General features: G+C 48.1%; 5 protein-coding genes across 11 annotated transcripts; 1 reads left to right on the forward strand and 4 right to left on the reverse strand.

The window, feature by feature from the left end:
• Nucleotides 1-777: 777 nt before the first annotated feature.
• Ramp1 (receptor activity modifying protein 1) lies at nt 778-49,279 on the reverse strand. The gene is made up of 3 exons (XM_038340257.1): nt 49,163-49,279; nt 31,452-31,590; nt 778-1,362 (listed from the first exon to the last, which is right to left on the reverse strand). Exons 1-3 carry the CDS (start codon nt 49,212-49,214, stop codon nt 1,107-1,109), a joined length of 447 nt encoding a protein of 148 aa, XP_038196185.1. The 5' UTR covers nt 49,215-49,279; the 3' UTR covers nt 778-1,106.
• A 9,922-nt stretch (nt 49,280-59,201) lies between these two features.
• Nucleotides 59,202-74,094, reverse strand: Rbm44 (RNA binding motif protein 44). Its single transcript, XM_038340160.1, has 14 exons — nt 74,022-74,094; nt 70,823-72,297; nt 70,512-70,570; nt 69,385-69,555; nt 68,547-68,730; nt 68,442-68,464; nt 68,243-68,327; nt 65,483-65,597; nt 64,759-64,887; nt 63,497-63,576; nt 63,329-63,399; nt 61,135-61,420; nt 59,440-59,585; nt 59,202-59,325 (listed from the first exon to the last, which is right to left on the reverse strand). The coding sequence occupies exons 1-14, from the start codon at nt 74,092-74,094 to the stop codon at nt 59,202-59,204; spliced, it is 3,021 nt and encodes a 1,006-aa protein (XP_038196088.1).
• A 12,511-nt stretch (nt 74,095-86,605) lies between these two features.
• On the reverse strand, nt 86,606-216,193 carry Lrrfip1 (LRR binding FLII interacting protein 1). 7 transcript variants are annotated; one of them, XM_038338314.1, is made up of 25 exons: nt 165,054-165,384; nt 149,560-149,646; nt 145,047-145,064; nt 141,378-141,425; nt 139,950-139,994; nt 139,352-139,402; nt 136,455-136,493; nt 133,559-133,618; nt 131,432-131,497; nt 129,803-129,880; nt 127,004-127,069; nt 125,064-125,141; nt 115,649-115,684; nt 114,823-114,948; nt 112,566-112,637; nt 110,476-110,646; nt 108,522-108,614; nt 107,116-107,208; nt 105,367-105,459; nt 103,745-103,886; nt 95,125-95,174; nt 92,612-92,726; nt 91,959-92,038; nt 89,438-89,542; nt 86,606-87,455 (listed from the first exon to the last, which is right to left on the reverse strand). In XM_038338314.1, exons 1-25 carry the CDS (start codon nt 165,117-165,119, stop codon nt 87,345-87,347), a joined length of 1,989 nt encoding a protein of 662 aa, XP_038194242.1. In that variant the 5' UTR covers nt 165,120-165,384; the 3' UTR covers nt 86,606-87,344. The 7 variants fall into 7 exon arrangements, with proteins under 7 accessions (XP_038194242.1, XP_038194243.1, XP_038194244.1 ...); XM_038338315.1 differs by lacking the exons at nt 129,803-129,880; nt 131,432-131,497; nt 165,054-165,384 and adding exons at nt 128,166-128,210; nt 216,098-216,193; XM_038338316.1 differs by lacking the exons at nt 105,367-105,459; nt 107,116-107,208; nt 125,064-125,141; ... (7 more) ...; nt 141,378-141,425; nt 145,047-145,064.
• LOC119820208 (solute carrier family 25 member 39-like) lies at nt 118,403-119,878 on the reverse strand. Its single transcript, XM_038338318.1, has one exon. It carries the CDS (start codon nt 119,750-119,752, stop codon nt 118,697-118,699), a length of 1,056 nt encoding a protein of 351 aa, XP_038194246.1. The 5' UTR covers nt 119,753-119,878; the 3' UTR covers nt 118,403-118,696.
• A 19,363-nt stretch (nt 216,194-235,556) lies between the features above and the next one.
• Nucleotides 235,557-235,919, forward strand: LOC119821292 (60S ribosomal protein L27-like). Its single transcript, XM_038340241.1, has one exon. The coding sequence runs from the start codon at nt 235,557-235,559 to the stop codon at nt 235,917-235,919; it is 363 nt and encodes a 120-aa protein (XP_038196169.1).
• Nucleotides 235,920-238,860: the final 2,941 nt, after the last annotated feature.

The following is a 238,860-nucleotide window of genomic DNA, read 5'->3' on the forward strand; positions in this document are numbered from 1 at the left end:
TATTGGGGTTTTCTGAGGGAAGAGAGTATTGTTAAGTTGGGAGCGTAGCCCCCAAGCCTGGGAGTTGTATTGGTCTGGACTCCAAATCCCAGCATGCCACTCCCACAGGGTATTTAAGTGAGCTCCCAGAGGAGAAACACGTGGTCTCTTTCCGCTCCCAGGTTGCGTTAGCAGCCTTCCCATTCCCCCTCGGGGCCACCCAGGAGCGAAGGAATCCCATTAAACCTGGATATTTCTTAATTTGGCTTGTTGTGATTTGGTTTGACTGGGATTTTTGTGTAGGCAGAGAGCTTGTGTTAGGAAAAATTCCTAACAAGTATGAGGAAAGGGCCCTTGGCTCTGGCTCGTGGTCGGTGGGTCTTGATAATCTTAAATGTGTGATCGTTTCCAAGGACTAAAAGCAGGGACTGTGCCAGGCAGTGGGGGCACACATCTTTAATCCCAGCTCTTGGGAGGCAGAAGCCGGTGGATCTCTACGAGTTTGAGGCCAGCCTGGTCTTCAGAGCGAGTTCCAGGATGACTAGAACTACACAGAGAAACCCTGTCTTGGAAAAAAAAAAAGAAAGAAAGAAAAATAGAAAGCAGGGACTGTGTAGTGAGGACAAAGACATCAGAGTCGCTTGGGAACCCCTGAGCACACCCAGGGGACCTTTAAGTGTCATCTGGTCAGAGGCCCCATCAGCCAAAGACAGATCTGCAGAGGTGGCTTGATTTTTTTTCTCCCACTCTTTGCCTCCATGTATAGGTGGTTTCCGCCCAAAATTTAGAACACGTCCCAAAGTTTAAGAATACTCTTTTAATCACAAACTATGCATCCGTAATCACATCTATGCAGTCTTGCTTGGAGGTCAGAAAGTCCGCAATAGTGATGAGTATACCAGAGATTTGGCACTTAGATCTCTTTCAGAGGTAAGGAGAAGCATGCCCCCCCACTCCCTTACTAGGGGCCCCCAGCTAGAACATGTTTAGCTTAATGCAGAGCCGCTTGGAAGTCCTGTGCTAACTAGGTTAGAGCAGGATGCACTGTAGGGCCTGCCTCGCTACCAGCCCCTGATGCTGTTGCTGGGCCAGGCCCATGATGCCCAACTCCCCATCGCCCGGGATACCTACACGATGCCCTCTGTATGCTTGCTCCTCCAGACCACCAGAGCAGTCATGAGCAGCGTGACTGTGATGGGGAGCATGATGAAGGGGCAGAGGACGCTGTTGGGAGGGTCTTGAAGTGCTCTTCCAGAGACAGGGCATTGGCTGAAGTAGAGATGGTGGACCATGATGAAGAATTTGTCCACTTCCGGGTTAGGCCAGAAACAGCCAAAAGTGTGTGCCACATACTTGGTGCAGTAAGTGAGCTCCCCATAGCTCCTGTGGGGGAAAAAAAAAAAGAGGCTGTCAGGGACCTGGCCAGTGGCAAAGTAGTCCTTCCCCTCCTCCCAGAGCCCTGGGTCCAGCAGGTAAGGACTCTAGATAGTTCATGGCCAGGCCCAGGTGTGTTTACCAGTAGGTCCCAAGTGCCTGCTATAACCTTAGGCCAAGAGACTGAGGAACTGACAGGCCTCCTGCTCACTCTAGCTTCTGTTGTCAGTCTATCAAATGTCCCCACTAAGCTGACTCAATGACAGTGGGCCATCGATAGGGAAGAAGGGGGCGTGGACAATGATCTGAAGGAGAACTTCCGGCCTAGGCAAAGTCCTCTGACTTCTTTCACATTTGTTTGTTTGTTTGGTGTGTGTGTGTGTGTGTGTGAGAGGGGGGGGGCAGGGAGGGAGGGAGAGAGGTAGGGAGGGAAGGACCTTGTGTATGCGGCACATGGATGTCAGAGGATGACAATGTGGCTGACGGGGTTTGAAGAGGGCCATGGGCTTTACTTCTGCCAGAGATCCTGGAGCCCCGAAGCCCACAATAAGCCAGCTCATTCTAAGCCCCTCTGGGTGTCTTAGGACTCCTTGTCACCCTGGTAAAGGGAGGCAAGGCTCCCTTGGAAGAGTCAGTGAAGGCTGGTTCTGAACAGCTCGTGGTCATGGACTCTTATTAAATGAAGCAGAAGGAATTATTCCCAAGTGATACCTGCCATTGGCGCTCTCCTGAGTCACCTTCCAGGCTAGAACGTGGAGATCAAATATTTTCTTTTCTTTTCTTTTCTTTTTTTTTTTTTTGGTTTTTCGAGACAGGGTTTCCCTGTAGTTTCTAGAGCCTGTCCTGGAACTAGCTCTTGTAGACCAGGCTGGCCTCGAACTCACAGAGATCCGCCTGCCTCTGCCTCCCGAGTGCTGGGATTAAAGGAGTGCGCCAACACCGCCTGGCTCAAATATTTTCTTTTTTGTTTTTTTTTGATTTTTCGAGACAGGGTTTCTCTCTGTGGTTTTGGAGCCTGTCCTGGAACTAGCTCTTGTAGACCAGGCTGGTCTCGAACTCACAGAGATCCGCCTGCCTCTGCCTCCCGAGTGCTAGGATTAAAGGCGTGCACCACCACCGCCCGGCTCAAATATTTTCTTGAAGTGGAGGAAAAAGGATTGGGCTCCACCTGCCTCCCCAACTCACATCCCCACCCCCACCCCCACCCCGATCTCTTCTGTTAGATGACATAAGAAGAAAGGTCTTTACGAGGGCCTGGGGTCAGTGGCTGGCTTAAGGAACTAACAGCCTTACTGGCTCTTTGTAAACATGCCCACGGCAATGGCTGCATTTGCCATCATCCCCTGGGTGCTCATGTGTGCCATATATGGGGCCTGCAGTTTCTGCAGGTGGCCTCATTTGCTCTGGGGTATTCTGAGACTCAAGACCTTGCAGAAGAGGAACTGGAGCTGTATAGGAGGATAAGGACTTGAATGTTGGCGGGTGATGGGGTGAGTGTTACAGGCTGGCCAAAGGGTCGCTGCTTCTCCACTGTCGCCATCTGGCTACAGGGCCTAGATATGGCTGAGTGCTGGACCCTCCTTGTCTGGGTCCAACTCACTTGCTGCAGGGTTTGGAAGCCACAGTGGTCCCACAAGCCACAAGGCTGGCATCGGTTCTTAATGAGATCCAGCCCTGTGGGTGTTCCCAAACTCCTCTCGGGGGAGCAAGCTCCCTCTGCTCCCGTGCATCCACAGTGCAGGGCAAGCAGGCCAGAGAATTACCAGCAACATGGGCACATGTGGCTGAGCATGCAACCTGAGGCCAGAGGCAGGAATGAGTCTCGTGGGAATCTACATGGTGCCTCCTACATACAGTTGCCTCTCAGGAGGCACACTTGCCTGGGGAGACCTGCAGCGCCAACATAGATGAGACAGGTTTCTGCAAATGTGCGCAAACTGAAATGGCATCCCCAGACTAGGAATCAGGGCCTGGATCACTGACAAAGAAGGACCTCAGCCATTCTTAACATGACAGTGGAAAAGAAACTTAGGATCCCCGGTACTCATATAAAACCAGCGGTATGTGCCTGTAAGCCAGCACTGCAGGTGTGGGGGAGGGGCAGACAGGCAGCTCCCTGGGGGCCCAGTGGGCCAGCCGGTGTGGCTGACACTGGAATCTCCAGGTTCAGTGAGAGATCTTATCTCAAAAAATGAAGTGGAGAATGAGAGGAAAGCATTTGGTATTGACCTTTCACCTCCACGTGGGCATACAGGCAAGTATACTGTACCTACATGTGTGCACATGCATATACCAAACACAGATACATACACACACACACACACACACGAGAGAGAGACCCAGAGCGGTTGCCAGTTAGGGTGTGCAAGTGTCACAGTTCTCACTGAACAACTACAAAACCTCACGCTTGCTGGGATCCGCCAGAGCTGGGCAGTTGAGCTCCAAGTCACCTGAGTTTCATGAATGAGCCCAGAACTGTGGCCAAGTGGAGGAAGAAAAGACTACCCAGAGAAAGTGGGGGCCTTGCTCCATGTAGCAAGCTGACAGGGGCACCCAAGCTGGAGCCTGTGTAGAATTGCAGGGGCCTGGCACACTGGCATGCCTGCCGCCTTGCCAGTTTCCCATGAGAAAGGCTCCACAGGATGTCGGTGATAAGGATGGGGGGGGCGGGACCAGGCACAGGGCAGCACACATTTTCCACGTCCTCCTGGGGCAGCAGCAGCCGTTGCCCTCCTGTTGAGGGCCTAGCACCCTGCAGGATGTCCAGCAGAGGTTTTCTCTACAATGGAGGTGGTCAGGAGGCTCTGTAGAGCCTTCCACCCCACTTCATCTCCTGGCCCCGGACCGCCAGGCAGAGCGCAGCGTTGGAGATGCTGTGGCTGAGGGCACAGGCTCATCCAAACCATGGCTGACGATGACAGAGGCCGCTCCTATTCCTTGGTGAGTCTGGCAGCAGGGATCTGTTCTGTGACAGCTGGGGAGCTTCACAGGGTGACACAGGCAGCCAGGTGTTGTGTAGCAATTTCCTCTAAAGCTAGAAGCTCATTGAGACACAGGAAGTTCAGGGCGGGAGAGACGATGGGTCAGTAGTGATAGCTTAGTAGTTAAGAGCATCTGTTGCTCTTACGGGGGGGACTCAGGTTCTCTTCTCAACCCCCACGTGGTGGCTCACAGCCATTTGTAACCCTAGTTCCAGCGGATCTGGTGTCCTCTTCTGACCTCCATGGGCACCGCATGCATGTGGCACACTGACATACATGAAGGCAAAACCCCCATACATGTAAAATAAATACAATCTTAAAAAAAAGTTTTCTGGAGGCAGGTGGATCTCTGTGAGTTCAAGGTCAGCTTGGTGACCAAGGCAAGTTTTGAAGCCAGCCAGGGTCAGCCAGGGCCAGCCACAAAGAAAGACCCTGTCTCAAAAAAAGGGGGGGGGGCACAGGAAGTTCCTGAAACTGATCCGTGCATTAGGTCTCTCTTTCCCCAAGCTTATATAAGCTATAATGCCTGCTGAGGAGACCCCACCAGGCTCAGATCAGCCGAACTTCCTAGAAGACACTCTCTGAGCTGTCAAGTTGCCTCCGAGTCAGGCAGAGACCTCCAAGGCTCTAGCCTTCATAAGCCATCACCTCTGCTGAGGTGGGCTCTTGGTAACGTGGCTGCTTTAGTCATCCCTGCTCCTGAAATAGCCTTTCACCTGCAGGCTTCTATGTAGCCCATATAAACTTTTACACCCACCAAGCTGGACTTCGGAGCTAGCCTTACTTACTTTAGTCTGTTGTTGGCTTCCCATCTGGGGTGAGTAGATGCTTTTATAGTTTCTCCTAAGGAATGGTGTTATTAGACAATGTTTGTATAGTCTATCTTAAGGAATAGCGTCATGGGACAATAGGGAACAACTGGAGGCTGAGGACCACCCTGGGGACTGCCCTTCAGTGCCTGAATCCTTCCCTGAACACAGCAATGACAGTCCAATCTGCAGGGGGATCTAAAGCCTATGGGGCGCTAAAGGTGCCCACCACAACAAGAAATCCTTGACCTAGCTCAATCAACTCTTGACAGAAAGACAGGAGCGCCACCTAGCAGACTGCCAGAGAGGGCTTGCCTCTTTCCAGATACAGGTTTTTTTTTTTTTTTTTTTTCCTCGACTTCCACCACACAGGAGCTCTCAGTAGTAAGCTGAAAACTGTGAGGCCTTTTGCGTTTAATAGCAAGAACGGAAGGAGAGACGACCTAGACGGATGATGAGATGATGAAGCTGTGGTATAGAGCTTTTTGGAGCTGGTTCTAATCGGGAAGTGGGTGGGACCTTGTGGCATCTCCTCAGGTCAGGGATTAGGACGGTCTCATGAGAGGGTGGCTACAAGAGCCGGAGCTAGACCACCAGGCTTCTGACTTTCTGTCTGGCAATGGCGGCACTTGCTTCTGAACCCTACCATTGTCGTTTGCCACAGGGCCCTCGCCAGAGCCTCCAAAGCTATGAGCTACCTAGCCTACCTCAGAGTTTCATCATGGTAAGGCAAAGCAAGCGGTTTACAATGGCCAGGACAATAAAGGGTCTAGCAAGAAAGGAAGGGACTCTATATAAAACCAATGGGGGACTCCCCCAGAGCTGGAAACCTAGAGAGTCTCAAGGTTCTAGGTGTGGTGCGTAGGCTCGTCAATCCAGCACTTGGGAGGCAGAGGAAGGAGAATTGTGAACCCCAGGCCAGCCTAGAATAAATACATAGTGAGACCTCAAAATGGGGTGGAGGGAGAAGCAGGAAGAGGAAGGGGAGGAGGAGGAAGAAGCCATGGTGAGGAAGACCGCAGGGGTTAGAAGGCGTCAAAGATTACACTTCCGAACACTTGCTGCTCTTTCAGAGGACTGGGATCCGATTCCCAGCACCACACGCCGGTTCACAATCATCATTTACTCGACGCCAGCCATACATATGATGTACCTTCCTACACGCAGGCAAAACAGTCATGCCTAAGATACAAATAAGTTAAACTAATTTTTAAAAGACCATCCTTTGACTGCTGCTCAGCCTCAGACTGCGTGCGTGGCTGGAGGAGGAGTTGGTGAGGTGGACGACAGGAGGGAAGAAATTACACAAACTGAAATGCAAAGAGGAAAAAGAAGAGAGGGCATTGCAGAGGGAGCCAAGAGCTGTGGGCACCTCATACTGCCATGTGTGATGTCAGCTGCAGCTTGCTAGTCAGTCCTAGAGGCAGGAGGGGAAGGCAACAGAGGAGAGAGTTGTTAAGATAATGACCGGAGGAGTGTCCCAAATGAATGAAAGGTGTTAAATTAAAAAACAAAACTCAAGGCCAGAGAGTCCCAGGCTGGACTCAAAACAAAGCAGCAACCTGTAGGCAACGTTTTCCCTTGGGACCAGGATCAGTTCTATTCCACCAGCCACTTCCCAAATAACCACTCAGAGACTTAATATTAATTATAAATGCTTGACCAATAGCTTAGGCTTATCAACAGCCAGCTCTTACAACTTAAATTAGCCCGTTTCTATTAATCTATGTGCTGCTCCAAGGCTCGTTTAACTCATCTATGAACTTCCCATGTAGCTTCTTCCTTCTCTGGTTTGAGACTCTCCAGACTCCGCCCTTCTTTTTCCCAGCATTCTCTCTGCCCCGAAAATCCTGCCTAGCCATTGGCTAGTCAGCTTTTTATTAACAATGAGAGCAACACATTTTCACAATGCACAAAAGGATTATTCCACAGCAACAACCAGCAAATACACAGAGACTATCAAACACGCATCGAAGCCTGAATGCCTGAAAAAAAAGAGTCTCAGGCATTAATACACACAGAGGACTAGAAATGCCTATAGTAATAAATGCTGACTTCCCTCCAGGGACAGGCAAGTCAGAGACCCCCCTGTGCTGAGTAAGTCACACTGCTGGTAGTCCAGAAGCCAACACCCACCACCCAACAAATACAAAAAATTTGAAGATATCCTTCAAATATCGGGATAAAAGAAGGATTTATTTTTTAAACAACAAAAGCAGCCAACAGAGTTCGCAGACCTGTGTGCACCTCAAGGAAGGTTAAAGAAAATTCTTTGGTCAAAAGATAAACCAAGGGAGAAGTTGGATTCCTACAAAAAAGTGAAAAGCCCAAAAATGGTGGCAAAAAAAAAAAATAGATTTTCTTACTTGAATCTAGAAAGTGTCTAAATGGAGCAAAGGTTATAAACCAGCCCTAAGGAGAGCCTTTGGGCATCTAAGAGGCTTTGTTGGCAAAAGTGGGGGCTTTGCCAAATTTTGGCTTGTCATGTGGCCTGTAAATTGCTAGGCCAGTGTGTGACACCCCCCCCCCCCCCGTTGCCTCACCTCTGTGTCACTACCCACCCTGCCCAGGGACTCTCCCAGCTCACATTAGAGGCCATGAGAATGAGAGATGGGGAAGGAGCGAGTGGCCTATCCCTACGACCACTGGCCCTGGGTATGTGGTCTTTCCAAGCAAGCGAAAGACTCATGGTTCAGAGAACAGGAGTTGGAAAAGCTGTAGGAAGTTAGGGGCAGCCTGGATCTCATCATGAAAGATTCACACACACAAGCAAGTATTAAATATATCCTATTTAAAGTCAAAGGCCACATTTGGATCTGACCTTGGTCAACTGGGTATTAGTGACGTAGACTGTCCTTGTTCACCCAGACATAGTTTTGGTGACAAATCACCCAGAACAAGGTCCTCTGTAGCCTGGGGATGTCTCTGGCAGGAGGTGCCTTCTCTTCCTCAGCTGACCAGAACAGTTAGGAGTCCCTGTTTCTGGAAGCCGAGTTACCACAGACTATATACCAAGGCTGCATGAGGCTGAGTGTGTGGCCCTGCTATTCTGGGACCTGGACTCTCTCCCTGATACCTTAGCCTTCTAGATTGAAGCCACCTACGTCTAAAAATATCTGTGATGTGGGGATGGCTGCCCGCTGCATCTCATTTGTTTATGCAGAAGTGACAGCTGAGGCTTTCAGTAACTATTGTGCTTGTTCTATCAGCGAGATGAGATAAAAGAATTCCCCTTGGAGGGCAGACGTGCCTCCGCTGAAAAAACACAGAGATTGCTACAGGACTCAAAATAGTCACGAAGCGTGCTCTGGCTCTAACTCCCTAATTTTCAGTTCTCATGTAACCAAATAATTATCCTTTTTTGGCTAGGACTCGCTATTCTGAGCCCCTAAGCAAACTTTGCTTGGAATGTTTCTGAGCACGACAGTGGGAGTTTTCCAGACCTCTGGGTCTCAAGCCATGACTTTGGGCCCCGTGGTTCATGACTTCTGACTCGCTGACCAGAGATGCACACAGAGAGTCTGCACGTCTGGGGACATCTTAACGTTGCAGTTGTTCCTCTTCTGACCCTTAACAGCCCTTAACAGCAAGTATCTGAGCCTGTGTCCTGCCACCTACTACCCGGGTTTGTGTGCTAGCTTTACCTCTTAGCAACCCTAAAGACTTCATCTTCTATGTTAATGCCCTAATAGCCTCACCTTAACATGAAGAACAGCCCCCTGCCCTGGTGACTGGACAGATCCAATTGCATGAGGTAGGGCCTGAGAGAATGGATCCCCCATAGCCACAGGTTTTCTCTTTGCTTCTTCCTTGTCAACTATTAGAGGTTAAGGGCTCACTGTGTCTGCTTCGTGTCCTATAAACTCTTGACAAAGCTGAGTGACACAGAGTCTCTAACTCCTCAGAAACTCCAAGGAGAAACCCTTGTGACTTGGTTCCCGGTCTTGGCACCAGCCTTTGCTGCTGTCCCCTAGGAGAGTCACAGCCTGGAGGCTCTGGCAGCTTCTGACATTGTTGGGGCAGCGTGCTACGCTTCCCACCCCCAGCTGACCCACTTGGGGCTAGCCTCAAGAGCCTGGCAAGATGCCAGCTGTCATGGGTTGAGGGGGTGGGAGTCTGCAAACATGCAGGCAGGGAGTCCCATGGCTGGCTGGTTGCATATTTCTTCTATAAGTAGAAATGATTAATAAGCATTTTAGAAGTACCCAGCCTTGCTTAAGCAAAAAGAAAGGAACCCAGGTGTGGAGGGACACCTGTAATTCCAACACTCAAGAGACCAGGAAAGGGGGGATCACAAATTTAAAGCCACCCTACACTACATAGGAATACCTTACCTTAAAAACATGACATATAGCATGGGTTCCATCTCAAGTACTGCATGAACTGATCCTTGTTGTGCCTACCTGTAATCCAGTACTTGGGAAGCACAGGCAGGAGGATCAGGAGTTCAAGGTCACCCTTGGGTACCTAGTGAGTTTGAGGCCAGCCTGGGCTACATGAGAATCTATCTCAAAACAAAGCAAAATGTACGAGATGTGGACGAAGGCAATAAGAGCAGGTGTACAATTGAGGTCAGGATCACGAAAAGCAGAAACCGGCACACTGTAAAGGCACTTGGAGGGGCCCTTAGTATGAAGACAACTTTTCAGGAGGGATTCTGGGATGCTGTGGGGTACATCTTTATGTGAAGATGCTGAACAAAGGAAGTGGATTGGTCCACATGGCAGCCTAAAGTCTGCAGTCCTGGTAGAGTGTCCTTGCAGGAGAGCCATCTTCTAGGGTTCCTCCTAAGGAAGAGGCAGTAGGTTATGGTTGTCTGCAGTTAGCATGCATTATTTTCATGGTTCCCCAGAAGTTTATTTTAGGAGGAAACTCCATCTGAGGCCACTGCATTTCTAGCCAATGCCTCATTTCTGGGACAGCAGGAGGTGGGCGGTGGCATACCACATGGGACAGCCTCCTTCCTGCTTCCCCGAAACAGAAGGTCTCAGTGGCCTCCTGGGCATTGTGGGGACTAGGGTTGCCTGGGATGGGCAGTGGAGGGTACTGTAGGTAAGGGGTGAACTGTGGAGGCCCCCTCTCCACAGAACTCCTTTTTTCTCTGTCCTTTCCCTAGACACCCTCAAACAGGAGTTCCTTCCCAGTGCCCATGCATCCCAAGCTAAGGCATCTGGGTCCTGGGCGGCCACAACCGACGACTATGACCCTCACTTTCAGCTGGGCTCTGATCCACTTTAGATCTCTCAGCTCTCCTTTCCTCACTGTTGTGACCGAGCCAGCAAAATTCTACTCTTACTTAACCTGTTCAAAACAATCACCTTACAAGCAGAGGAGAACAAAAGCAGAGGGGCCAGGCGGGTAGGAAAGCAGGCATGGGGGCTGCTGCAGGGCAGCGATGGCAGTGCAGAGCAGACACAGGCAAAGGGGCATTTACAGCACCAGGGCCTGTAAATGCCAGTGCACGCACCTGTGTGTGTGTGTGTGTGTGTGTGTGTGTGTTGGGAATTGGAGGCTGGGGTTCTGACAGACATATGTACATCTTCCCATCTTCACAGAAGAGGGGCCTTAGCATGCCTCCATAGTTTAGCTCAAACGTCGTGCGAAATGAATACAAAATCAGTGCCCTTGTGATTCTACAACAATCAACAATCTTGTCAGAAGCTCCCAGATCCATATTAGGCAACAGAGAAAAAGTCAACAAATTCCCAAAGTAAAAGTCATAGGACAATATTCCTTGGCTCCAATATTAAAAACTAAAATGTTGCTGGGCTTGGTGGTGCTAGCCTTTAGTCCCAGCACTAGGGAGGTAGAGGCAGGCGGATCTCTGTGAGTGCAAGACCAGCCTGGACTACATAGCAAGTTCCACGACAGGACAGCTAGGGCTATTACACAAAGAAACCCTGTCTCAAAACCCAAAAACCAACCAAACAAACAATAAACTCACAAGAAACACAAACAAAAACCTAAAACGCTACCAAGAAAAGGTTAATTTTAAAGAATGCAGTCTCTAGAAATGAAAGGTACCAAGTAGTTTGAGGGTCAACCAAGTTTGAGGTTCACCCAAGAGTTAAACCATTCATTACAGCCAGCTATGGAAATACAACAATATTTCATGCATGTAAAAGTTAATGAAATCAGCTCCAAAGTGAACTCTGAGAAAATGTGTAGTTGCAAATTATTATTGTGATATGAATACAAAATTAATCACAAAGCCAGGAATAGGCTGGAGAGATGGCTCAGGGGTTAAGAGCATTGCCTGCTCTTCCAAAGGTCCTGAGTTCAATTCCCAGCAACCACATGGTGGCTCACAACCATCTGTAATAAGGTTTGGTGCCCTCTTCTGGCCTACAGGAATACATGCAGGCAGAATATTGTATACATAATAAATATTTTAGCCGGGCGGTGGTGGCGCACGCCTTTAATCCCAGCACTCGGGAGGCAGAGGCAGGTGGATCTCTGTGAGTTTGAGACCAGCCTGGTCTACAAGAGCTAGTTCCAGGACAGGCTCCAAAGCCACAGAGAAACCCTGTCTCGAAAAACCAAAAAAAAAAAAAAAAAAAAAAAAAAAAAAAAAAAAAAAGCCAGGAATAGTGACACTGACCACCCCTGTCGACCCTTGTAACCCAGTACTCAGAAGGCTGAGGCAGAAGGGTCACGGGGAATTGGAGGCCAGCCTTGGCTACCTAGTGAGTTCATATATGGAGACCTTGTACTAAAGGAAATTACCAAGTGAGTATTCAAAATTTTTAAAAAGGGCCTGTGAGATGGCTCAGCGGGGGGAAGTCCCTTGCTATGGAAGCCTGGTGACCTGGGTTCAATTCCTGGAACCTGTGCAAAGAGAAAACGATGCCACAAGGCTGTCCGCTGACCCCCACACACATGCCATGGCATTTGGATTTCTCCTCCCCCAGCAATCATGCACCGCTGTGTGCATGTGTGCATTTAAAACCATTAATGGGCCAGGCAGAGGTGGTGCACACCTTTCATCCCAGCACTAGGTGGGCAGAGGCAGGCAGATCTCTGTGAGTTCGAGAACAGTGTGGGCTGCAGAACAAGTTCCAGGATAGTAAGGGCTGTTATACAGAGAAACCCTGCCTTGAAAACCAAAGAAAAAGAGAAAGAAAGAAAAAGAAAGATAGAAAGAAAGAGATAACAAAAATATGTTAATGACCATTTAAATCTAACTTACTGATGCATTAAATACAATAACATGGATAAGAAAATTTAAAAGCTGATTCTTTAAAATAGCTACAATAGCTGGGCATGGTGTCTCACGCCTTTAGTCCCAGCACTGGGGAGACAGGGACAGGTGAATCTCTGAGTTCGAGACAAGTCTGGTATACACAGTGAGTTCCCAGACAGCTGTGGCTACACAAAGAAACTGTCTAGAAAAACAAAACAAAACAGAAAGCTACAACCAAACAAGCATGCTTCTGAAGGGTTCCATCTAAGGTGGGAAAAAGAGCAGAAAACACTGACTACAAAACCAGCAAGTCAAGTAGAGAAAGTACCAGATTAACATGTAAATAATGTATGTGTGCTGGGCTTGGTGGAACACACCTATAATCCCTGCGTTCCAGGTGGAGAACAAGTGGGTCTCTCTAAGTTTGACGCCTGTCTGGTCTACATTATAAAACCTCATCTCAAAAAATAAACAAATAAAAAGCCAAGAAAGAAAGGAAGAACAAAGGGGTGCAGAAGGCCCCTGCCAAGTGCCCATACGCTCCATCTAGCTGTGCAGAAACATACAGAACATAACATCCGGCGTTACATCTGCCATCACAAAAGTCACTTCAACATGTCAAGGTGAATAAATAGCATTTGATGCCGAGAAGCTTTTGATAAAACTCATTTCTTCTTATTACTCTGAGACAGAGTCTTGTTATGTAGTCCAGGCTGGCGTCAAACTCATGGTCTTCCTACCTGGCCATGCACGCCACCCTAGCCAACACTTATTCCTGAGACTTCCTCTCTCCGTGAAGAGACCCTTTCCCTCAGCCAGCACCTGCTTCCTCGTGGGGTCGGGAACCATCCCATCGGTCAGGAAGAAGCTCATCCTTCTGAAGCACTTAGGCCCAGGTACCTTCTGAATGGTGGTTTCTGCCTTTGGTGACAGAGCGTCTACCCAAGATTCCAAAAATAGCCATAGGGACTTTCTGCGGTGGGCAGAGGCTGCTTCTCCAATTTGCCAAAAGTCCTGATGTCCTCAGTGCAGTCAGGAATGGAGTGAACAGCCAGGGCTACCTGAGCAATCTGCACAGCTCTCCACTCCAGCACAGGAGAGCACAGCCTACCCAGTCTACTGATGGTGTTCAGACAAGCCAGGGAGCTGCCCAGGGCTGCAGGAGGCAGCAGACAACAGAACCCCTTTTCCCTAGATACTGGGTAGACACATGAGGAAGTCTTGCTAATTGTTGGATTAAAGCGCTTCAACCCTTTCCTAGGCTAGGGAAATGTGTGCTGGGCTGGTGGGATCTGCGCTGGCTGTGCGTCTTTCCGAGATTCTCATCGGGAGACCGATCCACTGGGATGTGCAGTGGGAGCAGGGAGGAGACGGACACTCTACAAGTGATCCCTCCCTGTGTTGGGCTACCCAGAGGAGCGCTGACTATCAAGCGGTCCCCGTGCTTTTGCCAGCCTGAGTGTTCTACTAACCGTGTGGCTGGCCAATGAATCCTTTAAGATGACATTCTCCAGAGCCGTATAAAAGAGCAAAGCCGTTTCCCATGCAGGCCAAGGGATTTGCCAGCTTGGGCATTGTACAAGACATGGCAGCTTGGGTAAGGTTCCAAGACCCTGGGACCAGTAGCGAGCAAACAGCACTAGAGTAGCGCAGAGCCTCTACAGTCGGAAGTCGCTTGCCTCACACATGCGCACGCGGCACTGGCTGATCGCTGTTGGGCACCTCTTTTTTCGAGAAATCAAGAAATGGGACAAAACACAAACGAAGGAACTCTGGAAGGGTCCTAGTGGCAAAAGGGGGACTCCCTGCTGGGTCATGGGTGCCCCCACACAAGCCCTTGAGAGCAGTGACGAGAATGGTGTCTGTGCCCACCAGAGGGCACCATTCTGACTGTCAGGTTTGGACATAGGAGCCCAGGGGAAGTCTGGAATTTCTGTGAGCACCTGGTCTGCAGACGTGAGTCCCTAACTCACCAACCTGTGGGAAATGCAGCCTGCACTCTGCAGATTCAGAGCTGGAAATGTCTCTTTGATCCCAGGGGAGGGAAGATCTGAGGACAGGGAGAAAGTGGGAGACATCAGAGGCACACGTGTTCCTCAGTGGAGTGATTTGACCCATCCCTGCTGTCTGCCAGCTCTGCCCAGGGGTCACATTGTTTGGAGGAAGGCTGTCCCTCTTCCAAGGACCTTGGGCTTGCTCAGTTAACAGTTTGCTGTCCTCCACCTCTGAGAGTGATGTCATCTGTGACTGCTGAGCTGAGATGGAATTGCCACTCTGGCATACTCATCTGGGATGATGACCCCAGGGCTAAGTGGGACACTACTGAGCAGAGTCTGTGAGGGCCCACACTGTCCCCAGCCCAGCCAAGGGGGTACTACAATCCAGAGATCCTGCATTTTGCTCTTCCATCTCTGGAGACTGGGACATGGATTGTGTAAGGAGGGAAGTATAGTACAATGCTATCACACATTCACTCTGAGCCAAGGCCTGGGGCTCCTCTAGCCACAGGGCAGTTGTAGCTCAAACACTTACTCCTTGATGACCTGCCAGGCTTCCTCAGCAAGGTCCAGCCTGGAAAGAATCAGGTCTAGGAGGCAAGGACCAGAGGGGCTGTGCAGGCTCCAAGGCAACAGGGATGTGGAGCAGGGTGGATGCCAGGAACGGGGAGGGTTGCTGAGGCCCAGGCAGGCCAGGCCACATAGCCTCCACCACTTGGGACTGGTGGCTACCTCATGACAACTAAAGACATATGAAATGGGGCTCACTTGAGACGGGGTTCAATCTCTTATACCCTCGTGGCTGGCTTGTTCACACATCAGATTCCTGAGATGGTTAAGGCTTGCCTTTCAGAGGGCAGAGAACCATGGTACCTGCTATCACAGCGAGCTCACTCCTCACCCAGCCTTGGGTTTGAAAATGTATGTGTTCCTGCTATAAACCCGGGTACTCGCTGAGGAGACCTATAGAGAGATCATAGAGGGCCAGTGCAGAACCCTCTTCTACCCATGCGGCTGCTTCCTCTGTCCCCCAAGAAGCCTCTTCTGTTCTGGCACCTTATCCCCCTCTCCTTCTTCCCCCACCAATCCCACTTTTAAGGCTCCAGGCCAGGAAGGAGTCTGGGTGGCTCTACCCAGGCTCGGCGGAAGAGAAAGTTTCTAAATCCATCACTGGCCCCACGTGCAGCTGGCTCAGGCACAGATGCAGGCCACAGCTGCCAAGCCTGCTCCCCATGGAGAGGCCCCACCAGGAGGGTGGGCACAGTGCCACCTCTGAGAACAGGCCTGGTCAGGAACCAGCTCTTGGGGCAGTGTGATGAAGCAGTGTTAAAATTCAGCCAGCGTCCAAGGCAAAGTTGCAGACTTCTTTGCCAGCAGGGTCTGGACAGGGGGCTGGCTATTCTATGCCAGTGAGTCCAGTCCTGGGGGCTGAGGACACAGGGCACAGCGGCTGACTACTGAATTCCTGTGACTGGGCACATGTGCCTTCCCTGTGGCCCGGGTGCAATCTCCCACAGTGAGTGAAGGGAGCCCCTCGTGGGGACCCTCTGTCTAGATAAGCGAAGATGACTTTGAGTCCAGCTGAGTGGGGGTAGGGAGCAGGGTCTGTACTCAGGCTGGGTGAGGCCCAACAGCTCCCACACTCTTGGAGACATGCATGTGTCCAAGCCTGGGATTAGGCGTGACAGCCGGGATGCTATATTTGGATGCTGCCATCCAGGGCTGTTGTCCTTACGAAGCACGCAATGGTGGCTGGGAGGAGGGGGCAGGCTCCTCCAGTCTACCCTCTATCCCTGCTTCCAGGCAGCCATCCAAAGCTTGGCTCTTTTCATTCCCTTTCTTCCCAAGAAAGCCAACATCTTCCTGCAGCCAGTGGGTATCTGCAGGGCTTCCTGAATGTGCCACTGAACTGTCCTCCCTGCCGTACCCCATGCAGGGACAACCCATCCCACAGGTCACCAACTCTCTGTCCCCGGGGCCAATTCTGTACCTCCTGTCCTAACCCAACTTCTTTGAGGGATTAGAGAAATCCTGAGTGTGTGTGTGTGTGTGTGTGTGTGTGTGTGTGTGTGTGTGTGTGTTGGGGGGGTGATGGGAAGGCTCTGGAAGGACATTCTACTGCAGTGTCCACTCTCAATGTGACTTTGAGATAGCAAGTTACTATTCACAAAGCCTCAGTGTTTGCAGCTTTAAATGGGTTCAGAGGCCACTGGTTGTCAGCCGCCTGTACTGACAACCTCCAGGGAGGGGTCCTGCTTCCTGGGTACCCCTCCCCTATGTCTCTGGTTTTATGCTACTTGTGATGCAGTCTTTCACCTCTTGCTAACTCACTGAGTTCCCGAGACATGCCAGCAGGTGAGACCATTTGTCCCAGGATTCTGTATAGAGCCTGGTACTGCACCAGCTGCCACAGATGTGAGAAGCTTCATTGTCAGGTGTGTAAGATACCAGACCGGTTCAAAGGACATAAAGAAGGGACTTGCTTGGGCTCTGCTCCAAGGACATAAACCGGGCAGCTGGGCTATCCCAGTAGAACAGGATGTGCAGCAAGAGTTGTCAGGGCCTAACGTGATAACTGAGATACCGAGGTAGAAACCTACGGGTGCTCACTGTCCCCGCAGTGACTAGTTCGATAGAGGGATTGTCCTTGACTCTGGTTGAGATTTGGGGACATAAGACAGGGAGGGAGTTGTCTCAGAGAGAAACAGGAAGGGACTGGAGGTTAAAGCCCCTAGAAGAAGGGGCATTAGCTGTGGTTTCTCTGTGGCCTCTCACTTCCTGTCTTGATCTTGATCCAGACAGGAGGCTGGGTCAGCCTGGTGGAGTGGGCTGGAAGTTGGTTAGGAGTGATGGGCTCCATCCTCACCCACTGTTGGGTCAGATCCCAAGGAAGTATATGAGGAGTAGAGGATATGGCTCGGGGGGGGGGGCAAAGAAGGCCCTGTCCTGCTTAGTTTTTGGGACCAGCACCATCGGCTCTGTGCCTGCCACATCCCCAGCAAGTAGCTGCTGAGTTGAGTCAAGCATCCATCTCTAAAGCCCTCTCAGGTACCCAGACCCTCACCTTACTTATCAGAGGATACCCACGCCACACAGTGTCATGGCCACATGGCGCCTTACATCTCGGTTTCTACAAATGTCTCTCTTCAGCCTTTGAACATGCCAGGCACAACGGGGGAGCTACTGTTCCCACTGAAAGAGAGAAGCTGCCAGCTTCAGGGTGAAGTCTCCGTTACTCAAAACTATCCTGAAGGTAATCTGGGGTCACAGGAGAGCTGCCATGCGCCAAGATCCACAGAGCCTCAGAGACACCTGGCTTGGGGGGCTTACTCTCACCTTGTTCCACCGTGACAGCAATGGTGGAAATCAGGTCTCCTGAGGTTAACTGTCCTCAGGTCTGGGGAGTGGCAAAGGTCAGCTCATGGCCTGATGGTGTCAACTGACAGCCATTGCAACATCCAACCAGGAAACGCTTGCTAAAAAGCGAAAGGCCAGAAATAAAACCAGATTATCTGGAAGAACACAACCAGAGAGAGGATGCAGCAGGCAGGACAAGAGAAGTAAGAAGTGACCAAGAGGTGGAAGAAAGCGCTGGGTTTGCAGAGGCCTAGGATGACAGTGTGAGGAGCACGTCCATCCTTCAAGGACCACAGCTAGCAGCTGCCACACCTCTGATGTCCCAATAGTTGAAGGAAGCCACCATCCTAAGGTTTCACAAACACTTTAAGCTGAAAGTCGAACTTCCAGCCCACAAATCAGTCAATCAGCCAGTCAATCAGCCATAAATTTCTCCGCCTCCTTTGCTAAAGGAGACAATGGGACCTGGTGAGAGGAGCCTTAGAGAACTTGTGGGCTGGTTACTCTGCGGAGCTGTCACTCACACACAATGGCAGCAGGAAGCACCTTAGGCAATCTGAATTCTTATTTCTAGGAGCTACAACCGCCTGGATTTAAAAGATATGTATGGGAGGGAATGATGGCATTATAGAAAGACTAAGACGTGGAAATTAACAACCCATTTGCAAAGTGAACAAAAGCTGGAACAGAGCTTCTCATCTGGGTTGTCAGGACGAAATGCCAGCTCAAGGGTGTGACCGTCAAAGACAGACACAGTGAAAAAGATCAAACCAGAGGACACAGAGGGAGAGGCAGGTGTGAGAATGTATACCTGCAGTCAGTGAGAAGTGGGGGAGCAAAGAGCGAGGTGGGAAAAGATAGAGATGGAAGGAGGGAAAGAGAGGGGGCGGTGGAAATCGGAGATTGCTGCTCTTTCAAGGAGAGGGATCCAACTTGTGTAGATTGACAAGGAAGAAAATAAACACAAGCATACATATGTATGTTTCACATGTCATGGCTGGTTGGGTGAACAATAGCTTGCCAATATTAGTCTCACTCAAAAAGAGAAAACACATCACATCTTAACAATAGGAGGGGGAACACATAGAAAGAGGGAGAAAACCTCAGAAGACAAAAAGCGGAGAACCCGAGAGAACAAAGAACACAAAACTCCATGTCAAGGCCTTTGGAAGGAGGCTTATTGTCGTCCATGTGGAGATAAAATCAAGCAAGAAGCGCTCTGCAGGAGAGATCCTGCAAACAGGAACAGAGAGGACGACCAAAGAGAGAGCGGACCACAAGCAGTTGAAATGTGGGGATGCCATTGTCAAGAGGAGACTGTCATCTACAGCTAAGGGATCCTGTGACATGGACAGCTAAGAGACAGCCTCGACAGCAGCAGGTCACACTGTGGCATGCCCGGAACACAGCAGAACACACATGCAAATGCCTGATAGAAAAACAAGACAGGGAACGATTTAAAAAGATTAGAATTGAAGACGCTAATATCCACTGTCCAGGACAGAAAAAGGAGTGGCTCAGCACGGGGATCAACACTCGCTTGTAGGGATATTGCATCTGTATCTTGATAAATAAAGCTTGCCCGAAGTTCAGAATGTAAAACAGCCCCACTGACCAGCCTTACAGACAGGCAAGGGTGACACACACCTTTAAACCCAGCAGCCACATTAGTTTGCCATAGAAACCGGGTGGTAGTGGTGCACGCCTTTAATCCCGGCACTAGAGAGGATTATAAAATGGGAGGAGACAGCTCTCAGACACAGCCTCATTCTGAGATTCCTGGAGGCAGGATCGCCATTTCGGACTGAGGTAAAGGTGAGAGCCAGTGACTGGCTGTTTTGCTTTTCTGATCTTCAGGTTGAACCCCATTTTCTATCTCTGGGTTTTTATTAACCGTGCCACATCTCACACTTGTTCTGGGGATTAAGAGAAGAAAGCAGACTTCACGGTCGACTGTTTCTTGGGTTCACAGAAGATCTTCAGGTAGGAGCCCACCTGCTGTCTCCTCTTTCTACATCAGGAGATGAAATTAAGAACAGCGAGCGAGCTGGGATGTGGCTCAGAGGTAGAGCGCTTGCCCAGTGTGAGGCAGGCCCTGGGGTCAATGGAGAGGATTGGACGGCAGAGCACAAAAACCCGACCCTGAGGATGAAGATACAATTGCTGGTGGTGGCGCATGCCTTTAATCCCAGTGCTCTGGAGGCGGAGGCCAGCCTGGTCCACAGAACCGGTTCCAGGACAGCCAAGGCTGTTACACAGAGAAACCCTGTCTCGAAAAACCAAAACCAAACAAACAAACAGGCACAAAAACAAACACTTGCCCAAGGAAAGTCAGGATGACGATAACCAAAGCAAAGGACAGACAAACAAAAAGACTTCATAGAGAAAATACGACAAACCACAACCTATGAGCACCATAGGAAAAAAAAAGATCAGGGCTATACTCTCTTTACACTCTCTCCAAATACCCCAACCCAGATCAACCGATCAAAACAAAAGAAGGAAAAAAAAAAGAAAGAAAAACATTAAGGTTTTAAATGCCTTTACTAGTATTTAAAAGTAAGAAAATATAAACCGGGGCAGGGGCAGGAGAAGGGGACTAAATCTTAGGAAGAAAGAAGAAAAACCCCACCTTTTAAAATTATGTATGTGGTTGATACATGTAAGTGTACATGTGTGTACACGTGTGTTTGCACAGTGTGGAAGCCACAGGTAGATGCCCGGTGTCTTCTTCCCCTGGGTTCCACCTTAATTTTTGAGACATGGTCTTTTATTGAACCTGAAGCTGGAGGTTTCAGCTAGAGTGGTGGACGGGTGAGCCCTGGCATCCACCTGCCGGAGTGGTGGACCGGTGAGCCCTGGCATCCTCCTACCTCGGACTCCTCGGATTCCTCCAGCACTGCGGTTACAGGCACACTTAGCCATATACAGCTCTTACGTGGGTGCTGGGGATCAAATTTAAATCCTCATGTTCATGCAATAAATATTTTACCCACTGAGTCATCTCCCCAGCCACTTAATTTTTTTAAAGGGGTAAAGGGAATGATAAAAGTTAAAGTAACAAAAAGCCAAAAGCCAAAAAATTCCTCACTATTTAATCACACCAATCTCTGAAGCACAGCTTGTCTCTTAGATTATCCCTCTGGTATGAAGAAATGGTTCTCCTCATTTCTTTTTAATTAAGTTAAAAACTATTTTTATTGTATGTGAATTGGTGGTTTGCCTGCATGTATGTATGTGTACCGTGTGCATGTCTGATGTCCGTGGAGGTCAGAAGAAGGCATTGGGTCCCCTGAAAGTAGAGTTCTGATTGGTGATAAGCCGCTGTGTGGGTGCTGGGAACCAAGCTCTGGTCATCTAGACGAGCAGCCCGTGCTCTTAACTGCTGAGCCATCTTTCCAGCCCTATCCAGCCCCATCCTCATTTCCTTTTGATAGAGGAAGTGGTAACTAAACAGGAATAAAGAAGGAACTAGATAAAATAAAGACGGAGGCCTGAGACCGGAGGAGCTTAAACATTCCCAGGACTGCTGCGCGCCTTGGTAGGGTGAGTCTGGAGACGCTGGACTGAGTAAAGATGGACGAAACAGATACGCCAAAACAAGAAACAACCAAGAAGAAGCAGAGGACGGAATGGGAGATTTGATGCACCAAGTTCTTCCCCACCATTAACTGCAAGGTCCGTTGTGTCTGTTCCCTCAGGCAAATGTGCTCTTGATCCTAAAGGAGACTGAACAGAGAAAGCCAGGAGCTGCCAATGAAACACATGCTGGCATACCACTTCAAGAGGGAATGGGACTGAAGGGCGGGAAAGATGGCTCAGTGGGTAGTGTTTAACTCCCAAAAGTCTCTTAAGGGAAACGGGAGCTTCAGAATATACCCAGGGAAGGCTACTGTGTATTAGCACACACAACCTCCCACAGAAGGTTGATAACGTCCCTTCTCCTGTCCCCCTGAGAAAGGCCCACGAGCTGAGTAATGAACAACAGTAGATGTGGGGAGATTCTGAATTCTGGTCTGAGGATGGCTAGGGTGAAGGAGCATGTGGAAGGGACACTGGCTGCCACCTCCACCCACCCAGCTCTTCCCTACAGCATACAAGATGCAACATCAGTAGCATGTCTTCATCTTGCCGGCATGGGAACCTCAGAAGGCAGCCAGTGAGGAGGCTCACTGAAGCCCAGTTGTCAGCACCTGGCTGTTTGAGCCTGTACAGCCTGGATGGCTCTGGAGCGTTCTGGGTGAGGGCCAGGAAACAATGTGTCCACAGGGAAATGCTAGCAAGTTACATCACTGGAGACATCCCACCTGCTTGCCTTCTTGAGTGCTGTCCAAAGTTGCAACTTTTTACCTTTGAACACAGAGATTGGCTGCACCCTACAGCTGAGGTTTTAATCCAAGGCAGAGGGAAAGGACAACACAGAGTGCTTGGTGCTACAGCCCACACTAACAGCCACCACACCACAGAGGTATCCACTTTCCCACAAGGAAGATGCCCAGAGATTGGGACAAAGGGGAGCCCAAGAATGATGCCAAGGTCATTGGGCATAAAGGAGTAGCTGTCAGCAGCCCCTCTCTGGGAGCTGAGGAAGGAAGTGGGGCTCCCCTCCCTGTCTTCCCTGGCTCCACAGACTCTCGGGGTGATATCTGCTGGAACTCACTTGGGACAGGCATAGTGTTCAGTGAAGTGATCTCAATCAAAAGGCTACTGCAGCCCATGAGGGCTTCCTGTCCCTCTCAAAGAAAATTCCTTCAGCGTAGAGCACTGGGAAAGGGGCAGCTGCCAGCAGGGTGAAAACGGACTGGGACTGTGAGCCATAATGACTGAACTCGGCTTGGATTGTGGTCCCCGGCCTCCTCTATACCCACTGTTAGCCACAGGGTTGATCTGGCGCATGGTGCAGATGGTATCCTCTGCTTCCTCGCTGCCTCCCTTGTGAGCCTAGACCTGGATGCAGAAAGCCCCTGGCTGTGCCTTCCTTTTCCCCCCAGAAAGCCCCATCCTTAAAGTATAGTTCCATTGTCTAGGCCTGGATCTGGACAGCAGGTACAGGTGGGCAGGGTACTAGTGTTGTAAGCCATGAAACATATCGTTAGCTATTTCTACAGCTCAACTGGTTGTCGTCTTTGAGGCAGGTAAGTTTGTTTTGCTGCCTTTACTCTGCCAAAGGGAAACACAGAGCCTGGAAAGACAGTATGGTAGTAGGCAAGGAGTAGCTTTGGTCTCCACAGTGCCTGCTTTAGATCCTGTGACACATGACCTCCCAGGGTACCCATTTATTGGTCCTGCTAAGCCAGGAAGCCCTTCTAAAGCACCCCCAGTTTCCCACCATCACACATGAGGTCGTCAGCCCCATAGCTACCAGGCTCAGCACAAATGTGACCTCAGTACTCACTGGCACAAGGCAAGTTCTAGGGTGAATGCCTCTGTGGGTACATCCCCATAGTAACGGAGATTGTCCCAGGGTGGCAGGGTGGGAGGGACGCAAGCCAGTGGGTAGCCTCCTGTGCCAAGCTTCTGGCAACATGGCTGCCCTGTGGCGCACATGAAGGAAATTTAATCCTACTACCCTGTATAACACCAGTAGAGCATGAGCCTGGAGAAGCTCACTGACTGCTGCTCAGTTGCCTTTCCGGAGCTTTTGGAGGTCTAAGAAGAAGCTTCCCGCTCCGTTCCTGCTGAAATTCAAAACATAGGCAACTCCTCCAGACTGTTGGGAGCTGAGTTTCCTGCCTCAACACTTGCCCTGAACACACAAAGGAGGCTGTGTGCTCCAGCATAGCAGGTTAGGCAGCAGGCCCAAGCAGGGAACACGGGTTGTCGCACCCTTCCTAAATCAATGATCTAAAACAATGATCTGGATATGGTGTCTCCTACTCAGAGCATAGCATCCTGGGTAGCTACGCACCACAGGTCTCTGACATTTGTTAACACATAGCATGGCCAACCTTATTCCTGGAGACCCAGGCACTCCTACTCATAACTCCAAAGGTTGTAGGCCAGCTGGAGGGTCTTCGTGACTCAGATTGGGGTCAGTGAGCCAAAGCCACACTCCTGGGGACAGCCTTGGATTCTCAGCTTCACAGACTCTGACAGGCCCTTGGAGAACCGGGCCCCTGGAATCAGGACAGTGTAAGATACTATGAGCAGGAGCAGATAGGGCCTGCAATTACAAATTCTGGTGGCTTCTGTAGAGAGCAGGCACCTTGCCTGCCAGGAAGGTAGCTGTGCTCTGGGGTGCCGTTGAGTTCTGGTGAGCAGGCCATGGCAGGTGGTGGCCCTTTCTAGATTGCTATCTGTCTCTAGCATCTTTTCTCGCCTAAGGTGGCGTCTCACAGCCTGAAGCTGTTCAGGAAGGAAAAAGAAGTGGTACTTCCCCTCTTAACCAACTGTGCTGGTTGACTCTTTCGGCAGTCTGACACAAACTAGGTCATCTGGGAAGACAAAAAGCCACAACGGACGAAATGCTTCCTTCAGACTGGCCTGTAGGCGAGCCTGCGGGGGAATTTTCTTGATGAATGATTGATGTGGGGCCCAGCCCCCCGTGGGTGGTGTCAACCTGGCCAGGTGGTCCTGGGAGGGATGAGAAAGCCACAGAGAACAAGCTACTCCTCCGTGGCCCCTGCTTCAGTTCCTGCATCCAGGTTCGCGCCTTACTTGAGCTACTGCCCTGGCTTCCCTGGATGATGGACTATAAGCTATAAACTAAAATAAACCCTTTCCTCTCTCAGCTGCTTTGTGTCATGCTCTTTATTATGACAATAGAAAGAAAAACACAGCATCAACTTGGTATTTCTCATGAGGTAAGAAGTCAGCGGATTTCTTTGAAAAACTGAAGACAGAAGTACTATACAGTCCAGCAATTCTAATTTTGGTTTGTCTAGAAATGTCTAATAGCCATCTGAGCTCATGTTTCATACACCAGCTGAGGAACAGAGAGACCCGAAGCTTCCACCATTGGATGACTGAATAAAAATAAGATAATACAAACATGTGACTGGACACCATTCAGCCATTAGGAAGAACCAATTGTCTCCATTTTTGACAGAAGTGGAACTGAATCCTTAAGTGAGGTAAACCAGGCACAGAAAGACACACATGATCTCACTCACACATAGGATCTCACAAGACAAATGAGAGTGGGGGGCTCACGATCAAATGGTGGGTACACAGGGCAGGGAGGAATGGAGAAAGATTGGGGTTAAGTAACAAGGAAGGCTAGGAGCAAGGAATGTTGACCTGTGGTTGCACAGTAGGGAGCTTAGAGAGAACAGTAACCATAGTAACTGTTTAAGGAGAGGGAGGAATGAACCCAGTACCCAGTGATGGTAGCACACATTTAATCCCAGCACTCAGGAGGAGGCAGAGACAGGCGGATCTCTGTGTTCAAGACAAGTCTGGTCTATAGAGAGAGTTCTAGGACAGCCAGGGCTACACAGAGAAACCTTGTCTGGAAGAGAGAGAAAGAGAGAGAGAGAGAGAGAGAGAGAGAGAGAGAGAGAGAGAGAGAGAGAGAGAGCGCACAGTGCCCACGTGGCATATACAATCTCTATGTTGTTATATACCAGTTTTAAAAATATGTTAGGGTTGACAAGATGGCTCAGTGGGTAAAGGCGCCTGAGTTCAGTGGCTAGGACTCACATGGTAAAAGGAGGGGACCAACTTCAGCAAGTTGTCCTCTGACCTCCACATAAGGGTCATGGCATAGATGCCCACATGCGCGTCACGTGTGTGTGCAGGTGCACACACATACACACACAAATAATGATAAATTAAAATTTAAAATAGGTTATAAAACAACGAAGCACCTACTTTCTAGCTCGATCTGGCAAGTTCCAAACCCTTCTGTTGTTTTGACTCCTCTCTTGCCCGTCACCTGCAGCAACGTCTCTGGTAGTGAGTTTCCCATGACACTTTTTTCCCATGTTCTTTTTACCTTCTCCAGTTGGATTAGATTCCCAGTCAATATGCTAGATGACATTATGTTTCCATTAGAAGACCGTGGCTGTGGTTTAATGAGATAACATGGTAATGAGAGCTCTCAGCCCAGCACACAGTGAGGTCTGGCGCTGAGTTCATGTGCTTGCAGGTACTTGTGCTGGGTGCTGCTGACCCTGAGATGCCCTGTAATGCTGCCAAGGACTTGGGGTGATCCTGAACCTCCCTCCCAACAGGCATCCTGACAGATCCACCCAGAAAGTAACGGATGAAAAGCAGGGCTGTGGGGTGGGGGTGGGGGAGTGTCACGATCAAAGTGGAGGGTTGCTGTTGAACCCTGGGCTGATGTGAGTAGCTAGGTGCTCAGGTAACTTTAATGGTTACATACCTTGCCAGCTATGCATTCCCAGTACTCGGGGCAGAACTGAGAGGATTGCCACAAGTTCAAGACCAGCCAGGTCAATGTAGCATGGTTCATATCAGCCTAGATGACAGAGTAAGACTGTCTCAAAAGGAAGGAGGAGAAGGAGGAGGAGGAGGAGGAGGAGGAGGAAGAGGAGAAAGAGGAAGAGGAGGAGGAGGAGGAAGAGGAGGAGGAGGAAGAGGAGGAGGAGGAGGAGGAAGAGGAGAAGAGGAGGAGGAGGAGGAAGAATGACCCTTGAAACATGCACAATGTTCAGATTCATGGTCACCAGAGATGCCACTTCTCAGACAGTGACAGTTTAAGCAAGGCAGCACAATGTGCTGGAAAAGCCTTGGGGGCACAGGTGCCCCTGGCACAGCAAATGGGGGTGCAGTCCTCATGGCACCACCTTCCCACCCTGTGAGCCCAGTATCGGCCCAACAGTGAGGAGGTGGGAAGGCACAGGAGCCTCTGCGAGTGAGCACTGTTTGAGTGAAAAGCTGACTCCCCACAGGGGGGCAGCTGAGAAACTGCACAGTGGAATACTAGGCAGTTATGAAAACAGACAGAGAAGCTCTTCATGTCCTGCCAGGAAGGAAGTTCCAGAACATACTGCTAAGTAAACACATGGTCTAAACAGCAAGGGGAGCCGTTACATGCTGTCCCTTGTGTAAGAATGAAGATAGAAGAAAAATACGCGCATCTGCCCATTTGTGCAAAAGGAACACAGGAAGGAAACAGGAGGGGGCAATGGGACATTCACCATAGGAAGTGGGTGGGTATGGAGAATGAGGAAAGGGTGGAGGGCAGGAGGAAGCTCTCACTTCACCCAGTGTGTCCACATGGCCAAGCCTAAGACCCAGTTAGCAAAACCAACCACTAGTCTTGGTGCTGTTGAGGGAATTTGGGAAGTATGTTTAGTGTCCGATCCAGGGAGTAATCCTGGTGATGTGGTTGGCCTTAACCTGGTCCATGGGAAGAAATTCAACTCTGAGTCCACATAGCAGTAAGCCCTATTGTAGACATTCTCACTCAGCCTGCTACCTGCCGGTGGGTTCTTCGTAGGTCAATTCTTTCATGTGCACGTGTGTGTGCATGCTTGTGTGTGTGTGTTTCTGTGGGTATGTCACATATGTGTGGGTATCAAAGGAGGCCAGAAAAGGGGTCAGACCTCCTAAAGCTGGGATTACAAGCAGTTATAAGCTACCCAGTGTGGATGTTGTGAACCTGACTTGGGCCCTCTAGAAGAGCAACAAGTGCTCTTAACCACTGAGCTATCTCTTTAGACCTCCAATTCTTTTTTAAGTTGTTATTAATTTTTTTGGTGTCTGTGTGTCTGTGTATACATGAAACCAGAGGCCTGAGGAGACAGCTGTCTTCCTCTATTTCTCTGCCACTTGTTCCTTCGAGACAAGATCTCTCAGTGAGCCTGGGTCTATTACTGTTTCTTCCACCAACTAAGCCAGCAGCTAGGAAGCCCCAGCAATCCTCCTGTCTCTGTTCCCTCCAGTGCTGGGGTTACAAGTGTGTGCAGTCATGTTTTTTTTTCAACGAGGTCCTGGAGATCCAAAATCAGGTCCTTATACTTGCACAGCAAGGGCTCCTACCCACTGGGCCATCTCCCCAGCCCCATAAGCCAGCTCTTAAAGTCCCTACAAAGAGGAGCTAGCCATATTTTCTTCTAATTCTATGCAGTTATACTGGTTCCATCTAATCCTGTGTCTGCATGTGTACACACACGTATGAACATGCACAATACGGGGTTGGATATGTGTGGACTCTGATATGAACATCTGGGTTCCTAAACTTCAAAGCCTGACCAGGAGCAATGAGGGGTCCTTGAAAAAAAATGGCTGAATCCTAGTCTGGACCTTGAAAGATAAACCTGGGAAAGCAAGGAAGTGCTCAGACAAGGACCAGTGGCAAAAGCAAAAGCCAGTTTGAAAGTCCTACAATGCAAGAGCCTGTATCAACTTAGGGAGCCCTGGATTAATCCTGTCCACCTGGGTATTCCCAAATGATCTCTCCACATTATAGACAGCCAGCTCATGTCTTCAGTTCTCCCTGAAATTTAATTCCCCTCACTATGGGATAAAACAGACTCATAGGTGCCCAGAGATGAGGCAAGGGCATGCCTGGGGCCATCACTGTAGAGCACAGACCTGGAGCTTGCAGGCCTGAGATTTGCTGTTGGGCTGCTGTGACGTGGACTCTCCCAGCGGCACAATCCCTAGCTCTGACCATGGCCACTTCTCCTTGGCTTGGTGCTACTCATTCCTATTTTTCACATCCATAGCCCATGGCCCCCTCTTCTTCAGAACATCCTTGTCTGCCCATGTCTCTGTCATCTCTGCCAGGATTCCCCTCGCTGGCAGTCTGCACTATGAGCAATCACTGATCAATGTGGGGGTAGGCAGTGAGTGTTTTTCCTCAGGGTCCTCCTGTGTCTTCCCTGGATCGTAATAAAAGCAACTTTCATTTAAATACAAACTGCTCAGCTGAGGCAGGAAGCCAATTAGCCCCAAGAACAGGCTGTTTCGATTTTAACGACCTATCCCTTCTTCTCCAACTCCTGATTCATTCCTTGGTTTAGAAGAGGAGGCCAGATGTCTCCAAGCAGCCCAGAAGGGCACAGTAATAAGATAATGGATAAAGACCCTGACTTCCCTCCCCCACACCCTGCTGTGCTTGCCTTGGGGCCTCTGGACACCTGTGTCTACAGGGATGCATGTCCCAAGCCAAAGGGCTGGAGTTTATACAGCCCATTTGAGCTGGGGACAACTCCCCATCCTGGGCTGGACAGAGGGGATGGAGGACTGGTGCACAACTCAAACCTTAGTTTTGCATCATGATTGTAGACATCTGGAAACAGAGTCTTGACTGAGGCATGGTTCAGATCAGGTTGGCCTGTGGGGGAGAATTCTCTGGACTGCTAATTGATGTAAGAAGACCCAGCCCACTGTGGGTGGCATCACTCCCTAGGCAGTAGATCCCGGAACTGTATAAGAGTGGGGAAATGGAGCGGAGCACAAGCAAGCTAGCAAGTGAGCGTGCATGCATTTGTTTCTCTCTGCTCTGACTGTGGATGTGACTAGGATGTGAAGTTCCTGCTTCAGCTTGCTACAGTGATCGCTGTAACCTGGAACTGTAAGCCCAATAAGCTCCTTTGTCCCCTACATTGCTTTTCATCTGATTATTTTTGTCAAAGCTACAACATAGAACTAATTTTTCCGTTCTCGATTCCAAGATAAAGACTGTCTTCAGCAAGTGTGCGAGAACCATAGACTCTGCTGGGGAGAACCATAGACTCACAGGGAAGAAGACAGGCTCTGTCCCCACAGAGGAGGGCAATGGCACTGTCCTCAGTAAGAGGAAAGGAGCCTCTGCAGGGCAGGGAGAGCCTGAGGGGTGAGATAAGTCTGAACCCAGGTTCACAAGGGAAGGTAGGTCCCATGAACCTGTGCTCCACACCCCACGCTCTCCAGCCTCCCTCTACCAGGGAGACTCCTGAGCTCAGCTCACACGAGGGCCTTATCCCACAGGACATGTCTGGCCTCCAGCAGAAACCCTGTCGAGGCCTGTGCCTCTGGAGACATCTCCAAGCTTTCTCTTTCTGAATGACACTGGCTCCCCCTTGCTCTGAGAGATTGTCCCAAGGGAAACTTCCTGTCCCCCTCCTCTTCCCCTCCACGACTCCTCCCCCCCCCCACCCCGGACTCCCTCTCTTTTCTCCCAGGCACTGAAGAGAGTTGCCTGTTATCACAGAACACCGAGACTGCACACCTACTATGTATCGTCCCGGTGATGGAGGAAAACCCTGTTCTGTGGAATGGCCTCAGGCAGCCTCAGCATCCATTCAGACACCAGGCTGCCTGTCACAACTGGGTCACAGTCCATTCATTATGAATCTCTTCCCTGCGCTGCCAGAGAAACGTCTAGACAGATCTCTGGTTTCACCAGCTTGTAGTTGACTAGGCTGCATGGTTTAGAGGCCGTAGAGCGGGGTTCCTGTGAGCTCAGCTGCAGACAACCGCTCTGCTGTGTGGTGGTAACTTCTGCCTAGATAGCTTCCCAGGGACCTGAGGGGCTTCTGCGGACAACACAGACTTCTCCGGGGAGGAGGCTGGTGTCTCTGCCTTCATGTTGCGTCTTTCTCCTTTGCTGCCTCAAGCTCTGGGTCACATGCCACTTAAGCTCTATATGTGGTTGGTATGTGGATCGTTTGAAAAGCGTTTTGTTCCGGCTGTAGTACAGAATGAACTTGACCTAGATTTGCCAGGATGCTGATTTTCCTTTTGAGGCTAAAGACACCTACCAGCTTCTCTGACCAGAAACTAGAAAGGAAGAGGAAGAGGTGGAGGAGGAGGAGGAGGAAGAGAAAGTGGAGGAAGAGGAGGAAGAAGAGGAGGCAGCGGCTGTGGTGATGGCAGCAGCAGCAGCAGCACCTGAGTTTCTAGAAGAGTGTTGTCAATTCCCAGAAAAGACAGGAGTCTTATCATGCCTCTTATCAGTTTCTTTGTTGACGTTCCCGCCTTGACTCCCTGCACTGGAGAAGCTGACCCTTTTCCTCTGTTCTGTTGCCGTGAGTCTAAGGCTCTCTTCATCTCTAATATTTGTCTCTTGAACACTTATTGTCTGAGGGCGGAGCTTCTAGACCTGGGTTCTGTAAAACTCTAATTCCAGATGAAGCTGGTAGAACACACACCACACACACACACACACACACACACACACACACACACACACACACACACCTACACTTACCTACTTACCCACCGGAGTCCCAGGATGTTCCCAACCCTACACAATGAAGTAGAAACAAAGCCTAGAAAACGCATTGTGGACACACCAAGCTTTGATCCTTGTTCTTGCTGATGGAAAGGCCCTGCCAGGGAGAACCTCCAAGCCTGCTTTGGGGTGCCTAGGGTGTGAGAGCCGGAGAGCAAACACGGTGGTTGGAAGAAGGGCCTTTGGGATGAAAAGTTGGGTCTGACAGGGCAAAGGTTCTGAACCCAGAACAAAGCAGGCTGGACAGAGAGATAACAAGGACAGCTCTGGCATGACAACAGGATGAAGGAGCTATCAGGGAGACCCCTGGAGGCCTGGCTTCTGTCACAAGACAGCCACTCAGGGTTCTGGCATTGAGTGGGGGCTCAACTGCCCCCAGGTTCCTGCACCTGGTTGCTATGGGTATCTAATCTGAACCCTCCATCTCCTGCCCTCCTGGTACCCATGGCTACCTGGACAGCAATGGAGGACCCAGCCCTACCACCTTCAGTTGGCTCACGTCCATCCGCCAATGACTGGTACTCCCTTTGCCCTCAGTCCTGTCCCTTTAGATGCTGGCTTTCCCCCAGACCAGTGGCCTGATGCCCGACTATAAAGGAGAGGGCTTGCCTCCCAGCCTCCTCCTCTCCCGACAGGACTCACCCTATGGTCTTTTCCCAGTCACACCACAGAGTCTTCCCAATGGCGTCCATGCTCTTCTGGAAGTGGCTGAAGCATAGGTTGTGGATGAGGGTGCCATAGTCAGGCTCTTGGCAGGCAGTGACCATGAAGACATGGTGAGCTGCAAAAAGACCATCCAGGGGCCGTTACCTACTGGGTCTCCTTCCTGGTAGGCAGCCTCTCCCATGCATCCCTCCCATGGTCAGCCCATCCCAGGGACCATGAGCACCAGAAACCTGTGCCCGTGTGACCAGGAGAGAGCACCCATCCTGGATTCATTATGGTGTGATAAAATACTCCAACAAAAGCAACGCAGGAAGGAAGGACCTTAGCACTGATGTGTTGGGAGCTGCAGATCCCTGGCCCCTTGACTTTCTCTGCCTGCCTCAGACCCTTGACCTGCTGGAGTGAACTGAGCAAAACAACTTGTTTACCTGTGCCTGCAGCTGCTCTGAGCAAGAGACCCAGATGGCAGGGGAGTGGGGTCTGGTGAGACCTACAGCTGAAAGATCCCAAGAGCTGGGGCATGGCTATCAGTTAAGAAGCCCTATATAAGCTTCCCCTGAGCACAATAAACTTGGCATTCTTGTATCAAGGACGACCCGTGTCCATGTGTCCTCATGTCCTCCTCTCTCTCTCTCTCTCTCTCTCTCTCTCTCTCTCTCTCTCTCTCTCTCTCTCTGTGTGTGTGTGTGTGTGTGTGTGTGTGTGTGTGTTTAAGTCTCCAGCTTGGTTGCTGGCTCGCGTACCACAGAGTGGACGCTGTGCTTTACACAGATGGTCGCATCACATCCACAGGCAAGAGCAGACAGAAGTGAACGCAGGCATGTTCACTAGCTGGTCCTCTGCTCAGTTCCTCTGTTCTTACGAGTCCAGGACCCTTTGCTTACGGAATGGTGCTGCCCACCGTGGGATAAGTCATCCCACATCAACTAACTTAAGGCAACCACGCACAGACATGCCCACAGGACAACCCGATGTAGAAGAGACTCTCTTCACAGGTAATTTTGTCATGTCAGGTTGATAACGCAAACTACCACTGTGCCCAAGGCTCCTAATGGACTCTTTCCTTGGTCACTCTGTGGATTTGTGAAGGCTCCATCTACCGACAGTGGGACCCATGACACCCTTGGATGCACTTTCTGCTGCTGGTGATGACCTCCATTTTCTCCACGCTTACCCTAGGCATTGGCACCAGGCATTGGCCTCACGCTGTTTCATCCCCCAACATGTTTCTCCTAACACCTGCATAGCCATGGAAACCCAGGCAGCAGGCACAGCTTGCAGGGACTGAGCCCAGGCCTGCCAACCTCCAAATGCAATGATGGTTGACTTCAGTCAGGTAGTTCCCCAAACATGAGGAGAGGAACCATTGCTGCCCCGGGGCACCGCATAAGAGCGTCCTGGCACCACACTACCCCAGTCCCTGGGCACACTCCTTGTGCCTGGGTGTTTGCCAATCACATACCAAGCTGGAAAACTGCAATATGAACGCTGCCTTCCCTCTTTAGTCTGGTGAAAATACAAGATCAAAACTGACTCCCCAATCTCCAATTGCACAAACTCAAAGGCGACCTCCTTCCTCAGAGCTCAATACCGACCGTGGTGGATGTGGGCTCATGGAGAGGGTATCGTCCCTTGGCTGCTGTCCTCACATCTTCCAGGTCTATTTGGATGGAAAGCCCATTCTCAGCCTCTTTCAGGGGAAGCTAGGAGTGCAGTCATTAAAACCTTTGCTCAGCGTCTGACTGCTATCCTGCTAGCCTTCTCTCTCCCAGGCCAGGCCGGTCATCTTCTCCCAATAGGGACCAGCTCCATTCACCAGTCTGGTCATTTTCAATCCCTGGGAATCAGAAGGATCCAGGACTGCGTAGGGTCCTATGGGATCCTCGTTGGTCCTCACCAGAGAGATGTGGGATGAGGGAAAACCTCATCTCATTAGCAACCCATTTCAGGAGAACATAAAGTTGCTCCTCACTGCCCTGGGAGCCAAGGAGACCACTGCAGCAATGGGTGACCCAAGAACTGAGCCCATGGGTGGGCAGCTGGAGGTCCCAGGACTGGTAACATGGCCTGGAGAGGGTGGAGACTCAGGACCTGTAGGATCCAGAGAGCACAGAGGGGCCAGTGTTGGACTTTTCTGAACTGTTGGGTCCCCCACATTCTTGTACGCTTCCCTGCTGAAGAGCGGTATGACTGTGCCCATTTACTGACGGGAAAATCAAGGCCTCCCATCAGATGTGAATTGACATTTCATCAGTGCAGAGGCGGAGCAGACCAGAGCTGAAGGTGGCCGGCTCCCACAGACCAAGGTGTGGCCCTGATGCTGCCTGGCTTGAGATGAGATCCTAGGGGAACTTGGAGTACAGCCAAAGAGTATGGCCCATCCTTTGAGGCTATCATGAGGGGCAGATAAGGGAGAGAGGGGCAGAGGACAAAGGGACTGGAGGGTGTCGTCTACAGTGCTGCTGGCAGAGAGACATTACATTACAGGGTGGACACATGGATGCATATCTGACCCCTGCCAGCCCAGACCTGGACACGGCGGCCATGGACACAGCAGATGCATGGATCAGCTTACAGAGGGTCAGGGGTTTCAAGTTGGGAGGGGAACAGGAGGAGAAAGAGTCCTGGCCACAGGCAACAGAGCCAACAGCTCCCTCACAAAGACAGACTGACCCCAGGCAACATGAGATATTCATGGGGGTGGGAGGAGTTGCGGAGCCCAGCCACACAGCAGAAACTGGAGCATCCTCTAGAAAGCAATCCCTGCATTCGCTTGCTTGCCCCTGCCATGGTCTAGGAAAAAGGGCTGGCACAGGACTACCTGAACCTAGGATGCCCAGCATGGTTAGGGCCAATGTTGCTGAAACGTGGGCAGGGTGGCACAGAGCAGGGCAGAAGAGCATGCAGTAAATTCCCTGGGAAGTGAGCTGGGCACAGGAGTCCTCCACGTATGGCAACAAGAGCCCTTGGACCACTTCTCGAAAGTGTGGTCAAAGCAATGAAGAGGAAGCCCTATGTTCAATTAAAAATAAAAACCTAAGTAACACACAAGAGCCCTGTCAGCAGCAGCGTGTGGAGCCGTGTGAGGCCCGGTGGCGGAGATCTGCAGGCCTGGGCTTTCTCTCACTGCAGGAGGACCCACCACCAGACTAGTGCCTGCCGGCCTGAGACTCCCCATAGGCATCACCGACCAAAAGATCTAGGGCAGGTAGGGCAGGGGACCCTGGGAGGTCAGCTGCTTAGAGAGAGAGAGCCTGGAGGTTGTGCCTGGACAGTGGGCTTAGCACAGAGACGGGCACAGCTCCCATCTGGAGACTGGTGAGGAAGGAGGCTAGGTCCTGAGACACACGGGAGTCCTGAGAACAAAGGGAGATGCTAGGGACTTTTAGAAAAAGCCCTGGCATGGTCGTGGGTGGAGACCTGCCCAAGGGAAAGACCCACAGGTAGAAATGGCTCCTGGGGTGCACTCCAGAGAAGACTGAACATACATCCTTCATCAGGTGACCTCCACTAGTGAGGAGCCATGGGAGGGTCTGCCGGAAGAGCTCTGGCCCCCACCCCGAGCCTGGGGAAGCTCAGAAGGTAGCAAGACCCCACCCCCACTCTCCAGCAAGTCTCCGCACCCACGTGAGCTCATGCAGCAGCAGCTCAGTGTATGCATGTCCAGGCCACGTGGGTAACATGAGTGCAACTGGGGGCCTCTGAACCAGCTGTGCACACTCAATAGTTATGACAGCGTCAGGAGAGGCTGGGGAAGGGGTAACTTGCTACTCCTGTCCTACCAGGATCTCCTGTGGTAGTCAGGAAGTACCAGGTACACAGCAAGCTCCCGAGGCTGGATGAGAACCCGCAGCCTCATGTGAGGGTCAAGGATCTTCTCTCCATTTGTCCCCGATACTTTCTGCCTCCCATGAACTCTTACGCTCCAAGCTGTCCTCCTCCAGCTGCCCAAAGCTTGAGGAAGCCACCACAACCTCCACAGTCACAACCACATCCTGGGTGCTCACGTTGAGGGGGCAAAGGTTCTGTTCTCCGAACCCCTCTTGCCATGCTTTTACCTCCCACTCATGTCTGACTCACAGGCACGTTGTCCTCCGCGACACTCAGCAGAGTGGCACCTTAATTTCCAACAGATGTCTGAGATACCCACCCTTGAATATCAAGGAACATGGCTAGGGGTGGAAGCCAGGATGCCTGAGGTCATCCCTGGTGCAAGGGACTGGCCAGCTAACAGAGGAGCAAGAGTGACTGTGGGCTTCTTCCTGTTCTGGAAAAGTCAAATTTAGGGTAGTGAAGGGGATGCCTCAGGGAAGGTTCTGGGTGACGTGTGTTAGAACCCAAGGAGTGCTGATATCAGCATCGAGGAGATCTACTACTGAGACCTGGTGTTTCCAAGTCTCCTGTGAAGGGGCCAGGGCATCAAGAGATGCACACAGAGCCAGTTGTCCGGAGAGGCTATGATGTCTCCTGTGGAGAAACAGTCCCAAACAGGGAAGAAGGTGCTAAGAGACTGGGGACTGAAAAGACCAACATTGTCCCCTCCACACTCCCTGGAAAATGTCCCACTCCCTACCCTTTTGCCTTCAAGACCAAGATCTCCTGGTTAGTTTTAGTGCCACCGTGGTCTGGCTGCAGAGCTGAGTCTTCCTGGCCTGGCCCTTGTTCCTCCCATTTTCCTTAAGTCACCCCCCTCACCTGTTAATGGGGGACCTGCTATGCCCAGCCCCATCATCTAGACTCATCCTTTCCTTCCTTAGAGAGCACAGAGCCCATATCCAGACTGTAGCCATGGGCAGTTCTGCAGGCAGATCTGGAGAGCAGCTCCATGTTGGAGTCAGAGGAGTCATGATTATTTAGAAGTCTAATCTTTTCTTACAGGATGAGCAATAGTTAATGGTAAAAACTGCCCCAAGCTTTCAACTCACCTTCTAGAGCCAAAAGGCCCAGTCTGTGTGCTGGCAAATATAATCAATGAGGACTACTATCTTCTGAAACCCAGACTGAGGCAATAGGGCTCCGTCGGCTGCCTGTCAGGACAGGCACTCCCCTAGGCTGTGCATGACTGAAGAATTCCCTATCGCAGCTCGGCTCCTCTCTACTACTGGAAAGTGCCCCAACTGAGCATAAACAGCATCATACACAGAGAGAAGCGACCACAGGTCTAGGGCATCAGGAAGTGGTGGTGCTGGCCACCATCCTGGAGTGCACTTGCCTCCGAAGCCTTGGAGATGTGGGCTCAGGGCCTCTCAGACAGCAGCCACCTCTGGGGCTAGAATAAGCTCTGTCCCCAGAGGCTCTGGGACTACAGGATAGTCCCAGGAGATGAAGGCCACGGCCACATCACAGGGATGCCCAGCAGTTCCCAGGTACCAGGAAACAGCACTTGCTCTTCACCCTCAGTGATAGACGAGCCGCAGAGGAGCTGGGGTGATGGAAGCAAGGACGTCCTGAGAGCTCAAGGCCAAGAGAATAATAACCCTCTGCACCGTTCTCCTCCTGTACCAGGTCTTCAGGGCATCTTCCGTCTGTGTGGGTGGCTCTGACATCCCTAAGGCTCATCCTGCACAGTGCCAGGAGAACCTGGGGTTTTCATCATTTGACACCAGTGTTGGCAACCCAGCTTCTAAAAGAGGCCTGTCTGGAATCTTTTACCTGGTAGAGGATGTAAAATATACAACCTGGCAGCCTGAGGGATTGTCTAGATCAGACCACCTTCGAGGCCACAAAGCAAGTCTTAACAAACGTAACTGAGCTGGGAATGTCTAGTGTCTTACTAGGTAGCAGTGGAATAAAACTAGAATAAAGAAGAAGACAAACCACAGAAGCTACACAATTGCTCAGACTGGACAATATGTGTTTGCATACCTGCTGGGCAGACCCACCAGTATGTTCTCACCTCTAGACCCACACTTGGGAAGCAAAGGCAGCTGGATTTCTGTGAGTCCCAGGCCAACAAGGACTACATAGTGTGGCCCCTGCTTCCAAATAAAATAAAACTATAGTCCAATTTCCTTAATGAATATAGACATGAAAATGCTCAATAAAATACTGGGCATGATGGTGCATGCTTTTAATCCCAGCATTCAGGAGGCAGAGGTAGGTGGATCTCTGAGAGTTCAAGGCCAGCCTGGTCTACAAAGTAAGTTTCAGGACAGAGAAACCCTGCCTTGAAAAACTAACCAAAATAAAACTTCAAAAAACCAAAACCCTGCATATAGAATTCAAGAACACAGTAAGATTATATGTCACAATCAAGTTAACCCAGGGCTGCAAGGTTGGTTCAGTATATGCAAACCAATACATGTAACACAACATAGAAACACACTTAAGGACAGAAATCACCCGATCGTCTCAGCAGATGGAGAAGAGGCCTTCGAGAAAGTTCAGCTCTGCTTCATGAGGAAACTAGGAATAGAAAGAATAGCTCTTAACGAGATAAAGGCTGTATGCAGCGAACTGTAGGCAGGGAAGTTGAAGGCATCGCCTCTAACATCAGAATGAGGCAACTATACCCACTCCTTTTTATTCTGTGTCTGTGTGTGCATACATATGCCATGTATATGCATGCAGGCAAATGCCTGTGAACAGTGTTCATCTTACTGCTTTTGTTCAATATGAGGTCATAGCTAGAGTGATAAGAGAAAGTGATAAAGATATAGACAGAAAAGGGAGAGGCCTAAGCATCCTTATTGTCAGCTGACATGATCCTATACGTAAAAGACCATGAGGATTCCACAGAAAACTCTTAGATCTTACCTATATTTGTAGCAAAGCACCAGAAAGTGAAATCAACATAAAAATTCAGTAGCCTCCCTATATACCAATAATCAACTTGTGAATGAAGTCAGGTAAAAAAAAATGCTATTTCATGTCAAAAAAATTAGGAAGGAAGAAAAGGAGGGAGGGAGGGAAGGAGGGAGGAAGGAAGAATGAAGGAAGGAAGGAAAGAAGGAAGAAAAGAGGGAGGGAGGAAGGAAGGAAGGACAAGGCAGGACATTCCCTAGGAGGAGTAAACAATGGAAAATAAAAAAAAATATATTAGATTAAACTCCAAGCACAGTTCTTAAAACCAGAAGAGCTAACAATTTCCAGAGAACTCTGATGGTGCCTCAGGTCCCACATGGTCCTGCATGGAGGCCTCAGAATCCTTACAGTTATTGCAGGAATGTGAGCCTGTGCTACCTTCATCCTGATGAGGAGCCTAGGAGATAGGAAGCAGTCAGCCAAGGTCACCAGACCCAGGCTGGTGGACTGTGTCTTCTGGATCCTCGGAGAAGTCAGATGCTACTCAGGTCAAAAGACTGCTGGGAGAGGGAGAATCAGCCTCTCCCAGGGATGAGCCCCTTTACTGGTTATCCGATGCATACCACACACACACACAAACACACACACACACACACACACACACACACCAAAATTGGACTCTGTAGGCTGTATTTATATAATTGTGCTCACATGTATATACAGTAAACACACATACGTGTAACAAAAATAAAGAAGAAAAAAGGCTATGAATTTGATATGGGGAGGATATGGGAGGGAATGGGGAAGGAAAGAAAAGGGGGAAAGTGATAGAACTCTATTTTAATTAAAAATGTGTAAAAATTTTTTAAAAAATATTCAAAGAAGAAGAGCCACCGCCACTAGCAAGGGACTCCAGAATGTCCCATAGATAGACAGTGGAATGTTTCAGCAATGCAAGACTTAAAATTGACAAACTTCAATATGGTCCCTGACAAAGTGCAGTTCCACCCAGAGAGTCATGAATGGTGCCTTCAGGATGGCTGCTGGGAACGGAAAACCAGAAGATTACAATTGCTGGTGAGGACGAGGGAAGAATGGAAGCTGTGGGCAAGAGGCATGGGGTGGCAGGGCTGTGGTGGGAAACAACACAGCAGCTCCTAAAAGGATCAAAGACAAAATTACCATGTAATGCAACACCCCCTATTCTGAGTGAGCATCCAAGAGATCCGAAAGAGGCGGTTGCACACCGCATGGCTAGCAGGAACCAAGAAGCTGCTCAGCCTTTCCTTGGATGGAGAGATTATCAGGATGTGGTATGTCTATGCAGAGGAATTCTATTTGACCTTCCTGAGGAAGAAAAACTCGACTCCTACTATCATCTGGATGAGCCTTCGGGATGTACGCTGAAGGATCAATTCCACATGATTCTATTCCATAGATACCACTGTAGTTAAAAATCATTGTAGTAGTTTGAATGCAATTGGTTCCCATAAGCTCATAGAGAGTGGCGCTATCAGGAGGTGTGGCCTCGTTGCAGGAAGTGTGTCACTGTGGGGTGGGCTTTGAGGTCTTCTATGCTCAAGCTCTGTCCAGTGTCGGTCCCCTTCCTGTTGCCTTCGGATCAAGATGTAGAACCCTCAAGATGTAGATCAGCTCCTCTTCAGCACCATGTCTGCCTGCACGCTGCCATATTCCACCATAATGAAAATGGACTAACCCTCTGAACTGTGAGCGAACCACTCCAATTAAATGTTTCCTTTATAAGAGTTGCCATGGCTATGGTGTCCCTCACAGCCTTAGACACCCTAACTAAGACAATCAGAGAGATGGAAAGTGTAAAGTGGTGGCTGCCAGTGGCTGGGAGACAGAGAAAGGGGAGTCAGAAGTTAGTGTTTAATTAGGACAGATTTTCAGTCATTCTGGAGGTGTCTAGCTGAAGACTCCATGAATATAGTTGGTGCAGGTAACTGCACACTTGAAAGTGAACTCAGATGTCCTTTAGGGAACTTGGATATTACCTTGATTGGATCTGGAATCAACTAAGAGAAGTGCTTCTGGGTAGGTCTGTGTAGGGATTTTTTTTTTTGAAAGGGATTAACTGAAGAGAGAAAAGTCTTCCAGCTGTGACCCAGATATAAAGAGATCCCAGGGAAAAGCCATCGCTTGCTGGCCTGCCTTCCCTTCTTGCTGGTGAGCACATCTACTCTGCTGCCACTGCCGGCCTTACCTCCATCTCTCACTGACAAGAGACTCTAGTTTCTTTGGCTGTCCAATGTGGACTGAAGACCAGGGGCTCTCCAGGGACTGTCCCAGGCCTTTGGAACCAGACCGGGACTGTTGAGGCTTCCAGTCTTGCGGACCGAGTAGCGAGCAGGCACTTCTTTCCAGAATGCAGTCAGCTGTTGCTGCACCACCTAACGCCTGAGGCACATGCCAGTCTGGAAGTCTCCTTTCAGGCCACGTATTCATTCTATCTGTTCTGCTCCTCTAGAGAGCTGTGACTAAAACATGCACAATTAAAAGTAAAATGTCACAAGCAACATGTGGGCAGAGAAGGCGGTGCTTTGCGCTCCCTGCTACAGAGACTGCGGGGCTTTATGTGCACAAGCCCCCATCTGTCTCCTGCACACAAGGCTTAGTGGCAGGAAGAATGGAGAGTTCCTAAGTGTGGGGTCTACAAAGCTCACACATCTGGACAAGTGAAGTGAACAAGGACACAGGACTACGATTTTTAACCTAACAGGAGGAATGTCTTATCCGCTTGTGTGAGTGAGCATGAGGTTTTGTCTGTCTTGTGCCTGCTGTTGGCATCTTCAGAATTTTCTGTTTGTGGTTTCTATTTCCTCTTTGGCATAGAAAGCATTTGGAAAACAATTTTTAAGAGTCCCAGTGGCTGGGAGTTTTAATTAAAGTTCTGGAATCAACACGAAACTGCTGAGTTCTTCCTAGGGGCTCATGGCTGTTCACAAAAGTCAGTGTGTAGGGGTAAGAAGTCACCTCCAGGTCACTCTAAGTGGGAGGCTCTGGCAGATCTGTCTCCCTCCCAACCAGGGTGCAATAAAACCAGTAATGAATGTCTGGGATCCTCAAAGCCTGAGCCCCTGGGAGCTTTAAACACTGTTTTCCAAATGCTTTCTGTGCCAAAGAGGAAACAGAAACCACAAACAGAAAATTCTGAAGATGCCAACAGCAGGCACAAGACAGGCAAAACCTCTCTGACTTCAGTCAAGCAGGAGACTGACTGAGCATGCTCTCTCACACGAGCGGACGCATTCAACGAAACTCGATCAGGTGACTTTTCAGAGGGAAAAGTGTTAGGGTTCTAGGCAGTGTGTGTCCTGATATATAAAGATGCCCGTTCATAATATGGGACCAAGAAAGGCAAACATCCACAGATACGAAGGAGTTAGAGAAGGGACCGCCTAAACAGCACTCCTAGAAGTGTAGGGGACTTGTAGCTTTATAGATGGCAGATACGATGACAAGGAAACGTCACAGGACAGAGGACGAAGGTGCTGGGGTTTGGATGTGGAAGGTCCTGACAAAACGGCGCTGTAGTACCGAGGTGTGGCCTTGGGGTGGGGCAGGGATGGGATCCTATTTGATAGACTCTTGGGAGTTGACAGGAGCTCTGAAGGAAGGAGAGCCTCAGGGGCTAGAGCCTGTCCCTAGGCCCTTTCCTCCACAGCTCCCTCAGCCTCCTTTCTGCCACGAGCTGGGCAGCTGTGTTTAGCATATGTTCCTGCCGCCATATTCTGCCTTACCACCGTCCAGCGACCACAGGCTGAAACCTCTGAAAGCCTGAGGCAGAACAAACCTTCCTCCTTTAAGTTGGCTTTGTCAGGGACTTGGCCACAGGGGTGAAACATTAGCCATGCTGCCTAGTTTTATGTCTGACTCAAGTTAGAGTCTTTTGAGGAGTGGAAACCTCAGTGAGAAAACGCTCCCAGCAGACTCTCCTGTGGAGGATTTTTCTTGATCGACGATTGACGTGAAGGTCTCAGCTCACTGTGGGGTATGCCATCCCTGAGGTGGTGGTCCTGGCTCCCTGGGTGCTTGCTTGGAAAGCAGCCATGAGGAGCTAGCCCCAAAGCAGCATTTCTTCAAGACCTCTGGGTCAGTTCCTGCCTCCAGGTTACTGCCTGGCTTCCTTAAATGAGGGTCTGTAAGGTGTAAAATGAAGCAAACCCTTTCCTCCCCAAGTTGCTTTTGGTCACAGTGTTTCATCGCATTCATAGAAACCCAAATAAGCCAGAAATTGGCACCAGGAGTGGAATATTGCTGTGACAGACATGACCATATATTTGGGGGATGATTGGCGAAGTCTTTTGCCAGGAAAAGTCATTGGGTGTCCAGAGCTCAGTGAGCTGCTCTAAGAACCGAGAAGAGAAACGTAGGAGCAGTGCAGATGACAGAGGCCTGGCTTTGGAAGTTTCAGAGGGAAGTAAGACTCTACTGGGGCCATTTAATATTTCGAAATAAGAAACTGTGGTTCCAGAGAGCGCAGGCTAGAGGATCAGCTGTGATTAACAAGGGACCCGAATCACTGAAGTGAAACCCTCGCTTTGCTGAAACGGTAGATGTCAGCTGGAGCTGCGAAGTTAGGGGTGACCGAGAGGAGACCAACATTATGGAGGACTGAATCTGGGAGTGTGTTTTTTTCTTAGGATCAGCACACAGAAGCTGTGGGCCAGAGGGGTGGAGGCTGTGTCTCTTGCTGGCAGCTGAACTTGGTAGCGGAAGAGTCACCCAGGCAGTTTGAGTTGTAAAGGCATGGAGGAGTCATGGAGAGCAGCTGAGGCCTGGGGCTGTGTGGCAGGGCTGGGGTCCCAAGGAAGAGGCTGGGGGAGGCGACTGGTAAAGGTGCGGATTCAGTCGCATTGGGGGCTTGAGCATTTTGGTGGCGCTAGTATTATGGGATGGACCGCCAAGAATAGCAGCAGCTGTGGAGTGGAGCCAGCCCGAGCCCACGAGGTGGGGAAGATACCCATTCTTTTCCGTGTTGTTTTTGGTTGCAGGGTTTATCAAAGGGGTACACTATACAGTGTTGGTTGTTCCTCTAGGATCGAGGGCTGGTTGAAGATTATGCTTCAAGCTTGAGGGACTAGGTTGATAACTGCTAATCCTGCAAAGGGTCCAGATTCAAAATCCAAAGTGTGGTTTCTACTCATTGGGAGTAGAAACCACATCATTGGTTTCTAGTTCATCAATGAAGCTTCCGCATCATTGGGGGGAAAAAAATCTTAAGTCAAACCATGGTAAGTCAGGAACCACCTGCTGAATGGGACAGGGGAAATGACACATTCCTAAGCAAGCGACAGATGTCACTGCAAAGATACAAAACCCCAAGCAGCAAGACAGCTGTGGAAAACCCCTCCAAGGTGGTCAGCCACGGTCCCCAGGGAGAAAGGACTCTCAGGTCCTCCTGGAACCACCTCATCCTGCCAGCAGCCTGTCTTGGTACCTAGGGTTAGAGGTGATGTTGACATAGCTCCTGTGGAAGGGAACCTCAGCCCTGGAGATAAAGCTACAGAGGAAAGGGCCTCACTTAGGAATGGTGAGTAACAAAGACAAGAACGAGCAGGAGGCGACGGGCCGCTGGGGCCTCAGGAGCCCTGCTGGGTTGGGAAGGGGGAAGCATCTTGTGGCCATCTCTATTATGGCTCTCAGCAGGCCAGCAGGGCAAGCTGCTCTGTGCATGTTAATAGTTCTTCCTTCACGTGACAAAACAACATTTTGCATGTGGAAAGACCATGTATCCTCCACCCTTCTGTCCTCTTCGCCATGGGCAGTGAGATGAAAAAGCCCCCGTGCCACAGGAGACAGGCAGACTTACTGCCACAGCCTTCAGCAGAGGAAGACTGCTCTGGCTAGCACCCCACTTCTGTGTGGGGCAAAAAAAATCAACACCAAAAACCATGAAGCCTGGAAGGCGGTGAGGTCACTCCTAGCTGTAGTTGGCATAGTGGCCTGTTTGGAAAGCCTCGGGAGGAGCTCAAATACGAAACAAGAAACACAGAGAAGGGAGACACCACGCAGGGCACACACAGTGTCTACTGAGCCTTAGGGCATGGCTTAGTAGGCAAAGGTGCTCATCATCAAATCGAGGGCCTGAGCATCAACCCCTGAAAGTTGACCTCCACCTTCAGTTGTGAACCACGACACACTTGCCCTCCCCCACCGCACACACATGCAACCAGATGAATACATTAAAAAAGATGAATACGTTTTTCAAAGTGTGTTTTTTAGCTCAGCCTCACTCAGGAACGAATCGAGGGAGCCTGTTCCACTCACAGCGGCAGCCGAAAGCCCAGGACCTGCAGAGAGAAGCCAGTCCACAAGTCCTTGGCTGGAGACACAGTGGAAGGATGGGCTCTTGGGCAGAGGGTCTCAACGCCAGCATTTTTTGATGCTAAAGTTCAATGTCATTCCTATTAAGTGCCTATTCCTCCCCAAGTCACTGAGAACGTCATAAGAGAATCACCGGAGAGACTAGGTCTGAGTGAGTCAGTCAAAGGTTAACATAGGGAAACCACGACAGACGTACCCTTGGGCTTACTCACATTCATGTGCGACCCAGCTATCTGTTTGATCCCTCTGACATGTCAAGCTGTCCAGCAATACCAGGGATGGTCTCTGTCTATCCTCCCATGGCTGCGGGAGCGGAAGTAGAACCTGTGGTCACTCCTTCTCTGGCGCCTTCACCTGACTCACTGGACTTGGCTTTCCCGTCCCAGGCTTTCACAAACGCCAGGACCTGTCTCCAACCACTCTCTGCAGCTGGCCCCCTATGCCCGAGGCTTTGCCATCGCCAAGGCTACTGCCCTAAGTATCTCTCCTGGCTATGCCTTTCTGGTGAACCCTCGATTTATATAGATACCAGCTATCACCCTACTTTCTAGTGAGACCTGCCTCCAGGCTGCAGGGGTAAACTGTCACATTCAGTAAATAAAGGACAGGATGCCCCCTCTCAATTCAAATGTAAGAGAATCTTCAAAGGATGAGTATGCCCCCAATATTGCCTATCCTGAACCGCCTGTCTGAATTCCAGTTTATCCAAGGCTGCCATCCTAACACCTTTGCCTCGGGGGTCCTTTCCCCACCCTGGTCTGGCCAGCTTCAGCTCCTGTAGCCCATCAGCCCATGATGGGGTGTAGCTCAGTGCTCCTATAAGACAGGGCTCAGTCAGCATACATTTTCTTCAAGCTCCCATTGTCCTCTAAGTGCCAAGGGAACCTCAGTGGCTCAACCCCTCCTAGCTTTACTTCCGTCAATATGATTTCCAGAACCAGGCTCTTCACATGCCCACCCCGTGCTGAAGTTCCTCAGCGCTCCACCAATACCCCAGCTCCATTCACCAGGTCCCCTCCTCACAGCCCACCTCACACACTCCACTCAGTTGCCCGTGGGATCCACAGGCATTGGCTTTAGGATTCACAGACGCACAAGCCCCTCATGGGAAATGGAGTGGCGTTTACTTACAAACCACCAATCTGTCCCAATAATCCTGAAGTGGCTTAGGATGCATAATGCGATATAAAATGCTAGGGGGAATGATTGTTATACTACCTATTCTCAGTCTGCACTTGTTTAGCTGCAAGGGGTCTGTGTGTGTAGGCACTGGTGTGAACACAGGTGTGAGCACAGGTGTGGGGCGCTCGAGGACAACTTCCTGGATGGAGGCGGATCTCTGCTGCCTTTCTGCAGCACCCGACAGACTAGCACGCCTGAGAGCTTCCGGACTCCCTTGTCGCCCATCTCCTCTTAAGAGCACTGGGATGACAGACCTTTGAGCTATGTGGTCTGGATTGTGTGTGGGTTCTGGAGATTCAAACTCGGGTTCCCAGACTTGGGCAACTATGATTTTACCCACTGAGCCATCTACCTAGTTTTGCAATATTCTTGCTGTTGTTGATACATTTTGATGATTTGAGACAAGGTCTCTCTGTGTAGTCCAAGCTGGACTGTTCTGCAATCCTTCTGTCTCAGCCTTCATGTGGGCCGCCATTCCCAGCTTAAAAGCACATTGAGCACGTGGCTGGTTGAAGTAGCAGATAAGTGGGGGCAGAGGGGCAACTGTGGTCAAAATGGGGCATTTCTCCACCTTGGTACCATGGGCATTTGGGGACATATCACTGTCACAGGAATGGGGACATGTCTTGTGCTATGTAGCAGCATCCAGACAAGATCTAACCCTCTTTGTGTTGACATCTGAGCTCTGGGACACGTAGAAGACTGGACACTTGCCTCAGTTCCTGGAGTGGGTTACCACTGGGGCTCAAAAGGTCTGAGGAGTACACCTGCTTCTCTGATTCCCGGACGGGAAGCCTGTGGCCTGCAGGCCACACACTGGCAACTGGCACTCAGAACCACTCTGAAAGCAGACCCACCTTATCCAGAGCTCCAGAAGAAGACTGACTGTCCAGCCTGTGACCATTCCTGTAGCCAGTGCCCACTGGAGGTACAGCCCAGCAGGACACATGGCATCTTGGGAAGGAGGGGCTTTGGGGAGCCACTCCCTGGCTCAGCATTTTCACGGGAATTATACCACATGTGGTACCCACGTCACACACTCTTCCAGATGCCAGTTTAGGATTGATCAGAAACTGAAATTGGTTCATCCTGGGGTGTGTATGGGGAAATCGCTAGAGATTTTCCAGTGAGCTATTTGGCCCACATAAGGATTGCATCTAAAAAACATTTCCCTATGTTACATATGACTCCCTGCAGCCTAGCATGGATGGAAACTCTGTTCTGCAGCTTCGGGCTGGACTGACTGACATCTGCACACGGACCCAGTATGTGTGCAGGGAAGGGCAAACACCCGAGGATTCTTCTCTTCCTCCAAGCTCACAGGGCTAGCAGACAGACACAGTGATTCGATTAGCAAGTGGGAGCCTCTGGATCTGGACTCCGGCGGCTAGAACTACACCCAGATTAAAAACAGCAACACAATCACACTCTTGACTTCCTGGGATGCTCACTTCATTTGCAGTTTGTATATAGTTTAACAAATAGTCCAGCCTCTCAATCCTCCCTTCTAGGTTCCCAGCGTGAGAGACGAGAGAGGCATGTGTTCCCAGGTACAGAAGGTTAGGGAGCTGATCATGCAGCGGTGGCTGGCACACCCAAGTGAAGTTTGCAAAAAAACAGGAGCTGGCAAAGCAGTCACTAAAGTTGTCCAAGCTGGTCTGCCTTGGAACCACAGCTCACATCTTTTCTGGCTGCTGAAGAAGAGCTTTTTGATGATTATGCATGAGATTTTTTTTAAAAATGCACGCGGTCTTCTATAAACACAACACCACACACAGGGTACTCAGGGAGAAAAGAAAACGATACATCTCTGATATTTTGCTAACTACAAATAAAGCCAGCAGGTAGAATAAGAAAAGAACCAGCTCGTTTATAAAATTGTCCCAGATAAGATCTTAGCCCTAAAGATTAGCATACTTTAAAGAAAAACAGAAACCCTTCCACACAACCATTCAGGATCTCAAACTCTATCTCCAAGGAGATCTGGCCAGTAGCAGGGCCAGGGAAGAACAGTGTGAGCTCAGAGATTTCGCTCATCACAGCTGGGCTCCAAAGACATTAATTCACCGATAACCTCATAAAGTTGTGTTTGTTCTCCCAAGACATAACATTGCCAGACCACTCAGGGCTACGTCAGGAGCACAGGACATTGGACTGCGAGAAGAGCCCTTTTCCTGGTAAACACAGGAGGTGCTTATATGTGGTCAGACATAGTGTTCTATTTACACAAGCCTTCCAGGGTACAGACTCTCGTGCACTGGTAAACAACCTTTATTTATTTGCTTACCCTAAAATATTTTTTTTTGCTCAACTAGCTCTCTGCCTCGCTAATACAGAAATGCTCATTTCTTAGCAAACTGAAGCTAAAAGTGCCACACCGAACCAAAAGAATCTGAACACGGCTGAAGACATCAATATCATTATAAGGTTTTGCTTTTCATGTGAGTTTAGCCAGGACTTGTGAGGAGCAGGATCCACCTTCCGATTCTATTACATAGAGAAAGACTTCTGCAGACCTGGCCACTCCTTGGTGGGGTTTACAAACAGGTGAGATCTGCCCAGCAAACAAAACGTCTCTCAGCGCTGTTCCTGCCCAGGTTCCACAGTTAGGCCACACTGTCCCCGGTCTTTGGCTATAAACAGTACCTGTGGCCAGTCTTTACCAGTCCCAGAGCCCGAGCAGCAGGTGCCTCTGACCAACACCATGGGTGTGGGAAGAGACCACAAGAAACATTAAGCCACAGGCCTTCCCAGGGACGCTGAAGGACTTCTTGCTTTGCTTTCGTTAAAAAGTAGCTAGCTGTGTACCTGCAATACGTTCAATAGGTAAGGCGCCCCAGGGTCCTGCCAGTATTCTGCGAGCATTACAGACAAGGGAAGTGAGATGGGCAGTTTTTTGTTGGTCACCCCTGGGCTGCAGTTCACGATCACTCCAAAACAGAAACCCACTAAGTCTGCCACCTCTAATTTTTATTAGCCACAAGTGCCACGTTAACAAGCCAACAAGAAAATCCCCATGGAAATGGCCTCGACAAGCAACTGTCTTAGGTGACAGTCAGGCTTCCAGTAACAGCTAGTGCCCAGATCCCTGAGCTGTGGCTCTGATGGGAACTGTTGCCGGCTCAGGGAGCTTGCATCAGCTTGGAGCCCGCCGGAAAACTGAAGCGATCCCCGCACTCCCATCCCTCCCGGAAAGCAAGCTGTCCATTTCATGGACAAAAGTTGCTGGTGCCTTCGGAAGGCGGTCTGGGTGATGTGCCCAAGCGGTTCCGTCTCCGTGGCAGCGTTAGGTGCATTCTTTGCGCTGTCCTGGCGGAGCCCACGCTCTGAGTAAGGTGAAAGGTGCATTCAGGTGTTGCCCTCCCCGTCCCAGGTCACCGCCGGTGCTGCACGCAGCCCGGGCTACTCACCCAGCAGCAGCCAGAGGCCGCGCCGCGGGAGATCACGCAGGCGGGGGGCCATCGTGAGCAGAGCCCCGGCCGTCCCAGCGCCTTGCCGAGCTCTGAGCCCGCTGGAGACACGCCGGGGGGCGGGAGCTAGGGAGAGGCCGCGCCCGGCCCACTGCGGCTCCCACGCCCGCTGTCGAGGGCGGAAGCTGGCGGGCGGCACCTGAGACTGGAGTCGCAGCTGGGACTGGAGGAGAGGCTCCTGGAATTGGCTTGGAGGGTCTCCAGGTCCTTAGACCCGCAACTCTCCCTAAGGGCCGGTTTCCGCAGCTCTATCCTGTGGTCTGCTTGGGAAACAGCCAGTTGTGCTGTCTCAGAGTGGTGGGGACAAACAGCCCTGCTGTAGCTTCAGGACAAGGAATGGAACCTTGGGAAGGATGGCCAGAAGGAATAAGGCTCCTTGGAGGGACAAAGTTGCATTTGCCAGCAGTTGGTGTCAGATTAGGGTAGGGCAGCAAAGTCCATAAATACTCAACTCAGAGACAAAGGAACTGTTAGGTAAAATGTGACAGACTTCCGTTGGGGTTGGCTACTGGCCATGTCTGCATACAGACATGTATGGGAGTTTTGGGTGTGTTAATATAAGCGAGAAAGGCCATGTAACACGGGCATGTTGGGAAACCTGGGGCAGACGCCCAGAGTACAGATGCCCTGGACAGTCGTGGAGGTAGCAGCTCAGAGTATCTGAAGTCTGCACTCTGGGGCTTCCCTGGTGCCTGGACTGCAGCTCCCTCAAGTTGAGCAGGTGATCTCTGGCCCCAAGCAATGGCAGAGGCTTCACTCAGGGGCTAGTACACAATACTGCTGGGTGGCCAACATTCCTCAGAGGAAAGGGAGCAATGCTAAGAGGTTGCTGCCACCTTCTGGCCAAGTGCTCAGGGCCCTTAACAGTCATCCTGAACATAGTAAGCCAGAAGACATTTGAGATCTGCATATCTAAGACTTGGGGGTCCCAAATGTCCTAAAGTCAAGGGGGCATGGAAAAGAGAACACATTCTTTTGACTTGGTCAGCCCTTTGTTTTGAACCGTATAAAGACCCTACCAGGAGGCCAGTCTCCTTGCGTTGACAGACATGGGAGTGCGGGCAAGTCAGAGCTGGGAAACTGCTGAGCTCTGCCTTGTAGCAATCAATTTGGTGGGCGGCTCTTACTTTCATGTCTGCAGATGGGATCTAGCCGAAGAGGTTCCCCAGCAGTTGCCGTGAGTGTCTCCCAATTCACACAGAGAGGAGCAACTCTTTGACGAGTTGGCCCATTCAAGTCTACGGGATTTATTCCTGCTGCTAACAGGTAATCAGTAGCATTAAATTCCCCTCCCCCAGGAGGTCCACGTGCCGACAGCAGGTTAAATACTGGCAGGGAAGAGAGGCCAAACACTTGCCGGCGTTAATGGTGGAAGCAAGACGGTCTATAGGTCGGTATTACCTCTTCAGCGGACACAAAGTTCCTACATGTGCATTGTAAAGAAACTACACCTTACAGGTGTCACAGTGGACAGTGCAGGGAGCCCCGAGAATAGAAACAGGGCAGCAGGGGACTGCCCGCTAAGTTCCCAGACCACAGCAGGGGGAGGAGAATCAGAGTCGGGAAGCAGTCTAAGTAACAGACAGAGCGAGCTGGGAGGACACAGGGGGCGGGGAGATCCAGAGTACAGGCTTCACATTCGCATGTAAGGACACTACCTGAGCCGAGGAGAACCAAAGGGCTTATTCACACTCTGGAACGGTCCACTTCCTACCACTGCAGAGGGAGACCAGAGTACACAAAGCAGCGGAGAGGAACCAGAGCAGGACTGCCTCAGCACCAGAGAAAACCAAGACAGCTCTAGGGCAGCTCGCTGGAGCCCACAGCCAGAAGCTAGACTACACAGCACATGGCTCTGTGTGACTCCTCCAGCCACAACAGGCTTATAAAATAAAAGAACAGTGCATCAGAGGGCTGTGACCCCACCTGGAGTGGCCTGATTTATGTGACTGTCGTCCTGGAAGATTGTGAAATAGACCCACGAAGCTATAAAACCCAGAATATCAACGACCCCCAAACACAAGAATCCCGAGGAAAATGTAGTAAGGTATATAGCACGTGCAATTGCTTAAATGCCAGTAAGAGGCAACCTCAGCAGCAGCCAGAGGAAAGTGTCACAAGTGGACCAGGGGACGTCTTCAGGCACAGGTGGGAGGAGCACCAACCATTTTGAGCTTGCCACCCTCCACTGGCCAGCAGGAGGCCAGACTCTGGCTAGTGTCACTCCGAGTCACTGGCTCTACAGTGCAGCTGTTCGATCAGGACTGACAGAAGGTGTCTTGGGAACACTCAGACTCAAGCACCAGCTTGTCAAGGCCCTCAAGGGAGCCGCTGCTAAAACCCCCGATCCTCAGGGCTCGCAAGCCGCTTAGAGCTTCACTCCCTCAACCGCACCCCGGGGAAAAGCAAACGAGAACCCTCAAGTGAACTGTCCACTTGACAGAAAATAATGGGCTAAGCATCACTGGGACAACTCAGCAGCCGCAAAGCAAGCCAGCAAGAGACGAAATTACAAGCCCCGGCTGCTCATTGTCCAGCCCGTCCTGCACCAGCTCAACACTTAGCAGAGAACAGGGGCAGAGTGAGAAAAGCTGGGGGACTGGAGATGGAGGCTGGCTAGGGGCCTGGGGAGAGATTGGAAATATGGCCAGAGAGTTAACGTCCTCATGACGTAGAAATGCAAACAAAAACAATCCCCTAAAACCACGCAGCTGGACAAGAGAAGTCAGCTCTATCCAGACCTATACAGACAACTAAGTTTCACACATGTAATGGAAGGGATCCTGTACACACCACACACACACGCACACACACACACACACACACACACACACACACACACACACGTGGTGAAATGTGCCTTTTTAACCCCAGCCCTAAAGAGGCAGAGGCAGGTGGATATTTCTGAATTCAAAGCCAGCCTGTTTCACATAAGTTCCAGGCTAGCTAGGGCTCTATAGGGAGATCCTGTCTCAGACAAACAAACAAACAAACAACCCTCAAAAAACCAAGCAAATGCACAACCACATAATAAACATATTAAGGCACAATCACACTAGGGAACAAGGGACACTAATCTATGTCAGTTTAGAAACTCTGCTGATGACATTCTGAAAAGCTGAAGAAAAACAAGTGTTTCCAATGCTGCATGCTAGTTTGTTTCTCACAAGATGATGGTTTGAAACCCAACAGCCTTGTGTACAGACTAGAATTGGACAGATACATGGCAACCATGAGCCAAGTTTACAGAGAGAACAGACATGCAAGGCATTGTCAGGAATATACATGGACACAAGCACCGCCTCCAACCATAGAACAAGTACAGGGCATGTGACCCAACAGAGAACCCCTTCCCCTCTTAGCTGTGGCATAAGAGCCTCAGGCACACAACAGTGAGTGTCCCACTGGCCACACGCCTTCCTAAATGCTGTTCTCCCAGAAAAGAAAACAATTTGTTGGAGCAGGGGTTGTGCGAGATGAACCCAAAGACCTTGTGGTGGCAGAAATTAAACATTCAGAAGACAGAACCCACCCTAAGGGACGTAAGTGCTAACACTGGCCTAATGTGAGCAGGGCAAGACTCAGCTGAGGCACCTGAACTCGGAGAACAAACTGGCTTCACAGTTCTAATGTTGCTGAGCAAGCGAGAGCAGCGTCCACGCAGAAGTGATGGAGAGCCAGTCTCCACTAGACACTGCAGGAACTGTTTCCAGCAAAATGTGTCAGTGGGTACCGGAATCAGTAAGCAGACATTTTAGATTCTTGTCAAGCTTCAAAAAACTCCACTACAGCAGAAAGACCCTCTTAACTGAGTGGTTAGGATCACACGCGCTTGGGCAGAGGGAACAGGCTTCTGGGTCTAGTCACCAGTGAGTAACCAGATGAAAAGACAGTGTGTAGACTAACCAGCAAATGTCAAGGTCATGGACCCCTAGAAAACACTGAAGAACTGCTACAGGCAGGACAGGATAAAGAAAACAGCAGCCTAGACCAGCAGGGGCAAAGGGCACTCTCCTCTCTAGCAGAGGACCTGGGGTTGATTCCCAGCACCCAGACAGCCAACCACAACCACCTGTAACCTGCCAGATACAACACCCTCTTCTGGCCTCCGTGGGCACCAAATCTACAAATCACAAATCTACCTACAAATTCACCTAGAAATAAAAACATAACCAGACGTAACATGGGGTGAAGCACTTGATAGTGGAGAGATAGAGCAAGGGCAAAACAATGTCAGATGAAGTTGTCTATGTGCAGCAAGGCTGATTTCTTCATCTTAAATTATTTAACTATGGATATGCAGGTTTCCTTTAGGAGAAGCAGTGTGAAGGGCATACACTTATGTATTTTTATAGCTTTTTTTCCTAAAATTATCACAGAAAAAGCTAACAGATATCTGTCGAGCATTTACACGCTGCCTTGCGTGCCTATTTCCCAGTAGTTTGTTTTTTCCAACCATTTTATGTGTATGGGCGATTTGTCGGCTTATACATCTGTGCACCACTTGTATACCTGGTGCCTGCTAAGAGGGTGATAGCATCCCTGGAACTGATTATGGATGGTCGTGAGCCACCATGTGGGAGCTGGGAATCAAACCCAGGCAGGTCCTCTGCAGGGGTAGCCAGTGCTGAGTGATCTTTTTAGCCCCCTCACAGTGGTTCTTAGTCAGCACTTTTCCTAGGGGTGAGGAAGCCTTCAAATCGGACTCATCACGGTGGTGCTGGAAGCATCTTAGGAAAAGCCTGTGGCCCCATACTGTGATTCTTCCGCTCTACTGTGGACGACCAGCTTCCTACCTCTGGCACCTCTCCTCATGGATGCCCACAGGTAACCAAGCTGAGCAGGAGACCAGACTCCAGTGTTCACAGCTTGCATTCTGACACAGCCTATGGCTAAAGATAAGGCCTACGTATGATAAACAAAAGCCACGTGTAACAGTCAATGTCCGTAATATGAGTAAGGAAATATTCTCCAATCTGTCAGCCCCAACTGTGACATTAGGAGAAGTGAGGTCTGTGTCCTCATTAGAAGCCTGGGGAGTTTATATAACTCAAGGCAGCTCTCATGTAACCTCCTCCAAGGCTGAAAATGGAGGCAAAGATACATAGAGCAATCCTATTTTGATGATTAGTGTTAACTGTGGAGTTGACAGGATCCGAAATCACCTGGAAGTGGGCCTCGAGCAAACACACGAGGACTGGGTTAGATCCATCTCTCCAGTGGGCGGGGCCTCCCTGGGCCAACATCCTGGAGTGTGTAAAATAGAGTAAGCTAAGCACAGCATTCCCATCTGGTGATGTGACCAGCAGTTTTCGGCTCCTGCTGCGTCTACCTCCCACCACGATGGACTGTCCAACTGTGAGCTGTGGCCCCTTTGTCCTGCTGCATCCACCTCCCACCACGGACTCTCCGACTGTGAGCTGTGGTCCCTTTGTCCTGCTGCATCCACCTCCCACCACGGACTATCTGACTGTGAGCTGTGGTCCCTTTGTCCTGCTGTGTCCACCTCCCACCACGGACTATCTGACTGTGAGCTGTGGTCCCTTTGTCCTGCTGCGTCCACCTCCCACCACGATGGATTGTCTGATTGTGAGCTGTAACGGACCTTTTGTCTCAAATCTGCTTCTTGAGACTACTTCATCACAGCACCCAGGAAAGGTGCCTATTCTGGCAGTTCTGGCAATTCAAGTGTGATACACGTGTGGTCTGATGCAGGTTCCGTGGGCGAAAACCAAGGAGCTGACAGGGCTTCCTTCTGGCGCTCTGGAAGAACGTGTTGCCCAGGCCTCTCCACTGTTGGAGGTGACTGCAGTCCTCGACTCCTGGCCTTTATTGCTTCAAAGGTAGCAAGTACACGGTTAGTCCTCACCACCTGTCTCATCCCTGGCTATTTTAAGAGCCACCCGGGCAATCCGGGACTACCTCTCACAGCAGGGCAACACCAGCAGCCTTCCTTGCATTCATAATCAATTCCCTTTCCCACAAAGAACACACCCACACGTTCTAGAAATGAAGACAGGACACCTTAGAAGTCCATTCCTGCCTACATAGTGAACTTTTCTTCTATAATCCTCTTAAATGTAAAACAATTTTTGCTGGGGCTAGAATTCAAAGCCTCATTCATGCTAGGCAAGCACCCTACCATGCTGGACAGCAACGGTCAGCTGTGACAAGCAGTACCTACAGTACAAGCTGGGAATGACTTCTAATACTACGTGTTATCCACTCAATCTTCTATGGCCGGAATCAGGGAAGTTACTTGTTACCTGATATAACTAAGCCCTCTGTTATTTTGATACTTTGCTATCAAAGAAAAGCCATTTGCACAACACTGAAGTGCACTAAAATTATGCGAAATTTTGCCTTTGAAGATATTTGGAAACATTTTAATTTGGTCAGTCTTAAAAAAATTCAAGTAGCTGGGTGGTGGTGGATATTTAAAATGTTTCTTGATGTTGTTCTTGTAGTTTCATCTTTCTTCATGTTATGACCTTTTCTTTCTTCTACACAATACTTGATAGTTGCTCTTATTGCAAATAGTTTTATGTTAGAATTATCACCTTCATATTTAGAAAAGAGGGGGAAGTGTGGGATTTCTATCCACTTAGCCAATGACTTTTGGGGAAGCAAGCCTAGGGCATGGTCCTGTCTGCCTACACCACAACTTACGAAGCTGACGAGGGGTCTCGGCTCTTTAGCTCCCACACTCTTGAGTGGAGTGGAGCAGGCGGCTTTGCTCTGGTATTCTTCACCCCTGGGCAGAACGTCCGGATGGAGGCAGCTGGGTCAGCAGTGGCATCTAACCTGCTCTGAATCAGTGAGTATACCTATTTTAAACCTAATAAATTCTTGAGAACTTTACCAGACTCCCATGGATTCATGCTACACACGCCTTTAATCCCAGCACTCAGGAGGAAGATGGCAGGTGGATCTGTGAGTTTGAGTTCAGCCTGGTCTACAGAGTGAGTTCCAGAACAGTCAGGAATACACACAGAAACCTTGTCTCAAAGAAACAAACAAAAACAAGTATAATTATATAATATTAGAGACTTTAGAACATAAGTAAAAAGATTTTTCACTTGAGATTTCAAAAGATTCATAAAGAACTTTTCAAGTTCCTCTTTCTACTTTACTTTTAAACTTTAAAAAATAATTTTATTTTATGTGCATTGGTGTTTTGTCTGCATGTATGTCTGTGTGAGGGTATCATACCTTAGAGTTACAGACAGTTGTTAGCCGCCATCTGTGTGCTGGGAATTGAAGCCAAGACCTCTGAAAGAGCAGCCTTAACTGCTGAGCCATTTCTTCAGTCCTTAAGGTTCTAATTAAACCTGTGAAGAGTCTCAGTTACTGGGCACTGCTAGGAGCTGTTTGGTACCTAGAAGTTGCCAGATCTCTACATTAGTTATTAGAAAGGATTTCCTAACTCCAAACCCCTGAACATTATTTGAAATCATCATACTATTCCAAAATAGAATGCAGCTTATTTTGCCTTTATGAATTCTAAAAAGATTTATATTTGATTATTCTTCTTTAGAAAATGACTACAGATATGCTAATTTCTCTGAATATATTAAAGATAATGTCTAATCTGGATCACAAGGATATTTAGTGCCAACTCAATGTAGCATTTCAATGAAATGTATATGATTTTATATATGGGAATATAAAAAATACTACTAATTTGATGTATGGACCAAACCAATTACGTTTGAGTTTAGGTATATATACAACACAGAGGAATTTAATTCTTGGTAGATATGTGAAGCAAATCTGGAAATAAACGAGACAAAATAACCATTAAAATAAAAGAGGAAACTTTTGAGTCAGTAGTTAGCATTTAATGTATCCACACAGATAGTGGCAGGCAGCTTGCACTTGAGAACTCTCATTATAGAAAGCACTAAGACACGGTGGAGCTACAGACTGACTACCTTTATTAAACACAAGGGTATCAAATAAACAAATGCCTAACAGGTAATTTTCAATCAAGCAACAACAATGAAGTATTGAACAGATTAAACATTTGAAAAAGTACTAAATATTAAAGTTATTATCAGTACAAACGCAGCTTTAACCAGTGCATTCGTTACTATTAGAAAGCAAACAGGGTTAACCTTATATTCTATAATGCTAGGAGACAGCCACCCACATTGGCCTTTGAAGACTGTTTCAATTTATACTCGAATACAACAGAACTTAGTAGAACACAGGTCAGAACATGGTGACCTTCAAATGTCAGTACTTTGCTCCAGCACACCTGGGAAAACCCATCTGAACGCTTTATTCTGTCATCAAAGCACACTAATGCACCTCATGCAGTTTTTAATCCTGCACACACTGAAGTCAGTTTAGCTGTGCTCCATAGTCCAATCCGAGTCCTAAATGCCAAAACTACAGTGTGAGCTCCAGAAAAATCCCACTGTTACATTTTTTACATATGCAATGAATTTTGAAGCAGTATAGCAAAAACATTTTCTGGATAGTACTTTTTAAACGCACTTATTAATGATGATTTATAAATGGACATGATGTTTTTTCTGACCCAAAATATGCAGCTTGAAGTCTTGAACAGTAATTCTGAAATAAAGCTTATAAACTTAATAAAATATGCAGATTTTAATACCATAGATAAATCTGTTGTTGCCAGATTTTAAAGAAGGACTATCAACTAGAATAAAGTGTTAGGTCCAACTATAGAGGCTGTTTGATTGTATTACTACAAATTTCCCCAAGTGCTGTAGAATGTTCGCTGATGAAGAGTCCTCATACCTTCCAAGGATTTTCTATAGGATCAAGAATACAAGAGAGGGGAGGGAAGGGGGAGGAGGAGGGGAGGGAGGGGCGAGGAGGAGGGAAGGAGATGGAAATTTTTAAATATAAAAAAAATAAACCATGAGGAAAAAAAAATAAAGTAGAACTAAATACTCATATAAAAAAAATAAAAAAATAAAAAACACCTTGTCACAAAAAAAAAAGAATACAAGAGAAAAATCAACAATAAAATGTACTGATTATGCCAAATACGTTTCAGAAAACCTTACCTAACGGTCTTAGCTGTTATTATCCTATTCATTTTATAACTCAACTTGTACATTATCTGTACTTGTTTGGTTTTTCAAGACAAGGTCTCATTATGTAGTTCTGGCTGTCCTGGAATTCACTCTGTAGACCAAGCTAGCTTAGAACTCAGAGAGATCCACCTGCCTCTGCCTCCTGAGTGCTGGGAATAAAGGTGTGAGCCACCATCACCCAACATATGTATTCATTTAGTCTATTCACTGGTGAATCCTATCACTAATTGAGTTACTAAACTAGTTGCAGAACTAGGCCTCCACTAGGAAGTAAAGTTACTGAGGCTGAACGGAGCGTGGTGGAGCCAGGTGTTGGTCAGTGTCACTCACTGTTCGGGACTTGAGCTACTGACGTGTGCACACCCCACACCACGAACTTTCTAGTCCATGGTTCCTTTTGTACAACTTGAAATTATTTGAAAATATGCTGGCAGAGTTTAACCAAGACCTCATCTGCCTGGAAGCAGTGCTGTCTAGAAAGGTCTGGCTGGCTAACATGGGTAACCGGAGAGTGAGCCTTTGGAGCCTTAGTGTTTATTTCTCTACCACACGGTCTGGCCATGCTGTAAGGAACTTGTCTACAATGGCCACCAGGGAGCCTTTCTGCCACGCCATCCCCACCATGATGGACTATATCCTCAGAAACAAGAAGCTGAAGCAGACCCTCCCTCCTATAGAGTGTTTCTGCCAGATAGGAGCGAAGTAGCCAATACAATGCTTTAAATCAACAGTTAACTAACACAGTGTCCTTGATTTAAAATGTAATATTTTAATATTTTAGTAGTAATATTTTACTACTGTATTGTTGTTTCAATGTAAGATCAATAGTTTGATATAAAAAACTAAAATCTTTAATATTTAAGTATAAAAGCAGATGACTACCTTACCTCTGTATTGCTTCATTCCTAACGTGAAGCCGAGTTTCTCAGAAAAGATGAAGTCATTTTGATAATGGTATTGATGGACAAACCATTCAGAAAACCTTTATGATTTATCCTCACTTCCTGAAGAGCCTCTATAATGTGGTCTCTATACAAGAGGAAACAGACAGCAATTCTACTTCTCCAATAGCTATGTAACAGAGGTTCTGACACTACAGCTTCACACACAAGTATAAAGTTAAGTTCTAACATTGGTTAGTACCTGCTGATATCTGGATGCAGCTCACCCAGTCTCTTCATGATCTTGGTGAAGCTGCGAAGGTTCAATGTATTTGAAGGTATGAACTGAACAGGTGTCTCAGGTAATAACTGAGCAGATTCAATCTGGTTACAATTTTTCTTGACACCCTAAATAAATGTTGAAAATATGAGTAAAAGAGGTACAAGAAATTTCTACAGAGGCGAGAGAACAAAAAAGTATATCAAATATGGTAACAGGAGCTTCTCTATCTACACACTTGCACCCAGAGTCCGCAGCATGCTCTACACTTGCCCTCTGCCAACCCCAATGCCCACAGCCCCAGCAGACTGGACCAGAGTGTTGTCTTCAGACTAATGAACATGAAGCTCACAGGCTGGGGTCAAGTAGAGTTCTTGCCTATGGAACTGACCATGGAGTAAACAAATCCAGTCAAACTGGAGCCCAGCTGAAAACGCTATAGCTAGTCACGTGATGTGGGGTAACGCAACCATGCGCACAGAAAACCCACATGAAGAGAGAGATAGGAGCTGACAGCTGCAAGAGCAAAGTGCTTGTGTGCACAGAGGGAGGACCATAGTTCCCAAACATCTAGCTCAGCTCCCAGGATATCCTGTTTCCTCCTCTCCCACCGTAGACTAAAACTGTGGATCCTAAAACCCACCTTAAGTATGAAGTGTCAGGGAAATGAATGGGGGCATTTTTTTTGTGGTTGTTTTGTTTTTTCAAGACAGGGTTTGAAGCCCTGGCTGTCCTGGAACTCCTCTATAGACCAGGCTGGCCTCAAACTCAGAGACCCACCTGCTTCTGTCTTCCCAAGTGCTGGGATTAAAGGCCTGCACCCCCCCCCCCCTCAAGGGAGCATTTTAAAAGGGACTGCCGATGTCAAAGAGGCTAGGTGCTCAAGAAGGCAGCAGACAGAGGAAACACCAACAGGGAGATCACTGGTGACAATGGGTTCAAGAGTTAAAGTGAGATCTTAGAGAATGACTCAGACTAAAGGACAAAAAGGATCAAGTAAATAAAGACAATGGCCATAAGCTACCTAAGTGAAAAGTTTGCCCATAAAACACAGGACAAGTAGCAAACAGGACCCTGCTGGGCTTTACAGGAAGAGAATGGTCAGAATGGAAAGGCATCCGCAGACAACCAGAGTCAGGACACGTGTGGCAAGTGTCGGAACAAGAGCTTTGGGATGCTGGTGCTGTGCTCTAGTTTTAGTGATGGGGATTTGCTCAAGTGCACGTGTCTAGTCATGAACACCAACAAGTCATGAACATAAAAAATTATAGAATGTCCACTGGATACCAGATATTTTACTGAGTGAAGCCGCCACATTCCAGGAATGGGTGAATATGAAGGCTATGAAAAGGAAACAACTATGTTTTGTAGCTGTGAGAAGCATGAGGTAAGGTTACTGTAAAGATTAACAACACTGAGGGAGAGACTGCTAGGGTGGTGCTGTGCGGGGTAAAGAGACAAAGGCCGTGGAAGGTGCGGGGAACCCAGGAAGAGAACCTGCTCCTCTGAAGCTAGGCGGGGCCGTCCAGATCTCCTGACAAGAGCAACTGCAGCTGTGCAAATACAGGTTAGGGTGGAGCCAAGATAAGAGCCGTCTACTCCTCCGCTGTGCCGACAGGAGGGCTGCCATTACAGCAGCACTCCTAGCAGTGCAGCGCAAGGCTTAGGAAAACTAACCTGGTCCAAGGGAGGAAACTCACTGTCCTGTTCAGACTCCAGCTGCCTTGGCCTAGCTCTGGGCAGTCTACAAGCAGAAGAGGCGAAGGTGCCTTCTTTGTTGCTATTTTTCTCCAAATGACTCACACTAGTGCTAGTCCCGTTTCTGGACAAGAGTGGTGGTGTGTGCTCTCCAGGGATTTTCACAAGCCGCACGTTCACTGACTTCCCGTTGATTTCTACGCCATTCATCTCCTTCACAGCCTTCTTTGCATTACTGGTTTTTGCAAAAGCAAGAGATGCATATCTAAAACAGCGGAGCAGAGACCAAGGGCCTTTGTGAATGACCAACTCCAGCTCACTCTAGCAAAAACTAAGATGGCTTTCACAAGAATAGCTACCTCATCCTAAAAAGGCTCTTACACTTGCTGGGTAAGTAGATGGCATTTACTGTTTCTGGGTTTTGTTTTTTGAGACAGAGTCTCTCCTTATTTAGTCTTGGCTGTCCTGGAGCTTGCTAGGTAGACCAGGTTGGCCTTGAACTCAGAGATTTGCCTGCCCCTGCCTCTCAAGGGTTAAGATTAAAGGTGTTTACTACCAAATAAGTATGTGTTTATCCAGGATAACTGAATACATAAAAAATGAAAGGGGAAACAGAATAATCTGTAATAATTATAACTTATTATATTAAAATTTAATGTTTAAAATTGCAGTCTATATGATATATATATATATATACTTGTACAGATCTGAGGCCTAGGGACAAGTGATTATCTCTGTGTAGGTTTGGAAACTGTCGTCCTAGAACTCGCTCTATAGACCATGCTAGCCTCGAACTCACAGAAACCTGCCTGCCTCTGCTTCCCGAGTGCTGGGATAAAAGACGTGTGCTACCACCGCCTGGCTCAAGTTAATTTTTATGTACAAATATAAACTCCAGGTGGCTCAAAGGCTTAAATGTTAAAGGTAAAACTTGAAAATATTTAGCAGAATGTATGAAAATGCATTTATAGTCAGTACTGAGAAAATATGTTTATAAAAAGCTAAACAATCTAGTCAGAATTTTAATTACATAATTGAGAAAGCTGGGCCAGAGCCATTCCTGTTAAGCCAACATCTCTACACAGTGTTAATGGACATATGTACACCAAACCTTAAGCAAAGTTTTTTTCCAAATGATGGGACTATGTATACAATTTTAAAATATCCTTATATTTTTATATTTAACTGCATTTTCCAAATTTATACCTAAAATATATATTTTAAGGAAGAAAAAACCTCAGTAAGATTTTTAATTGACTACAACAAAAAAAATTAGCACCCACTTTTACAAATTTAGGTCTCTAACCACAAGCAAAATCCCTCTTACATCTTGACCTCTGAAATCAATAGCTATCATTTTCATGGCAGGAACAGTGAAGTATCTCCATGACATAATTCTCTGTAACTGAATGCTGTGAGTAATCCATGAATGTCGAAGTAGCGACACGTACACACTCACACACATACTCACTCACACATACACGTACACACTCACACACATACGTACACACTCACACACACTCACACATAAACGTATACACTCACACACATACGCACACGCATGCACACCCACACGCATGCCCTCCCTGAAACCACAGATGGGCAATGCAGCCACCTACCTAAAAATACAAAACAATGCAGAAGTAACTAAGGTCAGAAATAACTGAGTCAAACGTTCCCTTCCAAGGCAGCTTTCTGTCTTTACTCCTGGTGCTTTACACAGCCGACTCCTAGCATGACAACGACACTATTTATTATCCTTATCCCCATCTTGCAAAGAACCTGAGACTCAGAGAGGTCAAGTCACCCATTCAAATTCCTTCAAGTTACTGAAGGAGCTGGGGTTCAAACAGTCCTTTTCTTGAGCACATTTCGTAACTCTGCTTCTGCTATGACACGGCATACAGCCACATAAATGTAAAGATCAGTCAATCCTCCTGTCCACACAGGAAGCTGCGCGACAGTGGACACCGTCATCTCAGCAGCCGGATGACTGCCCAGCATAGCCACTCTCAGGAGGAAGACGCACTGGAGAGAAGGAGCACTAAGAACCCCAGCTGGCTGCTGCAGCTGGCTGCTCAGTCTGGGCTCCCGCGTGGAGTGGTGCCTGCGTGCTCATCTGCTGCACAGCAGGCGTACAGTAATGCACATTTGTTGAATTAGGGTAACATACCTGTAATTAGTAGAATCATAAATTGAAATTTCAGAAACTTGGTATTTCTGGAAATGAGACCTTAAGTCATCCTAAAAGAAGAAAAAATAAAATTTGTGAAAGACTGAAAAGATACTGCAAAAATCTGTAAATTTGAAAGTGAAGCCCCTCAAGAAATTCTGGACACACCTCAGATACAGAAGGGCAAAGACCACCAACATGGATCAAAAAGCCTTTACTTCTTCGAAGCAACTCACCATTCTTCATTTCTGATATAGAAAAAAATATATCACAGAAATGTCCACCGTGACAGCAATATTTTAAACAAAAATGTCAACAATGTTAAATATTTCATTTTCTTTCCAGTTAACTACAGAGCTTACTTAATGACTTTGTGTCTTGTATGTGCATGGGCATGTGCATGCCATAGTGCACCTGTGTGGAAGTCAAAGGACAACTTAGAGGAGCCGGTTCTCACTCTACCCATGTGGATCATCATCAGTCTTGACGGCAGGTAAATGTACTTACTGCCAAGCCTGACAATTTGAGTCCTGTCTTTAGGAATCACATGGTAGGAGGAGACAATGAACTCTTTTAAGTTGTCCTCTGACCTCTATATGCATGCCATGGTACATACATACCCCCCACAAGTCCACAAAGTAAATAAATTAAAAATAAGTCAGAAGATATCAGCATTAAACAAAGTATGCTGGTACACACCCATATTCCCAGCATTGAGAAAGCTGAGGCATGAGGATCACAAGTTCAAAGCTAGCCTGGAATACACACTGTAACCTTTAAAACGAAAGAAAACAAAATCCCAAATAGAAAAAGCAAGCACCACAGATTTTTTAAATATTTATGTAATAATGAAAAACCCTATGAATCCCATTTTTCATAACTAGTTAAGGGTAGCTTTGCCTCTTGAAATGGCCGTGAAAACAAAACGATGCTGGCTACAACGATTATTTTTGTCTTCTAAGAGGAGTTTTGGTTTGGCAGCTTCAGTTACTCATCTATTAAGAGGCAGCGTTGGGTCCAGGCAGTCTCTCATGGCTACTAAGACCTTGCTTTCCTCATTAGCATACTAATCTGCTCATCTATCTGGAGAGAAAACGAAGAAGCCCTCTCTTCACAGTTTAGATGCTAACACTGGAGTCAAGAGCTAGAGCAGCAAACAGCAGTGCCTAAGACTCAGAAGCACCTCCTACCCATCTCTCCTGTCACCAGGGCAGGAAACCTGCTCAGTCCTGTGGGCTGAGCATGGGTCTCAAGAAACGAGAATTTAATAAGTGTACGCTCTTTAAAAGTCACCCCCAACTGTCCAATTTTCTCCCTTTTTAAAAATAAGCAACAGATACAAAGAAGAACAAAAGTACAAAGCCGTACAGAAGTAACCACCATTTTTAGATAAGTTAGGTTATGATCTCCTGCAGTTCTGAAGAACCAACCTAATGGACTCTTTGGGTTCCACCCATCGTGTTCGATTCCATTTTCCTGAGTTCCTGAGAAGTCAACTCCAGTCAGCCTCTCCGTTGCATCAAACCAGTCTTCGCTGACTTCACGAATGCTTCTGTATTCTAAGGCATTGAGCACAGGGAACCATGAGCTTACATATCTGCCTCTCAGGAACATGGCTGTAAACAGCTCTGTCAAGGCAAGGATGGCTTTTACTGGTGACCTAGAGATGAGCATCAGGGAACAGAGAGCCAGGCAGTCTCTACTCCAGTCTGTCAGCAGGTACCAAACACAAAGCTCTTCAGCCTGAGGCTTCAGCTCCCCAGTTTCCCTTCACTCAACACTGACGCCCAGTCAATCAAAAGATTTCTTCCCTCACTTTCATCAGCTACTATTAATGAAGTTATTTTTCACTTAATAAACTCAGTAAACACGCTGCAGCTCTTCAGCTCATTAAAATTAATAATCATCTGAATTATAAACTTTGAAAGAAAAACTAGTAAAGACTGGGAACATTTTAAATATTGTTTTTTGGTTTTTGGAGGCAGAGTCTCACTATGTCTGTCTGTCCTGGAATGCACTATATACCCCAGGCTGGCCTTGAGCTCACAGAGTGCCTGCTTCTACCTCCTGAGTGCTGGATTAAAGGTGTGTGCCACCATGCCCAACATTGCTTGTTTTTTGGAAGCTACACAAACAACACATTTTCATCCTTACCTTTATCATCGAGCTTCAGCTGAGTAAAGTCTATGTTTATATCACCATTTTTAAAACCATTATTCACGGGTGATTCATCTTGTTTAGGATGACTATTGTCAGATACAACGGACATCTGAGGATTAATAAAACAGAAAGATAAGGACTAACGGAAACTGCATTCTACCTGGTGACAGGCACTCATTACATGCATTATTTTGCCCTCCAAATAATGAAGGCTATGGCAGAAAAATATTATCATCTGACTTTGCAGTAAAAATATGCCGTATAGGTTGTTGATTCACGTCAGTAAGATTTGAGGTTCTATTGCTGTGTGCAGTGATGCTACAGGTATTTATGATTTTTAAGACAGTAACACTTCGATGTATAAGCTTTCATTTATGGGAAATAAAAACCCTATATGTAGACCTGAGTTGTTCTCTACATTTAAATTTTCTTGAAAAGAAAGCCACTTGTAGGCTAGGGTAGATTGAAGGGTAGTGTTTACCTAGCATATGTGACGGCTTGTGTTTGATCATTAATAGCAGAAAATGCAAACAAAAACCCAACCCAACCCCAACAAACAAAAATGCAGAGTAATCTAAAGAAGCCACAAAGGAACATCAAAGAGTAACTACGCTAGCCTATGAAGACAACACCTACCAGCATGCAGTCTTTTACAACCAACTAATTTAACCTTACAGGCATCATGTAACTTCAGGGCCAGTGAGATGCTCATGGGGTGAAGATGCTTGTCACTAAGACTGACAACCCGAGTTTGATCTCTAGGACCCACATGATGTGATGAGAGAACTGACCCCTAGAAGCTGTCCTGACCTCTACATGTACAGTCATACACATGCCTGCACACACACACACACACACACACACACACACACACACACACACACACTACAAAATAAAAAAGTAACCTAATATTGTTTTATAGTCAAAACTAAGACTACAAAACTATATTATATTGCACTTAAATTTTCCTATTGCTTAAAAGAATTTTTTTTGGCAGTATTAAGGATGGGAGCTGGAGAGATGGCTCAGTGGTTAAGACCACTGCCTGTTTTTCCAAAGGTCCTGAGATCAATTCCCAGCAACCACATGGTGGCTCACAACCCTCTGTAATGAGATCTGGTGCCCTCTTGAGGAAGAGACCTGGTCAGTCGTTCTCATCCACTTAGACCATGAAACCCAATATGGACAAGTTCAAAAGAACTGCCATATACGGGCTGCCCATGCATGCTTCAGCATTGCCAGGGCAGAAATTTCATTCATTCATTCCATTCACTAAGGATGGGGCTTTACACATGCTAGACAGTGTTCTACAACAGCCGTGTCCCCTGCAGCACTCCTTGTAGCCTAAGAGTCTCCCCCTGAATCAACAGGCTGTTCTGTAGCGACACTGCCACTGGAAAACAGCATGGACTGGTAAATGGACAGATTAAAAAGTATGTAACAAATCTGAGCATGCAAAATTTAGCTTTGAATCTATTATTTCTTCCTTTTAAAGACACGTTTCCCAGCGTAATGGTCTCCCAATATCATTTGTTTGCACAATTTCTTAGCAGAAAGCAAGTACTTTACTTCTCATTCTGCATGTCAGTCAGGAAGCAGAACTGCCTTTGTACTTGCTAAGGAGTTGGGTTCTGTGCCACTCTACAATCTTCAGGGTTCTTATTTACCCATTTCTTCATTTTTCAGACAGTATCTCACTACAGGGCATGACTGCACTGGCATCAAACTTGTGATCCTCTCGCCAGACTCCTGAGTGCTGATATTGTGGATATGTGCCACCACGCCCGGCTGCACTGTGTTTCTATCTGACAGTTAACCACCTTTCTTAGGGTTATTCTTAGGGGAATAGGACAAGTTGAGGAAAGCCCAAAACGTATCTCATAAGGGAAGAATTAATACTTTCCTTGTCCAAAATAAAAGCATTCCTATACCTCACAAAATGAGAGCTAAACAGCAGTGTGCCCCTCTGGCTCATGATGACACCGGTAATGCATAATGGCTTGCCTATTCCTTTCACCTACAGCCTCTAGATTTCTGATGACTTACATGTTACCTTCCTCATCATATTTATGACAACTACCTGAACAAGACTGGGCCTAACCCACTCCTTCTGCTCAGTCAATTTCTCACATGAGGGTCCAGGAAGTTAGTCAGTGGAGTGGGAAGAAGGGAGGGAGCACTTCTGAGAGTCACTGTTTACTTAGAGGATATCTACTAAAGGCTTAAATGGATGAGATGGTGGAGCGGAGCTTAGCTGGCACAGTGCTTGCTGTGCAAACATGGGTACCCAAATGTGATCATGTAAAAAGCTGGGCATGATGGCCCAGCTGCAGTCCCAGCACTGAGGAGATACTAAAACCACGTAAAAGCCAGGTAGAGCAGAATACGTCTGTCACCCCAGATCTCATACTGAAGATAGAGATGGCGACCAGACAACTGCCTGGGAAGTTTGCAGTCAGCTAGCCTGGCATAATACAGCGCTGAGCCCAGCCCAGTCTACCTAGTGAGTTCCAGTCTGCCAGGGCTACATTTTGAGATTTGTATCAAGAATCAAAAGTAAACAAAACACAATTCAATGTCATGGCGAGGTGTGGTTTCAGTAATTAATCTGGAACATGCCTACTGTGACGCGTGTCCTCTTACCCTACCTCCACAAAAGCACATGTGAGTGACTCCTGAAGAATACCTGAGGCTGAGCACACGTGCATACACATCTGCACACACAATCATGTGCACTTGTGCTCCAATCCTTACCTGGGACAATGTCGTTTCTAGGCTTGGAGAAGTATCAACATCAGGTACACTTTGATTATCCCGCTCAGAATTTGCTCCTGAAAGGCTGAACAGATACACATTCCTTAAATGTTCTCAAAAGGAAACAGAGAATTTAGATAAAAGGCTTAAGTAGTTTTTAAAGCAGGTTAAGTTCTATGTTAGATAAAATTGTAATTACCCACATGCCTCTTCTTCTATTAGCTAGAAACAAGGGGAGAAAACCAGATTTAGTACGTTTTCTGTCAGAACAAAGTTAGCACTTTATTCTAGAACACATACATACCCTGGAAGCAAAATCGGAGAAGGCAGATAACAGTTTGGACTCCACTGACAGCGGGGGCAGCTCCTCCAGCGGTATGCCCTTGTGGACCTTTTCTTTTAAGTTCATGTACCTAACTTTCAAGTCTCCCAAAACAGATAGCAGTGTTGATCCTAATTCCTTCTTGGCAGAATTACTTGGTAAATTCCTATTCAAAGTTCACAGAATTACATTATTTAGGCTCACGTCACTCACCTAACACTAACACGGTACCACATACTTAGTTCAAGCTCTACTAGATCTATGATTTTCCCTGTTAAATGAACCACAGTAGATATATTTTCTAGGGCTAGTATTAGCAACCCTTGAAAGGTAAGCCAGAAAGAATGTGACAGAATACCATGCAGACACACCAACTGACTTTACCCTTACTTGGACTTTTATAAACAAACAGCAAACCCATTTATTTTGCTGGATTAATTACTACAACCACACCTCACCATGACATTTAATTGTGTTTTGTTTACTTTTGATTTTTGATACAAATCTCAAAATGTAGCCCTGGCTGGACTGGAACTCACTAGGTAGACTAGGCTGACCTCCAGCTGAGTCATGCTCCTGCCTCTGCCTCCCAAGTGCTAAATCACACCCAGGAAAAGAAGTTCTTTTGAAGTTTATTACTTATATTGTTGAGCCTAGTCTTTAGTGTCTGAGCAATCTCTCCAGCCCTAAATTTATTACTCTCAAGGTAACTGATAAAATTAAAGCCTATGTTTTGTCTTTCAAAAACTGAAAACAGATTTCTAGAATAAAGTCAGAGTGATACATCTTAAGAACATCTAGATTTAAAACAGATGAGCACCTATTGAGGCCTGCTCTGTTTTCCATCACCAGTCTGTAGAGGTGGCTGCAGTGGCGCTGGCACGTCTGGTAGCAGACATCCAGAAGCTGCACCTCTGCCCTCACGGCCCTCGCAGCAGTTCTCTCGCAGCACGTGGACAGGGAACTCGTCTCTTCACCAAGCTGAACCGCCCTTGAACATGAGAGCCAGGTAAGACTCCCACATACTCCACATTAACATAAGAGAGCCAGGTAAGACTCCCACATACTCCACATTAACATAAGAGTGCCAGGTAAGATTCTGACATACTCCACAGCAGTGATGACCTCTTTCTACAAACACACTTTAACCTTTAAAAAAAACTTTTCAAGACAGGGTTTCTGTGTGTAGCCCTGGCCACCCTGGACCTCACTCTGTAAACCAGGCTGGCCTCAAACTCAAGAGACTTGTCTGCCTATCCCTCCCAGTGCTGGGATTAAAGGTATGTACCACCACACCCAGCCAGATTTTATATTTTTTTATGTTTCCCCGTGGTTTAATTCAATTCCTCCTAAAAATGGGAAGCTATAGGGACATGACTGTTTTGAAAGTTTCATTTTTAAATTTAGTTTTCTAGCTTTGGGATACCAGACTAAACTCATTAGAAAAATGGAAAAAAATGGTACATGATTTCTGAGTATGGTAATGAGTTTCTTCCACTCCCACTTTCTGGCTCCAAATTGTCTTTTGGGTTATTAATAAATGCAAAGTAAAACCAATGATGAATAAGCTTAGGTTTAACAATACTTCATAGAATGTATCTATGTATCTCTTCAAATATGTGGCACTTCCTCTAAGATGTTAGTTGGGTCAATTTATGTGTGACTCAAAAGAAAGGAAAAGGAACTGAATTAGTATGGATGCAGCGGGCCTGAGTGAGGGAAGAAGATGCTTTTCTGTCTGAAGAAATGCTGGGAACCACAGGCTCTTCGTGAGAATTTCCAACATCCTGTGTTGCTACAGTATAGCTGCTATATATAGCAGGAGTGGCCCAGATGTCAAATTTCTTAAAGCCCCTTTAATTCTTGATGGCTAAATATGCTACACAGAAAATAAACACAATTTTGAGTTTCCCCATATACTCGTGTAAGCTTATACAGCTAGCCTACCTCTCAAGGTGTTTCTTTCTGTCTGTGGCATCAAATGTTTTTCTTAATTCCAAGGAATTCTGAAAACAATATAAAATAAAATTATAAATATATGTCAAAAAGGAATGTTCATGTGGCGTTCTAAATGGCAAAATGTAAAAACAAAGTTTGAAACAATTTTGCGACAACATCTGCCACCAGAAGACAGAATGGTGGCACACTGCCACCCTAGCCCTTGAGCTGGCATTGGCACTAAGATTCCAAATGAATGGAATCCCATTTGCACACCTTCTAAAATTTGCAGATTAAGGTTTTAATATTACTGGTTTTACCTCATTCAGGGAATTCCCACTAGGCTTGAGAGAGTCCATTGAGAGTGACCTTCCTGGTCCTTTTGGTGCAGTCGACTGTGAGTCCCTGCAATCCTGTCTGCATGACCAGTCGGTATTACAGGCTACACTTTGTTTCTCACGGTGCCACTCATCAGGCTGTCTTCTCACTGGCATCTCCGAGCTGCTTGATGCAGACAGCACAGAAGATCTTGCATTTGCCCCTCTGCTGGCATCCAGTGTTGGCTGAACCAGAAGCGAACAGCTGGCTGCATCTGGCACTGACTTAAGACACTCTTCCTGCATATCACGAGAGCACGTTTTATCTGCGGCACTTTTTACAGGGCGTAGGCAGCTGTCCTCTACTTCTGCCTGAGTATCTGTGACTGCTACCTTTGGTAGCTCAAAAGAAAAAAAGCCTGGCCCAGGGGGGCTTTTGTATTGCAAAGAGCCACAGAGAGAAATGACTGAGTCATCAAAAATGGAAGCCCCAGTAGTCTGGTGAGGATTATTAGCCTTCAGTTGTGTCCCAAGGGCTTGATCCTGAGGAAACGAGATCGGGCTCTCAGAGCATTGTAACGTTTTGTTCTGGGAAACTCTATTTCCACAAAAATCTTTACTTTCAGCTGTCTGAGATTTCATTTCTTTAGCATACATTTTAGTTTGGGGTACTTTCTGAAGGTTTATGGGAGAGCTGCTTCTCTGAAAAATATCATCAAACGCTTTACGGTTTAGTAAACCAATCTCTTGTTCCTTACACTTTTCAAATTTTAGCTGATGATATCCTTTTGACGTATCAGAACTCTGAGATTTAGAGGAATGAGGCAAACATTGTTGTGCAGAAACATTAAGTGACTCCAAAGAGGGGCTAGGAACACTCTCCAATTTAACATGATTAGCTTCTAAATTGCCAACACATTTAATGCCAGAGCCTGATGTTTTCAACTCGCTGACATCTAGATTCGCTTTGCTAACTGTTTTAGCTGGGTCAAAAGGTGAGAGTGCACTTGTGCTCCCCTGCTCCGCACTGTGGTACTCCTGCAGGGAGTCGTCGTCCACGCCTCCAGCCGGAGCCCCATGGCTCCTTTCCAGTCTAACACTGGTATCACCTTGAGGTCCTGAAATGTCAAAAAATGTCTCCACTTTTTTGTGTACTTCAGGACGTAATTCTGAATATAAACGTGGAAGATTTTCATTCTTGAGTTTTGATTCTGAACAATGTATAGAGTATGTTTCATTCAAAAAAGCATAGTCAATACTGTCTTCAAATTCACTCGACTGAGAGAAATTACTCTCTCCATTAGTATCTTGACTTGCTGGAAAAGACGGTTCTAATAAACCTGTCTTGTCAGTACTGCTGGTGTCTCTGTCACTAGCACTCTGTTCTGCTGCCAAGGAATCCCATTCACCATCAGGAAAAGCTGATTGGACTTCATTGCAACCATTGGAAAATAACACATTTTCTTTCTTAGGCTTATCTGTTCAAAAAAGTGAAAGAATGTTAACAACATTACAGAAACTAAACACTGGCAGAGACTAGACATATCTGGTCCTAGCGCCTCCAAATGCTAGGCTATTTTACATCATAAATGACAAATACAAACACCCCTTATAGTAACTAAAATAAACTGAGACTCATCTTCCAAACAAGCACTCTGAAGTCCTATCCCCATTGTGCTGGTTATTAAAGATGGTCTCTGGAGAGCACGAGTGTAGGACCCTCACCACAGGGTTAGTCCTCCTTAAAACACAGCATCAAGTCACCCATCATCTGAAGATAAAATAGGAACCATTTACCAGCTAGGATGAGATAGCATCCTCTGGCATCTCAATCTCACAATTCCAGCCCCAGAACTATGAGAAAATAATCTGCAGTTGATATTCAAGGTGATGTAAGTGCCAAGATGCTTTCTGAACTCTTTCAGTGGTGAGAAGTCTTTCCTATATAGGGCAGTCACTTCACTTGTGAATAGGTCTCATAAGTTTTTAAAAAATTGCATGTAATAAATTTTGGGGTATCTACTGGGGTCAGTTATAGGCAGTGTGTACATGAGGACAAGAGGACACTAGTGTTGCCCTCACAGCTTATGGATTTCCTAAGGGTTACACATAAACACAAAAAACCTACCACAGTTAAGTTTTGACCATTGTGCTAATGGAAGAGGAGAAAGAAAGGACAGATTTGGGGGAAAACTTTACATTTGACAAGTGTTTTCAAACAAAATGGAAAACTTTATCTTAGATAAATCCAACAAGTGCAGCTGGCTGTATGAATGAACGTGGCCCTTGCAGGAGTAGAAGAGATGTCTGAGAGAAGGATGGCAAATGGGTAAGGTGCCAAGGATGGCTGGCTCTTATCCTGAGGGATGGGAAAGTCACTGCAAGTCTCGGGAAAGGGGAGTCATGACTGAGCCTTGGAAAGTGCCTGCTAAGAAGCTTGGAAAGCAGGTAGATAAAGAATGCAGAAGTAAGACTAGAGAGGCTACTGAATAACACACGTACTGTGCACAGACGTGAAACAAAAGGCTTATAAAGCAGTAATTACTCTTCGGCCAATGCATTCTGGGATTTTCTATTTCATTTCACTAAAAAAAAAAATACAATTAGCTTACTTTATTTCATGACCCACCAACTGGCCATTACCTGCTCAAGCACCACTCTAAGATTCACTGGACATTACATCTGAATGGGAATAGTTGGCACTAAAGAGAGGGACCGCCATGAAGAGCAGACACAGGGGAGGGAAGGGAAAAGTAGCCCAGGTGAGGGATTGGAGGTTACTGATAAAAGATGCAGATTAAATGCTCAGCAAGCTGCAATAAACATAGACTCACACAGGAGTTATTTTCATACATCCGGGACACTGATCATTTGATTTTTATGCCTATAAATAAGTTAATATATTGGTCATTTTTAACTTTTTATTCTGTCTTATACCAAAATTTAAACAGATTGGTCTTACAAAGACTTACAAGGTCACCTTTTCTTCTACATAATTATAAAAGCAGTTTGTCCACAACTACCATAAACCCAGGAGGAAACCGGCAAAGTTAAAAGTGTGCTGAATTGTAGCTTGCTGGGAGAGGCTTTAAAACAGCAACCCTGACGGGAAACCTTTGTTTATAGCGAGCACCTTCTCCTTACCTTTAAAACAGCAACCCTGACGAGAAACCTTTGTTTATAGCGAGCACCTTCTCCTTACCTTTGTGGAGGTTTCCTCCATTTTTATGGTAGTTTTTATCAGAATCGGTTTCTATCACTGAAGTAGCCTGCATAGTTCAAAGATGTACATTCTAGAAAAGGTATAACATTGAACTATTAGTATACCTGGCACAGAGTTAAAAAAAAACTTAGAAATAAACAAAGCAGCAGTTATAGTCAAAGATTCTACTATCAGAGTCAATGAACATTAAACAAGTGGAACACCCGAGTAACCTTTTCTCTTGGACAGGGTCTCCATGTGTCCCAAACTGGCCTCAGATTCACTATGTAGCCACGAATGAACTTGAATTGCTGACCCACCTGTCTCCAAACTCTCAGACTTATGGAGAATTGTGGATTAAAGCCAGGGCTTTGTGTAAACACTATCAACTAAGCAACATCTCCAGCTTTTTTGAATAACTGTTTTAAAAGTCTGAATTTACACACACACACACACACACACACACACACACACACACACACAAACATCCACCTCTATGGAGGGACTGAGCAGGACTGGGGTGCATGATGTGAAATTACCAAAGAATCAATAATTATGTTAAAAACAAAGAAACAAACAACATCAAAAACCTCAAGCAAGACACAAGATAATCTTTTAAATTTCTATAGTACATGAAACATAATAAGGACAGGTGTCTTAGTCACTGTTCTATGGCTGTGAAGAGACACCATGGCCAAGGCACCCGTTATGAAAGCAAGCATTCAATTGGGAGCTTGCTTACAGTTTCAGAGGCTTAGACCATTATCATCATGGCAGGGAGCAGGGCAGGCACACAGATAGGTACGGTGCTGGAGAAGTAGCTGAGAGTTCTACATCCTGATTCACAGGCAGTGGGAAGAGAGCGAGTCTGGGCCTGGCATGGGCTTGTGAAACTTCAAAGCACACTCAGAAGAACATGTCTTTTAAAAAGACCATACCTCCTAATCCTACCAAAAGAGTTTTCTCCCTATATATGGGACGACAAGGGCTATTCTTATTCAACCACCACAGCCAGGTCCTTAAGATGTCACAGTAAAATCTCAAAGACTAATTTGAGTCTGTTGTCAAATCTAGATATTGTTTTCCAAATAAAATGTGCAGTTACAAAAAGCCAACAAGGAGTTCAGAAGGTACCACGCTTGCTACAAGGCTAAGGATCCAATTCGGATGCCCAGCACCCACTAGCAATCCCAGGCATTTTATACAAAGCTTCTTCTTACAGTTTCTAGCAAGTAACAAAACCAATTTCCAGGATCCCCTTCTTTCTAAATTAAAAACAACAGCAAAACCCTTTTTAGTCTTGTTTGCTGTTTTCCCTGCCGACTCACACCTAGAATTCCACACTATGTGCAGGGTACGAACATCAGGAGTCCGAAGGCATCCTCAGTCATAACGATGCCATCCAGGCAAGCCTCTCGGGCTAGGAAACTTTGAACACCATCGAACCTGTTATTTGTTGCTTGGAAAGGATCCACTGAAGCTCTTATTAAATGTCTGGAATCAGAACCGTAAACCAGGAAATGAGAAACTGTCCATAAAACATTAATAAATAAAAGACTTGCTGATTTATGCATCAAGCATCTTTGTCTGCAAGCTGGTCCCCTTATCTGAAAAACAACGAACCTGCCGGGAGGTGGTGGCGCACATCTTTAATCCCAGCACTCGGGAGGCAGAGGCAGGAGGATCTCGGTGAGTTCGGAGCAAGCCTGGTCTACAGAGCAAGTTCCAGGACAACCAAGACTACACTGAGAAATCCTGTCTGGAAAAAACTAAGAAAACCCGAAATCGTTGCAAAAATGAGCGCAAGAGCAAACAACCTTGTAGGTGGGGTCACCAAAGCAACAGAGCCCCCGACCTCATTGCTAGACAGCTTCGGAGGGGACCAGATCCCAGCCCCGCCTGCCCAGGGGGTCTGGCTTCTATGTCGGGCTCACCATGAGTGTTGCCAGCGTCCTGTCCACGCTCTCGCACCTCTCCGCCAGGTCGCCCTTACCGCCTACTCTGCTTTCCAACAGTAGCGTCCCGGGCTTGTTGGATAACGGCTGCCAGCGGCCCACCCACCGCTCGAGGAGCGCTCCTATTGGCCTGTGTGAACAGACCCGCGCCATGATTGGCTTGGTGAGGCTCAAAAGCGCGGGAAGGAGCCGCAGGCTCAGATTGGGTGGCCAGGTACACAACATCTTCTCGCGAGACTTGGTGAGCTTCATGGTTTCTGTAGTATTTATCCTGGACGTGGAGCCCTATGGCTTTCACTGCTCCCAGTGTCCCTTTCTGTAGGGTGAGTGGGGCTAGAGTGGGCACTTGCTTCTGGGACAAAACTTAGGGGTGCACCACAAAATTCACAGAACAGGACAATATTTCTGTACAATCCGTTAAAAAAAAAAAAAAAGACCAGCTCGGTGGAGCTGCCACACTCCTTTAATCCCAGCATTCGGGAGGTGGAGACAGGCAGATCTTTGTGAGTTCGAGGCCAGCCTGGCCTACAGAACAAGTTCCAGGACTGGCTCCATAGCTACTGGGAAACCCTGTGCGGGGGAGGGGGAAAGTAACAGAATAAGACTCAAGATGAGAAAATTATCCAAACTAGTACCCTTTTTCACCTCCTCTTCCTTTTTTTGGTCAGGCTGTAACTGGCTGCAAAGAGTAGACTGTTTCTGATCATGTTTTTTATTTAAATTGGTGTCATGGATTCTTTTTGTATTAATTTTGATTTTTATATGATTGTATTAAAAGATTATTTTGCTGAAAGACCCGGATAAATTCAGACCCCTCTAGCAGAAAGAATAGAGCCAAAAAGAAATCCAGCAGGGAGAGAAGAACCAAAAAAATCTAGGTTAGACGGTTCAGTGATTCTGTTCCAGGAACTAGCTGACCATAAAGTTAGATTATAATCTTGAGAATAATCTTCAGAAACGGGGAGTTACCCCCTTGTAATGATCACTGGTATTTTCAGAATTTTCCAATGATGCCCTCCCTACCCCCTTTGGGTTGTGGTTTCTTCCCCTAAATACTCCCTCTCCCAGCTACTCTGGGTCGAACTCCTCCCCTGCGTGGGATATGAGTCTTGGCCCCAGCGTTGGTTCCTATCAATAAACCTCATGTGATTGCAGCAAGGATGGTCTCTCGTGAGTTCCTGGGGGGTGTTATCCCGAGACTTGAGTGAGAGTTTCCCTGTTCTGAGGGTCTTTCAGTGCCACCCTTTTTTTTTTTCCTTTAGGGCCACCAACCAGCTCCCAAATCATGACACAGAGACTTATTAGTTTTGAATGTTCAGTCTAGTTTAGGCACATTTCTGGCTAGCACTTTTATCTTAAATTACCCTGTTTCTCTTTACCCTTGTCTCATGGCTTTTTTTTCTTCCATTTTCTTATTTTCTTGCTGTCTCTAGTCTGTCTGGCTATCTTCTACCTGGCTTCTTGCCCCAGGTGTGCCCCTCCTTCTCTTTGTTTTTTTTTGAGGGGGGGTTCGAGACAGAGTTTCTCTGTGTAGCTATGGAGCCTATCCTGGAACTAGCGCTTGTAGACCAGGCTGTCCTCGAACTCACAGAGATCTGCCTGCCTCTGCCTTCCACCTGGCTCTCCCCTTTTCTCATTCCTCTTCCTTCTTTTCCCTCAAGCCTAGACTTCTCCTACTACTGATTCTCCCCTTGCTAGCCCCGCCTGTCCCTCTTTTGCTTAGCTATTGGCTATTCAGCTTTTTATTAGACCAATCTGGTGCCTTAGGAAGGCAAGGTGAAACAGGTGCAACGAACCATTACGTATTTAAACACACATACTTACATCTTTAAACAGATGCAGCATAAACAAAAGTAACACACCTTTACACAGTTAAAGTAATATTCTGCAGCATAAACAAATGTCACACATCTTTGCCTAGTTAAAATAATATTCTACAACAGATTATTTGATTGCTGGAGGTTTTAATATTTCATATATTCATCTAAGGAAAATTTTTATTAGTAATTATAAATATGCACATTGAGTGCAGTGTCATCAGAGGCCAGAAGAGGACATGGGATCCCCTGGAGTTGGAGTTACAGGAGGTTGTGAGCCCTGACATTGGTCCTGGGATCCCAACTGGAATCCTCTACAAGAATTGTATGTACTCTTAATCATGGAGTCATCTCTAGCCCTTCCCACATGTACATTTCGTTTGTGCTCTCAGTACAGATTTGGGAGATAATTTAACCCTGCACAAAATGAGACGATCCAGGAGGACCAACAACTCGATAGCATAGTAGATGGCTTTATTTGTCGGAACATAGCCTTAATTGCTGAACAGTGATGGAGGCCCTTTCAAAGGACAATAAGATTTTAAAGGTAGACCTACCTCAAAACTGTCTGAGATAGAGGCCTCTGACTTGCACCCCTTGTATTCTTTCTTTAATAGACTCACCAAATTCATCTTGACTTACCAGAGGCTGGGTGCTGTACAGTAACTGTGAGCATGAATGTGGGCCTGCACAATGTCACCTTTTAGTGACTTAATTGGCCATGCAAGTCTCTTACCTACAGTGACTTTGAATTTAATTTTCGAAACCACCATTTCATTTAAAATAAGGCAGGCTGCTGCCAAGCTAATGAAATCTGGCATCTGTTCTTCAAGCTGGTTCAGACAAGGTGCACGTTAAGCTGACACTAGACCCTGTGCTGGGCATGTGTCTAGTTCAGCTGTGGAAGTGTGTCGGATGGAAGGCACACTGGAGACAGAGGCTAACCCCTTTCTACACTAGGCTGGTAGCCTTTCCCCATTGACTTCTAGCACAGTTAGAAGTTTTGACAATTTCCCTCCTGGCAGATATCTGTCAAATGTTGATTCTACTGCTGGTCCCCTTTAACCCAATGAGACAACACAGAAAGTGTAAAGATCTTTCATGTGTCTGTTCGCATATCAAACTGCTGAAGAGAGCAGATCACGTGTTTGAAGGGCGCTGGGACCTGGGGAGATGGAATGTTGTGTTCCTGGAGAGCAGGGCCCACCCCTGAGCATAGTTTTGTTGTATGTTACCAGGTGAACTGTATGGGAAGTGGTGCTGGGTAACAAACAAGCCTGGCCTACATAGCTAGATCCTGTCTCAAAACAAAAAAAGCAAAACAAAAACAAAACCCAAACCAGCCAAGAGGTGATGGCACACATCTTTAATCCCAGCACTCAGGAGGCAGAAACAGGTGGATCTCTGTGGATCAAGGCCAGCCTGGTCTACAGAGTGAATTCCGGGACAGCCAGAGCTACACAGAGAAGCCCTGTTTCAGAAAACCAACCAACCAACCAACTAACCAACCAACCAACAAACCCCAAACCACAGAAATGAAGCTAATTGTCTTCCCATTGAATGTGAGAAACACATCATCCAGGGGAGGCCATGGCTTCTAATTTCATTACTTTTCTTTTTCTCTGTGCCAGATCTTTCTAGAAGAACTGAGCCCTGATGCTAATTTCAGAGCACCCAGGCTGAGTCATCAAGGCCTCTAGCTAATGGTCAAACAGCAAGTGAGTGAGTTTGGGGACCATTCTCCAGAAGTTTGAGATTCTGAGTCAGAACTTTCCAGCTATGTGACTCCCAGACTCCCAACCCCACGGAAGCTGTGCTATAAGTTTTGTGCTGTCTTGGGGTAACTTGTTACAAAGCAAGAAATAACTCACACAGTGACTTTGTTAAGAAATTTCATCACAGCAGTCTAAATAGAACAGACAAAATTTAGTTACCTTAGTTTAGATTAAATGTCTAGCAAAAAATAGATAAAAAAATTGAGGCAGTACTAGGAAAACAATGTAGGGACCCTATGCTAGACAAAGGCCAGCCTCTTTGTTTTTGATTAATTTTGATTTTGAGATGGGGATCTCTCTATCTTCCCTTCTCTGTCCTGGTATTCTCAGCCTAGACCAGGTTGGCCTCAACTCACAGAGATACATGTTTCTGCTGCCCACATGCTGGGACTAATAGTACCTGTTAGCATGCCTGCCTTTACTATTTATTATTATTATTATTATTATTATTATTATTATTATTATTATTATTATTAGACAAGTCTCACAAAGTTACCAAGGCAGACCTCAAAATTATTATTGCTTTTTTTTGTTTTTGTTTTCAAGCCAGGGTTTCTCTGTGTAACAGTTCTGACTGTCCTGGAACTTGCTTTGTAGACCAGGCTGGCCTCAAATTCACAGAGATCCCCCTGCCTCTGCCTCCCAAGTGCTGAGATTAAAGATGTGTGCCCCATCACTGCCCAGCTGTTTTTAAAAAGTGGTGCATGTGTTTGTGTTACCATAGTACACTTGTAGGGTCAGATAATAGCTTGCAGGAGTGGGTCCCAGTGAATAAACTCAGGTCCCCAGCCTTAATGGCAAGCATCTTTACCCCTGAGAACTTGAACTTCCAATCCTCCTTCAGCCTCCCAGGTAGCTGTAGGACAGGTCTGTGCCACCTAGCCTGGCTCAGACTTGGAAGTGATGTTTTATAGGACTTGGGCTGTGTAAGTTTGACAAGCAACAAAATGGCTCAGGTAGTTAGCAAACATAAAGTAACTTGAACTGGAAAGACTATAAAAGAAATTATTTCGGCTATAGAAAAGTTTTGCTAAAAAATTAGGAAAGACTAAGATGTTTCACAAAAAGTTAAAAAAAAACTTCAAGTGAGCCACCAAATCATTGCCTGTGCCTGTTTAAGACAAAACTTTTCAGCAAGACTAAAGATCTGAATGGTTTCCAATTGCAATCACTTTTCCTTAGTTTTAGGTGAGTCTTTTGACAGAAGACAACCCATTGATCCATTTTATTTAAAAGGATCTTCAAACTTATAAAGAAGTGTCAATCATCCTAAAAGAATGGACTCAGGCTATGGCTATCTAGAGATCTATTACATCTGCTACTAAATTCCAGCTAGAGACAGAATGAAGTATAAACCATTAGCTTCTGTCTGGTGTGGGGCTCCAGACATGGTGAATTTATGAACAAAGCACCCAGAGGCTAGAGAGACGTCTTGGTCTCTAAGAGCACTCGCTATTCCTGCGGAACACACACGAATCAGGTGTCCACGTAGACTCACGACCTCTTCTGACTGCCGTTTCAGGGGATCTGACACCCTCTTCTGGCTCCCAAGGGCACCCACACCGATACGTTGAAAGAAGAAGCTGGTGGTGTACATGATCTGTACAGAGAATATCTGTGCTTGGCTCCTCGGACAGGAACCGTGAACACTATTGTTGGGATTGCTCAGAAAGCACACAAAGCTGCTGCGGACCGCCTGCTTATGAAATGGCTGGACTCTAGTTCTTTTCTAAAAGGAAGGTGATGGTTGTGTACGCTGTGCCCACACTTACCATTGAGTCATAGAGCTGTACAAAGGTTCCTGTCGGTTAGCTCAAGGTTTTCTTTTTCGTTTTGGTTTTTCGAGACAGGGTTTCCCTGTAGTTTCTAGAGCCTGTCCTGGAACTAGCTCTTGTAGACCAGGCTGGCCTCGAACTCACAGAGATCCGCCTGCCTCTGCCTCCCGAGTGCTGGGATTAAAGGCGTGCGCCACCACCGCCCGGCTTCCTCAAGGTTTTCTTGAAACAAAGACATGCTTGACAAATATTCAATAATTAAAGCAAAAATCTGACAGTGCTTCCTGTTGTCACCTCACATATGGACACTCTAGACTTGGGGAGCCAAGATGCTAACCCCTAGTCAGTCTACGTGGGTGTGAAGATTTATATGGAAATGCATACAAACTTTTCACATCACAGATAGTTTCATATGTATGTCTGTATTTGATGTGTGCCCTCCCCTCCCATTCGTCCCTTTGTCCCTCTTGTCCCCTGCAGCAATTTTATTTCTATTTTCATGTCATCTATACATAACATGATTTTATGCATCTCTATAAACTCCAGGAGCCACAAGTGAGAGAGATTGGCTTAATTCACTTATCTCTGATTGTATCTGTTACCCTTTGGATAGCATGACACTGCTCTTCATGAATGAAAAGAATCCCACTGTGCATGCACACCACATTTCCCTCTTCCGTTCCTTTGCTGTGGGACACCCAGGTGGGTTGCATGGCTCGGCTATGATGACGGGCGCTGCAGTAAACAGGGATGTGCAAGTGTCTCTGGGATGTGTCGGCCTAGGGTCCTTCAGGTCAATACCCAGGAAGTCTACGCCTGGATCACGTGGAAGACCTGTTGTTGGTTGTTTGAGCACCCCTGTACTGACTTCTATAGTTCTCACCAGCAGTGTGTAAGAGAACACACTTAGGTCCTTGTCCTCGAAAGTAGTGTTTATTAAGAGTATTTTAAAAAATCACTTAGGGACTGGAGGATGTTTACTACCGCAGTCAACTTTGCAAGCATGAATACCTGAGTGTCATTCCCAGAATCCACGTAAAAACCCACAAAAAAGGACAGATTCGGTGGCATGTGCTTGGAATTCCAGTGCTGGGTGTGTGTGTGTGTGTGTGTGTGTGTGTGTGTGTGTGCACAGCTGGATCCCTAGGGCTCCATAACAAGTCAACCTAAACTACGTGGTGAGCTCCAAGCCAATGAGAGGCAGACACACGAGGTTGTCCTCTGGCCTCCATGTGTATGCACACACATGCACTTTCACATACATCACAGCAAAGATCCAAGACCTCTGCCGCTGCCAGGAGTCAGCTCAGCTACCAGCCTCCTCCCTGACTCAGCCTCCTCAGTGGTCCCCTAGGAAGCAGATCCCTCCTCTGAAGATCCTTCACCTCAGATCTCTACACCTGTTTAGAATTTGCTTGCTCCCGCCCCTCTGCTGCTGTAACTCCAAGGGACTCTCCTGTGTTCCCTTTGCCATGGCTACTTGCCAAACTTGTCAAACCCCAGCTAGGCTGACTTGACATGTGGGGTGACTTCCAAGGCTCTTCTAATAACAGTCTGTGAGAGGAGGAACAATACTTTTTTTTTTTTTTTTTTTTTTTATGGCATCAGAATGACATTAGATCCCGGTTTTCAAAAAAAAAAAAAAAAAAAAAACACCAGAAAACAAAAAAACAAAAAACAAAAAACAAAAAAAAACCCCAAATAAAAACAACAACAACAACAACAACAAAAAAAAAAACGGGGAGGATATTTGAAATTTTAGACATGGAAATATAAAAACACTTAGCAAAACTGTGGCAGGTGAATTTGTTTTCTTAGCAGCTGCTGACCTCCACCCAGACCATGGCAGGCTCAGAAAGCTCAGGCAGCTCAGACTGGTGCAGTAGAGATGGCCTCTCCCTGGGCCACCACGCTGGCAATTGGGAAAGGAGGGAAGCCCAGGAAACCCATCACACCTGACCTGGGAAGACATGCCTTGTTTACATTAGGGCTGGACACAGGTGCTGCTCTTAGGAGCGATCGATGGCCTCTGCTGCCCCCAGGTGATGATGGATCCAGAGCTAGGGGAGAGGAAGGAAGGCAAACCTGTTTCACTGTCTCCCACACCAACCATAGTGTAGGCAGCTCCTGAAGTTTAGGAAGGGCTCTCGTGAAGTTCCAAATGGTCCTGATTCTGAAGCCGCTCCCTAAGTCTCTGGCATTCTTATTACTATGCCATCCAGGAGTGTGGCCTGTTGGAGATAGATCAGTCAACCACTCAAGCAATTTCACTAGGACCTGTGGTACCTACCAAGCGCTTAGTGCCCCTGGGAACCAGGTAGGAGCCATCTAGGTGCTAGCAATGAGGGCCGCTCTAGTTGAAAACCAGGAAGAAGCAGGGAGGAGAAAGTGGGGACAGCAAACAGACAAATGGTGGCATTAGACACAGGCCAGGACTGGAGACAACTTTCCAGTCTTCAAATGATTGAGAACGGGAAACATTGTCCCTGAGGCTCCTGAGTAGAACTCTAACCCCTGAGCAGGGCTCCTCTTGGTCCCCAAGCATCCTCCACACCAGGGGTCAGATGACACCTATGTGTAGCTACAGGTAAGGGAACCAGGCAGGTCAGGGATAGAAGCTCTCTCACTTTCAAGCGCCAGGCAGGCACATGCACACGTGCCACATCTAGTTGTGACCACTTAGTGATACAAACAGATGTGAGTGCCTCATCTGACATCTGCAGCTGGCTGGTTCCACCCATCCCACCACTGGCAGCCTCTGAGATGGCCCTGCTCCCCACTAAGAAGTCGCCTTATCAGGGACACTCCTTCACCAGTCCCTAAGAGTGTGGCGCTGTATTCACCAGAAATCTGTATTAGAGAACTATAAAAATATTAGCATCTAGGTGTGGCAGTACATGCTTTTAATCCCAGCACTTGGGAGGCAGAGGCAAGCAGAACTCTGTGAGTTTGAAGCCAGCCTGGTCTACATTGCAAGTTCTAGACCAGCCAGGGTTATACAAGGAGACTCCATCTTCAAATATGCATCAACTGTACATTCTTTAAAAAACAAAGCAAAATCTTGGTGTGGGTGTGTGCGTGTGTGCACGTGTGCATGCATGTGTGTTTTGTCCATATGCACACCAGTGCACTCACTCCTGCAGGCAATGTGTGCAGGTCAGAGGTTGATGCCAAGATGTCCTTCATTGATAGCTTCTCTAATTTTTTGAGACAAGGTCTTTTATTAAACTTGGAACTGACTGGCCAGCAAGCTTCCAGGATCCACCCACCTGTGACCAGCGTTGGGGGTACAGGCACACAGACCACTATGCCCAGCTTAGGAGGGTACTGGGAACCGAACTTAGAACCTCACACTTGGGCAGCAGGAACTCCACTCACTAAGCCATCTCCCCGGAGCACGACACTTCAGCTCCTAGTAAAATGCAGTGGCAAATGCCAACTCATGACAGTCTGAACTGGATCTGTAGTGTCCACTTATGTTTGTGAATGAGCTGCTCTGGTGAAATGTTCTTTTATTTCTAAAAGTCAATACAGTTTGTAAGAAACAATAGGGCTTCTGGCCCAATATTCCAACCATCACTCTCACTTTTAAAATTCAGGGTACAGCACTGGTTCCCCATGGTGGGATTTCACAGCTCCGAGACACTTATTTGCTGTCACAATTTGGGGTGCAATCCAGCATCATCGGAGGGTAGACACCAAGGATACAGCTCAACATTCTGTAGTTGAGTGGGGCATTCACCCCAGTCCACGCATGCTCCAGCGTGTGAACACAGCCAAGGCTGAGGAAGGCTGGGCTGTGGGGAAGAAAGAAGCCAGCACCAACTCCCAGGAGCTTCACCTGCAGGAAAAGCTCTCCTAGGGGATACATTCCGAAACTGTTCAAGCTTCCTCTGGATTCGGAACCGGGTAGGATGCAGACTCTGAACTTCTGCAACAATATTTACTGCATGATGTTGTCATGGAAACTAAGTGAGTGAAGGAGCGAAGATATATGAAAGCAATAGATTTCATGGCCAGGTATTGCAGGAGGGTTTGCAATTATCACCTTTCTTTATGGATTATTATTATTATTATTATTATTATTATTTAAATGCACTTACATTGTAATACTGTGGAAGAACCCATGGGGAAAAGACACTGCTTTGCTGCAGGCTGGCTGGCCCAGTAGGGTCAGGAGAGGCTCCCAGAGGGATCTCCCCCTGGTTTCTTTCCTTCTTACTATTCTCACGGTGCAGGGGATGTGCAATGAAGGCCACCCAGTACACCTTCCCTCAAGGAAACTCTGCCCCCCTTCCCCAGCCCACAGATTCCTCCTTAGGGCATGTCCCCTGTGAGTGAATGGCATACAGAAGCACTGGATTATTTGGGAACCAGTGAAACCCGGCCTTGTCTACCCTGGGGTCTACACAGGCCTGGCCATGGCCCCTCATGACCTCTAGCGCTTTGACTTGTGTCTTCCGAACTCATGCTCCACAGCATCCCTTGATGCTGCTGTTTCGATTGGTACTCGTAATCACAGCCAGAGGTTGGCCTGCTTCCCAGCCCTGTCTGGAGCGCGACCTAGACAAAGGGTGACTGAAAATCAGCAACCTGCACTGCTTCTGTGTCCTGTCGCTCTGCAGCTGAGTCTACCTTTCTTACCTCCTCAGTGTCCTTTATGTCCCCAGGGCACGGGCTCTGAACAGGCGTTTTTTTTTTTTTTTAAAAAACAGGGCAAGAAAAAAATTGAATTCATGTGATAGGCTTAAAAAGATGGGGCCAGTAAGATGGTTCAGCATTTAAAGGTGATTGCTACTAATGCCCGATGGCCTGATCTTAATGCCCAGGGCTCACACGGTAGAAAGAGAACTGACTCCCTTCAAGTTGTCCTCTGCCTTCTACACATATGCTAAGGCGCGCGCGTACACACACACACACACACACACACACACTGCAAAAGAAAAAAATCAAAATGAAAAGATGATTCCTAATACACACATCAACAAATATGACATCAAGTAACAGTATTTCTCAGTGGGAAAAAGTAAAACCAAATGGCTTTAGGGGTTGACGAGATGAATCAGCAGTTAAGAGCCCTGACTGCAGGACCTGAGTTCAGTTCTGGTAACTGACAACCATCTGTAAATCCAGTCCTGGGGGAATCCAATGCCCTCTTCTGGTCTCTTTTGGAACTGCACACATTTGGTGCACATACATACACGCAGGCAAACATTCACACACATAAAAATAAATAAATCTTAAAAAAACCACATGGCTCTCTTTAACATTTCATTTTTTAAAATTTTTTTCTAGCAGTACATTCTTTAAAAGAAGTTAACAACTTCATTTTCAAATATAAGGATTAAATAATGCAAATGAAAAGCTGTTGTTTTGGGTGAAGCTACCATCTAATGACCCTGGGAGAAAGTACTCTTATAACTGAACTGATGCAAAAGTCCCTTAGAAAAGCTTCATTTGTTGCCTGTAAAGAGTCTTCGTAAGGTCACTTTACGTCCAGACCATCGCCTTGTCTCCGGTGGAGGAGATTTGCTTGGTAATGGCTTGTGGTTCCACAGTGTTTTGTGTATGGGAAGCAGGGACGAAGAGATACTGTTAGCGTCACTCAGACTGGAGGGTCCACCATGGATATTCCCCAACACTGCAACATTTCCCCTTAACCTTCAGCAAGACACAAAAGAAAACCAAGTCCCACCTTAACCTTAACCTCAGTCGCCCTTGTTAGTGGCATCGAGGTCCCTGTGCATCAAGTCCAGAGCTCTCATGAGACCCAGTGTGCTTATGAAGAAACCTGCAGGCTCTGAGTGTCACCCGACCAGGCCAGGGATCTGCAGACGGAAGCATCTGGTGCTGTTGGGTTCCCCAGGTGACCCCCTGCACGGAAGCACTTCTTCCCTCAGAGGTGGGGAAGGAGGCAGCGCTCCTGAGAGTACAGATAAAAGCCCGCGAAGCCACACCAGGCGCCTGAGTCCCCAGTGAGCTGCCCACTCAGTGCTGCTGTTTACTGCTGGGACAAGAACGCGTTGCGGTTGGCTTTCATCTTTTCCAGTCGCTTCACGAGGTGGCCGTTGCTCACCTCAAGCTCCTCTGTTTTGTCCAGTGCAGATCGAAGCTGGAAGAAGGAGGAAAGGCAATGAGCTTGGGGGACTTTGCTTCCCTGCAACGTGACGGGGTTTCGAGTGGTCAAGAGCCCAGCCCTACAGGAAAGCACTGCTGACAGCCCACCCACACTGAAATCCTAAATACTGCGTGTGTGGTGCGTGCGTGCGTGCGTGCGTGCTTTTCTCTTTTTCCTTTTTAAATAATTGGCCATATGTTTCTTTATGAAAGTTAGGACTCTATTTTGTTTATGTGTTTATGTCTGTGTACCACGTGCATGCAAGTACCCAAGGAGACCAGAGGATGCACCAGAATCCCTGAACTGGAATTACAGACATTTGTGAGCTATCGTGTGGGTGCAGGGAACCGAACCTGGGTCCTCTGCAAGAGCAGCAAGTGCTCTTAGCCACAGAGCCACCGCTCCATCCTGTGTGTGTTTCCTGACTGAAAAACAATGTATGGCTCTCAGTTCTGGCATCTTAACTAGGAGATGCTCCTTATCTGGAACTAGACTCCAGACCCGTGCTACCTTGTGGGTCTTGTTGGGCTCAGGACTGCTGAGTGTAGTGAGTCATGAAATATGAATGAACTGAGCCTGGAACAGTTGGAGAAGCTTTCTGGTATGGGGGCTCAGGAGCAAGGTTTCTGCAGCTGAAAATCAAAGCTTGAACGACAGAGCCCAAAACACCCGCAGCCTAGAGCCAGGGCAGAGGGCCTGGGCACCATATAGGGAGCTATGTGAGCAGGTTATTCCTAGGCTTGGAGGCATCATGCAGAGGGCTGGCCCGAGGGAGGGAGCTCCCTATTATAGCTGTGGAGCTGTTGGTTGGTAGGGCATAGCCCATGGCTCTGCTTTTACCCCAGGCCCCATGCAGGAGGTTGGGTTCTAGGAAAGAAGATTTCACCTCCCACCTCCTTCCTCAAGCCTGGGATATTCTGGTTCACAATTTAGCTTAACCTCACAAAGTACTGAACTTGGGAAGGGAGAAAACACAGGGGTTGGGTGGACAGGGGTGGGGTTGTGGGAAGCAATGCCCAAAGACTGAACACATGTCAGTGGCTGGGAATGGAAAACAGAAAGCTAGGAAAGCTAGGTGTGCAGTATTTAAAGAAATGATTTGATTATTAACTGTTCGTGCTCTGACATGCAGCCATAGGTCCAGCAAACGCTATACTTTCCAAGTGGGCAACTTTGCCTGGTGTCCTTGGGAAAGTAAAACGTTCAATTTTGAAAGAAGTAGAAGAATGGCAGGTGGCCTTAAACCACTCAGCATAGCACTGGCTCCTATCTCTGCCTACCTGTCCTGGGTTCCCACATGTAGCACAAAGGATGTAGGCATTAAGAGGCCTGACTGCTCCTTTATCTCATAATAACTTGGTGTTTCTGGATGACTCCTGCAGCTCATGCTCAAAGGGGTTCCAGCTTGGGGTGAGGGAGGCAGGGACTGGAGAGATGACTCAGTGGTTGAGAGCACTGGCTGCTCTTCCAGAGGATCTGGGTTCAATTCCCAGCACCCACATGGCAGCTCACAGCTTTCTGTAACTCCAGTTCTAGGGTCTCCAACACCCTCACAACACAGACAAATATGCACATAAAAAATAAAGAAAAAAGAAAGAAGGAAAGGAAGGAAGGAAAAAAGAAAGAAAGAAAGAAAGAAAGAAAGAAAGAAAGAAAGAAAGAAAGAAAGAGAATGGGGTCCCAGCTGGCTGTGCTATGCTTTTGGTAACATGTCAGAATTTGAGGCCTAAGCGGGTAATGAATGACCCAGACTTGTTCAATCCACCCTTTATTGACCCTAAGGACCATTCATGGCCCAGACTTGGTCAATCCACACTTTATTGACTCTAAGGATCATTCATGGCCCCGACTTGGTCAATCCACCCTTTATTGACCCTAAGGATCATTCATGGCCCCGACTTGGTCAATCCACCCTTTATTGACCTAAGGACCATTCATGGCCCATCTGTTCTCTAGAAGAGGCCTAGGAAGTTTACCTCTCTTTGGAGTTTCCGTTTCTCTGCCTTTAGTTCATCTTCTATTTTTTCTGCATTCTCAGCAGCTGATCTATAGCGTGTTACTTGGCTCTCTAACCTTATTACCTGCAAGGAAGGGGAAAGCCATTGACAAATTCACCCACTGTTTACTTTTGCAGTTGGCTTTATTGTACTTGAGATCAAAGGGTGTAATTTAATAAAATTGAAAGCAGGCAGTTAAGAGAGTGGCATTTTGGATGTTACCTGGCTTCTAGTCAGCCGAGCTGTCTGGTAGTGTTTCTAAGTGACCCACCCCATGCTGACAACAAATGGCCCCGGTTTAAAGGGCAGATCTCTCGGCTTTCATCACCTCCTTGTGGGACTTGAAAGTGCTTGCCAAAAGACCTGAGTTTGATTCCCAGAACTCGAAGAAAAAGCTGAGCATGGAAGCAAGATGTGGCCTTCTGACCTGTGCGCACTGGCCTGGGCAGAATGTAAGGCAGAAGGATGCTGGCCGGACCTCAGCACGTGTCCAAGGCTGCTGCTGTGGAAGGCCAGGAACGGCAGCACGAGAGCAGAAGGAGGCTTTATGGATGTGAGGGTGTGTGTCCCCATCCCAGCACTTGGGAGACAGAGGCAGGAGGATCACAACTTCAAACGCAAATTCATAGTGACCAGCTTGGATATATAGCAACACCCTTTGTTTCTACGAAAAGTTCCAGCGCGCATATCCATAGCGGAGGTGGAAGGGCTTCCTTTGTACTCATCCTGGAATGTACCACGGGCTGCCCCTAGGGTCCAGGATGCAGAGGTGGGTGGGTCCCAGGTGTGTTCATTAGGAGGAACTCACCTGGCTCGTGGGAGAACGGCTTAGATGGTCAGGGAAGAAGCTGTCTTAGCATGAAGCATGTTGAGTTAACTATTTTAATTATTTTTATGTGCGTGTGTATTCATGGGTATGCGGGTACACATGTGTGCACTTGCATGTGGGAGCCAGAGAACAACACTGGAAGCCACCCACCATCTTTTCCTTGAGATAATTGGCCAGCAGGTGGGCTGGTTGTCTAGCAGCTGGGCTGGTTGGCCAGCAGCTGGGCTGGTTGTCCAGCAGCTGGGTTGGTTGACTAGCAGCTGGGTTGGTTAACTAGCAGCTGGGCTGGTTGGCCAGCAATCACTAGGATGGGATGACAAGCTCTTGCCGCCATGCTCAATTTTTTTATGTGGATCCTGGGGAATGCAATTCAGGTCCTCTTGCAAACACTTTACAGACCGAGCCATCTCCCATTTAAAATAAACAGTAAAGAAAGTCTAAAGCATTCACAAGCCACATTGACATTGAGCTGTTTTGTTAGAACCATATAAGTAACAGTAGCACCAGGGTGACAATTGAGGGGCTAATAAACAATCTTTTCTTAACTTTCCTTCCCAGCTCTGCCAGGAGCACCACAAAAGCCAGGCATCTGGTACACTCTTGAGATGCCAGGACTTGGGAAGTAGAATCGGGGGATCAGGAGTTTAAGGTCACCCTTGGCTACATAACGAGTTTGAGGCCAGGCTGGGCTCAAAAACAACAACGAAAGATGAAGTAAATAAATGCCTCAAGAGATCTGCTGCCTTAACCGCACCCTCAGGACCTGTGTGTATGTGTAAAGGCCAGAGGGTGACATCAGGCATCTTCCTCATCTGCTTACCACCTTATATTTGGGACAGGGTCTTTCCCTGAACCTGGAACTCACAGATTAACTAGCTGTTTTTAATAAAACACTGATTGGCCAGTAGCCAGGCAGGAAGTATAGGTAGGGTGACCAAAATAGGAGAATTCTGGGAAGAGGAAAGGCTCTGTCTACAGTCGTCACCCAGACACAGAGGAAGCAAGATGAGAACACCTCACTGACAAAAGGTACCAAGCCACGTGGTTAACACAGACAAGAATTATGGGTTAATGTACGAAATAAGAGTTAATAAGAAGCCTGAGCTAATAGGCCAACCGGTTTATAATTAATGTAAGCCTCTGTGTGTTTCTTTGGGACTGAATGGCTGTGGGACTGGGCGGGACAGAAACCTCTGTCAACAACTAGCCTGGCTGCCCATCAAGTCCTAAGGACCCTCCTGTCTCTATCATCCAGGCAAAGGCTGTAGACATGCTGTGCCACACCTGTCTTTTCACATGGGAACTGGGGATCTGAACTCACGTTCATCCCCCTGCCTCTTTAGAACCACATTTGATTCTCAATGTCACTATTGCAGAGGTTCTCACCTTTGGGTCGTGACCTCTGGGATGTTGAATGGTCGCGTATGACCATCAGAAAACACAGGTATTTACAATATGACTTATAACAGTAGCAAAATTGCAGTTGTGAAGTAGCAACAAAAATAATTTTATGGTTAGGGAGGAGGTCACCCCAACATGAGGCACTGTATTAAAGTGCCCCAGCATTAGGAAAGTTGAGAACCATTGGTCTATTGCTTTTTACCCCCACCTCAGACTCTGCTCAAGCCGCCCATCTATAAGCTGCCCAGGACTGAGGAGAGTCACACATACATTTTGTTCTAAGGCAGTTATCTCTTGCTCAGACTTTGCAAGTTTAAATTTGAGGTCGCTGATCTGTCTGTTGGCATCTCCTAAATGGGGACAAAGAAAAAGGGGACATGAGTTAAATTCTCAGTCTCTAGAACATTCTGTTCGTGGGAACCAACTCTTCTAGATCATCTCACACATCTTCCAGTTCTAGTCTCGGTCTCCACAGAATCAAGACAAAGCATGCCTTCCTTGAGTCCTGGCTGGAAACATGCCGGGTACCTCTTAAGTGTAGGTAGGAGACCCGAGATAAGAAGGAAGCCCCAAAGACGTGGGAAAGAGATGTAGGAGAGGGACCAGACATAATCTCATCTCCCATAAGCCTTTCTCTAGTTGACTAGCATGAAACATGCTTCTTAGTTTCCCACGTACCGGCAGACTCAAAGACTATGAAACAAAGCAACCATGCCCACTTGTGCATTCTGGGACACTAGCTCCATCCCATAGGCTCATGCCGCCCCCTGCTCACTTTGCTCTACCCACAATAAAAAGAGTCTGTGTGCTGTGGAACTCAGGAACTATGAGGGGACAGGAGGGAATGCTGGACATCTCTGCCACAAGTGTGTAAAATCAGCACACACGAAAGCACGTGTTTCCACACAGGGGTCAACATTTACTTTGCAGATCCAAGACATGCACGTCTGTCCCATTCTCCAAGATGCTGTCCTCTGACTGCAGAAGGTCCTTGCTGTTCTTCGGTCTTCCCTCCAACTGCCCTTTGAGCTTCTTAATCTGAAAACACCACCAGTAAAGTTCGTTCTTTTCTGGTTTTGAAAGGAAGACTGAAAAGCTGAATTTAGAGCCTGTCACACCCAGAATGTATCAGGCTACTGCCTTGCTGTTAGCATGATCCCAAGGTGCTAGAGGCAAGGGTCCTTGTAGTATAGAGGATAACTCATGAAAAGGTTACAGTCTAGCCTGTGTGCCACCAGCCAGAGGGATAAAATAATAAATAATAAAAAACGCCACAAGTTGAATGAAAAGATCCTGAGTTCACCTTAGAAGGGAGTAGGTGGGACAAAGACAAAGACAAAGACAACTTCAGGCATGAATTTGTTTGTAACCCAGTGGACAGTAACTTTTGTGTACCTTGTATGTATCTGTCTGTTTGTGTGAGCCTTTGGGTATGTAGGTGCATGCGGGGAGCAGAAGCTAATGCTGGGTATTTTCCTCCCTTTCCACCACATTTCTTTCTTGAGTTAGGCTCTCACTGAACTAGCTTATGCACTCAGGGAGGCTGGCTAGTCAATCAGCTCCAGGGATTCACCCATCTCTACCTCCCCAGCACTGGGATCATAGGTCCATGTCACCATGTCCAGCTTTTATGTGGGTGCTGGGGATTTGAACTCAGGTCCTCCTGCTTGTTCTGACAGCACTTTATTGATGGAGCCATCTCTTCAGCTTCTATGAACAGTAAGTTCTCAGACTGAAATCCTCCTGGGACTCTGGAGTATGCACACACACACACACACACACACACACACACACACAAATACTTGAAGTAGTGATCTAAGAGTTGGCAACTCTTCATGATACTGATCTTGGCTTAGTCACAAAGATCTGAGGCCCATTAAGGCCCCTGGGCGCAGGAACATGGGAATGAAACGATGTGCATCTGCACGCTGGCCTGGAGGCACTGGCCAGCCATTATGGAGGGGGCCTGACGAGAGTTTTCTCTTAGAGATGGAGAAACACGCAGGTTCAGAACAGGAGCTAAAAGGCAGATTGCAGGCCATTCTGGTGCCTAACACTTGTTTTTCTGCACACCCTCTCCCCTCACTTCAACACCACCTTGGGTGCATGCTGCTTCTGAAGGAGCAGGCACAGGATCGGCAGTGGATACATATTTTAAAATATGCACAGAGACCCCTTCTCTTGAGGTTAATCCAATTCTGAAAGACTAACTGAACTATAGAAAGCCAGTGATAGTATGCAGTTAGAGAGAAAGCTGGAGGAACTGGTCCCTTTGGAAAGTGGCGAGGAATACTTTTTAACTATCCTGCAGACAAGAAAGATGAAACAGCCCTTCGGCATTTCCTGAAGTCAGAGAAAGGGACAAAGATAAGTCACAGTTTAAACCAGGCTGCCTTCTAAGCGTCTGTATTTAGACTTATGGCTCTGGGCTGCTTTCAACCTCGGTCAGGGAAGTCTCTTTTTGCAACGGGCAGCAGGCAGTGCGGAGACTCGTTGGTCAAAAGTGCAGAGGATATCAGATTCATTTAGTGCTCAGCCCTGAATGGGACATCTTTATCAACTCCATCCTGCCCCCAGAGCTCAGGGAATGTCACAGGGAGGAGGGGGGAGGAGGCAGGAAGAATGCAAGAGGGTAGATGACGGGGAGACATGCTGTGAAGTGCTGCCTTCTGGACACGAGACAGCTGTCGCGCTCACGGCCTCACGGCAGCTGTGGTACCTGCCCAGCAGTGAGTCAGAATTCCAGCACAGACCAGAATGTGCTCTCTAGGCACCCACACCTTACTGAAGAGCTATCGGTGCTTCCCGATAGTTGCCGGGAGAACCATTCTTCTTTACGTTCCTCCCACTGAGAGGCTTCCTGTGCTCTGATAGAAGGCCTATAGCCATGCACATAAAGGCAGCACTAACTAGCCGGGAGTGCATGATGGGGGTGGGGGCAGGGAGAACATGAAGTTCAGAGGGGGCATGTTGGGGAAGACATGGGTAGAGTTGAAGGACTGATGGAAACTGAAGGTGGGTATGGCCCTGTTTCCTTGCACACATGTATGGAATTCTCAAGAATAAAGAAAAATCATAATTAAAGCCAATCTTGATCAGTCATCCAAAGAAATGTCTGCTGGAAAGGACATCTGATTCTGAGTGCACAAAACCCACATGCGGGGACAAGTGGAAGGGTATGATCACTTCCTGTCTCACGAGGGCAGATCTCCACCATTCATTGCAACATCCAAATGCTGTCCTGTGGCTTCGAGTCCTCAGTAAGCCTCTTGTGACAATAATGTTCTATTCAGGTCAAATCATCAAACCAGCATTGTTCTCAGATATAGACATTTGGGGGTTTCCAGAGTGAGCGAGAAGGAAGGCTGAGAAGAGGTGTGTGGTTTCTGGTACCCTACTCAAAATGTTGTAAAATAACAGGAAGGCGTTTGCTTACCTGCTCCAACAAGCATTCCCGTTCATCAATGAGCTTTTTCAACCTAACATCTGAAGGAAGCAGAAAGACATAGGTGAATCTGTATGGTGCCCTTCCAGCATGTCACTAACAGAACATGTGTAGATGGGTTAGTGGGATGAGTGATGGAGGCAGTTAAACACGTACCACGATGAATGAGGCCACAGACAGGATGGGGAGGAGCTCAGCCAAGGGGTGGTGCCAGCCTCCTGACATGCTTCTCATCAGGACAGCCTCCGGCTCATGCAAACAGGCTAAATCTTCTACTTAGGCTAGCATGCAAGAACGCTAGGGAGACACGCTGCAACACAAGAGCTCACAGGCTTCACGGTTTAGCAATGTGTGCAATGTTGCCGTTCACGAGCCCCGAAGTTTCAAGAAGGGCTCTCTCCAAGTTTACACCCCACAGCTAGCTAGCTTTCTCACTTCTAGCACAGACTCACCGAGGTCAGAGTTTTAACTCTGTTTTCAAACCACAAACCCAAGGACAACTTGTTCACTGAGCCAGTTACAATATGTTGTTACTTTTTTTTTTTTTAAAGAAAAACACAGTACTGGTTTTGGTCCCTGTAATCCTTCATTCTTTCCACCCTGGAAGTGTGTGTGTGTGTGTGTGTGTGTGTGTGTGTGTGTGTGTGTGTCCCCGTCCGTCTGTCTGCCAGTCAGTTCTCCAAATCTTTCTAGGCAAGAACTAAATACTCTCTGGTCTATAGGGAGAACTGAGGCTGAGTGAGAATTTTCACATTTAAAGGCAAAAATTAGAATTCTGGGTACTGGTAGAGATGCCGGATGCAGGTGCTGATCCAACAGTTCATCGGCTAGAAGCTGGTTGAAGCCCAGGGTCCTCACGGGCTTGTATTTTCCTTCTTCAGATGCAGGGGAGGCCCAGTGTGATGGTTAGGTGACTCCTAAGGGCTCACAACTCAGCCTGGGGTGTCTCTGACTACTGCTTTCCATGGGCTCTTCAGATCCAGACGTAAACCTCTCAGTGGAACCCTTAAAACCTGGCCTAGACCTCACATTCCAGCATGCTCCTATTCTCACACTGCCTCCTTCAGAATTTTCCAGAGAGTGACTAGTTCACTTTGATGAGCCACCTGTGAAAACCCACGCACATAAAAATCATCTTTGTTTTGCCAGCATTCCGGCACACCCTAATCCAAGTGATCGGCATTTGCTAACCATCTTCCAAAACACTCTTAAGTTTGCAATACAGCAAAATAAAAGCTGACAGAAAATCTCAATAATAATAATAATAATAATAATAATAATAATAATAATAATACAGTTTTCCGAGAGATGGCTCACCTGTTAAAGGCTAGGTTTACATCCAAAATGTCAAGAATTAATGCAGGTTTTCTGACCCTTTGGTGTTCTACTTTAACTTACAGCCCAGTGACTTCTGTTAGGTGTTTTATTCTTTCTTTTTCAAAATCTACCCAATGGTGAAGCAATCTTCCCTTATGTATTTTAGCCTCATTAAAAACAAACTATAGTTGTGACAAGCATGGATTATATCACAAAACAATCGTACAGCTCATCTATCAATTGCACAACATTATTTTTTTTCCCTCTTGACTTCAAATAACCTAGAAAAGCAGCAAAAAAGAAACAGTAAAATTTAACTACAGAGGTCGTGGGAAACAATGCTGGTGGCCCGGACTTCAGTGTTACGGAAGAGAATATGAGAAAGGGACAGTCAGAGAATGGGAAGAAGAATCGGAGAGGAAAACCTAAAGTAAAGAGTCAAGAAAACTGGAAGGCAGGAGTCAGGCAGTGGGGGTATATGCCTGTAATGCCAGCTCTAGGAAGCTAACAGTTTGAGGCCAGCCTGAGCTACACAGTAAGCTCTAAGTCAGTCTGGAGTAAAAATGAGACCCTTAAAGAAAAGATAAAAAGGAAAAGTGAAAGTATTTGATGTAGACAGAGCAGAATGCACCTATCTAGCTTGCTGTGGAGAGCGGGAAACACTGCCTGCCCTGTGCCGAATTCCCCCCTGTTGACTCGGTTACAGCAGGCTCACCAATCTGGAACACTTGATGCTGAAACAGGCACAAACTACTCACTAACGACAGAGACTGTAATTTCCAGAAACGAGGCACCAGAACAAAAGAACTCACATTATTCTGAACTTGGATCTTTCTTTTGTACTCATTTTAAATTTGTTGGCTGGTTAGTAAAGTTATCTTTGTATCATTGAAGGACTTTTAAAAATCTTTCTTTTCTTTTCTTTTTTTAGCAAATTTTCTGCCCTACAGTTTTGAGACTCAGAAAATGGAAAACAGAGCTAGTGACTTCTAGAAAATTCCCAAGGTAGCCAAACAAGTACTGGAATTCTCCAAGTTCCTGGTTTCTTTGTCATCTTGAGGTCTGGGTACCTTAGCAATTCCATCCTAGGGTCACACAAGGCCAGTCAACCTCACTGACTCCAGAAGGTGGGACTCACATCTTCAGTCGGCAAGAGGAAGCCCTCCCGGGTCTGGAGGTTTGTTCACGATAGATACCTGCAGCGTGTACTTTGCACTGTGTGGGGTACTTTCGGCCATTACACCCTTCCCCGCTGCCCAGGAGAGTTGCCTCCTTTCTGTATGCTCAAATGTGCCCACCCCCTCAAATGATGGTGGGGGGCGGGCATGAAATGCACTGGCTGCCCCTTCCCTTAAGTCCCCTCCTGATACCAGCTCTGACCCAACCTAACCATGTCAGCTTCCACCTTCCCTGAGGCTAAAAGATGGCTGTTCAACCGTGTCTCTCTTCTGGTTATAGCATCCAAGGGGGTTGCAAGGGCAGGGGATGAACCTCTTTCAGCCATCGGCCATTATAGCCAAGAAATGTGTAAAGGTGCAAGAAGTGTGTTAAGAGGGAAGTGGAGGTGGCAAAGGGGGTGGGTAAAATGCCTCTTCTCCCCAGAAAATTATTCTAAGTATGACTACCACACCGCCCTGGTACAGGAAACACCCCTCCTGTAGAGTCTGGTCACTGGGAATACATTTTACCACGTGCCCCTTGGCATAGAGACTGTGTGGCAAGCCACACAGTGTAGCCTCCTAGGCAGGGACCAACTAGCAGAAATCAAGAACCTCAAGCCTTCTAACTCCTAGAAGTAGACTTCCAGGGTCTGAGTGAGAGCAGACATTTGAACTGAAGTATGGGGGGCTTGACCGAAGCCTTCTGGCCCTGCTGAGCCCTGGGTACAGCCTGTAGCCTGATTCCTGTTTTACCTTCATGGTACAGGATGAGAACATGCGGCAGCTCACCTGTCCCGTTTCTCAGGACACGTGCACACACACGATCAACGTTTTCTCATTACTTTTACCCTCTTCCACAAACAACCCTACACACCAGCACGTTTTAATAGGGCAAATGGAGGCTCTCCCTAATCAGGGGAGGGAGGGCACATGGATGTGTCCACAGAGCACAGCAGATGGGCTCTGGGGCTGCTCTCTTCCCTGGGCTCCCACACCAGGGCCAGGGCAGCCTCAACATGGGGTACACTTGTCAACGATGAAGACACTGAGAACTGGTCTTTCTAAGCCAGAAGTGTCTTCCTTTGGGCACTGTGCAAACAGCAACCAGGGTCAGAGGTCAAGGGACTCAAAGACCAGAACCACAGGCTTGTAAAATTATAAAATGTTTTTATTTTAATCATATGACACTTCAGTTTGTCTCAGATCTTACTGAGGGTTTGGTCTTTTGCGTTCCACTTTGCCGTGTAACAGTAGTATGAATTGACAGGATTCCATAACATGTCAACAGCAATCATACAGTACATGCCCTTGTGATTCTATATCTACCATTACTTTTTAATTCAACTCTATGATCATTCTGTAAATGCTTCTTTATATAGAAAATACATATTTCTTCAGACAGGCAAAATAATAACTTTCCAATAAGAAAATATTGAGAAACAGCAAATAAAAATATTTATACCAAACACAAAAATATTGGATTATAATCTAGTGAGTCCTTTGCATAAGAACAGACAACTTTTGTAATTTCCTTTAATCATAAGTAGACATTCAGATAGGAAAATCACTATTAAAATTAAGATGATAACTGATGTGGGAAATGTTCATTTCAACTTGTCGTTAACAGAAAGGAAAAAAATAAAATAAAATATTCGTATAAAATGAATTTAGCAGATCACCTGTGTGAAGTAAAATAAAGATCTCTGGTAAAATTAACCGGGGTACCATCGGCAATAAGATCCATGAGCTTTGGTGCAAAATACAGCACTTCCGTGAGGTAAAGGCACGTGGTCTCCCTGTGTTTACTGATCCCTGTTTGATCCCCGACAGTGACTGATCTCTACCCTGAGGTGCAGCTCCTCCCACCCAGTGACCTGTATGCTACTTATCCATCTAACTCCTTTAAATATATACCATACAGGTTATGATGCACATATTAAGATCAAATATGAGAATACCTCTATTTTAATAAGACATTAATTTTATCTGTTCACGTCTCACAACGCAGAAATCTAAGAATGCTGTTTGGTCACTTCAACTAGACGCTGATACATTTGGTCAAGCACATCCACATTTTGTCTCGAAATGGTGAAGTCTTGGCTTTGGGCTGGAATGCAGACATGACAGGGACGTGGTGTCGCCTGACGCTAATGGAATGTTCTCAGCTGGAACTGAAACCGAAAACAACGGTTGGTGTGTCTAGGTGATCAAGGCTTGAATACAAATCTACAAGTAACAGTCTGTAACTTAAAGTAGTTGATGCTTGGTGACTGATTGACACGTGGTCCATCCACAGGGACTGGAACATTTGTGAACCTCCACAGTGGAGTTGAAGTTCTTGAGGTTGGGCTTAGTGTGTTGAGTCCTTGGCCCTCTCTGAAACTCGGTCTCCCCCGCCTGCCTCCTCCCGGTCCCCTCAGGACATGGTGCAATCCTCCTTATTCTTGCTTTTTTCAACCTCGCCTCTTGCCTGCACTCCACTTTCTGGATTGAAGCCGCCCAGCTCCCCTGACAGGTCACTGTTGTCTATGCCGCAGCCATTTTCAGCCTTCTCAACCGTCTGGCCTGGATGTTGGGACAGTACCTGCCCCTCTTCACTTCCTCTCTGAGAAGCGTCGTTAGCATCCTTTGGGGAATCTTTCCTTTCCATCAAGGAGATGTCCCTTTCTTCGTACTGGGGACCGTTCTGATCTAAGACATCTGTGGGACCATCAGCGGGACCATCTGTAACGTGTTCTCCAATTTCCTCACCCTCAGCACCGGTGCCTGACGACTGCGCTACATCCGCCTCGCACGCTGCATCCGCCTCGGATGTCAATGTGTCTCCGGCTGCCGCTACCTTCCCTGCCTGGGTTTTTACACCATCTTTTTCCTCTTGGTTCTGTTTTCCATTAAACTCAGTTTTCGGATCTTCTGGGCAATCAACCTGTTCGCTGCTTCCTGCTGTGATTTTTTGTTCTGGGCTTTCTGTCTCTTCACTCTGGGTTTCTGCTGCCTGCGTTTTGTCAGGGAACTGGGTCTGTTCTTCCTCCAGGTCACCCGCTTCTGTGTTCTGACAGTTTAACTCTTGGCTGGCGTCTTTGCGGGGTTCCGCTTGGGCTGGAGATTTCTTCTTCTTGTTTTTCTTCTTCTTGTTCTTCGACTTCTTCTGCGGTGAATCCAAGGCCTCCACCTGCTGCTCACTCTTTCCTTTGTCAGGTTCTTTCGCATCAAGGGGCGCACGCTTGGCATCTGTGCTACCTGGGCCTGTTGCATCCTGATGGCCGCTCTGCACTGTGGGAGTCCCAGGGGTGGCCTGGACTTCTGCCTGGATGGGCTTCTCATCCCTTACTTCTGTGTCTTCAGCCCTTGTTACACGGTTTTCCCCACTTGCCTCTGGGCTCTGAATGAGGGCCTCCTCAGGCTCAGCTACTTCTTGGGTGAGTTCTCCCTCTGAGCTCTGCTCCGCCCCGTCATTCCTATAGCTTCTATCATGACCAGCTGTGTCTTGGCTGCGCTCCAAAGGACCGGAGGCTGCGGCATCTGCTTGTTCCCCACCTGCAGCTCGTCCTGCCTCTACCGCATTCTCTAAGTGATTGTCACCTGTGTCCCTTGAGTTCGTGCAGCGCACCTCGTCAACTCTGTGTGGACATGGTTCGAAACTAACTTTCTCCAAGTCTGTTTTCAGGTCCTCTTGTTTCTCTTCATCCTGATCACCTATAGAGTTTTCACTTCGAGCTCTGGTACCCAAGGCAATGGGCCCTGACTCTTCACTGTCTAGACCTCCCAGGCAGTTGGACTGTTCCAAGCAGTTTCTGGTCCTACCATCTGGCTTGTCTGTGACCTCATGTGACTCAATCTGCTCTGGGGTTTTGAGGAGAGAAGTGTTCTCTTGAGCTTGGCTCTGAACCTGCTGCTCATAACTGGCCCCTGGTAGTGGTCGTGGGGACAGAGCACTGTCTTCAGCGGATTTCTGGTCCTCAGCCTTCTCACCGGGATGTGCCACCCCTTTGTTCACACAATCCTTTACTGGGTTGGGTCTGGGCTGTTCTTGCTCAGTATTCTGTAAGGCTCCTCCTTTCCCCACATTCTCCACAATTTCCTTTTTCACCTCCACTTCTTTGGCTTTTCCTAAAAGACCATTGAGAGAATTGAAGGGACCCCGTGATGTGATGGGCACTTAATATATATTAAAATGCAAACACATGTTCCAATTACCACCCAGTTTTCTCCGAGAAAGAGAGAGAGAGAGAGAGAGAGAGAGAGAGAGAGAGAGAGAGAGAGAGAGAATGAATCACGGTCAACAAGCCTTTATCAGGCCTATGTGCCAAAGCAGCAATTGCATTAGCTTGTTTTTGATAAGCAAAGGACCACCACCACCACCTCCAAGCAAAGAGATGTTGCTACCGTCTGGTAGAAACTGACTTTCAAAGGTGGGGTTATGATTTAACTGACGAAGAGAGCTGTGGATCAGGCAGGCAGCCACACGAAGGTTTTCAGCGTGGACGCCAGGTCCTCCTTCTGTACTCCTATCTCTAGACACGCATCGAAACACTCACTCTCGGCCACTCAAGTCCCATGGCTCTCAAAGCCCTAACAGTAGTCCTCATGTTTCCTCAAATAACATCCACTTTTAGAGACTGGCTGGAAAGTCAGTCTCAAGGAGGATGCTCCTTGAGTAAACCCTACAAGGTGGAAATCAACCTACATCCCACTCTCCGGCATTGTCTCCTCTGGAAAATGCTTTCCTCTGAGATACACTGGACCTTCCATCCATCCCCAGGGGAGTGGTAAAGAACCCCAACAAAAGGCAAAGCTGAAGATCGCGGTGGACGCTTAACCCATCCATCAAAAACCTTATTAATCAGTCCATTAACCCCCAGTCTACTGGATATTATTGGAAGTGAAAGCTTGTCAATCTAAGAACTCCAGGAAAATGGTGGGAAATACCTGGCTTTTATTTAGAGGCAACTTAACTTCACCCTTAAAGATTTTCTACTATTGCTTATGTTTAGTGATGTGCGCTTTATGTTAAAGAAATGTCAGACATAGGTGAATTTAAAATAAACCCATGGTGTCTCAATGATTAGATAGACACCGCATCCAAAACCCTTTGGGGCCACTGACAAAAGTGGCATTTCTTCTTCTCTCTGCCATGTCACATGATTGTCAGGGATGTATGTGTCAACTGTGCATGGAGACAAGAGGACCCACCCCCAGTGGGGCCGTCCTGGAGGCACAGTGGAAACTATGGAATCCTCCTGTTTCAGCAGCTCCCACATTGATGAGAGCACATGGCTCTGGCCATCACGAGGGCTGGGGCAGCTCCTGGGAGAACAGCCCGAGAAGCCAGGGCCTACAGGGTTCTACGTGGGCATAAATGTATACACTCGCAGACTCCCACTTTGTAAAAACCTAGCAACTGGATTTACCCCAAAGCCAGAATTTAAGACTCATTAATTTGTAAATCTTTCTGTCTCTGAAAGTTATAGAAAATATTCCCATATCCATGAGATTTTCCAGCTGCATATTTTTGTAGAAGCTATCCACTGTTGTGGATTCCCAACTCCTGGGAGCACACCTCACTTCCAGCCAGACCCACTCCCAGTACCAAGGATGCCTTCCATTTTCGGGGTGGGAACAGCAACGTCAGGGCTGCCCTCCCCAGGTGTCGTCTGTCCCACTCAGGTACCTCATGCCCTCTCCCTCCAAACGCTTGTGTGGCGGGCATCCAAGTGTGCCAGGCTGGCAGGAAACCATGGCCAGCTAACCCACTTCACAACCTCCACTCTTCTGACCCCTGAACAACTCCATCACAGGATGAAGTTGACAGTCATTGGACCACATCCAGAGAGAAGCCAAGTCAAACTCTCAACACGATCCCTTGACTTTCGGCCTGTCTTTTTCTACTCAGCCTCGAGAAGCAGAAAAGAAACGTGTCCTTGAGCCATCGGTGGAAAAGCGCTAGACGAAAGGCATGCTACACAGCACCGTGGGTGATCACATGGTTTGGCCAGGACACCACTACGAAGTGACAGAATGAATGGCATGCCGCGTGACTGTTAACAATCGGTGGCAATCGTTTGATTCTCACAGTGCACAAAGGTGAATCGATGCTGACCACACAATGAAAGGATCCAAAGAAGAGCTCTTACCTAGTGTCCCTTCCCCGGCTGACTTGAGGGCATTCAGCTCTTCTTTTGGCATCTTCGTAGGGCCTTGGTACCCAACATCATTTAGTGAGTCTGAAGTCTCTCCGTTGGTGGCGATTTCTGAATTTAGGATTATTCCATGTTTCTGGGAGCAAAACAGGTTCAGCATAATAGTTGGTGAGACCAGGTTAAACTATATTTTATTCATTAATAGGACGATGTAGATGCTAACTCTACAGGGATGGAGAAGTGTCTAGGTACACACTCACAGTCTATCAACCGAGGCAGATCTACAATGGCTTCCTTCCTCCTCTTATGTTCCAAAATGCCAGTGGTTCTCAACCTTCCTAATGCTGCGACCCTTCAATATAGTTCCTTATGTTGTGGTGACCCCAACCGTAAAATTATTCCGTTGCCACTTCATAATTGTCATGTTGCTGCTGTTATGAATCAGAGTGTGACCCCTGCCGTGGGGGTCACAACCCACAGGTTGAGAACCTCGGCAATATACACGCTCTATTTTCTGATGACAAGCTGCTTTTAAAAAAAGGCTTTCTTCTAATTAGGACAATGGCCTGTGGCCTGCCACACAGTGGAGCGTCAAGAAAGCAAACCTTTCACTATTAACTTTGACCCCAGTCTTAAAAATGGGAGAACAGCACGAAGAAAGGAAACGCAGGTGATGTGGAAGGACTGAGTTCTGTTGGCAGAGAGATGGCATTTGCAGAAGGTCATGCTGCTTCACGTCTTCAAAGGGATCATTTGTGCCGAGGACATGGTCAACCCCCTAAACCAGCTGCCCGCCTCAGTTGCGGAGTACCTCCTTGCTATCTACTTGGTCCCCAATGCTTTTTTTGTCTTCAGGCTCTTTGGAGACTCCCAGTTACGGCACACAGTCTGAACCAGGAGCATCATTTAGGTCTTAGCTCTAAGCTTGTATCCAGATACTGTCTTACTCTGACTTTGACTGGGGAGCTTGGGAGACGACACTGTGTATCTGGGGGCAAGTCAGGATGATGTCATGGCCACACTCAGCACTACTGCTGTAGCAGTCTGTGAACCCACCTAGAGCTGCCTGCTGGTTTCCTCTTGGCATGATCCTTACAAAAAGTGAAACTTGTCCTTCCTGTGACCTGGTGGGTTAGTGTGATCCTACCATGTATCCGAGACACTGTTGAGCTAAGGAAGTCCTTGGACAAGAGGCACATACATTCTAATGAGTGTAAGGAAATCCTTAGATAATGCCAAACTCAGAGCTAGAAATCTGAGCTACATTCCAGATCTGGTTTGCTTGTAAGCACTTGAGCCGGATGGGTACTGGTATCACCTGTTTCGTGGGGATAGTTCATTGAAGGCTCGAACACAGAGACAAAAGCAGACAGCACCCATGGTCACTGACCCACAGAGCTTGAAATTGTCACCTTGGTCCATCCTTCCTTCCTTTCCCCAATGCAGGATCTCTCTGTGTAACTCTTGCTGCCCTGGAACTAGATCTATAGACCAGGCTGGCCTTGAACTCATAGAGATCCACCCACCTCTAACTCCTGAGTGCTGGGATTAAAGGTGTGTGCCAGCACTGCCCAGCAACCTTGGTACTTTTCTCAAACTGAACTTTGGCTTCATACCTTTAATTCCTCCTTCAGCTTGACTGTTTCTTCTCTAAGGTCATCTCGTTCGCTCCGTATAGAATCAAAGAACTCTTTCTGTCTTTCTAACGCCTGGGTGTGCAGCAGAGCAGAGAGGAGAGACAGGGGTGAGGGAGAGGGAGATACAGAGAGCGGGCGAGATTAGCACAGATGGCAGGATAAGCAAGAATTAGGGACGAGGAGGCACTGCTGTCCAGGGTACCAGTGAGAAAGGATGCTGTTGGGTTTATGCAGCGTAAACCAGCTACTGTTCACACACTAGCATTTCAGAGCAAGGGATGCTGTGGAGGAAGGCTGCTTTATGCCATTTATTTCTGTCTTTTGTTTTCTCATTGCAGTACTGGGACTAAACCAGGGGTCTCACATATGGGAAGTAAAGGGTCTCCCACTGAGTTACAACCCCAGAAGATCCCACCACTAGCTCAGCTTTCTTTTCTTTTTTGGGGGTGGGTGGTATGTTTTTTTTTAAAATAGGGTCTTGCTGTGTGTCCCGGGCTGGCCTGGAACTTGCCTCTACGGTGTTGGGATTAAAGGGTTGCATTACCACTGCCTGGCACTAGGTCTGTTTTTATCTTACGACATGGTGCTGGAGAGTGAACAGGTGTCACACAGTCCTTTAAATGAGAGATAAATGCAGAACTAGAAACGCTGCTAAAGAACCCCACTTTATAATTTTAGACATTTCCGTGTTTAAGTTCCTGTTCACATGTGTGCGTGTCTGTTTCCCTGTGTGTGTTTCTGTGTATAATTCAGAGGACAATATCAGGTGTCATTCCTTGATTGCCATCATCTTTGTCTTTTTTTTTTTTTTTAATTTAGAAACCGAGTCTTTCACTGGCCTGGAGTTCCCTGACTAGGCTACGCTGGCTGGGCAGCGAGCCTTAGGAATGTCCCTAATCACTTCTCCAGCGCCAGGGTCACGAATGTGTGTCACCATGTCTGGTCTGGTGACTAAATTCAGGTCCTTTTGTTCACACTTTACTAGCAAGCATCTCCCTAGGCTATTTTTAGACACTGGTTATGAGCATCTGTTGTTCAAAGAATGCTCTGGGAGAGCATGCTTGTACACGCGTGTGTGCGCGGCACATGAGCACATGGTCTCTGAGCCAAAGGCTCGTGAATGTGCCGAAGAAGAATAGTGAGGCCTCATATTGTGAACATTTATTTCTGTGACGAGGCAGATCACCTCTAGACCTGTCTTAGGGCCCAGTCACATAGTTGCTGTTTTTTAGGTATCATGGGCTGCTATGAGTCAGCAGTGACTTGGTGGGGCCCACTCTTCCTATTTACCACTCTTAAATGGGGATGGGCTGTCTCCCCCTCTCTGCTGAGGAGGGAGAGGGGTCTGATGAGGCCTCCCTGTGGAGGTCTCAAAATGGGAACCCGTGGAGTACGGCATGCTACCCCCCACCACATCATAAAACCCCAAGAGAACTCTGGGGTTTGCTCTTCCACGTTGAGCTGTCCAGAACCTTTCTCCCTGCATGGCCCGCATTGTACCTAGGCCCTCTGGTGCAGCAGGAAGAGGGAGACAGCTCCAACTACCCAGCTATGGCTCCATCCACCTGGGTAAGCTGGGGTAGTCGCCATGCTATTCAGGTTGTGTCACCTGAGGGTCGCATGCACATCCATGCAAACATTCTTCCAAACCAAAGCTTCTGTGGGAACCATGTTTGCCGAGCAGCCCCCACCTCCAGGGACAGTTTTGCGAAGGCTTGAGACTCCTACCCCTATCTTTTTGTCTTTCCACTCTATCGTTTCCTGAAGATCAGAGATCTCCCTGATAAAACCCGCCTGTTTCTGCTGCAGCTGTCGGATTTCCTGAGGAGAGGAACAGACAGAAAGGAAGTAGACAAAGGGTTGAGCAGAGAAAAGAAATCAGTGCTAGATGACCAGGGCAAGGAGGTCTCGCCATCCCCGGATTCAGCAACATGCTAGGATTTTTTTCCTTGTTCTACTCTCAGCTCCAAGAAGAAAACCAGCGTGGCTGACAGCTTACCTCAAAGCTATCACTTACAGTCCTGACTAAGTTAAAGAATGAAAACCCAACCCCATACAGCCATGCTTTGCTTAACCGAAGCTATGGATCAGAATGCTCCGTGGCACAAACCACGGTACCAAATGACCACAACGTTTATGAACTCATATAATTATACTTTCCTAGTTCTGAGACCACTGTGAAAGAACCTTCCGAGGAGGGCACCTAGACCATCGATTCTCAACCTGAGGGTCATGACCCATTGGAAAAAACGTATTTCTGATGGCCTTAGGAAGTAAGACACTGCTCAGTATCGAAATCTCAGTTATGAAGTAACAACGGAAGTAAGTTTATGGTTGGGGGTTCCTAAGATCATCAGAGTTATTTTTCTGACAGTTGTGACTCACAGGTTGATAACCACTCTGCCCACATTAAACCTGCCCACATTATTGCTTTGTGTTCTCTCTTCACCAACGCTACTAACCTCGACTGCTGTCAACACGGCTCCCACCTCGGTGTGTGATGTGCGTCCCTCCCGTGGGTACCTTGTGATTCCCTCAGAGCCACACAGATGATCGAGATGATCGATGACAACCTTCCATTTCAAGGTTGTTAGTCTCACCTTCGAAATCTCTTTTTTTCCCCCACATTTATAACTTCTAGGGACTTAGGATGCAGACTTTGCAGAGGTGGGCAGCATTTTATCACGCCTCCCAAAACACACACAAGAGCCCCAGAATGAGAATCTTCACCCACGAGCGGAGCCATCTCCTCGTTGGATGGAAAAGTCGTCTGAACCCTAGATTTTAATCGAAGCTGTAGCTTTAGGGATTGCTATGAGCTGACTCCCGGGCCTCCAAGGTGACGAGTGTTTGGATAAGATCTTTCTTCAGAGGTATGAAGGTTAAATGAGGGTGGGTCCCAGGTGGACAGGATGGGTGTCTGTATTGAAAGTGTACATACACTCTCTGCCCTTAAGGACACAACACTGAAGGTGACCCTCTGTGCCCAACCTTGACTTGGACTTTGGTCTCTAGAACTGTGAGGAAAAACACACCTGCTGACTAGGCCACCAAGTCTGTGGCATTTTATCACAGCAACCTGGGCTAGAGGAGTAAAGAAGCAACAGAACAGGAAGAAGAAAGGTGTCACCCACCTCAAGCATTTCTTCCCTTTGCCTCAGAGCTTCCTTGACTTCGGCAAACTGGAACTGCAGGATGCTGTGGGCATGCTTCTCCCTCTCGAACTCCTGTGGGTGAGGAATGCAGGACGGAGGCTGCAGTTCGGTGGCATTTCTGTCACAGGGCTCAAGTTCTCATGAGCCACATGTCCCTCAGGACAAACGACCCTCTACTACATCATTGCTGTGTTCAAGGCACACAACAACACAAGCTCATTCCTCTGCTGTCCATAGAGGACGATCAGACAGTTCCCCCTAAAAGCAACTCTCGGACTGTGCAAAACTGAGAAGTTATTTCCCAGTTCCTCTCTGGTTAAGATGCGTCTTAGGGTCTCTCTCTAGGGAGTCTGTGCTGCAGGCTGGGAATACACAAGAACAAAACCGCTCCTGTGTCCTGAGTCCCAGTGGGTCCTGAAGTACATGTGTGACTGCCTTTCTCTGAGCTCTGAAGGTATGGTTTCTGAAAGGGAGTAACTGTGCCTTTCCCAAATAAGTAGAAATAACAGTACAATTTCCCTAAAATCTTTGATGTAATTTATAATTAATACCCTATGAAGCTGACATAAATCAAAGGCAGGAAATGTATTTTAGCATGAAAATCTGGGAGTATCTAGCTGTGCATCATTTAAGTATGTCTGTTCTCTAATATACATGTTTTTCATGATTGTTTTATTTTCATGCATAATAGCAACAGTCTAGCAAAATTCTCTAGTTTACACATTGAAACTATGCATAATCACATTCTAAATTACTCTGAGAAGGGCACAGATGTCTGAGTTTTATATGTATATATGTGTATGAGTATGTATGTACGTGTGTGTACCTATGTGTATAGGTGTGTGGAAGCCAGAAGTCTACCTTGGGGGTCATTCCCCAGGAGCTGTTGTCCCTGGGGTTTTTGCCTTTTCTTTTCAAGGTTGACTTTATTATTTTATGTATATGTGTGTGAGTCTGTGCACATGTGTGCAGATGCCCACGGAAGCCACGGCCATCAGATCCCCATGAGCTAGTGTTACAGGTGCTGGAGAGCCACCTGTCATGAGTGCTGGGGACCAAACATGGCTCATCAACAAGACAGTATATACTCCTAAGCACTTGGCCATCTTTTCAGCCCTGGCCTGGGTTTTTGAGAAAGTGTTTCTCATGGTCTGAACTCAGGTCTGAACGCTGTGCAGCAAGCGCTTTAGAGTGAGTTATCTCCCCTACCCGTGAGACTGTTTGGTTTGGCGGCAGAGTCTTGCTAAGTAGCCCAAGTCAATCTTGGACTCCTCTTGCCTCAGCCTCCTACATGCTGGGATCACAGTCATTGCCACCATGTAAGACAAAGACACAATATTCTAATTCTCAGACTCTGGGCTTTCTGGACAAGTGGAGAATCACGTTTAAAAAATATATAAACATGGGTTGGAAAGATGGCTTCAGCAGTTAAGTGTATCCTGTAGATGACCTCAGTTCAATTTCTAACACCCACGTCAGGTGGCTCACAACTGCCTGTAACTCCAGCTCTAGGGGACCTGACATCCTTCTCTGAGTATGTGTGGGTGTGGGTGTATACAAACTAGTGTACTCATGCACATACCACCTCTCCACATACATAATTAGCAAAAAAATTAAAAAAATAGAAGTTTTATATATATATATATATATATATTTCATGAAATACACACACACACACACACACACACACACACACACACACACACTTAGTACGTTTGTTTTTGTTTTTTCATGACAGGGTTTCTCTGTAGCTTTGGAGCCTGTCCTGGAACTAGCTCTTGTAGACCAGGCTGGCCGCGAACTCACAGAGATCCGCCTACCTCTGCCTCCACCACCCCCAGTGCTGGGATTAAAGGCATGCGCCACCACTGCCCAGCCAAGCACACCACATTTACACAGTTCCCGCTGCATTCCTGAGCACAGCGGGGCTTACCTTGTTCTTCTCCTCATATAGTCTCTGAGACTCGGCCAGCTGCTCTTCCAGCTCCAGAAGCGTGTCCTTCAGCGTGTCTACCTGGTACATGAAGTTGGTCTTCTCGTTGTCTAGCTGGGCGTTGGAGACCATGGCCTTCTTGTACTTCTCCTCGACTTCAGCCAGCGAGTCCTGCAGAAGCCAGGCCATTGTTTCAGAATTGCAAGAGGGAAACAGGGCGCGATTAAGCTAGAGTTCTTTCCCAGTCTCAGCCTTTGTTTCTTAGAGTAGAAGAGACACGGTGCAATCTCAAATGCACGGAGCCCACTTCTCAATGTCCTGTCCACTCAGACAAGCAGCTTTCAACTGTGGGTGTGTGTGTGGGGGAGTGACCGTAGCCCATGGCTTGCCTGTGAGGAATTATGTTAACGATGTTAATTGAGGCAGGAAGACCGGCCCTAAATGTGGGCCATCCCTAGGCTGGAGTCCTGGCTAGCATAGAAACCAGAAAGGAAACACCAGCACTCATTACTCTCTGCTTGCTGACTGCACAGGCAACCTGACTAGCTGCCTCATGTTCCTGCCACCAGGACTCCCTGACGTGATGGACTATATCCTTGAACTGTGAACCAAAATAAACCCCCTTTCCTTTAAGTGGCTTTTGTTCGGGCATTTTGGCACAGCAATAAGAAAAGGGGCTAAGACAGCTGTCTATCTTCTCACTAAGACAAGGAGGCATGTGGGAAGCTGGTTGCTCAGGGAGGCAGCAGAGCCACTGACTCTCTGATTCAGCAGCCAGAATCTTTCCCCCATGGGCCACGGCAGCTAAATGGGTTTCTGAAGTCATCACTCAGTGTGTGGATATAGCCTGGGAAAGAGCCAGGTACGGATGGAAATAAAACCCTGCCACAAGCCACTGCTAGGCCACCCCGCTCAGGCTTGGGAACCAGGAAAGAATCTGTGGCCACTGCAGATTTCTGACTCATGGGAAATCAAACAAGGTCCACAGGTCTTACTGGGTTGGCCCTGGAGAGACCAAAGTCATTTGTTTGAAAGGGCAGCCGTGGGAAAAAAAAGCTGTAAAGATAACATTGACAGTGCCCAAACATGGCTCCCACTCTTGTAGGCTCCAAAATGTGAGCATCAGGAAAGTGATGCTGGAAAGGTGTCGGCTCAAGCGTCGGGGCTGCAAAGAGACCCTGGGGAATCCTGCACCGGTCTAGCTCTGGGTATCCACACCACGACAACCAGAGGTGGTACCATTGGGTCCCAGTTGATTCACTGGCTCCATTGTTAGGTGAGTTAAAAGCCAGGGTCTTAATGTTTCTATTATATAGAAATGACCTTGAAGATGATGAGTTAGTATGTGCCTTATGCCACCTGTCTGTCTCGTGCTCGTTGCTATGGCGTTTAGAGGATTTCTTAGGCCCTTTCTGGGGAGATGAAAAAGAAGCGACAGATCTGTATCTACTGCTCGATTCCAGACTTGCCATGAGCTGTTTGGTGGCTGTGGCTGCCTGTGCTTTGGCATCTGCTCCCTATGGCACCTGCTCACCCCGGCATTGTTAAGGAACTGGGAATCTACATATCCTGTTGGCACGGTGACGTCCTTTGAAGTCTGAGAGCAGTATACACACACACACACACACACACACTCACAGATACTGTTCCCTTAAGGACAAGTCGACGACATGCACTAACCTTGAAGCTTCCAGAACACACATGTTAGGACAGCTCTGGTGAGCTTGGCAAAGCAAACCGGGAGAAAGACCCTTGCGTGTGACAACTATGGAGAGCGAAGAGAACCAAAACTCTTCAGTGTCTGTCTGCTGTGTTTGCAAAATGAGACATTGGCTCTGAGCCTAGAGGGAAGGTGTTGCGTGCCACCCCACATCAGAGGGGGTTAGGCCGGTCACCTTTTCCACTGGGGACTCACTGTGTTCAGAAACTGCATTTGGAAGAAGACAGATGCACACTGTGTTAGAATTTCCCATGCTCCCACACTCTCCACAACTGGTGCCCTTCAGCGTGAGCATGCACACAGGACTTGTGAGGCTTTTTAAAGTTAAGGTGGGTTAGTGTCACGGGCTCACACGTCCATAAACCAGTACCTTCATCTCTTTCAATCCCTGCATGTATTTGCCTTCTACATCCTGAATCTGGTCCTTTAACTCATTAAGTTCCTGAGGGAAATGCACAAAAGGCAGATGATGTCAAGGGAGAAAATCGGCAGAGTTCATACACACACCTGCGGCTTTCTTATGTCTGGGTATGCCCCAGTGTTTAGGCAGTCAGAGACACGGTTCCTTCTTTATTTTATTAGGCAGTAAAGGAAAGTGAAAATATGTTTCAGCATTATAAATATTAAAATTTATATCATTCTAATACAAGTTAGAAAATTTAGGTGTATCTTGTATTGTTTTATAAATTTTTAAAAAATGGGCAAAAAGAGTCTGACAGTGTGATGCATGCCTTTAATCCAGCACTTGGGAGGCAGAGGCAGGTGGATCCCTTGAGTTCAAGGCCAGCCTGGTCTACAAAGCAAGTTCTAGAACAGTCAGGGCTACACAGAGAAACCCTGTCTCACACACACACACACACACACACACACACACACCACCGCCGCCGCCGCCACCACCACCACCACCAAAAAACAAAACAGGGCAAAAAATTGGGGCTGGAGAGATGGTTCCCTTGTTAAGAGGACTTGCTGCTTTTTCAGAGGACCTAGGTTCGATTATCAGCATCCACGTGGTGACATACAACCCTTTGCAACTTCCATTCCAGGGAATCTGATACCCTATATTTGTCTCTGTGGGAACCTGGCATGCATGTGGTACACAGGGATACCATCCATATACATAAAATAAACAGTAAACAAGCAAATCTTTAAAAAGCAGCAAATAAACAAACAGGCAAGTGTGGGGGTGGCCAGAGAGATGGCTCAGGGGTTCAGAGAGCCTACTGCTCTTTCCGAGGACCTCAGCTTTGGTCCCAGCACCCATCAGGTGGTTGGCTCTATTGTCACCTGTAATTCCAGCTTCAGGGGATCCAACATCATCTTCTGGCCTCGCGGGCACCTTGCACACATGTGGCATTGATACACAGAGACACATAAACAAAATAATAATAATAGTAATAATAATAATAATAATAATAAACCTTAAGCAACAATGAGCCAAAAGAACACTGTCAAGAGTTTAGCTCGCTGTCTTCCTACCCCACAGACAGTGAGCTGCTGGGGGCAAAGATGAACACATTTCTCCAGGTGTCTGGTACCTGGAGACAGATCTGCCACAGACTAGTCTCCCGGCAAGCACCTGCTAGGCAAATGAACGGTACTCATGCCTAAGAACAGAGTCTAAGCAGGACTGTAGTGACCTCCACTTCCAGCCCATAAAAAAAGTAACAGTGTTGGTGGCTGAGGATGTTGGGGTCTGGTGCGTGGCATTTTAGGGGCGCAGATAAAACGCCAACTGTCCTGGCTTCCTATTCATAGAACATGGAAGCAGCGCTTCAGGTCTGACACCAGCAGCCGCTTCAATCCCTTCTCTGTGCTCCTGGCAAATGCCATCTGGCTGCTCAGCCGCCACCAGGGGAGCTGGGTCCCTGTGAACCAGATTTGAGTACGGTGAAACTCTCCCACAAAATTAGCCAAATGCAGCCCTTTCAGACCCTCCCTCCGTCTTGCTCTGCTCCCTGAAGGACACACATTCTGGTCACCTACCCTTCATTCCTTTCCTGTTTGGGACACAATTGCTCCAGCTGCCTAACAGTACACACTGTGGTCATAATTAACAAACAGTGCCGGGCTGTGACAGTCTTTCCATATACGGAGGAGGTCACCATACATGGCGCCATCCTTGGTGTCAATGGTTTAACAAAGAATAATTTCTGTGTCATAGCAGGAAAAGAAACACCATTAAGATGCAGTGATGAAGTCTACCAAAGGCACGCTACTAACAGAAGGGGGAGCATACATTTTAGGTGAGGGAGAAGATGCTGGAGGGTGGGCACCTGCTGTGGTCCTGGATGACCAGAATGTTCCATCGTCTAGAACATTCCAGAAAATGGAAAGTGAATATCTACATGTGTTAGCACATGGCAAAAAATGGCCTGGCCTGCGGAGAACAGAGACCTGATGGCCACAGAGGAGGACGCATGCTCCTCCCTGCTTGGGTACAGGCAGGTAAAGCTTCCCCCAGAGATGCTGCCTCCGTTGGGTCCATTGTTAGGTGAACGCCATGTTTTCAGGCAGACAGAGGAGATGGGACTGATCTCAAACCTCACAAACTAACTCTATAAATACGAAGACTAAACAGTCTTCCAAGGAGTTCTGTTAAGTCACGGGTGAGCACAGTGTCTTACCTTAATTTCCCTAATGGACGCCTCGGTGTCCACGGAGATGGAAGTATCTCCACTTCCTCTCCGGGAGGAAGTCCCGCCCAGAGAAGCCAGCGTGGCAGCAGACAAGCTGGGCATGTTACGGGACCCCTGGAATGGGTGAAGAACAGATATCATTTGGTAAAACTAAAATTACCAACAAGCCAAACATTTCGGAACCTCTCCTTTCATGTTCCATTTTAGCTCCCACAGATGATCATTTCTGGTGTGTGAGTGTGCGGGTGAGCTATGTGCATGTGTAGGTAACAGTGTAGCGGCGAACAGTGTAGCGGCCACAGGAAGCTGCCAGGTGTCCTTTCTGACACTCTCCGATGAATTCCCTTGCGATGAGGGCTCCCACTGAGCCTGAAACTCACCATTTTGTCTAGACTAGATGGGCAGCTACAATGCTGGGGTTACAGGTACCTGTGAACGCACCCAGCTTTTTACATGTGCGTTGGGGACTTGAACTCAGGTCCCCAAGGCAGGCACTCTTACCCTCTGAGCTATCTCCCTGCCTGAGTGCACCTTTTCTTTAACTCAGCTTCTATACTGGACAGTCTCCCATGGGCTTCTGGCCAGTGTTAAAAGAGCTCATTCAGAGGTGTTTCACGGCTGATTTGGGTTTGTCTAGTTTGCAGTGAGCTAGCTCTTCACTGTCCCTCAGATTTCAACCCTCACGCGGGACTCCTTTGGAGATATGACATCATGTGTGGACACCTTAGCAGCCTCAGTCACTGAGGTCGGTCTCACCCAGGACCCTCTAGGTTAATCACCGGCCTGTGAACAGAGGCTCGCAGAAAGCCCTTACCTTCTCAAGGAAGTCTTTGTCTGGTCTTTCTTCTACCTGTGGAGGAAGGGGACAACTGTCAAATAGTTCAAAGCACTGAACTGATCATATAAACTCTGCAGTCTGACAAAGCCAGGCGGTGGTGGGGCACGCCTTTGATCCCAGCACTTGAGAGGCAGAGGCAGGTGATCTCTGTGAGTTTGAGGCCAGCCTACAGGATAGCTAGGGCTGTCACATGGAGAAACTCTGTCTCAAAAAACCAAGAGGAAAAAAAAACCAAACAACAAAACATTATCCCATGCTGTAGTTTAAAAACAAAAAACAAAACGAAACAAAAAAACTAAAAACAAACAAACAAAAACCCCTAAGACTTTGGCTTTCTGCAGCTATCCTTCCTGTGTGGAAGCCTCTCTGAGACCCATCCTTTCCTCAGATAGAAGCCTCCATGGGATGCAGGGTGGCCTACGTGGCTGGAAGCAGGTGTGCACCGATGCTGAGCCCCCAGGGAGACACCTGGTGTAGAAGGGTCTGCTTGGCTACTGAGGCTGAAGAAGCTGACCTAAGGACTGTTCCTCCGGCCTTGGGAAATCACATGGGTTCAGCGCTGGGCCACCCTCAGCCACCATGCTTCCCTCCCCAGTCCCAAGTCCTGCTTCCCACAGCTCCAAAGTTCTTAACTTTGACCCCAAGAGCATTCGCCAAACATGTCAGTGGCAAATACACATCCTACCTCAGATTCACAGATCTGAGTGGCACAGGACACTGTGGACGCCTGTGCAGGTTTATGGTGGATGGTCCTGAAGTCACCGCCATGCTCTGAGGTCACAGCTCACAGACAACATGAGTAGCAAGAGAAACCGGTCACTAGGCACAAGACACCCACCTCCAATGCCCAGCTCTCTTCTGTGTGTGTCCTAGTCTAACCAGTACATGGAAAGGACTCAGTGGTCCTGCTGGGCAGACCCTGTGAACCCACTCACTGCCAGTCATGGCTGACATGTGGGATAAGCACCAGATGCTGTATATTTTCACATGTGTGATCCACACTGGCTTGACTGTCCACTGTCCACGGTGGGCTGCTGAGGCAGGCCCCAGCTGAGACAGTTTTATCTCACTGTCTACAGAGTTGGAAGCCCTCCTTCGTTCTCTTTGGGTGTGTATGTAAGTATGTTCATGAGCACGTGTGTGCATGTGAAGGAAGGCCAGACTCTGACATACGATGCCTTCTTCAGTTCTCCACCTTATTGTTTGAGACAGGGTCTCTCACTGAACCTGAGGCTTGCTGACTCAGTGGCTGGCCAGCAGCCTAGGGCTCCTCCTGGGTTCACCTCCCCAGCTCTGGAATAACAGGTGTGAACTGCTATGCCCAGCTTTTGACACGGGTGCTAGCGATCAGAAAACTCCGGTCATCATGACAAGCCCTTTACTGACTGAGCCACTGCCTCAGCCACTCTCCCTATGTTCTAAATTTTGAGGATGATTTTGGCAGAAAATGAAGTTCATGCTACTCGGGAATAAAAGTATTTCTGAAATACCAAAAATTTTGGGTAGCTAAGGAGAAGTAAGGTAGCTGGTACCCACTCTCCTGGGACATCAGTTTATTAACTCCTTTAGGCCCAAAGCCTCATTCTTTAGACAAGCTGGTCTGCAGATGGATACTAATGAGCACAAAGTAGAGACAGGCTATACAGGTCTAGCTCTGCAGTGCTGGGAATGGAACTAATGCCTGGTGCATGACCACCAAGCCCAACCCTGGTCCCAAAAGTCCAGATAAACAGACTCAGGCTGACACCTAGAAGGCTGCTGGCTTTTCGCTCCTGGGGTAAATATGTTTTCTCTTGTTCATCAGCAATGCATATTGTATAGGAAAGCTGAAGCTCAGATAGCCAAATAGTCACAAAGATCTACATCCGCAAATGGAGGGGCTTTCACTAGCAACTGGTACATACACTGCTTTTACAATTCACAAAACATCGAAGAGGAAAGAAAAAAATTCCAAACCATAGCTTGGTCAGACGTGGAAGAGAATACCTTTAATTCTACCCACCCCCCGACACACACACAGGAGGGAGAGACAGGTGGATTTCTCTGAGTTTGAAGCCAGCTTGGTATATGTGGTTAGTTCCAGTCCATCTTGAGTTACATGGCCTCAAAAAAACACATAGTATGCTTTTTCCATAGTTTAAAAAAATCCTCTTCTCTAAAATATATAATGAATGCAGAATATGACAAATCAGGGAAGGAGCTAAGTGGAGATCATTCAGAGAAAAATTGAAAACTGTCTTTCAATGTAGATACACGGGATGTACCCTTCAGCATCGAATTTTGTTTTCCATTCCATTTTGTTTTCAAATTGAAACAGGTACTGCTGGGGCCCCATGAGATGTGACAAGGGCTGCTGTTCCTACTGGCTCCAGTAGATGGCAGCATGGACAGTCTGTCTCAAGTCAAACCCAGAAAGAAGCAGACAGACAGTTGGACCCTCTTCAAAAAGGGACAGAGAAGTAAACCAGATGGCATCCTTCACTCTGACAGAGAGCATGCCACCGTACCTCTGCAAACAACACACTGCACATCCACGGCTGCTGCATGTCCCGCCGTGAGGGCTGCCATGGAGACAAGGCCGCCAAAGGTGGTGGACAGAGCAGGCGCATGGGACAAGCCACCAGACCTGCAAACACTGACCTTCCCTGCTTAGAAGGGCCGACGGTATCAGGAATCTTGTGACCTAGTGAGTATTTTTTTTTTTTTTTTTTTTTTTTTTTTTCACAGCAGTGCACAGAAGGTCATCTTCTTTAGACAGGGGATAAACAAGGCTGCCTAGCCCAGAGAGCCTGATCACTCAGGGCTAAGCTACAACAAACATCAAGGAGATACAATGAAAGGGGCAGCTGTCAGATTTGGTCTTGAACTTGGAGGTGGACGAATGCTGACTGTGAATGCTGAATGCTTCCTTCGGGAAGAGCAGGAGTCGAAGTGTGGGGTAGCCTGGATGACTGGGTTGGGAGGGAAGGCACTTGGCTCAGTCTCCTGTCCCCACCCATGCAAGAGCTGGTTGTTCCTCGCCTTTCAGTGGCCCAGAGGCTGTTCCTGGTTGAGCCTCTGGAAGAAGCTTTTGCCGAACTCGTAAGTGCTGATCATGATAGCACAGGAGGGAGCGGCCTTGATGATCCTTGGGAGGAAACCTGCAAAGAGTCCCCTGGTGCCCGATTCAGCTTGGATTCTCCGAAGCAGGAGCCAGGTGGAATCAACTCTTGGGGGCTTCACTCTCACGGCCTTCACTGCTCCCAGTGCGATCTGCCGCTGGGTCTTCACCACATCGAAGGGTAGAGTGAGGGTGGCAGCCACCATTCCTGAGATGCCACCAGCCACAAAGCTGATGCCCACGGATGTCTGGTCCTTTGGTCTCAGCCCGTTCAGCCAGCCCTTCACCAGCTCGTAGTTGAACCAGTACAGAGCTGAGAAGGGCACATCTCGAAGGGCTGTGGGACCCCAGCCCAGCCACAGTGAGCGCCAGCCCCCCTGGGCCACCGAAGCTTGAACACAGGTAGCCAGCTCCCGGTATGACACGTGCTGAGCCTGTAGTTTGGTGCGCACAAGCTCCAAGGGGCTGACCACTGTCACAGTGCCCATGCGGGCGAGGGCACCAGCCACCATGGGTGCGTAGAGGTCAGAGGTCAAGGACTGACCACACAGGAAAGCCTTGAGTTGGTCGTAGGCAGTGAAGTAGATGGCAGTAGCTGGCACAGTCATCACCAGGGTGGCTGGGAGGCCGCTCCACAGGGTCCTAGTGCCCTCATGCCTCACGATCTTCACAAAGGCATCCAAGGTGCCAGTGAATCGAGTCGGATCCTGAAACCAGGTGGCACAGCGAGTGCCGTTGGGGCACAGGTACAGGGGCTCCAGGACACCGTTGCAGTAGAGGAGGCACTTCCATTTGGTGTAAGAGAGACTCCAGAATCTGGAAGGAGGTGTCAATTCGCTGGCTACTGAGGGCCTCTGAGACTGAAGGCGGACCTTCACCACATCCAGGGGTGTCATGAAGAGGGAGGTGACCACAGCCCCAGTTCCTGAGGCCACCATCTGCTGAAGGGGGCTAATGCCCCCAGGATCCTGATCATCCATCTTGGAGGTTCAATCCTGGCTTTGAGCCGGTGCTTGCGCCGCGCTGCGCCAGGGGCCTGGCGGGCCCATAGCGGCTCCGCGGCCGGTGCAGGGTCCGCGCGCGCCCGCTTCGCACAGCGGCCGCCTAGGAGAGCCCCTAGTGAGTATTTTTAACCTCCATTCCCTGTACTCAGTATTTCAGATTGAAGTCACACTAGCAAGATTCTAAAGGATGCATGTGAGCCTTTTATAGCTGTCACTGACTGTATTCAAAGACACCTTCCAAAATCTACTGAAGGCACGTGTGGCGGCACACGCCTGCAATTCTAGTGCTTGAGCGGTCGAGGCAGGAGGATTACCATGCTGGGCTACAGAGTCTCAATTTTCTTTCTTTAATTTTTTTTCCTCCTAAAAAAGTCCCTTCTAAAAAACTTCAATGGAAGCACAGATTGTGGCAACTTTTCTTTCCCTTCTGAAAGCAAGTCCTTTAGGAGGATGCCAAATGTGTGTCCCGTCCACACCATCTCAGCAGGATTCTTATAAAGATCACGTGATGAGGTTTCATTTGCATGTCGCTGTCAGCTAGCCTATTCGAAGATGAAGAGACCCAGGCAAGAACTGGCCCAAGAGAGAACCTCATGGCCCCAACTTCGGAGATACAGGCCTGCATCAGACACTGGAAGACAAACAGGGTCCCCGAGGCAATGTCATTGCAACAACCCTTGCAAAACAAGTGACACAGGAAACACCACTCAGGGAACACCCATTTTAAGAGCTGCTTCCCTTCCAACGTCAGTGGCAGCAGGGCTCGCCATCAGTGTGGGAATGTTGAGTTTTATTACTTATTTAGGGTGTGTGTGCATACCATGACATATGTGGAGACATCAGAGGACACTTTGTGGGACTCAGTTCTCTCCTCCTTTTTCTTTCTTTTCCTCCCCCCCCCCCCCCCCCGTTTTGAGATGGGTTTTCTCTGTGTAACAGCTCTGACTGCCCTGGAACTTGCTTTATTGACCAGTCTTTGAACTCACAGAGTATATGTTATCCTGCTTCTGCCTCTCTAGCGCTAGGGATTAAAGGTGTGTACCACCACCATCACCACCCAGCTCCTCTAATTTCATTTTTAAGATAGAGTTTATGTAGCCCGGGATTCAATATGGAGCCCAAGATAGCCTTAACATCATGATGCACCTTTCTCAGCCTCTAGTATTGAGATTAGAGTTATGTGCCACCGTACTTGGTGAATCGCTGGTTTTAAATCTACTCTTATACCTACAGAGGCAGGCTTGCTCTCCACAGATCCTGCCTTGCCTCTTTATGTAACAGGAGTCACAAAGGTCTTTGCTTTCAAATTCAAATGGGCAAACAGCTGGGCTCAGCATTTTTCTATGAATGTATAAGACCACACAAGTCCTAGCTCCCTCAAGACATTCCTGAAGATGTTTCAGGGAGGCGGAGGTGGGCTGTGAGACTTAGACAGGAAGGTGCCTTAGGAGTCACCCGGCTCTGCCTGAGTACAGTTCAAGCCTAGATCTCCAACCCCAGATCCCACCTCTTAGCTAGCACCTGTCTTCACAGCTCCTATGACTGATGTTTATGTTATTTAGTTGATGAACATCTTCTTGCCCACTCTGTATAGCCCACGAAGGGCAAGGGCAGGTCTACATTGCCTAACACTGTAGACTCATAACCAGAATACTCGAGGTGTTTAATTAACACTGAGTGAGTGAACTACAACCTCTTCAAGGAGAAGATTCTGAACATAAAGGATAGAAAGAAAACATGGTTCAGTGTGTGTGTGTGTGTGTGTGTGTGTCTATGTGCTACTTTTCCTTCTGTGGCTTTTCAACCAAAAGAAACTCGGGAGGAGAGAGATTTTATTTGGCTTGTACTCTCCAAGACAGTCTAACCATTGATGGAAGTCAGGGCAGGAACATGGAGGGAGGAACCATGGCTAGCATTCTTATAAACCCCAGGACTGTCTAGGGATGATACTGCCCACAAGTGGGCTGGGTCCTCCTATTGCAATTAAGAGAATTCCTTAAAGGCATGTCCAGGGACTAATATTACTCAGTTGAGACTCCCCTTTTGCTGCGATTCTAGGTTGTGTTGACAGTTAACACTAATTAGGACTGACAAGTAGAATGACTGTAGGGGTTGGGGCTTGGGGACTGAAGGGGGTGGGGAGTGGCAATAGAATGAGCTGGAACACGGTCATCTGCCACCTGCATTGCAGCGGATGCCTCTTGGCTTTCCCATGAACTGTATTGTTGGGAGTCCCAGGCTTTTAGTCTATGAATGTGGGAGCACATTAGTGGGAGAATGGATGACCACTTCCTTTGGTCTGGTGACTTTTGCTCCTCAGCGGCCCCACCCTTCCTCCAACCTGTAGTCCTGCCTCACTTCTGGTCTGGCAGATGTGAGACGCAGAGCCTTGAGGGTGGCAGCTGGCTTTTGTATGTTCTTCTCGTCCCTGGGGAAGTACTAGGTCAGAGGTATTTTCTAAGAAAATATACAGACACCAACAACTGTCTCATATTGTGGCCGAGGCAGCTCAAGCAGAAACAAATTATGTCTTTTCAGGGGCAGTTCCCGATCCAGTTTCGGCTCAAGGCGTTTACATGTCTGCCTACATGTACCAAGCCAGGAGAGGGAGCTGTGGCATGTGAACTCTATCTTATAACTCCTGCCTTATTGCACATCCTGCTTCATGTGGTTCCCACAGAGGCCAGATGGGAGGATCACTGTGGTCCTTGTCGGTCCCAAGGGCAGAGGTTGAAAATCCCAGCATCCTGGTATCTAAAGAGGCCTAAAGAATGGAGCTAGCCCTCCCTCCTGCTGTTTTCAAGATTCAGTGTTACTTTTCTGTGTCCTGGGGCTATTACTCCACTGGGGGTGGGGTGGGGGTGTGATTTGGGCTGGTTGGCAACAGAAAGTGTCTGTGAACCTGTACAGCCTTGCTGGTGGGAAGAAGCCCAGAAGTTCATGTTTGGACTTGTGGGTGTTCCTGCCTGAGATGGAGGAGGAGGTCAGGGCAAGGGCCCTGGGAGAGGGCCCTAGTAAAAGTCAGTGACCATCCCACTGACAGAACAATCTCCTGGGGCTGCCCTGCACTTACAGAGGTGCGAGCCACACACAGGAGGTTCCTTGGTCAGCACAGTGTACCTGGGTGACGTGAGGTGTCAGGATGAACCGGGAGGCCAGTCTGTCTTCCACACATCTCTGCCCTGACCTTTGCTCACTAAATGAGACAACAGAAACAACGATCTATGGACCTTTGGGACAACAAACAGGTGAGGAGAGGAGAAAAAAATATCTACTGATTATCTCTGCAATGGACTTAGAAGGGGGTAAGGGTGTGACCACACCCCCGAGTGCCCCACACCCCAAAGAGATCAATTCCCTTGTCTCACAGGCTGCACAGATATACAATGCATCTCTGTGCAAAAACAAGCACCAAACTTGTTTCATGTGTGTAAAATTTCCAAAACACACACAGAGGGATCCGTCTTTCCAGTCACAGTAACCGCGGATGTTGTCATACCATGACTTCATCGTAATACTTAAATAAATCCACGTGGTGACAAAGAATCCTGCTTTGCCACCCTGGACAGAAGGTGCTCAGGCTGCAGGGGTGGGGTGGGATGGGGGGTTGTGGGGAATATTTGAGAGTCAAGCAGCAGACTTCTCTTGGTTACAAACCCTCCACTTGTTCCTCAAGCACACAGTCAATTATTATGCACAAAGAAGAGGAGTCTACACTAAGCTGCCACAGAAAAACTTTGTTCCTAGTGACTTGAAGGCTCCTCATGGATTAGTGTGCATATGTTATACTCCCACAAAGCCGGAAGTGTTCAAGACAGCGACTCTATTTTAAAGGAAAGACACATAATGGGGTAGAGAGGAGCACTGGGCCATTGGATGGACTCAGTAGGGAGGATCATAGCTGCAAGGGATCCCACTGGCTCTCCCAGGGAAAGCCTCCCCCACCCCCATGAACTCATCTGTGTTAAGTAGTGCGCCTTAGCTCCCTTGCATTCTGTGGTGTAGGGACCAATCCCAGGCAATACAGTGCTGGAGAACTGAGTCCCAAACTATGTGTACTTAGGACTGGGAGTTTTAATGAGAGCTGATGAAGAAACTGACCTGGACCGCCTACACTTTCCACCCATGGCTTTCCAAGCGTAGGCCTCCACCCACAGCTCTGGCTTCAGCCTGCACGTGTCTCCCTACCCCCGCCAAAGCTGTCTAGCCAGGTGTGACACTACACACCTGGAACCCTGGCACGGTGAGTTCAAGGCCATCTGGGGCTGTGAGACCCAAACAAAGGGACTGGGTAGGCGGCTCAGTTGGTAAAGTACTTGCTACACAGGCTTGATGAGGGCCTGAGTTTGATCCTTAGCAACTACTTTTTTTTTCCCTCCCGTTTGTTTTTTAAGTCAGTTTGGTGGTGTTTACCTGTAATCCTAGCACTGAGGCAGGAGGATGCTAGGTGCTTACTGACTAGCCAGCTCAGTCAAATCAACAAGTACCAGTCTCAGTGAGAGACTCTATCTTATGATATTTAAGTAAACAGAAACAGAGGAAGACAGCAGAATTCGGCCCACAAAATCAAAACAAAATAATTCCTTGTTTAGATAATGATAAAGCAGCCTCAAAGAAAGCCACCAACCAATCAGGTGAAACTGTCAAAATGTATAGGACCCGATCTTGGGGCCTTGGCTTCTCTGCCACGCCTGGCACATGGTGAGCCACAAACTGAGGAGCAGGGCCTTGGTGACACCATCTATGCAGTTTTTGAGCAAATGTGACAACAGGTGACCTCAGCAGAACCGAGAGTGGCAAGGCATTTACAGCCCTACACTTTATTTGAAAACTTGCCAGGTCTGATAACCCCCACTACTGCAAAGCCAATGTTAAAAGTCAAGCCCTCAAAATTTTAAATTGTAAAATACGGCACCATCCATACACGTGGCTCCTGTTTACATTCCCAGAATGGATATTTCCCTCTCAAGCCTCGTTTCTAAGCATCGCTAATGACGTCTGTTCCATTATGGCTCTTGAGAAGCTGAGCAGCACAGCCCTGACACCACCCAAGAGTCTTCTAAAATCAAAACCATTTCCCAATCCCATTTTTTCATTAAGACCCGAAATAAAATGAGAGGCTTCTAGCTTCACCCTGCACTGGTTTTCAAAGACAGGGGTCATTTCAAAGGGACGGAGAGGTGAAGGATAATGGGTGGGAGGCAAGGGGAAAAAGATAGGGAGGCAGAGGGGAAGGACGAAGGAAGGAAGGAAGCTGAAGGGCAGCAGGGCCAGGAAGCAGACTTACCACAGGGCTGGCCCGCGCCGAGCTGGCCCTAGAGGAGGCCCGGGAGCTGGAGTTGAGGTGGCCGCTGTACTCTGAGGGCTACCACGGAGCCACCACAGGATGCAGAGATAGAAACAAAGGAACAGGGTCAGCAAAGAGGTAAGGAAAACAAAAGCCATCAAGGTGGAGCTTCAGTTAGTGTGGAGGTTAGCCACACACATAACACAGCGGGGAGGAAAGACAGGTTAGGGTTAGGGAGCTGACAGGGCTCGGAAAGGGAGTTTGCACCTGCCACAAGATCAGGTGAACATCTATCAAGAATAAAGTACAACTGCATTATCCACAGGATGCAGCTCCCAGCAAACCCCGAGCATCGTTCAATGTGAGTGGGCGTCCCATCTCCTGTGTTGGCCTCCTGAGTACGCGATGGCACTTCGCGAGATTCTGAGCTGCCTTTGGCTGCATCCCAGCTCAGAAACTAGCTAAGAAGAGGGCTGGCATTTCTGAAGGGGAGGTTTTGCTTTTCTGCCACCTTTCCAGGTGGAAATTGGAGAAACTGTCTTCTGGGTACCCCTGTCTACTTGTCCATTTAAGCTTCCTAACTCTGGATGAAGAATGATGCTGGTCACCAGGCTGTAACCTCTAAGCTTTAGTCTGTGTTCGGCCACCTGCCCTGGGACAAAAGCCAGACTGACCTGTGGGGCTGCGAGGTCTTGCAAGCAGCACCTTCACTGTGAACTGTAAGGACTCTGGATCTTTGGGGGTGCTTATGATGCCATCTTAAGGACCAGCCCCCGTGAGCAGAGCACACATCTATTCAGTTTCCGGTAGCTCTCTAGTGAGCAGATAAGGCCTGGCACACTTGCTGAATGCAGGAACAAATGACCCCAGCTCTTCGCTAAGTAATGGTCAGAGAGACTGCACCTCACGTTACCAGCCCAAGGCTTCTGGGTCAGAACACTTCTCAGAGCAGCTGGCCTGACTTGACCCTCCTGAAAACCAGCAGCTATATCATGTCCCCAGGCCCCATGTGTCATCCCATGTCCAGAAGTCACTGAGGGTTAAACAAAAGCCCTCAGTTGAGTGTTTTAAAGGGCTGTGGTCAGCATGGTCAGGGCTGCAGAGACATCCCAACTACATCTCTTCACTGGATAAAGACATGTTTGCACTCAGGTGTGGGGAGTACAGAGATATAAGGACCATGCCATGTTGTTTCCTTCCTACTTAAGGACCCTTAGTCCGTTCTGCGACCAGCTGGACTGACTTGATCCTTTGGAAGAGAAGCATCCATGTCGCTAGGCCTCAGGTATCACCTGTGTCGAGGAGTCAAGTGGCCAATGGGCAGCTAATATAAGTCAGAAAGCTCTGAGTTTGAATCACACCTCCATCTCATTGATCATGAGAGGTTGTGAAACAGGAGTTAGGACAGGCCCAAGTAGACATGCCCACCACACAGAAGAGAATGTCTGTAGGGTCCGTCTCTGCTCTCGCTTCCTGCGAGAAACAGGCCTCCGGGATGCCTGCTCAGATGGGTGGAAACTCCTCCCAGGGTGTCAAGATTGGGTTACCACACACAAGTACTAGCTGTCTCAGGGTCATGAGGGGTCAGAGCAAGTCCTGCAAAGTGAGACCAGCACCATCACAGCAACCCTTGGGTCTGTCCAAACCCCTTTCTCCTTTTCTCAGGTTCAGAAATTCATTCCTCATTATGTTACTTAGGAGCTACAAGTACCGAAGCGGATGAAACCCAACTGAGGCGAGCCTCTGACCTCGGTACAAACTGATGCACAAGGACATGAAATTAACAAGCAAAGATTTCCTGATTCCATCATCCCTGACCTTTATCACAAAGGAAAACACAGAGAGCATTTCCTCCTGTGACATCAGTCACCATCCAGCAAACACCAGTGGGTCATGCAGCACACAGTGAGGCATGATGGGAAACATGAAAAGTGCCTTACAGCTCGAGAGCCACAGGCGCTTCCCCTTCGAGCCCCACAGAGGCTGCTCTCATCCAGCACGGACGCCTGCGACAAGAACAGACTGTCAGGGCAGGAAACACACTCCTTTTTAAAGGACCACAGAGAAAACGCTGAAAGGGAAGGTTAGCAAGAGTGATATGTGCCAGGGAGAGGATCCAGAAAACTCCATGCAGGCTCCATGTCACCCTCTTCAGCTCTTCAGAGAGCCACACAGAACAAAAAGGTGTAGTAATCAGAAGGCAGACATTGAAGGGGCTGCAAGTCGGCATGCAATTTCCCGACAGTGTTGGAAACTGTTATTCTGAAAAACATTCCCCGTGAGAATCGCCAATCAAGATTGAAAATTGGCAAGCAACCCAAATGTCCTGAAGTTCGTCAAAGCAAACTCACATGCCTCGTCAACACAATTATTCTTGCGTTAAGTGGCTTTGGAATAAAACATTACAGTAATTATCGTTTCGATGTTGGATATTTTATATCCCTTCAGAAGCTGCTACACAGAAAGCAGTATTTGATTTACCTTGAACACTGCATGCAGTTAATCATAGAGAAAGAGGTTTACAAGATCTCAGGCAGTGATGTCAAACCCTGTCCCGTTTAAAGACACCTGAGTTTTCCTTATTCCTCTTCAGGAAATCCTGGCTAGCTTAGCCATGTACACATACCTAACCCCTAAGTGTGCAATGTGGTGGAAAGTCCCAGTTATTAATACAGTAACTTTGAAAACCTAGTTTTCTGCAGAATGTAAGAACCTACATTTAAAACTGGAAACTTCCAAAATTATATAGACATACGGAAATTTCCAAAGTACTATGGCAACGTGGATTAGAGTCTATTATGGCTGTCACCACATTCAGGAGCCATCTGTCTTTCTGCCAATAGGTAAATGTTGTCATTGTTTCCTTCCTAACAACCTTAAACAAGTCTTCCGAGAGACGGAACAGGGTGACGGCTGTTGTCAGCAGTCAGGGGAAAGAAAGCCCAGATCTGACTAAAGGGGACCAATAAAGACCACAAAAGGGCGGGTAAGCTATGAGTAAGTGCTGCTTCCCCAGCAGGGCAGGAAATGGGGCTCAGGGCAGGAGAGCATGTGCAACAGGCAGAGGGGAGCATGCAGGGCAGGGGTGGGGAGCACACGCACCCAGTAACTCCCAGCAGGCTTGGCAGCACGGCACAGAAAGGAAGGCTGCAGGAGGAAAGCGAATGGCAGGCTTTAGACCTTGGAAAAACAGCAACAGACCGCAACATGAAGGCTGCCACTCCATGCAGTCAGGATCTGGCAACTAAGTAACTATCATACAATGCTTAGAAGGACAAGCCAGAGTTAAGGTATTGTGTTTTCAAGGGACTGGATATATGGAAATCCAACATTTACAGGAAAGCTAAATGATACAGTTTCCAACTAGAAAATCACAGACTTTCCAAGCATCTCTGGGATGGGTTTATTTTATTCAATCATTTCTTTTCAAAAGATGCTGGAAGACCACCTGAAGCAAAGCTGAGAGATGGACATAGTCACCGGGCCAGGTTCAAGGCCACCCAGGTACCTGATAGCTCAACCCCATTATCTAGGGTTCAGCATTCCTGGGTTCAACCAATCAAGGATCAAAAATATCCGAAAACAACAAAACAAAACAAACCTATGTGCACTGAGCGTGGACAGACTCTACCCGCATCATTCTCTGAACACAGCGTACCAACTATTCTACAACATTTACATATTAGGCATCATGAGTAAGCTAGAGCTGATTTAAAATTCACAGGCGGATGTGCTGGCGTTATGCAAATGCCACATCACTTTATCTGAGGGGCTTGAGTACCTTTGGATTCTGATATCAAGGGGGACTTTGAACCATGCCCTCAGGTACAGAAAACTACAGAGAGAGCGTGTCAGAAAGAGTATGACTGTTTCTATCAGGGTCACGGTGGCAGTCAAGACACAAAGGGAGTGTAAGGCTGTTTCTGGCTCAAGGCTGGAACTTCCAAAAGCCCAAAGGGGATGCACGCCTGGAATACAGAGTAGCACAGATCTCTGAGGGTTCATGCTGGGGTACAGAAGCAGCTCTTTAGGGTACAGGACCCAGCTACAGAGTTGAGCCAGGACTTAGTACAGACCCGTAGCATAGGGTACAGGAGACAGCAGGGAAAGATGCAGGGCCAAGCAACAGATCTTCCAGCAGCTGAGTCTGCCTGCTCAGGAGACAGCCAACCTCCAAAAGCTCGCGCACTGGGATTTCTAACAAGGCGCCCTTGGGCTGCAAAAGAGCTCGCGGGCCCAGAGCAACAAAAGCCCATTTTGGCTGGATTTGAACCTTGGCCTTGTGAAAATGGGAAAGGGGCAGAGAGTCAAAGAAATGCTCAGCCCTGTCCACTTCTCCAAGATGCAGGAGGCAACGTGCACAGAGACCTTGTAGGTTGCTTCCTGGACACGTTTACAAAAGAAAAATATTATTTTTAAGAAGCAAATTGGAATCCCAAATAGGGGAACAATTGCTGGAAATGGAGAAACCCAAGAGACCAGTTCTCTGAACTTGAAGGTTTTGTTTTGTTTTGTTTTGAGTATATATTTCACACATCCCTTCTTTCCCTAAGGTCTGCTTTTCCATATTAGGTCCTAAATGACATTTTTAGGAGATCGAGGAAAGTCTCAGCAAGCTAGCTAAGCTATTCCAAACAGCCTGAGCCCGGCCCCGTTGACTGCACACTGAAGAGGTTGAAATGCCCTCTAAGTATGCCAGTCCCAAAGAGCTTTGCAGAGGAAAGAGTGGGGGAACAGACCCGGGTTCCATTATGGACAGACAGGGGCTTGGAAGCAAGGCCACTACTGGGAAGGCCGAGGTCGGAGCAAAAGAATCCCTGCAATGAAAGAAAACAGTCAAGTTGGGTGAGGTGCGTGGGGAGGTGTGAAATCACTCCATCACACGGGTGGGTTAGGGCTGGACACACAGAACACTGTCTTCGACACAACCACAACTTGCTGGGCAGGAGGGAAAGAAAGTTAGGGGAACAAGACGACTCCACTAGACTGTTAGGACTTTAAGTGAGTACGCATGTGCAACACACACACACACACACACACACACACACACGCATTGATTTTAACCAATAACAAGATCTGGTGGTTTTAGTGTTCATACTCTGAGTTCTGACCTTTAAATTTTGGTGGGTAAAGTCCTAATCAGAAATGTATAGGGACCTCAGCTTTCTGCTTTAGATAATAGTTCACCGGGGATGGCGTCCAGTCTCACCCGCTTGGTGGACATTTCATAAGAATGAATTAGGCAGGCACACTGGCAGGCTAAGTGTCAAGATCCCGAGATCCAGTCTGGAGAAATGTGTTTTATGTCTGAAGGGGCCAACTCTAATTCTGACCTTTAACTCTCAGGGTACAGATTCTTTCTGCTAAATTAGTTGGGTTGGATGCGGGCTCTGTTTCACTTGGGTAAATCTTTTAATTCTTTAGGGATTTTGTTTCCTCTTTTTTTTTAATTTAAAAAAGAAGGATTGATTTATTTTACTTTATGTTTGAGTGTTCTGCACGAATGGATGGGAGCGCACTGTGTGTGCCTGGTGCATCTGGAGGCCAGAAGAGGATGCTGGATTCTCTGAAACAGGAATTACAGATGGTTAAGAACTGCCAGGTAGCTCCTGGGAACCGAACCCAGGTCCCCAGCAAGAACAGCCAATGCTCTTAACCACTGAGCCATCTCTCCAGCTCCTTCTCTTTGTTCTTTAAGATTCACATCCATTCTGATCACAGTGCTGGGGAAATCAGTCTCATCTCACCCCATTTTACTGTGATGCTGGGGCCCAGCAGTGATGGCCTGAATTCTGGGAATAACTCAGGAGTGCCCATCCCCTGGCTTATGTGGTCTTATTCAGGTCTCCACCTACCTAACAAAGCTGGTTCCCTAGTTCTGTGAGTGGATGAGCCTTAACTAGGACATACCGGCCCCAACCGGTAGGATTCTTCAATAACTAGAAATCACCTGTCCAGGTCAATGCACATGTGTGTATGCAGATAGCTAGACTAGAATGGATTTTCATGCCGAGGCCATACCACCCCTGACAAAGTGCCACAAAGTGCCTAGAGAGGATCATTGTTTTCAGAGAGGGGGTGAGAAGGTCCAGGCTCTTCATTTCCCCCCTTTGGATTGGTTCTAACCAGACAAACAAAATACACAAGCATGCCATTCGTTCACTCATGGTAGCTGGCTGAATGTGACAACTTATGCTCAACACTGGACAAGTGTTAAGTCTGAATGACGTAGCACGTGTTAATTTCTCTCAGAATTCAGTAGAGCAGCCATTCCAAGTGGGGAAGAGGGGATCCCACACACAAGGGTGCATGCTACAAAACCTGCAGTTTCTGTAGAGAGGATGTGAAAGATTTAAATGGGAACCAACCAACTTCTCTTCCCTGGAGGACGACAATGCGGAGACTCTGCCATCGCCGCCACTGTAGCTGGAATTCTGAGCACCAAAAAGGGAGGGTTTGTGAACAGTGAGTGCTTCCTTATCCTGCCCATTCCCACGGCAAGCACAGGCACCCCACTGTGAGGACCCAGGAACCCTGGTTCACCTGAAGGATTTGCAGCATAAATTCTTTGCGAGTGAGCCTAGATGTCTGAGCTGTGAGACTTTCACACTGTGGAGCTCTGTCTCTGTGAAGCTAAGTGCTCCACTATCGTTAGCCAGTTACTTACCGAACCTCCTGTCAAACCACCCAAGACCTCGAACACCCAACTCTCCTCTTTGCCTATTTCCTTAAGTAATTAACAGTCTTCCTATTGCAGAAAAAAACTTCAGCCTTTCTTCTGCTTAATCCAGCCCCTAGATGCAGAGAGGCAAGGGGAGGCTGAGAACCAGCTTCCACCTCTGCCGTGGAAGCAGCTGGCGTTGTGTATGCTCTGTAGAGCATGTTGGGGAGGTGACACTGCACAGGAGACAGGAGACGTGGTAATCAAGGAGGGAGGAGACAGACATTCCCAAGCTTGGATCAGGCAGGTGTCTGGTTCTTTTGCATCTGGAGAGCTCCTCTCTCTGTCTACTCTTTCCTCCAGAGTCCCCCACAGCTTCAGAGCTTCTTCAGTGTAACTAGATGAAGGTTATTTTGTTCTTCGGTCATGTGACTCTCTGTAGCTACTAGTTAGACCAATTTTAAATCCAGTTTCACTCCGTGAGCCATTTTATAATCAGGCCTTTTAGCTTTTGACTTGCAGAGGCATTGCCTAAACCTTGACTAAATCATAAAGCACACATGTACTGGATATACGTATGACACATAGATGTCACCCTGAGCCACGGATGTGTAGAGGAGTGTTACCATCGAAAGGAAGTTCGACCTAAGAACTGCCAAATAACTTCAGTTATGGCAAAACACTATGAGGGAAAGCCACGACTGTTCAATATTGGGAAACCCTGCAGCTCTTATCGCTTATGCTGACAGCCACTTCTGCAGCTTGCTGAGCACAGTCGGCCACACCACTGAAGAACATGCACAGGGCAGCGACTGCAGGTTTGTGTCCCTGCAGGGCCAAGCTGCCTTAACGATTCAGCAGGTGTCAGTGTGAAGGGTGACAGAAGCCTTTAACTAGGAGTGCTCTAAAGTCTGGAACTAGAAAAGGTATAGTGGGGGGGAGGATGTCATAAAAAAAAGCACAGGTAATTCTAAACAGGTTTGAGAAGGCTCAAGCAACCTGTTCTACCAGTTTAGAAAAGCTGAAACTGTTAGCGCTCTCTCTCTCTCTCTCTCTCTCTCTCTCTCTCTCTCTGTGTGTGTGTGTGTGTGTGTGAGAGAGAGAGAGAGAGATCTAAAGAGCTTAGAAATAGAACTGAATTGACTAAATGCTATCTTAATATAATTAAAATAGATTAAATTTTACACAAGAAACATTACCAGAAGGGGAAAATAACATTAAAAACAGGAAGGTATTAGGTCATTTAACTCAGATTAATCTGTTTGGATCTTGCGGCTTAATTAAAATGTGTTCAATTTAACCTTCTGAAATGTCCAATGGCTACACCCTTGACAGAGCCCAGGCCTCTCTCGGGCTCTGGCCCTCTCTCTGTCTCTCCTTGCACTGCTCCGGCTTCTTCATTAGAATGCTTGCCTCCCACCCTTAACTGTGAGCACCTAAGACGCCAGAATTTGTGTTGGCTCTCACACATGCATCTTTAAGACAAACATCAAAACATAAACATTAAAGCTTGAAATATGGAGAACTGAAAACGGTGGGCTTCCATCCACGTGAGAGCCGATTCACCAAAAGACGTATGAAGGCAGCAGTGGCAAGCTAATTCTGCTTCCTGGTCTTTTTAGGAATACTTATCAGCTTTTTTAACATCTAGAATGCAAATCATGCTAGGAATGCTAGAAGGCTAACATTCTGAGAATGTTAGAATGTGCTACAGGCGTGGGGGAGGGGGCAGGGATATACAAAAAAAGCAAAGTAACTAAATTTAGCAATATATTTTAGACACGTTGAAGCAGCATCCCCGAGAGCACGTGCCATGCATGGTTGCTGTACTAACCCTGCCAGATCTTCTACTTAGGGACTGGGATCCGCAATAATCTCCATCATAACCGTTAGTCTGTTTCAACAGAGAGAGAAGAGGTCACATCAGCATAAGGAATAGCACAGGTACAAACCAGAGAGCAAGAGTTACCCATGAGCCTTCTCTGCAGAGGGAATGAAGGGAACGGGTGGGGTAGCTCAGGGAAGCACAAAGCCTGGCCACCCACCAAACTGCCAGCATGCCACTCACTCCTCAGAAAAGTCTGGAAAACCTGGCACCAGTGACATTCCCTCCTGTGAGTGAGGCACATGGCCCGACGTAGCTACTTTTTTGGACAATTTTCTTACCGTGTGTGTGCTCATGTATGCTTGTGTGTGTGTGTGTGTGTGTGTGTGTGTGTGTGTGCACATGTGCGCATACATGCATGCATTTGTTTATGTGTGTGTAAGTAAGCTTGTGTCCAGTTTTAGGTTAGTGCCTTGGAAACTCTAGATTTCAAGAAGGCTGAACACCAGACTAGAGGGCAGGGACCTGCCCAAGTCACGTAGGTCAGTTAGATTCCAGGAAAGGACCGGAAAATATAGCCCTAATGAAACCACGTCCCTAAGATTCAGAATAATGTCCATGTAACCTGTAACTAAAGGCAGAAGTCTCCTGAGAAAGGACTAGTAAACCTCCAGGAGTCACCTTTCGGTCATCCACTCTTCCTCTTTGTGTTTCTAGGTGAGGTGGGAAGGCGGACTTAATGATGCTATCATTTGTCCTCTAGGAAGAAACCAAACCAGATCATCTGAAGGCTGGACATATCTGGTCTGCCTGGCTCCCTTGTTCCCCCCCAAGCGAGGGGCCATCTAAAACACTCCACTGCATCTACAGGGAATGGTCTATTTTCCTGTATAAAGGAATGACGTATGGGGTAAAAAACCATCAGAGATCAAAGCAGCTTCAAATATGGGACAAGGAAGAGTGGCCTCACATCTGGTAAAGATGGACAGGGGTTTATCTGTCTCATGCCTCAGAGGCTCAAGTGGTGAATGCAAAGTCTGCCCTGGGCCCTTGGGAAAGTTATTCAATCCACCCACACTTTCACAGCCGTGATAATCTGCACAAGAATGAATAGATTACAGGGCCATGATGAGGGGGCCGTGAGTGTCATGGGTCTCCTGGACGCCCACATTAGCCTCTGGAGGCACCTGATGGTCACACCAGAAGGTAGGAGGGCTTGGCTCTGGAGGGTCCTGACTCCAGGAAAGCAGGGGTGTGCCTAGCCTGTACTAGATAGTCATGGCATCAGCCTTTCTGATGGACAGTACTTGCTGTATGTTTCTCCGTGTAAGTCACAGGCACATTCAGAAGTCATTGACATGGGAAACAAAACAAGAAAGGTTTAGTTGAGACTCGCGAGTGGCACACTTGATGCGTTCAAATTAATTTTTAAAAGAAAAGACAAAGGCCGGATGGTGGTGGCGCTGGCCTTTAATCCCAGCACCTGGGTGACAGAGGCAGGAGGATCTCTTTGAGTTCGAGGTCAGCCTGGTCTACAGAGAAACTTTGCAAGTTCCAGGATAGCCGGGAATACACAAAAACAAGCCCTGTCCTCCAAAAGAAAAGAGAAAAAGAAAACACTCTAAAGTGAAATCCAAAAATGCCCCTGGCCTTGGCTAAAATTCATATGCAGCCCAAGGACCAGGCCTCGAAACCGACTCTGAATTTAAAATACAAAGGATGATATCTAGAAACAAGTTTAAGTACATTTGATTCCTTAAAGGTGTGAGGAGCGGCTAGTTTCACGTAAGCTGTGGCAGTGCTCTGTGGCTAGGGGACAGGCGCTGCCGGGGCACACCCAGACTCTTAGGCCTCTGCCGGGGCACACCCAGACTCTTAGGCCTCATCCTCGGCTTCCTCCTAGCTGGCTTGCCTCACCAGGCTAGGGCTGTTACAATGGCACACTGTGGGAGATGGGGTAAGAGCTCTGTGGGGACCCTGGGGGATCACACACGCTCAGCAGACACGTGGCACAATTTATTAATGATTGGCATTAAGCATAAAAGTAAATTTTCCAAATAATTTTGAGATGGAGAATACGTTAAGCCCAGGGGCTCTGAGATTTAAAAAAAAAAAAAAAAATCACACCTGCGACGTCCCGGAGAAGAGATTACAGGTTTGCAAAGCTCACTGGAGAATTCTTTAACTGTACACACTTCCAAGGGATGGAAGGCATTAGGGCTCTCAGATAAAAGGCTCATTTCAAGGACTTTATTTTTGTTGCTGAACTGGAGTCTTTCCCAAAGGTTATTTACACAGCCAAAGAGCCAGCTTTTATTATTATTATTATTATTATTATTATTATTATTATTATTATTATTATTATTAATTTTGAGACAGGGTTTCTCTGTGTAACTTTGGAGCCTGTCCTGGAACTCACTTTGTTGCCAGACTGGCTTTGAATTCACAGAGATCTGCCTCCCCACTGCTGGGATTAAAGGTGTGCTCTACCACCACTGCCTGGCTGCCCCCAGCTAGTACTCTTAATTTGAATGGTTACAGATTAGGAGAGCATGGGGTTTATTAAGCAAAATGATTTCTTCATGGTCTTTTAAAAGGACACAGAGAGGCCCTGGGAATTCTCGGTCTGGTGGGTTATTATTTGAGGAACCCATGGGGGGGGGGTGGCCAACAACCGACCCTCAGCACCCACTAGAGAGCGGGACCCAGGTACTGCAATCCATGCTTTAGGGTCCCATCCATAGGCCAGGAGGCAGGGGGAGGGTGATGGCCTCATAGTGTCCTGGGTGAAGACTGACAGTTGAACTTTGGAAAAGCACCCAGCAAGTTAGTAAGAAACAGCATGGCTCTCATCTGTCACTGCACACAGTTAGAGACACACAGCAAAATTATCTGACCACCTCACCCAGGCGTAAGGACTCCCATACTCCAGCTCAGGCTGGGCCTGTTGGCATGAGGGTGGAAGAGGAGAATAGAAATGGGAGTGCCAGAGGTAAGAGAGAGCTAAGCAATCATAGAGGCAAAACCAGGCAACCTTTAAGATCTTAACAGAAACACATTTCCCATGACTTCGAATGTCTTACTTAAAAAAGAAAACACTTACATCAGAACGATAGCCATCGTAAAAATCTAAGAACACTAAATTGCTTCTATGCAACAGTTGCTTAGTTCATGAAACACAAAGCCCATTTGCATCATACTTTCTTCCTGACATAGATATGATCTAATTAAATTAGAGAAAGGTCTAGAGATGCGCCATCGCCAGGTTTTAAATAAAGATAATTAAAACCTGACGATAACCCCCAATCTTGGCTTCCCCAGGGGACTATGTTTGCTGATTCCAGGATGGTAACTACCCCTCCTGGCCTTTAGGGCTTACCATCCTTGTCATCTCAATAGAGAAGACATGTCTGGGGAGTCAAGAAAGAAACCATCTTAGGAATTTGCACAGTAAAGGCTTCCTATTATTAATATATCAAACAGCATAATCTGGCCCCCACGGACACAGAGTGAGATGTGATTACACTAGGCAGGGTTGACAGATGCCCTGAGGTTCTCAGCTGTCCCAACCAGCAGGGGACAGAGTTTTGGGCACCTGGCAGGTGTGAAAGTCTCTGGGCGAATCAGGAGTGGCACTGTCACCGTGACCTCAAGTGGGTCCCTAAATGCTCTGGGCTTATCCCACACCAACAAGATTAGCAGGTTTTTACCTCTTATTTCCAGGGCCCCAGCTCTCAGATCTGGATTTCCTTTTTTAGTCTAGTTCTTTGAACCCCCCCCCCCCCAAAAAAAAACCAAACAAAGTAATTTTGGGGGTGGTGGCATATGCCACACTGTAAGTGAAACTCAGAAGATCACTTTCGGAAGTTAGAAGTCACTTTCTACCAAGTGGGTCCCAGGGTTTGAACTCAGGTTGTCAGGCCTGGTAGCACTGGCTTTTACCCACTGAGGTTCTTCAGTCTACCACGGGAGAGTCGTGTAGCACATGCATGCTGGTAGTGAAATTCACTGACTTTTCTCCCATTCTTGTCTTCAGCTCGCTAACTGTGGACCTCCCGTGTGAAGCTTCAGACCTTAGGACAGATCCACTGGAATCTGACACAGAGTCCAGCATGGAGCCTCAATTCACTGGAGGCTCATACGGAAGGTGAATGACTGCTGTAACACATGCGGTGTTGACACTACAATAAACCCTTTGGAGCCAGGACAGCCCCATGGCCACCCCCTAGACTCTTAAGATGGCGAAGTTCCTCCCTGGGGAGCCCGAGGGACCACAGGTCTGAAGATGACACATTGTTCCAGAGATTTGGGTTCTGCTTCCATCTCCCGCCTATTCTATCTCTGATCCCTGATCATCGGCTTCCTTCTCGACAGTTCTGGGGAAAGCTCTCTTGCAAAGTTACCACCAGGAGGTTACATCCATGGGCCAGTTCTCTGTTCTGCCCTTCCAGTCTCTCCCCTGATGCCCAACTGTTCTCCCCGCCCCCTCGGTTTCGAGGGCCAGACCTTTGACACCTCCCACAGCTGCAATGCCCGGGCCTGGCCCCAGATGTCCCAAACTGAGCTTGTACTTAGATTCCGCTTACATAAATCTTGCTTCCTCTAAAGCAGATCGTGTCTGAGGGGCCTCTGAGGAAGTCACAGCTGCATCGTCAAAGACTCTCAGCAGAAACTTCCGAGCACTTGTTTCACACGTAACTGCCCAACAAAACCACACAGGGTCTGGTCTTAAGCTAGGAGGAAAGGGACGGGGTGGCGGCTTTATTGTTATACGCCAAGGTAAGCACACCCCTTCAGTCAAGAGGTAATACTGTGCGACCTAACTGTCGCTGTGACGAGAAGCCAGCCCTTAGTACACCAGAGCGGCTGCTTGGAGACCTAGTTATCACAGTAGTGAGATGCCATGACCACCCTGCAGCCAATCGAACGGACACGCTTACTAAGCTCAAACCTAACTACTCTGCTTTGTTTCCCAGAGCATGCACTGACATCTAATGCAGCTACAGAGGCTGCGTTCATTAGCCGTGGAGCTGTCAGTGAGGAGCTTCCGGTGCGGTGTGGAGCACTTGCCTAGTACGGGTGAGGCTCTACACCCAAGCCCAGCGCTGCAAAGAACCCTCACTATAGCTGACTGGAAGACCGGGGGTGGCGGAGGTCACAGCCTCCTCCCCAGGGAGCCTCCAGCTGTTGCAGAAACATCTTCAATTACGCATGGCTGCCTTCCAGCCTTCTATTTTTTTTTTTTTTCCTTTTGAGACATGGCTTCTCACTGGCCTGGGACTTGCTAAGTAAGGCTAAGTTAGGTGGCCAGTCAGCTTCACTAACCGTCCCTTGAACTGGGATCACAAGCACATACCACCGCACATGGCTTTCTTCATGTAAGTTCTGTGGGGTGGAACTCAGGTCTTCGTTGACCACTTGAACTATTTCCCCAGTCCAACTCCCGGCTGGTTTAACCAAGGCTGGCTTTTACTGGAGAGTGTGTAGCAAAGTGGGCATGCAGTGTGCCTTCAAGTCCTCGCCATCACACCAACAGTTCTGAGACAATCACTAACCACGGTCCTGTAGTTTCATATTGTGGAGAAACTATTGAAAACCGACACCTTCTACTCTTTGGGAAATGACAAGTAACACCCAGCCCGGCCCAGCCCGGCCCAGCCCGGCCCTCAGTTAACTTATATACAAGCACTTCATCAGTGATGTGGGGGGGGCCAGCAGAGGAGGGGGTGATGATCTAAAAACTGAAAGCAGGGACAGGAAATCAAAGGTGTGCCATGCAGAAGCAGTCACGCCATTACTGACCCTTAGGCTGCCGCGACTACCCACGGACAAGCGCTCGTCTTCGTCAGAAGCCTAGTAAAAGACAGGACGAGAACACAACCATGAGCCCGACTGGGAAGAACCTGCCGATCCGACTCCGCAGCAGTGGGTGGTCCAGCCACCCTGAGAGCTCAGAGGGTGTGAGCCCAGGCCCTCAGTATGCCTCAGTTTGCCTAAGACTGCTTATGGAAGCACATAAGGAGGGTTATTAATAAGCCTCAATGATTATAAAAATTATTTATGGGTATTTAACAGCAACAATAAGCATTTACATGGTGGGGAATAATATATTAATAATAATATTTAAGCATTTCCAAACAGGGATGGGGAGATACAGTTTAGCAGTGGTAGGTAGGGTGCCTAAACTTACATGAGGCCCTGGATTCAATATTTAGTTTTTTAAAAATCCCAAACACAATTTCTTTACACAATTTTGCCCCAATAAAGAGTACGGTCTTTATTCAGGTAAAGATAGCAGTTTTATACCAATAATAGCAACTACTGCGTCTATTTCAGCCACTAGAGAAACAATTAAGGCTCCGTCAACTTGTCCCTTGCCATGAGGGAGCGTGGTACTGACCGATGTGTTTCTCCGGAATCTACGAGAGTAGCGCTCGCTGTCTTCCTACCGAAGCAAAGGGAATGGCAGAGAGAGGTTAGAGAGAGCAAGGCAGAATCCTTAGAAACCCCAGAGGATCCTCAGAATCGAGCGTTTCTTATCTACATGGCAAATCAGTATTTTCTCTGGTTTTGTTTAAAGGGTCTAAAGAAAGGACTGTGGGAAACAGCTCCTTGGGGGAGGTCCCTAAGAACCAACAGCCAGAGGGCAGTGAGCAAGAGCTGGGGCAGCAAGGACGCCTTGCTTTTTGTAACCCTATAACCTGGTTTAAAATCAACTCTCTTCCCCTCTGAACTGACTCCCCTTTGGGAAGTGATTTCCCCAGAAAACTCCATTGGGGATGCCACCCAGCTTGCTCTATGGACTCCAGGATGAACAGGTTTCTGCATGCTTGTCTCTGGAGTAGAAGGGGGAGGCACAGAGCTCTCAAAATTGATTAGCAGTTTTTCTTTCTGGAAGATTTGCCCTCTTTTAACTGTCCTTAAGATTTGATAAGAAGACACACCTTAGGGGAGGTGTGACACAGCTAACTGGGCTGGGCCATGAGTTTTTATATCACACATAGCATCTAAGATGGCAGAGATGGCCTTGACTCTCCCTCAGGCTATTTAAGGGTGAGGAGCCTGGACAAGAACATTTCCAGGACTTCAGTGCCAAAAGCCTGCGTCAAAATCTAGGACGGCAGCCAGGATCTGAAGAGGCGGATAGCTTAATAAGACCAAAACTTTGCTCTGGGATCAATGGAAAGCACCAAAGGGTGAGCCACCCAGAGTCTTGCCACTTGGGTACCTCTCCTGAGAGGCCTGGGGGCAGGTAGGCTACCTGGTCTTGGCTGCCCTGGGAAGGCAGACAGGTTCTAAAAAGAAAACAGATTGGGGGGAGTCTCAACAGTACGGGTTTACATGGTCACAGAGGAGACCAGAGGAGCCAACAGCAAGAGAGCCTGAGTCAAGGGTGCGAGTTCAGAGATGGGAGTGATAGGGCAGCTGGCTGTCCATGAAGGAAGGAAACAGTCTAGGGCCTCTTCTGGTTCATCAGAACAGCGAGATGTTCTGACGGTAGCCGGAGGTTCTCTGGAAAATTCTTGCACAAGGGCACATGCCTCGCTTGAGTCCCCGGGGATCTTCCGATGCAGAGAACTGGGGAAGCTGCGGCAATGGTGCCTCACACAACACCAGCCTGCAGATATCAGCAGTCCCCTCCAGCAGAGGGACAGGTCACATGCCTGGCCAGGCCGTTCCTAACAATGCCACACCAGATGCAGAAATGCCCTGAGGAAGACCTCTGAGTATCAAATTACAGTGCAAGTGGAATCTACTGGCACAATTAAACTGCAGTCAGGATTCAATTATAAACCATTTAAGTCTTAAAATGATATTCAAGGCCTACCATCCACTGCTCGATGTCGCCCCATTTTGTATCCAGCCCATAATATTTCTACAGACAGAAAGGGAAAGAAAATTAGGCAAGAAGTAAACAGTAAAGACATAAGAGATGGTTCCACCATGCTCTCCCACCCGGAATGACTTTTGGAGGCGGCATGCCAGGCACGGTGGCCACACAACTGGGGTCTGCAGAGAAGCCAATGGTTGAGCACTGGTGCAGCAGCCTGAGAGGAGACCTCCTTCCTTCCCGGCCTGCTAAGTCCAGAGCAAAATGCTCCTAAGATGGGATGACCATCCAGGAAAGCAAATCTTGTGCAGAAGCCCGGCAGGCCCCTCTGCAAAGCAGTTCACAGCCTTAGGGCACGCTTGCAGAAGGAACAAATGCTGTCTAGGAGCGCAAGCTGAGACCCATTCCATGCTGCTGCCCCAGGAAGGGTCCCCAGAGGAGGCAGGGAGCAGTGTGCTGAGCCGGCTTCTAGCTGTATGCTGCTATGACACCTGTGCCAGATGCAGGTCGGAGAAGTCAGATCTGCTGACAGATGTCTGAGACCTGCAGAGCAGGCCTTTGGGTAGGAAGAGGCTGTGGCTACCAGCTCCAGGTTTTACCCACCTACTCTAAGCCACAGTGGTCCAAATCAGACTGAACAAGGTAGGTCGAAACAGCTGCTTCTATCGCTAGTGTGGCCCAGGTTGGATGAGAACCTGGGCTTGACAACCGGCTTGGCATTGTTCCTTATTTCCTCCCCAATTTCCAGCAAGAAAATGAAGGAACAGGAAACCAAACCTCCAGGATCTCACATTTTACACACTTTAAGCTTACAATCAGAAACATAAAACCGGGTGTGAGAAATACAAGGCCACTTTTAAAATGGCTTTCTAGTCACTCAAACATGCTGTGATCATTATGTTTGGTTTAGTTTCACCTTGAAGGAGGGCTGGATTTCAGACATGTGGTATATAGCCCTGCCCTTCCTCAGAGAGATGTTGGTAAGTAGAAAACCAAAAGAGAAGAAATTAGGAGGGAGAACTCACACGGTCTTGAAAAGCCAAGAGTGTCAAGCTAGTGCAAAAGAAAGCCACACAAGCAGTCTTTTCCCGCTAAGTTACGTGCAAAAGCCGCATCTGTGTACAACAGAGGTTCTCAACCTGAGGGTTGCATATCAGATATCCTGCATATCAGATATTATGATTCATAACAGTAGCAAAATGACAGTTATGAAGTGGCAACAAAATAATATTATGGGTGAGGGTCACCGCAGCATAAGTTGTGTTAAAGAGTCACAGCATTAGGAAGGTTGAGAACCAGCATTAGAAAGGTTGATGCACAAGGTTCTGCAGGGTGCTGACCCATGAGAGGGTTGTGAATGGGGAGATCAAAAGCCAAAATTATCGTTGCTGTGTATAGTTGCCATGGAAGCCACCGATCATCCACCTCTATCTGGTCCCACATCTGTTGTCAGCTGAAGTCTTTGAAATGTATTAACTTGGTAGAACTAGCTTCCATCAAACCAAACCCTAAGAATGTTGTAGGCTAGCGCCTAAAACCCATGGTGAGATTTCCCTTCTCTGCTCTGGCTTGTCTACACAATGTCCCCACCAATGTATATGGGAAACGCCTTGATTTATGACTTACTTTTGTTTTGTAACTATAAAAAGTTTAAGTATAGGAGGCAACATGAATCCCTGGCCATGGTCATTCATTTCTGGCTCAGAATAAACTCTCTTATTCCCCTTGCAGCAAGAGCTGTTTGGTTTTTTTTTGTTATTGCTTTATTTTTTGTATCAATACCAAAATAAATAAAAGCAAACACTTGCTAAATTGTCCAAGGCACATTTTAATTTCATTTCCAGTGAGTGCCTTGTGTTAAACCCTCTTCTGTACTCAGCTAATGCTAGCTCCATCCTCACCTATGACATCCAGATCCTCATTCGTGTGTAACATATGGCGCCCTTGTTTCTGTCTGATTTTTAGTTAACAAGACAGGAAGGGAGCCAGACTGAGGCACAAGGTGCTTGACTTTGAGAAACAGCCTTGAGCACCGAGGAGCTAATTGGCCCAATGGCCACAGGACCAGCAGAGAACGCTCCTGTCCTCACCACAGTTTTGAGCATTAAGGAAAGCCTTTCCTTCTCTTGGACTTAGACAAACGGTGTGGGTTTCTGGAGCTCCTCCAGCTGTGCCCTGCACCTGAGCTTACATCTGACAGTTCTCCCATCGCATCTCAGGCCTGTCGGCAAAAACCCAACCATGACCTGAACAGGAAAGGGCAGGAAGTGAAGGGAAATGGCCAGATCTAGCCCCTTTCCTGTAGCCTCACTTCCATCAGAGCTCCCCAGCCTTACAAGAACCTGTCAGAGTCCTCCTGGGGTTCCAGGGGACAGGGGACACTGGCTTCAGTATCTGTTCCATATCGAAGGCTAGGACCACTAACAGTGTGCCTACAGATTCCGCTGGCTATCCACTGGACCTTTCTGCCTCTTCAGGGGAGATTTTCCAGTGGAGGTAGGATGGGCTGGGCTGAGGGTTATCAAACTGAGCTCAGGATTGCTTACAGTGGGCTCTGAGGCTTACCGGTGACATGTATAAGAGGCCTGTGTGTTCCGAACTCTAAGATCTGTGTTCTTACTCTGACTTATCACTTTAAAAGGAGGACAGCTATTCCAGGTAGAGACTAAACACGTTCAGGAGGAATACAAGCTCCCCCACATGGGAAAGGCCCACACATGGGAAAGGCTCACCAAGCCCCATAACCTCTCTCAGGGGCCAGTTGCACCCACTCCCCCATGGCTGAGCCGCAAGTCCCTGGAGAGCCAGCTCTCAGTATGTTCCGCTCACTGTCTTTCTAAGCCTCAGCAGCTGTCATGGAATGGAAAAACACATTAGCCTAGAATGCTCTAGTGCTGAGTCAGGAGAACAGCTGGATTTTGTCCCTATATCTTTTTTTAATTAAAACTTTTAATTCCACCTCGAATAATCTATGATCTTTTACTCTCTTCTTAATTCTAGATTTTTATTCTTTTCTGCACTGAAACTTATAACTTGTGATCCTCTGTCTCAGCCTCCCAAGTGCTGGGACTACCACACCTAGCCTAATAACCAATTCCTCTATCTATCTGTCTGTCTGTCTGTCTACCTATCTTCTCTCCCTCATTTTTTTGAGACAGGGTCTCATCACTGTTTATGTAGACCAGACTGGCCTCTGAACAATCACATAATCCCAGTATAGCCTAAACTATGGGTGATCCTCCTGCCTCTGCCTCCTGAGTGGTAGGATCAGAGCACAACAATGTCTTACTATGTGGCAATTTGCACTGGTATGTTTAAGGTTTTTTTTTTTTTTTTTTTTTTTTAATAAAGTCATCTGGAAAAAAAACCCTTTAATTTTTAATATACAATTTTAAAGGCTTCCTCCAATTCTAAAATGTGGTTTGTGTTAGAATTCTTTTCTGCATCGGAGACAACTCTCCAGTTCCTTGAGGCAAAAGGATCAAGGGATGTGTTCGATGCACGGCTGCAGCCTCGTGTGAAAGACTTGTTAATCAGGCAGGCAGACAGAGGTGGCGGTGGGCACAGCAAGCAGGGTGGGCAGCACACGGCATTGCTCTGCAGAAGTCAAGGCCTCGGGAAAGGGAGAGCAGCACATGCGTATTAGAGATGAAGGACAGAGCCTACCTTCTGGACTTGGTAGATCTACAGCAAAGGGGAAAGGGGAAGAAATAGAAGAGGCAGTTAAAATTGCAGGAACTGTTCAGCAACAACTAGAAATATGAACGAACGCTGTACTGCAGGAAAACAAAGATTGCCGATTAAATATGAAGAAAAACAAATTAAGTCCCACATCTTCGCTCCTTCTGTGCAGTTCTAGACGACGGCTGGGGGTCGCTCCACACCGGTGTCTGCAGAGACCACTGGTACCTAATGCAGAGTATGCTTGGCCAATTGCCACACCGGGAAATAGGAATTAAAGGCATCTTTTCAGACTTTAAAGGAGATGGGGACCAGCAGGGAAGATGCAGAGGGAGTATGGAGGGGCATGAGAGGGGAATGGCGGGGGACTCTGATCAAAATGTATCATATATATACACACACACATGAATGAAATTGTCAAAGAGCAAACACTAAATTACCTTTAAAAGGAAAACTGCTTTTCTTACTAATAAAGGTTTAACCAGAAAAGTGTCCAATTTTAAGTAGGAAATTGAACGAGCAGATTCAGAAACAATTAATAGAGGCTTTATCATCCTGGTCCATTGCAGATTTATAGGAAAGAATAACAAGGACATTCTGGCAAAACGCTGCAGCCATGGGAATGTGCTGACATACAAGAGGGGCTTCCTCTCCCAACAGAGAGGTTTTCATCAGGACTTTCTCTCAATTTCACAGTTACCGCTAAGACGTAGATACTTGCAGTCATTGGACAAGCCATGGTTGTATTGGGCCTTGTTAAGGACACGGGCCTAGAAATCTGGCGCTTGTCTTCCGACAAGAAAACACAGGTAACATTCAACTGTAATAAACACAGCATCTCAACCCAAAATGGTTATCCGGTCTGGGACGTTAAGAGAGACACTACTCCCTATTAGTGCAAGCTCTTCTGTGATGTTCAAGGATCCCTGTGATTCGCTAAAGAATGCCGATATAGTATTCTCATCTGGTAAGCCCATTAAAAAGGAGTCAGATCCACTCAATCAGCCCCCAAACACAGCTCAAGACCTAGAGTGCCCTGGGTCTGGATACAGCTCACTGTCCTGACTTGGGGGCAAATCTGTACCCCAACACAGCTGTCTTTCTCATTGGCTCTCTGCAAACTCTCTTGGGGGACCCCAACTCTGGCCACCAGCTTGAGGTCTCCTCAGCTCATCCAGGCTGCCTTAGCGCTGACCCCTTCCTGAGGGAAAACCATTCCTGATCAGCAGCAGCATGTACAGGAGAAATCAAGGATCACGTTTCCCAGTTCTATAACAAAATACCAGCCCTACTGGCTAAGCACTAGCCGTCCAAAGCAGATTCATTTCTCCTTAATCAACAACTTAAAATGCCAGTGCCCTGGGCTATCAGATGCTATGAGCTCAAGTTGGACTCGCTGCTTCTAATAATAGCCAGGACTGAGAAGACAGGCGAAGCAGTCTGAGAGGGGCTGTGGCGGCAGGCTGCAAGCCTGACTGTTAGCTGCTCTCATCCTTCTCTGTAGACTTGTCCGCTGACACTTGTGCATACGCACATTGCTTATCTTCCTGACCACAAATGTCAGCTCTGGCTGACAATTCTGCCACAAAGGCAGCAATGAGAAGATAGTTGGTGTTCAAGGCCAAATATCCTTATGCTCAAAAAAAAAAATAAATAAAGTCGTAAGGACTCAGCCAATTTCCTTGTCACTGTGGATGCTGCCATTCTCACAGCGAACTCTGCCCAGGGCTTCTCACCCAAGACTCTGTAGAAGATTTTTAGGTAACCGTGCAACATGCACCAATCAACACTACCCACCAGTAAGAATAGATGTGTGTACACATACTCTGTAACTCACTTTCACCTTGATCTCTGTAGGAATTTTACATCTTGGTGAAAGTTACTCATGACACTGAGCTCACTAACAGGCACGAGCACAACATGGAGTCAGTTCACAGCCTCACTGCATCCCACAGCCCTGAGTCCTTAGTTTGTCTCTGGTAAGAGTTGAAACCAACAGCCGTGAGGCATGTCATGCACTAGAAGGGACAGTGGCGCAGAAAGTGCAATGAACCCCCTGGAACACGCAGCAGCCAAATGCCCTGGGGATCTCTGCAGAATGCTGGGAAGGACTCAGGGGTGGAGTGAGTGAGTGAGTGCCTAGCATACAGGAGGTCCTGTGTTTGATCCTTATTACCACCAAAAGAAGAAGAAAGAGGGGGAGGAAGGAAGGAAGGAAGGAAGGAAGGAAGGAAGGAAGGAAGGAAGGAAGGAAGGAAGACAGACAGAATCAGCCTAAGCAGGGCATAGCGATCACAAGGTGCAGCTCCCACAGGGCTCCTGGCTCGGCAGATGACTGGAGCCACCCTCTGTAACTGGGATGCATCCTAAGGAGCAGCAGCCCCCAGCCCCGGAACGACCTCCCTCCCCATCACACTACCCTGTGGCTCCCAAGGTCAATGGGAAGGTCTAGCGGGGGCCCTACACACAGTGGTCCACAAACGCCTACTGAGTGAGAAGAAAGATTTCGGAGAAAAAGATACCTGGCAGTCTGAGAAACAAATGTGACTTGGTCATTTAATAAAAAAAAATCAATTCAATTCCAAATAAACTGTCCAGTATGTATGCCAGAACCAGGTGAGCCTAGGAGCTCTGGCTGGGATGGTCCCTTGCACGCCGCCAGCTCAGAGGTGCAGTGCAGGACAGGGACCTACAAAGCAGAAGTGGTCTTTTCTTATTCTTCACTTGTGGGACTAGACATTTGTCTCTGGAGAGATTCCTGAAAGTGCTTCCTGATGTGAGCATCCTGACAAATGTTCACCAGGTTCTGATTCCTCCGAGGTTCACCTCACCCATGGCCTCGAGACTAGGGGCGGGAGGCACTTCAGTCAACTCAAAGGCCTGGCAATCAAAGTTCTTCTGGGAAAAGGCCTGAATAATTAACACACACACAAAAAAACCCCCAGGACCGCCTATTTATTTTTTTTTAAAAAGATAAACCTGCTTAGAAAAGAGACAGGTAGATGCTGGATGGATACCAACCCCTGCTTCTTCAGAGAACTAAGAAAAAAATTATTAAACACACACACACACACACACACACACACACACACACACAAACACACCCCCAAAAAGTACCAACTTCTAAATAAAAGGGAAGACAGTGAGCCACCTTCCAATACTGGTTAAATTCTCTGCTCATAGCTTAGCATACAGAAGAAGCTTGTCAAGGTTACTTCCTGATCACCACAGAAGAGGGTGAGGTCCCCTCACGGTGGTGGCTGGCCTGTCCCACCTTGCCCTCCCACTGGTACCCCTTCTGCTGAGCCATTAGGCTGGGGCTCCCAGCACTGTGTGGCCACCCACACACCGTCTGGAAGTTTCCTTCCCCAAATCAAGTCTGGCCACACCCGTCATATTTCTTTCTAGGGTGGCAAAGTTCCCAGGCAGGGAGGGACAGTGAACATCACAGTCTGGTGGTCCAGCTGTCCCTACAAAGCACATGACAGGTGTGGGCCCGGTTGGGAAGGTGGGGGACTCATGCCACGGTCTGAAGAGAAATAGAAAAGGCGAATTTCCATCCGAAGCTGTGCAGTGGTGAACCTCGGCTGGGCTCCATGAGCAGAACCAGAGCCTGCAGAGGAAGGGAGCACTCCAGCGGCTGCTGACTACTCACGCATTCCAGCCGTCTTAATGGGCAAGCCCTGCAGCGTGGGGCTGGAGCGGATGCTCCCAGATGGGTTCCCTGAGTAGGCAAGGCTGTGCAGAAGCCAGCATCCTGACACAGTTAAAGCCCACATGCTGGCTGTTGGTTTTAAAAACAGCAGATAGGAGCTGGGCGGTGGTGGCGCACGCCTTTAAACCCAACACTCGGGAGGTAGAGGAAGGCGGATTTCTGTGGGATCGAGGCCAACCTGGTCTACAAGAGCTACTTCCAGGACGGGCTCCAAAGCTACAGAGAAACCCTGTCTCAAAAACAAACAAACAAACAAACAAACAACAACAACAACAAAACGCAGACAGAATGAAGGGGTGTGGGCACCTCTGACCACCCTGGTCCCCTGCAGTGCATCTGTTCCCACAGCTACTTATACACAATACTCATCTGTTCTTTGTATATAAGCCGGGGGGGGGGGGATTTTTTAAGTGAAAGATGCTGGTCAATTAAATTTAAAAAATTACTCTGTTCTTTTCTGGTTCTAACTGAGAGGATCCAGAGCCAGTTCTCTCCAGCCCTTTGAAGGCAGAAAACTGGCCTGGAACCTCACTACTGAAGGGCAAGCTCACAGGCTTCCTCTCGGGGGGGGGGGGGGGGGGGGGGGGGGGGGGTCAGGTTGGGCAAACATGCCTGGCATCCGTGCTAAGCACGCTCCGGGCCAACCCGGAACAAACCACAGGGGCACACACATTCCAAGCAGGAGTGATACAAAGGTGACAGTGAAGGGAGCAGGTGCTCTGACTTCACAGTCCTAGCACACCTCAGAGAAAGCCAACCACGAGCCCCCCAGCCTCCGTTTACCTCCTTCTGCTGCCGCTCCAGCTCCTTCATGCGGATCTCTCGAGCTTCGGCGCGGGCTGCACGCTTTGCTGCAAGCCTGGCCTCCGCCTGAAACAGACCCAGAAACCTTATTAGAAAACAGACCAGGCACCTTCCGGGTACATAGTTAATGACACTGTGCAGAGAAAATCTTGTTTAGGGCTCAACAAGCACACAGTGGCAATTCGCGGATGCTCTCGAGTGGCGGGGTTTTCTGGAGCGGGATGAATGGTAGCAGTGAGTCCAGGAGCTCCTCCTCCATTATCAGTTATCAGCTGGGGGTCCACCGAAGTCTAAAAACTTTACATGGAAATGTTCGGAAACAAATAATTCCTATGTTTTTAAAAACGTGCAGAGCTGATCAAATCTGGCACCGTTTTGTTGTGTCTTGCTCAAACTTTGAGTCCTTTTGTTGGGAGTTTCCACGTCTTACGCACGATTTGTCTGTTGGTCACCACCACACCCACTCCAGCAACAGCCGGCTCTTGTGTTGGGGTCGCCCCCATTTCACTTAGCAAAGCCCCCAAAGGACGCGAGAGGTGATTCTGACAGCTTGCATATGCCCAAGAAGAGCCTAGAAATACTTCCTTTTAGTAAAGGGGTGAAAAGTTCCTGACTCAGCGAGGAAAGGAAAATCCTATGCTGAGATCGCCATGGTCTACAGAATTGTTTTTTTTTTTTTTTTTTGGTTTTTCGAGACAGGGTTTCCCTGTAGTTTCTAGAGCCTGTCCTGGAGCTAGCTCTTGTAGACCAGGCTGGCCTCGAACTCAGAGATCCGCCTGCCTCTGCCTCCCGAGTGCTGGGATTAAAGGCGTGCGCCACCACCGCCCGGCTTACAGAATTGTTAATTTCTTACTGTGCTCAGTTTAGAAATAGTTACGTCGTAGGTACACATGCAGGAGAAACGCAGTCCAACAGAGTTTGGCATCACCGAGGACAGGAGGGTGACCGTTGAACCCTCACTAAATGCCCAGTGGGCGCTGTTCTAGGACCTGTGGCAGAGCCAGGCAGCCATGCAGGGCCTCAGTCTGGTGCCCTCATTGAGAGATCCACTCTGAGACTCCTGCCCAGTCCCTCTTGGCCTCCCCTCATACCCTATGAATCCCTTCCCCTCTGTGGTGACCAAGGGCTCTGGATAGTAGAGTCAGTCTTTGTATTAAAAGCTCTTCCTCTAACAATCTTTAGGCTCCCGGCAGATCAGCCATCAGAACACAGCTGACTATGCCGACCAAAGGGTTACAGATGGCATTTTGACCCGGCTGCATGACTACCGGCCATGTGAAAGCTCTTATCTCAAGCAACCCGGAAGCCAGGGAGGTCAAAGGCAGAATGTTCCAAAATGTAGGCTCTCTGGTGACAAGCCCCGCCTTCTTGGCAGGTAAGTTCCCTTGAATAGTCAATAATTCTTTCACCCACAGCTCTAGATTTGGTAATATCTCACTGTTCCCTGGGTCATTTTAATATAGCACTTTCTGGACCCAGATAGCTGTTGGGGCCAGCCAGGAGCAAGAGCCTAAGCACATTTGGCTTTCTGAGCTGCATACTCCCACTAGGAGATATGGGAGATAGGTCCTGGAGGCTGACCTGAATACCACCTCCCTGACCACACACACACACACACACACACACACACACACAGCAGAAGACAAACTGACCCCTCCTTCCCCCTTCCCTCAGTTGTGGACTATTGCTTTAATTATGTAAAGATGTATTACATTATTACATTGGTGTATGTTGTGGAATATTTAACTACATAAAGGCATGTTACATTTGTTTATGCTGTATTTGTTCAATTATGTAAAGATGTGTTGCAGTTTTACCTTGCCAACCTATGGCACCTGATCGGTCTAATAAACAGCCAATAGTTAGGCAGTAATGGGATAGGCAGGGCTGGCAGACAGAGAGAATAAATAGGAGGAGGAATCTAGGATAGAAAAGAGAATGAGGGAGGAAGAGGGAGACTCCTGGGACCAGCGAGACATGGAGGAAGCAGGTAAATAGGACGTACAGAATGAAAGAAAGGTAAAAACTCCTGAGGCAAAATGTAGATGAAGAGAAATGGGTTAAATTAAGTTATAGAAGCCAGCAAGAAAAGAGTCTAAGCTAAGGCCGGACATTTATAACTAATATTAAATCTCTGTGTCTTTATTTGTGAGCTGGTTGGTGGCCCAAAAGAAAGCCTGTTCTCCCTATTATTTTTTCACTTTTGATTTTTTTTAAAAAGGACCAAGTCTTGCTATCTATATAGCCAAGGCCAGCCTCAAATTCACCATCCTCCTGCCTCAGTCGTCCTACCTTCTGCCATGCTAGGATTTCAGGAGCTCATCACCATGCCTGGCCCTGATGTCTTCCAATTCTAATGTAAGTTGACTACTAAGTTGAATGGCAAGGGGTTTCCTGTCCGTAACAGATTTTCCTTTTGTGGTTCCTTATTAGTCCAAGACCACGTCTTTCAAATCAAAGGGCATCCAATAGGACAAGCTGAGGCAGGGGCCGGGGCCGGGGCTGGGGCTGGAGCACAGAGGTGAAGTGTTGCCCCATCACGGTTGTAATCAGAAGTCTGGCACTTGATGTCATATTATTAAAGGTTCCACACCAACCACATGTCCTAAATGGGTACTTGTCTGTAAGGATAACCTAGGGCTGGAGGGGAAGGGTCAAGAAGGCTCTTTACATTCAGAACCTACCCTTGGGTGAGGAGGCACACAGCCCTGGGCCTGTGGGTTCCTTTCTAAGAGTTTTGACAACAGTATTAGTCCATCGGCTTGGACAAGGAGGAACAGGGAAGGGTTTGTGGAAAGAACAAGAAGACAGATGCACCAGATGGGGCAGAAGGAGAGAGGAATATAGTTGACAGAATTCTAGGAAGACCTACCATTCTAGGAGGGTCCCCAGAACTCTGCTGCCTCTGCCTGGATGAATGCCCCGTATGCTGGCACCTGTAGTCTCCCCCCTTGAGTGTGTATGTGGGGAGTTATAAACACGATACCGTCATTCCTGTCACTGTGTAACATTAGACGGCAGAGAGAGAGCTATGCAGGGCTTTCATCAGCTGACCTTGAGTTGAGCAAAAAGAATGTGCTTGGTGGTCTTAGACGAGGCCTCTAAGAGGGTTTAGGGAAGTCTTTTGCTGGTCTTCAGAAAGCTGGATGCCATACAAGAGAGGCCTGTGAGGGGATCCCAAGAGCTGTAAATAGCCCTCAGGTGACAGCCAGTAGGAAGAGGGGCCACCATCCTATGACCAAGAAAGTTAAGGTTCTGGAACCACAAATGAGCTCAGAAGAGGATCATCCTGAGGTCCAGAAGGACCTAGCTTGGCTAACTGCTGTTGACAGCCTGTTAGACCTGAGCATAGGTCCCAGCAAAGCGAGGCCCACACACCTGACCCCAGAGCTGCAACATCACAGATGAATACTGTTCAAAGTATCTTTGAGTATTTATTATACACCAACAGACCTTGCTTCTGAGATGACATTTGCCCTTCTGTATCGTCCTCCACTAAGTTGGGGATGGTGGGTACCTCACATACTTTCCATGCCAGGATGCCTGGCTAGTCCTTCATCTCTTCTGAATTAATTCTTAGAACTGGGTCGAAGTCCCTAAATGGGGTCCACATACTTGAGCTTGTAGGAACTGTTACAGAATCTCCTCTTGGGACACAGTTCTCGCTGTGGTCCATTTCAACCTAACATACTCTGTCCTTGAGGGCAGTCGTGCTGAAAACCCATATAGCTACCAGTCCTGCCCTGAGAAGTCTAGGCATGGGCTGACAAAGGAGCCACATGAATGAAGACTGTTAAGTGCCAGCTGTTCCTGATATCAGGATTTATAAGACTAGCTTGTAATTCAATACACCTTCATGTCCTGGTAAACTCCACCATTCATGACACCCACGGCTCTTACATTGGTCACATGACTTGTGGGGAGACAGAGCCTCACAGTAGAGGAAGTGATGGCAATCATCTTGTTTCCTGGAACCTGCCCAACCAAACACCAGTAGACAGAGGAGCCGAACACTGACACAGATCCAAGCCCTCATGCCTTCATGAGACAAATCCTACACTCAGTGGAGCTTGCGCTAGCTTTGATGCCCAAAAGAATTAGGCGGCATGCTTCCTCCTCTTCAGACACGCTGCCAAGAACAGCAACACGCAGACAGGAGCTGGAGGATGATGGCCGTGCATATGGTCCCTGCGGAGTCACCAGGGAAGGCTGGATGTGACCAAGTTGTGAAATGAACTGACGTACAAAGCAGCCAAGGTCCACCATGTGGCACCCAGGCTCAAGGTTCATTCCCTGGGCACAGTGCAAAGCCCAGGCCTGTCCTCGATGTGCCAACTGTCCAGGTAGTTCTCGAGATCAGCTGCCTTGGGCGGGTACGCCAGGGGTATGCTTTCCTGGATAGCTGCTTTGCCAAAATACAAAACCATTGTGTGAGGTCACAGGCGGATTTGAAATTCTCCAAGTACATCCTTACGCTTGCTGCCCTGAGCTGGTTGAGGACTAGGGACAGTTTCCTGAGGAGCACCTGCTGCCTTTCCTCCAGAAGCCTGGTCCACCAGGGCCTCACAAGCCCCCTGTATGCTGGTGCTTGCCTAAGGGCAGGGACATTTCTTTTTTTTTTTTTTTTTTTTTTTTTTGGTTTTTCGAGACAGGGTTTCCCTGTAGTTTCTAGAGCCTGTCCTGGAACTAGCTCTTGTAGACCAGGCTGGCCTCGAACTCAGAGATCCGCCTGCCTCTGCCTCCCGAGTGCTGGGATTAAAGGTGTGCGCCACCACCGCCCGGCAGGGCAGGGACATTTCTATGTGGGAATACATGTATGCCCTGGGATATCTGACCTTTTTTAGTAGGTAGGAGGTGGGGAAGGAAGTTGGGGGGGGGTACCAAACCCTAAACCCATGCTTACTGATGCTGGAAAGCAAACACAGATCTGCTGGTTGCTCTAGAAACTGTCCAGGTCTAGGCCCACCTCCTCTTGGTTCATGGACAGGGCACTGAGGTGAAGGGGGGGAGTGTCAGGAACAGTCTCCTGTGACAAGCCACAGGCTTGCTAGCTTCTTGGGAATTCCCATAGCTGCTGGTTCAGGATGTGTTTCCTCTCCCCTGCTATGGTCCATGGCTGGTGCTCCCCTAGCTACTGTGGGCCCAGGCCTGGGTTCTATAAACAGCTTTTATAGGCTGGGCTTTTAAATAGAGGCACTCCTTGGGGTGGGAATGGTTGGAAATGTCCCATAGATCACCAAATTTGCCTATGACAATTCCACAAAGCTGATCCTGACTCCAGATTCCCCTTTACACCCCATAAATCATATTCAAACCCAAGGGTACGCCTACCTAGATGAGACATACAATCCAAGCACACATCCTCCCTAGTGACACATACAATCCATGGACACACCCATCATGGGTGAGACACACACACATTCAATTACACACCCACCCTGAGTAAGAAGGATTGCAAGGAGAGCCACTGAGAAGCACAAGTCTGACCCGGTGCCTCAGGTTTCCCACCTACTGTCCCCGGTGCCATCTCTACAGCATGATGCAGGGTCCCTTGGCCAAGTGTCCAGTTCACTGGCCAGCAACAGAAATAATTTCTATTGAAATTCCTTTTGTGGGCCATACAGTCGTACATGTGACAGCCCCAAGGACAGGCTGGCAAAGGCTTCAGAGAGCCGTTTGAGAAGTCAGTGGGATGTCTTGCCTATCAGTAAAGTATGCACTGGGGTGTCACTGAGGAACCTCCTTGGCCCACACAACTGTTCCTGAAGTTGCTGCCTGGAGTCTTGGCCACAAAAGACTAGACACATAATTTGCAGAGTGTGCTCAGAGAAGGCGGGTCTGTGGGGAGCCCACCCCTCACCTTCAGGGTACACCACCTTCAGGGAATCCCTCAACGCCCAGGCTCTGCTCCTGCCAGTCCTGGGCCTTTCCTGACATTCATGCCTAGCAGGCAAAGCATGCATGTCAGATCCTGTCATCCTTGAGTCACGGTACCGACACTAAAGAGTCCCAGAGTCGACAGAGAAACTGGAAGAATTTACACGTATGGGTTACAGCTCTTGAGAAAGGGGATTGAGACAGTTCTGGTCTCAGGTCACTTCCTCCACCAGACTGAGGAAGCCTTGGGCCTACAAAGCCAGCTCCCACCCCTGCATCTACAGGCAGACTCATTGGACAGGGTCCATATGCAGCTCAGTCCTGTAACGCGCCTGGAAGTGGGATGCAACATTCTCTGACTTTCCAGAACTCCAAGAGGGCCAATAGAGAGACCTCTGGGTTGCAGACAGACAGATGAGGAGCCCCAGGGACACCACTACCTCCCTGGTCTGCCTCCTCAGATGCCACCTGGAAATGATTCTCCATGGGCTGCTTAGACGCAAAGATGCCGAGAATGGGAGGAAGTGTCTATGCTTAACGATACACTTACTGAAGCTTCGAGGCTTTGAGCAGAATCGGTGGCATTTACATCAGGGCATAGTTCATCATCATGACATCACTAATCTAAGCCATTTCAGAAAATGTCTAAGGATGCAAAGTTCCCTCATGTGAGTGCAACATGAGTACCATGCTGCTGAGGCCAAAAGCGGCACCAAAAGAAGCTCCCTTGGTTTAGACAGAAGCAGAGGCTTCTGTCCTGGTGTGATCCGTTCCTGAGAGAAGGAACAAAAATCTGATGCGAGGAGGCTTGGAAATCCTGGTGTGCGCCACCCACACCCATGTTAGCATGGCTGACACACACATGGTGGTTTCCAGACTGGGGGTGGAGGTTTGCGGAGGGACAGAATCCCTTTCCTGAGTTGGCCTTGGTTACAGGAAGTGCAGCAGCTACAAACTTTTGTTTCTACGGAAACCCCCACAGCTATATTCGGCAGATTCTAAAAACAGTCTGCTATTGAGTGCAGCCAAGGGAATGCACGGTGAAAACAGGAAAGGGCAGGCACTAGCTGGGCACCTCTGCAACAGTGCCCACGGCCTGGCCTCTGCTCCACGGACCCACTGCCCATGTCCCTTGGTTTACTACCGTATCTCATCCATGCTTTAAAGAAGCGTTATCTTCTAAAACCTTTCGCGCTGTCTGTCCCATGAGGCCCCCAGGAGCAAGGAAACTGTTCTTTATGGCTGTAACTACTGTGTGTCAGGACACAGTGAGGCTACTGCTGTCAGTGCAGGCGGGCACTGGGATGTTGAGGGACCACCTCCTTCAGGGTGAGGCCAGGCTGACCAGTCCTGTCCTCTTGCTTTCTGACAGGACCACATCGGGAAGAGCTTGTCATGGGCTACTCAGGCAGGTTGCAAGAGCAAGGTGGAATTTATAGAGACCAACACACACACATTACACAGTTCAAACTACATCACTACTCTGTGAATGATATCAGCATGGAGAGTGAGGGAAATGCTCCAGGTGTGGTGACGCATGCCCCTAACAGACCCCTAACAGAGTCAAATGGATCAAGAGTTTAAGGCCAGTCTGGGCTAGGTGCGACCCCCCGTCCCACAAAAACAGGAGGAAACAAGAGCAGAATGGAAGTCTGAGAAAAGTTATATGTACTAGGCTCTGCTCAGTACTTCCTCAAGGGCCAGAGGCTACCTCAGAATGGCTGATCACAGACAGCAAGATCAAGTAGGTGTTAGGGGTCTCAGTATGACACACCCAAGTCAATCTGCATCTACAGAGATGAGGTCAGCCCCAGATCTACATAAACATCTAACATCCTGAGGTGGGTATTTCTCTATCAAACTCACAGTGCTACAAACTACATTTACTTATTCCGTGTGTGTGTGTGTGTGTGTGTGTGTGTGTGTGTGTGTGTGTGTGTAAACCAGAGGTCTTCCTCAGTCACTATGTTTTAATACAGGGTCTCTCACTGAGCCTGGAGCTCACCAGTTTGACCGGACGAGGTGGCCGGCAAGCTCCCGGGGACCCTTCTCAGCATTGGGTATTCCAAGTGTACCATGCCAAACTCTTACTTAGATAAAAAAAATTCAGCCCTTGTGCTTGGGCTATAAGCACTTTACTGTGTCCCTGCGCACAGTTTGATGACACTCAGCCACAGTGGCCACACCTGCTCTGGTGGGTCTCAGAGCTCAGGCCACAACATCAATGGGGTCTAGGTTCCCCAGCACCCTGGAAGGGATGTAGGGCATAGAGTTAAAGGCTGATGTTCAACTTCTTTTGTATAATTTCTTTAAAAAAAAACTATCAAAATTAACTAAGATGATTACCTAAAATGATCTGTCAATGAAGGATCAGTTACTTTATTGCTCCTAGCTAGACCCACAGGCTCCAAGGAGGTGCTACACTGCTCTGTGCTTGAGGGACAAAGAGTGGTCCCAGGGATGCTCAAGACTGAGTTGAGTATTCTCCTGGGAGCAGAGTTCCCAGGAGGAGGTGGGGAGGGAGGCTGCAGATCTGGCCTCCAGTGTGAGATCTCCCACAGTTCTGGGACACAGCTTGGTAACTGAGTTACAAACAGTCTTCTCCACCTCAGAAATAAGAACTAGGCTACAACCATTTCTCAGAGAAACAGGGTCTTCAGGACCAGGATGCTTGCCTAACACACACGTCATCCTAGGTCATATCCGGGTACCAAAGGGATTGAGGACGATACATACCACACTGGCAACACCAAAGCCAAACTGAGGACTTGCAGAGTTGACAGATGAGGATCCACTTTTCTCAGGAACCTCGTCCTGGGCTCGGTTCCCTCACCTCTGTCTGTTCCCGTCTAGACTGTTCCCTGAAATCCACCCCTAAGGTTTCTACAGTTGTTGACACTGTTCTTTCGAAGAACAAGCCTGAAAACTGCAGACCCCAGACACAGAACAGCTTGTAACAACCTGTGGCAGAATTCTGCCCACCAGGCAAAACAGCTGCGGTCTTACTCAAGTTAGCTGTGCCTGCCAGCGAGATCCAGCTGAGAGTTGACATTCCTTAATGGGGAGGGGGTAGGAGTCACTGGAGATCCATACCTCTCCTTCAGGGCGCGAGTGTGTGCAGTTTTGTCTTAATTGCACATAGTTGGGATGGTGGCGGGGTGGGGTTTGGGAGGGTGGTCTCAGGAGGTACTAGACAACACAGGCCAGAGAAGATTAATCTAAAGGGGCTCCACCTATATGGCATTGGAGAAGCCATCGTTCATGCTGGGTAGGTAAAAAGACTTTCCAAGGTAGCTACTTTGGAGTCAGCCAAATTCCTTCATCTCTACAAGTAATCCAAATAAATTCTTTGGTTTTCAAGGTTGAACATCAGTGAGATTGGTACTTTGATTTGTGGATGGGACCTTGGACCTTGGATGGAAGGTTGTTTACACCTCCTTAGGTAGGGAATTCTCATAATAACACAACCCTTCTCGGATTCAATCAACATTCCGGGAAACAACCCTGGAAGAAGTCACATTTTTCTAATTCAATGGCCCTGTCAATCTGGGAGGAGGTGGAGACGGTGCCACACAAGCTACAAGCTAAGGTCTGAATCAGCAGTGTTGCGTGACAGGCATAGGCTTGGAGTGGAAGTCAGCAGTACTTGTGGGCATAAGCAAGGCCCCGAGTTCAAGCCCATAAGACTCACGAGTAACATCAAAAATGTCGGCATACTTCGAAGAGGCGAAAAGCAGAGGTTTCTACCAATCTTCCATTTCCACTCTTCTCTGTCTTACTTAGAAAAATTAAGTCAACTCAACATTCTCCCATATGAAAATTACCAGACACAGAAAAGGGTAGTAAATTGGGTGTGGTATCACATGCCCGTAATCCCAGCGTTTCGGAGCCAGAAGTGGGAGGGTCAGGAAACCAGACCAATGTCAGCTGCCTGAAACCTGTGTCAAAACGGAGTGTGTGGGGTGCGGGGGTACCGGAGTGATGACACCCCAGGGCTGTTGAGAGACGCTTACGGCTGAACTGCAGCGGAGGCAGCCGGCTGCATATTTGATTCCTGCCAGGGGGCCTGAAATACTGTATATGGTGGTGCCACAGTCAGCTCCAGTTCCAAGTAAGCTAACCTGGGGTCTGAATGTTTCCCCACCTGTCTGTGGGGGCTCAGCAAGACTTTCAGGGCCCCATTTGCTCTTTATCTGTAAATCAGAGATAACTGTCTAGTCCTATGAGGTCATGGCTAACATCATCTACATAAACCTCGCCAAGCTGACTCAGCAGGGGCCTGGTAAATTTAGCGACCTTGACTACTTAGGAAATGTCTTCTGTGACAATGGGGGAGGGGCGGGGGGCATGAACACAGTTCACACCAAGTTCAACAGAGCAAGACAAACATCCTGGCCCAAGGGAGGTTACACTGAGGGAGGGTGAACTCCCGCCCACACCTCACATCCACTCATAACCCTGCTTCTTCTAGAAAAATCTTCCCGTCCACCTTCCCACCACACACACTGCCTTGCCACACACACGGATCAGGATCAACAGTGTGGGCCAAATACGGTGGCCTTTACCTGTAGTACAACCCCAGCGCTCAGGAGGTGAAACAGGAGAATCGCAACTGTGCAGAAAAGTCTGGCCCACATACTAAAAACCCATGCCCGAAAATGTAAAACAAAATACAAATGGTGGGTCAGCAAGATGGCTCAGCACATAGAGACACTTGGCATGAAAGCCCAGAGACGCAAGTTCAATCCCTAGGACCACGTGAAGTTGGAAGCTAAGACTAACGTTACAGAGTTGTCCTCCGGCCTCTCTATATCTGCTGCGACACACACACCCATTCCCCTCCAACAAAATAATAATAAAAATCTCTCTCTCTCTCTCTCTCTCTCTCTCTCTCTCTCTCTCTCTCTCTCTCTCTCTCACACACACACACACACACACACACACAGAGCTGGGGAGAGAGATGGCTCAGCGGTTACAGGCACTTGTTGATAAACTTTGAGGACTTGAGTTCAGATCCCAGCATCCACATTAGGCTGGCAGGGTGAGGAGACCCTAACAATCCTTGTAACTACAGCTCCAAGGGATCTGAGCTCCTCTTCTGACATCCTTCACTCATGTGTGCAATGCACACACCCATACGTGTATAAAAAGTCAAAATACATCTCTTTAAAAAAAACTGCTACTTTGAGAAAAAGTATCTCTATTAGACAAGTGGCGGCATTAAAAAGAAACTCTCCTTCCAGTAACTTAAGGTGAGTTATTTCTTTATTATAAAGTGGCCATACTTTAGATCCAAGGGAAACCAACCTGTCTTAAGGTGGAATGCACAGTAGCATGGATGGGTGTGGCTTAGTTGGTTTTTGGGGTTGTCTCTATCTTTATTGGTGGTTCTGGAATTTGCCCCCGAGGCAAGACACTGTGGCAGTGGTTAGCAATCACTAGGCGATTCTGAATTAATTCTAGGGTGTATTCACACTACTGTTTGACCTAATTTGGGAGAAGGAAGTCGATTCACATAACTATATCTACTGTCCCAGTACCGTAAGTCCATCTTAAGAAAGAAAGCCTCTTTTAAAACACAAACTGGAACTGGAAGCCTCCAGTAAAAGCAGTCAGGTACTAAAGGCACTCCCTGACCACCACCACACACACACCCTCTCTCGCACTCCCCCCCCCCACCCCACCTTCCCGAAACTTGCAAGGAAAGGCCTCTGTGCTCTAAGGTTAATCCTTTAAATTGAATGGAATTTTGGGAACTCTGGCATCTGAGTAACCAGTCACAAACAGCTCCTCTGGTCTGAGTCACAAGCTGTCCCTGCGGTTCATTGCCTTTTGAAGAGCAAATACGGGGTACCAAGGCCTGGCCTGGTTCTGCCCGACTAACTGACTAGGAATCTCACTCTAACCAGGTTACATGCCAGTCAGTCAACTGTGCTGAGACTTGGCCACCACAAGTAACCCAGTTTCCTGCTCTCCTTGGGAGTAGGTGGTGATTGAACCCTAGGCCTTCTGCAGTTTGCAAGGGAGGCTTCCGTTATGTGAGCTGTTCCGCTAAACAGAAACTAACCTAGAGAAAAAGGGAAATTTAGTCTCCACTGTCACCCAAGGATACTACAAGTAAAGATATTTGTTTCCATCTTAGTTCCTGACCTTTATTACTGCATATTGGGGTTTCCTCTACTGGGAAAGTCTGGGCTCAGGAGCTGATATTGGAATGGCCTGGTGGCCATAGCCTCCTCTGACAGGGGTGAGCCTGGCTCCAGCAGTGACAGGGGAGCAGCTGACCTGTGCCCTGCTCAGCAAGTAGGACGGGAGCAGGTGACCCAGACGTGCTGTAGGGCTTTCAAGGTCCCTATGCTTCCCAAGCCAGGAAGCAGATGAATTCAGCCTCCAGGACAAGTATTTCAGAGCCAGCCTACATCTGCCTGAAGTGGTGGCTGAGAGGGGCCTTTGGAAGGAGGGAGGGAGGGAGGGAAGGAGGGAGGGAGGAAAAGAGAGAGAGTAGAGAGCTTGAAAGCGTGCTTGGGACAGGGACACACGGACACACACACAGAGTAATAAAGTCAGGCTACAAAATGAAACAAATGGCTTAGAGCTACAACTCAAAAGAAAAGAACTTACTGTTATTTTAGGTCTATTGTTTCGTTTCAGTTATTTATTTGTTTCTTATCTTAACTACTCCGGGAAACAACACATTTAAAATGTCAGTCGATACCCCCAGTTCCCAAACCTGGGGGCTGAGTTTCAAGTTTCCTCTGAGAGGGGCTCTATCGTGACACAATGTCATGTATGTACCCAGTACATGTTCGAGAACCCTGTGACTGAGTCACAAAACAAAACGAAACAAATCTCCTAGTGTTTTAAGTACGTTTATGCTTTTTTTGTGGAGGGCTGCATTCACAGACAGCCTGCCTGTGGACCATGCCTGGTAGGGCCAACTTTGACCCTTCTATCAAAAGGTATGGACTGGCTCCTTTCAGGCTCAGTGCTCATCCGTGTGTGGAAAGAGGCCAGAGATGACACAACCTCAGCAACACACAGAAGTTATGGAAGTTTAAAGAATGCCAGTTTGGGGCTAGAGAGATGGTTTGGTGGTTGAGAGCACTGGCTGCCCTTCCTAAGTGCCCGGGGTTCCATTTCCAGCATCTGCATGGTGGCTTGCATCTGTCTATAACTCTAGTTCGGGGGATCTGAAGCCCTCTTCTGGAGCCAGGCATCCATGCAGCCATAAAGAAAACTTTAAGAGTTTTCTCTTTAGAAACAGAGTCTGTCTATGTCCAGGCTGGCCTAGAACTGGAGTTCTTTCTGACCCAGCCTCTGAGTGCCAGCATTGCAGGCATCCAGGTCTGCTCCAATCTTGTCGTTTGTCATAGCTCTCTCTGGACTGAGGAGGTCTCACCCTCTCTCTGTTTCCTTTTGTTCATTTTGACCTCTCATAACCATTTAATCTAGCCCTTGCCCACTGGGAAGAGCCCTGCTCCTATGAGCCAGGGACACTAACTATAGAACACAAAAACCATTCTGTAATGGTCATTGCTGGTCTCCAGTTACATCCTCAACCGGGGGTCCGAGCCAGCTGGGTGGCCCCCCTTCTAACACGCCGGCCATTGTCATGCCCCTGCACACTTCCTGCCCAACAGGCCACTAGCCTCATAAACAGGGGCCACATTTTGTTTCTTTTTCTCTGTTCTCCTGTACAAAGTTTCTGCTACTGTTTTGTAAACCTCTTAAAGAGTCCTAATTTCCTTCTAGAATATTCTAGGACCAAATATGTTCCAGAATTCAGCACTGTTAGATTTTAATAAGAGGAAGCATTGGCCCATATTTTGTTAGGTAGCAGTCCCTCATTAATGACTGGAAGGGGCTTTAGAACAATGTGTGAAGGTTACATTACACCAAGGAGAGAAAGAAAGACTAAAAATAGCCTGGCCTAGGACAGGGCAAGGCTCATTGCTAGATGAATTCTGCCGTAATCTTACATATAAACATTCACTCACTCTCTAGTGCTCTGTGTTTCCTGGATTCTGGAATGGAGGGTGGGCCTCCATCAGACCAATTGAGCACTTGGAAGAGGCCCTGGTTCCAGCCTCCTCCTGCTGGGCAGTATCTTGCCTGGGTGCCAGACAGGCTCCAAGTAGCGGGACTTGTGCCTAGTGTCTGGGAGTTGGTGGGGGAGTCCCCACCTCTTGGGCCTTTCCCTGCCTTCCTTACATGCTGTTCTCGGTGTTTAGCTGTTTAGTCTTCTCTTTGCCCAGGACTCTGGCACTTGGTTCCTGTACGTTAGCACAAGCCCAGGGCTGACTTCCTCCCCATTCTTGCCTTCTATGGTGTGCCTGGGCCTCTTTTCTGAAACCACTTGTCTCAGAAGCTTTCCCTCCTCCCTGATCTCAAGACTAGCCTGAAGAGGGTTCCAAAGTGGCCCTGCAGGTTCCCTCCCCAGGCCCACAGTTGACAGACTAGCTCCAAAAAGCCAAATTACTGCCAAACCTTAAGTGTGGAAGGGGGAGAGGGGGAGGGACACTAAGACACACAGGACAGTCCTCAGCGAGGACCTGACTTTTCCAGTCTATCATTGGTATCAAAATTTACACCTTCCCAGTCAAACAAAGCAGCCTCATTGTGACCATCCCACAGACAACAATGCAGGATTAGCCCCTACCTGGTGAATGAGTGACTGGGACTCACAAAAACCTGACAAAGGGGGAAGGAACCTTGGATCTCCTTATTTCTCTAGTACTAACTCCATAAAAATACATTGTTTCAAAGAGTACCTTTAGCTTTTAAAAATTCCCATTCATAAGCAACCACAGCAATGGGTGAGGTGCGAAGGTGCCTGAAAGCCCAGCAGTGCAGAGGTTGAGAAGGGAGGATCCGGAGTTTAAAGCTAGTTTGGATTAGGTAGTCCTCTCCAGTCTCAACTCCCAGCCCCCAAGCCAAAAGCATAAGCTGCAGGTGGGAACCTAAGATTCCCAACCCGCTGGTGCCCAATTTTAAGGCCAAACTACCCCTTCCCCACCATGCCTCCACGAGTTAAGTTCGGTAAGGGAAACACCAGAGATTGACACCCGCCAGAGTGGATCTAGGGTCCTGGATCCTTGAGGGAGGTGTTCCTAAGGTCAAGAGCCTGCAAACCCTCTCTAAGTCTCTCCAGGGAAGGTGGTGCCTCCGGATGAGGGCCCAGTTCCTGGGTGCTGTACTTTGTAAAATACCAAACCAGCAGTTCCGTGTGAAACGCTACACCACACTCAGATCTCAGATCTCGGCTGGATCCAGGCCAGAGCCAGTCAGCTGGGCAGAGCCTGCCTAGAGACCATCACCAGGGGAGGAGGGTGAGACCACGCTCCTTTTCGTCCTTGAGAGAGGTGCTGGGACGCAAAACTTTTCAGAGCGCCACCTGCAGACATCTTGTACTCAGCCAACCACCTGTCCTCAGGATTTTCTAGAGACTCTGGCAGAGCCCACCCGCCTCTGTTCCAGCAGGATGGCAGCCGCTGAGGGGGCCACTGCCCTTGACCATAGAGCCTTCAGGGGACACAGCCCTGCGGGGGGAAGGGGGGCACTGACAGGCACAGGACTGAACCGCGTGTTCCTCTTACCAGTCTTTGCGCTTCTGGGCTCAGACAGTCAATTTCCTGGTTTTGTGTGCCCGCCGGGCTGGTCATCTTGCCGGAGTACAGACCAACTTCCCACCCGTGAGTTCGCGCCGCAGACCCGCTCAGTCGGAGGGCTCTCAGAGAGGCCACATTTCCGGATCCAGGACAGCCGTCCAGGCAGAAGCAGAACTCGCTATGATCCCCGCGGCGCACACGAAACCCGGACAGCCGGCTTCTTGGTTCCCCAGCTGGGGTGCGGCCGGTAGGGCGGGGCGCAGGTGGCCCCGGGCCGGGGGAGGGGGTGACAAGAGAGGAGCCCCGGGCACACTCCGCCCGTTCCCCGCCTAACCCCGCCCCCACGCCCCACCCACCCTGTGCCCGCCACTCCTTCCTTCCCAGCCCCTTTCCCGCGCTCTTTCCAGGAGGTTTGCCCTTTCCTCCCCAGACCCACCCACCCGGGGATCCGTCTGCCTTCCACGCTCCTTCCACGCGGCCCCATGCTCCCCCTTCAGCCGTTCGCTTCACCCACGACCCACGATGGCACTTTCAACCCAAGCGCTCCTTCCATGAGGTCCACCCGAATCCGCCCACCAGGGACCCCCCCCCCACGCTCCTCCTCCATGGTCCCGCCCATGCTCCTCCCTTTGCTCTGCCTCAGAACCTCCGGATCCGCCTTCCTCCCCACTCTGACTGCTCTCGACTAGCCGGCTGCGGTGCCGTCAATTACCACCCAGTCCCTGCGGCTGAGAAGAGAAAGGCGGAGGGGAATGACCCTAGGGACCCCACCCGCAACCACGCCCTGGCTGTCCCTCGGCTGAGTCAGCATGGGAGACTAGCCCAGGCCTTGGGAAGCGCGCCTTCCCTTAGGACACGCGTGGCTTGAGCTAGAACCACAGGGAACCACAGCGCAGCCTCTACCCAAGCGTAGCTGTCCCCGCTGCAGTGGTCTTTTGAGCCGGTTCAATCTTGGGAACCACAGAGCTACCGTCCCCGACAATCAGGACAGAAGAGAGCATCAGGCCCAGGTGACAGTCGCTATCCGAAGGATTCAGTGTGTGGAGCCCTGCACCTGCGCTATTCAGCCTTTGATGCTGCTCTGACGGGCTGCGGCGAGAAACTGGTCTCCACGCAGGACAGTGACCCGACTCCTAGTACACGTCTTCCACGTCTACTGGGCGGGAGTGCCGCTGACTTAACATCACGCGGGCAAATAACCAGAAGGTTCCAATTTTGTGCCCTGTGGACTGAAGCAACCCAAAGGAAACTGCACGGACTTCACCCTAAACCGATCCACGGCCCACGCAGCAGACCTGGGTGAAGTGTTTTCTCCACCCTAGAAGGCCTTTTTTAAGCTCAAAGGGAAAGGCAACAGGAACCCTTGGCCTGCTTTTCTTTTCTAGAGTCACCAGAAAGATTCTGGAGAAGCCAGGGTCACATCTGAGCTTTATGGCTCCCTATTCTCAACTTGGCTGACAAACTTATTGATAACAACAAACACGTGTGCACTGGCCTATGTGTGTGGATCAGCATCCTGACACCACGTCTCTGGGCAGTGCTTCTGGTGGGCCCAGAGAAGATGGGTTCTGAAAGAAGGAGAACCTGGCCAGAAAGGATGAAGAGAGGGCAGAGAGCAAGGTTTAGGGACAAAAGGGGCGTTACTTATCGACAAAGGGGCGTGGCTTATGGGTGAAGAGGTGTGGCTTTGGGAGCAAGTACAAGTTGAAAGATGTGGCACCGAACTTTGATGAAGCATCTCAGATTAGGAAGACTCCATGCGAAAAAGAGGACTGGCTTCCAGCAACTGTCTCAATGTAACACTTTGCAAACACTGGTTTAAAGTTCTTAATTCTACAAAGTTCAAATAATTGGAGGGAATAGTTTTAGATAGCATTGTAACAGCAAAGGTTGGTGGCATTTATGTGGGGTACACGTAATTCTACTAGGACTAACTTTACAGGTGAGAGTGGGGGCCGGTTAATAACAGAGTCCTGCTAGTGTATTCTGATCCAGATAGGCCACCATTGTGGCCCAGGGGCAGGCCTGTCCCCAGACAATACCTGAAGATATTGGTTGCTGACTCTGGAACATTTCCCCAGCCCCCAAGGTATCCCTTGGCTTCTAACAAGCTCATAAACAAACTCCTTTGTCCAGGAGTCCAGCAAAGAAACACAGAACACTGTCCTTGCTGCCACCCATCCATTGCTGCCTCCTCTTCCACTACAGGGAGGAAGCTGGGCCGTGAGTTAAGATGGCTGAGAACTGGACTGTTCCAGAGAGGTGAGGCAGTCCTAAGAAAGGGAAAATCAGCAAGCCCCGCCCTTGGCCCCCTTCTCAAAACTATGGGAGGGAGTCAGGTGGTAAGACTCCTAGGCTCAAGAGTCAAGGAACAACACCAGCCGCATAATAGCAGTGAACACACGAGACACGTGGTTCCGCAGAGTGGCGGCATGTTATGGCAGCTGCCGCCCCGACACGCCATATTTTGATTTAGGTGAGCCCATCCGGCCTTGATTGGTAGCTGTAAGCAGTTCCCAGCTCCAGAAGTGTGGAAGCCCATATGGCGAGTGGCATGTTTAGTGCCTACCTTTGGTGGTGGCATTTAAATCTAAATTCTAGGGCCTGGCCTGGCTGTACACGCTTGTAATCTACTTGGGAGGTAGAGGCAGAAGGACTGAGAGTTGAAAGCCTTCCTTGGCTTTTTATATCTAGTTTAAAGCTAGCCTTGGCAAACTGAAATGTTGTCTTTAAAAAAAAAACCAAAAACAATATCAGAACCCTACCCAGTACTAGTGTCACTGAGGCAGGCAGATCTCTGAGTTCTAGACCACCCTGGTCTATACAGCAAGTTTCAAGACAGTCAGAGCTGCAGAGTTTGATTCTGTCTCCAAAAAAAAAGTAAATAAATCAACCTATGTTCTAATAAAGTGCAGAGGCTCAGAGTTGTCTCCCATTAATTTGATGCCCCTCCTTTAGCCTCTCTATCTTGCAAGGTCACAGTGAGGGTAATGAATGTGAAGGGAATGTACTAACTCCTGGATGGTGTGTGAGGGTGAACAAAAGTGACACTCAGTAGAATGGCATGTGTACCTCAACACAAAATTTTCACCCCAGCAGAAGTGTCTTAGCAGAACAATAGAAAAGCTTTTGTCTTGAAGAAACTCAAGTCACCTAAACGCATGAACACATCCGACAAGGAGTCCCCGGACAACTTTGAAAGTCCGGGAGGAGTCTCATCCACTGGGCAGACAAGCTGGTAGTATCAAAGGTCTTTTTCTTTTCTTTTCCAAGATAGTCTCATGTAGCTGAGGTTGTCCTCAAAGTCTGGATTCTCCTGTTCCCACCTTCAGAGTGCTGGGGTTACAGGGATGTGCTGGGGTTACAGGGATGTGCTGGGGTTACAGGGATGTGCCTCCATGCCTTGTAGGGCCCAGGGTTTGTTTTTTTTTTTTTTTTTTTTATAAAAAGCTGTGAGGTATGTGATGCAATTCAGTTTTCTCCTTTTGGAAAACATGATCGGTGGCCAGCCATTCCTAACAAGCTGGCTTTGCAGCTGCAGCCCTTTCCATATGGCCAGGCACTGACCCGTGAGCTCGCAGATTGGTTGACACTATTTAAACACTGGATCTCTTTCTGAGAGCACACAGTGGCTTTGGGAAAGATCTGTCTCTACCAGCTTATGGTGGTGTGTGTGTGTGTGTGTGTGTGTGTGTGTGTGTGTGTGTGCGCGTGTGTGCATGTGTGGTGTGTATGTAGTGTGTGTAGTGTCTGTGTGGTGTGTACATGTGTGTGTGCTGTGTGTGTATGTATCTAGTGTGTGTGGTGTCTGTGTGGTGTGTACATGTGTGTGTGCTGTGTGTGTATGTATCTAGTGTGTGTGGTGTCTGTGTGGTGTGTATGTGTGTGTGCTGTGTGTGTATGTGTCTAGTGTGTGTGGGAGTGTGTGTGGTGTCTGTGTGGTGTAGTGTGGTGTATGTGTCTAGTGTGTGTGTTGTGTGTATGTAGTGTGTGATGTGTGTGTATTTGGTGTGTGTCTGGTATGTGTGGTATATATACGTGTCTAGTGTATGTGTTGTGGTGTTTGTGTGTGTTGTGTGTGCATGTAGTATATGTGAGGGGGTTGGTATGTGTGTGTGGTGGGCATGTCCTCTGTGCTCTCTTAAAGGACAGTCCAGAGGCTCAGCATCAGTTCTCAGCTGTACAAGATCATGCCCGGGAGCCCAACTTTAAAAGAGACTCCTGAGAAAGGAACAAAAGGTAAATACAATGGCCTGCATTGTTGGAGGACCATAAGGATCAGAGCACAGCTAACCAGCTTAGCCACAGAGTGAGCCAGACTGGGGCTCCACCCAAGCCCAGTTGACTCTGTCTCCCTGGCATCTGTTGCTAGGCTCACTAGCTTTGCCTTCCTCTGTGGTTTTGGCTGTAGGGTGACTACAGAAAGCAGAGGCAGAGGGAAGGCAGAGTGGTTCTCAGTCTCCCCATTAATCAGGTAGCCAACATGAAATCATTTCTCTCCATCACAACCCTAACGCTTGTTTTTCAGACATGAATCGGCAGCCCCATGGATGATGGACAACAGGGACAACACCTCTAATGGCGTGCACACACAGTGTGCTCACATGTATGCTCTTACTTCATTTGAATCCTTAGACAATTGCCTAAAAACCATAGCTGTGATCATATGTTATGGAAACTGTGGTTCAGGACGTCACCCAGACTTTGTATGGCACCCTCTGTCTACAAAACACTTGACTAAGGCCCACAAGGTGTTTGACTGGTCCACAGACATGTTGGAGGAGGGGAGAAAGGTTTCAAGGCCAGTCTCCACTGTAAGCCCCTGAACATCTTTTCATGGCACATGTCCAGCAGGCTGTGTGACATAGAGGTGCCCCCTGCCAGACACCCATAGGTCCTCACTTGGGAGGAGGCAGTCACGAGACTCAGCCAGCCCTTGTCTGTCTCCCTGGGCTTAACCTGGACCAGTAGCCCTGGAGAAAGCACAGCTTAGAAAAAGCACCGGAGAAACCAGGATTGTCAATCATGTTTTCTTCCAGTGAAGGGAATGAATGATGCCTGGTCACCTGGGGTGCCACAGCGAGAAAAAATCAACTTGTTGATTCTCAGCCTCCACCTGAATTTCCCCAATATCCTGATCATTGCTGAGGCCCCAATCCTTCAGTGAATAGAACACATTCCTCAGAAAGAAATCCTAGGTCCTTTGCATCCTTCACCAATAGAATCCCCCCTTATGCTTATCAAAGACCTTCCCTCTAGGCTCTAGCCCTGAGTTCTGTTTATCAGCCAATAGAATCCCTTCTAATGGTAAAGTTCACAAGTTCTACTATGTTTAAATGTATAACAAAAGAAGGTCACAATGTCAATCTCACTCAGTGCCTTCTTCACCTCTCATGGATGTGTGTTGTTCCCCCCCTCCCCCCGCTGCCAGTTGTGAGGCTTGCGGGAGATGGGGTCCCCCAACGTAACCCCACTACCCATCTAAGGCCATTGGCATGGTGGTGAACATACTGAGGTCAAAGATGGAAGCTAAATCTCCCATGAATATCAGAGGCATTACTTGTAGATGATCCACTGAATGGGAGAGTGGATCATCCTACTCATTGTCTGGGAAGAGTGGTACCCCATGCCAGCACCCAGCACAAGCTACAGTCCTGGACACCTCCAGCAGAGAGATGATCCTGGAACCCGAGAGCTGGAAAGCAACAGCAAGCTGGTTGCTGCTGTGCCAGCCAGCTCCTGGGCCAACCAGCTCCCGGGCTGGGCTTCATGCCAGAGTCCCCTCATTCTCAAGCTGCCCTGTGCTCAGCCCCTCCCCTATCAGGCTGCAATGGGTAGTTCAGTAATGGCTTCATGTTCTCATTGTTTGGGACAGATGGCCACTTCATACATACTAGGTGGGTGGACAGAGAGACAAAAGGACGGAGAGTTTTCATAGGTTATCATGAACTCTTTGACTTTTCCTTTCTTCTTCTTTGTGTTTTAGCGACAGGGTTTCTCTGTATAACAGGCTAGCCTGGAACTCACTTTGTAAACCAGACTGGTGTTGAACTCACAGAGATCCACCAGCCTCTGCCTACTGAGTGCTGGGATTAAAGGCGTGCACCACCACCACCTGGCCAATGGGAGCTTGTCTGGAACTCTGTGGCCTAGTCTGATTTCAGACTTGTGAAAATCATCCTGCCTTAGGCATCCCAGTGCTGGGGTTAGAGACATGAGTCACCATGGCCATTCAGTGCATCGATCTTTGAGTATTTTCTATTTTTGTGGCAGGTGGGAGCAGAAACCTTCAAAAGTTAGCCTAGAGCACTGGCCAGTCAAGGGTGATGTCAGGGACTGGCCGTGTGGTGAAATGAGAACGAGGCTGGGAGAAGTAATTTGGAACTCCCACATTTAATGGCTCAGGAACAAGCTAAGACAGAGAAGGGCTAGTGAAACAGAAAACAGAGGTGTCTCCTGGAAGCAAAGAGAACAAAGTCGAGAAAGCCTTTAATCTACAAGTAGAAAAACAGTGATTACTGCATTCTGTTGTTAGAGCCTGGGACCTAAACCTGGGAGAAAGGCAGGGCTAGAGGGAGGGGTTGGGGTGTGAGAGATTTGTTTATTGGTCCACGGGGTTTCTAAATTCTTAAAAGTTATTTTATGTGTAGGAGTGTTTTGGCTACATGTATGTCTGTGTCAATGTTGCTCGCGGAAGCCAGAAGAGGGTGTCAGGGTTTCCTGGAACTGGAGTTAAGGATGGCTGTGAGCCACCAAGTAGGTGCTAGGGATCAAACCTATGTCCTCTGCAAGAGCAGCTAGCTCCTAAATGCTAAGCGTCTCTCTAGCCTCTGGCCCAGAGGGTTTTAAGGATGGACGAGATTTGAGTCTGTCTGAAAGCGGAGAGTGAGAAAAGATGGAGCTGGGGATGTTGGGAAGCAGCTCAGAGAAAGACTGCCCACAGAAGAAACGGGAGGAGGGAAGGGACAGGAGGACCAGGAGCTACCAAGTCTGACAAAGGGCCTGCTTGAATGGGGGTGGGGATGAAGTGAAGAGACCTGAACCTGAGTGGTTGGGGTAGGAGGAGGTGATGAGAAGCTCTGCTCTTGGTTGAAGACAGGTTTAGGCAAGGTTGGGGCAGGAGGTCAGAAATAGGGGAGTTGTCAGGGATCTGAACTGATCAGTGGGGGGTGGGGGAGTCACACCATCACCAGTACTGGGGACAGTGGGTAGGGGTCACACCATTGCCAGTATTGGGAACAGTGGGGGTCATACCATTGCCAGTACTGAGAACAGCACAGGGTTAAGCCATTGCCAGTACTGGAAGGCAGAATCCTTTCTGGGAAACCTCATAAAGCCCATCAAGTTGCATGGGGGTGACTGAGGATCCCTTGGAGATAATTTCCAATTCATGTCATTCTGTGTCTACCCCCACCCCCAAAGTGTGCAGGAATCCAAATGTATTTTTCCAAGCCATCCTCAGAACTGGTGACCCCTGAAGCCATGACAAAACTATCACAGAAATGTCTCCCTTTCATTGTAGGGCCCAAACAACCAATAAACACCTCCAAAGGAAACCAAGTCTGTTGTTCATAGATACAATGTACTGCAAATCCCACACAATGCACTGCAAATTCTACCCAATGCTTTCCTAAAAGTGTTGCAACCAACACTACTAAACTCTCATGTATTCCTCTGCCATAGAGGCACAAACTGGAAAAGAAAAAAAAAGAAAAAAGAGAAAGCCCACTAGATCAACTTGATAGTGAAGGAAAAAGTAGGTATTTTTTGCTCAAAGAATAATCCATTCAAGGTGTTTCTGACAATAAACAGTGGCATGGGCAGACAAATTTTTCTGCTCAGGGTTGCAATCACTGGATAACCGAATACCCAAGGGCAAGAAGTAATTCAAATTCAAAGACTTCAACGTAGATAAAATTGAAAACACCAGTTTTTTTTTTAAAAAGTAATAATGCTTTTCCAAGTACTATTCAGAGTGCCTTAGTGATCCTGCCTGTGAGTTTAATATAGAAAATATGTAGACGATCCTTAAAAATCAGATCTCAGCGTAAATCGTTACTACCTGAGACATTAAAAGTCAACTAGGCTACACATATGATTGACAAGTGTCATTCGCAGAGAGGAAGCACAGGGGATAGAAGACCTCATTTACAATCTGACATTACAGGGTAGCCATAGTAACCAAGGAGACTGAAGGGTCCTGAAGATGAAGTCAAAGGTTTACAAAAAAATGTCAGTGAGTAACCTTCCCACCTGAAGGTCCTCATCCCTCAAATAGTATCCCTAAAATCTACCCAAGTGACTCCCTCAAAGGAAAACAAAGACTAAATCCACTTCAACAGACTTCTAAGAATGCAGGCCCACACTCAAATATATAAAGGTTCCTCTTGCACACCAGCCCTGAAATTATAGTTCAGACGAGTCAAAACTACCAGACTACAGAAAACTGCCGGGTCTCGATCGCCTTGTACCTTTCTGGCTCCTGCGAACTGGATGCGTGTCGAGAAGACTTAGCGCAGAGGGGAAACACCTCACCATCGGAAGAGGATGGCTTTAGGTGAGCCTCCTGAGCTCTTGGACAGGGAACAGCATCTGGAGTAGCATGCTTGGCACAGGAGTGGAAATTCTGGAAAAACTGGAGATCAAATAGCCACTCCTGACCACGTCACCTTTATGCTCGCCCGGCTCACTAGGGCAGCTGGCTTTGCATAATGGAAGGGCGTGGCCCTGAGCCCACAGGAGGGTTTCCAAATAAAGGATCTCCTCTGACCATCTTGTCTAACTGCAGCTATTTCGAGTATGAGGCGCCCCTCCCCTTGTCTCTGCTGTAGTAGCAGCAGCAGCAGCAGCGCATTAGTGTTGCATGGGTGTTGGACTCTGGAGGAGGCCAGCTTAAGTACAGAGCTGGCTTTCTCAAGGCCAACCATACTGACATTTGGTGGTCAAATGATTTGTTTTGGGAGGCTGTCTGGAGAAGTACCCTGGCTCTCACTCAGCAAATGCCAGCCATACCCTCCACGCCAGCGCAGCAACCCGGACTGTCTCTAGACATTGTCAGGTGGCTTCAATTGAGAATCCCTGATAGAGAGGAGAACCATATTTGCCTCCAAACACCCCCAGTGGGGGAGGACACTGACTTACTGATTGCTACAGAGGTGCCAGGGTCTCACAGACCACGTCCAGGCACAACCACATTGAAGAGGACGGAAAGGCAAGAATGCATCATTGACTGCTGTTCTAGGGATGCATGGAGTACGAACTCCAAAGCAAAGCTGTTATCAGGAAGAGACTGAAAGCCAGCACTGGGAACCCAGCAAGGGGCAGCCTAGGATAGGGAGCTGAGAACTGAGATTTCGGAAGCCGTGTGGCCATGGGGAAGTTAAGGGCGTGATCCTACAGGTGGGCTGGTAGAGACAGCATCAAAGCGAGGAGGGCAAACATGGGGCTTAGTGTCCTGGCACCTCACACCAGTCCTGACCAGAGAATAGAGGCTGAGTGTGCAGTCCTGCACCCTAACAGAGAATATGGGGTGTCAAACTCCCTGGCACTTCATTGTGGAGAGTTGCTACTACCACAAGGGACTGCCAGGAGGGCCACACAGAACAGGGACCAGCACACACAGATGCTGCCTGACTCCCAGTTCGCTCTGTTTGACATAGACACCCTTTTCTCCTTCCAGAGAGCATCTCTGAAGTCACAGATTACACCCACTGCACCAAGTCCAATGTTACTTGATTGAGCTTTGGATCGGGTTGAAAGCTTCTGCTGGCATTTGGGGGCTCTCGGGGAGCTCTGGCCCCTTTTCAGGCAGCTGCCATTCTTTAAGCTCAGAATTCTGCCTTTGCCTTGGGCTATGTCCAAAGCCCAGCTTCTGGTGTCTCAGTTTCTAGACAAATGTGTTATGACTGACAATGTCTGCATACAGCAGCTGAAGGGAAATGCAGAAAAAACATCAGGCGGCCCCAGGTACAGGCCAAAGCGTGAGCGCTAGGCTGCTTCCCTTAGATAACGTCAGGAGGCTCTTTTTACAGTTCTTTGTGCTCTGAAACATAAACTTTATCCTGGAAGCCATGAAGGTCCACTGAAAATGTCTGAATAGAGGCAGGAAAGACTTTGTTTGAGCAGAGCCCAGGGGCCACAATACAATTGAAAACCACCTTCCCTAACCTTTTGCAGAAATTTCTTGGCTAAGTTGTTCGTACAGATTAAGTAGAAAACCTGTTTGTTAAGCATTAAACCAACCCTCCCTCTAAGCAAGTATTTTATTTGAAGTTTGTTATATTTATAAATCATTCAGGGATGGGATTAATAATAACTAATGATTAATCATAACTATTAAAAATTAATAGTTTTAACATGGGTTTTTCTCACTGAGGAGGGATTTTCTTCTTTGCACCATTCGGTGTGGTCTGTCCTCCAGGAAGTTACTTCAGTGCTCCTCCTGCAGGCCTTGCACATTTTATTTATTTTTAAATCTTTATTAGATCCATTTAGTGTGTATATGTTTTTGGGTGTTTCTATGCCACTGTACACGTGGAAGCCAGGGGACAACTTCTGGACTTCTTGGAGTCACTTCTCTCCTTCCACCATGTGGATCCCCGTGATTTGAACTTGGGACCTGAGGCTTCATGGCGTCTTTATCCGCTGGGCCACCCTTCTTCCTCACCCGACCCCTAGCATAGTTCCTAATTCCTATGTGTGACTTTGGATCAGATCTTACATTTTCCCTACTATTTAAAAAAAAAATCCTGATAGTAGGCCCCAGGGAGGTGTGGGCATTTTGTTCATGTCACTATAAACTCTCAGGTATAGAAGGAGTTTTTAGTTGAGACACAAGCAAACTCTTGAGGCCTTAACAGGTTTTACCTGAGGGCTGAAGAAATGGTTCAGCACTTACGTGCACTGGCTTTTCTTTTTCTTTCTTAAATTTATTTATTTTAATTTTATGTGCATAGGTGTCAGGTCCTCTGGAAGTGGAATTACGGACAGTTGTGAACTACCATATGGGTGCTGAGAATTGAAACTGGATCTCCCAGAAGGACCGTCAGTGCAATTAATCACTGAGCCATCTCTCTAGCCCCGCATAGGCTGTTCTTGAAGAAGACCAAAGTTTGGTTCCCAGTATCTACATTGGGACACTCACAATCACCTGTAACTCCAGCTCCAGGGGAGTTCGTGCTGTCTTCTGGCCTCTTCAGATACCCGCGTGCAGGTGTACACACACACGATTTAAAATAAATATTTTTTTTAAATTCCAATTTTCGTCTTTTCCTTTCAGTAGTTAGGTTGCTTATTTTCCCAGTGGTCTAAAGATCAGAATTCGAGTGCCATGGTTTCGAAACTGCTGGAAACCCAACCTTGACACTCTATGGACAAGGAAGACACAGTGGCTCTGAGAGCTAGGGCCTGCATTGAAATAAGGCAGGACAAGAATCTGTGTTGAGAGATCTGAAACAGATTCTAAAATTGAAGACCAGGTAGGTAGAGAATAGCATAACAGTCAGGCTCCAAAGGGAAACAAACAAGACACTCTTGCTGAGAGGAGAAGATCTAATTGTGAACAGCCAAAGATACAAAGATGGAGCAACTTGGAGACAGAGCCATCCTTAAGTCAGGGAGTCGCTGTTATAGTTGAAGTTAGGGTGCCATTGTGCTCTGCAGAAGGGCACTGTGGACCATAACAAAGTGCATAGATCCTGGGGCTACCATGACCTGATGGAAATCTCCAGCTCTGGGCATGGTGACCTGTCTGCGTGGCCCTTGTCTGTAAAATGGGAGCAATAATGGTACCTAGTTCACAGGGTTTACAAGGGCTAGGTGAGCTGTAGTTATAACAACGATGTTGAGTGTAGACCAGTTGGTCTGCGTCATTCCAGCACAAAACAGCTGAAGGAAAATTCAACCTGCATATTCATTTTACCAGTCACAACTTACAAAGAATGTAGTAGCAACCTGTGTCCCAGACAAACCTGCACCTCATTCCTGTCCCACCCAGCGAGGCTCCTATCTGGCCCTGAGCTCATGACCCCCAGACTGGAGGAGCCCTGGTACCTGCAGTACCATGAGCGTCAGTTGAGTCAAGGCTCCAGGCTTGACTAACCACATTGCTTTTCTAGAGGAAGAGGCCTGAACTTTGTGCTGGTTACTTCAGTGAGACACCTCTCTTCCTTGTCACGATGCAATCTCAAAACTCTTTTGGGCTTAACCATTCAGATAAGGAGTTATGACTTGTTTCTAAAGAATGGGGCTGAGTAACAGAAGATCATAACTTCCCCCTTTCGGTAAAGAGACCCTCCCACAGCCGAGATGCTTGTTGGTATGCGCATGTGTGCATGTGTGTTTCCCATGTATGTCGGCGTATGTGTGTGCATGGTGGGCCAAAGCAGACATCTGGCGTCTTCCTCCATCTTACTGAGTTATGCAGGGTCTCTCCGTGAACCCAGAGAAGGAAGATGGAGCTAGTCTAGCTAACCAGCTTTCCCTGGGATCTCACCTCCATCTCCAGAGCACAGAGATCACGGATGGGTCGCCACACCCACCTGGCTTTTACATAAGCACTAGATATCTAAAATCTGGTCTTCATGCCCGCTGGGCAAATATTTTATCTACAGAAGCATTTCCCTAGCCTGGCAGAGGTTTTCAAGGGGGCGGTGGTTACACAGAGAGAGACACAATCATTTCAGACTATGAAAAAAAATAAAAACATTCAGCTCTTCAATTCTAATGGCCTATGATTATTAAAACACAACATCACACATTTTTGACTATCCTAGATCCATGGCTAACTTGAAACACATTTGTTATTATTGGTGTGTGTGTGCATGTGTGTGCAAGGATGCACACGCCATAGCATGTGTGTGGAAGTCACGGACAGCTGTAGAGTCAGGATGCACACGCCATAGCATGTGTGTGGAAGTCACGGACAGCTGTAGAGTCAGGATGCACACGCCATAGCATGTGTGTGGAAGTCACGGACAGCTGTAGAGTCAGTTTCCCTCCTTTCATTGCGGGTTTTGGGAATTGAACTCAGGTCACCAGGCTTGCAAGGCAAACACTTTTACCCACTGAGCCATCTCAATGCCCAACTCCTTAATATTGCTTTTTTTGGTTAATTTCTAACTTCAGGATATGCATCTCTATGAGAAATCAAAAAGGCATGGCAGAGAGGAAACAGGAACAAGGGAGCAGGAGGTAGTAAGGAGACGTGTGCCTCGGGTTCAACAATATCGGGTAAAACAATGGCAAGAAGCCCAGATTAAAATGTCAAAGACGTCATTAACTCGGATGCTCATTGTAGATAGAAGGGATCCACAGATAGCTGAAGCACGGCTGATCCATACAGCGGGGACCATTCAGCCTCAGAAAGGAAGGGAAGTCTAGAACAAGGTCAAAGGTGCACCGACTGTGAAGACATCAGCGTCTGCCTGTAACCCATGAGTGTCATGACTGCAGCTGCAGGAATGGTTTTAAATTTGGTTTTGGGATGTTGAGAATCAAACCCAGGCTCTCTCTTCTGCTCAGCACAAGTCAGTGTGCTACACCACAGCCCAGGGCCCAGTGGCGGTCAGAGTCACAGGGACAGAAGGTGGCACCGTGGGTGGCAGAGGCTGGGAGAGGAAGAAATGGGGGGGGGGGGCTGATATTTAAGTTGTGCAAGAAGGAAATATATATCGTTAAGACGGTAAATTTTTGTTGTGCATATTTTACCACAATTGAAGTAATTCTATTTTTAAAAGGCAACTGTACCCTTCTGTTTATGTTACATCACGAAGAGAGGAAGAAGCAAGTCAGGCAAGGTTTCCCCTGGGAACCAGAAGAATGACAGTGGAAGTTCCTAGTGACAACAGATAAAATCAGCCACACACACACACACACACACACACACACACACACACACACACACACACACAAATAGGAAACCTGTCTGGGGAGATGTTCTCAGAGAGTGTAGACAGCCAACCTCTCTGTTTTAAAATCACCCCTACCCTCAGCTCTGGGCATCTGAAGTCCCCAAATGTGGAGTATCATTGGTGACTCCATGTGCATATTCAGGCTGCCACCAGGGAAGCACCAGGAAGACAGGAAGACACAAGCCAGCTGGTGTAGCATTTGCTAACTACCAATGTAACTTGAAAAGTAGGGGCTGATGATGGAAGACCCCCTCCCTTACTGAGTTTGTGCAAGACTCCTCCAGCCAGGAAAGAGTCTATAAATGCTGTCTTCATTAAGCAATGATGGTGAGGGAAGATGGCTCTTGGGGCAGGAGTACCCACTACGCAAACACAAGGACTTAAGTTCAAATCCCCAGAATGAACATTAAAAGCCTGGCAAGGTTGTATACCCCCCCCCCACACACACACATAGACACAAAAACAAACCTATAAAAACACAAAACTGGAAACCACACCACACAAGCAAAAGGGGGTAAAAAACAAACAAAGCAATGCGAGACAAAAATATCTCCAAAAATGCCATTAAGTTCACTGTGAGTTGGACATTCATTGCTGGGCACAGGGCCTCTCGTAACTGTCATCTGTATATCCAGTGAGATCCATTGCAAACAGATGTCAGTAGGAGATAGCACAGCTCCTCAATTAAGGATGGGAGCCCTTCAGCACTGGGACCCTGTCTGGCTTCAACTTGTGCAGGCCCTGTGCATGCCGCCACAGTCTCTGTGAGGTCATACGTGTGTCAGTCCTGTTGTGACCGGAAGACACTGCTTCCTTGGTGTCCGCCCTCCCCCTCCCATCTTCAGTGTTCCCTGTGGGGAAGGGTCTGATGAAGACGGAAAGAGTCATTTGATTGCTTTTCCTTTCTGATGGTCTCCATGAGTGTGCACTGATTTTTGTTTGATTTTTTTTTAAAGAGGCACATAATACAAGGTTCATTTTCCTGTCTTCTCCTTTGAAAAGAAAAAAATTAAAAAAGAATAGAAGGAAAAATTAATCCTTGTTTTGTGTTTCTAGAGGCTTTCAAACCTTCTCTAGGAGAAAAAATTAACAGCCTAGGAAACTGCAATTAATTAATTAGTCTGGAAACTATTTATTTTGTGATTTATTTTATTTTTCTTTTCTTTCTTTTCTTCTTCTTTTTTTTTATTTAGTATTTGCCTATTTATTTCTGTATAAAGGATCCTGCCATCCTTTTGGCATGCTAGTGAGGCATGAGCCCTTCAGAATAATATTCTAAGTTACAAAACAAAACGGTGCTACACCAGAATCAGACTCTTGGCAAGCATACTTGCGAAGTGTGATACTTGCTAAGTGTATCTTTTCAACCCTGACACAGTGTATCAGTCACCGTCTAGTCAGCACAAAGAAAGGCCCGGGGTTATTTTTAACAAAGTGAGCAGGTGCTGTAGCTCCGCTGCCCAAGGCAAAGGGCCCCAAAGAACACAGAGGCAGTATTTTGGAAACAGTTAAGGCCGGAGACAAGGCCTGGGTGACAGGGCCCTAGGGGCTTGGAGAGGACCCAGGCCTCTGAGTAAGAACTCCAAAAAGACTCTTGAAGCTGTTAATGCAGAGACAGACAACACTAGAAAGCGGGCCAGCTGCCACCCTCCCGTTGCTAGGGCTATGCTGTGAGAAACAGGAAGCTTTCAGGAAAGTAGGCTGGGCAATTCTTCTCTGCCCTCTAGTGTCAGGTTCACAGAAACTCCTGGTTAGGTTGGCCATGCAAGCAGGCCATACAGAGCTCAGGGGAGGGAGGGCTGGGAGCAGGACTGCTTCCTTATTGATGTGCTAAAGTCCCTAGAGAGCTGACTTCAACAACAATACCAACCCCTGACGCTTGTCAGCTATCTCCACCAGTAACTGTAGCTACGACAGACAAACGAGGTTGGATGATGACCGGGTTATAGGCACTTCTAATGGACTAGACGTTCTGGCCTGTATTCGCCACTCCGTAAATCCAATCCACTCTGTTTCAGAACTCTGAGACGCCATCCAAAGGTCTTCGGAGGATTTTCAGACCCAAGGTTAAGAATCTTGTCAAGTCTTTCAATGTAGCTAGAGACAGGGTTTCTGTGCATAATGGCCCTAGCTGTCCTGGAACTAGCTCTGTAGACCAGGCTGGCCTCAAACTCACGGAGATTAAACTTTGTTTTGAAATCATACAATCAAGCAGGCAGCGTGTTGCTGCTAACTAATGCTTGTAGCCCCAGAGCTAAAAGTTGGGGTAGGAGGATGGCCATGCAACAAGTTCATAGCCAGTCTGGAATACAGAGTGTATCCTATGCCCAAAACACCCGAGACATCAAGTGTGATATTCAGTCTCAACAAAACAAAACAAAAACAAAATAAGAACAATAATGAGCAATTATTGCAAAACAATAATTGAGTCTTTCTGCTCAGTTCATATTTGATATTCCGATGGGAACAGCTTGGAAAAGCTTTGTACATTCTTTGCAGCAGGCCTGTTTCTGATAACACAGAGGTGAGCTTGCATCCCAGGCTGCTCTGTGGGAGCACTTCAGCGTCCCTGGGGCTCCACAGAGTGGTTTCCTATATCGCTTTTGCTCCCTGGGCTTTCACAGCCCTAGTGCTTTCAAATGAGGCCTAGATGATACCGAGCACCAAAAGATCTGCTTTCCTGATCCCAAATTCTCTGAGCTTCAGCAGCTGCCAGCTGGACACCTCAGCCTGGCCTGAGAGTCCCAAAGGCATCTCGAAGGCCACACAGATCCAGAGCAAAGCTTCCCCCTCCCCCCTCTTCCTCATGCTTTTCTTCTCTTGGGGGAGGGGTTGATACCACCCAGCACCACTCAGAAGGTTTTGTATAGCTACTCTATGCCTTCCCTCACCACAAGGGAGAGGCTGTGTAGTGGCAACTGCAGAGGGTTGGCTGTTCTCAGGAGTGTGAAGACACTTGTGGGTGGTACAGCTTAGAGCCCACCCAACAGTCATGGCCACAACCAGCAGATACGGACACTGCTCTCACCTCGGGGTGTCTTCTGTACCCTTTCCTTTCAGGTGATCATCAGAGCAGGTTCCCCACGACCGTCCTGCTGTTTCCCACAGCCAGGGTCTCACGTCAGGTCTCAGTGTCATCTGCTCAGCATGACTAGAGCGCTCCCACACTGCAGCCGACCTGTTCAATTACTCAGTAAACAAATACGGACGATACTGCCACCTACCATGCTGCATGTCCATGGTGGGAACAGCCATGACACTGAGGCTATGTGGGCAAGGAATTAGACAGGAAGAAACCGAGGAGAGCTGCTGCGTGTCTGCTGTCCTGGCTACGTAGGAAGTCAGGTGTGAAGGAGCCAAGGAAACGATATCTCCTGTCAATCAGGATGCCCTGCTGTGGCTAAGCATCCTTGAAGCTGCAGTTAGGCTGTCCCCTCTCTATCAGAAACTCGGTCTCTGGATGCTTTCCCATTTGACACACGCGTGCTCCAAGAAAGGGTTGGTGTCCTCAAAAGATGGACAATATAATTTGCTTTGTAGTTTTGACCTCCTCTGTGGGCTTTTTCAAGAGGATTATAGGAAGAAATACCCTAAATGGAAGACCTGCTCTACCATGATTCGGGAAGGGAAAGGGTTGCCTTACTGCATGAATATGCCATCTGTCTCATCAATATTCATAAAACTTCTTTTGGGGCCAGAGAAATGGTTCAGCCCATAATGGTTCCTGCCACCAAGTCTGATGACCTGAGTTCGGTCCCCAGAAAGAAGCCCGTGCTTCATCTCTGTTTCTCCTTCCTTTGAGAAGACAAGAGTAACTGATGGTGAGGAAATGTACCGTGACCAGAGACAGAAGTATTTCCCTCCCTGGTGGACCCTAGGTAGTGCTGGGGAGTGGGCGGTAGCAGGCGGCTCTGTGCGGAGCCTTTGAGGGTCTTGGCCTGGAGAATTGGGCTCTCTTCCCTGCAGTTTGCCTGCTGTGCTGAGCTCTGTCTGGGTCACCCATCATCGTCCTAGGGATCCTCAGACTCAGCCAGAAAAATCTACCATGACTGTTGGTGGTGGCTTCACGGAGAGTGAGCTTGTAGGTTTCCTTTTCCCACAATAACATAAAAAAATTCAGTCATATTTGTGTGACAGAAGACTCACCCACAGCTGGGTAACTCGGTGGCAGACTAAAGCATTCACGTCTGTCATTTCCTGCAGAGACAGGATCCCACCCTCGCTGTGCCACGTAGAGAGTAACCACAGTGTGGCAATCAGTTTGCTTCTCATCCAAAAGTATAAACACTTCCCCTTTTTTCCCTTTTACTGAAAATGGACCTTTTTCTCACATAATATATTCTGGTGATGATTTATCCTTTCTATATTCCTCCCAGCTTCTCCCCATTTCCCCTCCTAGCTGGATTCACCCCATTCCTGTCTCTCAGAAAACAAACAGGTTTCTATGTGATAATAATAGAAGAAATTATAACATACTAAGAGAAAACAAAAATTAACATGTTGGATTTGGGTAAAACAAATAAACAGAAGGAAAAGAACCCAAGAGAAATCACAAGAGACAGAAACCCATCCGTTTGAACTCTCAGGAATCCCCAAGAAACCACTAAACTGGAAGCAAAATATACACAAATGATCTGTAGGGCAAAAAGAGAGAAGAGAAGAAATCAGCAAAATAAAACAAAAATAAAGATAATAAGATAAAATTTAAAATAAAAGGAAGGTCTCTGACACAAATTATGAAGTGAAGAACTCAAGATGCCACTGACTTCATTTTCTCTTGGCATCTACTGCTGGGCACAGGGCTACCTTAAGAGCAGCTTGTTTCCCCAGACAGACTCTTGGGGAGGAAATTAAATTTTCATTTGCAAGTGACTATCCATTGGAGATTGCTTCTGAGTTAGGATCGGGGGCATGTATCTACTTCTCCTTTTAGCCCTAGGACCCCATAGATGTGTGTAGCCTATGCATGCTGCCTCAGTCTCTGGAACACTTCCCTTTTATTGTGGAAGAATTTCATCATGTTTTATGGGGAATTGAAAACCTGAAGCTGTTTCTCAAAGACACTGAATCTCCAAATTTTTGAGGCAAAACTTTAAAGAACAAAATAGATGATTAAAAGGTCATCATTAGAGTCTAATCTAAGAGGGGGGATACTTAAAAACAGGCTTTAGGTATCTGTAGGATCTATTTCAACATAGGATAAAATATGCAACTTCTCACTGCCATTGGAAGAAAAGCACATTTAAAATACAGTTCAAAAGCTGGGCACGGTAGCACATACCTACAATCCCAGCACTCAGGAAACAGAGGCAGGAGGATTGTTAGAAGTCTGAGGCCAGTCAGGGCTACATACTGAGACCTTATCACAAAAATAACAACAGGGGCTGGCAAATGGCTCAGTGACTAAGAACACATACTGCTCTTGCAGAGGACCCGAGTTCATTTCCCAAGTCAGGAAACTCCTGCTCCAGGGGATCTGACGTCCTCTTCTGGACTGTGCAGGTACCTGCACTGGGGTGCACATCCTGCCCCTGCTCCTATATACACCTAGTAAAAATAAAATAAGCCTTTAAAAACATACCATATGTGGTGATTTGAATGAAAATGGCCCCCATAGGCTCACAGGGAGCGGCACTAATAGGAGGGGTGGCCTTGTTGGAGGAAGTGTGTCACTAGGGGGTGGGCTTTGAGGTTTCAAATGTTCAAGCCAGGTCCAGTGTTATTCTCTCCCTGCTGCCTGCCAACCCAGATGTAGAACTCTGGGCTCCATCTCCTGCGCTATGTCTGCCTGCACACCACCATGCTTTCTGATGTGACAGAATAGATTAAACCTCTGAACTGAAAGCCAGCCCCAGCTAAATGTTTTCCTTACTAAGAGTTGCCATGGTCATGTTAGTTAGGAACCCTAACTAAAAATAGTTCAGTACTTTTTTTTTTCAGGAATGAGACAAAGTTGGGGAATAAAAGCCTTCAAAGGCAGAAGCTTCAGGCTGCTTAGCGTGGCTGCCGGCACCACCCAGTGCCTTGCTGGAATCTCAGGGAGCTATTTCTAAGGGAGCAAGAGGGATGGAGAGGACAAAGAGGAGGAAGAGGAAGAGCAGGAGCAGACAATGACAGCACCTAGCACGCTGAGCAGACATTACTGAAATGTCTGACATGGTGTTTACTCCTCAGGCAGCCTGGTGGGGAGGATGCTCACAGTCTCCAACCTGAGGTGCGGACAGCAGGCTTATGGGACAGCTTATGGAGGTCCCACAGCTGATAGGCAGCATAGCTGAATTCTCCTGGGCATACAGGCTGTGCCAGCTGAGGGACATGAATAGGGGTCACTCTTCGGACATCCTCCGGGTACCCTAGCACTAGCACCCTGATGGCTGCTTGCTCCCGTCAGCCTTGACAGTCCTGAGAACCAGTGATGTGATGTCCCCCGTACCACAGTGTAAAACAGGCGCCGGGTGAGTTGTGCATTAAAGTTGACGCGGGGCCAAGTTGGGCAGCTGGGCCTTCACCTCAGCTCTGCTGGGACCCGTGCAATGTTGTTTCCTGACCTGCTTGACACATTTCCTCTCTTGTTTAAAATCGCAAGCGACAAGAAGCTGCCAAAGGTGATCTGGCAGAGGCACATTCCTAAGTAGGCCAGGGCCATTATCTCCAATCTCAACAGGTGACTCGTCTGAGGGCACATGGCTCGTCAGTCAAGCACCGAGGCTACAGATGCCAACAGCCCACCATCTCCGTGATGCTGCTAGTGTCCCGCCAACTGTGATATAGACACACCAGACAGCTTTGCTCTGGACATTTCAGGGTTTTCCCTCGGTGGGGAAAAAAAAGCCAATTTACAAACCATCCTCAGAGCATGCATTATTTTTCCTTCTTTAAAATCCCAACCAGCAGGCTCCAGTTGTCTAACTCATGTGAACCCTGCCTCCAAACCCCTGGACAACGCCTGGGAATGTACACAAAAGGGACATGTAGAGGAGAAACCATCAGCTTCAGTTAAAAAATATAATAAAAAAATAACAAAACAACCCTGTGGGACACACAGACAGAAAGATAGGAGACTGAAAAGCCATTTGGTAGAAAAAGCACATTTAGAAAGATTACAAAAGATACGATCAAAATGTAAAGATTCAAACAGAAAGGTCTTAAGAAAGTAGCAAAGCGGACTCCCAAAGACCAGGCAACTTGCCTTCAAAGTTTAGCCCAAGCAAGCCATTGAGTGGTGTTCCTTTCTAGAAAGTTCTCCCTGGAACACACAGACCATCTCTGGCTTCTTCTGGAGGTGGCACTGTTCTAGCCTCGGACACCCTGCCCATGTCTGGACCCTGCTGTTTGCTGCTAGACTGCAGTCCAATCAGCGGGTACCATGGAGAACCTAACAGCGGCCTCTAGCAGAAGTTCTGGGCAGCTGCCACAGGCATATGTGTTGACAGACACTGCTGAGAACGGAATCAGCTTGTGCCAAGATCCCAGCTCCAGGAATGAGGCCTCTCCTCTCCTTGCCCAGTCCCACAGAAGTCTCAACTGTGAGTCAGTGGTCTACGGCTCTACTGTGTTGGTGCACAGCACTGAGATTCCTCTGGATGAGGACCCTGGGACCTCCTTCCTGTAACACACAAATGAAGTTCTTTTCTGGGTCCTTCCTGAGGATTCCATTTGCCCATTCCCGCACACCCTTCCTCCTCAGGAAGCCATTCCTCTGTCCATCCTCAATGCTTTCCTAAACCTTTACAAAGAGGTCACAGCCCCATGTGGATGGACTGTCCCTTGTGGGGGTGACTTCCTGCTCTCTCCTATTCAGCTCTATAGGTGTCTTAGGATCTCTAATGCTGTGAAGAAGCACCGTGACCATGGAAACTCTTATAAAGGAAAACACTTAATTGGGGCTGGCTTACAGTTTAGAGGTTTAGTCCACTATCATGGCATGGTGGCATGCAGGCAAACATGGTGCTGGAGAAGGAGCTGAGAGTTCTACATCTAGAATGGTAGGCAGCAGGAAGACAGAATGACACTGGGCCTGGCTTGAGCATCTGAAACCTCAAAGCCCACCCCTAGTGACACACCCCTTCCAACAAAACCACCTATCCCAACAAGATCACACCTCCTAATAGTGCCACTCTCTATGAGCCTATGGGGGTCGTTCTCATTCAAACCAGCACAACAGGTCTGACTATTTACTAGAGCTTTCCACTTGGGCAGCCCTCAGCTACCTCACACATACTACCTCCGGAGTCACTCTTAACTCCTCACGGGCACCCCACTGGCCCCGAAGGTCTCTAGTCTATGAACCAATTATATCATCGTACCCCTCTCCCCAGGCACCCTCGTGGCAGGCTTGAAAGCCATTCTGTGTAGTTGTCAGGCCACTAGAATAAAATAGCACAGATGTGGCCGGGAGAAATATCTGTCAGGAAAGCGCTTGCTATGTAAGCATGAGGACTGGAGTTCAATCTCCAGAACCCACCTATATAGTGAGGATGATGATGATGATGATGATGATGATGATGATTGCAGCCAGGAATGGCCATGTGTGCTTGTAACCCTAACACTGGAGACAGACGGATCCCTGACAGGCCAGTCAGTTCATCTGAATTGACAAGTTGCCGGTCAATGAGAGACAAAAAAAAAAAAAAAAAAAAAACCAAAAGCCAAATTGGACCTTTCTCGAGGGTTAACATTCATAGTTGCTCTCTGATCGCCACATGCAGTTGCACACACACAAATGTGCACACCCACCCACACAGTATCTTGGTGCCTTGTTAACCACAGCAGGTATTTGTAGGCTGGCAGAACAAGACCAAGGTGCAGACAGCTTAGTGTCTAGGAAGGACGGCTTTGTGCTTCCCAGACGGAGTGTCCCCTGTGTTCTCACATCACAAGTGTGGTGTCCTTTATAAGGGCACTGGTCCACTCACAAGGGGCCCCATCCTCACACCCAATGGAAAGATTTCATCTCCCCACGCTGTCACCCCTCAGGTTAGTGCTTCAATATGGTCTTTGAAGGACACACACACATTCAGACTATAGTGACCCTTTCCCTCTCTATCACACAGACTGGTCATATTCTTTAGCAAGCATTTTCTAAAATGCCAAAAATGCTAATCATCTTAGTTAAATGGGTTCTAGTTTAAAATGTTAACCAATTTGTTTTAATTTGGAGAAAATGGGTTTCACTATAAATAGCCAGGTCAAGAACGGGGTGGCAGCCTGTCCCAGTTACAGGTAGTATTAATGGATTTTTCTGTGGAACAAACCATTTCAGGTCAGTTTGTGACATTATGTCATTCGTCGTCACATCCCAAAAGGGAAAAAAAATGCATCCAGTAGTTAGACTTGAGTCTCCAGACCGTTGTGAGCTGCTATACGGTTGCTCAGAATCAAACCCAGGTCCTCTGGAAGAGCAGCCAGTGCTCTTAATCACTGAACCATCTCTCTAGCCCTGATATTTTAATAGATTTAAATCATATATCTCATCAATGTGCCAGAAACAAAGGTGTCCATGTAATATCAGCAAAGCTAAAATGTTCAAGCGTCTTAAAGTCTGTACTTCATTTCTCCTGGTAAAACCACTCTTGACTTGAAAATCTTCTCACTATAATCCGGAAGGTGTTATATAGGTAACAGCAATTTACCTATAGATCTTGGCTTGTTTTGGACTACTTAGGTCATTTAAAGTATACAATTAACATTGGTACCCAAATGCAACCCTTAAAAAACACATTTAGACCAGATATATGTGACACTCAAAGAAAGATCACCTCTACTACCTCACCTCTCACCCCTGTGTACCCCTGGTTACAAACTACAGGTTCAGGGAACTGAGGCCCCAAACAAAGCAAAAGCTTTACAATAACAAAGAACAAATATCTTAATGCATCAATGAATTTCACTCTGGAAGCCAAGTGTTCACATTTGAAAAAATGAAATGGAAAGGAGATACATGGAATTTTGTGGGATTGCTGGCCTTGATCCTTGGAAACCTAGTGAGCAAAATGCAATGCTGCTTTTGTTTTTGTCTCTTAATTCACTGGACGGTTAGTTTTTTTTTTTTAAGTATTTTTCCCTTTTGTTTGCATAATCGGGTTTTCAACAAACTCAGCCTACTGTGTTGCTTTCCACAGGGAATAAACAGAACCACTTTAGGGTGTGTGTGTGTGCGTATGTGTGTGTGTGTGTGTGTGTATACAAACATGTTTGCGAGATCAGACATGGATGTCTGGTTTTTCCTCTGTTGCTCTCTACAGTTCACATTTTTCAATGTTATTATTAATAACTATTTAATTACAAGTATGTGTGTGACATCTATGTGCATATGAGTACAATGTCACTGGGGTCCAGAAGAGGATGCCAGATTCCCTGAAGTTAGTGTTATAGGTTGAGAGGCACCCAACATGGGTGCCAGGAAATGAACTTGGGTCCTCTCAAAGAAGAGGACATGCTCTTAATTGCTGAACCATTTCCACAGTTCCTCTATTTTATTTTATTTATTTATTTTGTTGAGACAGGGTCACTGAATCTGGAACTCACTAATTTAGCAGATTAGGTGGTCAGGGAACCTCAGGGGTTCTCCTTGCTCCGCTTTCCCAGTGCTAGGATTCTGTAACACACGCCACTATGTCTGGCTTCTTATGTGGGTCCAGGAGATCCAAATTCAGGTCCCATACTTGCCGAGCAAGCACCCCACCCGGTACCAACCTCTATCATCTCTATATTTTGAGACAGGATCTCACTAAGTTGCCCAGGTTTGTCTCCAAACCCTGAGCTCATTTCACCAAGGAGCTGGGACTACAGGCACGAGCCAACTGTGGCTGTGCCATTTCACGGAGTTACAGCATTGCCCTATACATATTCAGTCACAAAACAAGTGGGCACACGTGCTGTAGTTGATTTAGTAGATTGTCAGTCTGTCCTGTGTGCTTCCCGCTCGTTTGTGAGTGGCAGACATGCTGGTCACCTGGGAATTAACCAGATGTGGCGAGCGGTTTTGAAGTCATTTGTGTTTTAGACAACCTGTAGGTGCCAATCTAGCCACAAATATAAACCCTCTCTGTTAGAGGACTTAAGGGTTTCCTTAACGAAAAGCACGCTAAAGTAATTGTACTTCTTTGAGATGTGATTGAAACTTAAAAAAGACGACTTCTATCCAGGTATAAGCCTGTGATCCCACCTACTTATGAGTCTGGGATATAAAGCTTGTCACATTTAAGGTCTTCCTTGGGAACAGCAAGACCCTGTGCAATAGTTTATCTTTAGCATTAAATTAACTAAGTTTGGGGCCATTTGAGAAACATACCTCTGGGCATATCTATCCAGAGAGTCTTAACTGAGAAGAGACCCATCGTAACTGTAGTGGGACCACCCCATGGGCTGAGGTCCTGTATTGACTATAAAGGAGAAAAGAAGCCAGCTGAGTACCAACATCCATTTATCTCTACTTGACTACAGACACAATGTGACCAGTACTTGGCGCACTTGATGCCAAGCCTTAATCATCATGATGGGCTGTACCCTCCAACTATGAGCCACAAATAACACTTTTCTTATTTAAGTGGTTTTGCCAGCCATTTAGTCACAAGGACAATAAAGAAAGATCCCTATCTCAAAACAATAATAATAATAATAATAATAAAGGATGGTGTCATGGTCTGATTGAGAATGCCCCCATAGGCTCAGATTTTTGAGCACTTGGCTCCCAGTTAGTGGCGCTATTTTTGGGTTAGAAGGTAGAGTCTTGCTGGGGGAAGTACATCACTGGGGGCGGGATTTAAGTGTTTGTTGTCTCCCTCTGTTCCCTCTCTTCTCTTTGTTCTTGCAATTTGAAAACCGTAAGCTGTAGTACCTGTAGGGGCCACCACACCTGCCACTTGTTGTCACGCTTCCCTGCCACGACAGGACTCTTTCTTTCCCCGGTTTTTCAAGACAGGGTTTCTCTGTAACTTTGGAGCCTGTCCTGGAACTCGCTCTGTAGATCAGGCTAGCCTCAAACTCACATAGATCCGCCTGCCTCTGCCTTCCAAGTGCTGGGATTAAAGGCCTGTGCCGCCACCACCACCTGGCCCATAATTGACTCTTTACCTCTCTGTATCCATAAGCCAAGACAAACGCATTCTTTTAGAAGTGACTTTCAGACACAATGTTTCACCACAGCAACACAAAGTAGCTAAGGTTGGCGTGCCATTCAGAGGTGGAATGCTTGCCTAATATGTGCAGTGTGCAGTGTCAAGTCTCTTGTGCAGCTCAGCCAATCAGACAAAATGAAAAGAATACTTCTGCCTGGTATCCTCCAGTGGTCATCCTTGAATAACTCCAAGCACAAAAAACATATTCACTGCTCACTGAGCTGACCACACCTTGCCCGAATGCAGAAGGCTAAATGAGGAGTCAGTGAGCCTCTGAGATCCTGGCAGAGCGACTCTGGGGAGGGTGGGTATCGAAGGCATCAAGGGCCACATCCCAAAATAGTGACTCACACCGTAAAATAATGGCCAATGCTCTAAAATGCCGAAGACCTTCAACATTTAAGAAAAGTTACTCATGAACACACACACACAAAGACATCTAAATATCTAAAAACATGGAAGTCATGGACAACACATTGCTCTGCTATCTGTGGCCAATGTTTTGTCTCAAGCCAATACCCCCGGGTTAAGCTCTGACTTCCACTGTGCCAGCCATTCCTTCCCTGAGTTCCTGGATGACTGAGTTGTTTGGTCATGAGTGTGTGAGTCATTTCCTCCGTGAACAGACTGGCCTTGGAGTTAAAGAGTGACAGCACCGTCAGACTAGAGGATCAAAGGCAGAGTCGGGAAGACCTGATGCGATGCATGGGTCCCGCTTGGAGGTCCCGCATGGCGGTCCTCGGTTCACTGGGTGGACATGAGTGGCCGTAGGATCTCAGGGAGCTCATAGGCCTCTTGAATTCCATTCAACAGGAAATGGGATGGAGATTAAAACGCGTTAAGATTCCTTCCAGTTCGGACTTACATTGATTGTTTCACTTAAATCTGGCATGTATGTAGCAGAAGGTCCCATTCTGATATGAGCAGGTAGCCGTGACATTTTTTCCCTTTTCCTATACTAGGGATCAAACCCAGGACCTTGTGCATGAGGGGCAAGCGCTCTATTAATTGACCACATTCCAGGCCTGGAATGCTTTTAGTTTCTTTTTAGAATTCTCTCTCTCTCTCTCTGTCTGTCTCTCTGTCTCTCTGTGTGTGTGTCTCTGTCTGTCTCTCTGTCTGTGTGTGTCTCTGTCTGTCTGTCTGTCTGTCTGTCGGTCTGTCTGTCTGTCTGTCTGTCTCTCTCTCTCTTTCTCTCTCTCTCTCTCTCTGTGTGTGTGTGTGTGTGTGTGTGTGTGTGTGTGTGTGTGCATGCACAGATCCCCTTGGAGCTGGAGTTACAGGCAGTTGTGAGGCCTCACACTGGTGCCAGGAACTGAGCTTGGGTCTTCTGTATGTGCTCTTAACTGATGAGCCACCTCCCCAGTCCTCCCAGAATACCTTCTTATAGACTGTCTTTGATGGAGTCAGCCAGTGGCTAACATTTGCCCTCTATCCAGCACCCAGCATATTCCTCTGCCCCTTTCACCTAGCTACACCTCAGCTACACCCTTGGAGTGAGCAGCCCCTAATAACTGCCACCTTCCAACACACCCCAGTGGCAAGCCAAGCTGAGTGACAAAATCCAAAGAAATGAGACTGAAGTTACAAATGGCTTTAAACTTCAAGGCCAGCTCGGAGCTATTTCTAGAGGGACACTTCTTGAGATTGTTCCTCTGCTGTGGGGGAGTCAATACACTGCCTGGTCCTAGTCCTTGCGACTTGGCCTAGGAAGTGTGAGCCTAGGCTAGCCCTGAGTGACAGATTGGGCCAGAGAGACAGGCTTGCCTCCAGGTCTTCTCTAGGGCTGCTGATCTAACAGTAAGCACAGGTGGCAGGGTCCGGTGTAAGGTCTCCTGCTGGAGTGCTGTCAATGTCCCCAACTACTGGGAAGCCATGAATGGAGCAGGGCCACTCAGGAAGTCATCACTATTGTGGTCACCTGAGCTACACTAAAAGGCTTCTGTGTTGTAAAACTGCATTGATGGGTATGCAGCAGGACACACCCCCAGCGACTATAAATGCAGGACCGACCGCTCCTCTCCCCATTTTCATGGTAAACCAAACATGATCCAAATTGGGGAGGGGGCAGACACAGAAGGAAAGGAATTGCATGGTGAGGGTGAACCACTTTCAGAAGTAGATCTGCTAACCGGAACACCCATCTTCAAGAGTGTAATCCAAGAACTTCTGGTAAATCCCAAGCAGTGCACTACCCAACACACCCTGGTGGCAGGCCAGGCTAAGTGACAAAATGCAAAGGAATGAGGGCTGAGGTGACAAATGGTTCTAAAGTCTACGCCGACTCAGAGCTATTTCTAGAAAGCCACGTCTTGAGGCTGTTCCTCTGCAGAGGCCCCAGCTGGGGAGTGGGCATGCTGCCTGGCCCTGTCCGCTACACACAGAGGAGCAACACTGTGACCAGGAACAATCCGTCCACTCCAAGAGTACAATTCAAGAACTTTTAGTAAATTCATAAGCAGCGCCACCTCCAGACGCTCTAACTCAGGACATAGTCATCATCCCCTAAAACCAGTTTTATGGTCTACCCTGAGCAATCTCCACAGCCAAATCACTCCCAGGAGTTCTTTCACTCTCTGCCTAGAAGTTCCACGGGTTGTTCCTACAGCTTCCCAGTGGGGTCAGGAAGCAGCCAGGGTGTCGCTTTCTTCACTCAGCGGCACCACAAGAAAGACGCCACGCTCTGTCTCCTGAATGTCTCACTTCTCTATGCTCTCCTAAACATTATCCTGAGACCACCATCATCCCAAAGCCCTACCTGCCAGGCCCTGGTCACCAAGGTTAATTCTCTGTCTTTGCCAGTTCACCTCTGTAGATCCTGAGTTATGTGGGATCGGTCAGTCTTTTGTGCTGGGCTCGTTTCTGTCTTCAGCGTTCTCCATATTCATTGCAAGGGACAGGATTTCCTTCTTCTCCAGGTTGAAATGGTGTCCCACTGCCACTCAGCTTGCTTTGTTTTCTCCACCCATCATCTGCCGATATAACTTGGCTACTGTGACTAATGGCGCAGTAAACGGGAGTGTATATCTCTCTGACCCACTGACTTCATAGTCTTTGGATATATATAACACGTGGGATTGTTGGGGCCTGTGACTGCAGTACCCACGAAGCCCAGAAGAGGGCATTGAATCCCCTGAAACTGGGGTTATGGATGATTGTGAGACACTATAAACGCTGGGAACTGAACTTAGGCCCCTTTTGAGAGCAGCAAATGCTCTTTTTCTTTTTTAAAAATTTTTTAAATTGAGCTATATATTTTTCTCCACTCCCTTCCCGTCTTCTCACCTCCCTTCTCCCTTCCTCTTCCACCCTCTCCCATGATCTCCATGCTCCCAATTTACTCAGGAGATCTTGTCTTTTTCTACTTCCCATGTAGATTAGAACCATGTATGTCTCTCTTAGGGCCCTCTTTGTTGTTAGGAGGGTCTCTGGGATTGTGAATTGTAGGCTGTTTTTTCTTTGCTTTATGTCTAAAAGCCACTTATGAGTGAGTACATACTATATTTGTCTTTCTGGGTCTGGGTTACCTCACAGATATGGTATTTTTCTAGATCCATTCATTTTCCTGCAAATTTCAAGATGTCGTTATTTCTTTCCCACTGTGTAGTGCTCTATTGTGTAAATGTACCATATCTTCTTTATCCATTTTTTTGGTCAAGGGGCATTTAGGTTGTTTCCAGGTTCTGGTTATGACAAATAATCCCAGCAAATGCTCTTAACTGCCGAGCCATCTCTCAAGCCCCAATATGAATTATTATTTTACTCGATGAGCACTGAACATCTTTCCAACCATTAGTGTCTTTCTGAAATTCTTTCCTCGATGTTTTATAGTTTTTAATATACAGCTCTTTCCTTGCCTCACACTTATTCCTGGGCAGTTTACGACGCTGGGTAACTATCATAAATGAGATTTTTGTCTTAATTTGTTCCCCAGGCAACTCTTTAAGTGAACACTTCTGAATAAATATCTCCTTGCAAGATCATTTCCAGAAGTGGGATCGTGTGAGGGTAAGGGATTTCTAGTTTCAAGACTTGGAGGGAAATTTCTTCCTGTCCTGAACTTGCTCCAGGCAAATTCTCAGGTGAACTGCACGGCACTGAGTCTCCCTCCTCCTCTGGGTAAAGCTTCAACACTCACACGCATTTGAGGGCTGACCCCTGGTTCATGTGACACTTCTTTCTCCTCCATTCCACGTCAGTCCCCAGCAAGCCACATGGGCTGTACTGGTGGAATCTGCAGAGGATGTCACTTGCCAACCCTCCTGCTCCAGTCCCACCCAGGGACAGTCTCCTCTTCCAGGGCCACTACATCAGCCTGGTCTGCTGCTTCAGCACTGACCATGCCCGTCTCTTCTTCACACCCTTAGCCTGGGCAAGTGCCATCTACACAGAGGACAGACGGGTCATTGGGCTTCAAGAACGCTCCTTTTTGTTGTTTTGGTTTTGTTTTCTGAGGCAGATCTTCCTTTGTAGCCCATGCTGGACTCAGACTTGCTTGTGTAGCCTGGCTTGCCTTGAACCTCATGTCTCTGCCTCCCTCCCATGTGCTGGGATGTTAAACGTATGGCCTAGTCATTGACTAGGTCTCTCTCTCTCTCTCTCTCTCTCTCTCTCTCTCTCTCTCTCTCTCTCTGTATATATAACACCTATATGTATATATGCATATATTGTTTATTTTTATTTTATGTGCATCGGTGTTTTGCCTGTATGTATGTCTGTGTGACTGTGTCAGATCTTGGAGTTGTTGTGAGCTGCCATGTGGGTGCTGGGAATTGAACACGGATCCTCTGGGAGAGCAGCCAGTGCTCTCAACCACTGAGCCACACTCTCATTGTCTTTCTCTGGCTCCATCATGTTGGTGTGAAGGAGTCTAGCAAAAACAAATGTCTTTGTGGAATGAGGGAAAGAACGAGTAAGTGAACAAACGGGCAAATAAAAGAAAAAGGCTGCTTGTTCTGATGGGTACAGGCGAGGGATGCTGAGACCAGTGTAATGTCCGCCTCTTGGAATGCTCTGCACCATGGTAGGGAGAGAGGACCCAAGGTCCAAGAATTAAACACTAACCAAAATCTGTGTGTATCCTGTACAGCCTGCCACAGTCAGCTATAAGAAAGCTTTTATTTTAGAAAAAAAATCACAAAAAATCTGGAAGTAGGATGGATGCACTTGGTGGCACCTGTGCCTACGCTTGACACTCTTAGTCACCTCCTTAGGCCCCCTCTCATATGAGGCCACAGGGCAGTAAGGGATGTAACAGGGATTTTTGGAGAGGGGCACAACATTTCCCACCATCACACGGTTCCTGCCTTCAATGTACAGATTTAATGGGTGGGTCCAGGGTCAAGAGCACATACCACACATCTTCCACTCAGTATATAAACTCGTGCCTCCCCACTCAGTATACAGACACATGTCCCCACTCAGTAGATAAGCACATGTCCCCCCCCCCACTGATAAGCGCATCCCCACTCAATAGGTAAGCACATGTCCCCCACACTCAGTAGATAAGCGCACATCCCCCCCCCACTCAGTAGATAAGCACAAGTCCCCCACTCAGCAGATAAGCACACGCCTCCCACTCAGTAGATAAGTACACATCCCCCCCCCACTCAGTAGATAAGCACAAGTCCCCCACTCAGCTGATAAGCACAAGCCCCCCACTCAGTAGATAAATACACACCCTCTACTGAGTAGATAAGCACAAGTCCCCCCCACTCAGCAGATAAGCTCATGCCCCCCCCACTCAGTAGATAAGTACACATCCCCCCCCACTCAGTAGATAAGCACAAGTCCCCCCACTCAGCTGATAAGCACAAGTCCCTCCCTCAGCAGATAAGCACACCCCCCAGTAGATAGAATCACTTTCTCTTCCGTCTGCTATCCTATCTCCTGGGACTCTCTCCAGGGGAAAACAGAGCTAAGATAAAGGAAAGAGGCTCCAATGAGTGAGGCCCAGGGCTGGCAGGAGGGGCTCCATGCTTGGCACACCTGGAACCTGATAAGCCCCAGGCGCATTTTACTGGGAGACAGTGCAGTCTCTGCCACCCAGTGTGCGCTCTCTGAGGCCTCTCTGCACTTTCTGGGCTCTCTCACCCGCTGCTCACCATTATTAAGGAAAAACTCCATTGTTCCTCCTTCCCACCAAACTTTCCCTTAAAGTCTTCTTTATTCCCTGTCTGAGTTTTGAACTTTTTTCAGCATTTTTCTGAGTGTGCGTATGTGCATGCCCATGGGTGATTACACACGAGAGTGTGCAGATACCATAGCATGCCTGTGGAAGCCAGAGGATAAGTTGGAGCTGGACCTCTTCCTTTAATGTGTGGGTCCTGGGAATTGACCCAGGGAATCAGGTTTGGTAGCAAGTGCTTTTACCCACTGAGCAATCTTGCCAGTCTTTTACAAATAATATTTATTTATTTATTTATTCATTTATTTATTTATTTAATCCTGTATGTATGTATGTATGTATGTATGTATGTATGTATGTATGTATGTGTCTATTTGCTTGTAAGGGGGCTTATGGAGGATGGGAGGTCAACTTGTAGGAGTCTAATCCCTTCTTCCATCATGTGGATCCAGGGGATCAAATTCAAATGATCAGGCTGAGCGTCAGGTGGCAGGTGCCTTTCTTTACCTACTGAGCCATTCCATTGCCTCTGGTTTTGTTTGTTTTGTTTTGTAGGCAGGGTCTCAGTCTGTAACCCACACCCCACAAGGAACTTTCTAGAAAGCCCAGGTTGGCCCCAAACTCTGCAGTAATCCTCCTGCTGCGATTATAAGCACGAGCCACCATACTATGCTGCTATCTTCACTCATTTTAACAGCAAGAAGCAAGAAACAATATTTTTTTAAAGTGTACACTGAATGATACACTGTGGCTCACAAAGGCATTCAGTCTCTGCCTTTAAGGCTCTTTTTCTTCCTTTTCTTTTGCTTTTGTTTTTCTAGACAGGGTTTCTCTGTGCAACCTTGGCTGTCCCAGAACTCACTCTGTAGACCAGGCTGGCCTTGAACTCAAAGAGATCCTCCCAAGTCTGCCTCCTAAGTGCTGGGATTAAAAGCCTGTGCCACCACCACCAAGCACAGCTCTTTTTGAATGTTACCTACCAAGAAATGCTTGCATGCGGGGGTGAGGATCTGAGGCAAACATGTGCCTGGCCTGAGTTCCATCCCCAGCATGGTTAACGGGAAAGCCAGCAGCATCCCTTCAATGGCACACTTGTGCTTTTGGAACCTGAAAGTTCCATCATCTCAGGCTGAGCGAGTAAATGAGGAGATTACTAAGTGACAATGAGGGAAGGTCAAGGCAGCTGTCAGTGTTTCCGATCATTACAGACGACCTTCATTCAAACAGTGACCTGCCCCACCCCTTGAAGAAGATGAAGTCAACAAAACGACCTGCCAAGGCAACACTCTTGCCCTGCGTGTTGGGAAGCACAGTTCTCTGTTATTGCAGAGGCAGAAGCTAGAGAACGGAGCTGCTGGGAGTTCTCCCTTCCCTGCTGCTGGCTGGGGGTTGGGGTGAGGAGCAAGAAACAGTGTGGGCAGGAAGGAGTCCGGGAATCCAAGATCTCAGTGGTGAGCAGAGGCCTCTGGAGGCTCATTCACAGCCCAGCTAGGAGGAATGAGGATAAACGGTCAGGGCTGAGAGCCAGGTCCAGAAGTGGCCTTCCAGGGCTTTCCACAACACCCCCTCAAACTCTTTGGTGACACCAGATAACCCATGATTGCCACTGACAGTAAAAAAACAAAAGCAACACAGAATTACATGCAGTTGAACATAGCGGTGCACTGGTACATGTCACATCTCAGCCCTTGGGAGGCAGAGACAGGAGGATGGCTGCAAGTTGGAGGGCAGCCTGGGCTACATAGCAGCAAGGTCTTGTCTCAAAAATAAGTAAGTGAGAGCTGGGAATATAGCTCAGTGGCAGAGCGCTTTCCTCTTATGCATAAGTGAGTTCAATTCCTAACACTGAGGAAAGTGAATAAATTGCAGTCACAGATTCACTGGCAAATGCTTTAGGGTAGCACAGGCCCTTGGCACAGCCTTCACGATTGCTCTTTAAGCATCCTAAACACACCACTAAGATGTGAGCCTATCTTCTCTTTTCAGAACGGACACTGGGTGGGTAATCGGCTTCCAGGAAACAGGGTTGGGAGAGGGACACTAATTTTCCAGTGGGGGAGCCTGGCACTCGCATGGCATTTTACCGACCGAGTCCTCTCCCCAGTCCTGGATTCACAACTTGATGCATTACTGGGAAGTGATGAGCACTAGGAGGTGGAGCCTACTTGGAAGAAGTAGGTCACAGGAAGGGGTGCCCTGGAAGGGTTCATCTTATCCCTGGCGCCTTTCTCTCCCAGCCCCTGCTCCCTGACTCTTATGAGTGGAGCAGAGCCCCTCTGCCGTGCCTGTCTGATATGCTGTCTCCCTTGAAACAGGCTGAGAATCCACGGCACCAGCGGACTAGAGACTGAGACCTTGAAGACTGCGAGCCAGCAGAAACCTTTTCTCCTTTAATCAGTGTTCTATCTCAGATAAAAAGGGACTAGAAGAGCTTTAGAAAAAAAAGGAAGAAAGAAAATCCATCTTGTCAAAAATAGGTTACGCTTTGCATCGAAGACCAGGCTGGGGTTAAGGCTAGGGCTTGAGGATGGAACCTTGTCTCTTGTGCCAAGAGGCCCAGGGTTCCATCTCCGGCACTGTGTGGGAAGGGAAGAGATTAGCCTAAGTGACTTTCTGCTTTCCTGAGACACATCTTCAACATCTTATTCATTTTTTGGTTTTATCTGAGGGCCCCAGCTCACTGCCGCCTGCCTCTAGCTCAGGGAAGCTCTCCCTCCTATGTGTCCTGTTACTCCAGGGCTCCACAGGGCTTCTCAGCAATGCAGCACCGTTTGAGGTGAAGGTCGGGCACAGGCAGCTATTTATTGCACCTGGCAGGGCCTATTAATACATCGAAATTCCTGTAATTCAAGGGCTTCGCCCCAGCAGGGCAGCCGCACAGGAGAATGTTCTACACAGGATCCAAATGACTTCAGCCCCTGGGTGAGCGCCACCATCGGAGACAGAGCCTTCCTGGACACAATGAATGCCCTTTTAGGGTGTGGGATCTCAACACACAGGCAGTGTGCAAGGCAATCTGATCGCCCACACAGCCCCCAGTGAGGTCACAGGCCCCGCCCCTGGATTGTTGGAGAGATTTTTTTTCCCTCCGGGCAACATTACAAGGAAGCCAGTGGGCCAATGCCAGGGAGGAAGCTGTGGAAATGGGGCACCAGAGAGGGGAAGAATTGTAGGAGTGGACAGGAAAAGGGGTTTGTGTCTTGCTGTAACTGTCCCCTCTCTGTCTAGTCACATGGAAATGGATGAGGTTACAAATCACAAGCCAAAGTGCAGTGAACCAAAGCTCAGAACCAACACAGCTTGGTTCCTGCTACCCTTAGGCACTTGGGAAATTTTCAGCTACATGTATACAAATGATACACAGTTAGTTCTTTTTGTTTTTGCTTTTAGTTTTGCTTTTTTTGAGACAGGATTTCCTTGGCTGTCCTGGAACTTGCTCTGTAGACAAGGCTGGCCTTGAACTCACAGAGATCCACCTGCCTCTGCCTCACAAGTGCTGGGACTGAAGGTGTGTGCCACTGTTGCCCGGCACACAGCTCATTCTTAAGAAGTAGATTTCTCGCCTTTAATCCCAGCACTCAGGAGGCAGAGGCTGGGGGATGTCTGTGAGTTCGAGGCCAGCCTGGTTTACAGAGTGAGTTTCAGGATAGCGAGGGTTGTAAAACAGAGAAACCCTGTCTCAAAAAGACAAAAAGAAGAGAGTGAAAAAAAGGAAAGGAGAAAAAAAAGTCGATCCTTCAAATGTTACTTTGAGGTAAAGCTAAGTCCACTTGTTCATTCAGGCATTCATTGCCTCACTGCCTACCCTGGAACTCAGCATCTGGGGCCCCCACCTGACTCCACCTTGGAAAGGAGCTGTGACGGGCAGCTCCTCAACAGGAAGCTTTTGGCAGCCTTGGGTTTACGGTCAAAGCAAGAATCACAACTGAATGCATTGCTAAGCAAGAGGCTGCACTGTTCAGTGGAAAGCCAGGCTGACGCTGGTCCTCCATCACCCCAAGCAGACAGTCCTGATAGCCAGGGCTCCCCACACCTAACAGGTGTACTGGCATAGACACCGCCCCACCCAGGGCTCTGGACCCAGCATTTCTAGCTGCTTCCAGCTGAGGGAGACCCTGTGTCTGGAGGCCACAGTTTGAAAACCACTGGGTCAGAAGTGGAAGCCATGTCTCCAGGCTCCATTGCAACAGGTTTTGCTTTCTGAGAGTGGAGCTAAGCAACTTTCTAGCTACTGTTTCAGAGAGGTCCTATGGCAGCCACATCTGAGGGGTGGGACGAGCTAGCAGACACGCTTGCAGCTCCATCCCATGAGGAACATGTGGCTTTGATATGCAATTTACATCTGTATAGTACAAGAGAGTAGGAAGAGAATATGGGGGGGGGGAGAAGGAGGGCGTAAGAGAAAGAGAGAGGAATAAGCCCCTGTGTGTTAGGCTCTGGTCTTGGGGGGCAGGACCCTGTGGTTCTCATATGTAACATAAGGTTCATGCTTTCTTCTTCCTCATGTAAAGACTGGACACCCACATAGGAAAACGAGTCCTACCAGGTAAGACTGGAGACATTCCTTGGAGGTCTGAGTGGGCTGGGGACAGTCTTTCCAGCCTAACCAAGGCCCTTCCCTGACAATCTGGTATAATCCCGATGTTCCTGGGCATCTGTGGTTGCCATGGTAATGGTAACCCCAATCCATTTCTTCCCCATCTACACATGGACCTGAATGGACCAGGGCTTTTAAAGCAAGAGAAGGCCATACCGGCAATCTGTACATGGCTTTGGTGCTTCTGACCACACTTCCAACTAGTTCCTTCTCTTCTGAGGAGCATCCTGTGCTGGGTCTTCAGCCATAGGGGAAAGCAACAGCATTGTCAAAGGAGGCCTAGAATGTGCTTTATAGAAGCAATGCAAGCTGGGCAGTGGTGGTGCCCGCCTGTAGTCCCAGCACTTGGGAGGCTGAGGCAGGTGAATCTCTGTGAGTTCAAGGCCAGACTGGTCTGCATAATAAATTCCAAGACAGCTAGGGATATGTAGAGAGACCCTGAGTCAAAAACAAAACAAAACAAAACAAACAAAATCAGTGTAGTCTCCCAAACCAACGAGCATGCTGCCCCGTATCCTTATGCTCAGCAACAGTCAGAGATGGGCCTGAAACCTTTGGGGGCCCTTTAGGGCTGATGTGTGTTAGTCCAAATATGTTCCCTTCTGCATCCATGTGAATTCTGGGAGGCAAACAGGTGGCTGGTAGCCCTCAATGATGCCTTCCCCCAACCCAGTCAAACAGCCTGGAGCCTGGAGCAACTTAAAGCTTGGAGTCTTGAAGGGAACAAGGAGTCTAGAGCAGAACCTGGTGCTTGTAGTGGGGCTTGGGTCCTAGAGTAAAACCTTTAGCCTGGAGCCCGAGGGAAAACCTGGATGCTGGAGTCTGGAGTCTCAAGGGGAACTAGGAGCTTGGAGTCAGTCTCGAGAAGCATTATGAGCTAGGGGGCAGGAGTCAGGCCTCTACCTCTTTAAGCACAGGTGATAGGCATGTGACCATTGCACACATATGTTTGTGCCTAGCATGATGTCCTGTGTAGTTTCGGAGGGTGTGTAAGGAGACCTCCCCCACAGAGCATGTGTGCACTGACAGCAGGCTCACCCCAGGTCTGACGTTCACATTAACTCACATGTGCCATGATTTTATTACAGCTTCTATCCCTCGGGTGGATACACTGGGGCTCAGGGACTCTGTGGCCTCATCAGGGATGGCAAAATTGGTGTGTGGGAACCACAGAGCCCAATGTTGATGGTCAAGGCTGCACCTTCCAAGAAAGACTCGGGATGACTCAGGGAATCTCTCAGAAGATGCTTCTGGGCTGGGGAGTTAGGATGAAAAGTTCTCACAGTGGAAACAGCCCAAGGTCTTGGCCACAGGGACAGCTGTGGTCTCTGGGGTGGCTGGCCCTTTGCTGCAGAACTCTGAGAAGGCTACAGGGCAGAGAGACTGCACTTTCTGAGCGTGCTGAGAGCTGGCGAGCTGAGAGGATGAAGAATGGGCTATCCAGAAAAGCCACTCCATCCACCGATGCACGGACTTGGACAGAGGCTTGTAACCTCCCTTGGAAATAAATGCCTCTTAGCCAACAGAAAAAGTGGATGGAGGCTGCACAGTGCATTCTGGGAATAATGGAGATGTCAGGAAGGTGCCGTGATAGGAGCTGCAAGGACCCAAGAGTGATGGGGAGGGGACCCTGAGCAAGACAGTGACCCAGCTTCTATTTTAAGATGCTTAGCTATGTGTCTTTGTAGGAGGCATGGGGATAATTTTAATCCTGTGGAAAGGTGGATGCCATTGATCATTTGTTGCCCAATATCTTTGTCCTGATAATCTGGCCGGAGTATTAGTGGCACCCAGTCCCCACCTCACATGTCACACTGAGTTGGGAAGTGTCCCATTTTCCCTTTGACGTCATAGCTGGATTTCAGGTGGACAGCTGACAAAGCAGACCAAGGTTGTGCCTGACTATGCCTTGATCTTGAACCTGTGGCATCCGGGTCTACCAGCATCTGTGCTACTACGACTCAGTCTGTGATGTATTGCTAAAGCAGCCCCCACAGACAATGCTACCTCATTTCAGGAACACAGGCAAGCACCATCAAATCTGCCATGGAGACCTCTACTTCCAGAATCGGCAGCCATCTTCTGGAACTGCCCAACCTTCTCTCCACCTCAGAGGCGATGGTCCCCTCTCTATGGCTTTCCAAGAGGTCCGATGGAGAAAATACCAAAAATAGGCTAGGCTTTCTGCCTGCCCCAGAGAACAGCAGCTCACCCTGACGGAGTCCAAGTGGAATGTCTAGGCTTCCACAGCGGAGGCCAGTGGTTCTGTGCTCAAGGCACAGACTCAGCAGAGGCGGGGGTGGGGGTGGGGGAGGAGGAGGGGGTGGCGCAACGCCTGAATCAGTGTTCTTCTCCCCAGGAGCCATCTGACAATGTCTGGAAAGATGTTCCCTCCTCCCCACCAAGGAGGCGGGAGTTATTGGCATCTGCTGATCAGAAACTAGGGATGTTGTTGAGCCTTCCATGGTATCATCGGGTCCCCAGAACCAATAGAATCCAGGCTGAGGAACCCCCAACCTAAAATGAAAGTATGAAAGAAGATATTGAAAACTTAAATGAGGTGGAAGGCCATCACCTCATCGCAACCCGTGTGGCAACCACTCCAGCTGGCTAGAGGCAAGGGTTAAAAATAAGGTGGTAATTTAGTAGCTTCTCAGAGGTCAGATAAGCCCAAAGATAAACAGTTGGGAACAGTCCAGTCTTCAGAGGCCAGGTCTTCAGGAAGTCACCCAAGACAGGCACTTGCCTAGGTTATGAAAGGATGGGGCACTAGGAAAGCCTGTGTGCATCCTCCTGCTGACTTCAATTGAGAACCAAGAAACAATAGTGATGCTAAACACAGGGGTCCTTTGTGCAGAGAACAATATCAGGGGATATTTTGTCACTAAGACAAGACACCTGACACACACAACCTAAGGGACTCAGTCCATGGACCTTGGCGCTGTTGATCCTGGGTCATGGAGAGGTCGAAGACTATGGTGGTGGGACCCTGTGGCCAAGGCTTCCTACCTCATGGCAGGCCACCAACAGAGAATGAAAGACAGAGGAAGGCCCTCGGACAAAGTACAGACTCTGGAGACACATCTCATTGGTCTATTCCTTCAGCTAGGCACCATCTCCTAAAGTTTCTAGAACCGTTCAAAACCCCTTCAAAATATCAGCCCCATTTTTATATCCAGCTCATTAGCAGTCCCCAGCTCCCATACTCTGAGCCAGGGAAGACCATAAGTGTGTGGACACTAACTGCACACACACACACACACACACACACACACACACACACAAACACACACACACACAAACACACACACACGCACGCACGCACGCACGCATGCACGCACGCACGCACGCACACAGTTAAACCACATCCACGAAGCCAGAAGAATGGTGCATGCCTGTAATCCCAGCATTCTGAAGCAGGAAGACCTTGAGTTCAAGGTCATCCTGAGTTCGAGGTCAGCCTGGGTGACACAGTGCTACTCCATCACAAGCAAGCAATGCCACAGCCATTAGCATCTTCACCGCAAGTTCATTTAACCAGTCCTTGATGCCGCCTGCATGTCTCTTCCTGGTCGGCGGTTATCTTCCTTGTAATTTCTCTCCCATCCTTCCTCTCTGTGCTCTCGTTCCTCACACCCACCCATCCCTTCACCTAGGAGGAAGCCTTGTCAGCCCTGACCCTGGATCCCTGGCTACATCCCAACTGGACTCAAAGCACCAAGGCCTCCTGACGATCTCCCTGAGCCACTTGCAGGCAGTAACTGTCCACAGCTCTTTCAGTAGAACCTGCTAAAGGCCACATGGCATCCTCTATCACATATCCCACACATACGTCACATAGACCACCACTACCCTGGCAGTACCAGTCCTCTTTCACAGACAAAGGGAAGGGATGAAGACTGATGTGCCCTTCCCACAAGCGTGTTTCAGGCTAAGTCCCACTGCAGGCTACCCCTTTACCATCCCTCTCCACTTCAGTGCCAGACCATGGCTTGAGAAAACTCAATTGGGATTTCAAATTATGGTGGTGCACAACTTTAGTCCTAGCACTCGGGAGGCAGAGGCAGGAGGATCTCGGTGAGTTTGAGGACAGCCTGGTCTACAGATTGAGTTCCAGGACAGCCAAGGCTATACAGAGAAACCCTGTCTTCAAAACCAAAACCAAAAACCAGAAAAGAATAAACTAAATCCAGGACAAGGGTGGCAGTGCATCATGAATAGAGATGAAAAGCAGAATGGACCGTGTGTGAGCCCCTGGCATTGTTTATATTAACAGGGTCAGCGCTGCTATGTGAATCACCCCGAGAATGGAGCGGAAATCCTGAGAGCGCCCAGAACGATGCTGACTGTCCCTGGCTCTCACATGCTGTTGACCTGAGAGTTTATCCATGGTCAAGACCAGATCACATTCTGCCTACCCAACTCCCTGGGTGCTTGTCTTATGTAAGGTGTAGCTCAGGTCCTCGGAACTTAACAAACCAATGAATGAATGAAAGGTTCTTGATGCCCGAAGTCAGAAAAATCTTTTTTTGTTTTTGGTTGGGTTTTCCCTTTTTCCATTCCTCCCCTCCCCTCCCTTCCCCTCCCTCCCTTCCCGTCCCCTCCCCTCCCCTCCCCTCCCCTCCCCTCCCCTCCTTCCGGTCCCTTCTCTTCCTTTCTTTAATTTTATTTTCTTTCTCCTTCCTCCCTTCCTTCCTTCCTTCCTCCCTCCCTCTCTCCCTTCCTTCCTTCCTTCTTTCTTTCTTCTTTTGACAAGGACTTGATAGATAACCATGGTCATCCCGTTACTTGCTATGTAACCCAAGCTGGCCTTGAACTTGTAGCAATCCTCCTGCATCTACTTTTCAAGGGCTGCATGTGTCCCCATCATCCAACTCAAAAACCTTAGGTTTTTGTAAAATTCTCATCTCTTACCCAATTTGGCACTTTATTTTTCTATTGGCAAAGACAAGCTAATGAGCAATTTATCTGTGTTGCAGGAGGATAGTGAGTTCAAGACCAGCCTAGACTACATAATGAGGCTCTGAGCATGTGTGTGTGGGGGGGGCAGAACAGACGGACAGACAGACAGATTAAAAAGAAAAAGAGGGCTGGCTGGATGGCTCAGTGGGTAAAGATACTTGTTCCAGGACTGACAACCTGTCATCCCTGGAACTCACGAGGTGGAAGGAGAGAAGCGACTCCGACAAGTTACCCTTTGACCTCTATTCATGCACCATGGCATGTACACGCCTGCACACGTAGGCACACACGTATAAAATAAATGTGATGCAAGCATAGTGGCACAGACTTTTAATCCCCTCACTTGGGAGGCAGAGGCAAGCCGTTCTCTGTGAGTTCAAGGCAGATCCACACAGCAAGTCACAGTCCACCTACAGCTACATAATAAGACCTTGTCTCCAAATAAATGGATAAATAAAAATAAGTACCTAATAAAACAAATTTCAAAATGAAGAATCACAGAGAAGAAAGATGATGAGGCGCAGGAGGGATGCTTCCAAAAATTAAAATTCAATATAGTTTAGGCATATTTAGTAGGAGTAGATTCCTTTGAATACTCTCCCAGACAATCTAACAAAAGACAGAAGTGTAGGGGGGAGAAAGGGAAGATTTGAGCAGACAATAGACATGCCTAGAAGAGAGAAGAGAGCTGGTGGGATGGGGACACCCAGAAACCTCAGAACTGGAGAGCCACCATGTCCAGACTGAATGAAGCCAGTCATGGTCAATACATATGAGAAGAGCCCAGGATACTAAGAACAAAGTGACTGCCTCCGGATCCAGAGAATAAAAGCAGGTTACAGTACCGAAACCATGGACAGCACTAACATTCTCAGAACAACCCCAAAATGCTGGAATAAACCAGGAAGAAATATTGAGAGGACGGTAGAAGTTCACTTTTAATTTTACTTTTCCACATTGATTTGCTGACTTATTAGGTAACACAGGCAAATCCTTGGCAGATCTGCCAACACTACTTCCCACACCTCTCTGCTGGGGCTCCGTCAGCGTTTCTTCAAGCGGATGTCGGCAGACGGCAGTCTTCTCCCCCACAGAAGACGGAGGGCCACTTTCTCTTCCCGTGCAAGGCTCTTTTCAACCAACAATATCAATCGGGCACCGCTTCAAAGGACACAGAGAAATCTTTGACATTCTTTAGAAACTTATTTTTAACCCAGATCTCTATATATAACCAAACTATCAATCAAGTGGGAGGGGAGAAGGATTTTTTAGATGTGTAAATATTTGGAAAAGGTATTCTTGTTCAGAAAGCGACTGAAATGGATGTGTTCCAACAAGACAAGTTTTGATCCAAGAAGGATAATGTACAATCCAGGAAACAGGGACTCAACCCCTCCACCCGAAAGGGCAAAAGGATCCTTCAGAGCTGTAAAAGGGGAGTGGGTACTGGGGTGGGCAAAGCCTGGGGCTCCCAGACCTAACTAGATGGGTTGTGGGTAATAAATGGAATTGCATGATGATCTAACTTTCTAATTATATTACAAAATGGGGCATAAAGAGTCCTGTTAAGACTGAAGAATTACAGACCAGATATGTGGACAGGTGAGCAATTGAAATAACTCTAGGAAAACAAGCAAGCTGTGTGAGTTGGCCCCACAGCCACAGTGATTTGTAGGAGGCAGCACAGTCACCTCTACTGGCCTTGCCTGAACGCCGACTGTGTGCACTTGACCGTTGTTCTGAGATCTTTACATGACATCTTTCATCTGCCCTCACAACCACCTCATGGGAAGTAGACTATTATCATTTCCTTACTGTATGTATGGGAAGGCCCAGGGGCTTATGTAATTTGCTTTTGACCATGACTAGAGGACAGATTTGAACCCATGAGACCTGACTCTCGTGTCCATACCCTTAACCACCTGTCATTGCACCAGTGAGCATGTTATTTAACCCACAACATGGAAATACAGGATGAGGATGTAGAGGGATACAGAGAGGCCCGATTTGGGTCTATGGATACTCACTCTGATTCTTCAACCCAGAAAGCCAACAGACAACATCTAAACTTGATAAATCAACAGAATATATTTTTTTGGAGACAGGGTTTCTCTGTGTGGATGTAGCCCTGGATGCCCTGGAACTCACTCTGTAGACCAGGCTGACCTTGAACTCACAGAAATCTGCCTGCCTCTGCCTCCTAAGTGCTGAGATTAAAGGTATGCACCACCACCACCACCTGGCTGAGTATTTATATAAGTATTATTTTAATAGTAGACTATCTATTTACACACATATTATTTGGGAAAATGATGATACTCACCAGGGCATTCAGGGACGTACAGGTCCTTTAAAATATTTGTCTTTTACAGGGCTGTGCCAATGCAGTATTTACGAAAATATCTTCTATATTCTAGAAACTGGAACTTTTGATGGACCTCACAGCCAATTAATAGTATACCTTGAGCTGGCTGGTGGTGGCACTCGGGAGGCAGAGGCAGGCAGATTTCTGCCAGTTTGGGGCCAGCAGAGGAGGAACGGGTTTATTTGGCTTACACTTCAGCATTGCTATTCATTGCTGAAGGAAGGCAGGACAGGAACTCAATCAGGGTAGTTTCTCTGAGTCAGGAGCTGATGCAGAGACCATAGAGGGGTGCTGCTTACTGGCTTGCTCTCCCACAAGACTTACTTGTTCAGCCTGTTATAGAACCCAGGACCAGCAGCCCAGAAATGGCACTGCCCACCATGGTCTGAGCTGTCCTCCATTGATCGTTAAATGAGAAATTGCCTTACAGCTGGATCTCAAGGAGGCATTTCCTCAGCTGAGGCTCCTTCCTCTGATGGCTCTAGCTCGTGTCAGGTTGACACACAAAACCACTCAGTATACATATCTTGAGGTCACGTAAGACTCAAGATTGCTATTCTACTGTCTGCTCAGCTTGTCTGTTTATTTAGAAAATAATGTAATGATCAATCTTACTTGCCTTGGGTTTCCCATGTCATCAGCTGTCACAACCAAAGCCAATGAATACATACCTGTAATCTTAAATTATGTATTCTTCCATGCCCCTGACCCAGAGAGCAATGAGTGTGCTATGATAACCCTTGCTAAAAACCAGCAAATATAGGTTGAAAAGAATCTTATAAGCTGAATATCCACCATTAATGTAGCGCGCGCGCGCACACACACACACACACACACACACACACACACACACACACACATATATGGTGATAAATAATTCTGTTGGTGAGGGGCTCTTGGAGAGATGGCTCAGAGGTTAAGAGCAGGCACTCTTCCAAAGGTCCTGAGTTCAATTCCCAGCAACCACATGGTGGCTCACAACCATCTGTAATGAGGTCTGGTGCCCTCTTCTGGCCATCAGGCATACACACAGACAGACTATTGTATACATAATAAATAAATATTTTTAAAAATAATTCTGTTGGTGATACTGTCTGTTAGTTGGGGCCAGCTGGAGTCTGTGGCTCAATTCCTGGTAAACTTAGTTAGAGACTTTTGTGAAGTGTCCCTCATTCCTCCCTTATGGGATGCTTTCTGTGCTGTTCAATAAAAGACAGAGCAGGGCCTTCTGTGAGTCACCTAGACACAGACACAGGCCCAGATTCAGACTCTTACAGCAGGCAGTCAGGGAGAACAGAAGACACGGAGGGCGCAAAGAAGAGAACAGAAACCCGGACTGGCTCTTGGCTGAATGATGCCAAGGGGCAGTGCTTTGATTTCTGTCCCCACTGTGACACCGAGGCAGCACTGGTGACTATTGAGTTCATTATTCATGCTTTCAAATCAACACACACTGTGAGGTAAGAAGCCACGGGAGAGTTCCCACCAGGAAAGGGCCAGGGCTTGACAAGTATTAAAAGGACAGCTCTGGAAAGAGAGAGATAGCTCGGCCTTTTGCAAAGGACCTGGGTTCGGTTCCCAGCACCCTCTATGGTGGTTCACAACTGCCCGGAATTCCAGTTCCAGGGGCCCTAACGCTTTCTGGCCTCCTATATGCATATGACACACATAAACTCACACAGGTACACACAAATATATACATTAAAAAAACCCCTATATTTTAAAAATGATTAAAAGAACTGTGTGGATCATGACCTGAGAACGTGGCTAAGGTAAAATCACACATTTGCTAGAATAAAAGTGAAATTTTTACAGCTGTTAAGAGTGAGCAAAGAAGGCCTGGGACATAGGAAGGCAGTATCTGCCTCCTGAAAGCCTACATTGAGAGCTCACAGGTCAGTTGGGGACAGCTGTCCCAGACACGGGTGAAGCTGGCCAGACCGTAGGATGTCTTCCGCAATGAAGTATTGGATGGGGTGTCAAACGTTCTATTTTTCTGATGGGACTCAGCACACTTGTGGGATCAAACTCCTGAGAACGGCCGGCTCATTGTGCTCCCCCTTCTTCCTTTTGTGCCCCACACTCTGATGGGATCTACAGTCCGGGGCCATGGTCATCCACCCTAGTCTCTTCATCCTTTCATAGAAAAATCCCCACCCTGAGCCTGGAGCCAGGAATCACCCAGACTCCCCACAGATGGAGGAAGAGACAGCTGGTTCTGATAGAAATAGCTGTGGGTGGGGCCCAGAGGCCACTAGAGACAGCAGGGCTGTCCAGCCAAGGCTCTGAATCCTCTCTAGCCTCCTTCATCTCTTGGCAATCACAACAGTGAAAGCTCACTGAAAGGCCCAGGAACTCCTGTTCTGCCATTCATAACACCTCACAGATGACAGCCATCCCCCAGAGCAATGTCTGTCTTAGGAAGGCCACCCAGAGTGGCTTCATTAGTATTTGAGGTGGAGAAGTTCTCCACAATGAGCAATGAACAGCCACCATGTTTCCCCACCCTAGGGAAGGTGGGGTACCATCACTCCCTGGCAGCGAAACACTAGCCACCATGGATGGCACAGCCAGTCAGCATCTATTAGGTTTTTATCAGCTGACCAGTCTTGGGAAACGAAGGCACAAAGTTGACGGCTCTAGGGAAGGGGCAGAGTAGCACAAAGGACCCCTTCTTTTTGTCACATTCAGGCAGTAGCTGGGCCTCATTGTGCTGCCACAGTGGGAAATGGGACCTGGGGACTACGACAGAGGCCAGGAGTATGTCAGGGTAGCTGAATTCCTCCCAGACTCCTCAACCCAAGAAAACCAGGCCAGCTTGATGCTAAAGGCAGTGGAGGGAAAGGGTCTCAAATGGGCTAACCCTATGAGCACACCCAACACAATCTCAACGGCCTCGAGGTTTGAGAAGGCGCAGAGGCAGGCTCACTTCAGGGCTGAGTTCCGAGGCATATATGGGAGGATGAAAGGTGAGAGCAGGTGGAAGGACTATCTTCATAGGATTGCCCAGTACAGCTGTGGTGCTCACACCAGGCTCCCCAGAAGAGGAGCCTATGGCAGACATGTGGCTGCTTATGGTTTCCTGCAAGAGCCCTAGAGGTAAGCAGGATGGCGTGTGGGCTCATCAGGGTGTACATACACACATACCGCCAGCCTGATCTTGCTGTGAGCCCACAGCAGAAAGTCACCAGAACGGGAGAGTGACATTCTCTGTTCTCACGCGTGTGAGCTAATAATGGCTGCAGGCTGCCTCTCCCAGGAGCCCTGCTGGGACTGGGGACCTCTCCTGCCACACACCAGAAGCTTTGCTCCAGTGAAGGTGAAGTTGGGGGTTGGCTCTGAGCTTTTAACATCCAATGCTCCTGGAACATATGCCAGGAGGATTCACTTAGAGTGGATTCCTTGGACAAGAGGCTTCAGGGACAGTTATGGACTGTCCTCCCCCTTCCTGCCCTGCCCTGTTGAATGAGGAAAGGCATCTCTTGTGGGCCACAGAGGGAGGGACCAACTCACCACCCAAGAAGATGCCTCTCTCAGCTCATGACAGACAACCCAGATGAAGTCAGCTGCTGTGGCTGTGGCAGGAAAGGCCCAAAGAGGACACCGAACAGCCTGGGGCAGCGTGCTGAAGGGAAAATCCAGGCACTCCCAAAGTCCCTGACAGAAGGTCCCACGTGGGAGGAGGGGAGACTTGGCCTGAGAACTTCAGAAGCACCTCCGACCAGATCTGAAACCTGGCACTCCCAGCCTTCGCATGCTTCTGCCAGAAAGCAGGCCATGTCTTAATGTCTGAAGAGTGCTGGCAGCCCCCTTTCCCCAGGATAATGTTAGAATTCTACCTCCCAACAATGATCCAATCAATGCTGATGTGCCAGAGGCACATTAAATGACAACCTGTCTACTTGCTGGGTTGGAGACAGATAGGACCTGTGGACACGGAGAGACAAGGCAGGCTGTGAAGGGGGCATTAAAAGTCTCTCCTCTTTTGCAGAAAACTTTAGACCCCCAAGAGAACTGAACTCCTATTCCACTCCACTGGGTGGGTCCCCTGCCCCTATGGCTCAGGCCTCCTGATGACCTTGACCCAGAATCTCCACTTGTCTTCCTGAAGGCAACCTGCCCCCCTGCCACTTTCATAACCACCTCACCACCATTTAGTCCTGTACAACGTCCCAAAAAATTCAGGGCAAGCTAGCCCTCCCCAGCTCCAGGATAGGCACGGGTAGTCCTGTCTCCTTTTGCCACAGGGACTTCACAGGAAGACAGCAATCTGTGGTCTTGGAATTTGGAGCAGGAGAGCCATAGAGACCTTCTTTAGAGAGAAGCAGGCAGAGGAAACAGCACAGTTCAGAGCGACAACCTGGGAAGATGCCTTTTGTTGAGCCTCAGGCCAGTGAACTCCCACACACCACTTCTGTCTGTGGATGGGACCAGCATACAGGAGCCTGCAGTGTTGAGGCACAAGCAGTGGCAGGAGGGGAATCCTACCTCCCCTGAGATTTTTGTACACTACTGGTATGCGTCCCTTGTCTAGGTCAAGTGGTCAGGGTTTTTGTCCTGGCAGCCAAACCATTTGGCTGGTAGACACATCCTTCAAGAACTCAAAATGCCATTTCCTCCAGGAAGCAGCTTCTGATCCCATCTGCTAGCTGGAATTCTCTCTCACTCTGAACTCTCCGGCCCTTCCACGCCCTTCCTATCAGATCGTGTCTTCTCCGGGCACTGTGGGTCTATAGATCCCAACCTGTAGATAGAGTCTCACTATGTAGCCCACACTGGCCTCCAATTCTGGATCCTCCCAGCTTAGACTCCTTGGTGCTAGGATCACAAGAGAATTCTCCTCATCTTGCCAGACTCATTTTTGATCCAAATCCTTGCCAGTTTCCCCTCCTAACTCTGGTGTGTTTAGGACAGGCAGTTGGTTAACATATCACGGATTAAAGAGTGAACTGTAAAGTTCCAAACCTGAGATGATTTGGCTAATGTTCATAAGAATGCTCAAAAACTGAGGGAATAGATAGTTGCCATCTGAGTACTGATTTAATTTCACAGTTGGGCAACAGAATTCAATTGCAGAGCAGACAGCATCACCTGCTCCCTGCAATCTCTTCAATGACTGCCCCAGGTCTGGGTAAGGGCCACATCTGTGGCTGATTTTCACTGGAGGCTGGGGGTCCGCGGGGGCTGCACTCATTTCCCTAGTTGGTCGGATATACTTTGCCCGCTGTTCCTTTGTGTCTCCCACAGCCTCAGGAAGTCTGTCCCTCCTTCAGAGATGAAAACAGGGTTGAGAGGGGGCTGGGGAGCACAGCTTGGGGAGCACAGCTTTTCTAGACTAGCACAGTTAGTACAGAGTGGTCCGTCCTGCCTGGAAGTTCAGGTCTGACTCCTGCCTGTCTCTATAACTGCTGACTGCAGCGCCCTGGATGCAAGGCAGAACCGTTCCCTGGCCCCTGCTTCCAATCTATTTTTATAACAACTAGCCGATAAGAGACTGGCTTATGGGACTCCCAATCTTCTCATTCCTTTGTCCTGCAATCATGGGGATTTGTGGGGCACTCTGGCTCTCCCAGGGACACTTGTTTGCTGTGTGGTTACATACCCATGTAAGAGACTGTTGTAACCAGGAATTTAACTATAGTAAAAGGTTCTGCAACCAGCACCATTAATCACCTACTGTCCACCTGTCTAATGAGCCCTTGGTGGAAGATACTGATTGCCTGGCTAACACCTCCTACAGGTAACCAACTGCAGGTAAACTCAGCACATTCTGCCAACTGCACCAGGTACAGCCGGGACCTATGCCTAGGGTGACACTGGAGAGCTAAGTGTCAAAAAACCTCAGAGAAGATAGAGTTTGTACAGTGGGCTTCAGGGGATGGATAGGAGTTTGTTGAAAAGCCCTCTCCTATCTTGTACAGAGAAAACCGTTTCTCAACTCAGCGATCTGCAAACAACAGATCCACTTACCAGCAAAAGTGAAGTCAGGTATTCCAGACTACCAAGTGGAAGAGCCAGTCCTGGGCAGATCCCAGCCACTACCAGTCCAATATAACCACAGCCTAAACTGTTGGGAAGTTTTTCCATGTGGAAATAATATGTGGGCTAACTCTCCATCACAACCTGAGCAGAAGAGATGGAAGGAGCCTGGATTTCACCTGCACTGACTTTTTTGTTTTTTAAAGTCAGTATGAGCACAGGACACTCAACCCAAAAGGAACAGAAAACCCATAGAAATGTCTCCGATTCCTTTGTCCACCCTTCGTTAACCAGTCGGCCCCTCCCCTAGAGATGCTGCCACCAGTTTGTTCTAGTCTTTCCACGTGTCACGCATGCTGTTGCAGCCTGAAGGTTGCATCTTTGTGGGAGAAAACGGGGCGTTTGTGCAGACACGCACACCCATGTGCCCTCCTTTGCCACATGAGAAATTCATTAAAAAACGGGTTTGCCGTTGTAATAAACTGTCCAGGAAACTTTATCAAGCCTCCAATCATTTCCAGGTTGGCTTTCAGGGTGGTCTAGACACGGGACCCTGAAGTTATCCCCAAGCTGATTCCTATTATGGCAATGGTCGCCAACCAACTGGGACCATTTCAGCAAGGCCATGTGGCTTCTGGGGCCGCCACTGGTCAGCAGGGTTGGTCTAACCTCCTTTCCCAGTACAATGGGGGCACTGGGTCCCCACTGGACTGGGACCCTGCTACCTTGAACCCCTGGTGGCCCGGTTCAGCCAGTCCCAGGGACTAGCGGCCCACAAGGACCAGAGACTGGGGTTGAGGGCAGTAGCGCCACTGGCGTGTGGCGGGCGCGGAGTAGTCCGCAGGCCTTAGATGGGAGCCGGGCCCAGCGCTTCTGCCCCATGGGGCCGGGCCCAGAGCGCGGCCACTGGGGACCGCTAAGGACGGCTGGGGACCACGAGGGACACTGACAGCTGTAACCGCGCCTCGCTCACCTCGCGCGCGATTTGGTTCAGAGCGTCGTCCTCCGCCGTCAGCCGCTCCCGGTTGGGGAGCCGCTTGCGCCCCGATCCCTGCGTACCCATGTCCATCGGCCGCGGTGCACAGCTGCTGCGGGACCGGTCTCGGAGCCGCGCTCGCCTGCCCGCCCGCTCCGCCCCTCGCTCCGCCGCGGCGTCATGGCGTCAGCGGCGCGGGGCTGGGGACGCGGGGGGACGCGGGAGGCCGGGTCCGGGACCACTGGGATATGCGGGTACCCTAGAGACCGCTAGTTGAGACGCAGGGACGCAGGGTGGTGATGGAGATGCTGAAGCGGTGGCGACGAGAAAGCTGGGGGACAGAGACGCGGGTGACGGGGCAGGGGGCACTCGGGGCTAAAGCAGAGGCAGAGAATATTAAAAGTAGCAGAGACCCACAAACGAGCAGCCCTCATAGGGGCCGGCAGGGACCTAGACGTAGCAAATTGTGGAGGCGATGTATTTATTGGAATACCAGAACACAGATCTGGGCATGATGCGTGCATGGTTGGAACAGTGGGCTGCTGAGTGGTAACCTCTACTGGGGTCATACAAAAACTCTCAGAGGATTGGATAATCCGGAACAGTTGGCACTGAGGGATGGGACCAGGTTATGGCATCCTTATTTCAGCCAGTTGAGATAAAAGTCCCCCCAGGGAGTGGAGAGTCTTGCTCTGGGATCAGCCCAGGTACTAGTGACCTCCCAGCACTCTGGGCTCTCGGATCCATCCTGGGAGAGTATGCAGTAGTATAGGGCTCTCTTGCTGTCTGTCTTTCTGCTCACATCGCCTGTTGTCTGCCTGCTGTCTGCCCCCTGACTGGCCACTTGACTAGTGCATCTCCAGCGTCTGAGAAAGATCCAGCTTCCAGTGCAAACTTATGCTCTGTACCTCTCTATGGGCACCACTAGGGAGGACAGAAGACTATCTTGGGGTAGGCATGGTGAGCCAAGTTCTTCTGCCTTGCCTTGTCTCCATTGGTGCTCCATGGACTGTTTTTTACTAGACAGGGCACCTGTAAAAGTTCAGGCTGGGAAAGGCATTAAGATATTCGAAGTTTGGGTGAAATTCAAGGCGGTTGGACTTGGGGGAGGACAGCAGGGAGGGTGGCCCAGAAAAAAAAAAGACTAACCTTCAGAAGTCACTGGTGGCAGCCTTGTCCCCACTGGGATCAGGATGGCTAACTTTCTAATGTGTTTCCCACCTGAGCTGTATGGCCACAGGGTGTGAGCCCTTAGAAACACCATGTGGAAACTGAAGGGGACAAGAAGCAGACCCCTCAGTGATAGGGAAGCTGTTGGGAGAGTATGCCAGGGAAAAGATGATGAACAGAGCAACATGTGAGAAGTGAGGGATTCTGGTTACATTGCTCAGGGTGTGCGTAGACCCAGCTGGTGCACTGCTTGGCACACTGGAGGCACAGGGGAGATACCTGTTGGTCGAATCGCCTATGCCATCTTTGTACCCTGTGGGGCCCCATACTCCTTAGTGATGTAATCCTGCTAGAAGTCACGGGATTTATCTTTCTTTGCCCAGGCCAGTTGAGGGCGGCTCATCATCTCCCTAACAGAGGGGCACTGAGGTGACCCCATGTCTGTGAAGGATGTGTCCCACCAACCTGTTTCTTCACGTACACCTGCTCTGCACCTGCAGTCTGCCAACTGCTTGGCCAGGTTCTTAGGCACAACCATAAAGGACACAAACCTGGTGCTGCCCTCTCAAGGCAAAGGACATGCCGGGTGCTCCTTACCCAAAGCCAGTTCCAAATTCCAGCATCTTCCTTCTGGGGGAAGCCTGCCTGATACCTAAGACCATTCCCTCTACCTTAGATCCTCAGCCCGGCCCACCTGGCACCCCAGGAGTCTGGTCCTTTTATTCTGAGAGCAACCTTCTCCCAGCAGCGCTCTCCTGTCCCACACAATAGCATCAGCAGATTGGTTCAGAGCAGTGAGAGAAGACACCCCATAGATCTAAGGGCGTCCGGGGCCACTATGTTCATCTTCAAGACCACCTCTGATGTCCTTAAACACAAATGCCACCTTAGAAAGGATCGTGGGAAAGAGAGAAGGGAACCAGGGCAGCCCTCATAAAGGCCAATGTATAGCTGAACCCTATCCAGTTTCCCACCCTGGGTCTCTTTGTTCACTGGGTAAGCCCTGCAGGAGCCTTGGAAGTTACAAGGGGTCTGATCCAGTCTGTGTGAGGACTCAGGGCTTCTGAGGGAGAGAGGTTAGCATGAGTTGTCACAGGGATTAAGCTGGGTGCATTGAGCCATCATGTGGTCCTATCCCTGCCTCCTCTACCGTCCTCCACCAGCAAAGGATAGAAACATCTCTCTTGGACTATAGTGGAAAGAGTCAGGGGAAGCTACAGCTCCTTCCAGGGATGGCTGGCATAATGGAGCAAAACCTGTCGTAGTAGAACATGGGTCAAATTTATGGCCACCAGTGGGATTGACAGCAGGTTCTGACTCTGTCCCACCTGGGGGGGGGTGGTTGTGGGTTTGACCCACCACCCACTTTCATTTGCTTCTTTCAATGGCTCACACACATATTTCCAAAAGAGTAAAATGGTTTAGCTCACCCTGACGCTGCCATCTTATATACCTGCAGACGACCATTTGCAGCAGGTTTGCTGGACGAAATACTTAGGAGTTGTCTTGGGCTCTTTCTCTCCCCTCCCCAACCCCACCAGATACCCAAACTTGTTTTTTTTTCCCCCTTCGCCTCGGATCACTTTCCCTACCCTTCTGCATCCCACCATGATCAGTGTGAGCTCAGAATCCTCCTCTCTAGATCGCTGGTGTGGTTGGTTTCCTGAGTGGATTGCACAAAACAACTATAAGGGGTTCAGAAAGAAAACACTAGAACTCCTATTAATAGCCAGAATGGACTGCGTGAGGATGCCGTGCTTCAGAAACAAGAATCTGGTGCAAGCTGCTGGGTTCCTCTTACAGGGTAGGAAAGGAGCTCCTGCTCTTAAGTGGGTTATAGTGTGAGGCCCCGCAGAGGCCATCTGAATGTCACTGAGATTGATGCCGTCCATTCTCTCCTAAAAGCCCTCTTCCATCAAACTGCCCACTTGGATCTTCAGAACGTCATCTCTGCGGCTGTCACAGCAGCTCTGAAGGGGCCCAGTAGGTGTAACTGTGTTGCTAACTTGTGACTAGTCAGAATGCTGAAGTTCTCAAAGCTATTTAAAGTGTTATTCCCGTAGAATCTCACACTCCCAAGTGCTACCTAGTTCAGGAATTTTCTAGAAACACGGAGACTGAGTGGGAGGGTGTGATGCTTGGATGTGCCACGTGTGTGTCTGGGAGAATTGTGAGGTGGCAGTTCTGCTCAGCGCCGGCTCCTCAGAACATCGTCTTTCTTTCCTTCTACCCCTTCTCCTCTTCTTCTCCCTCTCTTCCTCTTTCTCTTCCTCTTCCTCTTCCTCTTCCTCCTCTTCCTGGGCTTTGATTAAAGGCAGGCTCTGCACGTGGTAAGCATGCTGCCTATCATCCTTAGAACTTTCGTGTGTGGCTCTCTCAGGTGGCTCCCTGAGGCTTAGGACCAAGCTTACCTCTTTATTCCCCCAAGAGCCTTGTTCAGGGTTGTGGATCCACGAGTGTTTGGAAAATGTACTTGAGGGGCCGGAAAGATGCCTCAGCAGGTAAGACCATTGACGGCTCTTGTGGAGACCTGGATTCAGTTCCCAGCACCCACATGGAGGCTCATAACCATTTACGACTCCGGTTTCAGGAAATCCAATGCTCTCTTTTGACCTCCTTAGGCACCAGGAATGAACATGATACATGTGCATACATACATGCAGGCAAAACACTCATACACATAAAATAAAATAATCTTTTTTTTTAAAGGAACAAGTTTCAAGAGGGTGGATCAAAGAGTTACATGTCAGAGTCTGGGGCTACAAAATCAATGGGAAAAAAATCAAAGAAATGGGAACCATGAAGACGCAAGTTGTGAGATGTTAAATGTCCAGAGATCCCGAACTATACATGTGCGGTTGACTCTCCAAGAAAACTAGAAGAATGTGACAGCTAGAACCCCGAAAGAGCTGAGCAGAGGTTGTTAGCAACTGCTTAGTACTAGGGAAATAAAGACACCAGCTTGGCTCCATCAGAGCTACCAGGGCCTGGGACTGTGATTAGGAACTGCCTCCCAAAGGTGTTTTGAATGCTCACCCACAGCCACTGACACCACCGAGGAGGTTGCTCGGGTTAGTTTTTGTCAACTTTGTCGTCTGGGAAGAAGGAACCTCAGTTGAGGACTTGCCTCTATCAGACTGACCTGTGGGCATGTCTGCGGGGGGGGGGGTATTTTCTTGATTAGTGGTTGATGGGGGAGGACTCAGCCTACTGCAGGTGGCGCCACCCCTGGGAAGGTGGTCCTGGATGGTATAAGAAAGCAGGATGAGCAAGTCATAGAGAGCAAGTCAGTAAGAAGCATTCCTCCATGGTTTCTGTGTCAGTTTCTGCCCTCATGTCCCTGCCCTGACTTCCCTCAGTGATGGACTGTGACCTGGGGCTATGAGATGAGAGAAACACTCTCCTCCTCTGAGTTGTTCTGGTCAGTGTTTTTTCACGGCAAACTACAGCAGAGGTGGTGGGAGGATGTTAGGTCATTGGTCCATGTTCTTGAAGAGCATGGTGGGACTCTGGACCCTTCTTGTCTCTTTGCTTCTGACTACCATGAGAGGAGCAGTCCTGTCTCAGAAAGATGTGTTGGGTAGGCGCAGGCTCTAAACCAACTGAGACAAACAACTATGATTTGCAACTTCTAAAACCACGAGCCTTTCTTCTTAACAAATGGCTTCTCTTGGGTATTTTGCTACAGTGACAAGACTGTAGACTGTTGTACCCAGTAGACATCTCAAGCTCTCACTAAAATTCCAACCACTTCTTAATGGGGAGGCCACATTTTTGGCTACAAAGTGTGACAAGAAAACTCAAAGAGACATCCCATGACAAAACCTAGAGCCAAGTCTTGATAAGACCAAGGTGACAATCAGGGCTGTGCAAAGTCAACTTACTGCTGAAGACACTCAAGAAGACAACAGAGTCCAGAATCTGCAAAATGATGCCAGCATCATACACTGTCCTAAGAAATTACTAGACAAGAAAGAGATTCACAGTCAAGAGTCACAGTCAATTGGGGAAAATTCAGAAGTGACATAGATGTTGGGATTAGCAGAGAAGCAGCAAAAACATAACCATGAGGGATATGGGCATAAAGAATGAAGATAGAGACTTGGGAATTCTAAACATGAACATGCCAAGACATGGTGGCACACATGAGCTGAGGTGGGAGACACACTTAAATCTGTGCTTGTATGAGTGTATGCCAAGTGAGTGTAGGTGCCTATGGGTAGCAGGAGAGGGTGTTGGGTCCCCTGGAGATACAGTTGTGAATCACTTGATGTGGGGCCTCTGAAAGAATACCAAGCACTCTTAACCACTGAGCTACCACCCGGTCCCAGAAAAATACATTTTTTTAACAGAACTATCTGGAATAGTATTATTAAGAGTCTGGATAATATATAAGAAAGAACTAGTAAACTTGAGGAATGATCAATAAGCTTACCTAAACAGAATGACACATTAAGTAATACAAATCAACAAGAGTGGGTTCTAGGGGTTCAGACTCCCATAGTGGTCAATGCATTTTCACCAGAGATGCTGTGAGAATGCAATGAAGAACAGGGGCCAGAGCCACTGGGAATCCATCCGGGTGGAAGTTGGCACCTTGAGTGTTACCTTCTGTCTTAGGGTTTCTATTGCTGTGAAGAGACACCATGGCCACAGAAACTCTCATAAAGGAAAACATTTAACTGGGTGGTGTATAGTTCAGTTCAGCCCATTATCAACATGTGGGACATGGCAGCGTGCCGGCAGACATGGTGCTGGAGAAGGAGCTGATACCCTAGCTTGTGATCCCTCAGGCAACAAGAAGTGATCTGAGATGCTCGGTGTGACTTGAACATAGGAGACCTCAAAGCCTGCCTCCAGAGTTGACACACTTTCTCCAACAAAGCCACACTAACGCCAACAAGACCACACTTCCTAATAGTGCTGCCGCTCCCTGTGGTGGCCATTTTCATTCAAACCACCACAGGCAGTATTGTTTTTAGCGAGGTGGAAAATAAGAAGATAGTACCAAAAAAAAAAAAAAAAAAAAGGCCGGGCGGTGGTGGCGCACGCCTTTAATCCCAGCACTCGGGAGGCAGAGGCAGGCGGATCTCTGAGTTCGAGGCCAGCCTGGTCTACAAGAGCTAGTTCTAGGACAGGCTCTAGAAACTACAGGGAAACCCTGTCTTGAAAAACCAAAAAAAGAGAAGATAGTACCAGGCTCCCATTAGAATGTCTACATCAGAAAGACTGACAAGGCCAAATGGTGAGGATGCTGAGCTAAGGTGGGTATAAACCAGGCAACCTCTTTAAAATGCTGCTGGCAGTTACTTAGAAACATAATCTTTCCTCTCATAACAACATATCTAACGTGAGCTACTTAAGGGAGGAAGGGTTTATTTGGGTTCACGGTTCTAGGGATGCAGTCCATCAGAGGGGGGAAAGGCACAGCAGCGGGGGTGGGAGGCAACTGGTCATGGCACATCTGTAGTCAGCAAGGAGAGAGAGAGAGAGAGAGAGAGAGAGAGAGAGAGAGAGAGAGAGAGAGAGAGAGGATTGCTGTTGCTCCAGTCTCTGGAACGGAGCCACCCATGTTTAGGGTGGGCCTTCCCATCTCAATGAACCCTATCTAAATCTATCTAAATCTCTCTTACAGACATATCCAGTGGTTTGTCTTCTGGGTCCTCTCAGGTTGACAGTACTGTCACATATAATGTGCCATAGGATGCAGCTATTCAACTCCTAAGGATTTACCAAGACCTATGACACTATGTCTCCAAAGACACACACTAGAATGTTTGTGGAATTGATTCACAGCAGCCAGAAGCTGAGAACAACCCAGTGCACACTGACAGGTGAATAGACAAGGGCAATGCAGACTACACAGTCGGTCCTATTCGGTAACAACAAACATAGCAATGCAGGCAACAATGATGGGTTCTAGCAGGGGGTACCACACATGCAGGAATCCCTGTTGTGGGTTAGCTCCTCTGCACCCTTAGAGCATTCACACACATCTGCACATCTGGATACAAACCCACCATTCCTCTGAGGTTTCTGGCTGCCTGTCATCGGGGAAACTGTGCCCAGAGCATCCCAGTATTTATACGATAAAGCACCACCCTTATCAGTCACACAAACCTCCTCCTCCACAATGCAAACTGAGCACAGATGTTTCAACTCTCTTTTCTGGGTCTGGAAGATGCTTCTCGTATTTTTGGCAGTGACTTTGAAAGCACGTCATGTCCTTGATTTGGCCATTTTAAAATAGCGCAAACATTTCATCAAGTTTTTTGTTCGCTGAATAATGCCCTGGGGACTTTTTTTTTTTTTGGTGAGAAAATCGCTGGAAATTTCCCCACATTAAGATAGTGCTGACAACGCAACCATGTTGAGAGCCTTGCTCTGCCTGGCTTCACTCAGCCTAACTTAGGGGAAGGTCCGGGGTGCAGCATTCCACACCAGCATCCAATCTATTTTAAGAGCATAACGGAAAAAATAGCTCCTGGAGCTGCAGAGATGGCTCAGCAGTTAAGAACACTGCCTCTCTTGCAAAAGACCCGGGTTCCTGCCCCTAGTATCCACATGATAGGGATCACAACTGTCCGTATCTCCAGTTTCAGGGGATCCGATGTCCTCTTTTTGTTTTCCTGGACACTGCAAACATGTGCGCTTACTTACATACATGCAGGCAAAACGTCCATTCACAAAACATGAAAATAGATAAATCTTTTGGTAGAAGAGAAACAACTGTCACTTATTCATTTGTGTGGCATGTTCAAGTTGACAAAGAACGGTTAATAAAATGTGCTACGATTTATCAAATTTAGATCGACTCAGAGTAGAGGGAAGGTCGTGGAGGTTCTTTGCTGCGGAAGGCTTTCCTCACAGTGGAGTGTGATCAAAGACAAGGTAGAATCATTGAGGAGATCTTGTGGGAGTAGATTGATCTGAAAATACCTCCTGCCTTCAAAAACGGAATGCTTGCCAGAATTTGCAATCAAACTCATAATACGCCTGAGAATCACCTAAGACTGTGCGTTCTGCTTTCCTACCATGTGCTCAGTGTGTTTAACCTGCATTTAAGAAAACAATGTAGCCAACCTTACTATGCCCTGGATTTCCTCTGTAATCAGCCTTTACAATCAAGCTAAATATGTAGCTTTAACCTTGAATTATGTACTCTTCTATGTCCCAAGCTCAGAATAGTGTGTGTGTGTGTGTGTGTGTGTGTGTGTGTGTGTTAATAATTTAGCTAATAGGTTGAAAGCAACCTTAATGAAAACAGGTACCCATCATAAAGGCTGGAGACAGCATGTGGCTATAGGCTGGTAACATTTGTTTGCAGTTTTGAGTGCTATTCTGTGTCAGTTGGGGTCAGGAAAATGACTTCTTCCCTTGTGAAACTGTTAAGGATTTCTGTAGAAGAGAATTCATCCTTGCCCATGCCATGCCTTCTGTGCTGGTCAGCAAATACAGAGCAAAACCCTTTATTAGGGACAGTGGATGGACAGACATCAAACACATGCAATGGACAGACAAGACACGGGTCACAGACCACAGATGACAGACAAATGGAAGGCACAGGGAAAGAAGTGGAGTCTTCACATCTGGGTTCTTTCTCAGTTTAAACTACGCCAAGAAGAAGACCCTTCATTCTTTAATGCTGTATTGACATAGGATCCAATGAAGCTACTCCTGTCGGGTCTGCCATGACCCAGAGCCTAGTCCACTGTAAACACAGTAGAGAGCTTGCTGTGTGGGTCTGGGATGAGCAGGGCACATGCCTGTCTTTGGTGTATCTCAAGGTATTAAAGTAGAGTTATATATGTGGAGAACTGAGAATGCTTGCTGGGAAGAGGGCCAAGTAGATGCTGAGGCAGGGGGATGTACCCAGAAGCCTCAGGTTTACTGGGTTCTTTGTACCTGACTTCTTTTCCTTGAAGTGACATTCCTAAACCCTTGCGTCTCTGATAAGGACTTGGTCTTTTCAAGAAAGCAGGCCAGGATCTTCAGGCAAGCTTTATTTATTAAAACACAAACAATCCACCACTATATTCTGAGATGAAGAATATCCCCCCAAATCCATGCCCATGTGAACCATTTGGGGACAATCCATGTGCAGTAGTGCTCCTGAATTCCCAGGGCTCAGACAGCTAAGAAAAGGTGTTTGTTCTGAGTTTGAGGCCAGCATGGACTACATAGTGAGTTCTAAGCAAATGAAATGTTACCTGGGGGGAGGGAGGACGACAACAAGTAGATCAGGGCTGGAGAGATGGCTCAGTGGTTAAGAGCACTTGCTGCTCTTCCAAAGGTCCTAAGTTCAATTCCCGGCACCCATACGGCTCTCACAACTGTCTGATGCCCTCTTCTGGTGTTCAGATGTACTTGCAGACAAAATATTCATATACATAAAAAACCTCTACATAAATAAAGAAAAAGAAAAAACAAGCAGAGCTAAGAATAGTTGATTATACCTGTAATCCTAGTACTTAGGAGGCTGAGGCAGGAGGATTTCTATGAGTCTGATGACAAACTGGGAAGAAAGAGATGGTTCTCGCAAATGTTGGAGGAGGCATTCCTTCACCTTGAGCTTGGCTGAGGGGCTATGAAGCCTTTATCTTGTTCCCAGGGCATCCGGAAAACAGCTGTTGAATTTGCGAGTAGGCAAACAGTTGGTTGTATGAGAAACAAATCAAGAGTCAGAATTCCCACTGAAGCATGCATGGTCTGGCAGAGACCTGAATGGCTCTAGGAGGGAGTGTGTAGATAAGTGAACAACCCTTCTTGCACACCTTGCACACACACACACACACACACACACACACACACATACACACACACACACCAGTGCATTCCCTTTCTTATCAGGGCACTGATATGTCTTTATCCTCCTATTTGGCTTGTTTAAAAAAATCATCCTATTCCCTGGGGTCAAGCTTGGTCCTGTCCATCCACTGTGGCTCCTCCCCAAGACCTCAATCTCCCAAGTACTGGGATTACAAGTATAAATAAGCATTAGTAACTCTGATTCATTCATTCATTCATTCATTCATTCATTCATTTATTTATTTTTATGTATATAAATACTTTGTCTGCACGTACATCTGCACACACCAGAAGAGGGCATCAGACTGTTGTGAGCTGCCATGTGGGTGCTGGGAATTAAACTCAGGACCTTTGGAAGAGCAGTGAGTGCTCTTAGCCACAAAGTCATTTCTTTAACCCCAATCTGTTTGTTTTCCTGAGGCAACATTTCATACTGTAGCCCAGGTTTGCTTAGAAATCACTAGGTAAGCCCATGCTGACCTCGAGCTTATAGTCTTTTCCTCCAAGGGTCCAATGGACATGGATTGGGGGGATATTTTTCAACTCAGAATAGGCTCTTAGAGTCTAAAACCTTCCTGTTGGCTCCCAAACCCTCAGAGGACAGGCCCCTGGGCAATGTGCAACCAGGCTCATCCTCTCATGAATATTGAAGACACATCATGAATATTTATCGATGCAATTGCATCTTCCCAGGATGATTTTCTTTGAATTCCTAACCTGTGTCCCTTAGAATGTGACCAGACCAGAAATAGAGACTTTCAGAGCGTATCGGGTTAAGATGCAATCACTAGGGTGGCCCTAATTGATTAGGACTGGTGAAGTTAACAAAAGGGGAAGTTTGGTGACAGATACTAGCACAGAGAGAAGAGGTGGGAAGATGATGGCTGAGGTTGGGATGCTTCCTTGACAAGTCAAAGGCACCAACGGTTGCCAACGGTCTCCAGGGAGAGAACCAGCTGCTCCTGAGAGCTTCCAGACACCTTGATCTTGGGCATGAGGCCTCCTGACTATGAGACCATACAGTTTTGCTGTTTAAGAAACTCAGTTTGTGGGTCTTCCGCAGCTGTTTTAGCAGATGCATACATAGGGTTGGGGGGGGGGGAGCGCAACTTCTCTGCTTTCTGCAGGAGATGGGTTTTCCTTGATTCTGGAACTTTCCCCAGGCTGCCTGGCACTCTATGACCTTGGTTGTGAGCCTCATTTCTGGAGGAGCCCTGTGATAGCCCACAAGTGACAAAGTTTCCATCTCAACATTTGTCATCCATGTGGAATTGGGCGTAGAAGCCCTGACTACACAGGGGTGAGTGGGACTCTCCATTGGCCCTCCAGGTTTGGAAGGGTCGCCGGTGCATAAGAAGGCCTACTGCAGAGTCTGTTGGTGGATCAGTGCCGGAATGTCAGTGAAATGCAAGGAGCCGGTCGAAAGGACACCCAGTAACTCAGGGCTCAGACAGTCGCCGGTGCCTTCATCTCAGGTCCCAGGTAATGACCGAAGCTTAGCTGGATCTGAGCTCCTACTCTGCACTCCCCGCCCCCGCCCCGTGCCCCCCCTGCACTGAGCTTCCAAAGGCTTTCATAAATCACATTTTGGCAGAGCGGCATGAGGGTGAGCAATGCTGCCGTCAGCATTAGTGACGCTTAGAGCAACAAAAGACCTGAATCACTAGCTCCACTGTGCCCGCTGGGCTCCGGATGCGCTCCGAGAGCGTGACCAACAAAATTCAGTGCCGCTTCTCCGTGGGCAACTGCTGAGTCAAAGGCTGTATTGTCGCCGAGTCCATGGATGGACCTTGCCCGGTGTCTCTCAGCAAACAGCTGCTTTGGTGTGTGAGACGCAGCTTGTGGAAGTGCCATCTGCCCACTCCCTTGCCAACCTCCGATACGATGGCTCTGTTGGTCTGCTTTCTGTGGGGCCTGGGCCAGTGTTTGGGTGCATACTGCCCATCTCTGACCTGTTTTCAGTGAATTGTGTGTGCCTTTGTCTTCTGTTTTTTTCTTTCTTTCAGATCTATAAATTAAGGATTCAAAGGCAACATCTCTACAGAGGTCTCTTCCTTAGTATTTCCTAGGAAGATGGCTTTGATTGGCAGGAGTTCATTTCCCTTAGGGGAATGCATTCATCTGTATGGTGTAGTTGTTAGCAAAGATAAAAGTGTGACTCCTGCTTCAGTATCTGCATGGCTGTGGAAATGTGTTTGCCCACTCTCCGAGCCTCAATTTTTCTACCCTGAAGCAGAGATAACAATCTAGGGCTTCTTGGGATGTTTTGATATAATTTACATGAACACTGAGCTGAGCAGGTGCCCAGTGGGCACTAATACCTGATAACTTCCTATTCTTGGACTGTACCCCAACACGTATCCTTGTGGGTTCTCAGCGGCTCATTAGGCATGTTCGTTCTGGAAACAGGAGTTCAAGGCAAAGGTGCTGTTCTTGGAGGCAAAGGGAAGGGAAAAACAGATTTCCGGGCATTTTGTTGTGCCTTCTCGACAACCGCATTGGACGGGGGCATTAGTGTGGAAATGAGTAGGCGGGAAAATGAGACCATGTAGGAAACAAGATGTGGTGTAGAAAGGTGCTTGCCTAGCAGGTACGAGGCCCCGGATTCCATCTTCAGCGCTGTAAAACAAAAACCAAAACAACGGAACTGACCTGCTGTGGAACAGAATATTTGTCTGACTGCGTAAGGATGTGTTGCACTTGTTTCTGTTGCAGAATAATTGTTTGACTGTGTAATGGCGTGTTGCTTTTGTTTACACTGCACTTGTGTAACTATATAAAGATGTGTTGCTGCTTTACCTTGCCTGCCTAAGGCCCCTGATTTGTCTGATAAAAAGCTGAACTGCCAATAGCTAGGCAGAGGAGGGATAGGTGGGGCTTGTGGGCAGAGAGAAAAGGGGATCAGCCAGCCAGGGACTGATGAAGCAGGAAAGCAGGATTCAGTACATAGATGAGGTAAATGAGCCCCGGGGAAGCACATAGATTAATAGAAATGGTTAATTTAAGTTAAAGAAAAAAAACTAGCTAGAAACAAGCCTAAGCAAAGCCTGGGCATTCATAATTAATGATTGGTATGTCTCTGTGTCATGATTTGGGGGCTGCCAGTCCAAGAAGGTTTGCTACACAATCCTGTAAACCACACAGCTACAATGAATGGATAAGAAATCTGAGATACTATGTCCAATACAACAATGACAAAAATCTATAAGAGAAATTAATACACATCAGGCAAATAAGTGGATTTCAAGAGAGATTTATCAACTTTGAAGAGAACCATGTAGAAATAACAGGACTGAAAATCTGCAATATAGGTCACCTAAGAAGCCAGTAAGGTGCTGGGCAGTGGTGGTGGCACACGCCTTTAATCCCAGCACTCGGGAAGCAGAGACAGGTGGATCTCTGTGAGTTCGAGGCCAGCCTGGTCTACAAGAGCTAATTCCAGGACAGGCTCCAAAGATGCAGAGAAAACCCTGTCTCAAAAAACAAAACAAACCTCACCTCAGTAAGGAGATGGGACGGACAATAAGGATATTTAATTACATTAAAAGAAGAAGGAAAGGAAGAAAAAGAATAGAGAGCACGAGACTGTATTATTGCTGAGCCCTGACAACTAGAGGCTGTGGAGGCTGGATGTTGTCAACTGACTTGTTTTCTTTCACAAGGAGAAAATGCTCAACGTTGGTCTTTGGAGCTTTTGTATCCCTCGACACCTGGCAGCAGGGAACGGAGGCAACAGGCCCTTAGGAGCAGCAGCAGGTGGCTTTGTCTAGCTTTAGAGCACTCCTGGGCAGACCTGGGATGTGACATTTCACCATTATATAGGCTTTAAGGCAGGATTCTTCAGTTGCCAGTGTTAGATTTCTCAGGCTTGAGCTGTTTGAGACCCTTGACCCTAAAGACTTGACAGCTCCCTAGAACTCTTCCAGGTTATCCTCTGGCCTGTCACAGCCTTTGCCCTTCAGCTGCACATCTCTGCTCTGCCCTCCACTTCTGCTGTCCCCCTTGTTCTTGCACTGGTTGCTCTCTTGAATTGCTTAGCTACCTCCCGTTGCTATGACCACCATCACAGTCGCTGTCATTTGAGCAGCTGGTGCTGCTGGCTGTGCCGCTGTCAGCCTGGGTCTTGTGGTGCTACTTGTCTTCCTGATGTCAGTGCAGCCTGCTGTTCTGCTGTTTTTGTAGCCCATTCTGCTGCGGCCTTAGCTTTGCCTCCTCGGCTGTCAATCAGCCATGGCCTTGCCCCCTTCTGTGCTGTGACCTGGTCTGTTGTCTCATCAATTATTGTTGACACTTTCTTCTTCTTCTTCTTCTTTCTCTTATCTTCTTTTCGGAGAGGGGAAGGAGGAGCGGAGGGAGGAGAGGAGGAAGAAGGCCTGCCGAAGAAGAAGAGAAAGACAAAGCCGAATTCCTGCCTCTTCTCTTTCTCTTCTCTTCTCTCTTCCCCTTCCTCTCCTCCTCCTCCTCCTCCTCTCCCTTCCCCTTCCCCCTCCTCTTCTTCCTTCTCCTCCCTGTCCCCCTCCTCCCTCTCCCTCTTCCCTTTCCCCTCCTCCTTCTCCTTCCTCTTTCTTTTCTTTTCCCATGCTACTGGAATTACTCATGTGTACTGGCTAATTTTATGTCAACCTGACACAAGCTAGAGTCTAGGGAGGAGAGAGCCTCAGTTGAGAAAATGCCTCCGTAAGATCAGGCTATGGGCAAGCCTGTAGATGTAGAGAGTTTTCTTAATTAGGGACTGATGAGGGAGGGCCCAGCTCATTGTGGGAGGAGTCACTCCTGGGCAGTTGGTACAGGGCTCTATAAGAAAGCAGGCTGAGAACGCCATGGGAGCAAGCCAGTAAGCAGCACACTCTTCCATGGCCTCTGCATCAGCTCCTGCCTCCAGGTTCCTGCCCTGTTTGAGTTCCTTTCCTGACTTCCTTCAGTGATGAACACTGATATGGATGTGTAAGTTAACTCTTTCCTACCCAAGTTGCTTTGCTTATAGTGTTTTATCACAGCAATAGAAATTCTAAGATGCCACGGTGATACTAAAAGCAGCCAAGAAAAGACCACGTCAGAGAAACCTGTGTTGGCATTAATGTTGTAATATTAGGGGAGACATCAACACAGCAGGGCACCCTTCAGCAAGCTCACTTTTTCAATCAAGCGGGGTGTGTGTGTGTGTGTGTGTGTGTGTGTGTAGCTAGATAGGTGTGTTTGGATCAATCACAAACAACCTCTCATGCAAAGGAGAGGATGGTGGTGGCATCAATCAGAGCACTGTCCCTTTTGCCCTGTCATGGTGTCCCTGTGAATGGCCACCTGGGGAAACGCTTCCTTGTAGAAGGAAGCGGCGGGGCTGCGTCCCGCCACCTGGCTGCCGGCTAACTTTACACCCGAAATAATTACATGGAAACTGTATTCTTTTAAACACTGCCTGGCCCATTATCTGTAGCCTCTTATTGGTTAATTCTCACATCTTCCTTTAACCCATATTTAGTAATCCAATCCGTGTAGCACCACGAGGTGTGGCTTACCAGGAGAGATCTTAACCTGCGTCCATCTCAGAGAGGAGAATCATGGTGACTGCCTGAAGCGTCTCCCCAACTCTACTTCCTTGTTCCCACAATTCTGTTCTGTCTACTCCGCCTACCTAATTTTCTGTCTCTTAAAGGGCCAAGGCAGTATCTTTATTAATAATGAAAGTAACACATAGACACTCCTCCATCACTTCCTATTCTGGATAGAGTGGAGAGACAGCTCCTTCCTTAGACTGATGTGTAGCCTGGCCCTGGTGGGTATGCATGCTCTTCTAGAGAAGAGCCACCTCCTTGAGGACACCTAAGTCTTCCACAGGCCAGGCCACAGAACAGAGCGGGCCAGACCACCCACAGGAACAGAGCCTGCTCCATCCCCTCCTCTAACTACAGGATTCCTGCACTGGTTTTCTTTTGTGGGGTTTTGGGTCAGTCTGGGCTTCCCCTCCCTCATCTGTAAAATGAGATGAAAGAGCTGAATACGTCCCCCCTCCCCCGCCCAGCACTGATAGGGCCTGAGTGCAAATGATGGCCCAGGTGCCCAGAATATAAAGAGTTAACACACAAAAAGCTGAAGGAGCACAGAGGATGAAGCACACCCAGCCCTCCTCTGGGCTGATATTGTTGGTTTTGATGCTGACTTGCCACAAAGTAGTATCACCCGTTAGGAATCCTCTCCTGAAGACCATTTTGACTGCCTTCATTGACATGGACAGCATAGTCTAGCGGCAGCCCAGATAAGAAAGCAAGGCTGTAGGAAGATTGTTCACCTTTAGCTCCTTTGACCTTCCCTCTTGTCAGCTCCGATGGCCCTCTCACAAACAGTTGACTCATCCTGTTCTTGCTGATCCTTCTCTGATACCACCGATCCCAGAAACCAGCGTTTCCAGGCTTCCGTTGTGGACTAAGGGCCAGCGTCTCTCCAGGAAACTTCCAGGTTTTTGGCACAAGATTGGGACTGCTGAAGCACTCAGCCTTGTTGGCTGAGCAACTATGGGATTGTTGGTCTCTTCAGTAAGAGACAGCCACTTTGGGATGACTCCCACTGCTGAGGCAGCCAGCCTCAGAGACCAGATAGCTCTGGGTTCTCAACTCTTCAGAAGCACAATTCAGCTTTTGTTGCTATTTTAACATAAGCCAACATAATAAATTCACACACACACACATCCACACACACACACACACACACACACACACACACACCATTGGTTCTATTTCTCCAGAGAACTTCACTACTACACTTATCTGACTTCCTACCACCGAGAAGCCCGGGTTTGTTATATGAAACCTTGGAGCACTGGCCAGGATGGAATAGCCTTTCTGTCCTACCAGGTCCATCCCACATGACGATAAACACGTGGATGCCTTGCTACATACCCATCCATGCTCTAGGCACACTCCCACCCAGCAGCTGTCCCTTGCTATGACTGGTCAGGGACCCATGATGATGTTTCTGGGAGGGTGGATCTAGGGCAGAGTTCCTGGAAGGCCCCAGAAGTGGACTTGGGGCTACTTGGGTTGGTTGGTTCCAGGATGTGGGAGCATAGTCTGGAAGTAGTGTTCTTTGGTCCCCATACTCTGCATCCAGTAGCTCGTAAAGCATCTGGAGCCAGCTTTGCCACCTGCCACTCTTGTTGCCCACTCAGCTCTGCCTGCTGACGCATCCCCTGCTGAGCACACAGTAGGCCTTACACTGCTCATTCTGCTGTCTTGGCTGTGCCCACGGAAGCGTTTCCTCCCGTGGGTTAGGTCTTCTCTGACCTTTCTTAATCTTTCCTGCCTGGGGCTACGGAAGCCTGGAGAGTGACCTGTCACTCTGCGGGGCTCTGTCTCCCCCTGCTGGGGTACCTGGGACAGGACCTGACCCCCTTGGTTTCCTGCTGTGCTGGCTATCAGCCACCGGCAGCACTGATCTCCCAGCTGAGGAATTTAGCCTGGCGGTCAGGAGTTGCTGCTGGAATTTTACACTGAGATAAGAAGGGTAAAAGTTTCAGGGAGAGGCAGTCCCCAAGCTCCTGTCTATCTCAAGGGCCTTCGGAGATTAGAGCATTACAGAAGAGGGCACCTCAGATGGTTATCAGTCGTCTGTCTGTCCTTAGCCACATCTCTTCAAGGAAGCCCAAGAAAGGAGCAGCTCAGCCCCACACTCCCACCCCAAGAGAGCACCAGCATGTCCGGCTGGCCAGAGGTGGTCATCTGATTACTTCTGTTGGAAAGATGGATGCATTAGCAATGGGGTCTACAACTGTGCTCTGTGCGCAGAGGACAGGCCACGCTGGTCTGCTGCAAACCCAAAGAACTTCCTGAAAGTTCTACATGAGGGACCAGTGGGATGGCTCAGCGGATAACAGGAGACACTTAAAGCCAAGCCTGGTGACTAGATTCTACCCCTGGGACCTATGTACCGGAAGGATTCCCACATGTTGTCCTTTGACCTCAGTAAGTTCACCACGGCATGTGTGTCCACATGCACAGATGTACATACACATTAAAAGAATAAAAATGTAATAAAAAGGGGGCCAGAGAGATGACTTAGGGGTTAAGAGTACTTGCTCTTCTTCCAGAGGGCCCGGGTTCAGTTCCCAGAACCCATGTTGAGCTTATAGCTCCAGCGCTGGGGGATCTCAAGTCCTCTTTCTGGCCTCCACAGCATGGCATGCCCGGAGGACACACCTTTTGGTTCACAGAGCTTTGTAACGTTGTCTCTCCCAGCATCTGGTTAGAATGATCTCATCACACAGGTCAGACAGGCAGGCCTGGGGCTGCCTGTCCAACCTCTCCCTTCAGGTATTAGGAGTCAGGCATGGGATAGGGACTGACTGGTCCAAGGTCTCCAAGAGAGGGCCTTGCAGGGGAAGACTACCCCAATGACCTTTGGTACAGGATTACTCCAGATGGAAGGAATGTCACCCCCTTCAAATGTCTGGATTCTGGCTCATCCTGGTCCACTCTGGGAGAATATCAATTTGCTTGGAAACAGCCAGAACACCAGGGCCCCAGTATGCTGCTAGACACAAGCCCAGTCTTAACAGGGGGAACCCAAGCTTGGGGTAGCAGAATTCTGGGAGGGAAGCTGGTGCACGCTTGTCTTTCCTGCTCACGACTGTGGTGCCAGGGGCAGCATTCCCGAGGTGAGATTGTATCAAAGGAAAACGGTGAAGATGTGTTGCTAAGTCATTGGAGCCCTTGTCAGCTGACTTTGAGTTGGGCAAAAGGAGGTCTGTGCTCAGTGGGCATGACCTAACCTGGTAAGTTCTCTAAGAGAGGGTCTGATGGTCAGAGGGGGTGGCTCTTCTGACTTAGAGAGAGTAGCCTGCCGTGTGAGAGAGGCCTATGTGGGCATCTGCCACCCCGAAAGGTTTGAGCAACCAATAGGAATGAAGGCCTCAGTCCCTCCATCCCAAAGAACTAAAAGGGTTCTGTTAACACCAGATGAACACAGAAGAGCGGTTCTGGTTGCCTTATTTGACGTGGGAAGACCCACCCCTATCGTGGGCAGCACCTTCTGGTAGCAGCCCATATACAAAGAGCATGGCAGAAAGAAGACCATGTGACTTTTACTCACTCGACCGTCCCTCTTGCCTCTGAGTTGATTCCTTCGCTGATATCAGAACCAGCATTGCCAGCCTTCTACTGTGGACTAAGGACCAGCAGTTCTCCAGAAACCTTCCAGATTTGTGGTATCACACCGGGACCACTGAGGCACCTGGCCTCATGAACTTACCTGGGTTGTTGGCCTCTGTAGTAAGAGACAGTCACAGCAGGACTGTAGCCATGCCCATGAGCCAAACAACTACTGGGTTTCAGTCTACAGAGGCCACTGGAATGCTTAAAACTGCCAAGATACAGGGAAATTGGAATGTTGCAATTTCAGAGTGAAATTACAATTTACCTGAGGTGATCATTAGCCTTAAAAACAGTCATTTGGCTTTTCTGCTGGGAACCCGAGACTCGCTGTCGAAATGGGCAAGTTCATGAAACCCGGGAAAGTGGTGCTTGTCCTGGCTGGACGCTACTCCGGACGCAAAGCTGTCATCGTGAAGAACATTGATAATGGCACCTCAGACCGCCCTTACAGCCATGCCCTGGTGGCTGGAATTGACCGCTATCCCCGAAAAGTGACAGCTGCTATGGGCAAGAAGAAAGTTGCCAAGAGATCCAAGATCAAGTCCTTTGTGAAGGTTTATAACTACAACCACCTGATGCCCACAAGGTACTCTGTGGACATCCCCCTGGACAAAACTGTTGTCAACAAGGATGTCTTTAGGGACCCAGCCCTGAAACACAAGGCAAGGCAGGAAGCCAAGGTCAAATTTGAGGAATGATACAAGACAGGGAAGAACAAATGGTTTTTCCAGAAGCTTCGCTTTTAGATATATTTTTGTTTGCATCATTAAAAGTTTAAAAAACAAAAAAAAACCAGTCATTTGTTGCCCACCTCTGTGTTAGACCAAACACCCTGCCCCTAGAGAGACCTAATACACCGACAACGGAAAAAATACTTCTGAAACTTGGAAGAACTCCACCAATCAAAGGGCTAAGAATGCTGTCAGATAAATCTGAAGCCTATAGCTGGGATTCCCCCATCTTCCTGCAACCACCTTCTTAATGCTTCCATCAGTGTATTTTAGAATTGCCTTCCCCGACAACTCTCTTTGTTCTGTTGTTTTCAAACTCCATGGAAACGCTTCCATGTTGCTAAACATGGACTTGGTAACCGAAACTTGTGGTCCCTGGGCCCATGGTCACTCAGATTTGGGCTCCCAAACAAACTATCTCTTATTCCCTTTGAGGCGAGAACTGTGTTTTTGTGTTGACATTCCGTTCCTCTAGAGAGGAACAGTCAGTACAAAGAGTGAGTACTTTACCTGCTGGGCCACCGTCCTAGGCTTTTGCCCGACGTCTCCTAGGCTGACCGATAACCTTGCTGAAAAGCACCACTAAAGCTTCAAAGGCCTCTCCCCTGCTCCCAGTCCTAAAGCTAAGTATGCCTGTATGTGACATCCCAGTCCTGTGACAGGATTTCCCTGCTCTGCTGCTGCCCCCTTCTGACGCTCCACCAAATGTCACTGGCAAACACGTTGATGTCTGACTTTCTTCTCTCCTGTAGCTTTAAAAGTTCATGTCGCCTCTTTTATAGTGAAAATGCCATTCTGGGTGGGTGACTCGCCTCTGTTTTCCTGGGCCGCAGTTGGCCACATCTGGCTGAGAATAAACTTTATTTTTGTTTGCTCTTTAATCATTCATTTATCCATTGAGGCAGGATCTTGCCTACAGTCCTAGGTTGTCTTAGAATTTGCCACATACCTCAAGTGGGCCTCAAACTCCTGCTGACAGGAAAAACATAACTCTCACCCCAAAGGGAATAAAAGACAATTCATTTCAAAGCCAAACTTGAGCGATCAGGACCTGGGAAACATGGATCTAGGTGATCCCATGTTTATATCTAGGTGCCATTTTCTTATATGGAAGCAGTTTTGTGGAGTTTTTATAGTGCGGTGGTATGAAACCATAGGTTCATAGTTTTGAATGCTTAGTCATCAGGGACTGGAACTGATTGAGAAGGATGAGGAGGTGTGGTTTTGTTGGAGGAAGTGTCACTGGGGGTGGGTTTTTGGGTTTGAAAAGCCCACCCCAGGTCTGGTATCTCTCTCTCTGCCTGCTGCCTGTGGATCAGGATAAAAAGCTCTCCACTTCTGCTCCAGGACCATGTCTGCCTGCTCCCTATCATGATGAGCATGGACTAACCTTGTGAAACCAAAAGCAAGCCCCCAGTTAATGATTTCTTTTAGAAGAGTTGCCTTGGTCATGCTGTCTCTTCACAGCAATAGAACGGTGACTAAGACAGATAGTAACAGAACAAAGAGAGTTATAAAGCCAGGCATTGAAAAACTGCATTGGTGGAAACATCAGAGAGGCAGGTTAGACAAAGATGGGGAATCTCTGTCATTAGGCTTCGGATTCTACCTGATGATATTCTTAGCTTCTGGGTCTGGGATGCTGCTGGTCTGATGAGATTCCAAACAGTTTTTAACCTATTAGTGATAAGATGTTAGATCCTATACAAGGAGCTGAGCAAAGCAAGGCTACTCACAGGGATAGAGCTAGCCTGAGATAAGGTTATCAGCCCCTAGACCTGCAACATTCCAGCCTCTCCACACAAAGCAGCTAATCAGCCAATCGTCTCTGCAGACACAGCCCCTCTCAGGAGTTTTGCGCACACTCTCCATCCTCTTGCCTCCCCCTTCCCAAGTGTGGTGTCTAAAGCAGAGTTGCTGTTCTAAGTGGACACTGTGAGGATACAGACCAGGTCAGGCCATGACACCTGCCACGGCCCCTCCCTGCTCATAGACATTGCAGGCCCCCTGCTCAGAGTACTTCCTACACATCTCTAGCTATGAACTTCAAGAAGGGGCACATCAAAGGGCCAGCTGTGGCTGTGGTGGTCACACATCCACTTCCTCTCCAGATTCCCCGTATCTTGCAGGGGGATTCTGGGTGCTTAGCTGCTATGCTGTGTAACTGTCCCAATCTTCAGGTATAAGAAGGGACTGCCTTGTGGGCCAGATTCCACCTCAGAGTCCTCTGCTCCTGTCTGTCATGCTACTACTGTTATCAGACTTGGGGGTACCCAACCTGTGCCCCAGGACGTCTGGCCACCCATCCTTAATGAGCCAAACTAAAAGTGGGAAGCCAAAAAGGAGACTTATTCAATGCGTTCACATTGGGAAGAAGGGAAAAAAGAGCCAGCTGAAGGAAGAGGCACGCACATCTTCACTCCACACCAGGAGGGTGGAAGCAGTGCTGTTACTTTCTGATCTAGGATGCTACCTAGGCATGGGGCTCAGAGGCCCATTAAGAGAGGGAGTGAGGTGTCTGGTCTTCAAGGCAGTGGACCGAGAGTGTGTCCTGAAGGACAGGGTGACTAGACAAGGGCCTCACCAGAGAAATGGGCCCTTTGAGATCTGTCGGAAGGAAAGCTTCTTGGGAAACTGAGACAGCTGGGCTCCCGTTCATGGTGCTGAGTTCCCCATTGCTTCCTGCTTGGGGAACCAAAGCTAGAAATCAAAGAGATTCTGAGCACAGAGAGAATTGACTCAGGATTCATAGCTGACCCCGGGAGAGCTGATTCCCATATTTCTCCAGCCTAGAGTTTCTCCTGGGGATGCGCTAGCCCTACCTGGGCAATTACCATCCCCAGGTTCTGGCCCCTGGCCCTGCCCACCTGGAATGCTTCCCCAGACTTGAGCCATTTGTATAAAGAGC

Source organism: Arvicola amphibius, chromosome 8 (genome assembly GCF_903992535.2).
Source record: "Arvicola amphibius chromosome 8, mArvAmp1.2, whole genome shotgun sequence".
Lineage (NCBI taxonomy): Eukaryota > Metazoa > Chordata > Mammalia > Rodentia > Cricetidae > Arvicola > Arvicola amphibius.

What these genes read in the sequence shown, in the direction of transcription:
- Lrrfip1 (XM_038338311.2), bottom strand. Translation starts at nt 165,119, where the DNA reads ATGACCAGCCCGGCGGGCACACAAAACCAGGAAATTGACTGTCTGAGC. An exon ending in CGTCCATTAGGGAAATTAAG is followed by an intron (nt 112,638 to 114,822) that starts GTAAGACACTGT and finishes CATTTCCCTCAG; the next exon opens with GAACTTAATGAGTTAAAGGA. An exon ending in AGGGATTGAAAGAGATGAAG is followed by an intron (nt 110,647 to 112,565) that starts GTACTGGTTTAT and finishes TGGCTTCTGCAG; the next exon opens with GACTCGCTGGCTGAAGTCGA.
- Ramp1 (XM_038340257.1), bottom strand. Translation starts at nt 49,214, where the DNA reads ATGGCCCCCCGCCTGCGTGATCTCCCGCGGCGCGGCCTCTGGCTGCTG. An exon ending in CGGCCTCTGGCTGCTGCTGG is followed by an intron (nt 31,591 to 49,162) that starts GTGAGTAGCCCG and finishes GTCTTTTTGCAG; the next exon opens with CTCACCATGTCTTCATGGTC. An exon ending in GACTGGGAAAAGACCATAGG is followed by an intron (nt 1,363 to 31,451) that starts GTGAGTCCTGTC and finishes TTTCCCCCACAG; the next exon opens with GAGCTATGGGGAGCTCACTT.
- Rbm44 (XM_038340160.1), bottom strand. Translation starts at nt 74,094, where the DNA reads ATGCAGGCTACTTCAGTGATAGAAACCGATTCTGATAAAAACTACCAT. An exon ending in AGAAAGAAACACCTTGAGAG is followed by an intron (nt 69,556 to 70,511) that starts GTAGGCTAGCTG and finishes CTCATGTTCAAG; the next exon opens with GGCGGTTCAGCTTGGTGAAG. An exon ending in GCTGAAGCTCGATGATAAAG is followed by an intron (nt 64,888 to 65,482) that starts GTAAGGATGAAA and finishes TCAATGCCTTAG; the next exon opens with AATACAGAAGCATTCGTGAA.
- LOC119821292 (XM_038340241.1), top strand. Translation starts at nt 235,557, where the DNA reads ATGGGCAAGTTCATGAAACCCGGGAAAGTGGTGCTTGTCCTGGCTGGA.
- LOC119820208 (XM_038338318.1), bottom strand. Translation starts at nt 119,752, where the DNA reads ATGGATGATCAGGATCCTGGGGGCATTAGCCCCCTTCAGCAGATGGTG.